We start from the raw sequence: 260,447 nt of genomic DNA, 5'->3' as shown, positions 1-260,447 counted from the left end.
TTTCTGGTGTCCCTGGGTTTCCACAGGAGCCAACCAGGACTCCTGGCAGAGGGTGTGTGTTCTTTTGTGGTTTCAGGAACACAGAAAGCCTGTCAGTGTGCCCTTGTCTGGCCCTGACAGATGGGCTGTTCCTGCCATGGGAGAGCATCCTGAAGGCAGCACGAGTGTCAGGGTACAGCACGTGCTTCACCTCCTATAAACCATGAAGAAGAGGGAGAAAATGGGAAGAAATTCATCCTGGGTTGTATTTTGCTTATATGCAAAAGTTTATTTTATTGGCTATTTCATGGTGGCAGAGGCTGCTCCAGCTCAGAAGGGCAGCTTGGCTGTGGATGCTCTGCCTGCAGAGAAGGACACGGCTGGCTGTGGTGGCTGCAGGAAACTGCTCCCTGTGTCTCTGCACTGTGCTGCTGCCTCCTCAGCACCAGCAGCCTGCAGTGAGACAGAAAGGGGAGGCTGCACACATCCCCAGCAGCTCTCAGCATGCTGGCTGCAGGAAAGCAAAGGAGGGAGGGACAGTGGCCCCTTCCCTGCCTGAGGAACCACCCCTGGGCTTTGCCCATCTATTTTTAAAGTACATTTTGTTCAGACTGATCTCTGTGCAGTGGTGCAGAGCCACAGCTGAGCTCTGAAGAAAAGAAGGCATTTGGGCTCCTGAACAGGCTTCACTGAACTGAGGCTGCCAGAAGCAAGTTTCAGAGGGGTTTCTGGCCCCTTCCCTGCCTGCTGCTGCTGGCATGGCCCCAGCATCCCTCTTCCTGCACTGGCCTATTGACCCTGTGGCTGGACACAGGAGATGCTGGTCTTGTTCATGTCTCTTAATGGTATTTTTTAATTTGCTTTTTGATCTCTTTTAGTGCCACAGAGCTAAAAGGCTGTCATCACCTTGTAGAGCAAAGCCTCCTGTGAAGGAGAAAAGGGAGGGTAGGCATAAGTTATGCTTGGGGTAGAGGTGATGGGCTGTTTCCCCTGGGCCCTGCTCATCTTTGCTGAGTGTGCTGTAGGTGTGCTCTTCAGGAAGCACCTTGAGTGTCCCTCTCTGTCCTGGCAAGGGGGGCTGAGGGGAGAAAAGCAGGAAGCTGCAGCTGCAGAGAGCCCTGGGGTCCCTGGGCTGGGCACCACCTGCATGTGGCTGGTGCTGTTTTGCTGTGCCCACTGCCAGACACAGCAGAAGGAAACACAGCAAGAGAATCATCACTCTGCTCTTCTCCTGAAGGCAGAAACATTCCACAGATGACACCTGGCTTGAGCCTGGCAGGGAGCAGTGCTGTCCCTTACAAAGGAATGGATGAGCCTTGCACCCCAGCCTGACTGCTCCAGGCCACTTGTGCTCTCCTCTCCCAAATAAGACTGATAAAAATGGCAGAACAGGCTTTGTCCTGGACTCAGATGGAGCATGGCTTTTTCTGCAAGGAAATAAGGCTTAACTGACTTTTTTCAAGGGAGCTGAGCAAGCTTGGGCAGTAGGTGAGCTGTGACCCGGGCTGTTTCAGTGAAGGGCCTGCTGGCCATGAGGATGTCTCTGGAAGGCTCCCCAGGCCACCAGCAGTGTGGAGGGAGGGTGGGTGCAGAGTCAGTGGGCAGCAGTCAGACATCCCCACTCTGGGGCTGGGCTGGGCTGTGGGTGCCACTGAGGAGCAGGAGGCTGAATTCCTATTTAAAGGCTTTTCCATCCTTATTTTCTGTGACTCTGCTTCTGTGCTTGGGGGTGGATTTCTTTGTCAGCCACAGAAATAAGAAAGTCTTTGTTAACAGGGGATCTTTATTGCTGGATATATGTGTTTGACCTTTTGCTCTCAGTTGCCCAGGACATGCAGTGAGCCCAGAGCTACCTCTTTACATCTTCTTAGAAACCACTGCTGTCATGGCACAAACACTTAATTTTAGCTCAGATTTCTGAGGAAATGAGGTCCATAAACTCACTCAAGGCATCTGTCTCATCAGCCAGGCACCCAAGCTGGGCCTGCTTGCCCTCAGCAGCTTGTGATGCCACTGACCAACTCTATCTCAACCTGCCAGGCAGGAGTCGCTCCCAGCACTGGGAAGATCATACAGGTGATGCTAGGAGTGATGGATGGCTGTGTGGGTGACAGGTGTGGAACTGAGCTATTCATTGCTAGTGTGATCCACTGATGGCCACACAAGGAGCTGGGGGCAGGACAGCAGCACGTGGAGATGGCCTGCCTCCCACTGGAGCTGCCAGCTGGGGACAGAGCTGGGAAACAGGACATGACTTCTGCTGTGATGAGATTTTGGACCTGGTTCTTGAGGGTGAAAAGACTCTTAAAAATGTCAAGGATTATTGACATTTTTAAGAGTCTTTTCTTCCTCTGCCATCCCCAGGAAAACCAGTGCCTGCACAGCGGGGCTGGACAGCCGGGACAGGCAGAGGTGGGGCTGGCCGGGGGGCACAGTTATTTCCCCTGTTTCCCTGGGGTCAAATCAAATGGTTGCATTTTGTGTGAGGGCGGAGGAGCCAGGCCCTTCACCTCCCTGGCTGCCTGGCCCTGCCTCGGGGCCCTGCCTGCCTCCAGGCAGCCACACAGCAGTTCAGTATTTCAGCTCCTATTGCCCAGGCTGGAGCACAGCTTGGGAAATCCTGATTTATATTGCCAGGGAGTGCAAAGCGTGGCAGGCAGAGGCCAGGGCACCACTTGGCACAGAACAAGGAGACAAATGCTCCTTTCTTCTCCTCTGGATGTGCTCTCTGAACTCAGGGCACCCTGTGTTCATGGACTCCACGCTGCAGGGGCAGAGAGTGCTGTGAGGAAGGGTTTTTCCATTTTGAATTCCGTATTTTGAATAACTAAGAGTAAATCCTAACTCATTTGTCCCCTTTTATGCTTTTCTGACCCTTAAAACATGTAGGCTTTTTTAAAAAAAAGAACAACTTTGTGAGATTTTACCCTGAAATAACTCCAAATCTCATAAACTCAAACACACCACTATTCAGCTGCCAAGCATCATAATCCTCACGGTGAGACTGCAGGGGGAAGCACATTTAGACATTACCAGGGCTTGCTTTGCCACATCACTGGTTTTATGGGAATAAAACTGTCTTGCAAACTGAGCGCCAAGAGCCAGTGGCTTAATAACCTTAACTTTCTCTAGAGTGTTATAATAACATTTTTAACAGATCCCAGGTGAAAAGTAACCTACTCTGACTTATAGATGCCATTTTGCTGTATCCTAACATCTAGACAACATTTAGAGACTTGAAAGCTATTTTCATCTGGAGAGAAAACAGCCCCAGGATGGCATCCAGCGTTTTTCAAGTATTTTTTTCTGCTGTTGCTTAGCATTTGTGTTTGTTCCCATTGGTCTTTTTACTTCCCTTTCTAACATTATGCCTGTTCCAATTTGTGAATATCCAGGCAAGCTGTTTGTTGTCTGCAATGATGTAGAAACTGCATACATCTAATATTTGTCTGGAGTGGTAGCTTTTGTGCCAGCTGACACGGATGGGAACTCCAGGCTCCCACGTGACGACCAAGCTTTTCCATGGGACAGTGAAGCTTTTCAAGAGCAAAAAGATGACCAGGTTTTGACTGGTGATCTCCTGTGAACCAGATTAGGATATGCCAGAAAACACAGGTTTGAAACCCTGGGAGTCCTTTTGACCCTAGCTGATGGAGTCAACTGTGCGTACATCTGTTCGCGTGATGTGACTGTGCTCCCTCAGACTCCACAGAGGAGCAGCTCCCTCTGCCAGGACTTGCTCTTTCAGGAGCCTTTTTCCCTTCCTGAGCCTTTCCAAACCAGTGAGCTGTGAAGCTGAGCCCTGGGGTAAAACCTACCACACCCAGGGGGTTTATATCCCCAGCTTTACCCCCATCCCTACACAGCCTCTTCCACGAGTGCTCATCACTGTGATGACTTTGGTGATGTGCAGTGACTGTGGAGCCCATAGTGTCACAGCAAACAGTGTCATGATACACTGGGGCCAAAGCAGGGGGCTGGGGGGATGCAGAGAACCATCCTTCACTTCCCACCTTCCCAACCCAAGTAGTTTCCAAGAGGCAGCAGTGCTGCAGAGCAGCTCTAGGGACGTCCTCTCTCACTGGACCACGGGAGGAAGGATGCAGAAAAATCAATGGGCAGCATCCATTTACTGTAATGGGCTTTTGTTTGGGTCAATGGGCTTCTTCCTCCTATTAATCACCACTGCTGTCCACTGTGCAAAGACAGCACTTGAAGCTAAAAGGGAATAAAATCCCATCCCTTCAGGGAATGAAGGCAACCCATTAGCTATGCTCTCTCACTTGCATAAGTTCTGTCTGTCTGTCAGTCTGTTGTGACTAAGGTTACAAGGGGAAGAAGGGCTGGGTTCAGTTTAAATATCCATTTATCATTGCAAGGATTACTCAGAAAGAAGTGGCCAGCACACAGGTCTCCCTGAATAATCCTTGACATTTCTCAGAGTCAGACATTTCCCTGTGCTATTCAGCTTCCTGACAACCTTTTATTCTGACACAACTGGCGATGAAATTAGATTTTAAAATTACCTGGTAGCCCTTGCTTGGAGAAGTGTCCATCAGGAGTTTGTCCTCTGATGGGAGCTGGGGGAGGCTCCTAGCTGTGTTCCACAAGCAGCCCCTTGGCCCCATGTTCTCCCAAAATCCCTCTGGGAGCCACACATGCTCACCCAGACCAGCCACGTTGCTGTTCATGCTCAGTGGTGAGGAGTGGCCATGCTGCCTCCACAGGTGTGTGGGAACCAGATCTTCCACCCCTAGGGGAGTCTCCCAAATGCCTTTTCCTGTGGAAGGCAGCAGCAGTGAGGCACCTGTAGAGGGAAAATTGCTCCGCCACCAGTGCTGGACCCAGTTGGGACTTGGTGAGAGCCAGGGCTTGGTTTCCCCCAGGCTGATGAGCCTGTGAGTGAGTAATAAATCTCTTGGTGATTCACAGGCTTCTGGATGGGGCTAGGACTTGGAAGCAGTCCAGGGAAACAGCTCAGGGCTATGCCATGGCACACAAAGGAGCTACACCCATCCCGATAAATTATTCATTGCCACTTTCCCAGCTCAGGTCTCTTGATGACCTGGTACCACTGATGAAAAAAGGCCTGCAGGGAATAATGGGACAAGGTGGGACTGGAAGATCAGAAAGCTTGGACAGAGGCTTTGCATGGAGGAGAAAACCATGTCACATGGAAACCAACAGGAAGAGGCAAAGATTGAAGTGGGAGGTGGAAAGAGAAAAACCTGGTGGAGAAACACTGGAAGTGATTAGAGCTGTGAAACTGGCACCAGGAGAGGAACAGTTCTGGAAACTACAAGGACTGGAGTGCACTCCCAACATTTTGCCAAAGTCAGGAACGAGTGTGTTTAAGATGGCTTCACTGAATGGGTCAGGATGAGGAGCATGAGAATGGCAGCAGCCCAGGGACCACAGAGAGAAGCCAGCTAGGCTAGAGCTGCAGAAAATAAAAGATGATGTGATGAGGGAAACAGCTAAGAGGAGAAGCTGCCCTGTTACTGAAGTGTTGGAAAAGACAGCTGAGATGACTTGGATGCATGTCAGGAATGTTGCCTAAAAGATCCCTTACATGGCAATGCACATGGAGTGCTAGGAACAGAGGAATGCTGAGCACAGGCAAGCAGTGAAGAGCAGAACTGAGCTAAGTGTTTTGAGGGCAAGGGAGGCTTCTCCAAGACCAACAGGGTAGAAGGAAACCTCTACTGAGCTGATGGATGGACTAGGAAGACAAAACATAAAGCCATTGTCATTTTCTTGGTTCAACTAATTAATGGAAGGGTTTGAAGCTCCACCCTTCCAAAGAGCACCTCTCACCCAGATGTTGGAGGAGCTGCTGGTCCCTGGCAGGGCTGGTAGGGAATTGGAAGGAGCTGTCACATCCTGGGAAGAGGATTAGGATCTAGCTTTGCTCACAGCCAAGACACTGGAGTGCACACATGGTCCCTTGTGTGTTTGGTGGACACTGCTCATGGACAGGCTTGAATATTTTATTGAAACCTGTGAAATAACAGTCTGCAGACAGTCTAGGCACCTACATCCCACTGTAATCCTTGGAGTGGGGCTGGTACTGGAAGAGCACCATTCTTCCAAAGTTTTTTGCTACCAGGGAGGAACCGTGGGGCATCAGAGCTGCCTGCTGTGAGTGGGGAGAGTTAAGGAAGATTCTCCATGCAGCTCTTTTATGGCTTTCTGAGATTCATCTTTGCTTTGATTCATGCTGAAATTTATATGCACCTAGCTCATGTTTTGGAGCTTTGAAGTGTACTTCAGGCAGCAGCAAAGGGGCAGTGGATATTAAATGAAAAATTAAAATGAAAAAAAGCAGTTAGTACAAACACAAAGGCACTCATACAGAGAAAAATTATCCTATTGCTTTTCTCATAAAGATTAAAAAGTGCCTTATGTAGGTCAGGATATTTGGCTTTCAGGAATTCAGATGGGAATGACTTAGTGGAAGTAACAAATATGGCCAAGAAAGAAAGCAACAACTTTGATCTGCATTGTTGAAGGGGGGCTCCTTCTCCAACAGGATGACTCGCACTGCAGTGGTTCTTGTGCCCAACAAAACCAGAGGGGGCCGTGTCTTTGGGCACAGCTGCCAGGGAAAACTGGGGTGGGGGGCAGTGCATCAAGTGAGAACATGGTTATTTAAAATTCATTACATGAAAGCAGCACCTCACAAGCCAATGCAGGCTGTCCATCTCATTCTAGCAATTGTCTTGGGGGAGACACCCCAAAGCCATGAACCCCCTTCCTTCTCACCATCAGTGAGGTGAACTCTCTGGTGTGAGCACCTGGGTTTGCAGCACCTCCTCACCGCAGGAGGATCATGATTTATGGAAAACTAAGGACGTGGATAAAGTGTTTGTATATTTTTCTTACTGAAAACATGAAACCTAAATACATATACAGGACTGGCCTGGCTGATAGATCCATCAGGTCTTCTATTCTCCAAGATCAAGCTGTCAGCTTGTCAAAGGCAGCTGCTCAGAGCCTGAATTTTGTTTCTGCTCCCACATTAATCAAATTTTAAGTCAGTTCCAGCTTGAATAGTTGTTGTAGTCCTTCAACAAATTGTCTGTACGTCCCTCTTTCTCTTTGGTGAGGACCCTGGGATGGGAGGGAAGCTTGGGCAGGTTCTGGTCCCCTTCCCAGGTGCCACCAGGGCATACCTCCAGCCCCTCCAAGGACAGCTGGCACTCAAGAAAACCTAGGAGGAAGGAAAAAGCATCTGGTTTATTTCCATAGGGCTGGTTTTCAAGATTCAGGAAGTGCCAGAGACACACTTCTGGCTGCAATTGCTTAGCTTTGTTAGTAGTAGTAAAGCAAGAAAATATAATTCTTTTTTCCAGGAGAAAGTATTTGAAGGGAAATTTTTAAGGGAACTTCTAGAGAAAAAGGCTGAATAAAATCCTGGTAGCAAGCAAGGAAGCATTGTGCTAAAGTAATAAAAGTACTTTGCTTCAACCCTTGCATGGTGAAATACTTGGCTTAATCCTTTATGAGGCAACATGTTCTGAAATTCATTTAATACAAAAAAAGCCCTGTCAGTTTTTGAAATGACAACAAACACTTGACAGGTTTCAAAGGATCTACTTGTGTTTCCCAAGTTTAGTTTTATAGGAAACTCCAAAACTTTCTGGTTTTGCTCCAGCAAAGAAAAATAGCCCATTGAAAAACTGGGGAATTCCCCATGAACATGGAAATTCCAGCTCCTGCACAGCGCTAGTTACTCTCACTAGCTTTAGTTTGTGGCTTGAACACTCCCTGTTTTCCCTCTGCTTCCCGGGACACCGTGATGCAAACATGACAGACAGGCAGTGCTGCCCAGCCACGCCTGCCCCTGCCCTCTGCAGCCACACCAGCCCAGCAGAGTGAGGAGGGACAGGGAGCTCATCCAGCATGGGAAGAGGTGCCCATATTTCCTCGTGTTTTGCCCACAAAACCAGTCCAAGAAGAAAGAAGAACGGGGCCTGGCTGAATGTGGTCATGAAGACTGGGAGTGCGCTTGCTCGTGCCACTGGAGGGGACACCTTGCTGAGGGGGAGAGACTTCCTCCAAACCTGCAGGCAAGAATGAACTCAGATTTGGGCAAATTGTTTGCAAAACTGGAAAAGCTAAGTCCTGCTGGAGCTGCAGCATGAGATGAGCCTGGTCCCATCTGGGCTTGTCCCTGGCAGGAGTATGCCCAGGTGGCTCCTGTGCCTAGGCAGGAGTGAACTCCTCTTCTCTACCAGGACACCCATATCTACCAAATGAATAGGATACCTCCTCCTGCAGCTGATCTCCACTCTGCAGTTAGGTTAATTGTTGGGGGATGGAAAGGTGGATGTTGAAGTACTTGTGGAAAAGCTGTTTTTTCTCCCTCCTCAGTGTGATTGTGCCCGTTCATCTTGACAACTTGGCCAGAAGAGGGCTGAATATAAATTGATTTAGCACTGGATAAAAAAAATAATGAGAAAGTTTTTCCCATCCCTGCTGTTTTTTTTTTTTTTTCTATCTGGTTTCCACTCTTCACACAGAGAGTTGCTTTCCATGGAAAAACTAAACTTGCCACCAGGAAAATCAACTTTCTGCTCTCAGGAGCAACAGAGCTGCTTGCCCTGGCCAGGAATTTGCTGTCCCAGACGGGTGTTTGCATGGGCTCACCCTGTCTGGACCCAGGCATGCAGCCACAGGGATACATGTCCTTCATGGCTCCCAGATCCCCAGCACAGGCAGTCCCTGTGCACCCCAGTGTGATGGTGCACTCATACTTTACTCCTTGACACACTTAAGGCTCTTTGCAGCAACATATTCCAGCGTGAAGCTTCCCTTTAGGATGAGAAGGAGGTTCCACAAGAGCCCCAGCTGGGATTTCACACTTCAGTTTTTAAAAGCACACTTGTATCATGCATTGTTGTATCAATGCATGCAATTTTTGCATAGTCCTGGCAAACATTTCTGGGCATGGCTGCAGCATTCATGAGAAGCAAGAGGATCCCAGCCTCTGGGAGCATTCCCACTGCTCCTACAGGTGCTCCTGAGGCCACTGACAAGGGGAATGCACCAGCATGCAGGCCTGTGGCAGGATGTGCTTCCAGCCAGGGACAAATAAGCAACTCTTAGAAGGTAAAAAAGGAAGTAATTGGGAGACAGAAGAGCAAAAGTAACAAGAATTTTTTGAAGGAATAGAGTCATTTGCCATGACAGAAAATAATTCTTTAACAATACAGAACAGAACATGTTCTAGTTGGGTTTTTAGGTGTATCTCCTGTGATTCACAGACTGACTCATATCAGAGCATCACCAGTTATACAAAGGGATATGTTTTTGAAAGAATGTTGTGGCCTGAAATTTTCATAATGGATGAAATTTAGATAGGAGTCTCTATTGTTACATGGCTGGATCATTCTGGCAGTGACATACTGCAGAAAGAAGCAAGAACAGGGCAAAGTCACAGAAACATGTGCTTTAAAATTAGGAACTCATAAAGTTTGCCCCAGAGTGGGGCTCCCCTGCAAGATGCTCTCCATGTGCGTGGTCACTGGCAGCAAGGCAATAGTCAGGACTCAGATGGGTACGGATAAGGCAAGGGCTAATAAGCCCTATTTCTGCTTCCTAGTGGAAATTCCCAGGGAGACTGAGAGCTGTGGGACTGATGGGACTCCTGGCTCATCAAAACAAACCTCCTTTTGCCTCCTGTGCCTCATCAGTCACCTAGCCCTGCTTATGGAGCTGCCATCCTGTACACTGGGTCAGGGGCTGCCCTGAGCCCCTGGGACCCTCGGGGAGTGCCCTGGGCAAGCTGCTGTCAGCCTGCTCAGTGCCAGCACTGCTTTACAGTGCAGAAAACCTCTTCAGCCTTCCTGGGCTTGCCCCTGGGGCATGAGCAGAGTGCTGACAGCCTCTCTCAGGCCTCCTCACTAGGCTCAAAATGCCCAAACCATCAGCGTGTGCTGATTCTGGGAAGTTTTGTTTGTTTTGGGTATGGCTGAGCAGAGCAGGCAAAGGGCTCACCAGATCTTCAAAGGAGGCTTTCCATCCTCCATGCCAACGTAGGGATGCAGGCCTGCCCCAGCCAGCACCACAGCACACGCATGGAGTTCATTACTCTGCCAGCCTCTCCCCCCATCAGCACAGGCCACTGCAGACACTGCTGCTGCCCTGCCAGGGCACAACCCCTGCTGCAGTGAGATCTGTTTCTTCTGCTCTGGTCCTCAAGGTGAAACAGAATCACAGAATTATTTAGGTTGGCAAAGACCTTTAAGATCATCAAGTCCAGCCATTAATCCAGCACTGTCAAGTCTACCACTAAACCATGTCACACACACCTACACATCTTCTAAATACTTCCAGGGATGGTGACTCTACCACTTCCCTGAGCAGTCAAGGAGTGCTTGACAACCCTTTCCACGAAGAAATTTTTCTAAACTCCCACCTAAATCTCCCATGGAAGAGCCTGAGGCCATTTTCTCTTGTCCTGCTACTTGTTACCTGGGAAAAGAGATCCCACCTGGCCACAATCTCCTTCCAGGTAGCTGTAGAGGGCAATGAGGTCCCCCTGAGCCTCAGTTTCTCCAGGCTGAACAATCCCAGGTCAAGATCAGGATTTTGGCAGAAAATAACCATTTGAAAGAGCTGTATCACCAAATGTGATACAAACACATTGTTAGTGTTTCACTCAGAGGATTGGATATTCTCCTCTGGCTGTGGATAGCTCCTGGTACTATAACCAGCTTCAGGTGCTATGAAGGTGGCATACAGACCATGAAAGCCCTCATTTTGAGACATGGGCTTTGTCAGGGGGGATCAGGCCACAAACAGGACCAAGATCCTTGTGAAACTTTTGATGAAACTTTTAGTACTAAAGAGATACTTCTAATTTGTGGTGTGTGATGTTGATGCTACAGCCACATTCTTCATGTTGTCTTACTGTGATGTGGATTTGATGTTTAGATTTTTTTCTTCATAAGGCTAGTTGCTTCATCTATTTTTTTTATTTCATGTTTTCATTTATAAGACACAACTACTGTCAACCTGAAATACTTTTAGTGAGCAATTAGGATAATTATTTTTATTTAGGTAACACTAGAAAGCCTTCAGTGAGGGTGAGGTCACTGTGATTTCATGCATTGTTCAAAGAAAGGGCAAAGACTGTTTTTGTTCCACCTTGTTGTCTCTGTTTTGCTCTTTATTTGTAAAGGTAAACATGCCCAGAGGGGAGACTGAGCAAGAGCTGAGGATTTGGCCCAGTGATGTTGCAGCACAGTTAGAGCCAGTGCCATGGAGAGCTGTCCCCAGGAACACAGCTCTCTCCCAAATGAAAAGCCTGGGGGTGCTTTCAGTCTCAGAGATGGCTGGGGCACATGAAACACTGCTTTTCTGGCTGTGGAAATGCTGTGTTCAGCACCACTGCAGCAGGAAGTGCAAATCACCTGGACTGAGCTGCACCAGGTGTACGATGCTGTGGACTCACAACCTCATGCCAAGGCAGAGCTGCTTTGGAGGCCAACAGAGAGGGTTTTCACTCTCTGGAGAGGGTTGTGGTGCTGGAATCCTGCTCTACATAGGCAGCAAAGATGAAACAATCTGCAATAAAACTAACCTGGATGATTATTTATGAACAAACCTGTCCAGTGAACAGCACTACCAAGGGCTAAGCATTAACATAAGAGGTGGTTGAACACTCAAAGTCCTGTCCAGATGCTTCCTATGACATTGACACCCCAAAAAAGTGGTTTAGACATCAGATTTCCCAGTGTTGGCTCTGTATAGACTGGGAGGAGCAGGGCCTGTGTTCAAACCAAAGTCTACTGGCACCTCTGCAGGGTGTTTTGATGACTTCTCTTTATGGACCACGTAAGTAGGCAGGGTCTGGGCATGCTGGAAAATAGGGCTTTGAATTGCTCACTGCTCTCTCAAACATAGACTCCACAGGAGGCACCAGTGACAGTTGTTGGTATCATAGAAAATTGCCTCAGTATCATCTTAGTCACTTTTTGAGATGTTTGTCTAACCCAAGACAACAGTTGATCTGGACATAGGTTTGTTCTAAAATGGTTTTCCACAAATAGAACTCTAAAAGATATTCATGATTAAAAACTTAATTATTGCATAAACAACTTTAGCTTAATTGCAAGCTCCAGCTGAACAGACCCACTGGGACATTAGGGAATTACAGCTAATGCAAACAGAACCCTGATGTGTTTCTTCACAATATTGTGTTAAGTAAAATCCTTGAATTCCTCCAGTGTTATTTTAAAGAACTGTGTGTGATAAGTCAACTTGGTTATGTGTGCTTGTGTGACAAATTGCCAAACATCCCACAGGGAAAATATGAAAAAACAACAGAGAAGTCATTCTGAAGAAATGAGACTTTATTGACTTTTTTGTGCCACTTTCAAAGGCCATCAATGATATATTGTTGAAGACTGTGATTTCACAATTTCATTGCAATTCCAGAGAGTGGGGAGCAAAGTGAATCTCACGTTGGCATATCATCATTGATTGTGTGATTTTTCTTTTTCAAACCAAAAAAGAACACAGCAATTGAGGGAAGAGTGATGGAGAGTGCGGAAACAATGACAGTCCTTGATTCACTCCTTTCTGATATCCATGACAGCTGGAGTTGGTCTGTTGCAAGGACAGGATTCACACAGAGGAGGATATGATGGGAAAGCAAAATCCATCATCAGGGAAATTACTTTTGAGCAGATAAAGAAAATGTGGATGCCATACTTGGGCTGGTTTGTATTGTTTTTTTTATTAAGCAGAGAAATAATAACTAGAGACACAGGTATCTAGTTAGTCTACAGTGGTATTTTTTTGTTCTTTTCTTCTTTGCCATTGCCAAATACTGCTGATCCAGCAGATCAAAACTGAGTAAGGGCTTTTACTCTGTGCCATATCATGTTTCTGTTTTGCAAATGGTATTCCTTGAAAAGAGAAAGCAGGAAAGACAAGCCCACTCATTGATGCAGGAGCACCCACTGCCCCAGCTGGGCTCAGCAGCAAAGCCCTGGTACTGAGCAGGTGCAGAGGAGCACAGCTGTCCCCACCCGTGCACAGCTGCACCAACCTTCTCCATCCACATGACCACCAAGATTTAGGGCCCGCTCTACCATCTGGTTTCTACCATCTTCTGCAAACCTTCCAAAGCCCCACATCACACACTCCATTACCAGAGGTCACCTTTGATTATTCCCTTTGCCATATGTCTCACAGTTCAAGGGCTGGTTCTCCTTTTCCTCCTTGCTGTTTAGACTCCATGTTGGTGCTATCACCATCTTTTTATCTATTGATACATATTTTTACCTATTGGCAGTGTAGTCCCTATCTCCAAGAATATTGTGGGCTTGACACCAGTGATCTGTATCCTCCAACACCTCCAATGGCCTCGAGCTGTTAATTGTCAAGGACTACGGTGATCAACATCAGGGGAGGATCTGGTGCTGATAATTTACAAAAGCAATCAGTTTTGAATGCAATCTTCTAAGTGAGCTTGTGATGTGAGCAATAATTGAAGAAGAGGAACTGGGGAGAGCTGCATGCTGAGGAAGCAACAAGGGATGCCAGGAATGAGCATAATTGCAGGTGGAAGGGTAAAACTAGAGAGAAGGCAGGCAAAAAATAATGAGGTAGCTTGTGCTAAATTACAGCACCAAGCTGTGAGTGAATTGCTGCCATGACGTGGTGTCACAGGCAAACCCAAACTGTGTGTAGGCCTTTAGAAGTTTTTCTGATATTCCTGTTTCCAGATGTTGCTTCTCAGGATTTGGGTCCTGCTGGAGATGGGACAACATTAATTCTGCTGCTGCTACTTGGAAGGCTGCGAAGTGCTGTTTTTCTTAACATTTCAAATGAAATATCCTTGAAATGTCAATAAGTGTGACAGTGTGATGAAAAGGATTTACAGTAGACCTGCCTGGAATGTCTATGAGGGGACAATGACAAGCAATGAAAGAAGAAAAGAAAGCTGGCAGAGCTGTAAATGAGTGAATATATAGGGTTTATTTATTAAAATGGAATTTTGTATTGCAGTAACAATCTAGTTGTTTTCCATTACACCAGAATATGTGTTATATAGCAGCATCTCCTGCAAGCATCAGAAACATCATCCTGTTTCTCTTAGCAGTGGGAGCCTTTCTTTCTGGCTAGATTTTGAATCTGATTTCCAGATTATCTTAATTACTTTCCAACTGAATCAAGATACTGGAATGTTTATTTTGGAATTGTCCAAAATGAGCTTTTTCTTCTTTTCTTGGAGATTCACTTCTGTTTCTGTACAGAGTTAATGAAGTTCTGAGTATTTAAATTTTCTGCATCTGACCAGTGTTGACGGCAGTTCCACACACAAAAAGCTTTGTACAAAAGGATCCTTGGCACTGCTGCAGATGAAATGCATTAAATTACCTATGTGAAACTGCGCAAATCAACAAGTATTTTCCAGTAAACTTATAGGAAGGAGAATAACCTGGACAACTCTGACCAATTTTGCAGCTATTCCTGCAGACAGAGTGGCTGATGAGAAAGGAAGTGAAGGATGGGAAGACGCATTGAGACACTTATCTCTGTCATGTCGTGATTAATACAACTGAAAGGCAGAAGCTGTGGTTGAACACAAGGTCCTGTGCTGAAGTCTCTGACAGACACATGCTTTGGGGAGAGCTGATAAGCCAACCCGGTTTTGGTACATGAATATTGCTATGTATTATGTTTTCCTAAGCATTAAGGGGAAAAAAAAATTGAAGAGAAAAGTGAGCTCTTCTCTGAGTTTAAAATATTAAATAGCGGCTGAACGATTGTTTCTGAGCCGTAAAAAGCCTCCTTACATGAATCATTGACAAAGTGAAGACATGAACCTTATTTAATATATCAGTTCCTACAATGGGACTCTGGGCTTTTTACTATGGAAAAATGTTCCCTGAAAGTAATGGCTTTAGCAGTGTGATTAGCACCATGCAGAGTTTACTGCCTTCTGAAATCAGTGGTCCTCTGCAAGAGGTCCAGGACAGTACTTTGCTCTCGTTTTCCTTCCTCATTCACAGGTGATTAAAACAGGGAGAATGTGTCTGGGTGACATAGCTGTAGCTCATGGGACTGGATTTATCTGTATGCTGGGGAATGAGCTGATTGCTCTACTTTTTCATGAGCTGATTTATTTTGTGTTCTGGTTACGAATGTAATTCCTTAAGGGGAAAGACTCCCTGACTGCAGTTACATTTGTTCTTGCTACGGAGCCACTCCCCATGTCAAAGTGCTTAATTTACTTTCCTAATGTTGTCAAATGGCTCTCAAATCTAGAATTCAAGCCTTGATGTACCAAAAATACCAGGCAGGACTCTCCAAAGTACTAGTCTGAAGTCTATGTAGAATCACTGCCCTGGAGACTGGTGATTAAGCTGAGAATTTTTTTTAGGAAAAGATATGGAATAATAGAGCTATATTTGGATGTTCTTTTAAAATCAGTGGCTGTCTAAGAATGGCAGCTCCTAGCACAGGCATCACTGCAACTGCAAAATGGATCCACCCAGAAAGTTCAATCACACATATATCACACAGGCTGACAGCTCACATTCTATTACCTTCCTTTAATGCTTCATTTCTAAGTTATAATTATTTTAATGGGTGATTATTCTATTTTTGAGTGGTTTAAGGAATTTCTGATATGGGTAAGCAGGCGTAACTTTTAAAAACCTTTGCTTCATATTAATTTGCTCTATAATTGATCATATAATCTCTGTGATACAATCCCCAAAAAATGATCTGACTAAAACCTATCATTTTATCTCCTTTGAGATACATATATCCATTAAAAAGGTTCTCCATTCTCTCTTTAATTATTTGTTCTGGCAATAAAATTTTCGGTGGCTGTTTAAGAAAAAAACCTGGAGTTCAAAAGCTCCCAGGAGAAACTGTGGTGAATATAATTTCATTATACACAGCACAGAAAACATTCTATCTGCTGAACCCTTTGTGGCCTACTGGGAGAGTCCTGGAACAGGGAGAGGAAAATGCCTCCTTCTATGGGTTGCAAATTGGATCATATCTAAGTTTTAATTTCTAGCTGAGACAGCAGTGCCAAATGAGTCACTGGCCAGATGAAGAAAAAATACAACAGACTCCAGTTTTCTTTATTGTTTGTCAGCCTTACCCTGGCCCTTTTTTTGCATGCAGGACAAAAATAAGAGTTCTAAGCCTCCTTCATTTTTCAGGAAACCATGGAAAACAACAGTCTGGGCACAGGAACTCCTAATTTGGTGGTCAGTGAATGAGAATGAAAGGCATAGACATGAAAGCTGTTCACATCAAGTCTGTCAGGAGAGAGATTCAGGACAGAGCACTGTCCCTGACAAGCAAACTGTGATGAGCAGAAACCCAAGGAAGGAGAATATCTGCTTTTCAAGGACCATCACTGCAAGGAAAGGCTCTGGATTTCTGGTGCATCTGCTTCTCACGCTGAAGACTGGTGTGGGGGTGGATACATCTGTGTTGGATGTTTTCCCACATACTGCAATTATGAAGAAGGGATTACCCAAGGATTTTCCCTGTTCTGAATGGTGACAGACAGATGTGCCAGTCTGTGATGAACACATTGGAAAAGAGGAGCTGCTGCAAAACACTGTGTTCCTTCTTTATGGTTATGGAGTAGGAGGGCAAATAGGTCAGGATCTGGTCTGGTCCTGTTTCTTATGACCCCAAGAGGGTGGCTGGAAGGAGGCAAGGCAAGGCAAGGTAAGCTGTGGTAAGGAGAAGAGCATAGAGTTTTCAGATACAAAATAAAACAAATGGAATCCTAAAATTTTCTTTGACTAGTGCATGAATGCACATACCATCACCAAAGAATAAATTCTCTCAAGAGGCCTGTGGTGTCCAAAATATCCACAATGTTTTCCCATTCTGTCTATTCTCATTTTCCTTATGAATATATATATATATTTAGCACAAATTTGTGATAAACTGGAATAAATGCGCTGGTAAGAAAGGACACAGCCACAGTACGATACAGTAAGTCAATAATACCTTGTGTGTGTGACCAGCTCCTCCTAGACAGATCCTCATAGTCTTCATCACTGATGCACTCTGTGAACAGTAAGGTCTCCAAGCAAGGTGGCTAAAGCCTTTGGGGAAAGTCAGCTCACTTCTGGCAGTCCAAAGATGGACTTCTAGGGATTAAAACCAGTATTAGGATAAACCCCATGAAATGTGACTGGCTCAGGACTGTGTGATACTGGTCAGACATAAAAAAGCATTATTTGCTGGTCAGGCGAAACAAGTCAGATCCTCTTCTTTGACAAGGACATGGGAATGTTTCGGACTGCACAGTTTTTGGATGAGCAGAAAGTATGCCTTTGTCAGCTCTCCAGGAAGATGGGTGAACTTTTGTCTGCATTCCTAGCTGACACTCATTCAGTATCCTGATGGGCAGAGCTCCTTTGATCATGTTTCCTCAGCCTGTTTGCTGAGCAGGTCTCAGCCAGCTTTTGATCTGTGGCTGGTAACACACTCCTAATAAGCCAGCAGTCAGTTCTGCAATCAGCCAGCCTCTGGCTTCAGGCAATGGGTTTCTTGAGAGGGCACCTGCTGTGGCAAGAGTCTTCCCCTGGGCTGCCAGGACCACAAGCTAATTGCCTCATCCCTCACATCTGGATTCACTGCACTCCCTGAGAGCAAGCTGGGACAACCTGGCAGGAAGAACTGCTCATGGTCAGCTGTGAGAGCTACACAGAAGCCTGTGGTGATGTTTTTTCTCTCTGTGGAACAGCATTCCTGAGGCATATCCCATCAGCCCAGCCTCACCATATCCTTCTTTCTCAGTGGAAGATCTCCTCTTTCAATGTCATGGCATTGGCACATTTTGCTGGCAGAAAAGAGGTGAGCTTTAAACAGAAATTGTCTTGTAATGTAATTCCTTCTTTGCCCACCATCACTTCCTTTTCTGCACTTCAGTCAAAGTACCACAGTTCAAAGATTCTCAGGTGCCAACTATTTTGGGATATCTCTTTATTTTTCCAATAAGTTGGTCACATCCAGATAAGAGTTCAGTTCCATGGTGATGCTCTGTAGATGTCCTCAGCTGGCTCTTGCCAGGGGAGTACTGGACATGGAAATAAATGAAGCTTTCTCTTGTGAATCCACATCTGCTTGCATTCAGATGAGTCTGGCCTTTTGAAACAGTCACAGCATTTTGGTCAGATGACCACGAAGCATCCAGACAATAAAGCCATGCACTACAATGTGGTGAAGGTCACGCTTATGAATATTACAGTGGGTGGCTAATTGTCTTTCCAAATGCCTTAGATGCAAAAGAAATTTCAAAGAATAAATATTTGAGCTTGCACATTCAAATGCAGCTGGTGGGTGTCTGGAGAGCATCTCAGACATGAGGGAATGATACCCACAGAATACCATTCATTTTAGCATGTTCTTGGCACCAAGTTTACCAGCCAGTTTACCTGGCTAGCATGCCTGGCTGCTAGCTTAGCTAAAGATTGTGTTTCCACTTTTCCTGATCTCTAAGCTGGGGACCATGCTACGGCCCATCATATTTCCTGAGCTTTATTTTGCAGAGTTAATTTTGAGGAATATCAGATAGGCTTCCACAGGAAATAACCTACAAAGAAATGATAGTTCCCCTAATTTTTACCGAGACGTCTGTGTAAGAAGTGGAGGCAGGAGCAGAGAAGAGAATCTGAGTGTCACTGAAACTGCTGGGCATTTCTGTGATTTAAGTCTTGTGACAACAAAACAGCACATTGCAGCTCTGAATGGGGCTGTGTGCTGTAAGGCAGCTCTTCTGCAGGAGCTGGAGCTGTATGAGGCCTGCTGGCCAGCCATGGCTTGCCTTTAGCTTCTCAGCTTGAGAGGGGATTCTCATTAAGCCTCTGTCACAGCTAGTTCTTCACTTAAATTACAGCTCAGCAGCACTATTTAAAAGGTTTTAACTCAACAGATGTCTTCCTGTGTGGACACCATCTCAAACCATGCTGGTGTCCTGGATACTGATTCTGGTTGTGGGGACCTCTTTGGTACATAAAATTGCCTGCCAACAGGGCAGGGCATGTGCTGAGCCAAAAGAGATTTGTACATCTTCTCAGGAGTATCTGTTCCTGTCATAGTCCTGAAACAGACTGTACTCTCTCAGTGTGAAATCTCTCTATTGCAGTGACTTACTCCCTCCTCTCCCCAGAGTCAGATGTGTGTCTAATGGCCCTTGTGTCCTTTATTACCTCAGCCATTGGAATAAGCAGCTACTGCTGCACCAGATGCATACAAAACTGTTTGATTCTGCCTTACTTTGTACAGACTGTTTTTTGCTTGTTTGGAAAAGCTGCTGCAGTGCAGGTTATTGCTGATATTTCTTTAACTGTTGGCATCAAGTAATAACATGGTTGATGTTTCCTAGGGGACTACTGGACCCTGCAATGTCGCCTGCTGCTTCTTGGAGTTCTTGGTTTGTGTATTTGCTGTAATTGCTTTCTCTGGCATCAAATCAGTGTCAAGCTACAGCCTCTCTGACATTCAGCAATCTCTCTTACAAAAAATAAAAATAATTCCTGTAACATTTAATCATGAAACCTGTGGGTGAATTCTCTGTGCTGTGCTGGGATGTGCAGGGCTATGAAAGCTTTGCCAATAGAATCAATCTTGTACAAAAAAAAAAAAAAAAAAAAAAAATCCAGTATCTTATGAAATATTAATTCTAGTTGCCAGCTTCAGCATTCTAGACTTTTGCATTTTCAAAGTCATCAGCTTGAAGGAAAACATATTTTCAGCTCTTGGCCCACGAAATACAGAGCAGAGCTGTTCTGAGAGTTTGTCAGCCTGATCTTTGGCTAGACTGCTTGAATCTTATTTTCCATTTGGTCTAATCATCCCCAGCCTTGAAATAAATCCAGCATCTGGCAGTGGGAGGACCCAGACCTCAGGGCCATTGTTAGAGCTGGTTTCCTGCAGAGAACATTCAGAGAGCTCTCTCATTCTCTTCCCAAGTTTTTTCCCCCTCCTGTCACCAGAGACATTTTCTCGTTTAAATAAAAGCTGTCCATCTGCTCTGGTCTCCACAGCCTGCTTCTACTCAGCTTTTAGCAAGCTAGCCTGAGGAAGTGCCGTGCTTTCTGGGAAAAATCCCAGCAAACCCCCTTCTCCACTAGCCAATAAATCCCAGCACCCTGTGGCAGGAGGGAGCAAAGATGGTATTACTGCAAGGGGGGGAGGAATCCCAGGAACACACAGAGAATAATAACAAGAGAAGGCTCATGATTGGGTGTTCCTCACTAACAGTGTTTTGGAGGCTTTTGCCAGAGCTGCTTGAGACATGCTGTGGAGCTGTAGTGAGGTTCCTGCTACACAGTGCTCAAAAGCCAGTTATGCTGAAGGGAAGCACTGAGTGGTTACTGCTCAGTACTTGGTGCTGCATGTGAAATCAAATGGAAAATACCCCCAGTGAAAAAGGCAAGCCGTTCAGGAAAAAGACACAGCCCAAGGAGCTGCAGGCTCTGTGGCAGACACCACGAACAGAGATGATGTTTGTCATTTGGAAGGAGATGCAAAAGCTGCAGCGGTCCAACATTTTGCAGCATTGACAGAGGTTGCCAGTAGGTGCAGAGCACACATGGGTGATCAGCCCCAAACCAAGCTGGGGATTTGTTTATTTAAAACTGGATACAGATGCCCAAAGTGGTGTGGGGCTAAAACCAGTTTTAACAACACTGGAAACAACACCATCGATAAGACAAGACATGCAGTAAACCCTAGACACTACACAAACTGATTTTTAACAGGAAGGGTGTGAAATGCAAACTCAGGTAAGTACCAAAGTGAGTGTGAACTTGTTACATTCAGAATGTGTATGTGCAGGAAACAGAGTCTCTTTGTTATGTGGGAAATCCTGCATGCTGAATTTCAACAGAAGGGATGGGCACCAAAGAAAGAGGAGACTGAAAGAAGGGAGAGATCAGAGCTCTCTGATGGACAGATTTTAAAGGATTCCTATAAATGTGTTGGAAGGGAGTGATTTCACTACATGCAAAGGGAATGTTTTCTTTAGGATATACTTGATGCCAGGTATTTTTCTACACTTCATCATCAGCAAGTCTCTGGTGAGGCTGTAGAAAGACAGCACATGCTTTTTTGCATTCTGTTTGAGAGTTATTCTTGTCTCCAGCCATTGCTTAATTTGCATTCAGCAGCTCAGAAGTTTCAACAGGCCAACCAACCATCGTTTCTTACCGTGGGGAGGGATGGAGACTGCCCTCACAGATCTTTGAAAGAGCATCTCAAGCAAACAGCTATCTGGCATAGTGCTGGTAAAGATGATGCTGCATTTGAGCTAAGAACTGGAAACACGACCCCTTAATTCTGCATCTCATATACTAAGACCTGGGAAAACACAGTAGCAGAGATTGTGCCAGCACACCAAGCTGGTCAGACACCAGCTGGAGCACTTGGGCTAAAGCAAGGTGACAGTAATAGAAGACAGCTGCAATATGCTTGTCTTGCCAGAGAGAAAGGTTTACAGAAAAAAAAAAAAAGTGTCTCAAGTTCCTCAAGCAACACCTGGAAACTGAATAATATAGAGACTGAAAAAATGGGAAGCAAATCTGATTCAGGGGGAAAAACTGAAGGAATGCTTGGAGTCCTGCTGTAAGGGCAGTACTTTGTTGGCTGAGGTAGCTCTGGGCAGAGCCAGAGGATAGAGTTGCCCAGGGTGCAGATATTTTTATGCCACTTCTACAACTGCCAACACATACACCTTGAAAATCAATAGGACATTTTAAATCAGTGAGGTTGTTTATTTATGCTGGAAGCTATGTGTTATGACGATTTCAATTCTTCCTTGCTATTACCTTTGGCTTGAGGAAGAAAAAAGGCGTGTGGAACTGCCTCCTTTAAGGGAGCTTGGTAAGAGCCAGGCAGAAAGAGCTGTGCTTGCAGAGCTGTGTCAGGCAGCCCAGAGTGGATGGATGTCCCAGCCAGTGTCCTTTGCTAGCACTGATTACAGAACATATTTAGCTTTCTACCATTTAAATGTACAAATGAGTGCTCTGTGACTCAATTAATAGCTCCAGTGCTCCTGGCCTGGCTCTCTCCCTTGAAGGGCAAAAGGCAGATCTCTGTGACTATTAATGCTCCTATAATGATGCAGACTTGTTTTGATTTTCATGATGTGGCACTCCAGAACCACAGCACTCTCAGCTGGATGTCCCAGACTTGCTTTCCCACTGTGCTCCCTCTTCCAAGGGCAGTTTGTCATATATCTCATTCCTCAGGGACAAAGAGTCAAACTGTTCCTTTTGTTTTCAAGGAAAATTGCTACCATTTCTGATAACACTAAATTTACCAGGAATCAACTGATCACCCCTGAGGAAAGGGGGGGTGTCACAGGGAACACCCATCTCCTCCCCAGGCAGTGGGACCCACTCTTGATTTCTACCAGCAATTGTCCACACCCCTCACCGAGTGACAGGGAACAGTGGGAGCCTGGTGCCCGTCCTGTCTGTGCTGCACATGGGCACTGCTGGGCAGTGACCTGAGCTCTGCTGAGCTCCAGCAGCCCCAGGACACCCGCAGCCATTGTGTCACCGGGCAGGAAGGCAGTGGCTCCACGGTGAGTGAGTGCCACAGAGCGACAGACGCAGTCAAGGTCTTGTCAGGCTCACTGAACCCTGCTCAAGGTCACGGCCCTGGGCCAAGTACTGGGCCTGGGCTTTCCCAGTGATGGAGACAAGTTCTCACATAACACTTCCCTGGCTTCCAAACACCGGGAGAACCAGGGTTGTTTGGGGTAAAAACATTGCATAAGGTGATTAGGTATTTTCTGTCTGAATTTAACTCTGCCAGAACCTGAGAAACAAAACACAGCGGGGGAAGTTGGAGACAGCAAACACCGAGCTGCTACATTTCAGAGGCAGCAAGGGTCTGAGAGGACAGGGCAAAGATCAGAGGTGCCTCTGGTTTTGCTACTCAGATGTTTTGCCTCAAACACACGTGTTTTTTTACTTAGAGACTGGAGGGTGATATGTTGCTCTGGAGAAAAGTATTAAAGGCTACCAGTGGGAGGGAAAGTCTGGGGAATTTCTAGATGGCACCACAGCTGGGGTGGAACATAATTACTCCTCTGGAAAAAAAGCATAAACAGCAACCAAAACCCATGAGGTCTTAGAGAATTGCACGCAAGGTATGTGCATTATAATAAAGCCACATTACAAACTTAGGAGAGGGTAGTAAACTGCTAAGAATGCCTAAAGAGGAATGGACCACATTAGGCAAGCTAAAGCAGGAATCACCACATGCACATAATTCCCTGCTGCATTTTCATTGACATCTTCAAGTTTCCTGCAAGGGTAGCCCTTTCTCCTTGAAAACTGAATAAAAAGTTCCTTAATGAATTCCTGGTTGTAGGCAACCATCTCAGAGCAGGAGAGGGAGACAAAGGACAGGGGCTGGGGAAAACCCATGAGCAAGCACAAGGCACAGATTTGGCTGGAAGGTGATTGAGGAGAGATACTGGAAATGCATTCCTGTCTGGGAAAGATGTCCACATCTGCTACTCACTGCCTTGGTATGGTGGAGTTGGGGGAAGGAACAGAACAGAAGGAAGAAATCTCAGAGATGCTAGCTTGGGAGATGCTGGTTTCAGGCTGCACCCAGGCTTCACCAGGCTACCCTGCACTGTTGTAGTGTGTTTTTAAGTTTCTTGGTTTGTTCCCCCATGTCATGTATATTCCCCCTATTATTCTTTGTAAATGGTTCCCTCCTCTCCAGTTTTCCCACCCTGGAGTTATGTTACAGTTATGTTACCATGGTTACCCCTTCTCCCTCAGTTGCCAATCCTCTAAGTTATGTAACTTCCCCTCCCCTGTCTCTCCTTATAAGTAAGTTTTTCCTCCTCCCTGGGCCCAGTCAATCACCCCCCACTCCTCCCAAGCTTCTGGAACCTTCGGTTAGCTGGGGGCTGTGGTTGGCTGTGGTCCCGGGGCCCCTCCTATTGTTTGCATTCACTGGTTATTTCTGTATGTCAGTTATGTTCAGTACTTCCCCTAATGATTTCTCATTGGATAGCTGGGCTTCCCTCCCTTCTCCACCCCCCTGCTTTAAAATACCGTGTATCCCCTTATTCAGTGCCATTTGCTGCTGGTTTTCCCTCCCTCTGTTGGTTTCCGTGGACCATCAATAAACCAACTGTTACCCCAGCAAGTGGTCGCCTCTTCTCCTCGTCTCTCCTGCGCTATATCCAGCTCCGTCATCCAGCCCAGCCCGAGGCCAGGACGCCAAGGGGGGCTGGCACTCCTATGCGTGGAGGGTGTCGGCCATCTCTCCCCTTCACTGCTAGCCGGATCTAGGGCCACTGACGCCCTCGCGCAGCTGGCGCCCAACGTGGGGCCTGAAGAGGTGGACTTTTTGACCATCGAGCGGACCCCACGGAGCTGGATTTCATTTTCCTGCTGGTCGTCAGCTACCCCAGGTAGTAGCAGGCCCCGTTTTAGGGGCAGCGCTCCCTGTGGGATTGGAGTCGGCACTCTTCGCGCCCGTGGAAGACGACTCCAGAGACGAAGACCACCGCCTGTCCTTTTGATTTCGCCGCCGCTGGTTTTTGGTAAGCTCGGGCCTCGACCAGGGGACTCTCCGGGTTTCCCCCCCACCCTTTTTAAAGCTCCCTAGGTGTACATGCCCTGCGTTAGGGACCTACCCCCGGCCCTTGTTCCTTGAGGACTTTCCTCACCCCCAGCGTTTGTTGTTTTCTTGTTCCTGTGGGTGCCGGCTTTCCGGACCCACCTCCCTAGTTTCATCCTTCCCTCCAGCTTTGTCCCAGACTTTGGGGCGGTTGGGGGAGTGGGGGCCGGCGGAGTGCGGCTCAGTGTTTAAGTTTTCGTTGTTTAGCAGGCGCGTGGTAGTAACATCAGAGGATTTTCCCCCTTTCTAGTGACGGAAATTTCTGTCCTAGAAAGGAGCCATGGGTGCTGGCCTGGGAAAATCCCAGAAAGAGGTATATTATGTTGTTAAGGGTTTGCTGCTTGGGGGTGGTCATCGGGCCCCCAAGCAAGAGTTGAAAAGTTTGGTTAAGTGGGTCTTTTCTAAGTTCCCCAACGTCTCACCGGAACTTGCTAGACAGCCACGATTTTGGGCAGCCGTTGTGGCCAAATTGGAAGAGGCCGTTATCTCCGGTGAGACGCAAATGGCCACCGTGGCTTATTGGGCGGGTAGAGTGTACGCAACACTCCGCCCGTCTGGGGAGCCTAAGAAAAGTCCTGCATGTTCTAGTTTGTCCCCGCGTTCCCCTCGTTCTGTTGTCCTTGCCCCCAAACCTGTTCCCTCTTTCCGTCGGCCAGAGCCTTCGAGGGGGATCCTAAAGGCCGACCAGAGGCAGGGGGTCCATCCTGCCCCTGCTCCCCCTCGACCCGCTCGGCCTCCCCCTTCGAGGAGCCCTGGCCAGGCTTCTTCTTTTCCCCCTCCTTCTGCCCCAGTCCCCAAGTCCCCAGTTGCTAACCCCAAGTTGGTCCGGTTTGCTGATGGTTCCCAAGATGGCTTCCTAGGAGCCCGAAATGGCGGCGACCACGCGGTCGTTCCCGCCACGGCTCCTTGTCCTCCTCCCAACCCTTTCCTCCCCTGTGCCAACCCCTTCCTCCCCCCAGACTCTGCCTCTCTTTCCGAAGCCCCCCCTTCGTATCCCCCTTCCGTTCCTCCCATTTCCCCGCCTCCCGCTCCTCCGTCAGCTCCTCCTCTAACTCCTCCCTCGGTTCCACCCCCAGTTCACCCCTCCCCTGTTCCGCCCTCCTATGTTGCTCCGCCTCCGATCTCCATCAAGGAGGCGGAGAATGTGGGTGTGCCGCACCCACTCCCTCGCCCCGCCTCACTGCCGGACCCCGCCTCTACCTCCTCCAGTTCCGGTTCCCACGCTCCTCCTTCCGGTTCCCACGCTTTGTGTTCCGGGGGGGGGAGTGTGGATGACCGGAAGCCGGGGCAGGCGCCTTTATTGGAAGCCGCCCCGGTGACGTACCACCTCACTGGGGAGGGGAGTTCTCAGGCCTCGTGGGTGCCGCTTGCACAGGTCCAGATCAAGGAACTGTGCAAGGCGCAGAAGGACTACTCCCGGGAGTCAGAGTACTTCCGGGGGCTGCTCCGTAATGCCCTTGCGCGGGGAGATTTGGTGCCAGCGGACTTGAGAGCTCTCTTCTCCAGCCTTACAGGGCCCATGGAGTTCCGGGTCTGGGTGGCAGAATGGAGGAGGGAGATCTTGGAGGCTCTCCCAAGTCTTTGGGGGAGTCCTTCAACATCTCATGATGCGGACGGTCTGGTAGTGACTGTGGAACACCTTTTGGGCGAGGGACAATGGGCTGAGGGGGCAGCACAGGCAAAAGCACTATTCACAACGCAGCTTGTGGAGACATCCAAGGCGGCTGAGCGAGCCTTCCACAAGCTGCGGGGAGTGACTTCCCAATGGGAAGACGACGAGATCCGGCAGGGGGCACAAGAGCCCTACATGGCCTTCATCGAGCGCCTCTACCGGTATGTGGAGGCGCATGCGACTGGGGACGATGATAGGGAGAGCACACTCCGCCGAATGGCATACAGCAATGCCAATGCGGAGTGCCGTAGAGCCATCCGAGCTCTCCCTAGAAGTCCCCGGCCAACGGTGGAGGCCATGATCGAAGCAGTAGTAGGGCAAGTTGTGCTACCCTTGCGCCCCAAGAGATCCTCTGTGTCTTTTGTGGAGTGCCCTGAACCGGATTTTGACGACCTAGAAGCTGCCCCCGTCGCCGGACCAGGAACACCAGGGTCCGGCCGAAGATCCGCGGCCACCCACCCTTGCCATCTCTGTGGCAAAATTGGGCACTGGATGCCTCAGTGCCCAATGCGCCAAGACTACCTCGAATATAGGAGGAAGCGAGAGAAGGAGGAGGCAAAGGGCTCAAAAAACTGAGCCCAGAGCGCAGCCCCTCCCTGCGTGAGGACACAAATGTGGCGGGAATAACAACAAAATGCGGGGAGGGAGGAGTGGAGAGAGAGCCGCCCGCCTTCACTTTGCCGGACTTGACATATCTCACGGATGTGACAAAACCTACCTGTGGTACTGTGCCTGCACTTAACACCTTGTCCTCTGTTTCTCCATACAGGCTGCAGCTAACTAGGGACTTTTATTTCCCTAGCAGTGATATCCAGCTGGTGTCTGTCGACCTTCAACACCCGGGTCGCTGGAGGAAACTGGGACGTTGCAGGTGGACCGTCGTCGGAGACACCAAGCACACACCGCGAGACATTCACATCGTCCCGGGTTTGGTAACCACCGACCGGGACCGTTTCGCGGTAGGGCTGTACTGTGTCCGACCCCCACTCTTCCTTCCCAAGGGACAGATAATTGCCCAGGCTATCCCAGTTCCGGATAGAGATCACTGGAAGAATCCTGCGGAAAAGTCATCACCGCCGGCGGTAGCCTGGGCACAGTTAGTGGGGAGGGAGAAACCCCGCCTGACCTGTCAACTTTCGTTGGGCGGGGACAAAAAGATCGTCAGGGGTCTATTGGACACGGGTGCAGATGTGACGATCATTCCCTCTCGGGAGTGGCCGTCACATTGGGACTTGCAAAGTGCAGCGGGCACAATTTCAGGTGTCGGGGGTTTACAATTGGCTAACCAATCTAAGAGCATTGTCCAAATTAAGGGGCCTGACGGGCAATTGGCTTCCATACGCCCGTTCGTTTTGGATTACACGGAGCCTCTCTGGGGGAGAGACCTTTTAGCCCAGTGGGGAGCCAGAATTGACGTGCCTAAGGCTCCCCAGGTTTTTCGGGCAGTGGCCACTGAAGAGCGCCAGACCTGGAAACTAAATTGGCTATCAGATAAACCAGTACAGGTCTTGCAGTGGCCACTTAACAAACAAAAATTGAAGGCGCTCAATGAGCTCGTTCAGGAGCAGCTACTTAAGGGCAACATTGTGGAGACTATGTCTCCCTGGAATTCTCCAGTTTTTGTTATCAAGAAGCCCAATAAGGATAAGTGGCGGCTCCTGACCGACCTCCGCCAAATTAATGATTTAATAATTGATATGGGTCCTCTCCAGCCAGGGATGCCCTCCCCAGCAATGCTCCCCCAAAATTGGAATTTGGCAGTGATTGATATCAAGGATTGCTTTTTTCAAATTCCCCTTCACCCGGACGATGCCCCGCGCTTTGCTTTCACGGTTCCGTCCATCAACCGTGAGTCCCCAGCCAAGCGCTACCATTGGCGAGTGCTTCCGCAGGGCATGAAGAACAGCCCTGTGATTTGCCAATGGTACGTTGCTTCGCTGCTGTCACCTGTACGTACAGCCCTCGGGGATGCCGTCATTGTTCATCATTACATGGATGACATCCTCGTGTGTGCGCCCGACCACAGTCTGCTTGCCCATGCGCTTGACCTGACAACCAATGCGTTGGTTGCTGCAGGGTTCGAGCTCCAGCAGGACAAAATTCAGAGGATGCCACCTTGGAAATACCTGGGCCTGGAAATTACAAAGCGGACCATTGTTCTGCAGAAATTGGCTATTCGGACTAAGGTCCAGACCCTGGCAGATGTCCATCAGCTGTGTGGGTCCTTAAATTGGGTGAGACCCTGGCTAGGCATTTCGACCGAGGACCTAGCCCCCCTTTTCAATTTGTTGAAAGGGGGAGAGGGGCTTAGTTCCCCTAGGGCTCTCACCCCAGAGGCACAGGTAGCTCTGGAGAAGATCCAAAAAGTTATTTCGGCCAGGCAGGCCCATCGCTACCATCCGGGCCTGCCATTCAAATTCATTATACTGGGGAAGTTGCCACACCTTCACGGCATGATCCACCAGTGGGACGAAAGCCTGAAGGACCAGGGCTCAGGAGATAAGCTCTTAATCATAGAGTGGGTCTTCCTGAGTCATCAGAGGTCCAAAAGAATGACACGGCCACAAGAGTTGGTAGCCGAACTGATCCTCAAGGCTAGATCGAGGATCAGGGAGCTGGCAGGTTGTGATTTTGCGTGCATACATATCCCACTCAAATTAGAATCGGGCCAACTTAAATTGAAGACCTTTGAAGAACTGCTGCAAACCAATGAATACCTTCAGTTTGCACTCGACAGCTACACTGGGCGCATCGCAGTAGATCGGCCGGCCCACAAATTGTTCAATTCGGACTTTAAATTGTCGCTGAAGAAGGTTCAGAGCAGAGAACCGCTGGATGCTATGACAGTTTTTACCGACGCGTCTGGAGCATCCCACAAGTCAGTAATGACTTGGAAGGATCCTCAGACTCAGCAGTGGGAGACTGATGTGGCTATTGTGGAGGGCTCTCCACAAATTGCTGAGTTAGACGCAGTCGTCAGGGCATTCCAGAGATTCCCTGAACCTTTCAATTTGGTTACAGATTCTGCGTATGTCGCAGGTGTAGTGTCGAGAGCTGAATTTGCAGTTCTTCAGGAGGTCACCAACCAAAAATTGTTTGAATTACTTAATAGGCTCGTCGAATTAGTCTCCCACCGCGAGCACCCTTTCTATGTCATGCACGTAAGATCACACACAGACCTGCCTGGGTTTATTGCGGAGGGCAACCGTCGTGCCGATTCTTTGGCCGCGGCTGCCGTTACGCAGGCCCCTCTCCCAGATGTGTTCGGCCAGGCTAAGATCAGCCACCAACTATTCCACCAGAATGCGCCTGGTCTGGTCCGGCAATTCAATCTGACGCAGGATCAGGCCAAGGCGATTGTGGCCACATGTCCCCAATGCCAGCATGACCAGATGCCCACCGTGGCATCGGGGGCTAATCCCCGAGGTCTGGCAAGCTGTGAGGTGTGGCAGATGGACGTAACACACATTCCATCTTTTGGCCGATTGTGTTACGTCCACGTCTCAGTGGATACCTTCTCCGGGGCTATCTATGCTTCTGCCCACGCAGGAGAGAAGGCAGCGGATGTCCAGAAGCATCTGCTTCAGGCATTCGCTGTCTTGGGCATCCCTAGGGCCTTAAAAACAGACAACGGCCCTGCGTATACATCCAAGGAGCTGCGGAGCTTCCTGCAGCAATGGGGAATAGTCCATAAGACCGGCATCCCCTATTCCCCAACAGGCCAAGCTATGGTGGAGAGGGCCCACCAGAGCCTCAAGAAGATTCTGTCCCGACAACAACCGGCAATGAAGGTGGAGACCCCCCACGTCCGGCTGTTGAGAGCGTTGTACACACTCAACTTTCTGAATTGCTCTTTCGACAGCCAGAATCCTCCAGTGGTCCGGCATTTCGGCAGTCACCAGCAGCTGCAGCCTAAGGCCAGGCCCCCGGTTCTTGTAAAAGATCCGGAGACCTGGCGGACGGAGGGCCCCTTTGACCTGGTAACCTGGGGGAGGGGATATGCCTGCGTGTCCACTCCCTCAGGCCCCAGGTGGATACCATCTAAGTGGGTTAGGCCCTTCGTCCCGAAACAGAGGACCAAGCAGGAGACAGTGCCACAGGTCCGGCAAGCATGTTGGCGGCGGCGGAGGAAGCAACACCATCCAGCTCCTTCCCTTTCTCCAGCTCTTCCCCAAGTTCCCGAGGAGCCCTCTCCTCCGGCCTCTCCTCCTCCGCTTGATCTCATCCATCACATCTCCTCCTATTCCCCCCCAGCTCCTGAGATCTCTCCCCGTATGTTTTATTTGAACTGGCTGTTTGGAGAGGAACCATTTTTATGATTTCGTTATACTTTCACTATTTCCTTTCGTTTCAGTTGCATCTCCCCGATGGCCTCAACCACATCATCGCTGGTCCCAAACCCTTGCCTGCCGCTGATAGTCGTAATGACCTTCGGACTCCTTCTGACAACATCGGAGCCGTGGGTCATCCCCCAGCCAAAAGTTAACGTCTGGCGTGCCTTAGCTCAATCTTTAGGTCAGGACAGCATCTGCCTCGACACCGGCGCAGCAGAGGACCCGATGTCGTCTTGCCTTGTGGGGATCCCTTTCTCTCCAGGCGAGTTCCCCATTACGTTCCAACATGCCTTTTCCCCGATCCTATCCCAGAGTCTTACCATTCTCCCCAATTTTGATTCTTCCAATGCCTGGAGAGACGGAGTGGTCAGGCTGGATCCTGCACCCTCCGAGCCCACCGAATTACATCTCCTCGGGTCAGCCAACGCCTCAATTTGTTTTCAGTTTGACTACGGAATAACCCCGATAGAGAAGGGTAGTGAGGTGGTCCGTCAGTCCAAAGAAGAGTACCAAGCCAAGCAGTGGTGCCGAGCCGTTCTAAAAATCCTCGGCCCCACCACTACTGGACGGACCCCTTACTCCCTTCCAAGAGGCGTGTTCCTAATTTGTGGCGACCGAGCGTGGGCAGGTATCCCCTCTGGCCTGGTCGGAGGGCCGTGTACTTTTGGCCGGCTGACGCTGTTTACTCCTAACATCACCCAAATTGTTAATTGGAAGAGAACAAACATCACAGCAGAATTGGGCAGAGCCAAAAGAGATTTGAAAGGTCTCACAGAAGACTGTGATGATGAAATTACCCATTGGTCGCATTCAAAATCTGTTGCCTTTACCATTCTGTTGCCTTGGGTATCGGTAGCGAAGGCTCTAGGTGAATTGGGCCGCCTAGAGTGTTGGGTAGCTAAGCAAGCGAATCTTACATCAGCCGCGCTTTACGACCTCCTCACAGACGAGGAAATAACAAGGAAGGCGACACTCCAAAATAGAGCAGCAATAGATTTTCTATTGCTGCTTCACCACCACCATTGCGAGGAGTTTGAGGGCCTCTGCTGTTTGAACCTGTCCTCCCGGGCTGAGGACGCCAGACACTCGATCAAGCGACTTCAAGACCTAGTACACCAGGTCAAGTTAGAAACATCTGACTGGCTGGGGGACGTGTTCAAGGGTTGGGGCCTTAGCGGGTGGGCCAGCTCGATTATAGAATCTATTTGTAAAGTTGTTTTGAGTTTGATTATTTTTTCAGTTCTGATTATGGTGATCCGCGGACTGGTCAAAAGACTGCTAACAAAGGCCTCCTCGCCCGCTGTGAACCACGCTGCAATTCCTTTGGAAGAGCACTTCGAGCTGGACGACGTCTCTTCGGAGGCCAAAGATGCTGCAGAAGAAGAGGGGTCCATCGCGCCGCCCCACGAACATCTATGGGCAGGCGACATCCAGCTCGAAGGAGGCGAGGACGGGCCAGACCAGTCGCGGGTCCCCGAATTTTGAGTTTTTATGGACATTCCTGTTTTCCTTCTTTATTTGTTAAGAAATGGGGAGATGTTGTAGTGTGTTTTTAAGTTTCTTGGTTTGTTCCCCCATGTCATGTATATTCCCCCTATTATTCTTTGTAAATGGTTCCCTCCTCTCCAGTTTTCCCGCCCTGGAGTTTGTTACAGTTATGTTACCATGGTTACCCCTTCTCCCTCAGTTGCCAATCCTCTAAGTTATGTAACTTCCCCTCCCCTGTCTCTCCTTATAAGTAAGTTTTTCCTCCTCCCTGGGCCCAGTCAATCACCCCCCACTCCTCCCAAGCTTCTGGAACCTTCGGTTAGCTGGGGGCTGTGGTTGGCTGTGGTCCCGGGGCCCCTCCTATTGTTTGCATTCACTGGTTATTTCTGTATGTCAGTTATGTTCAGTACTTCCCCTAATGATTTCTCATTGGATAGCTGGGCTTCCCTCCCTTCTCCACCCCCCTGCTTTAAAATACCGTGTATCCCCTTATTCAGTGCCATTTGCTGCTGGTTTTCCCTCCCTCTGTTGGTTTCCGTGGACCATCAATAAACCAACTGTTACCCCAGCAAGTGGTCGCCTCTTCTCCTCGTCTCTCCTGCGCTATATCCAGCTCCGTCATCCAGCCCAGCCCGAGGCCAGGACGCCAAGGGGGGCTGGCACTCCTACGCGTGGAGGGTGTCGGCCATCTCTCCCCTTCACTGCTAGCCGGATCTAGGGCCACTGACGACCTGCGCGAGGGCGTATTTGGCCCGAGTGTCCGGCTAGCCGCTGTTACGAGGGAGGTGGCCGACACCCCCGGCGCATATACTGCCAGCCCCCTTTGGCGTCTTGGCCTCGGGCTGAGCTGGCTACGCGGAGCGGGCAGAAGCGCGAAGGAACGAAGTCAGAGGTGACCACAGGCTGGGGGCTAACTCCGATTTATTGAAGGTTCGATGGCAGGAACAGGTAGGGAGGGTGCCAACCAGCAAGTGGCCAGGAATGAGGGGGGAGGTACAGCTTTAAAAACAAGGGGTGGAGAGAGGAGGGGAGCCCAACTAGCCAATCGGGGAAGGGTACAAACATAATTGGCAAGGAAAACGAACCAATAAATACAACATAAAGGAGGAGCCCCGGGACCACAGCCAACCACAGCCCCCAGAGAGTAGAAGATTCTGGAAACTTGGGAGGAGTGGGGGGTGATTGACTGGGCCCAGGGAGGAGGAAAAACTTACTTATAAGGAGAGACAGGGGAGGGGAAGTTACATAACTTAGAGGATTGGCAACTGAGGGAGAAGGGGTAACCATGGTAACATAACTGTAACAAACTCCAGGGCGGGAAAACTGGAGAGGAGGGAACCATTTACAAAGAATAATAGGGGGAATATACATGACATGGGGGAACAAACCAAGAAACTTAAACACACACTACAACACTGCACCAGAGGGGCTGTGAGATTCTAAAGCAGAGAGGATACAGGCCTGTATCTTCTGGAACTGTCCCATTGTGGCAGGGTTATTGAATACAGAAGAAGAAATGCTGTGTTTGAAGGAATGGAAAAGCCTAAACAAGGCGCCTGAAGGAGAGGAGAGGATCTGAAGTTCTTTGTGAGAGCTAGGCCAGACCATGGACCTGGAAGGATCTACTTTTTAAGGAAATTGAAAGAGTTTTCTGATGGAAAATGGAAAATGCCCATCCATTTCTGATGGACAGCAGGGTCTAGATAGGGTAATACAGGCAAAAAGAAAAATAGAAAAAGAGCCACTAGCTCAGAGGAACAAAGATTTGGTAGCCAGGAACAGATGGCAAATTTGTAAACCCAAGTAATATATGGCATGTTGTTGTCTAGGAGTGGTATTCTTCAATTTAGTAGTCCCACTAAAAAGAAATAACTCATCATCCTGCCCCCTCCAGTTGGAAGCACAAAAAGCAAAGAACATGGATTGAGATAAGAACAATTTGCTGGAAAGAGTAATGAGATAAGAAAACAAACACTAACAGCAATATTAATAATAAAAGTTTTAAGACAAAAAAACTATATATGCAGAAAGCCCCAACAAATATCAGAGCAGCTCTTCCCCACCACAGCACACTTTCTCCTCACTGGAAAAGAAAGTCCTTCTCCACAGAAGCCAGAAAGTCCCTTAACTCCGGCACCAGCAACTGACATGAGTTGGTACAGAATACCTTCCAAGCCATGTCCACACCACTCCAGGCTTCCCCTCCTCACAGCTACTGCAAAAATTAACTCTGTCCTGGATGGAAACAGGACACTTACGTGTCAGCAAGGACATGAGCTGTGGATAGCAATGACCCCATGCTTCATGAAGAAATGGGGAGACCAAAAGGATATTTCTAGAGGGTGTGCAATTTTTGTGGGGAAGATGATGGACATGTCAAATGGAGGAGGGTCAAAGTATGGGCATTTTCTGGTTCAGCAGGTTCAAGTAAAAGCTGCAGTAATGGCAATATGGGAACCTTTAAATAAGGAGGAGGGATGCTTTTCCCTCAGGAGCATTTCTCCCAGGCCACATCCAGGAAGGCTGCTCTCATTGGAGTAATAGCCAGCATCAGGATAATTTGATTTGAGCCAGTGCCCCACTGTGTTGATCCCACTGGAGGTGTCAGGAGGGCTCAGCAGTCACCCTGCTCAGCGTCTGACCTGGCCAAGACTTGGGAGACTGCATTAGCTCCAGCAGCACTTTGCAAACTGCATCCATCTTATTTAAGCTAGCCAAACCACACAGCCTCACTACAGCACAGTCTTTGGGTCGGAGTGGTTTTCCCCTTACATGTTTTCCCTTTTGTGTCATGGGTACAACGTAATTTCTGGTGAAGAAACACAACCACCCCCTCTATGGAACACAGGTGCTCCACGGCCACACGGTCGGGGTTTTCGCTTCATTTTTATGTCAGTAAAGGAGGGTTTTAGGGGGTTTCTTGGGGAGTTTCTCCATTAGCTCAGTGGGAAATTCCACACTGCCTGGAGAATGTGAAAGAAATTAAGACCAACACATGTATTTAGGTACCAACATCCTACTGAAACCGGAGGGTTTAGGTGCCCAAATGTCTTTGTGGGTTGGCTCCTTCTTGGAGAGAGGAAGGTTTGGTGGTGGGAGGTCAAGCCGGGGAAGCGAGGCTCTGTCCTTAGAGGCGGCAGTGACGGCTGTGACAGGAGCCCCCGTAAATCCTGGGGACCTCAGGGGTGCGGCCCGGCGGACGACAGGGTGAAGCCCCAGAAACACCCACCGAGAGCTGAGGCCTGAGCCCCGCGGAGCAGCCGATCCCGTTCCCGGGGCTGGGCAGGGGCTGCAGGCGGCTCCGCCGATCCCGCCGCGGGAAGGGAACGGGAACGGGAGCGGCAAGGCCAACGCCGCCCGCACGGGGGCGCCCCAGGACGGCGCCTGGGCCCGGGGCCGCCGCCGGCTCTGCCGCGGGCCCGGGATGGTCCCGGGATGGGCCGGGATGGGCCTGGGATGGGCTCGGGATGGGCTCGGAATGGGCCCGGGATGGGCCTGGGATGGGCCCGGGCGGGAGGCTGCTCCTCAGTCTCGGATTCCTGGGGATTCAAAGTGTGAACACGCCCTCGATGCCAGCAGGGTCCCGGCTAATCGTTCTCACTGTGCTTGGCAGTGGTGGTCACAGGCACGGCCTGCTCGCTTGTGGCGTGGCTTGCCTGGCTTTTCTCCCGGACATTGCTCAAGTGCCCAGAAAGCATCGCCTAGACCAGGGGCAGAGCGAGAGTTAAGGCTTGCCTGGGTTATCAAGAGAGACTGGAAATGATGCAGGGCCACTAGTTCCTGTCGTACAGAGGAGCCCTACTGTCACAGTTTGGTCCTGCTGAAGAAGAGACTGTCTTTAATTCAGGTAGGAAGGCAGAAATAACAAACCCTCTCTATTACTGCAAGGACTAAGCTGGGATAAATAAAGAGAAGCAGCAGAGAAAATATTCCCACCGGAGAATACTGAAGCACTGTTTGGTTGCAATCCTGTGCCACATGTTCAGGATGACCGTGCTTGAGCAGACAGGTTGGACCTGATGCTCCACTGTGGTCCCTTCCAGCCTGGCCCATTCTGGGAAGAAGGTGCAAAGGGTGTATGTGAGCAATATAAGAGGAGCACAGAAACAAGATTTGAGTATGGAAGAACATGGCATGTAAAACCATCATGGTGTGCTGGGTGAAGGACTGGCTGAAGGGCAGAGCTCAAAGGGTTGTGAAGTGAAGGGGGTACAGCTGGTGACTGGTCCCCAGCAGTGCTCCTCAGGGATCAGTTCCAGGGCCACTCCTGTTCCTGTACTTCCCAACAATCTGGATGCAGGAGGGCAGTGCACCTTTACTGAGCTTCCTGGTGATACCAAACTGGGAGCTGCTTTTGGCTTTCCTGAGGAACAGGGGGCTTTGTGTAGGGGGATCTACATGGATTGGAACACTGGGCTATGATTTATAGCATGAAATTCAACAAGTCCAAATGCTGGATTGTGCACCTGGAACAAAGTAATGGAGGATGCAAGCTGGAAGAGGAGTGGCTGGAAAGCAGCCCTGCAGAAAAGGATCTGGGGCTCATGGTGGGCAACAGCTCAATGTGAGTCAGAGTTGCAGACTCAAGAATAAAGGGATGTGGTATTGTGTATCTCCACAGGCAAAAGGGCATGTATTTGGGATGCAGTTTTGCATCCCAAATATTATAGAAGAATATTATAGAAGAATTATATATATATTATAGAAGAATTATAGAACTACAGTTAGAATTAAAAAATATTGGATCAGAGTGTTTATGGCATTTCAGTAGAATGGGGAAGAGGTTAAAAAATATCTTTCTGAGTTTTGTTTGTTTGTTTTTCCACAGGGAAAGCATAAAGAAATTTAAGAAAAGTAGTGACTGGAGTTAATCAATTTGACAAGATCTGGGGTTGCATATGAGGATGTATGAGATTTTACATCAGAGGTAGAAAAATCCTTCTGGAATTTGTATGCTAAACAAAGGGAAAACTAACAAGGACATTCTCCAGTTACCTGGATAATTGACTGTTCAAGGAAGGATGCTAGGTGTAAACACTCTGTGGGAACAGATAAAGAGGTCAGTTAGTCTATGGAGCTATGCTTTGAAGGTCAAAAACTGTAGGAATATAGCATCAAATGCCAAAAGTCAAGCTGAGTTAGACCTTGCGAAGATCTGTGAAGATGGATGCGGAAAGGTCTGTTAGCTGTATAAATGGAAACAAAATTTAAAAAGGAGGAAGTGGGGCTGCTGTGTACAGAGTAGGAGGCTGAGATCAAACACAGTATTTGGATTACACTTTGGATCATCAAGGGCCAGACCTAGGGGGGTACACAGGCTTGTAATGCCAGGAAGTTAATTTAGCTCTGGGAACAAAATGTACAATGCTAAGGAAGATGTCTTATTCTTCTGGCTAGTAAATGAGAGAAAGTCACGTTCTGGAGGCTAAAATCTACAACTGGTGTGGTGTTTGAGCTACTCATGAGGAAATGCCAAAGCCACATGTCCAACACCATCTTGTCTGGTTCTAGGTTCACAGCAAAGCTCCAGCCTCCCCTGGCTACACCTGCACCAGCAAATAAAGGGATGGTGAGGGCTCAGGATGGTGTGCCACTCCTCAACTGCCCATGGTGTTGAACAGTTCCTGCTACAGGTACGTTCTATGCAAGACACCCCTCTCCCAGGAAATGCCTGTGCACAGTTCATGGGATAGCATCAGATTGTTCTTCCCAGTGAGCAGTTTGGAGGTGGTCACCCTGCTAAGGAGCTGTTTTGGAGAAGAAGAGGGTTTTGCTGAATGGATGTAAGCTGTGCTGTGCTCTCAAAGACAGAGAACAAGCCAACCTTATTTAGTAACACAAGTCTAGCTTCTGAGACTGGGATGATACAAATGACACAGATGCTGTTGAGACATCTTGGATGACTTCAGTCATGTACTGTGAGAAGTCATTAGCCACTGGATAACTGGGGTTTTTTTGGTTAAACTGATAGACAACTTCTGCATTACTCCATGTACACCTTTTGTTACATCTTCACATTTGGCTTGATAAATTTTGCAGAAAATGTTGAAGTGCTTAGTCAAAGCAGCTCTGCCCTTCTCACTGCCTTACCTATCATGTCTTGTGGTAGGCAAGGCAGTATTCATGTCACACTTAGTTTCACACATCCAGCCAACATCTGTGCTTGGTAGTGAAACATAGGGCATGTACCTAAGCACTGTTCCCCAAACAGCTGTATGGATTGCTTTTTTATTGCTCTGCTAAGCTTGCTGAAGACAGAAAATGCTTATGGAACAGAATGGTTCTATTACTACTATTACATTCTCTTACCCTCCATAACTGGGTGCTTGTATGTAAACAGGGAATGGCCACAGGCTTGTGTTAACAGCTCTTGTGTCTAAGGATCATTTGAGATACTGTTAGTTGGTATGGATGGGTTCCACAGATAATGAACTATGACAGGCAGACCAGCTGATTAATTAAAGAGCAAGGAAGGATTAAGGTACGAGAAATGATTTTTGAATACAGAGTGTAATTCCAGCAGAAAGAAATTTCAGAACCATTGTTTGGTTAGGGTCTTTTTCCTATTTATTAATACTTGGGTGTCTTGGGTACTTCAGCTTGGCATAAAAGAGAGGGTTTCTTTCCCAGAACAATTTTAGGAGCCATTATCTCAGATGAGCGCTCCCCTTATTTATGCAACCACATCTATAATAACAGAGGGCAAGGGCTCTATGGAAGTGATAAGCGGAAGCAGATGGCAACGTGACAGGTATAGTTGTTGATCTCACATGGAGCAGCTGATGAAGAAACACAGCAGTAAAACATTTTTAGGGGTTTTTGTGAATGCTTACCCCAAAATGTCATCTAGCCCCTCCAGTGGGCAATTGTTAATGATCATGGTGCAATTGTAATTGACATTAAACAATTTTTTTCTTCCTTTTGTGTTTATACCTTTGGCTCTTAATCACTGAAGGACTGTTCTACTCTACCTTTGTCCTGGAAAAGAAAAACAATTCCTTGCACTTTTTTAAAATTATTGTGGCTCCTACCAGTGTTTTTTCAGGATTCCACCGAGTAGATGTATTTCTTTATGGTTAAATGCCAAAATTAGCACCATACTAAAAATTTGGCACTATTGTTTACAGCTTCATAATTACTTTCTATGTACTATATAAGTTTCAATTAAGGTGCTCTACTAGAAACATACAGTTCTTTTGGGTGGTATTTTTCATTAGCACCATTAGTCCCATGCATCAGTCTCACATGGTTCTTGGGATCCACTTTAATCTCTTGATCTCTTTCCAAACAGAGTCGTTTAGGTTGCAAAAGACCTCTAAGATCATCAAGTCCAACCATTAACCCAGCGCTGCCAAGTCTAGCACTAAGCCCTGTGTCCCTACACATCTTTTAAATACCTTCAGGAAGGGTGACTTCCCTGCTTCCCGGGGCTGCCTGCTCCCTTGCTTGACAACTCTTTTGTTGTTTTTCTTAAAACTTAAAGAAGTTTTACTTAATAGCTGATCTAAACCTCCTCTGATGCAATTTTAATTGGTTGCTCAGCCAGATGCTCTTCACTGCTTATTTGGTTTTCTTTCCTTAACTATCACTCTCCTCCTTTATAGAATTCCACTTTATTTTGGACAGTGTGAATCTTGGTGTTTCTTCAAGATTCACATTCAGATGCTATCTCATCCTGCAGCACGCTGGACAGTTTTACCATAGTGGTCTCTTATGAATGGTAATGGAAATGGGATGTTGTCAAGCATGGCACAGATACCATACTGTTCTTCCAACATCCACAGCTCTTTTGGGCTGTTTGCCATAGTTCTGGGGTCAGCCATGGAAGTTTCATCAACAGTGTATTTTCCAGATTGGGAGCATTGTGCTTCATGGGAGGTAATGTCAAAAGCCTAATCCAAGTCCACCAGTGTCTACCATTATTGAATCCTGGGCTGCACCAAAAGCAGCACGGCCAGCAAGCTGAGGGTGATTCTTCCCCTGTGCTCTGCTCTTGTCAGACCCTACCTGGAGTGCTGTGCACAGTTCTGGTGTCTCCAGCATAAAAAGGTCATGGAACAGTTGGAGCAAGTCCAAAGAGTGGTCACATAGTTGGTAAGAAGACTGGGACACTGTTGGGCATTGGATTTGGTTTGTTTTTTTTTTTTTTTTTTTTTTTTTTTTTTTTTTTTTTTTTTTTTTTGTTCTTTCCTGTGGAAACATGTAGAAACCTGTAGAATTTCTTCCCATTGAGTTGCTAATCAGAACTGATGGCTTGAGACAGGCAGTCTAGGGGAACTCTTAGGATTTGGGAGGTTTTTTTTTTGGGGTGGGGGTGGAGAGGGTGGCTGATATACGGAGAGATTCAGGCTGAGAGAAGGGGCTGAGGCCAGTTCCTGGCTCTCCCTCTCTCGGCACGGAGGGGAGACAGGCTGTGGGCATTGTGGAGAGGATTTGCCAGCACTGTGAGACTCTGTCCCTGCTGCCTTCTCCGACCACCACCGTGACTCAGCAGGGAACCTTCCTTTTGCTTCTGGGCTCCCACATTCCCCTGCCTGCCAGGACACCAGGCAGGTTCCAGCTATTTGGCGTGGAGTTTTGGGACATTCTTGTTCCCTGCCCCAGCATTTCTGCTCATTCCTGCTGTTTCCAGCCTGCTGCTTCCGACAGTCCTGTCAGGGGCACCGAGATCGGCCGCCTCCGGGGTTTGTGAAGCGAAGCCTCCCCTGCATCCCTTCCCGTCTGGGCCCAGCCGCCATCGCCACGTGCTCCACGAGCCCGCCCCGCAGCGCCCCCTGCAGGCCCGGGGAGTCACCGCAACTGCAGCGCCCCTGCCGGCCGTGACCGGAACTGCACCGAGGGTTCCGGGCTCTGTTTGGTGTAGTTGCTGTTTGTTTGCTTTATTATACATATCAGTAAAGAACTGTTATTCCTATTCCCATATCTTTGCCTAAGAGACCCTTAATGTCAAGATTCTAATAATTTGGAGGGAGGGGGCTTATAGTCTCCATTCCAAGGGAGGCTTTTCTGCCTTCCCTAGCAGACATCTGTCTTGGAAACCAAGACAAACAGCTCTCCTGAGAAGACATATAGAGAGACGTGGTACCGCAGTTAGCTGGATAGAAACTTTCTAGCACAATTCTGAGTACTAGATGGCAGGCATTCTTTATTACAGCATGCTGGAGGATATTTCCTCTAATCGATGCCTTGAGTGTCAAGTGTACATTTTTTATCATAAATGCTGATTACATGTTCATTAGCTATCCCCACTTCCTTAACTTTATTTTACGCAGTCGCAATTCTTATCAAAGTCCTTCTGTTGGTTCTTTGAGGGTCCATCATCAAAGTCCAGTGTCCTTTTCAGGGGGCTATTCTTTGATCCTTGCTTTTGATTAAGTACAGCAAGATTGTTTTGCTTAACTTCTACTGTTTCAGCCCTGCAGAGCTGAGTTGGCATCCTGCTTGCATTTTGCATGAATTCTGTTTGCCTAAGTTACATCCTTCATTTATTTCTCCAAGGCTGTGCTGTTCTGTTCTACTGTCCTTGGTAAGAAGTGTTCCTTATCAAGTGAGTGAAATGCTGTTCTAGTGCCCTTATCAGGGTCTGTTCAGCCTGGAGAAAAGTTTGTGTGGAGACCTCAGAGCAGCCTTCCAGGATCTTAGAGGGGCCTACAGGGAAGCTGGTAAGGGACTTTTTGTCAGGAATTGTAGTGACAGGACAAGAAGTAATGCGTAAAAATTGAAAAGGGAGGAATTTAAGTTAAATATTAGAAATGTTTTACTCTGAGGGTGGTGAAACACTGGAACTGGTTTCCTGGGGAGACTGTGGATACCCCAACCCTGGCAGTCTTCAACGACACATTGGATAATGCTTTGAGCAACCTGGTCGAGTGGAAGGTGTCCCTGCCCACAGCAGGAGAGTTTAGGACTGGATGACCTTTAAGGTCCATTCCCAACCCTTAACATTCTGTGATACCCACCGCATCCATTTCACGCCGGCATCTCTTGCTCAACCATGTTCCGCAGAATCCATCAGCTCTTAGAGCATGATGTGTGTTACAGCCGAATGGATGGTTTAGTCCAACCCTGCCCCTCAGTTCTCACTCCTAGGGAGCATCAGGAGAAAAAGAAAAGCCGAGTAGCTTTTCAGCGCACGCCAAACGAGCGGCATGGGGTGTTTGCAGGGGGCTGGCGTGTGAAGCCCCTTCCTGCCCCCCGGAGGCGATTTGCGCGGCCGTGCCCAGCCACGCGGTTCTCCCGCGCCCGGAGACGCCGGCCTCCTCCTCCACCCGCCGTAGGCTACCCGCGGTCCAACCCCTACACACGTATGGCTCTTCCCACTTGGAACAGCGCCTCCCATTCATTGGGAGGTGCGGTGGGGCGGGCGCGCCCGTGCAGGAGGTCTAAAGCGGCAGCGGGGAGCGGGGGGTCGCGGCTGCGCTGCCTCGCCGCTTGCCCGAGCCCCCGGCTGGGTGAGTGTGGGACGGAGCGGGCGGGGGCCCCACGCGGCGCGTCCATTTTGCGGTGCGGTGGAGCGGGCGCGGCGCTCTCGGGCCGATCCCGGGCCGCAGCCGGCCCCGCGGCGCGTCCCTGCCGGAGCGACCCCCTCCCCTCGCCTCGCCTGACCCTCACCCCCTTCCCTTTTTTTGCCTGTCTCCTCTGCCGTGCCAGCAGCGCAGGGAACATGCTGAGCTGGAGGTGAAGGCCCAGGTGCCGTGGAGAGACCCTGGGCCGTGCCTCTGAGGGCCTTTCCAGGGTGGCTCCCAGGGGGCTGCCATGCTGGGCTTTGCTTCCTTCGTCAAATTGCAAAAGAGACTTAGAATTTGCCGAGAATGCGAGTATCGCCCATAGGGCTCATAGCCAGGCCCGTATCCTAGGTTCTGCTCCCGAACCTGCTCCTGTGAGCAGGACGGGGAATTCTCTCCATTTGGGCTGTCAGCGCTTTGCAGGCAGCTGTTCTGGCTCACATATGGGTCTTATCGTTTTTTGCATGTGTATGAATGTGGGTGGAAGATGGGGTGGAGCAAGGGGAACCCGCTAAAAATCCTTAAGAGGAAATTTGTATGCAGCTAAGGCTGGAGAGAAAGATTGAGACTACGTAGGAAATTGCTAGTTAGTTCTGTTGTCATCTGCTGGAAACCTTAGTTTTGGAGCAAGGTGATGTTTTTGTAGGTGCTGTATAGATTAGTGACAGAAGGGCACTTGCAGCTCTACAGAGGCTGCTGTTCTGGGCCGAAGAGCTGATGGTGATGGTGCTGAAGGTTCACGAGTTAGATGGCTCGCTTGCCTGTGGTTATTTGCAAACGTTACTTTGTGCTTGAGCTACGACTGCCCGGTGAAGTCCAACATCAGCTGAACTAGTGGATACCCTACCCTGCCTCCCTTTGCCCACCTCTGTGGACTCTGCTAAGCCACGGGGACAAGTGTTGGCAATGTGGTCACACATGGCGGTGCAGGTGTCATGTGTGACCCTCTGCAGTGGCACAGCAATGCCTCTTGAAGCTGTTCGTTCACGTGCTGATGCTTGACTGTCTGCCATCTCCAAGTTAGAGGCAAATACAATGAAAACTTGGAAAGAACAGGCACAAGTTTATTGTTCTGGTCAGGTGCTCTATGGACTTCTGTCACCTTCATTGGCCGTCTGGACCATTTTTTGGACAAGCTTTCCACATAATGCAAAAGACTGTGTAATGGCACAGGGTCCTTAGCTGCAAGTGCTGACCTTGGCACAAATCAGGAGCAAGCTTGTGCTTTGCCACAAGCTTTGAAAGTTACTTTACATTCAATTACTTCAAGTATCTTGCATTTTGAGTGATCTGACAGGGTCAGACCTTGACTGTGCTCCATCACGTGCACGCTTTAGATGGTCACGTTGGCTTTGAAATAAAGCCTTTTCTTGGGCAGGGGAGCCAATTGGTGTTTAGTCCCTGACTTATGCCACTTTGGTGATATTTGTGAAATTTTGAGTCTTGCTGCTTGTAGGACTGTGCTTAACAGTGAGGAGTGTGTTCAGAAGGCACATCTTGTTTCCAGTGGGCTGTAACAGAAACCCGAGGCCTGCTAGGCTTCTAATTGAGGCAGTTCAGTCGTGCGTGTGGTTGAGATGCAATATGCTCTTGACTCCTTGCAATATTTTTTATAAACAGAAGGCATTATTTCAGAGAAGAAAAAGCTAGTAACTCTTTAACCAGTTACTGGAGAAACCAGTTCTAAGGTTATTGTTGAAAGATTTGTCACTCCCTCTTCTTTTTTTTCCTTCTCTTTTCCCTTCTTTTTTTTTTTCTTCCTCCTTTCTTCCTGTGTAATCTGTTGCCATGTGGCAGGAAGTGTTCATTCTCATGGTGGTGTGCCTGTGTGCTGTGTCTCTGCTTTCAGTTGTGTGACGTGGCAAATGGTTGGATTTGGTCATCCTGGGGTCCTTCTCCAACCTTAACAACAGCATGATTCTGAGATGACAGGAGCGAGTTCCAATCTAGCCGGTGTTGAGCACAGTTGCTCGCCTGGTGTGTGCAAGAGGGAGGGGGGAAAAAGGAGTAGTGGGAAAAGAAGAAAAAGCAGATGGGAAAGAAGAGAGGGGGAAATATGGCTAGAGTGCAGGAGGGCAGGGGTCTTATTGCAATTACTGCCTCTGCTACCTTCAGTTCACTCTTGATCTAGCAAGTTCCTCAACCTTGAGGACAGGTTAACTAGACTTCGGTAGCCTTTCAGAAATGTCGCTTCCAGTTGTATCCCAGCTTTAAGTGAGTAGAAAACAAAATGGTACATTTAATTTTCTTCTCTTGACCCATATCTATGATGCTAAAAGCATTGGTGTAGAGTGGGGCAGGAGGAAAAGAGAGTGAGTTACTTTGTCTGCAGATGTGCTGAGGAGATGCTGGCTTGATCCTGATGGGATTTATTGGCTCTGCCTTCCAGTAGTGACAAAGGCAGATGGGGATGTGACACAGCCCCTTTGCTGCTCCTGAAGGATGAGCTAGGAAATCCTGACTTAACTCTGTATGAGGAGAGGCTGGTGCTACTGACCATCAGCTGTGGTCAGCCTTGAGGCTGTGTGGTGTGGGGAGCTGCTTCACTGCTTCTGGCAGATTTGCTTGGGGTCAGCTGCAGTCAGTGCTGACCCAGAGTTAGTGATGCTAGTCATAGTTTTATTTGGGAGTGCTGATGTAGGAGGTTTATTTGAATGTGTATGCAGCAGGAGTAATGCACTGTACAAGAAACTGTACTGTAATTTGATAAATGAACTGTTTCCTTAAGTTTAAGAATAGCTTGCTTTTGTCAGTTGACAAATTCTTAAAATAAACTAGTTGGAAAACACATGATCGAGTTTGTAGAACAAGATTGTTTTGTTGAAGTCACTCTTTTATAAAGCAGTTTCAGCTAACAAAGTAAATAATGTGTTGTATCTTTAGAAAATATTCCAGAGGGAATTAGTTATCTGAAGTAACCAGAATGTAGTCTTCTGTCATTAGGTTGCTGATTGAACTTTACTGGGGGTTGCACACTGCCTGATAGCTGGTTGATGACCCATGTGATATAATCCCCTGGCAATGGGTGCTGCTGCATGCCACTTTGTTTGTTTTTCTCACTCTAAAAGTGCACAAAACAGGATAACCTGTAACATAGGTGATGTGATGAGTCTTACTGTTTGTCTCACATTGCGGGGACAGGCTGGTTTGCGTGCTTGTAGCTTCCAAAAGCCCTTGGGGAGGCCATTGAGAAGAATAAAGCACTGGGCTGATCTGGGTTGAAGTGCAGAAGTGCTGTACTGTTGTCTGTCTGTCCATGCTGACCCCAGGTGCATTAGGCACGACTGTTCTGACTGTGAAGTTGGCTGGGAGAAAGGAGCAAAATGTTCTGGCACCAGAAGCAAAATGAAGGTACAGCAGCCAGAAGTCATGAGCTGGATGTTGGATTAGGGTGGAGGTGCTACATCTTGGAGGAGAAAAACAATAGGTGTTTGTTGGGGTTTTGGAAGTGAGAACTTCTGTGAGATGGGAGCAGAAATTTGGCTTCTAGCAGCTTTATAATTCAGGAGAGGTACCAACACAAGCAATACAGTGAAAAGTGTAACAGCTAAGTAACTGGAAAAGAGCTGAAGCAAAATGCTTATGCTTTGCTCTGGAAGTGCTAGGATCAGTGCTTGGACAGTCCTGAAATCCCAATAATAGTTTCTCCAGAAAACACTATTATTTTTGAGGAAAGCAGGAACAAGCAGGAGTTGTTGCTCTTGTGAGAAAAGTGCATGTCTGAGTTGTTAATACCCCTAAGACTATTCAAAGACTTTCACCATCCTTTTATGAACTGTCCACAGAAAGACCAGTCAGAATTCATCAAGGTGTTTCTGCTTCAGCTGGGTCTAGGTGCAGTCCTGTCTTCTGTCTCGTGCATCTGTCTGGTGGAGTTTTTGTGGATGTTTGCTGGAGTAGTGCAGTCTCTACTGCACTAGTAATGGTTACTGGGGAAAGCAGGTACCTCTGGAGGGCCATAGCTCCTGTCTTTCCTCCAAAGGGAAAAAGCTCATGCCTTGAGGTGCCTGTCTTAGCCTGTTGGTTACAGAGGGGGATGAGATGATTCCCTATGTCTGCTTTGGAGTGGGCTGAAGCTAGTCAAGAGGAGTCCTACCCCTCATAACCTAGTTGGCATGTGAACAAACATGGATGATCCCCCAAAAAAACTTATACAAGTGATGAAGCCTCACTGTTGTGCTTTGGCTGCTCCAGATAAGCCGTCACAGATGTTGCAGCATTTTTGAACCTGTTTTTTTCTTCAAAGGGAATACCTGGAGCGCAGAGCAGTATGGTGTTGGGCACCATCAAAAACACAACAGCAGTGCTTTACTTTTCATGCTCCTGTTCAGGCCCTTGGGGGAAAATGGTAATTATCATTTGTTTCACTTACTTTGCTTTAAAACCACCTATTTTCTTTTGGAAGTCCTAGTGCAGGGGAGCTAAGCAGAATATTTACAGCCAGTTGTTTGTTTCCTTCTTGCTGTCACTTAAAGCACCTTGCAGCAGCAGAACTTCTTATACTTCAAAGTTTCTTGTTCTAGGTAAGTGACATGGGGAGAGATGGCACTGTACATATTCTGAGAGGTGTTGCATTATACATTTCACCACACTTCTCCAAGACTGTCATATCTAGGTCTCTGTCTATTCCCTCAGTCCCATAAACATAATTAGGAATGATTTCCTTTGATGCCAGAATGATGATGTGGAAAAATATAACGTTGTTTTAACAAGTTGAGCAGACTGGATTATATTAGTAATTTTTCTCCCAGTAAAAAGTGTATACTTACTCCAAACACTGCATTTTGCTGTTAGGGACACAATTATTTTTAAGGATAGCAGTATAACTTCCCTTGACAGCACTGTGTGCTGGGTGGCTTCACTTACCTCTGTTACTGGGTTGCAGGAGCATTTTTTGGGGCAGACCAGGCTTCTGCATGAAAGGCAGGGAGATGCAGGTGGCAATTCTAATACATTCAGAAAACTGAGTAAGATTTTAGCCTACAGATTGGATCACTACTACACTGGAGGGATTGAATAAAAAGTAGATGACAGATCTGGTCTTTTTTGCTCACAGGATTTAATTACTGCTCTAAGTTGACTTATGCTTCCAAGGGAGCCTGAACAAGCTTTCTTCATAGAGACATGTGGGTTGCAAGACCTGGTTTTCTGCCACACAGATAGCAGAGTAAACTGTAAGGGTATCTACAAGGTAATGCTTGTCCTTGTACAAACGAGGCAGCTGCATGGTGTTTTCCAGTGGCTTCATGTCTAGGTTCAGGCCAAGTCTGCCAAGTTTTTGCATTTCTTACCTCCTGGTATCACTGTATTGCAATGACCTGCTGTCACTGCTCCTTCAGCTGTCACATCCAGCAGCTTTCTGCCCAAACCCCTCTTGGGGCTGGCCAGCGTGCAGGATCCTTCTGTGTGACATTGGCAGCAGTGAGATGTGAAATATGTGGTCATGGTCTGGCCCACAGTTTGGCTGGTCAGTGTCATCTTTGCTTTTTGAGGGGAAAAGCCCCTTAGAATCCCACAAACTTTAGCAAGTCTTGCTTTGATCCAGAAAAGGAGCAGGAAGTCTTTTGTCATGCTTTTGGTAGAAGTTCTGAGATAAATATGAAATATGCTGTGTTTGTATGCTTCTTTTCCCCAGTCCTTCCCTATATCAGCAGCTTTGCAGCCATGATTGTTTGAGTTAGGTGGAGGCAAAACTCTACTTAAACAGCAGCTTTCCTGTTCTGAAGAGGAGAAAGCTGAATGGTGAACGTGTGCCTAAGAAAAGAGTATTTACCCAAAGGAAAAAATCCTCTATACCTACCTCACTGTGAAATTTATTCCACATCAGTGTTCTAGCACTTTTCTGATGAGATTTGTTTAAGTAGAATATATCAAAACTAGGTTGTGTGTGAAAACAGGAATGGTTGGTTACCCCACTGACATATTAATCCAACATGATGCTTGTATGATTTGCCATATTCCGTACTTAATTTAGACTTAAATGCCTAAAACAGATGCAGTTTTCCAAGGCATTTTGTTGTAAGTCACTCAGTTTAGGCTGTGAAGTCTTGGCAGTGATGGCTTGTGGAATAGTATGCAAAACACCTTTAAGACTGAATTTTTTTCCACGTAGCCCCATACTTTATCTCCTCTGCTCCACCTCCTTGCACCATCCTCGGCTCCTGTTTTTCTGTGTGTGTGTGTCTAGGCTACACTGATGTAGGCATGTCCTGTAGACGTAGCAGCCAGGTGTTGTGACTGACCTGCACAACCAAGTCCCATCCTAAAAGGACAGTCCCTGGTGAGGCACGTGCCATGGGCTGGCAGGGTAGGGGAGACGTTTACTGGCCCAACAAGATGGAACATTGCCATATCCCAGTTACCCTGGGAGTGTGGCCACACCATTGGTGCTCAGCATGCCCCTCTGCCTTCAGTTGGGCTACCCAGGCTGCCTCATTTAGGGCTTCCTCATGTGGGAGCTTCTCCTGCTGTTCCAAGGCAGCTGAGGCATTGGTGCATCCAAGTCATGCACTGTCTCATTCAGCACTGAGTGACCCTGGTCAGTGGGGTGGGTCTGGTCAGTGAGCAGTACTAGTTGGATCAGATGGTAGAATTCAGTCATTGCTTTCATTCCAGTGTGCGTCAGGGCACTGCCTGTTAGGGGAACGCCTTTCTGAAGAACTTGACAGTAGGAATTACTTGGAAGAGGCACCTGGGGAGCTGCAGACATGCAACAGCCTCTCTGCTGCAGGAGAGCATGCGTCTGCTGCACACACCTGCCAAGCAAGGGGTGTGAAGTGCTTGTCTGTGCCTGCAGTGATGAGCACGTGATGCTTGGAAGGAGTTGATCCCTCCCCAGCCCTTGAATTATGGCTGGAATGTGGGAATACTGAATCTAAAAGCAAACAACATTTTAACTCTTTTCACAGTCAGTGTCTCTTTTTTATGGTGTAAATCATAGTTGCAAAAAGCTTTAGTATTAGGTCTGTAGTCATGCAAGCGCTCTCAGAAGGCTGTAATATATTTTTTAATTCAGCTGGTGTGCTCAATGAGAAATTACCTTCAGTTTCTTCAAAAAAGGGAAGTTTTTCTTAATTGCTCCACTGTGTTGAGTCACCCTTCAACAGCCACACCAGGGTGCAGAGTTGGCAGGTCTCACTTGGAATTCTGCATGGGGCAAGCACTTGTATGCCTGCAAACCAGAGGAAAAACTCCTAAACTAACAAAAATGTATTCTAATTACTTTGCTAATTACTTAGTTTTGATTGCAGGAGCCTAAAGGAGTGATGTAGTGTGTTTTGAATTTTCATAGAATCCTAGAATGGTTTGGATTGGAAGGAACCTTTGAAGTTCCATGCAGTACAATCCACCTGCCATGAGGTTATTCAAAGCCCTATCCATCCTGACTCTAAATGCTTAATTGACATACACAGTTACCCAGGGATAGCAAAACCTTTCTCAGAAGCCTACAATCACCTTGGCATAAGGCAGGGAGCCCCGTGACTTGACCACATACAATTTCTGTTCCCCTTCCTCCCTGAATGAGTGTGTCCAGCTCAGCTGAGTACTCCCTTATGTGAGCCATTCCTCTGAAGTTTGCTACAGAGTGTTTTCTCTGAAAAAGCTATTCAAACTCTTCCATCTCATTCACAGAAACAACACTCCTGCTTTCCCAGCAAGGGAAAGGGATCTTTTGCTTCAATTCTGTACTTTTTATGGTAATGGAGGAAGTTTTTAATTGGGACAGCATTTTTTAAATTGGGACAGTTTTTTAATTGGTTCAGCAGTGCTGGGAGTGTGCCTGTTTGAGAAGCATCTGATGTGCAGACATGCTGATGCACAGGGGTGGCCACAGGTCCATGGCCCAGCCTGTCACTCAGGTAGGATGCTCATGGGTCACTTGGCAGGGGTGACCAGGGTCTGCAGCTGCCTCATGGTCCTGCCTCCAGCTGGAGCTGCCACTGCTCTCCATGACCTAGCTGCTGGCCTCTGCCGGTTCCCTGCTGCTCAGGGATGTAGCAAAGTCCAAGTGTTTATACCCACTTTGATCTGCCCCTTGTCTGCACCTGAAAGTCCCAACTTGGCTCTGCCCTTCGTTCCTGGTAAAAATAATGGTGTTTGGGGAAGTCTTCTCTTTCCTTTCTTCTATCAGTATGATTGGATGTGTCCCATGTCTGTACAGGATACTTTTTGTTCTGCATGAAGGTTGGGGCTCTTAATGTTTTGTTTGTTTCCCCAGTATTGTTTTAATAACAAACCAACTTCTGTTGCTGTCTAACTTACTTCCTTATCCCCTACGGGACATTTCCCACCTTCTTCCAAGCACTGGTTTATGCTGAATGACATGGCCAGGGCTTTTGGCTAAGCAAAGTTCTGTCTTCATTTTATCTGGGTTTAACGTGACAGAAGCTCACTTATTTAATATTGTTTCCCAGAACATTATTTTTTTCTGTTCAATACCAAGGCTGAGTCCCTGGCAGATTATGGACGATGGGTTGTTTCAAGAGAATTGCTGCCAGTCTGTCTCAGGCTTTCATTTGGGAAGTTTAATTATCAGTGGAGATCCCCTTTGGTGTTATGACAAATTGAGGGAGTTAAATCAAGCAATTTTCTTGCAAGGTGTAATTTGAAGTCATGCTGAGAAACTGTTTGAGGAGACTGTAGTAGAGCTGATGGGAGACTTTTCAGTTAGATGCTTTTTCTTCAGAAAATAGTGATTCATGTAATTAGAGAGGTGTGATGCCCTTTAATGGCTAGGCAGGAAGACATTTCCTTAACTTTTTTATTTCTGAGGAGCTGTGGATGGCAAGTGTGCTGCTGTCCTCCTCAAAACATCCAGGTGCTGTTTTGAGCTGACAGGATGTTACCAGCTGAAATTTGAGGTGTGGGCTAAAAGGGCTGAGGGCACTGCGGGTGCCTTTCACTGGATGGTGCTTCTCAGATGGGCATCTATCCTGGAAAGTGTCACCTCCCTCTCTTCTGCCCTGGCTGCTGTTTGTGGTGGCCTGCCATTGACTCAGCTGTAGTCACAGTGCTGAGTTTGTTGCAGTGGTGGTGGTGTTCAGGTGATTCCCCAGGTGGTTATTCTGGTACAGCTATGGATGATAGGCAGTAGGCTGGGGAGAGGAAGATCTGGTTTCATGATTTAGCCCTGCCAAAACAAACATGTTATCTGGCTGCTCCTGTTTTCCCTGTTTTGAGGCAGGGTGCACTATACCCGGTTAGAGTTTAAAATGTATTTCTCTAACCTGTTTTTGCAACACTTGGGTGGTGGAGATCTGATATTGTACCCTGTCCCAGCCTTCCATTGTGCCCCCAGTTGGAAAGTGATTGGAGCATCAAATTCCCCACTGCAAATTAAGCATGATATGGTGTGTGTTTCTGCAGTTGGGGAATTAGTGTTTATCCAAACTTTTCCCTGTTGAATGGCTTAATGTGTGACATGTTTGATGATAATCACAGCTGGAGCTTTGTGCAGAAGAAAGGGTGTCACAACTTCTATTTTGGAGATTTTGAAGCTTGAATTCTGGGTGTTTGAAGTACTCTTCTCATGACTTCCACTGCAGAAACCTCCCTCCTTTTGTCAAAAAAACCTGCTCATTTCAAAATGGATTTTGTGTATCATCACAAATAACCCAGATTGACTTTTCTGCAGGTATTGAGACAAAACCAAAGTTTGCCTGCTTTGAAATTTTGGGGAAGTTGAGAATTCCTATCTGAATTTGTGCAAAAGGATGGTCTTTGCCATCTTGGAAGTTGTCCTGGGATGAGAGGATTTTCTGACCTTGGTACAGCCAGTAGCCATGACAGTTTGGAAAGCAGTTGAGTGAGCTGCAGCACCCTGGTGTTCGCCTGTAGTGGTAACTGAGCACTGTCCTCATGTCCAGTGGGACTTGGTGGTCACCTTTCAGTAATTGATTGTTGGTCAGTGGTGGTATAGGGATTATAAAGAGCACCTCACGGCACCTTTTCCAGTGGAAGAAATCCTCCAGGTCTATGAGACACCTGGAGAGGAGTGGGCAGTGCTGCTTTGAAAATGTTCCTAATACTCAGGAGATTGAAGAGCAGAAAGCTGCAGCATGCCCAGCTGTCTGTGGCAAGGGCTGGTCCCCCAGCACCACCTCCCTGGTGGTGTTAAAGGATCTGCTCAGCAAAGGAGGGTAATATGATCTCCTTCAGACAGGCAGTGTGCCTTTAAGCACTTGAAAAAGATTGAGTTTTGTGTACACTCCACACCCACTCCTGTGCGTGCCTCTCTATCTTTGTTTAATGTGTTGTTTGTATTTAACTGCCTGGCTCCTTTCCTCTGAGTGACAAATGCCTTGCTGGTGGCTGATCTTGATTTTTAATGACAAAATTGGCAAAGAATTTAACATTAATGTCCATGTATGTATCGAAGTGTATACACTCAAATGTAATCTAGATTAATGTATATTGAGATACATGCATACATTTGCACACATATTTAAAAAAATAATGATAATCAATAAGAGAACAAATTTTTACCAGCTCATAGACAATACCTTCCTTTTCTAGTTAAAATACTTCAGCAAGAAAACATCTCCTCACACACAATGAAACAAATGCAAAGGATCGCAGCTACTTTGGGGGTTTTAGCTTGGACTCTCAGCCATTGCTGCTGCTATAGTGAGATAACTTCCAGCTTTGCATAATGCTTGGTCATGCCTTTGCTTTCACTGGCCTTTTTGCTGGTGGCTGCATCTGCAAATGACTACAGCTGAAGTCTCTGAATTGGTCTCAGCATTTGTCTCAAGTGTGTCTTTCCTAAACTGCCTGCCCTGTCCAGCACAGCTGATGGGGGCACTGGCAGCTGCTTCAGGGACACAGCCAGATGCAGCTTAAGGGTTTGATGCCACATCCTTTGCTTCTGTTTCTAAAAGTCTAGAGACAGGTGCTCAAATATCTGTTGGGAAGGCTCAGCATCCTCTGTAGTCATCTTACCTCTGCTCTGTTGCTTGTTGCAGAGTAACATAAAAAATTGGAGTTTTCCAAGGCAGGACATTTTGGAAGGATGTATCTGACACAATTCTTGCTTAAAACTGGAATGGATCACACCCAGGACTGATGTGCCTTGGTGATTCGGTTTTCTGAATGATGCTTCAGAAAACATTCAGGAGATGTAGTTTGGTCCCTTACTTTTGCTTTTAGGAGTCTACAGTCAAATCTGACACCCCAAAAATGACTAACAGCAGTAGTAGGAGTTGAGGTTTTCCACCTCTTTTCCTCTGTAGGACTTCTGTGTGAATGATGCTGCCTTGGGAATGGAAGCAGCAAAACCAGCCTTTGGAAAGGGCTCCCAAAGGGGTTTGTTACCTATGTGTTGATCAACTGGTTGGCATCATCACTGCATGCTTGTTTGGGACCACGTTTGCACTAAAAATACAGGGTGAAAACCATTCTACATTGTCAAATATACCAGCACCAGGGCAAGCTCTTTGTTTTGCAGACTTGTAGCAGTGATTATACAGTTGTATGAGGGATATTTCTCCTCAGCATTCTTTTGGTCTTCAACAGATGTCAGATTGTCCACTGGACATGACTTTGCTGTGAGAGAAGGGTACTGATGGCAGTAGACATTTCCCTGTGTTTCAGAATGGATATAACCATGTGTGGGACAATGTTGAATGAGGATTTCAGCTCACGCATCCTTCAAGGAGATGTCTGGGGACTTCGTTGGACATGCAGCAAGATTAGGCTTAGGTTTACTTCTTTCCTTAGTAGAAAACTCCTTGTTCTGCTTAATCAGCTTTAATTTTATGCTCTTCTGCAAATTGGAGAAGAAAATTCTCAGGAGCAGCAGTGCGTTGAAGTAGGTAAGGGGTGGCGTTTCAGAAGCTGAAACAACTTGTAACTCTTGAGGAAGTGATAGTACTTGCTTATGTAAAATGGTGCCCTGTCAGCTTATTTTTACACATGGTGTTTTATGTTTAGCTGGACAGATATTTATTATGGTTTACTTCTTGCTGTCAACCACATGGCAGATTGCTTATTTTCTTATGGGTTTGAGAAATGGGGAAGGAAATCTATCAACCTGATATAATAGGTATGTTAACTGTTAGATAAAAGGAGGAAGAATATCTTATTTTATTTAAAAATACAATAGAGTCAAGACACAAAAAGTTGGACAGGGAACAAAAGTAATAAACATAAAATGCACTGTAAATAAAACACCAGTAGCAGTTGGACTATTGATGTTGGTGGGAGCTTTGCCATTGACTTTGGTGGGACAGGATTCACCCAAGGATGTGGCCCCTGGCCTGGGGTCCACCCTGCTAGGCTACTTGGGTGTGTCCTTGCTTCCCACCAGTCCCAAAGACTTCAGCTCCAGCCAGAACCCAAAGTGGTTCAAGACCTTGGGTGGAGCTACCCCAAGAAGTCTTGGGCTGAAACCATTTCTTACTCAGGGTCTGAGTGGCTGGGACTTGCAGCTCAGTGCTTCTCAACAGAGAAACCAGAGCTGAGCATGTGCAGAACAAAACTCATCTATATTCATTCAGATTCAAGTTTCCTCAGCTTGAAAGTGGTTAGGTACCATCTGGAAACATTTCTGGTATAATTTATATTGTTTTACGTTATTAGGACTGCATTATGCCACAGGAATACTGGCTGTGCATTCAAAAAAAAGGCTTATCTTTTCAAGTGAGGCTGGGAGTGGAACCAGCCCAGAACAAAGGGTCACTTCAAAGTCAAGGATGACTGTTTCAGAAGGCAAAATCACAGCTGGATCCAACTTCTAAGGACGGGAAAAATCATAATCTCTGCCAAAATCACCCTTTGATACACTTGCAAAGATAACAAATGATACACAGAAGGTTTTGGGCTGAGGTGTAATGACTCTGTACTGCATCCTGCAAAACCAAAAGATTGTTCTCCTGTAAAAATCCCACTTGTCTTCACTGAAGTCTCTGTGTTAAGTGACAGTGAATATAACTGAAAGTAAAAGGTTGATTTGGTACCTGCTGTTTCAAAAGCAAAGAAAACATGTAAGAGATGCTTGGGTGGTGATCAGTGGTGCCTGTGAGATGAATGACAGTGCTCTGTGTGAGGGCCACAGAAGATGGCTGCATTGCAGGCTCCCTGTTTGTTACCTGCAGGCTATAGGAAGTATTCTATTCACAGCAGAGATGCTCAGACTTTGACATGTTTTTTGTGAAAGAGGCAGTTGATATCTTAATCTGGAGTTCACCTGGAAGAGCACTGTCTGCTGGCATTAAGCCAATTGCAGGATGTTGGTCTTAATTTCCAGGTCTGTCATAATTAAATAGCCCTTCTTCTAAGCAAATTATTCATAAAAAGCAGTTCTGCTTTGTTCTTGATGGCCATAGTACAGCTGTGCACACCTGTGGATAGGCCCAAGGGAGCTTCCAAATGAAATTGCTTTGAAATATGCTTCTTCTGGGACACTCTCGAGTGATATATAAACTTGAAGTAATTCACTAATTCACTTGAAGTAATCCCCCTGCCCCCTAGGACCTTGCCGAGTTCTCTGGTCCTCCATCTCTGCACCAAAGGTCTGTTCCTCTCCTGGGGATGTTTCCCCTCCCCAGCCCTGTTTTTTGCCAAGGAAGTGATTTCTCATGATGTGTATGTCTGTGACAAGGCAGGGAATTGGGGACCAGTTACTCCTTCATTTTCAGTGCAGAATTAAAACCACTATGTTATGTTTGTATTGCAGGATTTGTTAGGGTAGATGGCTGTGTAGGAAGTAAAAGGTCTACCATGTTGTTGGCATCCTAGAAAGCAGCAGAATTCATAGGAGACACTCCAGTACCACAGTCTTCTCATCTATTTAACCAGTTCAAAGTTTGTGACTGCCCTGTCCCAGTTTTATGGAAGTGGGCAGTTGTCCAGCCAAAAGCAATCCTGGCTGACATGGATTTGGGTAAGGCTCAGGTGAAAAGGAGATTGAGTGAAGAATCTGACATGAATGCATTTAGGTAAAGACTTAGATGTGTCTTCCTGCTGAAGGGAGAAGATATTTTTCCTTCTCTGTATGTGTTGGGAACTCCCATGGTTAATGAAACAAGATTTTTGTAAGATTGGCCTAAAACCTGCTTTTCTTTATTTGTCTAAATCCATGTCTGTTGGGAACAAGTTTGAGAGCTGTTGGTGGGGTACAATTCCTGACACAGTGGGCCTTATAAATCCCCAGCCCTGTTCCTGCAGTTGTAATTACTTTCTCATAGTAGGGGAGTTAGTGTGTAGCCAAGAGAAAGGGATTTAAGCCAGGATTTATGACGGGTGTCTTGGAAAAGTGAAGAGGATTTTTGGTTTTGTAGTTGATGCTGTGGTGACAGAATTGAAGCATGGATTTAATAGTTGCCTCAGTTAATTAAGTTTCTTAGCATGTATTTTCCCACCTATTACACTAGGTTTTAGCTGGAGCTGATGAACTACCAATCTCACTGAACTGTACTGTAAATTGCATTTAGGAGTATTTTTTCCTGCATGTTATTCTCAGCATAGTATTGATGTCTGTGTGCAGTGTGTACTGCTGGAAAATTTGTGTTTCAATCTAGCATTGCATTGAAATAAAAGAACCTTTTTCCTTTCCCATAATTAATGAGGAAACATTTTCAAAGCCCTGTTGTTGAAGCCAGCTAAATGGTGCAGTGTGGGTATCAGGGTGGGGCTGTTGGAGTTGGAGGATGCAGTCTGAGATGGAAGATGAGGTTCATCCCTGTAGGCTGTGGGCACACAGCTTGGAGATTTGTAGAGCAAAGCAGAGAAAATCTGTTAGTCTGCACAACGCATCTTACAGAGGAGGTTGTCCTGGAGTAGCTGTTCCCTCAGGTTATCAGGTTGAGAGGTGTTATGTACATCCCTGCAGCATCCTCAGGTTTAGATTCATCCCAGTAATACAGGGTTTGTGCACTCCACAAGCTCTCTGCAATGTGAACCAGAGTGTGGTAGATGGAGAAGCTGTAACATTCACTTTTAAAATACTCTCCTGCCCAGAACAGGAAAACCTGTCTGAAATCTGAGAGACAAAATTTTCATTTTTGTTTTGCCCACTTGTGTGTGGGCACTGAGTGACTGTGGAGCAGGGTGGGAGCTGGACCGGAGTATCGCCTCTCTCCTGGGATTGCATAGGGTTTGCAGCATGACTGAGAGTTGGAAGCAGAACTTTGGTGTTGTTTATTTTAATTCCCCACGGTAGGTCTAGATAAAATGCCAAAGGAGACATTTCACCCTGTAAAAAGGTGGAAAATGGGAAGTTTGATTTGCTGAAATGTACGAGGGCTGTAGCACTGTACCTGTGCAGTGATGCTGATGTAGAACGGTATTCTGGTCTGGATAATGATGGCAGCATCTTTCTTGCAGGCCCAAACAGGAAGATGGATTGTCAGAAAATTACCAATTTTGGAAACCAGCTTCTTCGTCGGAAAAATGTGGACTGCTCTCGAGAAGACAGTCGCCTCTCGCGATGCCTTAACACGTTTGACTTGGTGGCTCTGGGTGTAGGCAGCACTTTGGGTGCAGGTGTCTATGTACTGGCTGGGGCTGTGGCACGGGAGAACGCAGGACCTGCCATCGTCATCTCCTTCTTGATTGCCGCCTTGGCTTCCGTGCTGGCGGGACTCTGCTACGGAGAATTCGGTGCTCGAGTTCCTAAGACGGGATCAGCTTATCTGTACAGCTACGTGACTGTGGGTGAGCTGTGGGCCTTCATCACAGGCTGGAACCTCATCCTCTCCTATGTTATTGGTAAGTGTGGTGAGTGTGCTGCGAGAGCCTAGCTTCCGTTCAAGGTGGCAGCCTGGTGTGTAGGGTCACCCTTGTTTCTGGTCATGCCTGTGTTACTGTTACAAAATAGATGCTTCACTCTTGCGCTCACCGGGATTTCAGGACTCATCAGCGGGATGCGTTTTTGATGGCTGCTGTGCTGCTGGCTGAGGGCTTATTGCTGCTGGGAATTCCTTGAATCTCCACCTCGTCCCTCTGGCACCCCCTGGCTTCTGCACACTTGCTAGGGCACACACTTGATCAAGGATTAATTCTGGTCCCTTTGGGATCTATTTAAAGTATCTGGAGATAAGAGTTTTGTCTTGTGAAGTGCTGCAGAATTAATCTTGAGATGATCTGCAGGTTCAGAGTCTCTGGAAAATACAAAGCAAATCCCTCCTAAGCCCTTGACTCCCACTAGGAGAGGCCCTGGCTCAAGCTCAGAGCATGCGCTGTGCAACTCAGCCTGATGCATTAAAACTAAGCCACACTTTGCTAATTAAGGATTTGTGTCTTTTCAAACACATTCTGGGCAGGCTGCTTGTTATCATGCCTCTAAGGCTGCAACAGACTCACCAGTTGAGACTGAAAGCTTGCTAGTTAAACTGAAAACCAACTGTTTGCTAAATTACTGAAGGGAGTTGGTTTTTTTAAATGCATTTTATGGGATTTGTAAGCATTACCTCGGAATTTAGTTTCCATGGTGCTTGGAGGGTAAGATCATATCAAGAACAACATAGTGGCATAGCAGCTGCCTGTCTGAGATCATGCTGGCTTTCTTCTGTGTGTTACCTGAAATATTTTTCTCCTCTTCTCCTTCTCCTTAAAAAAAAAAAAGAGAGAAGATGAAAAGCCAGAGTCAATTTAACTCCTCTCCTTAAGAAATCTGAGTCCTGTAGCTATTTTGTGAATTACATTCACTGCAAGGAGTAGATAAAAATAATTTTTAAAAAAGTAAGTGTTTAATTTCTTCCACACTTCTACAATGGACTCTGCTTAGGCTACATGTAGAAAAGTTGAACAGACTTCTTGGTAATTTTTCTTCTGTTCCAGAAAGGTAATGATAAATCGTCTCCTTCATGCCCTTCATCTAATTGGTTTTGGGGCCATTCCTACCATGATACTGGACGACCAAAATGAGTGACATAGGTTTTGGGGCAGCAACCACGGCTGATTCTGCAAATGCACAATGAAAAGTTTTGCCTACTGAATGTTCTACTCCGAGGATCTGGGCTCAGAGTGGTATTTCCGAGATTTTTTTTCCCCCTCTCATAGTGGATTTTGAACAACTGTCGCAGTTCTTGTTTCAGAGTTGACTGCTTAGTGTGTTGTCACAGGGCAGGAAATTCAATTAAAAACAAGTAGATACAATCCATGAATGTGTTCAAATAGAACTTCCTTACTTTTATTTCAGTCCTGTGTCAAGAATGTGTATTTGCAAACTGTCTTTCTCATAATTTGTGAGAAAGGGTGGCTAAGGTGGAAAAACACTGGGGGAGGATATGAGGTGTAGAAGGTCCCTTTATCTTGCCCAGCTTTTCTCTCAGAGCTAATTGCCCCTCTTGAGAGCAAGGACAACTCCCAGCAGCTTCTGGGGCATGGAGGAGAAAGATACGTTGGCTGCCACTGTTAGGCCCCAATCAGCTCTCTCAATGAGACTTTTGAAAGTGTTTATAATGGTTCCTGTACTCTGAGTTAGACACATGAGAGAAATACTGACCAGATAATCGCAAGAGGTCAAAACAACACAAAAGTTTACTGGCAAACTTCTGAAAAATTAGGAGACTTTGGCTAAAGACTTACTACAACATCTGATCAAGAACACTTCTCACAGCATTGATTTAGCCCATCCAACTTGACAAACTTTACACCTGTTAGTTACTCAAAATCTTCCAAGAAGAGGGAATTAGAAGAAGGAGTGAAAGACAGAGAAGATATGGAAAAGCACACAGAGCTACCAATGCCTGAGTTCCAGCAGTGTTCAGATACAAGCTCCAAGAGGAAGGTAGGGTCAAGATGTGCTGCACTCATGATCAGCCATAAAAACCCCTGGGCCTTTGTGGGCCCTTCACCCAGGTGGGACTTCAGGTCATTTGGCCTCTCAGGAGCTGGGTTAGGCAGAGTGGAGCCCTGCCCCTGGTGTGCCAGTGCAGTGCTGGAATAGAGGCTGGGGGGTGTGGGGACAGGGCACTGCCTCACCGGGGCAAAGCTTGACCTGCTCACTCACACACACAGGCATCCCTAAATATCTCGGGACATCAGTCTCTGACAGACAGACGCTGCACTTCAGAGCCAGGGCTTGAAAGGGACAGAAAGCTGTTTTTTTTCTTAATCTTGCAGAAAAAATGCCAAGCAGTGCATCAAAAATGTGCATCTCTAAAGAGCTCGGCCAGCTTGGTGTTTTCATGCTGAGGTTCTCAGACATCGGCTCAGGAAGTATTGTGAGGGTGGTAAAAGAAATCCTGGAGTCCCAAGGATGAGTGGCCAGTAACTTTTACTTAATTGAAGTGACTTGACTTGGGGGAAGGCTTGTGTGGAGTCTTGGAGGTGGGTGATGAGAAATAAATGGGCGTGCAACTTATCAGTTATGGTCTAGAGAGAAGGAGAAAAGTGTCCAGGACCAGAATCTGATGTGAATTTTCTTCTGGGATGATGTGGGTTTGGGGAACTGTGCCAGATTGTGGGATGCGTTTCAGGAACTAGAAACTGGCGGGAGCTGGTAGTATGATGAGTAACAGCATCTCTGTTCAGTAGGTGCTGCTGGGGTTTCCTGGCACTTGGTGACCTCCTTGCCCGTGCTTGTTCCTGCAGTGAGCCCAGGACCTGAACTCTGCAGTTCTCCTGGGAGCTGTGTGCTGTAGGCAGGAGCTAAATCTGCTCTGGTGAGGCTATGCTGACCAGAACTGGGTAAATCCTCCTAGGTACAAGCTGAATGTCTTTACACTGTGCTCTCTAATAACAGCAAGATATTATCCAGGTGTCTGTGTTGTTGAAAGAATGTCAGGTTCCCTCTGCTCCCTCAAGCCTGTTGGTTGCAGAGAGTTCCAGATAAATGGCTGATAGTTATGTGGAACTGGCATCGAAGCAGCTGGCATCTAATATAACACATGCAGGAGCTGGGTGTTCCCTTCCTAGAACATAAAATATTACAGCTAGGACAAAAAATAGCACTAAAATAGTCTTTTTCCTCAAATCGTGCCAAAGCTAACCTGAAAAATTGTAATGTGGTGTACAATAACTTTTGCAATTTCTCAGGATTAAATTGATGGCAGTGATGTCCAAACTATTTAAAGGTGTGTTCACACTGTGCACTTTTCTGTCTTGGTGAACAGAAGAGTCTCCCAACAGGTCTGTTCTGCAGCTTAATTTTTATGCTGTTGCAAAGCTGGATTGGGCAGGTGAGTGTTCCCAGCTGTGCTGCAGGTGCTGCCCACCGCTGCTGCAGAGGATTTGGCTGTGGGTGAGCACAGACATTGTTTGACAGGATTGCAGGTGCCGAAGTTGGGACCTGAACACCCACTCACAGGTGAGTGTGGCAGGACAGACTGTTCTGGGTGGAAAGGGGCCCCTGATGGCATCCTCTGAGGAGCTGCTCTGCAAGCCAAAAGCAAGCCAAGGTCTTTTTTTAACTAGGTAATTATGTACAGAAATAATTATGATATGCATTTAGGTGCTATTATATACAGTGTATGTACTGTATGAGACCTTGGGAGTGTAGCCACGTTAACACAGGAGAGGGAAAAATTGGCTTTTATACAAGCCTACTTATTTCACAAAATGCTGCCACTGTCTGGTGGTAGCTCTTTGTTGTTACTATTTCAGTTCTCTAAAATTACATTTATGGCCCAGACACTGTCCCCAGCTTGCTTGTCCTGAGACCCCAGGTTCAGTTCTCACCCCAGCAAGCTGCACGTAGTTGGATGCACTCAAACAGAAACAAAAAGTGGCCCCAGAGGGCAAAGCCTGAGCACTTGCTGCAGGCAGGAGCTGTTCCACTTGCTGTGGTCATTCCCAGCACTCTGCAATAAGCTGACTTATGCTCAGATAACATGTAATTTGTATCTGAGTTTTTTTCCTGCTTGGATGCTGTGGCACTGGAGGTCAGAGCTGACCTGGGTGTTTCCAGAGTGCAGAGCTGGCCACTGGTGTGGTCCAGGCTCTGGTGCTCCAGCACTGCACTGCTGGAGGGCAGCTGGGTTCTGTATGGGCCCTCTGCCTGGGCTGCAGCCCCTGCAGCCCCCTAACTGAGGCTGCCAGGGGCTTTTGCCAGCATTACCTTTGGTCCTCTCTGGTAACAGAAATGACCAGGTTTGGGGGAAGGGCCCTTGGGGGTGTGAGGAAAAGGTCAATCAGAGCAGTATCACAGGCAAAGCTGAGGTTTGCAAAGAAGCCGGACTAAAAAGATTTTTCTCATCTTGTCAGCTCAGGGTGAGTCTGAGGCCCACCGCCTGTGTGTGTTACTATCAGAGCAGATGCCAAGCATGAACACAGGCTGTGGGCTGGGTATGGATATGAAAGGCTGCTCCCAGCACCCCAGCACCCGGGAGCACATGCAAGGTTGCTTTGAGGCCCTCTGTATTGAAAAGCCTTACAAGGCTCCCCCTGGTTTGATCTATCTACCTTTCTATCCTCTGGCAGGAACCTCGAGTGTGGCCAGAGCCTGGAGCGCGACGTTTGATGAAATCATAGGGCAGCACATTGAAACGTTTTGTAAAAAATACATGACAATGGATGCTCCCGGAGTGCTAGCAAAGTACCCAGACATCTTTGCTGTGGTGATAATCATCATCCTAACAGGTGAGGCACTGGATGGGTTTGTGGGTCTTGCACCTCCTTCTTCTGTAATCTCATTGTTTGCTTTTGGAATGAGCATGAAGTCCTGATTTATTTTGAACAACATATTAAAGACTTTCTTTGCTACAAGTGTTGGATTGACCTATATAGCTGCTGAGGAGTTAGCACAGGGCATAGCCTGCTTACAAGGTTTTGAATTAGAGGGGAGCATTCTTGATATTTTTGAGCCACTTTTAAAGCTTTCAATCAAATTTTTTATAAGGAGGTAAAGAAAAGATGACTTGTTATCCTCAATCAGGTATAGGAGTTTAATCCTTCCCTCCACAAATCCTATTACACAAGAATTTCATGCAGTTAGTCTATCAGCCTTATTCCCCCTTTGAAAATCTACCAATTTTTTATGCTTTGAGCCAGAAAAGCGAGGGGAAAAAAAGAAAGAGGACTTGGTTATAGTTTCATGTACTACTGTTTTAGTTTTGGGTGTTTTAAAATATGTACAGGCTTCAGTTTGCAGAAGTGAATACAAGACTCCAGAGAATTTAATGTGTCACACACAGTCCGCATTTCTTTTTTTTTTTTCTAAAAGTGTGCCAAGCCTTTGTTCATAAATTGGAAAAGTTTTGACAACTTGCAAGATCAAAATTCTTCTGAATGTTTACTTCTACTCCAGCAGGGTCTTGCAAAGCATTACCAAGTTTAGGCAAATTTAAAAAATTATGCTTCCATACTCCTCTGTAGTTTCCAGCAGGCAGAAGCTGCAGTGTCCCACTAGCAAGGTTATCCTGACATTTCCCACTCTGATTGGAATGGCCTTCTCAGTTTAGCTGTGCTCATAGGGACAGGTCTCATAAGCAAGGGATGCTTTGGCATTTGGATTTGCATTTGAATCTAGGACTGCATTGATGGCTGCTGAAGCCAATAGCAGCCCTCTGTTTTCAGGATTACATCTGAATGAGAGAGATTTTCCCCTTTGTTCATTTGTATGTAATATGAATTGCTCTCATTTCAAATCAGAATCTGATCTTTCATTTCAGATACAATTTACAAAATTTAGAACTCCTTACTTTAGCACTGCTGAGGTGTAAAATTACAAAGGTTACTTTGTACTAAGGTGGCTTTATGCTCCTGCATGAAGCAAATTCCATGGATTTTAATAAAAAAGGCAAACCATTCTTTTCTAAAAAAAAGCTGCTGAAAGAGCAGCTTTAGTCTCAAATACCATCATCACAAGTTTATATCTGCTTGCACTGTCTTGAGTTTCAGATTTCTAAGAAGTACCTTACAAGTTTTTGTGGGCTGGTATGTAGTTCTATCAAAGACTCTTCTGATATGGCTGTCTCAGCTTATTTCTTACTTTAAAAGAAGGAAAGGTAAGTACACAGGATGCTCTTCTCTCATTGAAGTCCCTTGGAGTAGCAGTAGAAGAACAGTGTTGTGCTTCTCTTCTCCCTTGGGCCTGTGTGAAATTTTTTTACTTCTCCTTCAGCCTTAGATTTGAGTTAAAAGTTTCAGTTTTTAAAAATCAGACACCTGAAGAGGAAGTTAAGAGAGCTTGTGGACCTGAGAAGCCAAGCTATGCTTCAGTGAGATTTTGCTTCCCAAGGCCTGTAGCCATGCTCTTCTTCAGATAGATCATCTTAAGACCAAGCTGAAATCCTCCTCTCACTGAACTCACTGGCAAAGCTCTTGCTGATTAAGTAGGAGCAGGATTCCTAAGATGCCACCTTCTTTGTCTTCAGCTCTAGAAGTAGCTATTGTAAGTAGAATCCTCCTGGATTTGGTCCCTGCTCATATTTCCCCCAATTTCTGAGGAAAGTTGAGTGTTCTTCATAACTTTTGCATTTGGCCAAGACCTATAAGACCATGTTCCTTCATTGAAAACCACCTGTAGTGCTTTCTCTGGGTCTCTGTGTGAAGTTTGAGGCTGTGGGAGTAGTTTAAGTGTATTAGCAAAGCACTTTACCAGGGACATGGTCCACATGGGCATGCTGGATGGGAGAGTGTATCACATTCTGCAGAAATAATGTCTGAGCTGAAGTTCCCATCCTACTTCTGGCTGAGTGAATCCTGAGCTGCTTGGCTTTGTGAAGAAATGAGACGGGATAATTTGGGCAGAGCACAGTGTGAACGCAGTTGAGCTATGTCTGTGAGTCCCCAGCACCTGCTGCTGATGGTGAAATACCTGACCTATGCCATTTTTTCCCCAGGGCTTTTAGCTTTTGGTGTGAAAGAATCTGCCCTGGTGAACAAAGTGTTCACCTGCATCAACGTCCTTGTCCTTGGATTTGTCGTGATCTCCGGCTTTGTGAAAGGATCTGTTAAAAACTGGAACCTGACTGAACAGGACATTTACAACAGAAGCCATAGCCTTTTCAAAGACAAGTAGGTTGGATGTTTTCTTCTCATCTCAGAAGCTGGTGCATTTTCAAAAGCAAGTTTAAATGGGGGGTTGTGGACTGAGATAGAAAAGCAGTGAATGGGATGACTGCCTCCTTTGCCACAGACCTTGGAGGCAAAGCTGTCTTTGGTGGGTGTTTGCTGAAAGCAAGCTGTGCTGATGGGCTGAAAGTGCTTGGAGCAGCTGTGTCGTCGTGGGCCCTGCTGCAGGACTGACCATTTCTAGCCTTATAACCAATATAGCACCCAAAGTTGAGAGAAAAGAGCTCTTTAGACAGTGTTCTACTCAAGTGTACACCAGGCTGGCTCTGGTGCCTGTGTGAAGCCATGTCCAAGTATAACTGTGTACTTTGAATACTTGGGCAACATCCTTTGGCATTGTTATACCTTATAGAGACCTTGTTGCAAATGCCTCAATAAAATGAAGGCAAGTTGCAGGTTACTTTAATGCATTGCTGCAAGCATGTCATAAATCTGTTTTTAATGACATTTTGCTTGGCCAAAATTCTGTCATCCTACACAAGATCAAAATTAATGAGCTTATGAGGCCTACCAGTAAGACAAAGTGATTAATTTTTGAGACTGTATCACACAGGATAAGGGCCTTTATATATCTCCACTTTTATGATGGTCTGCAAGGAAGCACAGTTGGACAAAATTTGGTGAGATTCATAAGTGTTGTGTGGGTCAAATTTATCTTGTGTAAAAGCCACTTCTTGAGCCTCTTTTCAAAATTCAACCTCTGCAAAAAAATTGCTTCTATAGGACCAGTCCCTTCTCCTTTCCTCCTGCTATTCCCATGCAAGGAGCAATTACTGCAAGAGTTTCAAAGTATGAATGCAGGTCTTTGACCTGTATGACTTACTATTTTTGTAAAACCTGACTGGGGTTTATTTTATCATTATTTCCAGAGTGATCCACATTTGAGTTGTACTATTTCTGTTGGCCAGATTTCATCTAAGTCTCAGCAGAGCTTCTGTGAGAGAGTTCAGATACGTATATGTGAGAAGACTTGCAGATTTGGGATTTAGTTTAGTTTACCTGCCTTAATTCATCTTTACAATGACTTTTCACTGAAAATGTTACCTAAGTCACTTGAACTGAAGGGCATGCTTGTTATATCACTCAACACAAGGCACATGGATATGGGGTTGCAATCCAGAGTGCACTGGGATCAGCCTGTGTTTGTCTGTTGACTTAAATGAACTTTGGTTAAGGCCGAGCAAAGCAGTTGGTGTGTCAGGGATCCAGGCTCCATTTCTCTCTCATGGTTACAGGAGTGGTTTGGGTATGAGCTTGGCACATGGAATTTGAGAAGATGGGGTGGATTTTAAACAATCATGGCACCCTGCATTCCTTTCTTATGTCTACTCACCTACCTTTTATCTGAGTCCATCTAAAGTAAAAAGTGGATGGTTCACGTGTTTCTCAGTCTTTAGTTTTTCCAAAAGCTTCTGTTCAAATGAATTATATGTATGTGCACACATGCAGTAATGTTAGGAAATTATTTTTAATGTTCATGCTATTTTCTCCTTGTCTTAGCCAAGACGTTTTTATCCACCCCACGGAACAGGTGGTGGGAGCAAATCATGAACCATTTTTATTCCATGCCTTCCCCAGGCTGTTGCAGGCCAGTCCAAAGCTCAGCAGTGGGTAGGGCTTAGCATTTTGCCTGGTATGCCAGCATATGAAAGGGAGAGCCTGCTTCTTCAAACTTTGGCTTTGGATTTTGTTATGAGCTGTGTGAATAGCTTTGTGACTCCCAGCTAGGCAGGATCACTTCTAACCCAGTGCCATGCCTTTCAGTCAAACACAGGAAGAAAAGCTCTACGGTGTTGGAGGGTTTATGCCCTATGGATGGAAAGGAGTCCTCTCAGGGGCAGCTACGTGTTTTTATGCTTTTGTGGGATTTGACTGTATTGCTACTACAGGTAAGAGGGAAGATGTCTTCGTTGTGGTTATGAACCTGGCTGCCGGTAGATCAACTTTCAGTAACATTGGAGAGCACAGATAATAGGGAATTCAGGACACCACGTTTGTTGTCCCTCTGAACCTCAGCTCAAAATAGGCTTTTGGCTCAGCTGCTCCTAATAGTGAAAGTGCTAAATTTGTTCAAGTCCCTGAGTGCCTTAGTGCTGACTTCTAGCTGCTGTAGCACATGGATAAACTGTATAACCACGAGCTGCCTCCCTTCTTTGCCTGCAGGGCCCACGCTAGTGGATGGTCAGTGATGACACAACCAGGTCAGATGTTCAGGTTTTCCAGCTAGGCAAACAGGGAAGGCCCAGCTTCACATGTCTGGTATGAGTTTGAGCCTCTAACTCTAGATGGTACTTTAATTAACAGGTTATTCTGGAACAGTGTTCTTCAGTGCCTTCAGCTGCAGAAGCTCTGATGGCTTGGAGAATTTAAAAGATCCAGAGAAAGAGGAAGCCTCTGGGGAGTAAACTGTACCCTAGAGCTGTGCTTTAGAATCAGGAGATTTTACATGTAAAGGTTAAAAGGCCTCATTTTGAGAGAGAAGCCATCAGCATGGTCGTATTTCTTGGGGCTAAGATGAATCTTAATTTCCTGAAGAAAGGATTGTCCTTAATTTCACATTTGGCAAGAACGGTTGGAGCAGAGGGCGAACGGAATCATCACAGAGAGATAAAGCATTACTGTGTCTTCTTCCAAGCAAGGAGCTGGAGAAGTGTTGGCTCCATTACTCCAGCCAGCCCTGGAGCTTCTCCTTGTGGGAGAAACATTCATCTGCTTTTGACTTGTAGGGGTATGGATCTGTGTTTATCAGTTCATCCTGCTGAAATGCTGTACCTCAGGAGTTCTTGCTTTCCGAGCAGTTTTGTAGGACTAGGAAAGTGCAAGTCTGTTCTGTAATTGATCGCTGCCTGAATTTTGGTTTTTTACACACATTTTTTCCTACTTGGTTGTTGAAAATTTTCCATAAAAACTAGAGGAGGTCCTTCTGTTACGAGGCGTGTTCAGAGAGCCATACGACTTTCAGGCACTATGCCCTTCTCCAGAAATGGGCACCTATGGTGCCATGATCCTGGTGTATTAGTTCTGGTAGAGATGTTACTAAAATGGACATCCATGGATTTTCCCTACAACTGCAGAATAATTTCTTGTTCCATCATCTGTGATCATTGAACTCTTCTTGGGTCTGCAGCATCAGTAGGATAGAAGGAGTAGGATAGAAGGATGATCTGTTTTGGGCAAAGCACTATTTTAATCCAGATTGTTTCTGTGCCTGAGTTTACAAGGCTTCCACAAATGTGTGTCAGAAGTGACAGGAGCAGCAGAAATGGGAGCAAACAGGCTGTGATAACCCAAGTGGATGGAACCAGGCCATCAACAGCATTATGGCCAAAGAGCACCTCTGTACCCATGAAACCTTTGAAAGCCCCCGCCAGCACACCTGCCCTAGGCTGAGATAAAGGTCTTGCTTGTCATTTAGCTGATAGTTAAATTTCTTTCTTCTAGGTGAGGAGGTAAAAAACCCTCAGAAGGCCATTCCTATTGGCATTGTGGCATCTCTTCTCATTTGCTTTGTGGCTTATTTTGGCGTGTCAGCTGCCCTGACGCTCATGATGCCTTACTATCTGCTGGATACCAATAGCCCTTTACCCAATGCCTTTAAATACGTGGATTGGGATGGAGCCAATTATGCAGTGGCTGTCGGTTCCTTGTGTGCACTTTCTACAAGGTAAGACACTGCTCCTCAATTTTGCGTCTCTGAAGGTACATCTCTCATGTACCTCCATCTCTTTTAAGAAATGGAATGGAAACCAGGGATGAAATTCAGGGCTACTGACCTCAAAAGGACCAGGATCCCACCCTGTGGTAGGTACCAGAGAAGCAGGTGACCAGTATCACTTCAGAAAGTCCCATCTTAGCAGAAGAACCAGCAGGTGCATCTCAGGAATATAAATCTGGATTGAATGACTAAATCATGGAGGCAGCTATGCAATGCAGGCACAGTTTGGGTGCAAGACATCCTGGCCTGCTGGGTGGAGAGCAGACTTGTGTCAGGTGGTGCAGGGTGCATCTTCAGGAGCACATGGGGCTTACCATATCCAGGGCCATCTGTCTGCAGGTTACCTGCAGGACAGCCATCTGGATGGGAGGCAGGGAAGGCTGGAGGCAGAACTTTTCACCTCTTGAACTTAGAAGGCCTATTTCAGATCAACTTAGACATACTCAATTAGGTGAGCATCTCACAGAGGCTCACAGAAGTTACAGCTCTTTTACGACCTGAAAGTCAGGCTGGTTTTATGCCCCATGGCTAAGTTTAGCTATCCAAAATCATAGAGCTGCACTCAGTTACCAGCTATGGGTATTCAGAGGGAGCCCTTGAAGGAGAAGCTGAAGGGAATGAATGCCACCTGTTCTGTAGTTACACTGCCATAAACTTGCTTTCACTTGTGTGCCTGTGCTCAGCAGGAGGTGACATAAGTAGATTATTTCTCCTTCCTGTGTCCGTAGTCTCCTTGGCTCCATGTTTCCGATGCCTCGAATAATTTATGCTATGGCAGAAGATGGACTTCTCTTCAAATTTTTGGCTAAAGTCAACGAGAAGAGAAAAACTCCCTTAATTGCAACGGTGACCTCAGGAGCTACTGCAGGTAGGATCCAAAGACTTGAACAAATGTGTGGATAGGAGACATAAGCTCATCTTCAGGGCAGATAAGTCTGCCTGACTCTAGCCCACTTACTAATTGGATATATTGCAGAATACAGCATCCCAGAGGGTGTCCTGGATTTCCAGGGCATGCCCTGGGGAGTCTGCGTGAGCATGAGAAGCTCGCTGTGTGCCTGTCCCTATTTCTCAGAGCTCATTGCTTACAGTCCTGTCTCCTGCCAGGAACTGCCTTTATCTGCTCAGCCAGCCTTGAAAGTAATTAACACCCTGCAAGGTAGGAGCCAGTGGTGCCCCAGCATCCTTGTGGCTGCTGGCCTGGCTTGGCTGGAGACACTGCTCTGCCTGTGGGTAGCAGCTCTGCAGAAGATGCCAGAGCAGCCGGAGACAAGCAGATGGCCCCTGTGGCACTGGCATTTGTTAATCAGTTAGTCACAGCTGGCAGCCATCCTGTTCTCCCCTTCCTTCTCCTGGCCTGCCAGAAATACAGGAATTAAACCTCCTGGACAGCAAGGATGAGCAGCTTACCCTGTTCTTGCAGCCACCCCCTTCCTCACAATGCCTGGCAAAGAGGAGAGCAGCCTTGCTGCTTTCTCTTTACCTTCTGCTGCAAGTGTAGGATAAGCTGTGGGTACAAAAATGTGCCACCTTTGGTGGGGAGTTGTGCCAGACTGCTGCCCTGGGCTCTTATCTCCTGTGAAGGGGCTCAGCTCCTGCTGCTGGGACTCTCAGAGCCTCCTCACAACTTCCTTCTCCCACACCTTCCTCTTCAGTTGTTCTGGGGTCCAGACCATAGTGAGGTAGGAAAAAGAGCAATATAAAGTAAAAAAAAACAAACAGCTTTGTGGTCTCATCCAAATGGTCCATAGTGCCTATGACCAAAACCCACACAAAGCTGCAGGGACAACATTTGCCAGCTGAATTTCAAGTTTGGGCTGGCTATTGGGCTCCACGTTGTACATTAAGGCTGAGTGGGGCCAGGCTTGGCTCTGAGGTCCCTACACTCTCATATGGCTGTTGGTGCCACCTGATGTCTGACTGTGTGTCTTTTATCCACTTATTTGCCTTCTGAAAGCCCTATACAAATTCCTGTACAATCAGGGTTACCTAGTGAGACTGTGTAAGCAGGGTAATCCCTAAGGAATGGCAGCCTTCTTCTGGAAATCCTGGAAATGTGATGACACCTGCTACTTCATGATGCCCTCTTTGATGCTTGGTCCCACTGCATGCAGAAGCCTGATTGCAACCCAGCTAAGCTGAGACACCAGGGAAGGTGATGCCCATCCTCTGTTCCCTCTGGCTACTTCCAGGAGATAATTGTGACTTTAGGAGTGCTGCAGCTGCACTTGGGGACTAACAATGAGGTTGTGGCTTAAACCCCTGCTTTTTGTTGGTAGTTGGGTGAACATAGCTGTGCGAGACAAACAGGCTGGAATTCACTGTAGTAAGCATTTCCTGTTGTTTCAGCTACTGAGGCTGGGACAGCCTGTGGAGTCTTAGGGTATTCATGCACCAAGGCCTGCCTCTCCTTCTCTTGGGACATCTTAAGCTCCCCTACCAAGTCCTGAGCAAGTCACATGTGTGCTGCATTGTTATTAACACTGCTGAGATGTGCATGTTCTGCCATATTGCTGATTTTTCTTCTCTCTTACCTTCCTCTCCTCCTACAGCTGTTATGGCCTTTCTCTTTGACTTGAAAGATCTTGTGGACCTCATGTCCATCGGGACCCTCCTGGCTTACTCCTTGGTAGCAGCTTGTGTGTTGGTATTGAGGTAAGAATGTAGAAGCTTTGTCTCTTCTGGCACAGAGAGAATTCCACACAACAGTCAGATGCCCTCATAGTTTCTATGGGCACATCTCCAGCTACAGGCATGTGAAGAGCTTGTTTCTTTAATTTCATGGGGGGATTGTGTTAGTTGGATCGACAGGGAGGTCCTCTGAACTTGGTTAACCCCTGTTCCATGCCAGTCCTGCTGTGGTCAACTCAAAATGCTCCAGGAGATACGCCAAGGGGTAGGGAGGAAAGATGTGTGATCCTGGATGTCTGCCTTGTCCCCACTCTTGTGCCCAGTGGGGATACCATTTCAGGTTGTCCTCCTTTGAAAAGGAGATTTGAGATGAAGTCTAGTAGCAGGAAAAGAACTGAGCATGTGTTTGCAGGATCAGTGTGTCTTTGAGAAGTGCTGAGCTCCCACAGCTTCCCAAACCTAAGCTAAAAATCTTCAGTGCTTGGCACCTTACAGACAAGAGCACTCGATTAATGAAAAAAATATCTGAAGATCATGTTACTAAAAAGTACCTTTGTATAGAATGACTTACTCAGAATCAGATGGAGGCTCTCACAGCAATTGCACTGAACTGAGAACAGTCTTGCAGTAGGTGAAGGGCCAGTGCTGTTCTGTGGTACCATTGCTTTGTGATTGTGCTCTGCTCCCTGCCCCTTGAAAATTCTTGCGATTTACCTTATCCGTCTTAAGTTTCCTGATTTCTCAGCCTACTCTTTTCCTCAGAGCTAGAAATGGCTTTTTAATTTGTTTTTGCAAGCTGCTGTACCTATTGCATGACATTTCCCCCATCATGGGTTGGCAGAGGCAACAGCCTGTTTTGTAGTGACCTTGGCAGCGGATTTGTCTGCCTCTTGACTGCTTAATGATGTAGCAGCTGAATTGCTTCCAAAGCTGTAAGATCCTGCCACTAGTTGCTTGCTGTGGCTGCACCCAAGGATTTCACTGCATTTCACAAGTTTAGTGTTTAACAAATGCCTCATTGTGAACACATCCCCACAGGAACAGTTTTAAGGTGACTTTCAAAGTGGCCCAGTCCTTTAGTCAGACTTGTGGCTGAGTAACTTGCCAAAAATTCTGTAACAGAGAGCTGAGGCTCGAAGAGTGTTTTTTATTTATGGTTGCACATGGTTGTGTGTCACAGCCCTGTTGAATGTGGTGTCCACAGCAGCAACCATTCTTGCTTCAGTTCTTCCTTCCTTATGTGGTAGCAGACAAGCTGGCAGAAGAGTCTGGGGTGGAGGGGTATGTGGCAGCAGTAATGCTGCTGCAGGGTGTGACAGCTGCAGAGCTGTTAGCTCAGCCACCTCTGTGCCAAAATGCAAGAGCTGAACTGCCACAGATGACACAATGGCCCTGGTTATGAGCATCAGTCTGTCCCTCTGCTGTTTCCTTTTCCTGTCACTCCCATGTCACTAGTGATATGGATGACAGGGCTCATGAAAAAGAGCATTGTTGCTTTAGAACACTTACGTTACAGCCACACTGTAGGGAATAAGAGCTGGTCGTACTTGCTTACATCATGATGACATCATTCCTCAAATTTCCTCTTGAAGCAGAAGGGTATAGAAGTGACGTGGGCCTATTCTGGTGCTGTAAAGGTCTGGCGTGTAGCCATGACTATCTGTGTGAGGGTATCACTCATTTAAAAGCCAAACTAACAGGCTCTTTGTGTCATTTCCTTTTGCTAGGTACCAGCCAGAGCAGCCTAATTTGGCATACCAGATGGCAAGGTCGACAGAGGAGACAGATAACAACGAGTCTGTGAGCACCAGTGAGTCACAGGCTGGGTTTCTGCCAGAGGAAGAGGAGAAGTTTTCCCTCAAAGCCGTACTATGTTCCACAGAGTCAGATCCTTCCAAATTCTCAGGTTTGGTGGTGAACGTCTCAACCTTCATCTTAGGTGAGTGCTGGGCAGTGTGTCTCTGGGGCACTGAGTCAGCTGGTAGGACTTTGTACTCACCATGGTGGGAAAACTCACCTCCTTGATGTGATTTTGATGAGCTTTTGTAATGGCCAAAATAACTGAAGATTGAATTTCTGACTTAAAAAGAAATTCACAGATGGAGTGCGTGGGGATGTATAGTGGCAAAGGCATATCTGTTATGGTTAGGTTTTTATGAGTCGCTGTTTTGTTTGTGAGCTTTCAGATTCTGCTTTGCCTGCTTATGGTTTGTTCTTGTGTTTTCCCTGTATCTAAAAAAAAAAATCAGTAACCTTTGGTGTCTGTTCACAGGTTTCCTTATTGTGGGTATCTGTATCCTGACTTCCCTTGAGCCAAACATTCTGATAAATACTGTACAGATTATTGCCGCCATCCTTGTTGTCACTATCATCTTCATTATACGGAAACAGCCTGAAAGCAAAACCAAACTCTCCTTTAAGGTGAATGTCCTGGGACATGTAGCTAGGATAGAGGTATCTGGGAGGTGGTTGGAGGAGGAAGTGCATGTGTTGGCCTGTATCAGAAGGGGGACATTGGCCAAATGGATGTGCACAGAATACAGGCATGATGTCAGCTTTGCTATCCAGGAGAAGCTGGAAAGGCAGAAGCTGCTGCAGAGGTGTGGCTGGAAGGGAAGGGCAGGAACCTGCATTTGAGAGCAGATGGTTATAGGATAGGGAACAGACAGATACTGGAGGAAAGGGGATGATTGTGAAGGGCCACATTGGATCATGGATACAAAAGGAGAAAGAACATAAGAAGTAAACTTGTTGGCAAAGATCTAAGGCTCTAAGTGCATTTTCATGTCCTCCCTAGTCCTCATGGAGGCTAAGAGATGACCATTATCTCTTAAACAGCCTTAAGTATGAGGAACTCTGTTGTTTTCCTGCCCTCTCCAAGCACACCATCCTTTCTATATTAAACAAACACTGGGATGGATTTTTTCTCCCAGCGTAATCCTAAGTCATGCCTTATTGTATTGATTTCACGTAGCTCTGCAATTTATTAAATTAATTTTGAGTTATAATTCCATGCTCTAAACTGTGTTCATTTTGATTGCTCTTCAATTAAAAATTTTCAGAAAATTCACAGATTTTAGTAACTTAATACAGCCAGAGTTTTCCAAGGTTGTGTTTGCAGCTCATTTTGGGGTGATGGTCCCAAAGGTGGAAACAGAAATATCCAGGAGCAAAAAAGTTATGCACTCTCACTAGATGGTATTTTCTGAACATGCTTCTGAGGAGGTCTGTTCACCTTTCACTCAGGATATTTCACCTCTGTTTTTTCCCCTCAGCCACTACTCTGTCCAAGAAAAAAGAAAATTATACCTGTCACAGCTAAATCTGTAATCATAGAATCATTTTGGTTGGAAAAGACCTTTAATATCAAGTCCAACCATTAGCCCAGCACTGCCAAATCCACCTCTAAACCATGCCCCCAAGTGCCACATCTACATGTCTTTTAGCACCTCCAGGTGTGATGATGGCACTGCTTCCCTGGGTAGCCTGTTGCCATGCTTGACAATCTTGTTTCTTATCTCCTTGCTGTTCTCCGGGCATTTACAACCTGATGGTGATTTTTCTCCAAAATCACTCTGGAAATCCAAGGCTGACCTGTTTGTTTCCCAGTTGTTTTTCTGTATTTTTTAAAAGGTAATTTTTCTCTCTTCCCCAGTCTTAAGAGACTTTACCAGTCTACCAAGAGCTCTCAGAGTTGCTGATTTAATAGTTCAGAGATCACTTCTGCAATCTCTGGGTACATAGCTCACCCACCTAGGGAAATTTTATGTCTCTACTTACTTGACAAAGCCTTAGAAAAATAGCTTTAGAAAAATATTCCTTGTCTCTTCTAATTTGTGTACCTACCCCCTCTCTCTAATGATGTGAGCAGCTACTTTGCATAAATTTTTTTGACAAAGCTTAAATTAAGAAAGGCCCACATCTCTGCCGGTTTGTTTTTGTAGATCTCCTTTTTCCCTTAGGAGTGAAGCTCACTTTCCACTTAATTCCACCATATTCAGAAACTTTTCTAGTAGTATAATTTGCCTTGTTTGATTTTATATTTGCAGTGCTGTTTTCTGTATTCTTTTTTTTTGCATTTTGGCTTTGCTGTCTCATTCTTCTTTGATTGTCAGACCACTAAGACGTTCTTGGTACTGGTATAGTCATCTCTTGCAGTATTTGCTGGTTTTCCTTGCTTTGGGATAATTTGCTCTCTATTGCTTCATTGCCTTGGTACCTGAGGGATGAAGTTCCTCAGGTCCCTCCTCTGACATTCCCCTTACCTTCATCTCTTGGTCTTCAGTAGGTGCTTGTCATGACACAGTCCTTGGTTTTTACTCTTCTCTCCTTTGCCCAACAAGTATTTAGTATTGCCACTAAAATTTGCTTCTTACCTCCTTCTGGACCACAAAACAGGCTTTTAAAACAGATGAATAGCATCGTTCACATGCCCCTCCTGTGTTGGACTGATGTCCCTTTGGGTTTAACCTTGTCTTTTCTCACATCTGGCAGCTGAAGAGTTGGTAACAGCCATCACTTCCCATTTACGAGGGATGTGATGTTCGTTGCTGCTTGTTAACCATGCTTGTAGATGTAACATATCCCTTGTTCTTCCTCAGGTACCTTTTTTGCCCTTCCTTCCTGCTGGGAGTATTTTTGTCAATGTTTACCTCATGATGCAGCTAGATGCAGGCACGTGGATTCGGTTTGCAATCTGGATGCTCCTAGGTGAGTTTAAGTGAAAAATGCTATGTACAGAGTTACTAGATTCTGTTCACCATAAATTTATTATAGCATTCCAGGGAGGGATTCTGCACTCTGGCCATCCTTGGGCAACCCTGGTGACTTGACTGAAGCCCTTTAGTCAGCATGTAACAAGCTTTGTTTCAAATTCAAGGGTCTTGAAGCCTTTGTGTGGACAAAACAACAACCCATGAACCGTCTTACGGGTCTTGTTGCCAACAAGAAACCACAGAGCATTCCTTGTTGGCCAGCCTTGCACTGCTGTCCAGGTGGTGGAGCTTGTGCTTCTGGAGCTGAACAAGCTGAGCTGCATCCCAAGATGCTCCCAGCAGCCACTTAGATAGGGCTGAATTGTCTGAGGTGCTCAAATCAGGATCCTGTTTGGGGCTGGGATAGATTGACTTTTAAAGACTGGTGCCTGCCTGTGTTAATGGCTTTTTTCCCTAAAGAAGATAGTGGCTGTCTGCTAGAAGCTAACCATGAGGATGGCTGGATTTAGACTGGTGTAACTTGTATCAGTGGCTGTGAGTAGAGGTTTCTGTTTCTTTTCAGAGCTAACAGTGCCCTCTCCCTTGGCTTCCACAGGCTTTATCATCTACTTTACCTATGGAATATGGCACAGTGTGGAAGCCAGCTACGCAGCCTCAGCAGAAGCGGAGAGAAACACAGACACTGGCTCAGACAGCTGTAAATGACTATTTGGCTTACGGGCGACTGAAAGAATGGCTGCAGTGAAAGAAACTTTGTGGTGGGGATCCTGAACCAGATTACACCTGTAATCAGTTATGCAGAAGTAAGGAAGCAGAATGCAGGCCTCCCCCACTTGGTTACTGCAGCTTGCAGTTTGTTTAGCAGCACAGTTAAAAGGGACCACAAGATGAAAAGACACAACTCTGGCATATTCCCAGCAGCACTGGTGGCTCATCTGGGCACTTCCCTCTCTCTCTCTCTGGTTTTGTTTTTTTTTTCCCCAGTGTGTAGAAAGAGAGCTGCTTCTGTGTGCAACTGCTGCTATGAAACCAGGCCTCACAAATGTCCTTCTTTCAGTAGCCCCAGGAATCAGGAATTCCTCCCAACAGATATTCTACTCAATTTTACATGGAGCAGGTTTTGCAGTGCTACTATCAGGCATAGACCAGGGTCCATCCTTCACCCTAGGTGAGCTGTACCCTCTGTGTATGCACACATACAAAAAGAAAAGATTCTCCCCAGTCACTAGATTTCCCCAGGTCAACAAAGCACCTGCAAGATTTGCATTCTTTAAAATATCAAGTCTTAACCTTTTTTTTTATTTTTATTTAACTGGGTTTTTTAGCTACATGCTCACATGCTTTAAGGCATGTCACTGCTGTGAAATGTTGGGAAGGTTTGTGGTTGCTGATTGTCAGGTGAGCAATCGCTCAGCAGCACACAGCTCACACCAGCAGGTGTTTCTCCCAGCTGTACACTCCACAGAGGGATTGCCAGCTTTAGTCAGGAAACCACATGCTGCAAGTACTGCAAAGGCTTGAAAACAAGGGGTGTCTCCAAAGAGCAGTTCTGCCTCTTTGCCTCAGAAACCACCAGTGATGTGGCTGTAGTGGTGGAGGTGGCCAGCAGAACTGAGCTAGCTCTGACAGCAAGTGCAGCCCTATGTTTCTCCCCCCACATCAGTCTTCTGTGCTGGCTGCCTGGCATTAGCAACTTTGGTTTGGCATTGGTGGCTCGAGCACATTCCTGCCCTGGGAGGGGAAGCACAGGAGAATCCTCAGAGGCACAAAGTGATGTGAACAATGCCTGGTGTCAGCCACCTGCCCAGAGGAGGCTGTGGGGGTGTGCAGGGATTTTTCAGTCCTGTCAGAATGTGCAAGCCAGAAAACACCACTAAGGCTCTAGGATCTGACTTGCTGAGGGGAGCTTTCCCTTTGGGGCTGAGATTGTCTCCAGAGCCTATCTGTAGTGAAAGGTGGGAAATTTGGAGTTGAGACCAGGGTCTGTATTTGATTGGCAATGCCTTGGTTTTGGCTGTAAGATGTTTTTTTTTTGTTTGTTTTAATTCTCTCTAATAGCTTTCCCTAGCCAAATTAATCCACTACTCTAAAAAGGCTTATTAAGGTGAGCCATGCCCAAGTAATGCCACTGATCTAAATTAATGCTTCAGCTTGTACTGAAAAACAAATCATAGAATTGTGGAACAGTTGGGTTGGAAAGGGACCTTTGAAGATCATCTGGTCCAGCTTACGTGACATCAGCAGGGACATCTTTAATTAAATCAGGTTGCTAAAAGCCCTGTCCATCCTGCTCTCAAACACTTCTGGGTTGGAGTATCCCAGATACTGCAGAAATCCCCTTTCCAATGTGAGTGGATGCTTTCCTAGGTGTCCTTCATACTACTGCCTCTGAACACTGGACAATCTTATTTGGTTTGTCAGCATGGCTCTTGCTGATGAAGCAACAGGCTCTTGCACCTGTCATTGAGTTGGAGAACTGAACAGACAGACCCCTGCATGACTTGCCCAGGATCTCACCAGGCATCTGATGCAGCAGAAAAGGGAATCAGACCATCTCCTGGATTTCATGGCTGGATTGTGGACCAATTCTCATGTTTCCAAGAGACTTTATAGCCTTTCTGCCCATTGAAGTGTTTTCATCTTTTAATTCTAGTACATTGGGAGGCTTTTCTTGACAGAATTGCAATTTGAGGAAGTGAAGGCAATGTGTTAATTGCCTCCTAGGTGGACTTCAGGGTGTGTTATGAGTGCAGCTTCCCCCACAGAATGAAGTTGGGGTTCTGCTCCAATCACTGGGTCTTGACCATCTGCCAAGGCTTTGCTCCTTGTGCATATACAAAGTCTTACTCAAGCAGGGAGAGATTAATATAGAAATTAAAAGCCACTAAGTTGAAGTCTGTTTTGTTTAAACACAGGCAAGCTCAACACACTCCACAGCCTTCCAAAAGGCACTGAAAATGTGGTGGGAGGGCAACAAGATGATAACTCAGACAGGATCAAAGTTTTGTATTGTACTAAAAATATAAGGATGTTTTTCCTACCTGGCTGCCAGCTTCTGTTCAGTGAAAACATGAAGCTTGTGTCCTTACCAAAGCTTCATTTGCATGGAGCAAGCCAAGGGCCTGGTGAAAAATATTTCAGGTGCATGTTGTCAGGCACATTCCCGAGGTGGGGTATGACCTGGTCCCTTTTTAATCCTTGTGGCAAAGCCTGAGCAGCTCTGTGGCTCTCAGCAGGAGGGCAGGGTGAAGGAGGCAGGATGTGGGGTGTTGAAACTGAGTGAACTGGAACATTGGGGAGTTCAGGTGTTTGCTGATGAGCCTGAACCACTTGCAGAAATGTTCCTGTTACCGTGTTCTGCAGCATGACACTTCATTGGAAACATTGCAGACCACAATCACTGTTCTGGCAGCCCCAGTCATACTGGAAGCATCCTAGAAAATGAGTCCATGGAAACTCCTAGCACGTGAGGCACTGTCAGGTAAGGCAGCTGACCAGCCCTGCTGCCAGGAAGCTGATGACTAGCTTCTGTCTTTACCTTAATGGGGTAAGCCTCTGATGGGCTTTTGCTTTGTTTCCCATTCATCCCAGTTCCCTTGTGCACAGAAAACATGGCAGGACATGCTGGTTTGTATCCGTCAGCCCACAGGTGCACTGGCGCACGGATTTATTATGAGGAATATATTACACTTATCTGTACATCATAATTGAAATAATACAAACTCTTCCTGTAATCATTAGCCACATAATAAACGGGACCACAGAACTCCTGCTGCATGGGAAACTGTACAGAGGCTCCTCAGAGTGTCCATGGGACACAACCACCATCAGTGCAGAGACAAAATACCTGATTTTGCACTTGATAGTTTTTCCTTTCCTTCCCCCACCTGCCACCACCGCAAGCCTTTGCTGCTGTGCATTGAGTCAACCCGTCTGTGCCAGCAGTCACTGAAGGTGCAGTCCCAGGAGGGACAAATGGTACCTTCCCACAATATAAAGGAGTTTTCCATGCCCCACTTGCTGCTGGCTCTCCTGCCATCCCATGGCTGATACCTGCTCCCAGTGCCCATCTCTGGAATCCCCTGGGAGCAGCTGTGGGCTGGTTTTATTGCTGCTACACCCTTCTGCATTGAGTAAAGATTAATGAAATTAAACAACTTCCTTAAAGACAGAGATGATGAAACTCTTTCTGCTTAGTGTTGGCTACATTCCCTCTGCTTCCAAAGGCCATCCTATTTCCAAATGGCGAAGTCCCCACAGTGGCTATGGCATTTGGGAAGTTTCCAGCTTTGCAGAAGCAAACACTTCCCCTCCCCAGCTTGGCCCTGCATCAGGGGATCTTCATTCCCTGGGAATGGCTGCCCCATTCAGGGGCTGCTCCCTTCCTCCCACTGTCCGAGTGACCTGAGCTTTTCTTTTGCACCTAGTTCAGCATGCAGAGGCAAAGAAAGGACAGAGGAAAAGTATAAAAAAGGTATAACCTCTTTTGGGGAAAGAAGTCTTTTTCTGGGCTTGCACCAGAAGGAGCCACTCTTCACACCCCCCACAGGGACAGTTTGCTGGGTCCCTCTGGTTAGGCAGAACTTCCTACAGTTTTGTTAGTGATTGGGCACACCCCAGAGGGTGTGCCAAGGAAGAATCCAGTGAGAGGCAGGATTGGGAGGCAAAAATTAGATGGGAAAGGGATTGGCAATGATAACAAATGATGATGGAGCTGGGTTCAGTCCCAGTTTTCCCACCATAAAAGCCCCACTCCCAATTCACTGCTGGAAGCATCTCTTGAATATGATTTTAAACCAACAAAGTGATAAGGAAAGCACCAGGTATAAAGGGGAAAGATTAATAAATTACAACAGATTCAGCCAGCCTGTCCTGGGCCAATTATATGCTTTAGTGCATTTAAAGTTTTGAGTAGCATCAATAACAACTCCAGTTGTTTCATCTCAACCATTTTCACAAAGGGCAAAAAGGAGGATCCTAGAAACTACCAACAATCCACTCTGACTAATCTGATGGCTCTCTACCATGGTGTGCCTGTGTTAGTGAGTGAGGGATGAGCAACTGATGTCATTTACCTGGACTCTGCAGGGCCTTTGACATAGCCCCACACAGCATCCTAAACTGGGGAGATGCAGCTTTGATGGATAGCAGCTGGCAGTGGAATTGGCTGGATGGTTGCATCCGGAGCAGCTCAATGTCCAAAGGGCCATCAGTGAGGAGTGGTGCCCCTCTGGGGTCCGTATTGCGTCTGATATTTAAGATATTACTGTGTAATAGCGTAAATGACTCAGTGGGATCAGGTGCATCCACAGCAAGTCTGTGGATTGACACCAAGGTGAGTGGTTCAGTTGGTACACTGGAAGACGGGAATGCCATACAGGTGGATCTGGATAGGCTTGAGAGGTGGGGCCATGTGAACATCATGAGGTTCAACGAGGCCAAGAGCAAGGTCCTGCACCTAGGCCAGGGCAACCCTTGGTATGGATACAGGCTGGGGCATAAAGAGATTGAAAACGGCCTTGCTGAGAAGGACTTGGGAATACTGCTGGATAGGAGGCTGGACATGGACCAACAGTTGGTGCTCAAAGCCCAGAAAGTCACTTGTATCCTGGGCTGCATCCAAAACAGCGTGGCCTGCAGGGCAAGGGGGGATTTTGCCCTTCTGCTCTTGTGAGACCCAGCCTGGATTGCTGCATCCAGCTCTGGGGATAAGAAAGACATGGGCATCTTGGAGTGTGTCTAAGTGGAGTGCCACAAAGATCTTAAAAGGCTGGAGCACCTCTTCTATGGAGACAGGCTGAGACAGTTAGAGTTTTTCAGCCTGGAGAAGAGAAGACTTGGGGGAGATATTTTCGCAGCCTTCCAGAACCTTAAGGGGGCCTATAGGAAAAATGGAGAGAGACTTTTTAGCAGGGCCTGTAGTGATGGAAGGGACAGCAGTTTTAAACTGGAAGAGGACAGGTTTAGATTGGACATAAGAAAAAGAATTTTTACAATAAGAGTGGTAGGAATAGGTTGCCCAGAGAAATTGTGGATACCCCATTCTAGGCCAGGCTGGATGAAGCTCTGAGCAACCTGGTCTAGTGGAAAGTGTCCCTGCCCATGGCAGTGGGGGCTGGACTGGATAGTCTTAAAGTTCCCTTCTAACCCAAATCACCCTCTGAGCCTGTGACCTCACTGTCTCAGAATTCTATTGGTGGAATGAAAGATGACAATGCTGTAGGTGTTGCAAATAGTTGTGCCATTAGCAAATATCAAAATTATTAAAGTCGTATTTGGCAAGAAGAGGCTGTGTGTGCATGTGCGTGCTAGGTATCTATCTTTCAGGTTGTACTTGCTGGACACACTAAAATCTAGCAATGCATTTCAACAGTAGTAGCTGGTGTGGCATGATCTATTCTAAGATGTTCAATTTACTCAGTATCACAGTACCATGCAAAAGCTGCTACAAAAATAAATTTCTCTAAAAAAGGAGAAAAAAAATCATCTTTCTTTTTAACACTGTGGAACAGGCCACAGGTGCTTTGATGGTGGTTGAAGCTGTATCTAAGCTGCAGTCTGTGAATCCTGAGTATTTCCCAGGAAAGCTGAAGCACAGCTCCCACTCTGGCAGGATGGCAGGGCTGTGCAGTGCCACCCCTGTGGGTGCAGGGCCTGCTGGTGCCCCCCCACACCCGGGTGAGGAAGCCACCCTCCCTGCAGCCGTCCTGCACCTCAGGGATTCCCTCCAGGTACTGTCGCCCTGCTAACTTTGGCCCCAGTGCACAGAGCAGCCTGCATGCAGGCTCTTTGCCCTAAGCTGGGTAGAAAAGCATCCCACAGATCTCTTTGTTTTGTAAATTATGCTCAGGGATATTTTTATCTTGTTAGCCATGCCCATGAGGGCCCTGCAGACAGTCTGACCCCAACTACTCCTCGGCCTCACCGTCCCCTCAGGTGGGAAGTCACCCCAAGCCTGGGTGAACATTTTTGCTTCTAGATGGGAAAGTTAAAGGTAGTTTAGCCACTCATTTCCATGAATCTTCAAAGTGCTCTGTAACTCTGGGTAAGCTGTAGCAATGTGAAATAATGCAGATATGTGGAAGGAATGAAATTCTGACTTCATCTGCACCTATGAAGTTAGCTATGCTCTGTTTGGCATTTGCAGTGTAAGGAAGCTAGAGCCCTAGCAGATGTCCAGTATCTCATCTTACCATTGGAAACCTCTCCTCCAGCAAAGATAAGCAACTTATTTTTTCCTTCTTGCTTCTTGGGCTTGAAATAAAACAAAATGGACAGAAATCTACAGCCAGAGATTTTGATTGCATCCTAACCACGACAAGGTTAAACAAGATAAGATCTGACTAGGATTGAAATAAAGACACTAAAATTGAACCATGTTAACCAGTAACCTCTACCAAATTTGCTAAAACTCTCAGTTTTCTCATCTCTAGCCTATCTCCACTTAGAATATCAATGCTAAGAGTTAAAAAGTAGTGGATGGTATGTGTATCTTTTCTGGTGTTCAATGCAAAGGTGATGGTTTGGAAGGCAGTACTGTCTTAGAATTTCAAATTCGCTGGTGTTCATGTTACATAGAGTACCACTTGGTGGTCACTTGGAAGGCGCTTCTACTTCTGTGTAACTTTCTTCTAGGTTGGGTATAAATATTCCTGGGAGGCTAAACAGAAATGCATTTTGTTTAGATACAAGTCTTAGGCACGAGTTAGAAAACTGCTGACTGTAATGAAAATATATCAGCACTTAGTAGTATCCAATAATATAAAAAATGTAATTCAGAACATCTGCAACTACATATATATGTGTGTGCGTCTATATATAGGTATAAAGGTACAATACATACATGTATATAAACACAGACACATATACAGAAATATTCACACCATTTGCAACTAACCTGAAATACTGCAGCAAAAGTTCATTCTAATGAACATTAATAGAGCATTTCCCAACTTTTGGCTCTAACCATAGTTAAAACATTCACACATCAAGCTAAACCTTTTCCTATCCTAACTTTCTGCTGTTCTAGTTTTGGCTATCTTTTTTGCTACCCTAATCAACATGTCAGAACCAAGAATTTCTGTGTGGGGACTGTAAGAATACCCTGCCTAGTGTAAAGCTATGCAGCTACTGAGCATGCTTGCAGCCATGAACCCTGGGCGCCAGTTGATGGTAGGTAGTACTTCCTTGGATGGTAACACTTTGCAGACTGGAAATGCATAAAAGGCAGGGAACGTTCGGCACACAGCTGCCTGTTCATCGCCTCAAGGTTCTGACTTTTGCTGGAGAGGAGTTCCCTGATGAGCAGCGATAGAAAGGAGTGGACGGTGAGGGCGGGAGCTTGACGGGGCTCACGGCATCTCCCTCCTGCAGCTTCCAGAGCAGCTCCTCGTTAGTCCTGCTGAGCTTCTTCTTCTCCTCCACTTCTTTCTCAACATATTCTTGAAGATTTGCATTCTCCTCTGACAGTTGCCTGGAGAGAGAAGTGGGACAACATGTAAGGCGCTCCAGGGCAAAGATGGGGCATTCATGCAGCCACCCCTGCCCCTAGGGCTGAGCTGCCAAAGCTGTGGCACAGCTGGCCCCAGATCTCTTCACTGCTGGGTGAGAAAGTCATCTCTACAAGTCATAGCTTCCCCCTAGTGTCTGATTCTGCTTCCAGATGCACCCGTGGTGGGATGAGCCCCAGCCTTTCTCCCTGCCCTTGTGGAGTGTCGAAGTACAAAGAGGGTTGGCAGCAGTTGCATCCATGATTTTTTCAACTTGCTGCTACAGTATGCTAAGGAAAAGCAGTCTGGCCTTTCCATGTTCTGAATTTCAGCTGATGTCCTGATGCAGGACACAGCTCAGCTTCAAGTCTTCCCTCTACTCTATAAAAGGTCATGAGGTTATGGGTTTTTCTCCAGTTCCATCCTCCTTGGTCCCAAAATAGCCTCTATTCCTGACTGCAACACCAGATAAACTTCCCCAGTAATGACCAGGGAGGTGGTCTGCCTAGAATGCCCATAACTTCATGGCTTTCCTGGAGCTGGGACGTGGAAATCTCCTATGGGCACCACAGCCTTAGTGAGTCTGCACTCATCAGCCAAGTGACTGGTTTTGAAACAAATGGGGCAGGGCAAGTAGACTGTGGGACCTGATTGAGACGTGTTTTGGGCAAGTGCTGACAACACCCATGTCCCAAAGGATGCATGCAGGAGCACCAGGCTTCTGCAGCCCCACTACGCTTGGGCAGGAGCCAGCTCCTCATGTGATCAACCTGCAGCAGCTCTGGGCAGGCACCTAACCTCATTTACTAGCAATTTAGGGTTTTATAGGAATGAATAGGGAGGAACCCAACCTCCCCCTAGGTGTTCTCAGTGTTCAGCAGCAGCTGGGTGGGGATTTTGGATGCATACAAAAAATTCTGTACAACTGCTTTTCTGGATGTAGCCTGAAGGTGTAGCAGATGTCAGGGACTTCTGGTCCACTCACCAGAAGTCTATGAGAGGGTGGGGTTGGCATTTCTTATTTTGTTTAAAAGACATTTTTAAAGAATTTTTGCTTTTTTAACCTCAATTCCTACAGAAATGTAGCTCAAGAATGCATCTCTTTCTTCTCCCAGTCCCTGAAAGTTCTGAACTGTGAAGTGAGCAGTGGCTAGCAGAGTCACCTTGATCTCTTGGGTGTTGGCAACTGTCATTCTTCAGACAACCCCAGTCCAAAGGACCAAAAAAAAAGCTGGTTGATTTTGAGGGAGGATCTGAAGCACTGGAAGATCAGATCACTTATTTAAGTTCTTTGGGAACTCCCAGCAGGGGCTCTGTGGAGCTCTCGCATCCAAAACTGGGTCATGATCTACCTGAAAGGCTCTTGTCCTTCCCTTTGTACCTGCCCTTGTCCTTAATTGGAAATATCTCTGTGGTGCACCCCTCACACCCCAGTGCCTCTGGGACCCCCTCCTGGCGGTGCTGCAGAGGCCGGCTTTGCTCTTTCCTCTCCCTCCTCTCACTGCTGCTGGGCTGCCACGGCCGCTTGGGCACCCAGACTGCAGAAATAGCTCTAATCCGGGGCAGCTCCCTGAGCTCATTCATGCTGTGCCTCCCAGGCAGTGCCAGTACAACAGAAATCAGCAGTCAGGGTGCTTACTGCAGCTGGGAAAATGCATGCTTTAATAACTCCAGCTTTAAAGCCCTGGCTGTCCCTGTAGCTGCCCCACAGCTGTCCCCAAATAGTTACTTGTTGAAAATTATTCTCCTTGAAGCTGAGTTCCCAGGCTGACTTCGAATTCAGCATTTCTCCTGAAAGGTGTTTTTGAGAGCAGTACCTGAGCAGTTGCAGGCAACAAGCAAAGTGCTGCAGCTGGGTGGCAGCAGGGAGTGGAGGGAGGGTGCTGTTCCCCAGCCAGAGACAGAGCTGCAATGCAGAGATGCCAGGCGCTGAACCAGACACCCTGGCTGTTGTCAGCCGTGGAGAGACACTGCCACTTCCAGGCCACAATTCATCCAGCCCAAAAGCAGGCATCACAAACTGGTCTGGTGAACCAGAATTAAAAATACCCAGTTTTCCTCCCCCAGCACAGAAATGCTGCAGACACCCACCTCAGATAGTGAGATGTGTACTAGAGGTATTTACAATCAGGTGGGAGAAAACATAATTCTCACCCCAGTTTGAGTGGTAGAATATCTGCATGCTGGAGACAATTTCAAAAGGCTGAGTCATTAAGAAATGAGGCATGAGAAAGACAAAAACTAAAATCAGAGAGGAGACACTGACAGTTTAAAAAAATGGACTAAAGTTTAAATTTTTGGCCAGTGGCATCATTTCTGGATGCCATGACAGCTAGGTAGCTGCAGTGCTGGGACAAGACCAGCTCTAGTTTCTCCCTCTGGCACCCCTTCTCCCTGGCTTCAGCCTTACAGCATAATATAACTCTCTGGGACAGGGACTATCCTACCCTGCTCTTCATATGTCACCTAACAAGGAGCCTTGTCACCCGTGTCCCATTGTGACAAGGCTGCAAAAAGGGAGTGCTGATGAAAAAACCTGCCAAAGGTTAATCCTGCCTGGGTGACAATGACATCCTTAGGATGTCTTTCCCAGGATTTTTCCATTTTGCATCCTCATTACCCACTGACTAACAGGTCTCAGGGCACTGATACTGAGATCAGAACCACTAGCAAGCTTGTTCTCAGCAGCATGTCAAAATCATGGAGATGCACAGACAGATACATGGCCTTCCTTATGTTAAAGGAAGCAAACCCCAATATAAAAATATTTTTTAATAAGCAGAGCAGAACACAAATACATTTTCAGGGGCAAATAAGTTTTTCCCCTTCGGAAATAAGTGTCAGCCTTGGACAATTAAGACCTGGGGCCTCCTTTCAATCTCAGACAGATTGCAAATACCAGCACAAACCTTGTTATGACAGTATTTTGCTCAATCCTGGCTCTGAGTTCTTCATTCTGCTGTTGCAGCATGGTGATTTTTTCTTCCAGTTTTAAATTTTTTTCAACCTGCAGCAAAAGAAGGTTTGTTAAGTCTGAAGAACACTCAGCACCTGATCCAAGATAATTTGTTCTATATTAATCTGTGGAGCAACTTCTAAAATTTGAGGATAGGTGGAGGTGGTTTTCTGACTGCTGCTGAGACTTAGAGACCTGACTCACACCACCCCATCATACTGGTGGAGTTCCTGGGGCCATCAGCAGAGCATTGAGCAGGGGCAGAGCTGAACCAGCCCTTACTTATAACTGAGGAGGAGGAGGGTTTTAGTTTTGTTCAGTGCAAGTGGATGTTTTCCTCAGTGGTGCCCCACAACTTTTGTCCTCCAAGGAGCCAGCGTTACCAGGCGTTGGAGAAGGCGCTGGTGACACTTGAGGAGCACCCAGCACGGAAAGTTGCCCAGCACTGTGGTATGAGTGGTCAGCCTAGTGATGGAGTGCAAGATGGGATGATGTACATCTCCCAGACATTGCAGTCTGACATCCAGCCTCCAGGATTATGATTCCTCAGTTATGGAGAGGAAAGAGTCACCCACCAGCAGCCTTAGAGTGCTGCTGCATTCTCATGAGGTGCGCTGGCCTCTGAAGACTCTTCTCACTGCTGCTGACAATGTCAGCTTAAATGACAGGCCTAAACCAGACATTTAACTTTAAGCTGTAATTAACTGAAATTAATCCTATCCCAAGCACAGGTAGCTTTTATTCAGCACAGTTCAAGGGCAGGGTTTGAGGACATCAGTAGCAGTGTATTAGTAAGATGTTTACAGGCATGTCCACAGCCTCAGGTACCCTGTCTTCCCCAGGCTTTGAAATTTGACATACTTTATCACCTTAGTCCTTGGTTTTCCAGCTGAAAATTTTGCTGAATTCAACAATTTTGAAAGAAAACATGATAGCACAGGGTAACCTTATCTCTGTGTGAGCTTGATTATTGAATTTCCCAACCTTCTATAAAGATCCAAAATATTGTGCACTGGGGATAGCAATAACTCACACTTAATGGTGGAGACATTAGTTTTAGGTTGTGTTTTCTTGTCTGTGCAGGTAATTGTAAAGGATACTCCTGATTCTCAGATATTCTGGTCTGTCCCAGTTAATTTTGTTAGAGCAGCACATGGATTCTGTCCCTGTTTTGAAATGCACTGAGAGAGGAATCACCATCATGGGCTCCCTCTCTGCTTCTTCAATAGTTTTCACAAGTAGCAGCTATGCCACCTGCATTTCCAGCCTCCCTTTCAGCTGCCAAGGAGCCAAGGCTGACCCTGTGTTTGAAATGCCCTCTTGCTCCCTTGTGAGGCTCCAGAGCATTTGGAGATGTCCTGTAGGTGCTCTGACACTTCCAAAGGTGTATCTTGAAATGGAAAGCAGTTGTGCCTTTGGGCCACAGCAGACCCAGTGTTTTTGCTGTGATAAAGGGCAGGAACAGGACTGTGCACTCACATGCAGTTAATGAGCAAAAGCATCTGAAGGACTAGGAATTATATAGGCTGTTGTTTGGGATTTTTTTTCCCCAGTGTTTCCAAATCCTGGCTTAGCTCCAAGAGTAGCACGTTGGAAGGAGCAGAGATAATAAGCCTCAGTTGCAAAAAGGCACTTTTCTCTGCATCCACTTACTAAAGCATCTGTTCAGCAAAATAATCACCAGAGTTCTCAAATTTCCCTGTAAATGGAAACAAATCTTGCTGAATGCTGTGCTGAACCAGCTGCCACAGCTCCCAGCTGAGGTATTGCCTCATCCTGTCACCACACTGTATTTTACTGTCACTGCAGGTTATTCTGTACAAAATGAATCCCCTTTCCCACAAAAAATGTAATTGATGGTGAACTGGGGAGTTCTTCATTAGGGAATCCCACAAGCAAAGAAGGAGAAAACAGCATAGCCTGCAGAAAAGCATTACTGGAGGGCTGGAGAGACCTCTTCCAGAGCAAGCCTTGCTAAGAACTGCTTGCTGAGTATTGCTAAACCACATATGGCTCCCAAAATGCCTGCAGGAGCAGCAGCAAGACTCACCATGGCTCAACCTTCCCCCATGTGCCCTTTCCAACCCTGATTCCTGCAGGGGCATATGGTGCAGGCTGGTGTACCCTGCCACAAATTTCTCTTTTCCCCATTCTTCCTCCACCACTCACCTCCTGTATAACCTAACATGCTGAGCAGGTACTGTGTGAAGAAGCAATCCAGACTGATGGATGTGAACCTCTTTGACTGTGTCTTGCCCCAGCCTTATGTTGGTACTCACCTCTCTTAAGTTCATCTGCTGTAACCAAACTTCTCCTTTGTTAACTCTGTGATGTCTCCTCTGTAGGAAAAATGACAACTCACCTGTTTTTCTAGCTCCATAATCATCTTCTCCTGCTGGTGAATCTGGAGGTTCTTCATTTCCAGAACATGTTTTAAGCTCTTCAGATCTTTTTCTAAGTGTAGATATGGAGCTCGCACAATCTAGGAAATATATCAGAGATTTGGATATGTCAGCCATACATACACATTCAGCCATAAGACGGAGATTCCTCCATGTAACCCTGTTATTTAGGAGAATCAGTGGTGTGAAAACTGCCTGGACCTGGTCCCCTGCAGCCCATTTGACCCCTGATATTTTCTCCTTGACACCCCTATGGCTAAGATTCATGACTCTTCCTCAGAGCTCAATATTCAGGGTCTCAGCTGGGACCTGCCCCCTGCCCCTGGAATGAGGATCCAATTGCTCTTCATTGAATCAGGTGATGTGTAATACTTAGAAACATATATCTTGATGCCTGTACAGTTAGAGTTGTCACCTACCTTCAGCTGTTCCTCAGTGTTTTTCTTCAGAGCCTCTTCAAACCGGTCTGCTTTGGCCTTTAGAGATTGATTCTGGAAGGTGAGGGTGTCTATCTGGTCCTGGGGGGGAAACACACCAATTAACACATCAGCTGTGTTAGCAGCCCTCTCACACTCATACTGGTCAGTCTGTACTGCCAAACCAGGCAGTGGTTTATCAGGGAAGCTAAATAAGGCTCAGACACCCCTGTAAGGTGATATTTTTTTTATATCAGGCCACTTGGAATCACAAAATCCCTGAAACACCTGTGGCTGATGCTAAATCACCTTGTGCTGGATGACAACAGACATGTCCTTCCTTGGCAGAGCTGGCATTTATATCACATGCATTTGTGTGGTCCTTAGAGTCCAAATGAGGCAGGAGATACCTATTTCCTTCCCCTTTCTAAGCTTCTAACATGGTAACATGCAATGATGAGTTAGTGGTGTGGAATTCAAATGATCATCATTTCATCTCAGAGCTATATATGGGAACAACATGTTATTTTAAGCAATCATATTTCTGTTACCATCAAAGGCATTTCTGCCTATCCAACACCTGTAAAATCCACAGTTGCTGTGAAGATGGTATTTTTATCTTTCACAGTTGTGATTTCTTGTCTGGAACATTACATCAGCCCTTATTGCAAAACTGCTGACATGCCTCGAGCTGTTGTAGCAGTGCAACAATATCTGCTAGCCAGGGCGTTTAAAAATTGCAGTTCATCTCTGCCTGGGAAATCAAACAGGGCTTGCATTAATTGCTCTGGCATCTTTACTTGTTCACACATTTCCAACCTTAGCTTGTGTCACAGGGGCACAGTTCTGCCCTCCACTCCCTGTGATTTCTTCATCTAGCGAGTGAGAAGAGCACGGAGCTTTTAGAAGGATTAGACGACTCTGACCTTGGTGTTAAACACTGGGATGTGCAGTGGGAACTGCGATGTGCAGGGCTGACCTGCCCACCCACAGCCTGGCTGCACAGCAGGGCAGCCCTGGGGCAGCGCACAGCAGGGACTGCGCTGCCCTCCGCTGGGGCTGCAGCTGTGTCTGCAGCATGGGACCGGCTTTACCACATTCAGGCAGCAGGAGGAGGCGAAAGCACAGACCCAGGCTCAGGGCCAGGCTGGGAGATGTCGCTGTTTCTGAGCCCTGGGCGTGCCAGCTGGCATGTACCATGCAGACAGGGTGATGCTCACAGCCACTGCAGGTGCCAGAGCTCTCCCCATCCAGCAGGGAAGAGCTCAAATTTGCCAGCAGACAGCAGGGTCAAAAAGACATTTCTTTCTTTATCCAGATGCCTTTAAGTCCCTTTAAGTTTTCTCTCTTGTGAACCAGCCCAGGGGGAGGGAAGATCCTGAGGGTTTGCTGCTCTATCGCAGTTTGGACAGGCAGAGCACAGGAGGTACCAGAGCTGGTAGGAGCCTGGTGTGCTGGCAGAGGGCAGCGTGCCCAGGGCTGCTCCCCTGCACATCACAGGGTGGGAAACAAAGAAACTGCTCACCTGGAGTGACAGACGCAGCTTCTCAAAAGTCTCCTCCAGTTGTGCCTTTTCCAGCTTGTGAGCAGTATTCAGTTCTGGTTACACAGAGAGGTTACACAGACATGAATTACTGAGTGAAGTCCAGCAAACCAGGGTCTGAGAGCACACGTTGTGAGCCACATGCAAATTGGGATGCAATTTTAGGACATGGAATAGGAAACTGGTAGCAATATGCTCTGTGACCTTAGGTAAATTGTTCTGAAAATCAGAGTTCCCTGATCTTTCACTGTTTGCAGATACCTCTGTTTCTACATGGCCAGATTCTGATTTTTCAGAACTGCTCAGAATTCTCAGTTCCCAGGCACTCTGATCTGAAAAGGGTCAGTCTGACAATGGGCCATTTACCAGTTCAGAGTGAGAAACCCTAAATCAAAGGATTTAAAATTGGATACATTAAAAAGCTTGGGTTGCAATTTCTTTGGGGGGATAGAGAGGAGGGCCGCCACCTGAGACGCAGAAATACAAAGGACAGTGCTTCTCCCCAAGCTGTGGTAGATGAGCTAAGAGGTTTAGTCCAGTAGTGAGACAGAGAAGACTTGATTAAAAGTTTTCCTGCTAGAATAACTCACCCTGGGCGTACTAATTACCAAAAGTGTAATAAACAAAGTGAAATAAAGTTTAATCTCTAGAGCAATGGCATAAAATCATGATTCAGTGCAGTAGTAGCAGCAGTCTTTTTAATGTATGGACACTATTTTTTGTGTTTTCCCTGCCAAGGCCATGGCTTCTGCTCAGCAGCCGCAGTCCCAGCAGCCATGTGTGACAAAGTGACACATGGCTCCAGTGGCTGCAGTGCCTTTCCAGGCACAGGAGGGCATTTCACACCCGCACCAGGAGCAGGGAGCACAAACTTCAGCCACCAGACCCTTGATGTACCACAACTTTGAATTTTATCATCAGAAAATACTAAAAACCAGAGAGATAAGATTATCCTCAAGTAATAATCAGCTTTTTGCTTATTTATTTTCAAAATTGTGTATATTAATTTACAAATGCTATTCTAGATACCTTCTCTGCCCATGAGAGAGGAGAATAGACTGTTCTCAGTTCATGTTATGCTCTGGACCGTGTCTCTAATTGACACAACGCAGAGCTAAGCAATATGGCGTGGTCTGGGAAACGTGGGAAAACCTACTAGAGATATTTAAAATATAGGAAAAAATAGGGAGATTGTACAGATTACTGTTAAATGTCAGCCAAAGCATGCTCAAAGGCGAATGTTTAGACACTGAACTGGTAGGGAGGGAAGAGCTTTGACTGCAGCATCAATCCTGTGGCCAAACTCTACCACAAAATAAAGGTAACAGAGCTGGGGTGCAGATTTGCACTTCAAAAGGCTTTAGTCTGCTCAGCATGGCCAGAAGTTTGCTACTGGAAATCATGAGTCTTGTTTTTAGAAGCACTTGTGGGTATTTAAGTACCTAAATTCAGAGATGTCCCAAGAGCTCTATTCTCCTGAGCATCTGAGGATTAGGCTCTTGAAAAAGCATTGTGTGAGAAGTGATGTGGAATTTGGATTCTATTTTCAGCAACACATAGAGAAAGCCTTATCTTTGACCCAGAGACCCCCCTCAGATAATTTCAGGTCAAAGTTAGATGCTGTAGACTACAGACATCTCTCCCTCTGCCCTAGAATGAAACTGGTGGTCCACCCCACGTGAAAGCACTAGATCAACACAAATTTTCTGTGTAATCTGCTCTGGAGAAAGAAGCACAGTGTCACTACAGCATTAATTCCTGCTCTGGAACAGCTGTGTAGCTGTTGGGTCGTCTTTGGCTTACCTTGAATCTTGCAGTCATTCTCATCCTGCAGGACTGTAATGGCCACTATGTGGTTATTCTCCAGCTGTGACATTGCAGCTTCATGTACAGCTGTGAGATCTTCCACCTGCTCCAGCAACAGCGAGCACAGACATGGACACATGGTTAGGCTGTGGCACGCTGACAAGCCTCTGCTGGAGAGCTCCAGTGAGCTGGAGACAGCAAAGGGACCTACTGAATGTGACACTTGCAGCACCTGAGCCAGTTTTGCCATGTTGATGCCTTGAGTGGTAGTGCGTCGTCGCTGCTGATGGCATTTTTTGTTTTTTAGCTTAATGGAGATGAAGAGGTGATGAAGAGGTACATAAGAAAGCAAAAGGTGAAAAAGCCCTTAGGTGGAGATGCTGTTTATTCAATGTTCAGAAGTCTCGACATTCCATTAATCTAACTTATAACAATGTCCACAGAGCCCATGGCCATGGTTGGAGTGAGGAGTGCAGCTGGAAGAGGGCTGTGTCCCAGAGCACCCTTTGGGTTTGCGACTCCTTCAGTGCATGGTTTGTTACTAGACTTGGCTAAAGGCAAAGTGAGATCCCTAATGATGGTCTTTTGATATGAATCATTAAAGGAATTACAATAAGAAATCCTGATGAAGATTGAGTCAGTGGTCCAGAGCATTTTCTGAATGCAATGCATCAATTTGATTTTCTGGGGTTTGTAACCACAGTGATTTTGTTCCATACATTTAACACAATATTATCTGTGATATCTGGCAAGGCAGAGGATCAAACTATTTTACATTTACAGTGAAACAGCTGTTCTGTTCATGGCTAAGTGACTTGACCCTAAACAGCTTTATTTGCTTACAGTTGTGTAAATAATGGTAGAAGTTTATTTCATCTGAGTTTGCCTTGAATAAATGTTATTTCAGTGCTTTTTGTTGTCAAACATATGTATTAGGTAACCCACCAGAAGCCAAATTTCCAACCATACTGGAGAAAATATGCACTTCAAATGAAAGTTGGGCATCTAACATGGAATTTAAAATTATCCAAACTAATTTTCATAATAATGTGGGAGACAACTCAGTGGGGAAAAACTGTTTGCAAAATAATGGGGGCTCAGCCTGATGATGTATTGCAAGACAGAGCTGAGAAAGGTGGGGCAGATGACTCAAAGGGCTCCTAATGGGGTAAGGACTGTCACCTGGCTTTTCCCAGAGCACAGCATCCTTGTATATGATGTCTGCAAGCTGAAGCCTCATGAGCATTGCCATGTTCTTTACCCCACCCCTGCTGAAGCCTTTGTTTGTACTCTAATTGCTTCTCAGCTGAACAGCCCCCCTAGGAATGATTATGCCCAAAGAAGGTGAAGGAGTCTCCCCTTGCTGCCACCATCCTTGACAAGCTATTTATCTATAAAGCCAATTAAATATGTCCCAAATTATCTGCAGGGATTTTTCTGCCTTCTGTGTGTTTCATATCCACATTGCAAATGGCTCTCTTTAATCTTCCAGAGTGATGTCCTGTCTGCAGCTTTCCATGGCAGATAGTCAACTTGGCACTGGGAAGCAGCTCTCCTGGATGCTAATAACTTACTCTGGAAGCTTGATCACCTCACTTAACACAAGTCATGTTTATTTCTGGCTATGGAAAGTACCTCAGTTGGGATTTTTAAGGCTTAATAAAGTAAAATCAAGAGGAGCTCTAGTGGGAGAAGTTCAGCAAGCTGCTGGGCAAAACAGCTTGAGCTGAGCACCTCAAGTGAGAAACACTGGCGAGACAGATCACAGCCTTTACTTTGCAATTCTGCCTTTAGCTGCAAGGAGATGTGAGCATGCACTGGCACACAAGATCATTTTGTGAGGAGTTTGGCTCTCATGCTCTGCTACCTCCTCAGAGACAGCTGAACCTCCAAAACCTGACACAGGAACTGTGTCTCCAAACAAATAACAGCTATCTCGTAGTGAACTAAGTGGTGACTGAAGCAACACAGCATGGAAGGTTAAGCTGTGACTGGAAACCATGAAAGTGGGATGAGTAGCTTCCAAATCAGATTTATGGATACAGAAATACACGCAGATCCATGGTCAGAAGGATTTTGCTATTGTTAATGCCTTCAAGAATGCAAATTCAAATCCCCCTCATGCAGATGGGCAGCTCAAGCACGAGGCTCTTCTCATATGCAGTGTAAGAGCTCCATTTCCTTGGCCAAGAAACGTTGGTGAGCAGCTTCCCAGCATGGCCTGTCAGCCCCCACTGACCCAAGAGGGCTCAGCACAGGATGGGTGCACAGCAGAGCAGGAATTCAAAGGGAAAACCTGCTAAAACTCATCATGCTAACTGAACTGTGAATTGAAAATGTGGGCTAAAGCTCTGAGATACTAGGGTCACAGAGGCACTATCTAAGCAATGGAGAGGAATGTTTGTGTCATTTTCAGCAATCAGGGAACACAGAGCTCTGGAGCGAACCAAGAACTATTTGCCCCACAGAGGGAAGGATGTGTTTCCACTGCTCCTCTGTGATGATGAATAGAGTAACAACAGATGAAAACATGAGAAAAATAAGCACACTTCTAGTCAAGTCCTACAATGACTTTGAACAGCTTTCTTGCACTGATCAGCTTGGCAGGAGAAGAATCAACATCTGTTCTTGTGGTCCCGAGAGCTCACAGAAACACTTCAAAGAGAGCAGAGCTGAGCTATAATCTATTTCAGCAAAAAATGAACAAATTCCTTCACAAATGCTGCTGTCAGGTGAGCCAGGGGAGGTAAGCCTTTGCAGCTAGAGCCAACATATTCTACCAGGCAGACTGACACACTGACACAGTGAAAGGAAAAAATTGTCAAGGCTTTTGGGAACATAACCCCTCCTTCATATCAGAAAGAAAAGCAGAAATTTTGAAGGGCATTGAAAGGAAACCAACTTGCATAAACTGAAATGAGAACCAAAAGACATGGCTCAGCATATATTCTAACCATTTAAGAGAAGTATTTTTAGAAATCTGATTTAGCACATAAAGACCTATTTGACAGCACCTTCTAATACATCTTTAGAAATCAGTTCATGAACAGAAATAGGTAGTTTGTCCAGGACAAAACAACCCAGTTGCATTGAGTTCCAGTGTTTGTTCTGACAAAACCAGACAAAAGCAGCTGCTGTTGAGAACACTCCTGCCTACACGTAGAAAGCAGAGCAAGGAGAAACACTTGGGATGTACAGTCCAAGAGATTAGGCTGAGTGGTGGGGCAGCAATCAGGGGATCTGGAGTGCATCATGTGCTTGATGTTTAGGCAGCATGTGTTGCATGGTTGCTATCGCTTCACTGTGTTGCCCTTTAACTAGCAAATAACAATGGGCCGGCTCTGCTGGCCTTACCTGTGTGGTACAGATTCTTATAACTCTTGGTTTTAGTCATAAATTGACTAAAAGAGGTGGGTTGAGGAGCAGGTATGTGTGGGCAGCAGAGCTAATCTTAATATTTTTATTGTAAAACATCAGCAATATTTTTATTGTCATTATGTGAAGACAAGCCATGGCAATGTAATAGACTAGTGTATGGAAGAAACAGTAGAACTAATAGGGAGAAAGAGCAGTAAAGATATTCAGGATGACATTTTCCCACCCATAACTCATTACCAGTGTCTTCATGTTGGAGTGTTCAATGTATTTCATTACCTGAACCCAATCAGGACTAGAGTGGACTACTCTTCAAAGGCAACAGGTGGAGACTGACCTGATCCTGATGCTGCAATTTGGCTTGTTCCAGCTGCAGCCTGTGCTGCTCCTGCAGGCTCTCCTTCTTGGCCTGGTACTCCTGCTGCAGCCGCTGCTCCAGGGCCTGCATCTCCTGCTGCTGCTGCCTGCGGAGCTGCTGCCCCTCCTCCTGGAAGCGCCGCTCCAGCTGCTCCTTCTCGCTCTGCAGCTCCTTCCATCGCGCTGTGTTGAGCTCTGTGGAGACAACACCACCACACAGTCCCCACGCTGCCCTGGAGCAAGCAGTGGCATTGGACCTGTTGGCAGGGCAATGAGCTCAGTGCTTCTCCCCACTCTGTTGTACAAGGGGTATGACTGACCACTTGTATCTCATACATCCCATTTTCGAGCTGTTCGAAGCTGCTCATCCCATAAGCCTGTCTCCAGCTCCAGCAAGGACCATTCAAATCCATTCATGCACACTTGCTTAAAATATTTTTGTGTTCAAACCACTATCTTGTGTGCTTCATGGCATCAGAGAGCGCAGTGACTGACTGATACTAAAGGCAATCAGAAAGTGTGAAATTTTTACTCTGTTGAACTAACCCAGTGGCTATGTCTCAGAATCCACACCAGTGTTTTCCAACAGTTCTATCAAGTCAAGGAAAATCAGTCCATTTCCCCATTTGGTTCCTCACCTTTATTGTCCCCCAGGTCCCAGGAAAGCACTGTCACAAACACTGTGTCCTCAGCCATTTGCTTTGCTAAAGAACAGTTGCAAAAATCCAGATATTGAAGACTTGATGCAAGATGGACAAGATCAGCCAGAGTAAATTTACAGAGCAAGCTTGCTCACTTGTAAAGATCTAACAGGTAAGCAGTGATTAAAATCATCCTGACCATAACATTCAGAATATTAAAGGAGAAATGGGTTTCTAATAGCACTGCTAGATCTTCTTTCTGATTTAGACCCATAGTTGATTTAGAAAGATGATCAGGTTTTTGAACAAACTGCATATTTATCCTTCCCTTGCCTTTCAAGATGCACATGCCATGCACAGACCCATGTGGCACTGCAAGTCAGAGGATTGGGAGCAGTTGTCTTCCTGCTGAATGCTTCAAACCCATATTAATCCTATGACAACATAATTGTTCAATATCTGTATCTTCCTACCTCTTTCTGCTGCAGTGTCAGACTGGGCTCATTTTTCCCAGGATAGCAACAGTTTGTCCAAGTTACCAGTGCTGTCCCCACAGCCTATGTTAGGTGCACCCATGCCAAGTAGTTTGGACACCCAAGCTAACCATTCCCTTCCCCACATGCCTATTTTTCACCCTATTTAGAGCTCTGCTTCCACACTTACTGGACACCAATATTCAGATTTGCTCAGTATGTCCAGACAGAGAAACGCTGCTGTGTGACATTCACATTCTCCGAAAAAATCCCTTTGCCCAAGGTTTTTCTCCTGGGAAGCTGAAAGGCAGCGAGTGAGGCCTCAGAGAAAAGGAAAACAATTCTTATCTCATTTGTTTCTTCTGTATTGTTGTGCTCATCTGGAATGTGTTTGGAGATTATTTACCCATAGGGGATTGTTTCATTGGATTCTGGTGTGAGTTGTTTGGACTCATTGGCCAATGGGGGCCAAGCTGTGTCAGGGCTCTGAAAAGAGTCAGGAGTTTTCATTATTATCTTTTCAGCATTCAGTAAGTATCCTTTCTGTGTTCTTTAATATAGTATTGTATTCTTTAATATAATATAGTATAATAAAGTAATAAATCAGCCTTCTGAGAACATGGAATCAGATGCATCATTCCTGCCTTTGTTGGGGTGCCCTGCAAACACAATACTGCTGGGCTCCTGTTCTGATTCTGGAATTTTCTGGAGCACTGTGGGGGGACTCTGTCCGTGTCAAGTTGTGTGCTCCTGATTGAAAGAGAGTGAACCAGTGAGTTCAGCACCTCATTGGCAGCACACAGAAGGCTTTCCCACTTGCCTTATATCCAGAATGGAATGGTACATTAGCTGGAATATCTTGTCTCCTGGCAGTCTGGATTAGGGCTCTAAACCCTCTCTCCTGTTTTTTGCTTTTTTATTATCTTTGGCATGTAAAGTGATCCCAGAGCAGGAGGGGTTGTACTTGCAGCTCTGCCTTCAGTAGAATTCAAACTTACTCAGGCTTTAAATAGGGGATGTAATGAACCCCATCTCTCTCCGGCCTCTCTAATGAGATTACCCAGCACACAGGGAGGGCTGGGAAATGAAACATGCCCTAACCAAAAGAAAGTTCACATGAAACACATCCTGTAACCTGAAATACAAGACTATTCACAAATCAGACCCTGATGCAGGTGCAAAATGGAGGGAAGAGGGAGGCAGGGGAAGTGAGCTTGCATGGCATGTTCCCCATACACCCAACAATGCTACTGGAGGCAGAAAATGAGGCAATTTGCCCTATTCAGAATATTAAACACCTCTAATGGGAAGGAGTGATCCCTATCATAAGTGTCAGACTAAGACAAACGAGGCTGAGGACTGAAGTGTTGAGGAAAAATTGAATCTCTTCTTATCAGGGAGATGGACTTTGTGCCCAGCTCTCCTGGGACAGCCACGGCAGAAGGCAGCACCCATGGAGCCCAGCGGTTTGCAGCTGCAGCTGGGACAGCCTGTCCTGCTGGAGCCAGCTGTGTGGTCCTGGTGAAACAGCTGGGTCATCTCCAGCAGGGACCCCATAACAGATGCCTGAACAGGTGACCTGCTAATGCTGCTGGAAAACTCTGAATTTATCTTTCAGGCATCAAGACAGGGATACTGTTAAAGTGAGCTACTCTTGTGGAAGAAAGAAAAAATTACTCTGGAAAGTTACATGAATGTATTACTGACATGGAACAAGACAAGCAGAGCACAGCTAATACTGATGTGTTTTGAAGAGTTACACCCTGGTTTTCTTTTTCTTTCTCTGTAGGATCTGCATTGCTGCTCACAGGCTGGAAATGACTCTGACACAAGGTGGCCTTTCCTGGATGGCAGTGTGCTGGGTTAAATGAGACCAGCTACTGCATCTTCCCTACTCCCTGAGCGCTGAGTGCACAACAGATGAGCAAAACCCACTTCAGGCTGGGCTGGGGAGGTGAGGGAAAGGTAGATGTCACCATTGGACTGACCTTCCTTCCCCCACCACACAGTCAGAGCCACAGTGCAGCCTCCCCAGCCCTGGCACTTTGCATTCTGGATGCAGCTTCTGTGGGAACTGGGGCTGGTGCCTTGTGGCCTGACAGAGGGACTGTTTCCTTCTGACATGGGAAATGGGCTCTTCTTCCTGAGCCTTGGCCCCAAAATCACAGACAAATCACAGCCACCACACTCAGGTTAAGCATCCTCTGACTGGGAAGCATATCCAGGAGGAGATGGCATAAAGGCTTTGGCTTTGAAATGCTTGAGAACACAGATAATACACATTTTAAACTTGACATCTCATTGCCTTTCCTTCATCCAGGTTTTTTATGCATCTCCATACCTCTTCTCAACACACTTCATGTCATTGGTCTGACAGTGAAGGAGCAGGTAATTTTGACATTTAATTTCCACTAGTTTGAAGGGAAACAGCTGGTATTCAAAACCTCTTTATTGAAAGAGACTCAGTGTTGCAGCTGAAAAGTGCTTATATTTATAATTTATAAAATCGGTCTCTTGAGTGTAGAACGGTTGCTTGTCATGTTTTCCTAGCCTTGCTATTTCTAGCAAAATACATGAGCAAACCTTATTGCTTTAAATAGCAAGTCCTTCAGTGTTTATAGAGGCCAAGGCTCCTCCCCAGGTCTGGGAAGGGAGAATCACTTTACAATTTTACCCATGCTGGTTTCAGATGCGGTGTGACACTTTCACAGGACTGGGCAGTGTTGTCTGACCTCAGTATTTTGCCTGGCTCCAGAAGGATGCAGGTTTCCCTAAGTTATTTTTACACATGGTCCATTGCTGCTATTGCTTCAGCAATGGTTTTATTTACCACAAGAATTTTCCTTAAACATATATTCTTATTTTTCTGAACAGTGGGTTCTCTGTTGCAGTTTCATTGCTTTGCATAGCAGATTTCTGCAGTTTCTGTTGAAGTTAAAGACTGCACACTGTGAAAACCAAGCACATTCAGCACCCAAATTATAACTTTGAATTACAGCTAAACAACTAAGTGTTGGACTCACTGCCTATATCAAATCTGGCTAGTCCAGCCTTGTTTTACTGATTCATTCAGGCATTTACATCAGTGAGTCTGACATGGTGAATTTACACATGAGAAATCAGGAATTTCTGACCAACACCCATGCTGTTTAACTGAACAGGTTATTTTTAAATTAATGAAAACTTACTTATTAAAGTAATGGAAGAAAGTCAGAACTACAGCTTGGTTGTAGTCAAAATAATATGCTCTGATTTTCTCTGAATTTCTTCATAGAATCATCCAACATTGCTGTTGTCAAATAAAGGACTGTTTCATTCTTCATTTGCATCAATAATGCACAATATTGTACAACACACTGATCCATCTGAAAGTGAGACCAAAATAATCCTCCTATAGCACAGGTGGGCTGGATGTGTCCAGGAGCACCCTCATGCTTGCAGTAATAACCTCAGCTTGGACTGTTTAGAGACTGCAAAGAGCTGCACTGATGAGAAATGTTCTCATTTACCATTTCGCCTTGTCCACAGATTTAAAACATTGGTTGTTTCACAAAATTAAGTTTTGTAATTTTATACCAAAGGAAAACAGACTGTGCAGCAATTTTTGACTTATACTAAAAAGCACAATAATTTACCTCCCATACATAATAGGATATGGGATATATGCTAGGGATATTTAGGGATATATGCTAAGATTTTTATTGCTGATGAATTATTTCACATTCTGCCGAAGTGCAATACCTGCACATGTTCATCTTTTTGTTTGTCCCTGGTGGGAGTGGTTCTAGCTGGCCATGCTATCTCAGGGTTGCACAGAGAGGATTTCCTCCACTCCTCCATGTCTTCCGGAGTGATGGGAGGAAGAGGTGGCCTGTAATGACTCCTCTCCATTACACATGCCCACAGGACCTGAGGAAAGGACTGTGTCACACCATCTTTTCCCTTTCTGAGAAAGAAAGCCCATAGACAACTCCAGCTTATCTCCCTTCTGAAGCAGTGCAGCTCAGGGTGCTTTCCTGGGGTGTCTGTGGTTCTTACCAAAGCTGTCCCCACACATGCCACCAGGTCTCAGCTTTGTGCAGAGGAGGTGTCTGTTGCTGCATGTGCAAGGGCAGGCAGAGCAGGGATCTCCTGTTACTGAGCATGCTGCTCTGAGACCCCCAAACTGACACCAGTTATACCCCTGGCAAAGTTCTCTTCTCCAGCAAAACCACTGGGGATGTGTGCTCATTTCAGCTGTACAAACATGGTGTAAATGGAAGCAGAGCTCTTTATCTCCAGCACTGAATGTCTCTTTCCTTCCCATGTCACCACCACTTAAGAAAAGCACTCAGGAAAATGAGCAAACCCAACCTGCTAGATTGAGGTAGGGCTCTCAAATGAGAAGTGGCTATTGAACTGAGAACTTCAGGTGTGCCCTGCCTGAAGAAAGCACCAGTGGCAACAATTCTTCTGTAAGAGCTGTGGAGATGCAGAGGATGGAGGAAGGCAGGCATTGGGGAATAACTGGAATCCTGTTTTGCCATTGCTGCAGTATACACTGGCCATGGGGACAATAAAGCTCTTTATGAAATGACAAGCAGCCAAAGCATTTCAGAGGGGCAAAGCAGGGAGCACAAGATGTTGGGCATCTGAAAAGAGCTGTGCTCAGCTTTTCTGAAGTGGGCTGTCATAGGCAAGGTGAAGGCAAAACACAGGGAGGATCTGCAGTTCTGCCCATCCCACAAGGGTTTGGCCTGAGCCTCCCTTTGCTGGCCACTTGACACAGTCTGTACTTAATGGGTGACCCAGGAACTGGTTTCCCACATGCAGGGAAAGCTGAGAGGTCCCTCCTGTTCATAGCTCCAGTCATCAGTGGTTCCAACACCTGCTGGTACTCAAGGTGTGCCCTGATGCAGTGGTCCTGCTCTCCTTTTGCCTTGAGGTAGATGAACCCAACATCACATTCATTCTGGAGAGATTTAAGCCCAGAAGAACTCAGCCTGTTGGCTGAAGCCAGAGCAAAATCCCACCCTCTCTCTCAGGAGTGGCAGTATCTTTACACTCTCTCTGCTGTCTAGATCAGAAACTCAAAAGGAAAAGAGGGGCATGCAGATATACAGGGAATACACAGACCAAATGGGATGCATTGCTCTTTCTGTCTCTCAACCAGCAAGAGATCTTAGAGATATTAACAAGCAAATTCTGAGCTTGGTGTCCTTTGGTTTGTAGCTGAACTGTGAAACACAGCAATGTTCATAAGCTGGTTGTTCATGCATTCCCAGTCACTGTGCACTGCAATGGTCCCAAGCTCCCACTTCTCATCACACTGTGCTTTCTTCTCAGCAGTGCTGGTGTTTGAGGACAGAAGCTATGGATTCATGGAGAGCAATTTGTATAGCAAAGATGATGCACAAGTGTGTGTGGTGAGGAACTCATCTGCACAGCGAAGAGGTAAAATCAAGGTTCCCTGCACAATCACACAACCCTTTGCCACTGGGCTTCAGAAAACATTTCACCATGGAGGTTCCCCAGGATCAGGTCACAGGGAATCAAAATAACTGCTTTCATGTAAAGTGAGAAAATCACTTTGTTGTTACTTTTGTTGTACTACTTACCAACTTCCTCCCTGATTTTTTCAAGCTCGACTCCTAACTCCTTTATTTTCACGAGGGCATTTTCATTCTGTTTAAGGAAAAAGAGAGAAAAATATGTATAGCACCCAGGTTTATCCCAGATAAGCACTTTCACATGTTCATTTAGTAAAGCAGATTAGATACTACTTTTTCTTTTTTTTGGTTTAGGGGATTTTTAGGGGAGGGGAGTGGGATTATAATGAACTCATTCAGTTTTTAAATCAAGCTTAGGAGCTACAACTCGTGGGCTACAAGTACCTTGTATGTCTAAGAGTACATGTACACACACTCCTGTACACACAACAGTGCAGAATACTCTGTTAACTCCTATGTGTCAACAAAGACATCTCTATTTTTTAATAATTTTGTGGTCAGTGTATCATTTATGGCTGGACTGCATGTACAAGATGGATGTATTAAAACTGTTAAATTTTTTTCATCTATTTAAGCCTGCATTTAGCCACGTCCAATCATATCAATACATTCACAGAGTCAAACTCACAGAGCAGATTGCTGTACTCACACCATTTTATGCATGGTGAGCATTCCCATACAAACACCACTAATAACCTGATGTTCATGGCCATCTCCACATCTATTTCTGTGATTTTATTTATTTATTTATTTATTTATTAGGGCCCCTTTCCTTGACTAGTCTCAAAAGAAATCTGAATATTTAAGGAGTAAAACAGATTAATTGGCTAAAGGAAAATTAAAATGTATTTACATGAGCAATGTTAAGGTGTTATTACCAAAATGCAAGGACTTTGACAGCAGATATCTGACTAGTGCTGTGCAAACTGACAAACAAAATTCTTATCTCCATCCACTGGAGTACAATAAATCCCAGCATAGCAGTTCAATCATATGGGCACTTTAAATTGGGATGTATCATGAATTCATATTAGAAAGAAGACAAAGGAATGTACCCTGCTGGAAAGATCACTAATGATTAATAAAACTAGATCAGGTTACTATAAATATGTCCCGGGTTAGAAAAGGTCAAGAATCCTTAAAGGACACTACAGAAAAATCATATTCAATACAAAAAGCAGTGCAACAGTAAATTGAATTAAAAGGAGTCCTAGGAACTAAATCTTTCTGTATTAAGCAAGCAAGGCTAATAAAAATCTAGGGCACAGACAGGATTACTTTGGCTGCAGGATACATAGCAGATAAGATAGCAAGTCAGTTTTATATTACAGAAATGAAAGTGGAAAAAAAATTCAGAACTTAATGTTTCTGTGTATTTTTCCTGCCCCTAACTTTTAACTATGTTAAGAGAAGTAACACAACTTCATTTCTAGTAATACCAGAATAATAGAATCTGGACTTTGAATTAATCCCTTACATACTGCCCTTTTGGGATGATTTCTACCAGATCCAAACTACATCCATTCCAGAAAGTTTGCTGTAAATGGAGTGATAAACTGAACTGATTTGAGAGCCTTGACGGCTTGAGGAGCCCCAGATGATGTGGGCATCTTTCTCATTCAGTTATGGGCAGAAGCAGGAGTGCAGGGCATGGCTCCCCCAGTGGCTCCTCCTGGCTCCATACCCTGCTGAGTAATGCACAGGGGGCCGTGTGCCAGGACTGCAGAGTGCCCAGTCCTCACCCACTGCTTTAGGCTCAGAATAAAATTATGTGGATTCTTACAGATTTCTTTTTCTTAATTAGTCAAAAAGTTATGGGAAAAAAAAAAAAAGTCCAGATAAATACAGCCTGATATAGCAAAAAACCAGATTCCTTCACATAGATTCCCAAACCAGCAGCCTTACAGGAGTAAGGTTTCCCCTTTTGGAGAATATCATTGCATCTGCCCATATGGTGTGTTTAACTCACTGGAGTCACTTTCAGAAGTGCTCTTGACAGACTGCCAGGCCTGGTGCCCTTGGAGGAGGGTGCTCAGGGATACACAGGACTTGGAGATGGGAAGCACCCACTTGAGTTACCAGCTCTCATTCTTTGAAACAGAAGCCATTCAAAGCAAGGGAGCTCTGCACAAATCGTTGCCATCACATACTGATGAGCAAAACTCAATGGGATTGTTAAAAGCAGGTAAAACCCCCATTTTTTGGGAGGAAAAGCATAAAAAATTTTGATTCCCCATAAGAAATATTACATTTTACATGATGTTTTATGTTGGCTAAGGTTTTTCCTTCCCTTGAGGACACTTGGTGGTGGGATCCTCTCCAAAAATGTGGAGAACTGCCATGGTGCCAGCTTAAACATGCTATCCCATAACTCCAGCTCCAGCATGGGCACCAAGCCACCAGGGCAGTGGGGGTCATGCCTGCCTCCCACCACGCTGGGGCTGTGGTTTCCAGAGCAGAGCAGCCCCTGGGGCTTCCATGGCAGCCAGATCAGCACAGCTCAGGTGCCTTGGCTGTCATTTTACTGCTCTGCCAGTACTTCTTGCACTGTGTTTTATTTTGGTCAGAGCTTCCTGTCTGCTCTTTGGGACCTTATATTTCCTGGGAGATCAGAAGCACAAGGGTAGCCCTCAGTGCCAAGGCCTCCAGTAGTCCCTCTTTCTCAGAGGGCTCTTCTGGAGAGCAACAGCATGAGTCCTTATCCTCCTCTTGTGGAAGAGCAGCGAGGTGCAGCTTTGGCTGATCATCAAGTCAGCCTCATGATTTCCTGGATGTGCAGTGAACTCACAAATCCCTGACATCTCCTGTAACTGGAACCTGCTTTGTCAGTGTGACACGATGGGTTTGGCCTGCACATGTTCCTGCGACACTGTAAACATGACAGCAGTGCAAAACAAAAGAGCCCCTGCTTGTTATCAGCAGTGTGGCTCTGCAGATAAGCAGCACTCCACTGTCAGTGCAGCCAGGGAACTGGGAATGCCAGAGCCAAGGAAACCAAACATTACAGTAGGCAAATCTGGATCTGACTTTGGAATGTAAAGCTACCACGTTCAGTGCTGAGATTCCTTTACATCCACTGTCAAAACATCAATGCAATTGAAAACTTCACAAGCACACAAGGAAAACTTCCCCAAAACAAATGGATAAGAAACCAAGTCAAGAGGATGTCCCATTGGGTTAATCAGTCTTCATCAATTATCTCAACAAAGTATTTGAAAGAGAAGACAAGGTAAGAAGCAGTAGAGCAAAGAGTTGAGGTGCCCTTTTGTGTCCACTAAGGCTCAGCATACCAAAGGAGTCTTGCAGGGATTCTCTACTAGGTCACCACTTGGAGTTGAGCCATTGCAGGTGAGCATCCAAGGGCCAAATGTAACTCAGGTTTAGTAAGGTTCATCGACTGTACACACCTGTTTTCAGTAGGTGAAAAGATCAGAGACCCCGTAAGGAGATTGTGCAAATATCCACCATTTCCAGTGCAACAGTTAAATGGCAAGGAAGAAAAAATATTGCTTTGATGTGGTCTGGAATTCCCTTTTTTAATGCCCAAAAATGTGAGACCAAAACAGTGCATTTTGCACAAATCAAAATGTCACATTTACTTTTCACGTACTTTTATGAATGATGGACTGCATTACTTTTTAGAAAAATTATGACAAAGGTCTTCTGTTGGCTGCATCCCAAGAAATTACTCTGACAGTGAAGTAATTTTCATAAAATAAGATTACACTCAAGATGGAGATGAAGAAAAACATCTTCCTCATTCCTGAACTCTGCAACATAATGATTAAGTCTTGTGCCTGGAATATGTCCCATCTCTTCAGACAGAAACAAAAGTAGAATAAGACAGGCAGAATGATATGTTTGTCCTACTGATCTGTTGAATAGAAGACACAGTAGCAACTCTTTATCCTATCATGAGCTCTGAAGCACACAGACCTCCCAATATTTTGCCTGTTAAAGGTTTGATGTTGGACAGCATTTCAGCAAGTGAAACAGACACCTGTGAGTTCTCCATTCAACCCAAAATATGATGAGGATGGACTGAGGCATGACTTACATTGGTGCAACAGCTACAGAAAACAAAGCAGGTAGTCAGCAGGTAGGCAGAGGTGCAGGAATAAAACAGGAGTTTGCAATTAAATAACAATGGCCAAACCAAGAAGCGTAGCTTAAAAAAAAAATCAGCAGAATTTAGATATAACTGCATGCAAGGACCTAGACAAAATAACTTGGTAGGAGAAGTCATAATGTGGACCTGAGGATGGGCAAGATGCTGGCGTTGCCCAAACAGATTAAGAGAGGAGGTAGTGATGAAAGCTTGTGGCCAGAGGCTGAATGGGGCATTGGGCAACCTGATCTCATTGAAGATGTCCCTTCTCACTGCAGTGGTCTCAGGCTAGATGAGCTTTAAAGGTCCCTTCCAACCTAAACTATTCTGTAATTCTGCGGTTCTATGAAAGGCTCTGCTTTAGTTACATGGAGCTTCAGATGACAGGTAGACATCCTCAAGGAACATCATCAGGGAGACAAGTTGAGATTCTACCTTCGACCAGGAATAACTGAGGGATGGGGAGGCAGATTTGAGGTTTGCCTTAGAGTCTCTCTCCTCTGACAGCTATAACCTAACTGAGAGCTATTAATGAATTAAAAATACTAATTAAGTAAACCTCCAGGTACTTTTAAACAATAGGTAAGTAATAGTAGATCCATCATAGAAATGAAAATGGGTCAGATCAGGTAAGGAACACCAGAAAATTGCTCAGACCCACATAGGAAGTCAGCAGCAGCTAGGAAGCAATCATGGGAGCCTGGAATTACCTTCCCAAACTGACATGGCTCTTCACCCTGCCAGCTTACATGTGTGCTTATATTCTAAGATCCAAATGCATGTACCGTGTCTCTACTGTACAAACACTTCTCAGTTCTCCACAGTATCTCCTAAAAACTCTCTGCACACAGATGCTCTGTGGCACTTGTTATTAAAACTGCTCCTCCAAAACAGCTGTCTTCCATGCAGAGCTTTCAAAATACTAAAAAAAATTCCCTGACCTGCAAATGGTGCTTAGTCACTGTTGTGCTGTATTCAGACCTCCCTGTGGCAATGTATTATATTATAATCAGAGAGAGAATCATATACGTTGGGAATTCTATTGTACCAATAAATATTTCAGATGACACTTGTAGAAGCAATAACTGAATCCCACTGCAGCTGATACTCAAAATTACCTACAATCTTCCTTTAAAAAGAGGTGTTTTAACACTGCTGTTCAATCATGCTGGTTGTCAGGCAATCCTTCTTCATAACACCCTTTAGGTTAAAGTTTGGTTAAAGTTTACAAGCACTTAGATATTCCACAGTGACTGCACTTTGCTAAGTTTTATATTAACCCACACATTTTTTCTTAACCTAGTTAGTAGCATATCTCAAGCTATATTTGAACTATCATTAAGTAAATGGGAGACACTATCAGTTTGTAATGTAACAGTTATATGAATATACCATAAAGCCAAACTCTAACAAAATACATTGCACAAACATGTGTTTCTGCCAAGACATTTTCTATTAAGCAAATTAAATGCATATATTCATTTTCTCACTCTTCTGTACATAAACCCCAGGCAAGTTTCCAGAAGAATAATGGGAAAAACTATGTTTTCAAGGTGTCCCACAACATCTCTTGCAAATGCTATTTTCCTGTTGTTGGAAAATAGCATTTTGTTGTCTCTACCTTCTGCACTGACATTTCTTACATGACCCATTTTGGTGCCTAGGAATGTGTTTGATTTAGATTCACACAAACATAAGAAAACAGGTAGTTTTGTCTTGTTTCACTTCTCCTAGACTGGAGGGTCATTCCTCTGTTGGAGTGTAAAACTTTAGGACAGCTAGAGGTTGAATAACCTCTCTTCAAACTTTAAAACTCTCTGCAAGTTTCCTTTAAAACTTGTACTCCACATGGCTATTAAAAATGTAAGAGAAGCAGAGCAAAGCATCAAACCGACTGTTGCTACAGAAGATGCCAGCAGTCCCTCCTTGCTTCACGAGCATGCAACCCTTCCATTTGGACTGCAGGATAAACTTATGTAAGGCACTGCAGTGCATGAGAAAGCGACACTTAGACCTGTTCCTGGCGAAGGGGAGATCAGCACAGTGCAAACAAGCCGAGCATCGCTCCCCTCTCCGCCTCCCGGGAAGCGCATCCGCCACCGACCCCAGCGACAAGCAGCAGCACACGCTCTATCACCGCTACCGTCCTTCCCTTTCCCTAAAGGACTTTAAAAAAGAGGCAAAAGTACCGTCAGGTCCTCGCACAGAGAGGGGGGGAAGCACGTGGAGCAGCATTTGCCCATGCTGGCAGGACAGCCGCCCACCGGACCGACAGCCGCCGGACAGCCTCCCGCCCGGCCCGGAGCACAAAGGGATGTCACGGGACCGGCCAAGGGCACCTGGCACCCCGATGCCTCCCGGGGCGCCAAGGGATGCCGGGGCCGGGGTCGCTGTGCCGGGAGCGGGGAAGGGACGGTGCCGCGGGCGGGCGGCTGCGGAGCCCGGCGGGTCCGGCCCCCGGCCAGCGCTGCCCGCCCTGCCGCTCGCCGCTGGATCCGGCCTCTCCCGAAAAGGCTGCTCCGGCTGGCAAAGGCTTGCCCACAGCAGGGCACGTCCAGCAGCGCCATCGCAGGGAAGTGCCGGGGCGGGCGGCTGCGGGACGGGGCTGCAAACTTCGCACCGACAGCCGCAGAGGCGCTAAAACACGAGGCTGAGCCTGGGCTCCCAGCCGGGGTGCCGCTGGCTTCTCCTCTCCGTGCCGCATCCACGGGCACCGATGAGCGCGGTCCCCGTGCTGCGCTCCCGCTCGGATGGCGCCTTTAAGCCGAGCGGGTCGCGGCTGGCTGCCGGCGGATTGCTGTCCCGCAGCGCTCCCAGATCCACTCCCGGATCTGCCGCACTGGGCTCCTCCCGGCCGCCGTGCGAGCCCCGCCGTCCTGCCGGCTGTGCGCGGCTGTGCGCGGCTGTGCGCGGCTGTGCGCTGTTGTGCGCTGCTCTGCGCGGCTGTGCGCGGTCCTGCGCGGTTGTGCGCTGCTCTGCGCGGCTGTGCGCGGTTGTGCGCTGCTCTGCGCGGCTGTGCGCGGTTGTGCGCGGCTGTGCCGGCGCGTCCCCGGGCGAGCGCAGCGCTGCGCGGCTCCGCGGGCCGGGCGCTGCCTGCCAGCGGCTCGCTCCAGGCTGCGGCACCGGCCGCCAGCTCGTCCGCCCGCCGTGGGGGTGTCCCCCCCATCCCGGGTGTCCCCCCGCTCCCCGAGACGCTCTAATCGCCCCGAAAGGACTTTCCCTGAAGTCGCTTAGTAAACCGTGAGGACGATCAGCACCCACTGGACCTCGGTGACTCCTCGTAATGGCAAAAACAGTATCAACGTACTCAGAGACTTCTGTAATTCTCAAGGGCTGGCATAATTTTTTGCCCCTGCATTTATATATTTACATCACAAAACCTAACCTTAAGCTGCCTACACACACGGGCGTGCTGTATATATACGGTCTGTATCAGTTTGCCCACTGGGAACACATTTTCTTGGCCGGACCCAGGACATGGAGCTGCAGCAGCCTCGTTTCTCCTGGGCTGCGGCCTTTGGCATGGCATATTTACATTACAATTTTCCTCGAACAATTTACATTAAAGCCAATGCCGGGAAAAGGCAAAAGAGCTCAATGACTCACACCTAAGGTGGTACTTGTGCTGTTTAACCTGAAAACCACTATTTTCCTGAAAGCCAAATCACTACCAAACATACAGAAAAGTAACATTGCCTGTACTGCTGAACAGCTCTGCCTTCTGCTGGGAAAGATGCTCAAGTCTGTGCTTCTCTGGACAGATGTTTTTGTTTAAATGTTTGTTCAACTGTGACTGGTGATGCACAAAGTGGTTTTAAAAATAGTAGGAGCCAACAAGAATGTCCAACAAAACTGTGTTAAATTACATTTAAATTCTCAGGTAACTTCGGTTTATGTCAACTTCTTATTCTCTCTCTCTTCCCCAGTCTTGCCAGGACTTCAACTAAAGTTTTAGAATATCACAGTCAAGTAATTAAAAACAAACAAACAAAGAAAGCCAACAAGATAGAAACCTCGCCTATCACACAAATAAACAAAAAACCAAAACACCAAACCGAATTTAAAATTGCACTCCAAGTACATTACTACAAACGCCTTTTAACATTTGCTTTCAAGACCTAACTTTCAGCATCTGAACAGTAATTTGGTTGGCCTATTGAACAGCTACAGAGTAGAGGTACAATAAGACTTCCTTGTGTGGTGAAATAATTTCATCCTCACTGTAGGAGCTTCTCTTTCTTGCCACACAACCTGAAATCTGTAATTTGGATCTTTTACATCCCAAATCCCGACTGGAAATTTTTTAACTGCCATACAAAAAACCTACATAACCACTTGCAGACAAATTACCATGGCATTTCTCTGAGTTGGCCATTAGAACTACAGTATTTAGATCCACCTCTGACTGTCAGGCAGGGAAAACAAAACATGGTTAATATTCCTTTCGTAATGCTTTTAAAATGAACAACTCATCTTCTTCAACTGCTTTGCTAAGAATGGGGGATTTGTGGCTTGCACATGATTATAAATCCAAGGTAAATGTTAGCTAGCAAGGTCTATCCATGACTTTAGTATCTCTTAAGCACTAAACTGGAAGAGAAAATATTAAAGTGAAACTTAAATTAAGCAGAAACCATCTATTGTCCTTCTGGCAAGGGTGAATTGAGGTCCCACAGGCTGATTTAGGATTGATAAGGGATAAGGATGTGCTTGGGAAAGCTGCTGGGCTCTTTGGTCAGCTTAGATCCTTTTGGAGAAAGTAAGACTAAACTTAGTTTGAATTAAACCTCATCTTTCAGGTGAGTAAGACTAAGCTCAGTTTGAATTAAACCTCATCTTTCCGGTGTGTAGCATTAAGGTGAGAAAAGACCAAAGTTGAGAAAGCAAATGGAAAAAATAAACTATTTTAAAGAGCAGTTCCTCAGTCAGACAGACAAACGAGGAGGATGAAGAAAGAATTTAGGAGGGGTCTGTGGTGGCAGCATGCTGACAGGTTGGTTACTATATGGAGGGCTTTGAGCACACACCTGAGGGCAGCAATGCCTCGGGAATTAAGGATACAGAAAGGGAAATGAACGTAACTGAGACAGGAGCAAAACACTCAGCAAAGCAGGCACATCCAAGGAGAGGCCAGCCCCTACACCCAAATTCTATGAGAACTGACACTTTAAACAGCAGGTTCAAAATAAGGTTTTAAAATTATTGATTCTTAATTTTAAACTGCAAGAGCCATCTGCTTGATTTCAGTGGCATGTGACACTTGGATCAAATACTGACAGGAATAATATTTTAAAAACACCCTGTTCAGCACAACAGAGCATCAAAGGCAGATAGATCCACACCAGTGCAGACTGCTGCCTCTGTACACTGAAATAATTGATATTTTTACATAAGGGTAATATGTAACTCCCACCTACTGGGGACCGAGTGACCACGTGGCGCCACCACCACAACATTGCTCATCGGTCTGGGAAAGACTGGGAGCTGCTGAAGAAGTGTTAAGTGGGGAGGAGGCCTTTGGGGGAAGAGGACAAGGAGTCGCAGGAAATGGAACTATTGGGCTGAGTGGAGACAATGAAGAGAGCTGTTCAAACAATCAATCCTGAGGGCAAGTTATGTCGTTCACTTTTGACCCTGGTCAAATATTAGTGAATGCTGATGTGATGTTGGGATGCACTGTCCATCAGGGGAGATGCTAAAACACCAAGGTGAGAGAGTTAAAACACCATGCTTGTCAAGCTGAATGCTATTTAGGGCTATATAGGGGCAGTCGTGATAAGAAATACAGAATACTGAGCAGTCCAAGGTCCCAATCACAGGGACAAATATCAGGAAATTCAAGTAGAAGATGGAAACTCATCAGCTGGAAATAACAGCAAAAACCTGTGTTGCTTATCCCATCATGGAATGAATGATGTCTACTGTATAGATCTGAATAAAGCAAATACAACCTTAGGCTCTAGGAAACACTAAGAGGGAAGTTTGAGTGCTTCAAGAAAAGCCACAGAGAGATCTCACCTGAAACCTCAGACAGCTCTGGTTCCCCATGTTTGGGGGATAGCAGTTCTGAGGCAGGGAATATATATAACCTACATCACTGGAGGGGTGCCATGTAAATACACATCTGCTTCTTCTATGAAAACAACAGTAAAGTTGGAAAATTACAGCTTTCTACAAATATAGGGAAAACAGTAAGAGAGGCAGAAGTACTTCAAAGTCAAAAAATGTATTTATGTAAGGATAAAAGAATGTGAACTTGGGCATACCTAAATCACAAGAGATTCTGAAACAGTTCTCTGGTAGAAACAAAGGAAAATATAATGACTTTCAAGCTGAAAATCAATCATTTTAGGGAAGAAGTTATAGTGTTTGGCAACAGGGAGGATCTGGATTTGATGACCTGGAATGAACTTTGCTAGCCTTTCCTTTCCATACTAATATATTGCTATGGATTTTGCTGATGGTCCACACCCAGAATGTGAATGTGCCTCTGCCAAACTGCTTTGCATGGAGCTCTGTCCCAACAGATCTGGCTCACATTTCCCTTCAAGGCAGAATGAACAAGTCTGTGGATAAGACAGAGATCAACATGGGCTGGGAAAACCTGCACTGTTAGTTAAAAAAAACATTCTTCATAAAAGCTGTGGTTTTGTTTCATTACTGGAAAGAGAAAATACAGTTAAGTTCCACAAAGAAAGGTAAGTTCCTTGTGTAAAGGATTAGGAACAAACCTAAGAGGAAAGAAGTCTTATAAATTTAGATTTTAAAACATAAAAGTAATTGCACAAGACAAGTGACTTAACAGGGTATGTTTTACAGTATTTATTGACTTCAGTGGAAACACAATGTAGTTAGCACCTGACAGGGTAAGGCTCCTAGGCAATTAAAGGCCAAGGAGGATACCTGCATGTTCCTAAATGTCCCAGAGGAGTGGCTCAGTCTATAAACAACCTATTCTAATGGTAAAGAGGCACCATGGGCAGCAATTTTCCCCTACAGTGGCAGAATCAATGCTTTCCTCCACAATGCACATAATACTATGCGTATTTACTGCCCAAGCAATTCCAATATTTTACATCTATCTGAACTAAACTGACAGAGGTAGGGATAAATTAGCCATATTTTATAATTTACTACAGTCCCCAAATGGGGCACATTATTCTCTTTAGCTCCATAATGGTCTTTATGTATCACTGTATACATTCTGCTCTGTAGAGAATGAACAATGAATCAGGGTTTTATACATATATTCTAACATATATAAGAAGATTTTAATTCCTAATCATTAGTATCTGATGTTTCCCTATTTTATGGAGGCTGGCTAACCTTCCTGGGAGAGATATAGTGCTTTCCCTGGATTTTCACAGTGCAAAGATGTGGCGAAGTGTGAAGATGGAGAAGGAAAAACAGAACTGAAGACTGGGGAAGGCTCTGGGAGATAAAGGTAGTAATGCAGAGCTATGTGTGTCCCAGAGCAGGAGAATCCTGAAGGAACTGCATATTATTCATCCTTTATGAAATGCTGGAAAGCCTTGCTGAGGGGCATAGCATGTGAAGTATGTCAAACAAATATTTCATTTAATTTGAATAGATAACACTCTGAGGGCATGAGCAGCAAAAGACAGTGCAGGAAACGCGAAGGAAATGTTTTTGCAAGAGGACTGCCAGCTCCAGGAATTAGTTGGTAGGGCAATATCCAGTGCTTATGGAAATAAACAAAAGAAGCAAGGAGAAAGCTGATAATGGTGAGGACCAAGGAGACTGAAGGCAGCACCATGGGGATACAGAGAGAGATTATTGGGAGAGAAGGCTGAGGTGAGGCATACCGAAAGTTCAATAATTTCTTCACTTGGTAAAGAAACAAAAGTACAGATTCAAAAAAGAGATGAGACTAAGGCGAAAGGAAAGATTGTACTGCAGGTGTCATTTCAGAGGACAAAGGGACATGCAGTGGTGAAGGGAGACAAGGAACAGGAGACTGCAGGAATGAGGAGAGACGTGTCAGTCAGATGCAGAGGAGCTGGTGCACGACTGAGGCACGGCAAGGTCTGAAGTGTGTCGGCTCTGGAGAGCGATGGAAAAGCCGGGCTGTCGGCAGCTGCCGCCCCTGGCATTCCCTGCAGTCAGCAGCGGGAGGTGACGGTGACACCGACACTGAGCGCCCCAAAGCACGGCGTGAGGAGGAGCCGGGCTGGCGGCATTCCCGGGGACAGGGCTTCTGTCTGAGGCACTGCAGAGGCAGAACAGGGCAATGCTATTCCAGCAATGTACTCTGAACAGGAGGCTCGGAAAATCCTTGAGTGGCATGCCAAAAACAGCAGAGCAAGGCAAAAAGAAGGGACATCCAGCACATTTTATGTGATTATCACAACCTATTTCTCTGCATGTGCTCTCCTCAAACTCTGTTACAGTTTGTGTGACAGAACATGCAGGTGGACTTTGTCAGAATTTTGATATCTACAAGAGGGAAGTTGAGTATACTGACAAGAGTTGCAGACAAGTTGGGAAACTGAATCTATTTTTCAATAGGCCAAACACTGGCCTCAAAGACTGAAATTGATTTATTGTCAGTATTGTTAATTCTTCAATTCTGCAAGCAGTATAATTTGAAAACAGCTTTAACTAGTCCTAAACTGTCTTTTCAATTTCATTCATTGAACTTGCCAGTCACACTGTATTTCTTGTGAGCGCTTGGAACCAATGAAGATGAGCGCTGCTGTCAAAGGAAGTGTTTTAATCTTCCCCTCTCCTCGTCACTTGTTTTGTCCCAGCTTCCTTGCTTAAAGTCCCTCAAGTGTTTGGGCACTGAATCAGATGGGGGTTAAAACTAAAGCAGGGATAAAATGGTGAATTTGGGGAGAGTCAGCTTTTCTGGCACAGAGCCAATCCCTAGGACAGGGAATGAAATCCACACTCTGCTGTTAGGCAGGAGGAGAATCCTGTCACAGGAATCCTGAACCCTAATCTGGTCAGACTGAAAACTACAGTGGAAAGAAGGAAAGCAAATACATTCACTGTTACACTTCACTTTCCTTGCTGGAGGTGCATTACAAGTTTTCTCTGACACAGCTCTCCCATCATCAGTTTTCCACATTGCTTTCACACATACACACGTGATTCATTACTTTCCAGGTTGGGGTTGTTTATTTTTGTTCTTGCCTAACTTAAAAAAAAAAAAAATCAGAAAATGTAACAGTGATTTGGGGATTTCTGAAGTCATGAGCATTCAGGAATGAGTTTCAGCGAGATGACTCAGCTAGAGCTGAAAGTTATGCCAGATGGCCCCAGAATGGCAATTTCCATTGGATTTACAGTGAGGTTTCACATTTTGTGCATTAGTCAGTACCATGAGGTTTAAATGATCCTCAGGCAATTTATATGGAAGCAAATGTTTTTAATATAGTTTTTCAACTGTACAATTATGCTATTGCATATTTGGATGAATAGAATGTTTACTCTAGAATTTAACAAATTAACACAGACTACATGCCCTCTGTTTCTCAAGTGAGAGAGCCCAGCCAGATGACTCCTTTTTAAATTCAGCTCTCATAAAAAAAGAATGTGAGGATCTAAACAGAATTCCTTCAGAGTTTTGTTATTTCTGCAAGTGTAGCCTTACATGTATTGTAGTGTCAGTAGCTTGCAAGGCCATGGATTAAATTTCATGAAAGAACAATGCTTCATTACTATGTTTTCTAGTTCTTGATGTCTGGAACAGTACAAAGTAAGCATTCCAAATGAACTAGCTCTTGCTGTGAAGGAATTCATGCTTCCTCATATGAAATATCATTTATGCACCAAGATCACAAGGAAAAATGCATGTTTTCACTGAACTCCTCACCTGCTCTCTCCCCAGGAATACATCCCCTGCAAGGCTATATCTAAATTCCATACCTCTGAGTAGCTGCAAGCAGATAGCCATTTTCTTAAATCAGCTTTGCAGAGAAATGTTCCCTTCTCCCAACAATCCTGTCTCTTCCACTCCCGAGTTACTCTGGGCCCAAGCCAGTGACAACTTCAAGCTGCTGTACTTTGAGGCCAAGCAGAGCAAGGCACAAGTGCTGACATTCTATGACAGCAATGTCAGTGGCAAAATATTCCAGCAGATTTACATGGACCAAGTTTCTCCTATTGGAAAGATTCTCAGTGCTCATGTACTTACCACCATTAATGAGAATTCAAATTATCAGCTGTGGGCTTGGGAGGTTTTTACACAAAGAAAACAGAACTCAGATGATTTTTAGAAGTAATTTTAGAAATGTATCATTTATACTAATTCCTTTGTAGCTAGAGCTGGATTTAATAAATAATAAATGATAAATGATAAATAACAAATGATAAATCATTATAATAACCACACCACCACCTTCTGAAGTTACGACATGTGAGAAGTGATTGCAGGAAGCTGCACGTGAATTAGTTCTCAGAGGTGAGAGCAAGGCCAGAGAATTTCAGGGGGATTGCAGCTGAAACCTTTTAGAGTTCATTTCTGGAACCAGACAGCTCAGACCTTAAAGGGGGTTAAGCAAGAGACAGGTTGTGCATTGGGTATATGATCCAAAAGTGCAGATACATACTCTTGGATGGCTGTGAGGACACAGAAGGAGTATCAAGGAAATATACTTTCAACTCAAAAGGATAGCAAAAATGTCCTAGGAACACAATAATTACCATTTATATATATATATATAGATTTGAGTCATGGTCTGTCTAATCTAGATCCTGCATCGAGCCATGATTATTGCCAGAAAATTCAGAAGAAGGAGCAAGTAACCATGCATTAGAGGGTGTGATGAAAAGCTGTTCTGCATGGAAAATTCATCTTAACATCTATCTGAAAAAGGCTTCCAACTTTAAAATAGGCATCTCCCCTCTAACGTGTATTGCACCACCAAATATTAAATGTCAAGTTATTCTTGCTGCCTACAGAACTTAGTAGACTTTAATGACAAAGGAATGGTTCAATCAAATAGTATGATTTTTTTTATTGCAGGACATGATATTTTACACAGTTGCTGTTCTATAACCACATTTGATGAAAACATCCCCTCTATAAAGGCATACATTGGCAAACTGCTGACATGAAGGTGTGGATTTACTTTCTCTTCTCAAAGTGGTTTCTTCTAATAACTGATCATCTCTACTCCTAAAAGTATGTGCTTCCTTCATGTGTTGAAGCTGCAAAACTTCTGCAAAAGTTTAGCAGGGATTTCTGCTAAACTTTCTCCTGATTGGGGGAAAGTGCTTTCTGGTACACAACAGTACCTCCTTATGAGAATTATTCTCCTCTGCACTCATCCACTTTGCCCTTTTTTGCAAACAAACCAACAGTTCTCTGCTGTCTCTCACAAAAAGGGATTTTTCCAGACGTCAGAGTTGCTTATTACTTGTCTCTTTTTCCTCCCCTTTTTTTCATTGTCTTCTGAAGATGTGTGAGCAGCAGTGCTCAATGTCTATATTCAGTGTCAGTCTCCCCAGGGCTGAACATGCAGGTGCTGTCACTGCCTCACTTTGACTGGCTGCACCTCTGCTCACTCACCCAAAGATCTTGACAGCTTTTCCTAGCACATGTTCACAGAGGAGCTCACATTGATTTGTGCTGACACCAGAAACTCTAATTACTCCTGGGGGTTACTCCCTTCCAGCTGATGGCCAGACCACAGTTCCAGGCAGAGCTGGTTTCAGCCTGGCTTTGCTGCATCCATCACTCAAACCCGTGCGGTGGGAATGTGAGCCTGTTGGTCTTATATGCTCAAAAGTGCAGGCAGCTTGCACTCCACTCATCAAATATGTGGCTCTCCAGCTGCTGAAATCTGTAACCACAGTCCACATGGATTGCAAAGGAGATATGAAACTGTACTTGAAAAATTGAAGATCAAATCAGAACTTATAAAGGAAGTGCTGCATTTCTGTCAGCATGTCTATACGAGAGGTTTTTGCAGACGTGGCACACGGCCTTGACACACATAAGGTGAAGTAGTTCTCATAGATATCTGTATTTTCAAGCCTTGCTTTGCACTGGAGCAACCTCACATCTGCCAGGAATTCTGATCAACAGGGAAAGTTCCACTACACTGCTGCAAAGTCCCTCTTGTGCGTCAGCTCAGAATGCATCTGCTGATGGATCTACATGAGAGGACTTGTGATATTTACCCTGTCACCCCCTGGGACTGCACAGTAATTTTGGAGAGACAGGGAGTTATACCAGCAGAGTGTTCTAGCTTAGGAGTGTGCAGTGGTGAGGGAACACAGTAAATAATCTGAAGTCTTTCTACAAATGACATTTAAAAATGCCTTTGGGGCAGGGGAAAGAAGACAGAACATTTTTTTAAGTGCATCTAACACTCAGCAACTTCTAGTACTTCATTTTAACTAAAGATTGGTGAAATTGAGTTTTACATGAAACACAAGATATTCTAATAATGGGAAAGAAGACTATGGGACTATGGGAAAGAAGTTCAAGCATTATATATGAATGGCACCTATATAAATATATGGTATATACCCAACTGTTCCCTATTTATTTCTAAATTAATCTTTTTCATGTATTTAGCCATTGCTTTGAGTGTGTTATGCTCCTTTTTAATGTGTTTGCTTTTAAGAATACCAGTTAGCAAGAGGTGAAAGCAAAAAAATCAGGCCAAATATCTGGAAACTTGTACCAAATCAGGAGGTGATCTCTGTTTTTTTGCAGTCAGAGCAGAAAGAAATCCCAAAACCTTTTCTTTTGCAACATGGATCCCACTGGAAATGCAGAGATATCTGGACAACATCCAGCCCCTCCTTAACATTTTCCTTCTACTTTCCAGGGCAAAATAACTCCTCAGACACTCACACTATCAAGCATATCTTTCCATAACAGGCATGTTATCTGTGGGTTGTCCTTGCCTCTCCAGAGGGCTGGGGAGCTTTGACTATCACGGGCCTGCCTTGGTGCTTACCTCCTGCCTGGCTGCTAACTGTGAGGCAGCTTAAAGCAGGCTGCTCAGCTTACACAGGTTTTTCCAAGAAGCTTCAAAAACCATTTCCAGAAAGGCAGCCAGCTTCAGCTGCTGAAGGGATCACTACTTAAGTATCTTGTGCTCAGACCAATCCCCTCAGGCTAAGCTTGAGCAAGGTGCCTATGTCAGGCACAGGAAGAATGTCCCATGTGCCAGGTGATGCAATATTCCAGAAGAAGGGGAAAAACAGCTTTCTGTACTCTGAGGGAAGCCAAGACACAGAACTGAGGAGCTGTGAGACCAAAAGGGTGCTCCTGCAGCATGCAGCCAAGTGCCTGGGGTACCAAAACTCAGGTGTATAAAAGGCACCTCCAGCCTCAAATAAGGTCCAAGTTCAGTGCCCCAGTACTCCCCAGCCTGCACACCAAAGGTGCCAGGGCTTCTTGTACAATCCATGTGCACACACTCAATACGTCCCCGGAGGAGAAGCATCGCTCTGGGTCTATTCATTGACTGTAATGCACTAAGCAATTTAAAAAACCCCAACAAAACAAACCAAGGAAGAAATAGCCAATTTCCCCCCACAGATGAAATGAGAGTGTGGTAATAAGAATAGCTGTGGAGCCTGTTTGCCTGAGAAGCAGCCATCAGCCCAGCAGTGCTGCTGAGGACACGTCCTGCTGCTCGTGTCTGCAGCTGCCTGGAGCCATGCGCTCGCTGCACCACGGGAACACCAACAAGGGCAGATGGGACAAACCTGTGTGGGATCTAAAATATTCATCACATCCATTTGGCATAAATAAACATGAACAGTGGGAGTATCCCTGTCTGCAGAAGGGAAACTGCTCACTGGGCTCTCTTCTACAGCTCGCAGAGCTGCATGCACACAACCACTGCTGCCTCTGCACCTCCTGCTGTATGTGGGCTTGATGGGACTTCTTGGCTGCCCTCACTCTTGCACTTGGGTGACACACTGGCAGGACATCTCACTGTCCAGTCCTCATCCAGGGGTGCCCATCACTGTGACCCTGCAGGCGATGCCAGGCCCTCTGGTGCTCTTGCCCTATCCCCCATACAGCCACTGGAAACACAGATCCTCTTCCCAGAGGGTCTCTGAAAGCAGAACACACAGCACAGTGTGCTTGTGTGCATGCAGGTGTGTGTAACCACATAAAAACACACTTACCTTCCCAAATAAATCCCCAAAGAAACGAAATATATAGTAAGTGACTTATAGACTAAGTCACCTTGACACACCAGTTTTCATCAGGCTTTTGCCTATTTAGATGCTAAGTGCTCCAGGACTGGGATGTCATCTTTGTGTCATCCTCAAAATGTCTGGCACTTGTTGGGATGACTGTGGAATAACAAAACTGGAATGTTTTCATTTCCATCAGGAATGCTATATAGAACTCAAATATTAACAAAGAGGAATACATTGAGTCAGCCAAGTGCTTTCTGTTTTCAACAAACCCAGTTCAATCCCATTATCTTTTTGTTCTTTGTTCTGTGTAATTTGATTAAACACAAGCTAATGTTAACTTAAACAGATTGTATTCCACTGGTAAATAAGAAGATAAAAAATTGATTTTTTAAGTGAGGCTAACCTTTATGTTTTGTGATGGCAAAAACCCTAATATTCCTGCAGTTTAAAAGCTGGCACATAGTTGGTTTGATGCACATTTAGCATTGCCAGACTTTTATTATGAATAATAAATTGGTAATTTTTTATACTGCAGAAGTATTAAGATCACTTGAAAAAGCTGAAGTTCTATTGCACTGATCATTGTTGCCAATACTATTAAAATGCACATATAGGTCATTACTGGGCATGTCTTTATTAATGGCTGTGCCACTTTGACCTGAGTGGGATGTAAAACCACCAAACAAAAATATTGCTGCCAGAGGTGTGACAATCCCAGCAGGGAAAAGGTAGAGAAGGCCATGAATGTGTATCTGAGGGCAGGAGAGCTCCTGGGATGCTGTGATGGGCATCAGAATGAGGGATGCGGTGATGCCTGAAGTTGGCCACATAGGAAAGAAGGATTTGGATCTTCCAGAGGGACAGATTACTGAGAAGCAGCTACCAGCAAGTAAATATGTGTCAAGTTACTCAGTGGTCACTTCTTCTTCTGGGAGGGAACTCAGTATTTGACCTCTCTCTAGGCTGATTCCAACCTTCCTTAGACTTCTGTTCAAAAATTTCATTTTGAAACGACTTCTGAAGATTATCTGTGAGCTGAGGCATGGCGTCCTCCTTAACAGCAAATTTAAAGAGTGACATTTGGTCTTGTTATAAACACTTTATGCACACAGATATGTGTGTAAAATAAGAGATATGCTGAAAAGTTTGCTTTTGAATGGAGGCTCTGCTTTTTGACTCCCAAAGAGAGGATGGGATCCCTCTCACCTGGACAGGTCAGGTCTTGTCCACTCCACTGTTAAGGAGAGTTATGGTTTCCTTATTCACTTCCTGAAAGGTATCTATAAATTTTCATTTGGTAAATATTTCTGTTCCCACATTGAAACAGAAAAATTCTTTGGTTTCTGGTGCGATTAATACTTTCATATATGAACCTTGCACCTATTGATCTGCACTGAATTTTAGAGCCTTTGTTCTGTTACATTCCTACTAGAAATTTTGGTAGAATGCTTCTGGGAAGTAATCAATTGATCAATTAAAGGAAGAAACTCCAATAAACAAAACACAAAAAAAAAAAAACAAACAATGATTGATCTGAGGATATTTCCTCTTTGCTGTAAGAGAGGAATTTGAAATGCATGGAATTCAAAAGAGGTACACATTTCCATTGACTCCTTTGCTGAACCTAAGGAACAGCATGAAAGCACTGTGGTTTGGGTTTTCCCTATCCTCTGCATGATCAGAGGCCACAATAGCACTGCACCCTACTACTCATCACTGCTTTTCCCACCACTTCCAATGTGTTGCCAAATCTCTCAAGCCCAGACAAATACCCACCCTGGAGGCTGCCAGCATCACAAAAAACACTTCTGACTCTTATGTGTTTTTCCTCTGCAGTATAAAATCAAGGCTGTCAAAGTTAGCTGCTTACACAGAGATCAATAATACAAACAAAAGGAGAAAATAAATCCACTTTTACCTGATGCTTGGCATGCATTCTAAAAATATTGCTCTTCAAGGACAACATGTAAATAAAGAGGCCTTTAATTTTTAATGGCCATTTAAAACTCTTCAAGGGGAACATTAGAATGCCTGGGGCTATTTCTTTTTTATCTCAAAATTTAAAATATTTATGTGTAACTAGCCAAGTGTCTCCATTTATGTGTCTCCAGACACAGATACAAACATAGTCTAATTTGTTTGGGTTTTTTTTTCCAAAAAAAGGCCATGTAACTAAATCAATGCTTCCCAGGGAAGCATGTTCTTCCACCTTCCAAAACTAAAATTAACAATTTTGTCACAGCAGTGTCTCTAAGAAGGTCACTGAGGACACAAGGAGAAGCCATGAGGTTCCCTACACCTTTTTCCTTCTGTTTTGCAGGGCCTGAAGCAGAGCTGGCCAGGCTGTCTGGAAGCACTGTAAAATCCCAAAGGATGAGGAGGGGAGAGATACTCAGCTTCTTTGAGGTTCTTTTTCCTATAGCACCTCATCTACTCATTACCTGACTTTTAGCATACACAGCAAAGAAGCAGGGGGCCTGCAGAAGGTGATTTCCTTAATTTCACAAACCCCAATCCATTCCTTGGGTAGACTGACCATGTGTAAGTGGCCTGTAGGTCCCATTCCATCTACAGAGCTTTCATTGTAATGTTTGCACGTAAAGGAGTACACCTCTGGACTCTTACTCTGTTTTACCATAACTAATAGCCCCACATACCAAACTTTGTGCATTTCTCCTTAAAAATCAGTTCAGAAAGCTCTAAATGATGACAGAGCTTCTTTCTATTTTTTTTCCTTCCAAGTAAACAAAGATTTTGTTTTCCTTGCAATACAATGTTTTTGATACATAGCTCTAAACTGTCAGTGTTTGATGAGACCAAAGTGTATTTTTTTCAGGATTACAGAATGAAAATATTAAGCTGCTCTGACTGCTCTGGTCTTCATCAGGAGCAATGAAAAGAATGAACTTGCTCAATGCAGGACACGTAGCCTAACTGTAATAGTGAGGAGGGAGGAATGGCACTTTTCTAAGGACTATTCTTGGGCCAAATTCAAACATATTTTGCAAACATTGAGAAAGCATTACCCCTGAAAGCCAGAAGGTCAATCTTTCTGATAGTGCTGGCTTCTTACCACTCTGCCAGCACCAGGCACAAACAATAGATATATTTCTCTTGAACTTATTCTCTGAGACATTTGTGAAAATAAACCATTTTCAGCTTAGCCTGAGATAATCCCTTGAAATGTTAGCCCAAATTAATGTTTTGGAGGCAGTGGTGCGAAGTGCCAAGTGACTTATAAACAGCATGACCAATTTTGCCTCTAGCACAAGTGGTCATTAGCATCTGGCCATGGATGTCACATGACACTGGGTGGCATATTGTCCACTCACAGGACAGGGACATTCCTCTCAAAAAGGCACACTAGCACACACCTATTCATCATCTGAATGAGGGAAAAGGTTTTTCTTGCCCATCCTGGATTTTGCAGGATATTTCCATGTGTGTTTACTTTTCTGGAATAGTAAGAATGTAGTAATACATTCTGGAATGTATTATATGTGTATATTATATATACAATATTGTATAGCCATGATTAGATGTGCAGACACACACTGTCACTCTCTGGTTACTGGTGACACTTTCCCAGTCCTGGTAGACACAAAGTTCTGGGATGTCACCAAACACTGCAGTGTTGTCCCAACTCTTGTTCAGGACATCTCTGTGGTTCCTCCATTCCTCCATGCAGCTCATCCAGCTGCACTTGTGCTGGGACCTGTCTGTGGGAAATGGATTTGTAGATCCATTTCCCACAGACAAAATCAAATCCACTTCCCACACCTGTCCTGAGGAGTTTCTCCCCTGATGAAAACCATATCAAGAGGCCATGATGCAGGTCTGGAAACTCCTCCAGGCCCAAGCAGAGTATGGGACAGACTGCTCCAGCATAACCCTTTCCCTCACCTGCTCCCACCCTGGAGGTCTGCAGCCCAGAAAGGATCCCTTCTCCTCATACACTGGAGCTCCAGAGTCCTGCTCTGAAATTTCAGAGGCAGACCTGGGACTGCACTTTCTGCTTGCTGGATTGCAGAGAGCCATTAGCCCAGTTTCAACACAAACACTTCTGTGGTGTACTAGAGATATGAAAATGGATTTATTTTCTCCTCCCTTTTACTGTCCAGAAAGATTTTCTCTCCTGGATCTGTCACTTTGGGTTACTCCCCTTTAGATGGCACTGTTACCACTTCCAAGAGATCACGGCCGGGCCCTTCTGTGAACAGGGCTGACGCTGGGCCAGGACTGCCACTATCACTGGGTCAACAAGCCACAGCAGGTCAGGAGTGATCCACACCAGGGCTCTGGAAATACTTGCTCTAAAAAGCCCTCCTGGTATCACTCCAGCTCCTGCCAGACAGTTGTTCACTCTGCTGTACCAGCACAGCACAAGGGCTGTATCGGCAGGAGGAACATCTGACGACCTTAAGGACAAATTTAATCTGCTGCTCTTCAGAATCAGTTTGAAGCAGTTCCAAAAGTCAACAAGAGTCATGTGCATATACGAGGGTCTTAAGGTAATACATCTGCTAATTAAATAATAATTAAAAGCCATGCTCTGCACAGTCACTGCAATCATTACTTTTCATGCTTATGTCAGAACCACTGCTTTAATATCTTTTACATCTATTGCCTCAGTTATCACCTGATTTGATTGCCTAGGCTTTTCCCAAGGATAGAAAATTGGTTTAAATGGCATTTAATGGGTCTGCATTAAATACTGCTACATGTTGTGCACTTCTAGATGCCAATTAAAAGAATCTTGCCAATTAAGAGCATTTTCAGCTGAGGAAGAGAGATGATTCCAGGATAACATTCAGCAGTGGCCTGAAACAGTCAGAAAACAAATCCAAAAAATGAAAAGAAAATATAATTTATGTAATCTTAAAGCACTCAGAGAAACTGCTGGTGTGGTCCAACTCTTTATTACATACAACACTCTCTTTCTACACAGTAGTCTGTTGGACCACTTGCCTTCCAAAGCCACCTCAGCTTTGGAAAGAGGAGAGAAACAGTGTGAGCAAAACAAGAGAGCCACAGACATGGGCCCACTTGCACCCACTTACCACCTACACTGGTTCTTAGGCTGTTTTCAAGACTCAGTCCCGTCCTCACTGCCTAGGAGCATATTTTACAACAGAATTTAGGTCCAAATCTGAGAAAAAAATCTATGTTTTGAACATTATTTTGCTGTGATGTAAGGAGAGAGAGACATTGGACACAAACTACTATCAGTCCAGAAGTGGCTCCCCAGTATCAAAATAGGAGACGCAAGAGTGGAACTGCTAGTTGGACAAATCAACCCCAAAATTCTTGGGAATAAGGCTGCACCTTTTTATCAAAATAATGTTTTTCCTTTGCCAAACTGCAGTTCCACTCAGACCTCAATCATTTTGTCTGCAGGGTTCTCAGCTACAGATACACCCAACTGTTATTATTTTTATCATGTGAAAAGTTGGTTTATTTTTTCCCATGCTTCCCTAACCCAAAGACAGCCAACTCAATTTTACTTAAGCTTTCAGACAATAATGCCACTTCAGAAAATGTCTACAGATTGCATTTTTAAATGACACTCAAAACCTTGTAAGCCTGTGTCTATGTTGCAAGACAAATGAGTGCCCAGTTACACAACTCCTTGAGTAGTCCCAGATTGTCCCACTGTATGTAGGCTCCCAGCTTTAGCAGTGAATTTAAGAGTGCAGCAGCCTTACTGCTCCCTGGAAGTCTCAGACGAGACAGGCGAGTGACTCAAGCAGAAATTCAGGTCTTTTGTGCTTTAAATAGTCTTCATGAAGTGCTCACATGTCTGCATGCACTAAAAATGGAGCCTAAAGCAGCCATACTCCTAAAGGATGTACCACATCTGCATGGATCTGGAACAAATCTACATCTAATCCTGCCCAAACCTGAAGGTGCTTAAATTCTACAGGTGTGTTATTTTTCACCTCCAGGCACTCAGAGGAGCATTACTGCAATCCCCAGCGGGCCTGAGAAATACAGAGGAGCTGGGAATGTGAGGTGCAGCTATGCTTGGCCAGACTTTGTGAGGGTGCTATTAAATAAAGACACCTGAGTTGTTCAATTTAGGAGGCATTTTCAGGACAGATCCAACAGGCACCAACAGCAGAACAGTCATCTCAAAGCTCAGCTCCAGCAGCTGTTCTCATTGAAAACATATCCAGAGGAGATGAAGGAGATGTGAGAGTTCCTTCAGCAAATGTGAATGAGGCATGTGATGAAAAATCTCTCCCCAGTGGACAATGCACAGACAAAGCTGAGCTGACAGTGCTCTGCCCTTTTTTATTTCCCTCTGATTTAAACAAGGATACTCCACAGCCAGCTCAAAAAAACCACAAACAAAACAACAACAACAAAAAAAAACCCCTGACAAAACACCACCAAACTAAAAAAATCTCCCCCAAAAAAACTCCCCCAAAAACCACAACAAAAACCTAAACCCATCCAAAAGTGTTTAGAAATACCTTACAAGTCCTGAAATACAGAAATGTCAAGTCTCAAGAAAAATAGAGAGGGAAGATCTCCTGGGATGGTATTTAAAATATTTAGGATGTTTTAAAAACTTCTTGTTTTTTCAGTTCAGTGAATCTTCCCTGGCAAGATCAGCTCCTACTTAGGGAAAAGTGTGAACCGTGGTTATTTCTTCAAAGGTAACCTTTCCCACTAATATAAAAACCCTCAAAACTAAATAAAGTATTTCAGAATTTTAAAGACTGACTTAATTTAGATTTTGTTTCCTTGCTTTTCTTTCTCCCATTTAACACAGAAAATTTATTCTTGTTTTTCCCAAAAGTAGACAAACAGGCTAGAAAGGGTATTATCCAAGCCTTGGATCCTACTGCTGGTGATTGTCTGCCTGTTTTACAAGGTAGCTAGGACACCAGCTTAACCTGGGATGTCATAAAATACATGGGCATGGTGTGAATGACCTCAGAACCCAGCTACATTTCCTAGATCACTAAACAGCTTTTGAAACAAGCAAAACCTTCAAGTCTTGAATGGTTATTTTGGTTGTCTTAAAATATATTCATTTTGACTTGAGTGAATAAATAAGGTTCTCTAATTACCAGCAACATTTTCTTTATGTTCTCTATACCTGCTGTGTGTAATCTTCTGCATGCTGAGATAATGTTATCCTCACATCTCCAGGAACTGGCAACCCTGTGACAGGGACACCCTGCCCAATTCATGGTGAACAGGAAGAGTAGATAATTATTGTGGGAAATCAAATTGCTTCCTTCATCTAACAGCTTTGGTTGCACACAAGTATTAATATCTCAGTTACACTTTCCATTCCAGCTCTAGCAATCAGAGACTGGGCCTTCTAAGTTTCGGCATCTCCTTTACTCGTAAAACCCCTGCTTGTCACATATGCTTCATTCAAAATTCTTCCTTTTTCAAGCTCCTACACCCTTTTTTTCAAATATATGGCATCAAATTATTCAACTTACCAGACTGGATGACATCTACACTTTACACACAATTTCTTTGGCCACCCAATCCCCAAGTTTGGTGACTTAACAGAGGTGCCAGATTTCCTCTGTCATTGCAGTTTTCCTTTCTATGAAATTTGAATTCCCTTCTCATAATAATAATTGTAAAGAAATTACATGCTTTGATCCCAAGAGCAAATTTTCAGTGACCATGGAATAAATTTGGGCAAGTGACAGTTGTAAAGGCAAAGAATCTTTACAGTGGTAGGAAGCACCCATTGCACTTACCTGCCTGTAAAAGTACTGTGTGGTTATAGCAAAGACATCAAAGCCACAGCTGGCTCTTTTAAGCTCATCTTGGATATTGATTAACTGCCGGGACTGCTCATCGCACTTTTCCTTCAGTTTCTGAACCAGCTGCTTTTCTGTGTCTCGCCCCTCTCCTGGTTTGGGGGAGAATCCATTCTTTGGAGTGGTTGGCCTTTGCCTGGAATGTCCTACAAAGGAAGGGGTAATAAAAGACCATTCAGATCACATAGTTTATATGTACAGACATGACCTTTATGTGTTTCTATGGCCTCTGGGACTCATTCCTACAAAAGAAAAAAAGGTCTGTAGCACTCACACAGAATCACAGAAATTCAAGGCTGGAAGAGACCTGTAAGATCATCAAGTCCAACCCATGTTCTAACAATTCAACTAGATCATGGCAGCAAGTGCCACATCCAGTCTTTTTTTGAACTCTTCGAGGGATGATGACTCCACCACCTCACTGGGTAGATGATTCCAGTATCTGACCACTCTTTCTGTAAAATACTTCCAGTCTTTCAAAAAAAAAAAAAAAAAAAGGCAAAAGCATAGTGAAATATGTTTCTTTAGGAGCCAAAGCTCAAAGCTTTATAACAGCCATCTCACCTCAGGCTCTGAGCCTGAAAGTCTTCTATCTTCTACAAGTTGAGGAGAGATGTCCTAAGAGCGTATCACTGAGAACTGAGGTTGTTGGAGGAAGGAAGCACTTCAACTCTGCTAGACATCTACAAGAAACAGAGGTCTGCATCTCTCTTGAATGGCAGTGAGAGAAATGGGCACTTCCAGGTCTTATTGATGCTGTGGAAAACAGCTAGGTGACATTTCTACTCTACACATGTTTTCTTTGTTCACATGAACCCCAGCCTGGTGACTCAACAGAGGTGCCAGTTTTCCTTTGCCTTTGCAGATTTCATTTTGCCTCTACACAGGACAATGTGGTGCTGGAGTTGTCCCTCCCTGAAGGCAAATACAGCATGGATTGCTTGCTACTGGGATATCACTATCACTTTTTATCTACAATAGTGCAGTCTACCTTGAGAGTTCCCCTTGCTCTCACCTTTACAATGTGTCCAAAATTGCAGCAATTAGCAGATACGTACTGAAGTGCCACCAAGTGCCACACAACGCACAAGAGTTACATCACTGGCTCTGCACAGCTGCTCTCTCAGCATCTTTGATCACACCAGAATCACTTCATGGTTTGCCTGCAGAAATAGGCCCAGACAGACTGGCTCCTCTGAGGTGCTCCAGGTTGGCTTGAAGCAAGCCTGATGCTGTACAAAGATGTGAAAGCACTCGTGTAGCTTGTGTTTAGGGTATAGTGTCATATTTGTATCAATAGCACCAGAACTGAAGCTTACTCATGATAAAACACTTCAGGAAGGTGGGACTTTTTTCCTAAGTTCACATCCTGCTTGAGTCAGCTATGCATTTCTGCAGATATACCCAGTTATGAGGATGAAGCAAGAAGGGGCAGTGTTCTGGTGGTATCAGGCTGCTCAAGACACTGCTTGGAAAATCTGTTCTGCCTTTACCTTCTTTGCTTCGCGAGGACTCTCCTCTGCAAACATTTATGGCCAGCTGGGCATCACCTTTGCACAGCTTAGTGACTTATTTTGCTACCCTCAATCTTTCTTGCTACCTTTTTGCTACCCCTCAGCTGATGGTCTTTAGCTCATTCCTGAATGCTGGCCAGGAACCTCCAGTACTCAACAGATCCTCCCCATTATCCTCCAGCTTTTACCCTAGAAGCTGAAGTCAGTAAGAAAGAGGGAGAAAATACGAGTCAGACACCTTCGTCCCATGTGTTACTAGAGATGGTGGATATGGGTCTGGAACGTTTCTGTGTTAGTAGAAAAGGTTGTGTGTGCAATAATATGATAAAAGGGGACAGTTTGTTGTTTCATAGTCTTGTAGTATCCAGTTCCTGAAAACAATACAGAAACCATGCCTACAACCAGTCTCCAGCAATCAGTGTAATAGGAGACAGTCTTCTGCCATGAATACTACCTGTTCCTTTCCTAAAAAGCCAAAGAATCCTTCCACAGAGATGCCTCTGATGGTATGAATCTGAGCCAATTTGTAAAGCAGAGTATTACAAATTCCAGAGGTAATTTTGTCAGATGTGTTTTAGATCTTTTAGATCTTCAAGACTGTGGTCTGGGTGTGCAAGTAGATCCTAAGGGCAGTTTTATGACATCAGACAGGGGAACAGAATGGCTTCCCCAGAGCAATACACCAGGAGTGCATTCCTACATTTTCAGATCCCCAGCTTGTGTGGAGCCATTGGGAGCATATCTTCTATCTTGCTCAGCTACATCCTGGCTCCAGGCTAAGCTTACAGGGTGCCAGCTCCAGAAGAGGTGCTCCCTCATGTCTCCAAGCATCTCATGGTGCAACTGCAGAGAGACATGAGTGCAAAAACCCCTTTGAAACTCTTTGTGTCCATGACCTGCATTTGTGACCACGAATAACATGTTGTGCAGTGTCAAGACTAATGCCATGTTGTTGGAAGACCGAAATAATACAGCACAAGGAGTTTTTGTCATTAGGAGAGTTCAAGCAGCATAGCTATTGCCCTCTATCCATTTTTATGTCACTTAAAGTCTGTCAAATTTTGTGCAATAATAAGAAAATACAGACTCTTCCATTCATACCTCTTAGCTGTGCAGTAGGTAATACCACAAAAGAAGAAACTCATAAAAGCAAGAGCCATAAATATCTGTCTTTTTAGTATAAAAATCTTGGGTTGTTTAAGCAAGACAGTGATGTTACAACAGAAGGCTTAGGAAGAAGTGTAGGGGAAAGCCCTTGAAATCAGTTCAGTCTTTAATTAAAACAGAAATCTGTCAGGTTGCTTAGTCTTACATCTTTCTAGCCTTCCTGTTCACTGGAAGATTTGAAGTGCACATCTCTTGTGCTGTCCTTGTCAGAATTATAAGCTGTCCTTGTAAATTAAATGGTGCTATTCTCCTCAGGGATAAATCTGAATTTCTCGGTTCATTTGGGTCTGAAAGGCAGCTTACTAAGCTTATTCTGCCATTGATGTCTCTCTTCTGTTGCTCTGCACAAAACAGGGTATATATTAATGATGCTGGCCCTTATCCTCATGTCCTTTTTGCTGATGGGGGAACCAGAGGGGCAGACCCAGTGTGTGCTGAAATCATTGTACCCCTTTGATCCTCTTCAAAACTCCCAAGTCTTTTTTATCTATGTGAGTGTTTGAACTAGGGAGACATAACAAGTATATACTCATAATTAACACTGTCCATGAGGATTTAGATGGGGAATGCAATTTATTTGCCTTTTCACTGTCCAATTTCCAACATTTTGGTAAGGAAAGTGAGCAAATTACTTAGAGACAATTGTTATGGTGTCACATCTAGCTGGCGACCAGTCACAAGTGGTGTCCCTCAGGGTTCTGTGTTGGGACCAGTTTTGTTCAATATTTTTATTGACGATATGGATGAGGGCTTAGAGTCTTTTATTAGTAGTTTCGCTGATGATACCAAATTGGGTATGAGTGTAGATCAACTAGAGGGGTGTAGGGCTCTCCAGAGAGACTTGGAACGGCTGGACAAATGGACAGAATCAAATGGGATGAACTTCAATAAGTCCAAGTGCCGAGTATTGCACTTCGGCCATAATAATCCCCTGTACCGATACAAGCTGGGGATGGAGTGGCTGGATCGTGCCCAGGTGGAAAGGGACCTGGGGGTGCTGGTTGACAGTCGATTGAATATGAGCCAGCAATGTGCCCAGGTAGCCAAGAGGGCCAATGCCATCCTGGCCAGTATCAGAAATGGTATGGCCAGCAGGAACAGAGAGGTCATTCTTCCCCTGTACTCGGCACTGGTGAGGCCTCACTTGGAGTACTGTATCCAGTTCTGGGCCCCTCACTTTAAGAGGGACGTTGAGTTACTTGAGCGTGTCCAGAGGAGAGCAATGAAACTAATAAGGGGCTTGGAACACAAGCCATATGAAGAGCGACTGAGGGAGCTGGGGTTGTTCAGCCTGGAGAAAAGGAGACTCAGGGGTGACCTCATCACTCTCTACAACTTCCTGAAGGGTGGCTGTAGTGAGCTGGGGGTCGGCCTCTTTCTCCGGGCGACAACGGATAGAACAAGAGGACACAGTCTCAAGTTGCGTCAAGCTAGATGTAAGTTAGAAGTAAGAAGGAAATACTTCACAGAAAGAGTGGTCAGAAACTGGAATCATTTACCCAGTGAGGTGGTAGAGGCATCATCCCTTGAAGAATTTAAAAAAAGACTGGATGTGGCACTTGCTGCCATGATCTAGCTGAACAGTTAGAACATCGGCTGGACTAGATGATCTTATAGGTCTCTTCCAGTCTTGAAAATTCTGTGATTCTGTGATTCTGTGATTCTGTTATCAAGCATTCTGTGGAGTGACTGATGCCAGAAGCCACTGGCTCCATTCTAAAATGGAGTGGAAGGAGAGCACCTCCATCTATGGACACCTGTTCCTATACACAGATCTCAGAAAGAGTATTGCATCAAAGGATAAAACTGAGAGCCCTGCAAGACTCTGCATCTCAAAAGTCCCTCGCAAGTCTTCAGAGTCAAAGCTCAAAAAATTTGTGTCCAACAGTCAAAAACCAGCACTGATTAAAAGGAACTGAATGTGAGAAGGCCAGTAACAGAGGCAAATACAGCCTAGAAACAGCACTCAGAAGTTTTGGAACCTGTTTCATGGCCAGATGTAGCTGTGGTGAAATTACCTGTGAGACACCTTCTCTCCCATCAAAAAGTGTAAATGATGCAGGGGCTTGTGATTCTGATGGAGGAAAGTCTGTGACTGCCCCTTAGCATCAGCTACACTGCATGTCCTCCTCAAAGGCTGCTTTGAGTATTTTTTGAAATTGTTAAGTAAGTGAAGAAATTGTCATTATTGCTTTGTTATTGCTGAACTTATTTCAAAGAATGCCAAAGGCTACTCTAAAAAAATAAATGAAGATGAGGTTTATTTTCCTACTTGATCCTTAGAATGATAAAGGAATTTACATTGGCTTAATTGCAGACAAGCAAGCTGAACAGATTTTTAATCAGTCTGATGGATGGAGGTCAGTTACTCAACCTCTCCCAAGAATGAAGAAACCTTTGAGGCCTCATGAATTTGATATGCCAAAACTTTAGGCCTTGAAAACTATTTAGTCACCCATGGAGAGGCAGACCTCCTTAAGACAATACAAATACACTGTACAAATATTGCAGTGTTCCATTTTGCTTTGTAATCCCAGTGGAAGCAAATCAGCTGAGCTGTAACACGCTGCTACAGCCACAATCAGTGCTGGTGCTTAAACTGGACTCCCACCGCTATAAACACCGGCGAGCTTCTGGTCTGGCACTCTCTGCAACAAATTCTTTGGATCTCTCTGTGGTCTCACCAGGTGCAAAATAGCCTGTAAATTATATGACTCAGAGGACAGCGTTAAGTTCATCTTTTTACTCTAGCATCTTTGTAAGGAGAAGAATTTTGTGTCCTGTTGGTGCCTGGGAAGATTAAATTTAATCTTCCATTTCATTGATTTTGTTGGTTGAGAAGAAGAAGAATAAAGATTGAATTTAATAATAATGGACAAACTCTTGGTGCAAGTTATAGGAGCTGGAGAGCTCTTCTAAATTATTTATATTCTGCCACCAAATGGAGCAACATGGGCTTCTATCCCCCACAGTTATAACTCAAGTATCACATAGCTGTAGAGATGACATTTTAAGTATTCAAGCAGAGTCTTAAAAATGAGGTAACAGAAGATAAACTGCAAAAACAATGAAATCAGTGGGACCATGCACACTCATTTCAGAAGCATTTAGATCAAGCAAAGGCCAGCCTCACAAAAGTCTTTAGGCACATTTATTAATGTACACTCAGTAGACATAAATAGAAACAAGTTCCCTTTGTTTTAGTAAATAAAGAAAGGTATTCTTCAGAAATGTTAAAACCATGTGTTTGTGCCCAATATTGAGGTATAAGTTGATAATGTCCCAATAGCACTTTGGAGGCTTTTTCTATAGATAGTCCCTTTCCCCATTATGCACAGAAATACCGCAGGAAATTTAGTGCCTCTGCATAGAAGTAAGAGTGGATTCTGAGCCATACATTATCACTCCAGGCAATTCTCTGAGATGTCTTTTATTTTGCTATATGTATCTGTCCTCTTCTTATGTAAGAAAATTGTAATGATAAAAAAAATTCCTCTGCCCTTAAACATGTAATAGCAACAACTCTTTGCTTTGAAAAAGAGATGATTGCATGGTTATAACAAAGAGAACAAAAGTCTATTCAGCTCATGCATTGGTATGATAAAGCCTACTGTAGCCAGCTTAATGAACCTTGGACACAGTCAATCCTCACTTAACAATAGTAGGTCTCAGATTTGAGTGTGTTAACAAGAAATGCAAAGTCAATAAGTTTAAATCTTCCCTGAAACACTGCTTTCAGGTTCATAAGTACCTGGTGAATGGAGTTTTGTGGCTGTTACTGCTGATTTCTTAGGGGATGAGACAGCTGGTCTGCTAGCATCCTGATCTTTTTGCACTTCTTTCTTCACACCTGTTTTAGGAAAAAAAAAATCAAAGGTAGAAAGACACCTCGTTTATAATTCTGTTCATAATATGCAGAACTGTGTCGCTAAGATACACACCAAGATGGCAAAATGTATTTCACCAATCCATGTCCTGGGCTCTGCACAGAATGAGGCTACACAGTACTTCAGGGTTGGATGCCAACCTGACGTGTCTGCAACCATGACTGTGTACGTGCAGCTGAGCTGCATGCACAGCACTGAGGAAGGACAGAAGGCCTTACACACTACCTTGGCTTCCCAGTCATCTGAACCATGACAAATGCCATTAAGGCACAAATAGCTACACAGGCAACCCATCCTTTCTGTTCTGAGTGCTGTCTTCTGTCTCTTCACTGTGCTGTGCAACCTCATTCTGGGCTGCAGGAGGAGCAGAATAGGACTGTGCAAAGCGGACTGAAATTACCTGCAAGCCCCTGTCCTGTCACCTTTTCCACAGGTAAGGAAGCTGCCCTTTCTGGAGACCAGCTTTCCAAGGTGGTCTCATGTGGTGAAGAGAAGGCCAGAACCAGAAGCAAGCAGGATGTGCCAGAGCTGGGCTGGATGTGGCTGCCTGGACATGAGCGTGGGTCTGTCTGTGCAGTAAGGCAGGCAGGGACAGAGCTGGGCAAGCACATTCAGGGCACAAACCTACAAGACACTGTGCCAGTGTGGGATGAAGCAGGGCATGGAATATTTTTGAGAGAGGCAGCTCCATGTCTGTTGCTATGTGTCCCACCAGTGGAGCTCTCTGCTCAGGGCCTCGGGACGGTCTGCCAGCTGTCAGAGCCCTGCAGCCAGACACTGCCTCTGCACCAGGGACACACGACTGCCTCTGAAAGCCAGAGGGGCCACCCAAGCTCAGCTCCTCCTGCCCACCCACAGCTCCCATCAAAAAATAGCTGTGGGGACCATGCTGAGTGCAGTAACATGAGGTCCTGCCCTGCTCCTTTGGCCATGGTGTGACAGTCACAGGATCTCAAGCAGAAATTTTTCATCAAAGAAGTAAGGAAAAAGAGCAATAAAAAGCAAACCCCAGGGACAATAATGTAGCTTCCTGTTTGCTTTCCTTTTTTGACCATTAGAGTTTGTTGAGGGTTGCATTTTAGTCTGAAGGGCTGTGTCACAGCACCTGGATACACAGGAAAAACAGAGAGATTTGAGGCAAATTACTTGCTTTAGAGGGAAAACAAAGTTTGCCTTATTGACTTTCCCCTTTCTTATAAGTATATTCACAAATATTTTATAGGAAAATGTCGCACAGAATCTGAAGTATCTGAAGCAGGAAAAAAAATCAGATTTTCTTGCTGCTGCCTAATGACAGAGGCAGTCCAAAAGCTAACACTATCTTCCATTTTGCTTAATACAAATGCGATCTGGCTCTTTCAACAATGGAAAAAAATGATAATTTTATATAGGGATCATAATCTTGAGGAACACTTACTGCTTTACTATTTTCTGCTCCCTCCAAAGCCACACCTAGTCACAGCTGCAGTATATATGGGTGTATTTCTGATGCATCTTTCACCCTTCCACTTCTGCCTGCATCAGGACTTGCATGCAGAGAGCTGCAGACACAGCATTTGCCACGCACCAGAAGCTGAGCTGCATAATTCCTAGCACTGTCTCTCAGCATTTGCTTGCAGAGTGCTTCTGGAAACAGCACATGCACCTGCATCTCCAACTGTTTGTGGGAGGGAAGCATGGGACAAGTTCTAAAACTCCCTTTGACTCTCTTCCACTGTTCATAGGCAAATCACACCATCAGCTGTCAGGGCTTGTAAAGACTGAACACTTGCTCATACCTTTACTTTTGTCCATCTCCATTTTCTCTGCTGTTCATAAATGCAACATGTTGAGGCTAAGATTCTAATTTGTGATTAATACTTTTCACAGTGAGGTGACTGAAGATAGAAATTGCCTGTGCCTGCCCCCTATTACACTGTACTTCACTACAGAGTAGGACATAAAATAAGTTTATGACGTCTTTTCATTACTAAGGACCAACCTGAGTTAGCAGCTATGAGACAAAAGCAGGGTTTGTTTTATAAGACATAGTTTATATAGTTATAGATTCAAGCATCAGGTAATAAGGCTTTGGCTTTTCTGGGGCTTTCAAAATAAAAATATAATGTATAATGTAAAAATGGCCATATTCAGAGATCCTCCAGAAATTTTGCTATACCAGTTGCCAAACACAGACAACAGTAGAGAAAAGTGTGTATTTTCCTTAGGTATGTAAATAATTAACTGCTTTTGGTTTTGAGACATTTTCAATGAGGAACACCTGGGGATTCACTCAGTCTCTTGACCTTAAGCACAAAACAAGAATCAATTGCCCAATTAGAGCTTGGTTGAAAGAAAATGGAGCAAAGAAGCCCAGGATTTTGCAGAGGGCAGGGCAGGGTCTGTGCAGAGCAGCGGGAGCTGCGTACAGGTGCTGCCCTTAGGTGCACCTGCATGGGGGATGCTGGCTTCCCAAAGTGGAAGATCAGCAGCAAGAAGGTGCAAACAGATATCTGGGCAAGGAAAGATAAATGGGACTAATAATGAGGAAGATGAGTGGCCTTGTTCAGTCTAAAAGACTGGGAGCGCTCCTGAGGTGTGGTGGGGCAGCGGTGCAGCAGGCGGGCAAGGGAGGAGGGTTGTGCCGCAAGGGGAGAGCCAGAGCCCAGCACAGCCTGCCTGGGAAGGGCACAGGGACACGTGGAGATAGCAGTTATCCAACTTCTCCTTCACAAGTAGGAGGGCCCTGGTGGCCTCTCCGTGGCCCTCCTTAGAGGAGAGGGATTTAGAAAGCACACAGCAGGCAAAAGGAAGGACGGTCTGCGGGAACAAACTGTTATCGTTTTGCTAAGCTCATCACCCACAGGGAAATTTTAGGGGAAGAGCCATCCCTGGCATCAGACCTCATATAAGAGCTTGAGCTGAATGCTTTTCTAAAAATGGGGCTTGTTCTTGTCTTTTGAAACAACAGCTGTTAGCTGGTTCAAAGAGAAACATTCAGAAAACATGTTGATTTCCTGCAGGGAAAATAAATCTTTAGATTACAAGTGTTTGGGCCCAGATTTTGTCATTTCACAGAAATATAGATTTTCAAGTTTAAAATATCTGAGGGAGAGCACTGGTGTAGTAATTAGCATAATGTGCAGTAGCACAGAATATGGTGCAGCAGGAGGTTACAAAGTTTGATCCTTTCTAGCTTGAAGTGTACGAAAAGCAATTCAAAGACTAAAATGCACAAAAACAGGTCTGATGCTCCAGGGTAACTCAGGAAACAAGGCAAACATTATTCAGTTCTTATTACAGGCCTGAACACATGTAAAACCTCAAATCATATTCCATCATGTATATTTTGAAATTTCAAAAGGTGTTATGATTTTCTTCTAAATTTGTCTTTTATAATGTATATTAAATCTGATCTGGAACAAAATTTATTCAAATTCTTAATGTTATTGCCCACCGACTGGAAATATGGAATTCCAATTAGCTCTGTGTTAAATGCCTGTGCAGTAGCCTTATTCCTGCATAATCAGGGCTTTTAGCACTGAGCTTCCTAGCAAAAAGCTCCTGGTATCTCAGGAACTACCACTAACTTCCAGGCTTTCAGGAACATTTTCCAAGGCTCTGCCACCTCCTACCACTGACAGAGCTCATGCAATGAGGTTTCTGGGAGCCAGTAATCAAAGCTACAAAGTACTAATTTTTATATGAATCTATATTCCATTTGAGGTTAGAAATCTCTCAACATTTCCCCTCTTTTAAAAGCTATACTTGTGTAAAGAAAGGGATATTTCAGGCCATAAGAGAACAATGAGCATAAATATTTGTTTGTCTTCTCTGCTAGTGTGCTTACAACATTTTCTTTTGAAAAAGGCCTCTAAACACACAGTTCTGTAAAGGTATTTATATTTCCTAATTAATACACACAGCCTGCTCCAAATGAAACAAAAAGAGCAAATGCAAAATAATTAGAAACACGAGGCAAAACATTCCAGAAATCACTTAGAAAAATAGCAGACAAACAAAGCCATTTCTCCATTCCCCCAGCAGTGCTGAATGCTAGGAAGCAGAGCAAAAGACACCTCATCCAAGACATCTCCTCAAGCCCTGCAGAATCAGCACTTGTATTTGCCTGCACATTTCTGAGTCTTCAAAAGCCACTATACTGGGATAGGCTTCAATTTGCTTTCATACTTCAGACTGAAAGCAAGTTAACAAATTGTACATTGAGTATTTCTTCCAAAACAAATCCTAACATGCTGTAGACATCATTAACAATTCAATGGGAGTAACTGCATTCAGAAGGATTCCAACTGTTCTCAGGAGTATTTTATAAGTTAACTAATGCAGTTTGCAAGTTTAAAAAAAAAACCAAACCAAACCCAAGGAAATACCTTCAGTCACTCACAGACACAGGGAGCCCCTCTGAGCTTCCTTCTGCCTTTCTCCCTGATACCCACGACTAGTCATGTCCTTGGTGAGTAATGGCACATCCCTGCATGCATTGTTTGAGACAAAATGAGCAAAGCTGGAAATATGATGGATTTCTGTAGAATGAGAGCAGTCTAATTCTCTCTAGAGACTCTCTACTTCAGCTGTGATCTATGAGACACTGAACAACTGAATAAAGAAGGAGATGTGGAAGAAAGACCATGTACTTCTTGAAGTAAAAACTGCTAATGCTTGTGCTTTTCCCTATGTGTTTGTTTCAAATTTAAAGTCAATATGATAAGAAAAAAAGGATAACAACTATTTAATTGTCTTGTCTGAAAACAGTTGCCTTGTTCTTGTATTAAAATAACAAAGTCTCTTTAGCTGGTGTTTAAAAAAATAAAGGAAAAGATACACCTGGTAAAACAATTCTTTGGACTGAATAGAAAATCTCAGGGTAATTCAGAACATCCAACATTAGTTGAAGAGTTAAAACAACTACTCCTCTTTCTGCCATTTTGCATGGATCCTATGGCAGGCATTTTATTGTCTCCTCCTATTCAAGGTTGAAATTTCAAACCAAGACACTTCCTCACACAGCTGTGCTATGGCATGTTTCAGAGAGGTTCCCAGAAGAAAGGTGGGAAAACTTGCAGATGAACTCCCACTTTCACCTGCAAGGAAATGCTGCACATCCCAGTGTTCAGTACAGGAGCAATATGATGTAACCCACTGCACACAGCTATTCAGCTTGGAAGGGAAAGTGTTTGCAAGGGGGAACAAAGCAGCAGCAGACTCTTCCCCCTTCATCCCTGCAAGAGTGCTGGTGCTCACCCTTCCCCCCTAAGTGACCTCAGCTCATCCCTCTCCCTCCTGCTGACGTTGTGCTGTCTGGATTTTGCAGAATCTGATCAAAAAAAGCACATTTTACACTACAGGATTGCTGGTGAGAGCTGAGATAAAACTGGCCTCCTATTTTTCATCTTGGCTGATTGCATTTAACAGCCTGTCCTGTTATATATGATTTACTGGTACTTGTAGAAGCACAGGAATTGACCGGGTGAATTTTTTTGAACAATGCTTTTGATTGTCTTTAATTTAGGGGGGCAAGTAGGAACAAGCTGCTCAAATTAATTTTTTATTGCCACTGTCATTGCACTCAAATTAGGATATTTCTTATGCACGACTACAGTCATTAAATAATAACCAAGTAGAAATAGGAATCCCATAATACACACCCCTCAAAATCCCTAACAGGACATAGAAAAAATAAAATCTCACAGCTCTCTGATTTCATAGAAAGCTGGGTGGCAGATCCAGCCTGGTGGACAGAACTGAGTCTCTGAACATTGCCTTCTGCAGATAATCTCCCATTTTAAGGGAAATTTAAACCAGAAAATTCATATATGTATGCTTCAAGTACTGTATATTTTAATCAGCATCTGTGGGAAGAGGAAGCTTATATGAATTTCAGAGCTAGATTATAGTTGCAAAGTTTCTGATGGAGAGCTGCTTTCACCTATCATTAAACAAAATATGAAGCAATATAGAAATGGTAAGTATTAGTTAGGCTATGACTACACTTCCCAAAGTAGCTAATATATGTAAGTGAAATTAAAAGACCTCTCTTTTTTTAGTCAAGTCTATGTTTTCTTTTCCATGTTCTATAAATTGACAGACATGTAAATATAAAAAGGGCTGTGCAATACACTAAAACCTAATTAAGTGCACTCATTTCACAGAGCAGTTGAAAGGCCATCAGTTCATGCCTGCAAAACAATTTGCATGATAATGATCTTCCACTACTATTGTCCCATGCCACAATTCTTTTTTGATCATCTGAATCACAACTTCATCTGCTCCACAGCTAAAGGAGTCCATTTTCATTAATTTTTTTTTTTTTTATTCCCTACAGTCCAATTTATTTCACAAGCACTTTTAGTGAAATATCAGGAATACAATAGCTCTTGAGCAGTTGTGTCTTTATTTTTTTTTAAGGGAAAATTTACAGTTCATGTGGTCTTCTCCAGAAACATCTAATACACGAAAGCTTTCATGCGATTTTTGATGGCTATTTTTGATTCATCAATATAGGTAGATGTTTTCATTTGTGAATTAATTTACTATTCATACATAGATAAGATTATGTAGATCTCTGAAATTCAAAGACAATTTTTACATTACCTGATATTGCACTCTTTCAGAAATATTATTTATATTTAAATTACTGCCATCCTCCTTGTGAAATACTTTTCTCCTTCCTCTCATAAAATATGCTGTGTGCAATACACGTAGTGCCTGCGCTCCTCAGCTGTAACTGTGGAGTGCTCTAAGCACTTCAGTTTAGTAACTGCAATGTCTTGCACAGGAGGTTGGTCAGATGCTAAATATATTGTATTTGATGCATATATATATGCAACGTCAAGCCTATAGAAATCACTGTCCAAAGGATACCTAAAGAGAAAAATTTACATTCTGTAGGTATCTCTATCACATTGGGATCTACACCCAGTGTTCATATGCTATTGCAAGAGTGGCAAGATTAGAACTGCCAAAAAAAAACTTGCCTTCATAATTTCTTTGATTTATTTCAACCTTTGCTCCTATCAAATACTTAGCATCTTTTAATAAAAAAAAAAAAATAAAAATCATGAATTGCTGCTAACTTGGCTCATAAAAAATTAAACCAGAACATTGGACTATCATAGTTTCTTTTACTTCTGTTTGTTGTGTATAATAACAACTTCCTAAACTTGTCAGCTACTACTGTTCACCAACTGTGTCTGACTGTTTGCATAACACAGGCAGGTAACCCTACTTCCATGTTTAGCTTCCTTCCAGAATAAATCAGGCAACTTTACGACATGGTAATTGCTGAGTTATCTTTTCATCCTTACCTTGACCCATGGGTCTTTTATTGTATTTATCTCCCTCCATCCGGTTGGTCTGGTGGGGACCTGGTGATCAGCCAAGTTCAAACCACTACATCATATTAATCTGACTTGAAACCAGGGGAGAAGAACTAGCAATGCATAAAGTCTTTGTGTCATATTTTGCACTGACTTTTCCTTCCCAGCTCCATTTGCAATGTGTTATCAAAACCAATGGAACTTAGATAGAGATGAAACGCTGTTGAGTAAGAACCAGCCTGGATAAAATTATTTCTTTTGGAATCTAAACTGTCAGATCTAATCTGAACTTGATGGAACTGGTCATTTGAGACATAACTGAATTGAGCAGAAGGAGAGTTTAGGCAAGGAAACAACCTGGAAACAACACTAGGAGTTTTTTGCTTTGATTGCTTGCCTCCTTCTGCCTCTCTGAGTAAGAAAACCAAAAAATTATTTAAACCTAGAGGCCAATATCCTCATCACTGCAAACATACCTAGGAATGAATTATCCGCTTGATGGAATGCTTTGGTCTCCAAAGCAACGCAATGTTTTCAAAAAGCTGTTTGTTGAGAACCAACAATATATACACTAAATCTCTGGCATGGGTAGTTAGGGACAGTAAATGCCTTCAATTCACCACATAACTCAGAAAATGAGATTATAGCTGTGCTGTTGACTGTGTTCAAAAGGGTCTACAGTAAATGGAGTCCAAATCAGCACACCAGCAATGGGCTCTAGGATGGCATGAAAATTAATTAAAAGCAAGCAGTAAAACAGCATCACAGCAAGGTTTCTGCATTTCTTGGCCTAAGGCAGGTGGTGTTTGAAGCCTGGAGCACTTACCAGCGGGTGCTGTGGCTGTTTTTGGTGCTGGCAGTAAGCTCCTGCGTGGTGTCGCTGTGCTGCTCGATACCTGCGTCGTGCCTTTGCTGCTCCCCTTGGGAGCATCCTTAGAAGGTGCAGCTGCCCTAGGGGTGGTCTGCTCTTCATTTCCAAAGCTGGAACCTGCAGGAGACCAGAATTGCACTAATTATAAGTCCATAAAAAATGTATGTGAACTGTTGCACACAGACCAAACTTCTATCAGCAATTATAATCCACAGCGACACGTTCTCCCTGCAGCTTGGGCTAAGTGACACGGACTTTCTCCACTATAAACCCTCAAGTAGAAATAAAGAGTTCCCAACAACTTACTTAAATGCTAAGTCTTGGCAGCTGTTACAGTCTGGTTCCAACAGGAAATTAAGACCTCCTCTTTGTCCGCATCTGTGAAGGTATGTGGCTACAACACTCATAAAGAAACCATGGAATTCCTAAATATATGGGTGGATGAGTTTATGGTTTTATAGCTGCTGGAGGAGCCACATCACACGTTCATCCTACCACTTGGAAGCTGCTGATGTTCGAAATAGAGGGGAATAGCAGGGCTCAGTGGTGCAAAGTTTTCAAATTCCCCTGCTCAGGTGGAGATTTCCCACAAAGACTCCCTCAGATCACACTCAGACATTTGAATAATAAGATAAAGAACAAAGAAAAGATTCGGCCTACACTCTCACATCCACTTCAGTCATATTCTCATAACAAATATCAGGTTGCCAAGTTTTCCACCTTAAATTGACCTCTTTCAAAACTTTAAATGGGTTTGGTGTCCTCCTGCATTTGCCATCTACAGAATAATGACATCCTAGATTCCTTGTAGACATAAGGAAAACAATATTTTCTTAACATTTGAGAAAGGCAGAGTTGAAGTGTTGTTTTACCTATCTGTCTATAAGGCCTAAGAGGAGCAAAAGATTACAGCAGATCTGGACTTAAACATTTGCAGAAGAATGAACATTTTGTTTGAAAAAACTAGTGGAGATAGTGCAAGAAATGCAAAGGATGTCAAAAAAGACCTATAATTTTTATTTCAATTGTTTTACAAAGATACAATAAAATATTGGTTAGGTGCTGCCTGCAGGAAAATGATAGCATTATCTTAATGATTGGCACATCCAAGTCTCCAATATTTTTAAAACACAGGCTTCTTGAAAGTGTGCAAGTAAAGAGGAGATTTCATTTTTGCCTTTATTACTGAAAACCTACTAGAGGAATAAAAAGCAGGTTGGAAAAGAAAATCCTCTTTCTGATAAAGGAAGAATATCCCTTTTGGCTCTGAATAAACAGCTTTAAGTTTCGCTGTGTCTTTGAGGCTGCTTGCATATACGTCTTAATTTAAAATGTGTATCTGCAATATAAATGGACTTCTACAAGCATATGTGACCTTTCCCAAGCCACACTAAAAACTCAAAACAGTGTAGTGTACTCTACACAGAAAGAAAAAGACCTCTGAAGCATTTGTCACCTTTACACATCTCTGCACATAACAAACAACCCCTCAGCACATCAGGTTGGTGCTGAATATCCAAACTGCATGCATTTTTCACCTGTGTAACAAACACTTAAGTTTATGTGCTGAATTTACTGTGACAAAACACTGCTGACTTCCATAAAGTCGCAACAGCACAAAATCTGGCCCAACACAGCCCCATCTCCTCTGCAGCTGTGCATGAGGGCATCTCTTCTGCCAGGTGCCAGGGGGATGCTGCAGCATTGTGTGTCCACCTCAGGCTGTCTGCACCTCACCCCTGAAGCTATTCCTGAAGTGGTCTCATATATATGCTTACCCTGTCAGCTTGGGTAACACCACTTGTAGAAATCTTTTTTCTTTCTTCAGCTACTTTTTATAAGTTTCCTTTGCAGAAGCACTAACCTTGAAGAGTAAATTATTCTTATTATTTGCAGAGAAATAGAGTTCAAGTGTTCTTTAATGGAAACCCTTTATTCTCAATTTCAACATTCATTCATAGAGGAGTGAGGGAAGAAGTGTGAAGCTGAGAGAGAGCAGGTGTTCCCTACAGAGCCTGGGGAAGACCATGGGGAATTCCAGAAGGAATTTCCCTGCAGCTTGTGGGGAGGGCCCTGATGGAGCAGATATTCACACCCCACACTGGCACAGGTGGACATGGCCCAAAGGAAGCTGCACCCATGGAGAGCCCTCACAGGAGCAGGGCCCTGGAAGAAGCTGTGGGCCTGCACATGAGAACCATGCCAGAGTAGGTTTATCCTGAGGGACAGCAGCCCTGGGTAAAGACCCATGCAGGAGCAGGAAGAAGTGTGAGATGGAAGAAATGGCAGAGAGGAACTTAAAGGGACTGACTGCAACCGCCATTCTCCTCCCACTGTGCTGCTCAGTGGGGATATGGGATGGAGGGGGTGGAGGAATTGGGAAGGCAGAAGTGAAGCTGAGAATGTAAAGAAGTGGTGGGGAAAGCTATTTTAGTTTTTTGCTTTGTCTTTCTTTCACACCTTTCAACTTTATTTCAATTGGTAACATATTAAATAATCTTTTCCAAGTCAATGATTTTTTGCTTGTGACAACAATTGGTAAGTGATCTCCATGTGTTTACCTGTGGTCTTATTCACCTTATTTTCTTTCCTGTCCTGCACAGGAGGTGAGACAGCGAGACAGAGGCAGGGTGGGTGCCTGGCAGCCAGCTAAGGCACTACAGCAATACCAGGACACCCAGGATTTGCTGAGATAAGGTCAATGTTTCTCTTAAGAGACATTGTCTCTCACTTTGCTCTTCACTCATAGGTGGAGACTGGAAAGAGACATGGGATGCAACACATGTGTGTATAATATGCCCCAAAAAGCAAATGTTTGCTGCTTCCATGGATATCACTAAGGCAGTCTCTGGTTCCCCAGGAGCAGGGGTAGGTGAGTTTCACCTCGCTGCACATAGATTCCAGAGCTCAAACAGGATTCAAAGAAGAAATTAAATTAAGGACCTAGGAGAATATGTATTTCTCGTGATCTAGGAGGAAGATAAAGTTGTTTATTTACTTCAAGGAATCAACTTATAGGAAAATCAGAAAGATTATTCATCAGATGGTCCATCTGTTAGTACCTAATGAAATAATGCCTCCCACTATTATCTGCAGCAGGTGAATCAGTAGCATCTGCCTTTCCATGATACCACATCTTATTTTCCAGTAAAAGCCTGTACAAAAACACCAGATGTGCAGTGGGTGAACAGTTTCCAGGTGACCACATCCTTTGCTGTATTGTATCTCTTCCCTCCTACTCCTCTACTTTGGCATTCTGTCCAAACCAGGGCAGGCTCTGCTTGCCTTTGAAGCACCTGGTGAGTCGTTTGGGGGCTGCTACATAAAAGGCCCTGCATTTTTGCAGATTCTGTGCTCTATGAGGAGCAGCACTGCTGACTTTGCAGTAGAATGTTTAACAGGCTATTAACAATCTGCTGGGGCTGAAGGCCTTCAGCCTCACTTTTATCATCTCCTCACTATGAGCCCCAAGGAATCCTACTCTTCTGCTTCTGAGAGAAAAAAATATTGAAAAGAAGAACATTCCTTTGAAGACTTGCAGTTACTTTGGAAAGTCCCAGCTGCAGCCACTCTTCCCCTACACTTGTTTGCCAGTAGACATGGAGAAATTAGGGCTGGGAACACATTGTAGGCTGCATGTTCGAAGAATACCATGACCAAAATTCCACCGGCTCCTAGATGTCTTTGAACCACTGTTTCTCAGTATCTGTCACTACTCTTTTTACCATCTGGCTGCAGCTCATTTCAGGGGCTCCTTTCCCTCAGAAAAGGAAGACTCTTTTGTATGTGCCACTGACTTTGTGCCTCTTGTAGGTGTTCCTCTTCTGAAATTATTTACAAATTTTATTAAAAAGGATAGAAATACCATATGATAATACATATAACTGTAAAACTAGCAGGAACATGAGTGGGAAGAATTCTGCATTTGATGAGAAATTAATTAGGCCATGTTGTGTGGCAGGTCTTGATCTGAGAGGAGACAATGATAGGAAGGGCTGTGTTCTGGAGCCACACAGCTACAGATTTCCGTGTCTGAAGTCAAGGGCAATAAAGTCTCCTTTTGCTGGAGAATTTGCATTCTCTCTAGAAAAGCAGCTTGTTTGACAATGCCCATGGGTCTGTGTGTTGCTGACAAACAAACTGCAGAGGAGTGTTACAGCATGAGTGCAGCTCCCTGTCCTGTGCGCTGCTACTGCAGCTTACTCAGAGACATGGAGTGAGTTTCCAGCTCTTCACAGCAGGTCAAGCACTCCCTGTGCTGGCAGCAGGCTTGGAGCTGATGGCTCCTGCCACAGCTGTAATCACACTCAAGACACTGGGAACACCCTGGCACCGTGCATGTTCACTGAAGGAAAAACATTTACCAGGGCTACAGGTTATCTTTCCAGCATAAAGATCCTTGGACACTTTTTGATGCCCGGTTAATGATGATGAAGTTGTGCCTAGTTGTTGTATCAGTGATCCCACTTAGCAATTCTAAATCACTTCCTAGTCACAGAACTGAAGAAGATTTAAAAAGAGATTTGAGCCACTTTCCAAATTCACACAGCAAGGAAACAGCAGAGACAGAGAAGTGAGCAGAAAAAAAGTGATGATGAATGAGGCTGGAATGACTTTTATTCACCTGCAAAACACTGGGATGTATTATTCCTCTGGGTTTTACTAGGCTGCACTTTTGTGCCCCAGTTTTCAAGCAAAGTATAAGCATAACGTGAAATTTAAAGTCACTGCCATGGGGAATGATCTGATAAGAAAAGTACCTAAACTGCTGAAAATAATCAGGTGATGCTTAAAACCAAAACCTGCAAGATACACTTTTCCCTAACTTTGGACATCTGCCCATCCTTCAGTTAATGCCCATTCTTTATTCCTGATTGTTACTTGTGAAGTGGTAAGCAAATTTTATAGAATGATTACCAGATATGCAACCTGTCAAATGAGATTTTTATTTCACTACTTTAAGGGTTGCTGTTTTGAAGTCCAGCATGGCATATTTAAATATGAGTTTTCATAGTGTCATTTTCAAGAGACACAAATGAACATTCAGCTCTGTAGCTCAAGCTGAAACAAAGCTATGGGCCAAGAGGTACGGTGTGATCGTTAGCCCTGAGGGCTAACCATGTTATTAAGATGTTTTGATAGTACATAAGATTACTAGCTGGCTAATTGGGGCTTTTTTGTCTTTGCAGAGAGACAGTGCCTGGTATTTCCTCAGGCCAAATACACAAGAGATCAGGCACCAGCTCATGACAGGTTTATTTTCCATCCAGAAAAGAAGATGCTTAAGAATTGATGTCCACACAATGCTTAAGCCTAACCTACTTAGCTCAAAGTCTTTCTTCCCACTGCTTTTTTTTTTTTTTTTTTGCTCAGACAAAGATGTTTGAGCAATAATTCCCTGTAAAATACTTATTTTGTGCCTGATCATAAGACTTTATAAAAGCGGATTTTTCAGAAGTGTTTACATTCAAAAACGAAACTTGAATTTTGAATTCAGGTTAACAATTTCCACCAAAATAAGGAACCAAATTTGCAGTTCTTGTCAGCACAGCTTTAGATAGCTTTTGGTCTCTGCACTGCCAATGATTACCTCTGAGGCAGCCCTCTCATTGATAGGGAGGGACTTCTGTGCCCTTTGTACCAATTAATAATTGATGATGAGCCTGCTGCACTGTCAGGCTGTTCCTCTACATCCAGCTGCCCTGACTACTTCTGCTAGGCTGAATCCTCCACTTGGAGCTGATCCAGGCAAGCAAAATAAATGTAGTGGTTTTGGCAGGGCAGAGGGAAGCATCACCTCTTCAGGCTGTGCTTTCCTAACTCAGGTGGCAGCTGAGCTGCCAGGGCAGCCCTGGTAACCCTACTTCCAGCAGGATGCCCTTGCACACATGGCCTTTATTTGAGGCTTGGTCCATCAGACTGTATTTACACTGCTAAACAAAAGCTGGACAAGCATTTTAGGCTGTCTCATCCTCACACCACCCAGGCTGATCACAGCAGCTTTTCCTGAGAAGGTTAGAGCAGACAAAACCATGGTCACAGTGTGAAGAACAGAACAGAGTGAGGGATCAGAAGACTGGGCTTAGCCTGGCTTCCACATTTCCCTTTCTCACCAGCACAGCTGGAGCTGCAGCCAAGGAGCATCCTCTGAGCTGGGCCACGTGTGCTCCATGCCAATGGCAAAGGAGGTCATTCAACTTAGTCTCACTCACATCAAAGTGGGTTTAAGAAAAGTAGAGATGTTTTGCCTCTGCCAGATGGAATTGAAGCTCCTTCCTTTACATGATTTCCTGGTTTTGATGACACCAAGTTTTTGAAATATAGATTAATTTTTGGGACACAAATGCATCCTCAGTGACCTTCAAATATAATAGATAGCAGAAATACAGACTTCTGCTGATAAACCTCCTTGTGTCAATGCTAACTAATTCATTTCATATCACCAAATAAAATATATATTACTTTATTTTAGGATCTGGCTGTGTGAATTTCCTACTTGAGCAGAGTCATGTGCTGCTCCCTCCTGAAATGTTACAAGCCTCCTTGGGCAAGGTGAAAATTTCACCACAAAGTAAAATCTCTGTATGTGTTACTGGGAATTGCAGACAACTCACTGACTATGCCTGACTTTGGAGTCACATAACCCACTTTATTTGGGTTCTGGTGAGATGTTAACATCTCTGTCAGGAAAGATGAGCATTTTATTATGTAATAAAGCCTGTATGTTCGTGGTAGCTTTGCCTGCCAATAGTGGATTCTACACCTACTTGGCCAACTGAGAGTTTCTGCATTGACTGGATAACAAACCCCATAGGACATGGAGTGAAGACAGCATAGTATTTTGCTGATCAATTGTAGTATTTTTTAAGAAGAGCGAAGTTTTTTGGAATAGTGCCAAAGGTACCTGGGCTGCATGACATTTTAAAAGGGCCCTCAGACATCACTGTGTATCTACCTTCTGAAAGAGGAATCTCCTGGCATTACTTGGAGCTGAGCCATCAAAGGTCATTGATGACCAAATCTTCCCTGCAAACCTTCCTCATTCAGTGTATGGCTCTGATCACAGGACAAGACACATCCCACGTCAGGAATACTCCACTGGAGTGTCTCTTGTGGCACTCGCAGGAGCTGACACAGTAGAATTACATACTGGGGAAATGTTTGCTTCTCTAACTGAGAAGAGAAAAACATACCTGCTGTAAACTTCTCCTAGATATATGGATTAAAATTCCTAACAGATCAGATCAGAGTAATCTGATCTTACTCTGTAATTACTGAAGCTTATCAATTAACTGTAGCAAGGGCTGGTTCTTAAAACCTGACATACACTTGAAGGCAAGCACATACTCATAATGTTTTGGAAGCTCTTCTTGCTGACACAAGTTAAGAACATATTACGTATCAGTTAAACATTTAAACTCCTCTAAGAATTAAAGGTTCATTTTGGGAGAGTAAATAAGTAGCTATATGCAAGCAGCAGGTTTTCTGGGATCCTTTGTTCAGTAAATTTACTGAAATTGATTGTTATTGAAGACTGAATTTGTAAGAAAAACAATATTTGACCCCTGTGAAGGCAATTGAGGTGTTTGTCTTCGGTGCAACAAAATTTTGATTTAGGCTGAATGTATTAGGCAAAAGACTACTCTCTATGCCAAGCAAAAAGGTACATGAAGAAAATCAGGAGCACAGATTTACTTCAGGTCTTGTCTGACACAGTCATGCACTATCTTACAGAGGAGATGGATGGATACAGGTGCAGGGGCCACTTCTCCCCCTCATTGCCCAGCAGTGTAGTCCCCTATACCACAAAATACCCAGGCACTGTAGAGCTCTCAAAGTAACACCAAGCACTGATGGCATTTTCGCCACAGACACATATATGGTCCAATGCCCTCAGCTGCCAGAATGACCTCTGGGATCACCAGGGGATGGCCAAAAGTTAAAATAACCAGAAATAAGATACAGATAACATCCATTTTTTACTACCACTGAAGCACTAGTGGCATGTATCAGCCTACTTCAGGGGAATTTTCCCACACAGGAAGATTTTGATGTTCCTGGGTAGTCCTTTGGTCTCAGCACCCACACTTCTAGAAGCACCAGTTTGGTAGCATGACTTGTGCTCATGACCATCTGCTTTCATGGCACAGAGCCTGCTTCTGAACTGGCATACCAAACCCTCAGGGGCACAGGCACCCATGAAAGACAGAATTAGAAGTGACATCTGCTCTGCAAGGGGTTCCTCCTGATGGCAAGAAGTGCCAAATTAGAGCCACATGCCTTATTATAATATGGAATGACATCTGTTGGACCTCATAGCATTTTGTCATCAATAAATGCCTCTTCCCCAGAATCGCTGCTTTTAATTTGCTTGAACACTGGCTTGGAGTATTTTGACACTTAAAGGTAGATATAATCCTTAGAAAAGTGTTAATGACATTCCAACAGCGATCATGAATTTCCACCAGCTTTAGCAATCCGTGCTGGTTGGCACAGCTCAGCAGACTAGGAGAGGTTAAGCCATGCTCTAACAATTGTCAGTGCTTAAGAACTGAAGGTGGCATTCAGTCCTGCTCCTTCCCTGCCAAACCCACCACAATGTGTGTGCTGTGGTTTACACAGAATTCTGCTAGATCAAAGAGCTGGAACATGTGTCTGACTCCTTACGTGGCATAATGATGACTTCAGAGCATGTGACACAGGCTGAGGAGGGGAGATGTCATACTGAAACCTCAAGGATGGAAGAGCCTTAGAGAGTCCCCAGTTAGTCACTAATTAATTGCATTTTATGAGCTCAGGCACAGATCCTCAAAGCTGCTTAGGAACTTAACTCCTGTTTCATTTCACATTCAAATTTAACTCACTGTGCTTATTCTTAATCACCATCTCAGCCCTGAAGGAGTTTCAAACCCACAGATGTCTCCATTTCAGAGTATGAAGGATGCAAGCAGCTGAGCAGAACCTCCCATGAATGCTGAACAGTTCTTCGGTTGGAGGAGAAAGGAGATGATTGGCACCAGATCTGTGCTTTGGAAACACTCAGGGAGTTTTCTAAGCTGTTCAGAGCAGCCATTTGCTGTGTTCACATCATGTTCATCCTCTTGGACAACATGCTGTTCAAGAAAAAACAAGTGAACCTGCTTTTCCCAGTTAATTTTCACAAACTCCTGTGTAAGTAATGCACAACACGGACAGTGTTGCTCTGGGCTGACTCCTGTCCAGATCTGTGTTTTGTAGCTATTTTGGATGTCATAGAGAAAAAAAACCCCAAATCTATAGCAAAATATAAATCTGGAAAAAATTATTTGTCCAGAATTTCAACAGTTAGGAAACATTTTTCAGTGGAAAGATTTATTTTTAACACATGCACTGGCTACATTGTATATTTTAAGACTCAAAAAAAAAGTTTAATTTGCAGAAATTTTGCTGATGAAATGTCTTTCTCAAAAAACATCTTCACCTGTTCAATCAAACTAAGGTGTTTTTTCTAATAAATATTGTCAGTTATGAGGAGCCTGGGTATAAAACTGCAATTCAAAACCACTAGGAGAGAGAAACACAAGCAAAACAGTCTTCTATTATAAATGGCATTATCCATGGAGAATAAACATAATTTTTTTAATTATGTGACTGTTAAATTTTTTTCTTATCTCATCTTTACTAAAAGCAGTGCCTTTAGTAGATGATTTTGGGCAAAATTCAAGTGCAGAAATATTAAACCAAAGTATTGTCTACTGGAAGATTGTAATTCAAGTGATTTCCATAGTACTTCAGTTTTAGGGAAAGATCTCCAAGGCCCTGTACTTTGCAGGAGGAGCTGGATAGCTCTTAGACCTGCTAACAAAGGCAGAGGCCTCAGGAGAGTCTAAGTAGTAGATCTTCCTTTGAGTTGTTTTGCTGGTTCTGCAGAGTTTCCTTCTCCTCCACAACAGCAGAATCTGACAGGACCCTCACAGGGCCCTTGGTGGTTCTCTTATATTCCTGAATCCTGAAGGCAAGAGGTTATGTAAAAATCTCAGTTGGTATTAGTGTAAAATAATTACACTAATATGAATAATAACTACACTATGCTTCTATCTTTTTTAACCTTCTTCTTCAGCATTTATATGTATCCTGAGAGCATCTCCAAGATCTTCCTTTTAAAGAAATGTCCTGGGTTTTTCTGAAATGGCATGAGCCATGATATCCCACCACACTACTGTGATGACATAGAGAGTAAAGGTGCATTTTCTCTAAGGAATGCTCAAAAAGCTCCTCCTTCTCTCAGTTAAACATGAACACATATCTCAGGACACCTGAGTCCTAGTCCCTGACATTTAAACATGGGGTGGTGGTAGAGCTTTAGAGCACTGATACTGAAGACAAAGAAGGAGGTCTTAGGGGAGACAGAAGAGTTTTACTGTCCTGCAGAAAGGCCAATTTTGGTTAAAACTGCATGTATAACATCTGTAAACTCCTTAGGATCTGGGAAATAAGACAATGCACCAAGCCCATCTGTCTCCTTCCAAATTTCTAAAGTCTCACAGATGAAGGAGGAAGTGGAAGATAAAGCTGAGGCTCTTTGCAGAAAGGATATTACTCTTTACTATATCAAAATTAGAAAACAGGGCAAGAACAGCCTGAGGAGAAAGATTTGGGGGTCCTGGTGGACAAAAATTATTGTCTGAGAGTAAGAAACACTACTAGCTCCACAAGACACACATGAAGATAATATTTTATATTACAGACCATACGTCTCCTAGTCAAGGATAGCCATTATCAGAAATTAAGATCCACTCCACCAGAATCCCAGCCTCAAAAACAGACAGTGGCTTCTCAGTAGCTGGGAAAAAAGCAAACAGCTTCATCTTTTATGAGTAGTAACAAATTTTTCTTCTGGTTTTACATGACACAGTTTAATGAACTTCCTTTGGAGTTTCTTTTGGTTTTGTTTTCTTGTTTATACAATGAAAAGACAATGGAAAGCCTGAAAAACAATAAGGACTTTTTGAGATTAATCAACACACCAGATATCTCTGGTTTCTCTGGAAGAGCTGTGATTTTGTTCAAATCCATAATGAAATTTTAACTGCTGCACCCCAGAGAGGGTTCTTATCGTCTTTGTATTCTCTAAAATTTAGGGAAAAAAAGAAGTTCAAATAAGGGCTCCTGTGAGTTAGGAAATGCAACATATTTTGCTGAAAAATCTCTAAATTGGATAAACTTGGGGTGGTGCTGGTGGTTCCTCAACAGTATTTCACCTTCTTGTGCTTGTTAGCAGAGTGCAGGGAGTTGCAACAAATCAAAAAACTCTTTGAGCTTTAGGCAATCTGGAAGCCCATCCCTACTTAACAATGCCAGTGTCATCACCAACTTCTGCCCATCTACTTTTTGTCTCAACATTCTGCTCTGTGAATAGGGGGACTAATGTAATCTGGTCTCCTTTGAATTTTTGTGCTTTATACATCTCCTGCACTGCACTGATGACAGCAGCCCACCCAAGTGCCAGTTATTCCCACACCAGCACTCCCAGCTCCCCATCAGCTACAACATATGAGCCCCTGCCTGTGGATCCTCCTTGTGTCTGCAGTTTCAGTGTTTCCCTTCTGAAAAGGCCTCATAAATGACACAGAGAACCCTCACTGCCCTGCCAAGGCCTCTAACTGCTATTCAGTCTCTGGTGTTGTGGCAGGTTTTATTCCAGAAGGGCAGAAAGGCTCTGCACCACTGAAACCATAAGATAGGAACTTTCTTAATGGAAAGCACTGATTTGGATCTCTGGTCTTTAGGAAGCTGCTAATTCTATGAAGTCTGTAGAATCTGGAGTGGCTCCTTCCCTCAGAGCAGTTCAAAATGCAGGAGAGATGGAGAATTACAGGACTAATCCCACTGATTTACATAGATTTTGTTTACTTGGAAAATAATAAAAAACCCTAAATTGAGAGAGAAACACCAAACATTTGAGTCACTGTGACCACACTTAAAAGTTAAGCATTACCTGGAACAAGAAGGATGGCTTTGGGGACCCAAGGGAAGGAGGAAAAGCCCTTCCTTGTATCTGTCAAAATGACTGTACTGATACTGGAAAGGAAGCATGGATCTGGGCTTTCCAACTGGTAAGCTGTGGGAAGCCTCTCTAATGCTATACAGACACTCCAATTTAAGCAGGAATACAGTCCTAAATTAGAAGTCTGGACAATAAGTTCAGCTGTCATACATTTGCTACTAAAAGAACTGTTTTTAAGAAATATGTTATTAACTTAAATGCTACATGATTCCTTCAAAAGCTATGACTCTGAGTGGATTAGTGAAGTGAGAGTGCTTTCAGGCTATGCTTAATACAAGTCTTATTAATTTAAAGCCTTATGATTGCCTTCAATGTGATTATAACCCAAAGTCAACCTCCATTGTATCTGTCAAAGTTGTTGTAAGACCCTTTATGTGGTGGAACAATCACTTCTGAAAGGCTGACTGTCCTTCAGAAGGTAAATACAAGTCTCTCAGAGGGATTACTTGAGCCTCAAGGCCTGGGCTCCCTTCACAAAACTGGAACCGCCCAGCATCCCACATATTACACACAAACAAACACACATTTGCATACAAGAAACTCATACAGGGTTATGTTTTCCATTTGCTCCCCAGAAGCAGAAGAAAGTCCACCAAGGGATGAGGAAGATCTGTTGACAGGTTCTCCTTCCTGGGCCTTTCCAAAGTTCCAAGTGAATGGAGACCAGCTGGGTCCCTCGGTATTGGGAAATCACCACTGGGTTTGCAGTGGAGCCAGCCAATATCCCAGCTGCCTGCAGCCAGGATGGCTTTAGGTGGGCACCCACAGCACATGGGGTTTCTGAGCTGCACAGGAGCAGATCACCCCAAAAAGACCCTTGTCACCTGGCAAGGGTTACAGCCACAAACTGGTTACTGTAGGGTCCAACATAGCCATGGCTCAGCCAAGGACAAGCAGACTCCCTGCTCCACAGTCACTGTCCTTCCCACCACCCAGAGCAGATAAGACAGTGTGTCACCTATCAATTACATTAATAAGTACTACCAGACTGTATTTAATACAAACTCAACATCTGACAACTGCTAACCTTCAAGATGAAAGTTGTCTTTCTTTATTGCTTCCCTTTATGTAAACATATAGACTGCCTGCACTTCAAGTGGTTTTGCAAATACAACAGTCTATGTAAGCTCTTTTATGTACCTAGAATGGGGCCTCCCTAGCAGGGCTTGGAAATAATTCAGGTTGCCTCTGAACAACTTAGAGGCACAGCATGAAACAGAGACAGAAAAGAGTCACAATTACAGAGATATCTGATATCTAGCAACAACTGTGACAACAACAATTCTTTGAAAACTGTGTAGGTGTATCTATGTCATAGTTTTAAATAGGAGCACTCAAAGGTAGCAAACACCTCAGTAAGAAACAAAGCTGAACTGTGAGAGCTCTTGAGTTTGTACAGCCCTCAGCAAAATGAGGCTGAAACTGGTTGTGCTTCTTTTTCCCCCCTGCAGAATGGGTGCAGAGCAACAACAAATAATAGAATCTCTTTAGAACATCAAGCCCTGGCTTTGGGGAGGTCACTCGAGAACAAAACATGAGCCCTATTGGCAGACAGCACACCCAGTTAACCCAGATTTTTGTCTTCACTGGTGATCAGCAGCAGAGACTGAGAATAAAGAAAGAATACAGAGCAAAAGACAGTGAATCTTCTCCCACATATTTTCCAGCCTCAGAAGTTCTTTCTGTGCGTAGAGCCACAGAGGGCTTTCAGTTCTATGGGCTTGTCCAGTTTGTCCTTGTGCCCATGGAATCTTTCAGCACTCACCACAGCAGTGGCACACTTTAGTCCCTCCCTTTTTTGCTCTGTAGCCACATTTTTGCATTTCTGAACACCTTGCTGTTTCAGTATACAGTTGGCATGGCTCTGATGAAGAGGCAAACACAGGCAATTGTGCTCAACAGGACATGCTGAATATGGAGGCAGGCTGGCACCTGCAGAAGCCCCTCCAGGCAGCTCGGCTGCATGAGGAGCACGGTGCTGCTCTGCCTGCCACCCTGCCCACTGCTGCCCAGCCCCAGAGATCACCCTCTCCTGGCCCTGCTGCCTCCCCACCTTCCTATTACCACCCTTCAGCTGGGAATGTGTTCTCCTGACACCAAAGTCAGCACAAACGCATCAGTGTGGAGCTCGTGCTGGTGCTGGTTCCTCAGAAATTGAAAAGGCCCCTTTGGAAAACAAATCGTTGAGGAATATCCCAAAGGAGCAGCTAAATGGCATCTAGGCATTTCCTAAGTTCTCTGCCAAGAAGTATTTGATTTACACAGTCAGCCTCTACTTATATTTTGATCCCCATGCACTCTTTCTTCTCTGAGAAAGATGCGTGGCTCCCAGACCTTTGGAACAAGTCCAATATAAAGCCCAAGCCTTAATGACCAGGAAAGGCTTTGGATAGAGAGAGGGTGGGTGGTCTCCCCTGACTTTCTTCTATCCTTTCTCTTCTTCAGCTCTCTTGGTGTTAAGGCGTATGTGTGCTGTGGAGGGGTGCTTGAGTGTATGGGGTGAGTAATTTGCTTTTCACTGAGCCCTGTTACATACAGACTTCAGTCAGGGAGAAGAAAACCAGATCTTTGCACTGGAAATGGCCTGGGAACCAACCAGCCTAAGCAAAACCACACAAATCATCTGGATACACAGAGCTCAGTTGCAGAGAAATGTATTTCTTGAGATCCCAAGTTCCTTTTTGACTCACACATATCGATGTTCATCGAGAATTAACTCCACGAGTTTTATTGCAAGCCTCGTAGAAAAAAAAACCCCATAAATTGTAGAGGCAGTTGAATGGCTCAGCCTGGTATTCCTTTTGAGTACTTTTCCCGTCGATTTTCCCTCTCGCAGGCACAGGGAGTGCCGGGGAGCCCCGGTGGCGATTGGCGGCCGCGGCCACGGGAGGGCAGCGCCGCTCCGGACAGCGCGTCCCTCGGGATTGCCGCTTCCCACGCCAAGCACAGGACGAGGACTGACATCCTAGCCTACCTGAGGAACAAACAAAGGGCTACTTGTTTTCCTGCTGGCTACTCAAATCCTGGCTTTGCTACTTGCTTCTGCCTGTGCGTTTGTAATTTTGTCAAATTAATTATTCATATCGTTGGGAAAATATTTAGATGAAAATTCTTCCGTCTGCTTACACTAGATAATGGAATAAGAAAATAACAAAAATTGCAAAAAGGCTGGAGGATGAACTGTTTCCAGTGAAATTGAATTCAGCATTTGATGGAGTGGGTGTTCTACAAATATGTTGAAAATGGTTGTTTAGTTACAAGGTACACTGTGAATTCATAATTTTGCAAAGAGAACAGGAGTCATTCATTGAATTGATATCAGCTGCCAGATATGAACAATAGGGTTAAAAGAAAATAATTTCTCTGGAAATAAGCCAAAACATATTAATCTGTTCAATCTTTCTGATCCAGCGATCCAGGAAATAATCAGCCTGACTGTGCTGGTTTTGGCTGGGGTAAAGTTAATTTTCCTCGGCTGTGTTTCGGATTTGTGCAGGAAATGGTGTTGATAACACAGGGATGCTTCAGTTGTTGCAGAGCAGTGCTTGCACAGCATTGAGGCTTTTTCTGCTTGCATTGCCCTGCCCCTGAGTGGGCTGGGGATGCACAAGGAGCTGTGAGGGGACACAGCCAGGACAGGTGACCCCGATGGACCAAGGGGATATGCAAGACCACATGACATCATGCTCAGAATAGAAAGCCTCCGAAAGAAGAAGAGGGAGAAGAGGGGGAGATTGGAGAGATTAACTTCCCAAGTCACCATAACATGTGATGGGGCCCTGCTCTCCTGGGGGATGGCTGAACACCTGCTGACCCATGTGAAAGCAGTGAATTAATTCCTTGGGGTTTTTTGCTTTGCTTGAATTGTCTGTTTTTTTCTTTCCCTATTAAACTGTCTTTATGTCAACCCATGAGTTTTCTCACTTCTACCCTTCTGTTTCTCTCCCCCGTCCTGCTGGTGGGAGTGAGTGAGCAGCTGCGTGGGGCTTCGTTTCTGACTAGGGTTCAACCATGACACAGTCGCAGCTTTGCTCATTTACTCAGAGCTTCTCTGTATTCCAGCATGGAATGGTCCTGGCAAGAACTGAGACCATGTCCCAATGCAGCACACTGCAGTGAAGGAAAAAGCATGTTGCTATGGGTCAGTAACTGGCTTTTGTTTTTGGAAATCAATGCTGTCAAAAAGCTACATGGTTCTTTCCTCTGCTGCACAATCATCAAAGCCTCAGACTAGAACAACAGCGTGTGTAGCGACACCACAAACACAAATGTGACCTGTGATGTAGCTTGGGGGAAGGGCAGCAGTGCTTGGAGGGGGTTGTGATGAGGATGCTGGACTTTTCTTGCCTCACACATCTGTAACTGATGCAGTGCTGCCCTTGTCCCTGCACAGGTTAGCTGCCAGGTGACATCTCCCTTCACTTGTCCCACGTCTCAGGATGATCTGAGCAAAATGCATAACTACCTGAAAGGAGGATGTAGTGAGGTGGGGTCAGTCATTTCTGACATGTCTCAAGTGAAAGAATGAGAGGAAATTATCTTAAATTGTGCCAGGGGAGGTTCAGATTAGATACTGGAAAAAATGTTACACTGAAAGAGTAGCTGGGTATTGGAATAAGTTATTCAGAAGGCTGATGGAGTCACCATCTCTGCGAGTGTTCGAGAAGCATTTGACATGGCACTTGGGAATATGTTTTAGGGGTGATTATGCTGCGTTGATGGTTGGACTAGATGATCCTCAAGGTCTCTTCCAACCCTGATGATTTTGTGATTCCGTGAAAATGCACAAAGACCTCCTGTGCTTTTAACATCATATTACATCTAAAGGGAGCATTTCCCTGTGATCCTGGAAACAGGAGAGAGAAGAAGAATAGGAGACAAAAGAGGTGACCTCCACTGATTTCCCCATTTTCAGCTTTTCCTGGACCAATGAAAAAGTGCTGAAATAAAAAACCTGCCCATAGAGGAGCCAAGAGTCAGGAGCTACATCCAAGACTTTGGTAATGTCATGATGGGACTCCATACTAAGGCATAAGTGACTAGCTGTAAATATGACTCAAACTATGAGGATCAACTTTTAAACATTACAAGTAGTGATATAGAGGGGCTTTTGGGGACAGTGGTTGTCTCCCTCTCCCAGTCCAGTAGGAGAAACCCCTAATGCCAAATTCAGCTTTTCACCATCACTTCACCACAGAGGAAAACCCATTTTGGCAACTCCACCATCTCCTTCCCTGGGGATGAGGGAGGCAGTGGAAGATTGCTTTCTGGTTCTATATATCAGAAAAATGAAGTTTAACAAAGAGAAACAAAGGAAAAACAAAGCACCAGAGCATCAAGCTTCATCTCATACTAGTTTGTAGAATCAAGATTTTATTAAGGATTACAAAATTCACAAATATTTGATACTGATTAATCCAACTGTAGTCATCTGGAGCAGATGTGCACCAAACAGCCAAAGATTCTCCAACATTATGTATGTTCAGGTATCTCTAAAGATGCCAACAGAAAAGTGCCACTCACTGACACCTCATATCAATTTGTGGCCTTTTATGGCTTTGGACATTCATGTCCAATCTGAATTAGCAAAAAGTTACCGAGTCAGGGTCCTGAAATGAAATATCCTGAAACCAGGAACCAGCAGGGGACCAAAGCATAGACCAGAAGAAAGCCAAACTTGAATTCAGTTTTCACATTTCCCACTGACACTTTTGTGACCACAATGAACGCAGCAAAAATGTTTCCCTAAAAAACTGACTACCTGAATTTAAATAAGTGGCTCCACAAGCTCTTCATGGTCAGGAAAGAAAGGACACTTCTGCAAAACCTCTCTTCTAGGAAGACCTGAGTTATTTCAAGAGCTGCCTGCTCCTCTTTGCTGATTAGAAAAGAAGCCTATGGTGAATACTGCAGACTGAGGCAGTCTAACTTTGAGATATCTAATTAGGATGGATGAATCTCAAACCTAATCTGTTTGGGCCTTTAATATCTCATTTGCAAAATAATACAATAGACAATAATAATAAAAATAATTACAATTATGCTATTAATGCAGAGATAACAAAACATAACTCTCTGTTCATCACCAAAACACTGTTTGATGCAGCAATGCATGAAGTATTATAATTGTTTTGCTAAGCAACAAAGAAACTAGAAGGCAGCCAAGTGCCAATAAAACAGAATTAGTATGTGCTGCTGATACAACTATTTGAAGCTGAGCTTACTAACACTAAGTACCATCTACTATCAGAAGGTCCTCCTCCAGCTCAGGACATACTTAGGTCTTTAACACATACTTAGATATAAATGCCCAAATTAGTTAATTTTTTTAATGGGACAATTAAGTGTTGCCTTAGTGCTCTCCTGGATTGTAATCTGAGACTGGACCTTCAAATTACTACATTCCCAAGAGAATAAAGGATCTGTTGCAGTGGGTCAGGCTGATGCTCCATCTGGGTTTGTATGCAACTATAAAAATGCAACTGCAATAGATGCATTTCAAGGTAAGAAAAATTAGGACAATTGTTGTGTCACAGTACCTAGAGAACCTACCTATTCTGAATGAATTTTTACAAGCTTAGCATTGTAGATTTCTTAACTTTTATTCATACATGTGTACTATAGATTCAGGAAAATGTCACATCTTCAGAGGATATCAGCATATCATAACTTGATGTAAGAAATTTATGGGAATTTACTCTCTGTAAAAATAAAAAACCTTTAATCACTTATTCAGTCTGGCAAAACAAGGTCTGCTTGTTCCATGTCAGAAAGCTTCTGAAGCAGAACTTTTACCAGGACTTCTAAGTCCCTGATGTTATCAAATGCAATTTGCAAGAGTTGAGCTTTACCCTGAGGAGCCAATCTTCCCTAAATCTAAGATATCTCATGGATTAATTCTCTTAAAGCATGAAACCATTATGTGAAATCACAGCAAGCAATTTCTTTTAAAAAGTCTGTTCTCTTAACTATAAATATTTAATAAGCAAAATGAAGCTATGAAAGAAGCTATGAATCAAAAACTATGAAAGTAAGGCACAATGTACAGAACAGGCCTCTTGTGACTGACCAGCTTGACTGGTATCGCAACTGGGAGGAATGTAGTTGCTGACCAACAGCCCCAGATGTGCTTTAAGACAAAAAAGGGCAGAATGAAATGACTGGCCACTTATTTTCATGTTTTGGTAAAGCACAAATTACTTTCCACCCATGAGGAAGATACATTGTGTGATTAGATGAAAGATATTAAACTAAATTAATTGGATGTTATGGGATTAAAAAATAAACAAAAAAGCATGCATTTGCAATCATCGGATTGACTGAGGGGATTTTATCTTTGAAAGATAAAATAAGCAATTTTCCCTCTCACAGCAATCTCAATGAATATGTATTTTCTGCTCCCAAACTGAGAAATGCATAAAATAAGTATTAATAAAAAATGAAGCTTGTAGTTTATCAGAAGAAAGCTTCTATATATATATGTAAAGTGAAACTAAAGCTATCACAACTGTGGTTATAGTTACAACAGATGCCAATTCACGACCAAAGGAGAGGACAACTGGGCTTTTTCTGCATATCTATTTTAGCAATGATGGAGTAAAGTGCAACATTTTCTCACAGCTGGGATATTTATTAAGGGCTCTGTCCCACTGTTAGGCAGATCCTCTGGTGCCTAACAGCATGTGAGCTCACTTTTCCCTTTCTCTCTGTCCAAACACTTACAGGGTAGCTCTCCCTCTACACAGATGTTTACTTTCAGGATATTTGCAGGGATTTAAAAGTTCTTAACCCCAGTCAAAATCAGAGTTCAAAGGAACTACAAGAACCTCGACAAACATGACTGCCTGAGCCACATTTCCATAGGAAGCCAGGTCAAAGGGAAGGTATGTGGCCTCAGGTATTCCTCCTGTGCTCTCTGCTATTTTAGATGCCCTCTCTACCTGCAGAAATGGTAACTGCCTTCACTCTCCAGCTGCATGGAGAACTTACGCAAATGAGAAAAAATCCCAAACCATTAAATAAATACATAAAAAGAACTATGGAATTAACCATGAACAAAGATACTGTTAGCCACACACAAAACCCTGAGCCAACAATTAACTTGTTTGCTTTCTATGTCATTGAGGTGGACACACTCTAATAAACTATGGATTATTTTTTAATGGAAGTAATTCAAGGTCATCTAAGATCTATGTAATCATGATTAAGCACTGACTAAGGATATGATATTAAAAATATAAATTGCTGGAAGGTCCAGGACATCTGGTATGACCCCTTGTGTTTGTTTGAGGGCATAGGCTTATGCTTACTTTGCACAGAATGTGCTGCGCAAGTAGCTAATGTTGCAGTGAGGATGTGACACAGTATATATGTGACACAGAATATTTCAGGTCACTGTATGCTGATCTCAGGAATTGTATAACATTTTCTGAAGCACAGGAACCTAAGAAAATCTTACAAAATTTACAGTGAAAGGCATACATTTTGTGAAAAGAAAAAAATAAAGTTTCATTTAATAAACTGGGTCATTTAGTAAACACAAGAAAGTTTCCAAAAGGGAAGCATTCTTTGCAAAGTGATAATATTAATGATGGTATTCTTGCTAGCATGAATCTCAGACTGCACATTTTAAATTTAACCAAAAAATCAATGACCTTTCTATTTTCAGCAAAAAAAGGCTTCACGTTAAAAAACTGCAAGTGGAATGTAGATTATTTTAAAATAAGGATCATTCAAGAAGCACTGTTTAAAGCAGACAATATGCAAACCATGATCTGAGAAGGACTACTATATTAGGAAACCCAATTTGATTTAGGGGGTTAGTTGGGGTAAATGATTGATTTTCACTTTTCATGCAATCAGAAATCAATTGTTCTGAAAAAATTGCCATCATATGCTTTTGTGAACTAGAATTGAAGAAAGTAGAGATGAAATTTGCAGTTAAAAATAAGACCTTAAAATGTCTCTGATGGAGGCTGAGACTGACAACTCGACTCAAAACTCAAAAAGTCCAGCAAGACAAGCAATAGAAGCCCATGTCAGCCAGTTTTAAAATCTAAAGATGACAAAATGACAAAGAGAAGAAAAATGAACAGGAGATGCTGCTTTGCAGTTCAGTTCTGTGGCCTTTAAGGTACCATTTTTCCTGAACCTAATTTGCTGAGCAAATGTTTAAGATCTGCATGAACCTCTGGCCCATCTAACTGGATCCCAGCCATGTCAGAGATATGCCAGCCAGGCACCTCAACACTGAGCCCCAATATTTGAGGCAGGCACCCACATTTCTTCATTCAGCTGGAGGACTGCTTGCCATAACTGGAGAGCAGGAAACACCATGGTGCCATCAAATGTCTGCAGCCACGGCAAGGGGTTCCAATCTGCCTCTGGTTCCCAGGGGCTTTTCCAATTGGATTTTGAGGGAAATCCTCACATATAATTATCACTCGGACCTGGGGGAGTGATCAGTCCCCTGTGGCAGGACTGCTGTGCCACTTCAGGCCACCGTCCTTGGCCAATGAAGCTGCACCAACACCTTTAACACTTCAGAGAGAGGAGATTTGGGTACTGGTCTGGGAAGCAAGCACACAGCCAGCCGTGTGCTGAAGGCAGTGGGGGCTGGCAGGGTGCACGGGGCAATCCTTGCTGACTGTTTGACTGCTGCAGACAACAGGCCAAACCCTTGTGCCTCGTGGGCCTAATGCAGAGTGGGGCTAATTGGGGCTTCATTAGTTAATAATCAATTATTGGAACTCCCTTTGATCCTATGAATGCCTTCCTATCCCTATAGTGTCATCCCCTCCTACATTTCCTCACAATCCCTTTGGCCTAGCTGGTACAACTTTGTTTCCTCTTCACACTCAGGTGGACATACCTCACACTTGCCACATTTTGCTGATTCATAAGCCTTTAACTCCCTCGTCCTCCTTTTCAAATGTAGCAACAATTACACCTGTGAAAAGCTGGGAGATTAAATCCTGTGCTAGAAAGTTCAACACCAACTTCTGCAGAAACAGGGATTCACCCTGGCACAGCATTTGGGTCCCTATGGACAGAGTTACATGTGGTTTTTATTTGCATATATTATCCTAGCTTGATATCTGTTTTATCTTTACCAAATATTTTACTGCCTTCCCTTTCTTCCATTGCCCCAAACAATCCTCAGACTTTTGTTGCTAGCTGTCTTCCTCTTCTGGCATGTACACTATCTAACTTGTTTGTTGGTTTGAATAATTTACATGTCTCTGCAGCCAGGATCTGAGAGCGAGGTGTTTATGTGAGGTCATAGGCAGGCAAGTAGATGAGACATTCCCTTTGATCCGACCTCCTTTGTGTCTAGTGACTTGTTGCCATGACTCTTCCACTCTTGTTTGATTTCTTACATTGTGTGCAAGGTTCAAAGCAGTGACAATCCTTGCAGAGCAGGGAGTCGGGAGCTCAGACTCTTCGAAACACCACAAATGTCTGTGTAGACATCATCAATATTTAGCAACCTAAAACCTTGGAACAAGCAGGTTTCTGACAAAAGCTAATGTTGTGACAACAGAGAAACAAAGGAAGCAAATCTTCTTGGGAGTTTCTGCCAGCCCTCCTGAACTCAGCACCCGTTCATTGCCTGCTGCAGCACCTCAGCATCATTCAAACAGCAGGAGGGGAACATAAAACCAGCATCCATTTATTTTTCAAGGAAGTTGGAAAGCTCATAGCAAATACAAGGCAAGACTTCCAAAAGGGTCTTAGGATATAATCTCATTTCAGTCACCATCTGGCAGTGTAACCTGGTACCAGCTCAGCCCCACAGTTCCCTCACAGCCCAGTAGGCTGTGGGGCTGTATGTGCACATGAACCGGTGAATGCAACACATTCCTGCAAAAAATGGGGCAGCAGCTGCTTAGACAAACACCCCTAAAATCCCATGCTGTCTCCTGACCCCTGGGGCTGAATTGCAAGGTTGCAGGCTTAAATGCAGTCACTTTTTCCAGCACCTGGCATGTCTTGCTGAAGCAGCAGATACCAGGGTAAGGAGGGCAGCCAAGGTCCCTCTGCAGTGCTTGGTGCTATGGTGAGAGCACCAGCACTGCTGCACTGACACACAGGCTGCCCTGGGGCTGCAAACCTGTGCAGCTTCTCACAGGGGTGCCTGAGCTCCACAGCTGCTTGTAGGGAACAAGGAGAGTGGCCATGGAAAAATCTACTCCTCCTTTGCAGGGTAGCTTCCAGCTGCTCAAGCTGGACTTGCTGCATTTTCCTGTCTCTTCCCCCTCCTGGGTAGACCCCAGGCAGCCACCTCTGTGACAGCACTGCCTGTCCCACTGCTGCTGCCCATGGCACTACTGGTGTGCTCTTCCTGGCCCCTCTGAGGGCTTGGCTGTGATTCCTTTGCCAGTGGACTCAATGGATGGATAAGTGTACAGAGCAGCTCCAGGAGGGAGCCACGAACAAATCCCTAGTTTGCTGTGGATCCTGTCAAAGCAAGATTGCTGCCCTGCACTTGTCAATATGCTAATAAGTTCGATTGACCTTCACAGTGGAATAATGCTTCTCCATGAAGTGATTAAACCTTCAGACATGGCACTTGATTCACACCAGCACTGTGCTCCTCAGTGTGCCTCTTATACAAGTTTGTAATTAAAGCATGGGTGTTATTAGGAAGATGGTTTGTCTGTGAAAAAGAATCTTATAAAGAAACAGTAAAGAATACACAGCTAAATAAGTATATTTATCTATGGTATATTTATCTGTGAGACGAGTCTTTGGAACTAAATGAGGCTCAAGTCACAATCCTCCATCAAGTCAGGCACCTATTCAATGAGCACAGGGAAGGTGTGCAGTCCCAGAGCAAGGTGAATTCCTCTTAAGGGCACAACATCAAAAATTTGACTGCACTCTAGTCCTAAAATCACACATCAATGAGTCATCTTCTGCTGGGGAAAGTAGTCTAAGGCTTAGAAAGTGTGTTTTCTGTTCAATTAGTCTAGAACAGGTTAAAAAGTCGTTTCTTTGATGACGGGGTTGACTCCAAGCTGGCAGATACCCACACCTCAAAGCTAAAACTACACCCTCCAGCAGCTCCTTTCCAACAGCATGTGTGCTCAAGGCACATGCAATGCAAAGCTTGTCTGTGGAAGCAGTGTGCTGGGGACAATAGAGAGCCACCAGAGCAGCATCAGTAGGCTAGGGAGAGGGCACAAGCAATGCTGAGCACGGAAAAAGGAGCTTCTTGTCCCTCCTGCTTCCCCCAGCCACGTTCAAAAAGGGTTCTCTCTGACTTTGTGCCAAGCCTGGTCTACTTCTCCTGTCTGCCTCTCCCTGCAGCAGGTCCTGGCCCTTGGGGCAACAGAACTCTCTTGCTGCTGCAATACCTCAGGCTGGCTCTTTCTCCAGAGTTTTCCTGCCTGAGGACAAACCAAATGCTGCCCAAATTGTGCAGCCAGATGGCAAATAAAACCTCCTAGCTGTGAGGTTAAATGCTCAACCCTCACATCCTCCTAGGGCTTTCCTTCAAGGGCAGTGCTGCTCCAAGGCTGATGGGTGCTGCTGGCCCCCAGGACCAGGTTATTCCTGTTTGCAGCTTGCAGTGAAACCTGGCAGCAGCCTTCCTTCACTGCGCTCAGTCCCTGCTTTCTTCAGGACACATTTCAGCCACAGGTATAACACAATCTACAGCTGCATTAGAAAAACGCAGAATTTAAATGTTCCAAAACACAGAGCATTATTTTTCCTGGCATTGCAGCTTTTATCAGGAGTTGTTCTTCCTGTTGGGTTACCCGCTGCAGTTACAACACAGAAATCCCTGAGGGCTCTCATCCCATGCCTCAGCACTTCTTCAGCCTCTCTATGACTAACCAAGTACAAGCATGAAGGAAACTTGTACAAGTGCCTAGTCTCATCTTTTTCTGTCTTAGGCTATACTGAGAATAAACAACTCTCTCACTTGACCACAACATACCCCTTGTTTAACCAATCCATTCCGTTTCCTCTGCATTACTACCAACAAAATACCACCACTCTTTACAGTCTTAGAAAACATTAACATAAATCCACACCATGATTTTCTCCATGGTCACTCTCCTAGGAGAATGATTTTAACTACTCTGGTAAACTGTGGAAGATGTCAGAAAATTTATTTAAATTCACATGGTTCAGAAAAAATTATCAAAACCACCGCAGAGGTGGAAAGAAAAACTAAACAGAAGTTCATGGACTGCACTGGACCCATAAGAACCACATGGATCTTGTAGACTTTTGAATATATTTGTTATAATAATAGATAGTGAACATTGCATCTACACAAAACCAGGGGTTCAGTGAGGTACAATAATCAGAATATAATGCAAAAGGGAAAATTTTACAGAGTAAAACAAATGGCTTTCAAAATACATTTTTTTTTTTTTAATAAAGAATTTTAGTTCCTCCCATATATACCATGCAAGCTGTGGCCAGTAACAGAGCTTTAGCCAGCAGCAATAGTCCAGGGTGTGATTAGCTTCTGGATTTTATTGTTCTTGCCATAATTTATAGTATATCTGTAGGACTGAGTAGCTAAATTTAAAGAATGGTGAGAATATGGCCCATTACTGAAGTGGAACTGACACTGAATTTAAATTGCATCTAAAGTGTCTTATCAAGTAATAGGCAATTCATCATATCAAAATTTCCTCAACTGAAAATAATAATAATTAGACAAGGGCTGTTAGCCCACCATAGCAGAAAGGATATTAGTTTTATACATACTAGGTCTGCTTACTCTAACATTAATGCCAGCAGCTATATTTAGTATTGCTGCTGACATGTATTTAAATTTCAGGGCATGTTTTACAAGCAGAGGTTGGCTCATTTCAGTCAAAGGTTTTCCTCAATAATAAATCTTTCCCAATTTTGGTGTGTTTATGTATATCCTCAAATGGCCTACTACAGGCCTATTGAAAGATCATCAACTGATATTTTAAAAAATATGATGTCTTATTTTTCACTTATAGCCTCTAGGCTTAAATTAATTATTGTTAGGAAAAATTTTGATTAGTAGACCACTGTTTTTGGGAAACATCCACACAGAAGCAGGACCTGAAGTATCACAGCTGGGGAAAGCAAGCAAATGTCTTCCAAAAAAATACAATGGAAATGCTTCTTTCTGTGAGACCAGAAGCTGAACTGCAATTAAGGGGGTAGGCAGACACCTGTGGGATAAATCACTGAAGGGCCACTGTAGTCTTTGGCAGGCAGCACCAGTGGAAGGTCTGGCCCCATATCACAGCAGATGAGAAAATGCTGAAAATTCAGGACAATTTCTTCAGCATTTATCCTTAAATGTGACCCTGCCAAAATAGGTCCCTCAATTCCATCTTCAAACACTTTTAACTTTCTTTTTATTCTTTGTGCAACCTTACAGGCAGAGCTGAAAGTCGTAATCTGAAGTGACATCTATGTTGATCTCAACTTTATCCACCTCACTTCTGGTTTTCACTTAACAAAGGAACACGCAGACAAAATAACTCTCATGGACAATGAAGTTGTCCCTGAGATTAAGGAAAAAAAAAGAAAGAAAAAGGACTGAACTAGAGGACAGGTTCAAAAACAAAAATAGCTTTTTAAAAAGGAGACCAAAAGGGGTGCGACTTAAGAACTAAGACTCTTTCCCAGATCTTTCTCAGGCTTTCTTATATTACATTGTCATTTACAAATACTGTAGGTGAGGCAGGTGTTCCATATTCACTTTCTGCTCCTTTCTAATCCAGCTCTGTTTATGGTTTTGCATCTGGGTCAGTTTTACCACAACATCAGATGTTTAAACAATTTCAGCCACCACAGAGCAGCAGTGCAACCTCCACACATCCAACAGCCTTTGCAAATACACCAAACCAGTCATGGTTGTATCAACATCCTCAGTGTCCCTGTGGACACTCGCAACATGCACCTCACCCATCTAAATTTTCTGAAGAGAACTGCTCCTACCATCAACAAGGACTTGTGTTTAGGAGCTTGGACAGTGTACATACGTAACAGAATACAAAATGTAAACCCCAATGGTTATGTGCTTCTATCATCACAAAACATCCTGGAAAGGAGGGAGGGGGGAAATCAACAAACATGATCTTGGGACGATCATGGATTAACTTTTCCTATTACTGCCTTTCTTGGTGATCAGGCAACCTCCTTAACTTGTCAATCTTAACACCAGAAACAAATGCCTTGAAGGTCAAAATGCAGCATAATGTAAGAGACCCCCCTAAACCTCAAATCTGTGCCATCAGTGTGATGCAGACTCTTTCAGTAACTGCTTCCCACACCAGAAACAGAACAGTCTGGGCATTCTACAGCCCTGGATTTGCTTCCTTCTACCCAATGCACTGGATACCCTCCCAAAAATCATCCACTCTGCTCTAGAAGGAGGATGCTCTGGATAACTGACAGAGGACAGAAATACCCAGTTGTTAGTGGGAAATCTGTTTTCACAGAAAGGCCACTCAATCTCTGACTTCTCAGTCCCTGACCCCAGAAAAGTCTTAAAAATATCTTCAAAAGCTGAGTCTGGGAACTGAAATTCATAACTCAAGTGGAGACTTAAAATTATGGACTTGGAGAAGAAGGTGACTTTATGGGCACATAACAATTTTGCTCACTCTCAGCTAGACCTTTGCTGCTTCACAGCTGGTTATTATTTTTCCTTCTTTGTCCTAGAAGAATTAATGCCTTTTTCAACTCTCCCTTATCTAAGATACATCTCTAGTCTTCAAGCACCAAGGACTTTTTTCCTTTACATCATCTACCTATTAATGTAATCAACTTAAGATCAAAGTAGTTTAAATCCAGTTCAAAGCTTATGACATCTATATCAACCCTGAGGAAGATCTCATGTGTCTGAAACCTTGCTTATTTTTTCCCCCAATTCTGACCTATATTCTAATAAATAATATTAATTTTCCTTGTAAATATTTTGCCTTTTTATATCCTTTTACCACCCCGGATATAACAACACAAACACACAAATATTTCAGCTTATGAAACACTGAATTGTGTACTTCCAAGAAAAAAAATTCACCTAGTTTTAAGAAACGCCAATGCTTTATAGCATCTGCATTTAGAAAACATAGAATCATGCAAATGAGAATGATTTTTGGATCTGCTTGCATCTGATAAAGCCTGGAGAATACATGCTATGGCCATTCAAATTTGAGATCCAATAAAACCTCTGTGCATGCTGGTTTCAAAGATAGATTTGTTTTACAACAGCCTACTTATCTGTAGCAAAACACCTAATTCCCAGGTGGAGTTAAAACTAAGAGCACTTTGTTTCCATGCAAACACTAGGGAAGTCTTACAAGTGACTGGACTGCAAGGTCCGAGACTTTCCAAGCCCATCCTTGTTTCCCCAGTTCAAAATGTGACTTCCCACAGGTTGTTCCCCTTTCAGTTTGGTCTTGGGGGGGCTTTCATGCCCCTGACATGGGACCTGTGTTTGGAGGTGCTGTGTATGAGCATTTCAGTGACAGCTCAGACACTGGGCACTCTTTGTGCATTTCAGAAGAAAAAATGTGTCTGGGGGCTTCTCAAATCCTCAAACCCCAGCAGGGTGACCTGTCCTGGGCAGGGACTCCAACACACCCTCACGGATTGCTGGGACAGGCCTTTATTACCATCACCTTGGTCACCCACTTCCTTTCACAGTTCCTCATCCTCCCCAAAATCTCCAGGGATTATTTTTGCGTTTGAACCTTTGTCATCACTGCCAGGGGCTCAGTGCACCCTGCTCAGGAGAAGCTGTGTGGAGCAGGTACCAGCCAAGCATCTCCCAAAAAATTTGTGCTCTTCCATGGTATAACTGGGCCTGCATAGCCAGGAGATACTGCCTGGATTTTTGCTTTTGTCTTTAAATCACATTTCTTGCCTCAGCCTGCCAGACCTCTGACTAAATAGCATTTGATAGCTCTCAGGACACAGTGTGAGAACATGTCATTCCCACGTTTTGAGAGCAGAGAAGGGGAGGGAGAGGAAGCTGTCCATGGAGCCCCAAGGAGCGCTGAGGACATGGGGAAGGTCTGGCAGTAGCTGACACCAGGTAAAAACACTGGGAAAAAACCCAGCAATATAGTTAGGACAGCAAATAAATAAATAAATCATGTAATTTTTATTTCTGGATTGAATCATATGTTTGAGATGAGAAGGTGGATTCAGACTCCATAATTTTTCATGATGCATCATTTTTCATGCCAAGTGAAAATAGATAATGAAGAATGAAAATGGTTTTACAAAACAACGTTGGCAGGGGCATTACTGCCTATGAGTTAATAATTAACTGTTGTTAATTTTTTGAAAGATAATGTTATTTTCTGTCTTAGCTTTGCCAATTATTTTTCCCCACTTTAACACAATTCTTTCAATTTAATGTCTTTGCCACCTTATGTGAGAAGACTTCATTTCCACTGCTTTTCCTGTATGTCTAAATATACTAGTTGTTTTTTTAAAAAACATTAATAAATCTCCTGTGAAAAACAACACTGATTGAACAGCTTTTTGTGACTTCCTGTGGTATTGTGCACACTGACTGTCTTTAGTGCAGGTCCCTGCCAGTAGCTGCCTCAGGGGATTTCTCAAGAGTATATAATTTGAATTAAACATTCTTCTCATATAAGCAAAGCAATTATAAAAAACACACAATTAATTCTGATATTGGTTTATTACTGAGAAAGCCTCATTTAGTTTCCTGAATTTAATGCAATTCAAGAAAATACCACAATTTAACCACAGCAAATCCCTAGCTCTGACCCTTCAATATTTAAAGAGCAAATTCATTCTTAGTGTCTGCCAGGCTCTGAAAACCTTTTAAAAACTCACCATCCATGGCTAGCTGTGCTATGTGGGCACTGGTCTGGCATGCCACAATATTATCCAGACATATTTCCACCTCACACAGCCCCCATTGTAGGTTTCATGCATAGGACTGAAAAAGACTCTGTGCCACATTGCCACCATTCCTGCAGTTATCCTTTCAATCTTTTAGAGTTTTGCTAAAAATTCCCAAAACCAAACCAACACTGCAGTGATCTGTGGACACCAGCAGTGAGGTCACCTACCCTCACCTGCCTCAGTCATGGACATCAAGTTAATCACATGGAGATCAGGAAACCTACAAAGTACAAGACAATTCAAGCTGCAAATATTGGCAATGCTTAATATCATAGGTACCAGAGCAGCGCAGTCTGTCACACCAGACAGGTCTACTCTAAGATTATAAAATATTCCCTTAATTATCATTTCTAAATGAATCACTTCTTGCATCTGAATGGACACAAACTAGTGAATCCAAGGCCATGAACAAGAGAAGGAGCAATTTCTTAGATCAGATCATCATTGATTCAACAAGTCAGTTATTTTTAGCCAAATCCTGTGCTTATAGACGGAAGGGAAAAGACTGTTCAATAAAGTTCTCTGAAATTTAAATACATTTCAGTCCTTTGAAAAATAGTATTTGTTCAGGCTTTTGATCACTTACAGGGAAATTCAATGTAGGACCCATTACACCACTATGCTTTTAAAAAATGTTACCTGCTTATCTAAACCCAAACAGCACAATCATTTTGAGTCTGTTTTACTAAAATTCCAGAAAGCAAAGACAATTTATTTTCAATATAAATAAATCCTATCAGCGATGTCCACGGCTCATATAAACTATTCAAGATCCTTCTTTCCTAATCATCTTTCCTGCAATAATCTTTCATCTGGTGGCTCGTGATAGGATTCGGGGGAAGAATGTCCATGGCAATTTCATAAACATGTGAGACAGAGAAGAAGGTAAGACTGAAAATCCCACCATGGCAGAGGGCTGTTGTTATATATGCAAAAGTTAATAAAGCTCATATGCCACTTCACTTAATATCAACAGTCTGTGGACATTATTAGGGATTTTGAGCCTTTACTTTTCAATAACCTTTATGTAACTCCTCTAGATTTCACAGCATAGTCTGTAACCCAGAACTGAATTTTGAGATAATAAGTTGTCCTTATGGATTTTTGACTTGGAAGTCACCCATTTTGTGTTGACATGCAGTATTTGCTTCAAACTAAGTTAACATGAGAAGCAGTCAGGGAGTATTAGAAATACAGCAAACACAGATCATGCACTCTTGCATTCCCTGAGGATGCACACAGCCTGCTCCTAGGTTTCCAAATGCAAGCTGGGAGAGTGCACATGAAGCTGGGGAAGGCTCACAAACAATACATGATGCCAGCTATGCAGTTTTAGCCTTATAAACACCTTAATGATTCAGCTGTCTATCTCACGCCTCTTAGCTGTGTTCCCCATTTCCCTGAACCCACGATATTCTCACTCTACAATTTTTCTGATTCCTGTTTTTTCTCATTCCTGCTTTCTAAGGAAGGTGGGTACTGGAACCTCTTATTACAAACTGCTGATGTTTAAGAAGCCACTCTTATTTTAATGGATGTTGAGGTTTTATTTCTTTCCTCTCTCAAAGTGAAGAGACAAAATTCAGTTTTCATACAAAATAGCCATGGGATCTGAAAGAATTACAATTTTTACTAGTTGTCCTTTGAATTTAAATCAGAACTTTGTGTCTCTTCAGGTCTAATCTTTGCATTTCTGGAATGCCAGAGTAACTTTGTTTCTGTGACTCTTAATGACTTGGACATGGGTCATGATGGTACCATATAAAGCATTATACTGAGAAATTACCAAATGTCACAGTTTTGCATTTCTTGAAACTGTGAAAAATATTTCACTTGAGCCTTGTTGTTAAGATACTATAGACCTGCTTGATTTTCAAAACAGTTCCTAAAAATTGTAAAAACTATAAAATAGATGACAGGAAAAATTCTCATGATTTTCACTGCTGGCACGCCAACAGGCTAAGATTAATAATTTCCAAAGAATAAGCACATCCCTAAGGGATGGCATCAATCTGAAGGAAAATCCAAGCGTGTCCACCTATTTATGAAAATATACTGAGTCACAAACATATAGCCCTTCAAACAATCAAGAATAAATATGTATAAAGGTCACTTTCTGTAGTTTGTCTTTAATTGTTATCCCCAAATGCATGAAAGTCCTACTCAGAATTAGACTCCTACAATGTGTACTGAACTGTTCAAACATTGCAAAAGAAATATCTTTATGTGAATAACTACACTTTGAAAAATTAATGTAATTTTAAAGATGGAAATCTTTACAAGAAAACTGTCCATGAAGTAAAAATTAAGCTTTCCATGGCAACCTGAGCTACCTTTGCATTCCATACCACCAGGAAAGGGAGGTACTTCTGGAAGAAGGATGCAGCAAAGCAGAGCCTGAAAGCCAAGACCAAAGGGATGTGAGAGCTGTGTCCTGCGCTTGAGCCCAAAACACACTGCCATAGCTCACAAGTCCTGTGGCATACAGACATGTAAAAATTCTAAACTTCACATAAATGCTATGGCATAGTAAATAAATAAAGATGAGGGATTTAACTGGTCATGGGGTCTTTGCCTAATCCCTTCCATTCTTTCAGCTCAGACCAACAATTTTTCTGGTTAAAAGATTAACTGCTTTAGTAGTTTCATTAAAGCAAAGATAAGTTTATGGTTTTAGTATTATGTGAAGTCCTATAGGATCTCTATATATTATACCATTGGGTCCACTTTGCTTTCTCTGTCTGAAATAAAAAAATATTTTTATTTTGAAAAAGCAGGCAAAAGTTAATTTAAAAAATAGCAGGGTTTTATTTCTTTCTCCTCATAGTTTCTTTAAAAGGGTATCATAAATAAAGTCTCATTCCCTCTCTGGTCACCAGTAAAGGATCTATGGGCTATCCCCTGAAAATAAGGGAAAGCCAATCCTCAAGGAGCAGAAGAGAAATATAAAAGGTCTGTAGTCAGTGAGAGTGACTGGCTGTACCATTCCCAGTCTTTGGGATGAATTACTGCTTTCTGTTGTCCTTGACTTTTTCTTTTGAAATGCCTTACGGGAGACTGGTCAGTACTGGAATGTAACACTGTTGTCTTGAAGATAGTGAAAATACAGTTCACAAAAATCTGACATTCATTCTGCTTTCAGCAGCAGGCTAAAATGATTGCTGCTTTTTCAAAATGTGTATTCGCTGTTCTCTAAGTACAGCTAGATTAAAAATACAGTATTGGGGACAAATCAATTATTTATTATATAATCTTGAACAAATATCTTAAAATTTTTTGAGCATGAAAATAACTCATGTGTGACAAACCCAAACCTCTAAGATGTACAGATAGGGAATGTATGACAAGAGAAATTATATTTCCCAAGTAGGGATTTCAAAGTTGTCAATACTCACTGTTCAGACACTGCTAGGAAAAGGTGTTCTATCAACAGATGTGGTTTTTCAGCTTTCAGATGTTTCATTATGCTGTGAAAACCCTTTTCTATCTTCCATGCAAAGAAAAACAGCACAGTTCAACACATGGGACTCTTGTTATGGTACTCACTATCCTGTGCCTGCCCTGCAAGAGCCAGGCTTTGAAAGCCGACTTGTCCCAGATGCCACATGCAAACTGCACCCAGGAATCAAACCAGGTTCCCTGTTGGATGTTCTTCTGAGCTCAGCATCACAGAAAGAGAAGCAGAGAAAAGCAATCAAGGTTGAATGTTGTGTGTTTTGTGAATCACAAAGCAGTGTGTGTCTGCGTTCTCAAGGCGGCACATACAGTGGATCACAAAGTAGGCAGGCCCTCTTTGATCCCTGGAAAGAGAGAGGGAACCCATCCTGCTCAAAGCGAGTTCAGTCTGGGGAGAAAGCACATTTTCTCAACAGTATTTTTCTTTTATCACTGCAGTCATTTGCAGCTCTCCAGAGGATGTGATGCTAGTGTAACCCCCATGATTGATGGGCAAGAGGTTATGAGACAGTTATGAGACTGCGACAGCCTAATTGTGTGTCTAGGCATGGCTACATCCATACTGGGGGGCAGCCTCTCAGAGGGATAGAGGGACATCTCCACCCCAACTGCACCTGGACTAGAAAAGTGATACATAGGCCAAAATGGTGCTGCTGCTGAGGACAAGCAGACATTTTCTATTGAAAACCCCATTTTCAAAAATCTAAATCTATCACCTAAATACACTTTAAAAACTTGGAATTCCTCCCCTCCCCCCAGTCACTTTATTAGATTTCTTTATTTATTTTTAGCTGAAAGGGTTCAGTGTTTTTCTTTACTTCAGCAGCACTACCTCCTACAACCCACAGGCTGGATTATGCTCAGGGAGTAAATCCAGGCTGAGCAGCGAGAAACGACTCTTTACAGCACATTGCTCTTGTGCAGAACTCCAAGGTTTTGCTGCAGATGCTGGAAAACCCCATGTCTCCCAGCACTCCACTGGATGAGAGTGCTGGCCAGTGCTACTGGGAGTGTGGGTCAGTCAATGGGGCAGGAGAGTAAAGGAGGAGAAAGGACAATGATTTTATGGTAAAGGCAACTGACTGCCACACTGGGGAGTGACCTGGACTGCAAAACCAAATCCCTTAATTTGGGAGAATGATACATCACCCAAATCAAATGTTTTACAGGTTTGAGGAACATGAAATTTGCACGCACCTCCTCCTCTGAGCATTCCATACAAGGCCTTCTGATGTGATTTTTTGGAAGGGATGTCTCTGTAAAGGGGTCAGTGAGAAACGTCCATCCAGCAAATAATTAAAAGATCAGCGATAAAGAAAAATTCTCCTGCCTTTTTGTTTAGAACTGGCTACAGCTATTTGTTACAAATTCATAATAGAGTTGGAAAGCAGACAGCAGACAAGGATTGAGGTCACAGTTTACACAAGCAAACTACCACAAAATGGTGAAGGACTCTTTTGCCTTTGAAGCTTAAATCTTTTTTGTCCTCACAGGTTGGGGTTTTTTGTGAGGTTTTTTGAGCTGCAAGTATTATTTTCTCTATAATTGGTGTGCTCATATACAGTCATGCACCTAAACAAGCAAGCCTATAGCCTGCATAAAAACCAAAGAAGGTTATGCATCTTTTAAAAATTGCCTCTATCCAAACTGTTTTCATCCCTTGAAATGAGATTTTCATTAGTAGATGGTGGCTGGATTAAAAGCTGTGCGCTCAGCTTTTCTTCTAGGGTACCAAATATGAAGAATATTTAATGTGACAAAAAACTCACATGTTTATCAATATTTTATTAGTAGTGGAATGTGTCTTCCTCACTGCCTTTTGGCAATATTAATTTACTGTACTCTTCACAGTTAAAGGAAATCACCTGCTGTTTCATATCAATATAAAAAAGGAAAACAGAAGTCTTCAAGTACTCATTATAAGCTTCTGTTCATAAAGAACATTTTGTTTGTTTGATTCCTTTATTAGATTGCTCTTTTCTTTGTTATCCAGAAAAAAATCCACACAGCAACAACAATAAATCTAGTTAATTGTGTGAAAGGCTTTCATGTACTTTTTGTGTGTACAGGAACAGACAGATTTTGTACCTCTCAGTGTTTTTCTCATTTAAGTACATTAATATTTCCAAAGGCAGCAAATAAAATCTTGATTTCAAAGCTCTATAGTTAAAATATTACTTTAATTTGGGAGACTAAAAAAAACACTGAGAGGGAGATGCAGAGCTAGACATTCAGAACGCAAAATGTGTCTGGCACTGGAGCTCCTTTTAATGTGGCAGCAAGAACATAACAAATTTTCTGTGACCTTGCTTTGTGACCAGCTCATATAATTTGGTGGAGGATGTCATTGCAGTAATTACATATTGGGTTCCCTGCTGCCATAGTTATCCATGGTGTTGTGGGGCTCAAAGGAGCAGTGTTTCAGTGTGATGGATTGCTATGGAGAATTGACCATGCCAGAAAGCAAGCTGTCTGATAAAAAGAGGCTATCATAGAATTGCTTCCTTGACCACCACCCCAGGGAAGGGTTTCATGCATAAAAAGATGCATTTTAGTGTTTGGAAAATGATGCTTTGCACAATATTGTTTCAGTCTTGATTCTCATCAACCAATTTGTTTTATTTGAATGCCAAGTTCCCCAAAACTAAAGATATCAATAGCTAACAGTATTTTGCACTGCCAGGCCATCTTTCTGCAGTCTATTGAGAATATCAGATATGACCTTGGAGGTCAGCTAATCTCTGGTGCCTGCAGCAGAATGGGATACTAAACATGACCCATCCCCTGCAGTCACCCCAGAATTTCTCAGGCTTCTCACGTACAGAAATAAAAGCTTCCTAACAATGAGAAGATGGATAATTCCCTCCTATTTTCCGCTTATTACAGGCTGATGTGCTGCTAAATCACCATATTAAGTATATTTTAATTGTAAAACATACATTTCCTAAGGAAGACTATGATTATTCTTTCACAACAATGAACTGCAAGTAGTGAGCTACCTTTTTTCCTCATTATTTAATTTTTATGCGTGAGCTTGCCTTCTTTCTACCTTGCAAAGGCATAGCCCATTTACAGTCAGGTTTCCAAAATCTCAGCTTATATCTCCACTGAATTCTTTCTGAGAAAAATCCCACTTTTCTGTTTTTCACCATAAACATTTTGTTGAAGAAAAATATTTATTTTCCTTCCTATTCCAATTGTTTGCAAATGTAATGGAAATATTGTTCGAAATCCCATTTTTGGACTAAGGTATATTAAAGAAAGTTTCATTCTAAATTAAAACATTTAACTTATACATTTTTTTAACAACAGAAAAGACCTTAGAAAAAGGAACATATTTGCACCAAGTAGTTGGAACATGAGAGCCAAAAACTGTTTAGATTTGCAAAATGAAGAACACTGCAGAAAGCTTTGCCAAGGAAATATTAAGTTTATCCTCCTGCACAAATGGATTACAATTACAATCTTTAATTACACAGCCATATCCTGGTTTTCCACTACTCCTTTCAGATTCCAGTTTCAACAGCATTCCAGGAACAATCCTGGGGATGCCCACTGAGCAGTCAGGGATCAGTACCAATTCACCTCCTGCCTCCTGTGCTGGTCACCATGCAGGCTGTCCACCAAGTGATAACAGCTACAAAGTGTTACAAAGATAACCTTTTTTAAAATTTTTTTTTACTTTTTAATTTCTATTTTCACATAATATTCTGAGTTGGAAGGGACCCACAAGGATCATTGAATTTAGCTCCTAAGTGAAAGGCCCATATGGGGATTTAACCCACAATCTTGTCTTTATTAGCATCATGTTGTAATCAGCTGAACTAATCTCAGAGACATTTATATGATAATTACTTAAAAATACTGTGTGTTGTTACACTCAGACTCTTTTTTTTTTTTCATAGAGCCACCTGTGGGCTACCAACCAAATGACCAGGAACACCTATAAAAGTTTCTTGAACAGCCTGTTGGTTCATGTAGGCAGGCACTCATGCTGGGGAGCTCAGGGTTTAATGTTTGAGCTCCTAAAGTTGAGCCTGAATGACCTATTGTCGTGGTTTGACCAGAAATGGGACATCTGGGATATGTTGTTTTGCTGTAGTCACCAATGGGTGTTCGGATTTTAAGATGAGCACCTGGTTTGACCAGTGGGGTATTGGATCCGCCTCTTGAGACTACAAACCCAAGGAGTTAAAAGCAGGGCTCTTGTCCTTCAGAGCCCTCTTGGGGTTTCTAGCGTGAAGGGTTGGGCCTCCCTCCCCCGGCCCAGTTGCTGGCTGGGCTGGGGTAGGGGAAAGCCACGTGGCCCATCTACGGTAGGCCGGATTCGGTGGAAGTGTGGGCACCGAGCGACCTGTTTACCTCCCCCTCCCCTACCTTTTTGGAGACAGAGAGAGAATGCAGCCTGTGCTGGAACTTTTACCTTGAAACTTGATATCATGTGCCGGCAGCACGGCTGGGAGGAGAAGGGGGGGGGGGGGGGGGCTGTGAGCAGCCCAACCGCCTGGATGAGCTTTTAACTCTTGTGGATAGTGAGAACTTCACGGAACATTACCTTTCCTAGGAAAGGGATAAGAGTGGAAGATGAAGGAAGAAACAGGCCAGTAAGGGAGTCTGGCAAAGAGAAAGAGTGATGTTGAAGAAATGGGGGAAGATGGAGTGGCAATTTTGCTGGACTCTTTTGTTGTATATCCATGGACTGTTTCCTGGTGATACAGAGGCTGCATTGCAGGGGGAAGCGGAGGCTCGGAGCCAGGAGAGTTTGGTGTTGAGACCCCTCGGCCCCAGGGGGTATAGAAGAAATGGGGGAGACAAAGGTCCCAGAGATGAGACTGTGCTCTGCTTGGAACGAGACCAGGCATCCTTAAAAAGGCCCACCCTGAAAGCAGGCCTCTGCCTCATCCCATGCCTGGTGGTGAGAGCACCTTGGCATGGAAAGGAGATGTCATGGGATAGCAGGACTCCGGGCGGTGCTAATTGTGACAAGAAGTCCGTGGTACAAGGAAGGACTCCATCTACTCTTCATAAGCTGAAGATTTGATTTTCTAAAGCGTGGAGCCAGACCGAGTGTGGATAATTTTGGGAGATGAATTGTACTGGGATCTGGAGGAGGAGGGGGAAGTGTTTCTGTGTAGTTTTCATTCTCCTTGTGATTTCTTTTTTTGTGTGTGTGTAGTTTAGTAATTGTGTGTAGTTTAGTTAATAAACTTTTCTTTATGTTTAAGCTGGAGCCTGCTTTGCTTATTCCTGCTCACATCTCACAGCAGATATCAGGTAGAGGGTGGGGCTCTGGCTTTGCCAGGCCCAAAACCATAACACCTATCCAAAACTGGTCAAGAAAGAAAATGGAAGCGCCCAAAGCTTATGGAGAAATCTCAGAAATTTGTCTCCCAGTTTTTCACTGATCAGAAATAGGTTATCCAAAGTACAGTGCAGAAAGAAGAGTTGGGAACACTTAATCCAGCAATTCACAGAGAATTAAGAAAATACACACATGGATACGGCAAGTTGTGAATTTAGTGTTTGTACAAGAAGAAGGCAATATCTCATTAGGGACTGGGAATCTGCACAAGAAAGAGTAGGAATAGCTAGAAGGGACAAGTTTAATATGTAATTTCTTTGGGAAGTAACTAGAGTCAGTTCAACAGATATAATTAAGCTGAAAATCAATGGCAAGCATAAACAAGGAAATACCATGGGTAGATATCAGATAATTTATTTGTTTTATGAATGAAGCTAGTGAGTGCTTGCCCTACACTCTACAAGCACAGCCAGGGATTGTCCAACATGTAAGTACTCATCTAGGAAAGCCATCAGCAGGAAGGTAGCAGCAAGAGGCTCTCTCTGCTAAGGCTCTCAGCCAAACAAGTCATTAATAACTGAGGGGCAGACAGAGGTATATATCTGATGCAGCTAATAGAATTTTAAGTAATTACCAATACAGAACTACAGGCAGCATTGCCAACAAGTAGCACAGTCTACCAGTCCCTCTTAACATGTCTCTTCAGGACACAAGCTTTTGCAGAATAATTTCTGCTTGTCTATATATTGCAGGCATGTGGGTTCTGTGTGCATGTGTGTGCACACAGTAATTAGGAGATTATAGACTTGGGCACGTAAATAAGCACCATGAGCTGAATGCTACTAGAAGACAAGTTATAACTAAGAGCCAAAAGGAAAATTACTTTGAAAAAAATAAGTAGAGAAAAAAAGAAAATCTTCAAGCAAATAAGAGATTCACAGAACTATGAGAACTGCTGAAACCAAGGAAATTTGCAATACAATATGTCATGGCCAATTAGACATAGCAGAAAAATCTTCAGCCAGTAAAAGTATTCATGTGCAATGCATTTTTGTTGAATGGATTCACTCATTCCTTTGTGCATTTAATTCTCTCCTATAGCCAATGAAAATTACACCCAGGAGAAATTAGACACTAGTATTGCTGCATTAAGCTGGTGCAGGCCAAAACATGTTCTCTGTAAATCAGGATTATGACTACTTAAAAGATGTACAGCAAGAACCATTTCCAAACCATTCTACAGAATTATTTGTCATATAAAACTATCTGCTTTACTAAAACAGGGCAGTAAAAAGTCATAAACATCAGCTTGGGGCAGCTCAAAGAGCAGTAATATGGATGAATTTTGGTTTTTCTTCATTTGGGCTGTTTAAGATAAGTTTTCAAGTGCCCAGGAGTCCATGCAGGCACACATGTGCCTGCACTGGTGGCTGTGTACTGAAAATTCATGTACACATGACAGAATGCAACATATGTTCTTTACAGCTCTTCATCAGATCTGTATTATGATTCAAGTGATATGCCACACCTTCTCATGTAGGTCTTGAATGTTATTTGCTAATAACAATCACAAACACAGCTAGTGGAAGAACTATTTTCACAAAATAGTAGAATGCTTTGGGTTGGAAAGGACCAAAAGATCATCTGCTTCCAACCCTCTTGCCGTGGGCAGGGACACTTTCCACTAGACCAGGTTGCTGAAAGAACCATCCAACCTGCCCTGAACACTGCCAGAGACAGGTGATCCACAGCTTCTCTGAGCACACTGTACCTGTGCCTCATCACCTGCACAGGGAAGAGTTTCTTCACCATGTCCCATCCAAATGTGCCCTCTTTCAGTTTAATGCCATTAATCATTGTCCTATGACTAAAACTGACAGAGGTCTCTGATAAAGATGCTCAAAAGACCCTTTCACACTGAACCAACAAAATCTGAATTATTAATGAAATATTAAAACATATAATAGAAACTGGTAATTATGATTTCAAGTAAAACCACCTGGGAAACATTAGAAAGTCCAACATTGTTTCTGCCTGTGCTATAGAGTGTGCCTCATAAAGAAACAGTGATGAATATGAGTGGTGTGACCAGTTACTGTATTTATGAATGAGAAAGAAAGAGAAGGGTGAGGAAATGCGTGCTGAGGCTGTGGGGAAGGGTTATGTCTCTGTTGCTTTAAAAGGTACCAGCGCTAAGCGAGACCGCTGGTTGCGTGCCTCGTGCAGGCTTCTCAGTGTGTGCAGAGGAACCCATCCGAGCATGAAAGAGCAGCCAGGAAATGCTGGCCTTGAAGGAATAACTCCCTACTTCAATATTAACCGTGTGTAAATTATTTAGCCTGCTCTTTACGCAGATTTTCAGTTGAGGAGAAAGCAATGAAAAATCACCAGCAACTATCAAATCTAGAGTCTTTGCCTCAAAAGATGTGAATGTGTTGATGTCTGCCAATTTCCCTCCATAAATCTCTCCTTATCGGCCCCTTTACTTCAATTTGCACTTTTTTGAATTGTACAATACTCAGCTTTTAAGAGACACACACTAAAGAACAATAACTATCACCAAAGTGGATCTCAGAATCCCATGATTTTTGTACATTGCTTCAAAGGGATTGTTTTAAAAGGTTGTTTCTCTCATTGTATTCTGTAGTGATGACTTGTACTTCACTTGAAGAGAGGAGCATTCCTTTCTTTTTTAAAGATCCTAAACCCCTCAGTTTATACCTAATGTGCTGCTGACAATAACATTATGACATCTACCAGGTCTTTTACAGGCCAATACGACCAGAAGGCAATTTTTATTATAAATTACCTCTAAAAACTATCTCTGGAAACATTAACCTCTGCAGAAATCAATACATTTCTTTGCATTAAAGAAAAAAACAACTTGTCTATTGTTTGTGCTGCTTTCAGTCAGAGTTCTTGTTTTGTTGCTAAAGTCATCAAGGCATTATTAAACATCTCTGCCCATAAAACAGCACAAGTTCATAACTTCAGATCTCCCTTTAGACCTCTGAACTGTACAACTAGAGAACTTGGCCAAGAGATTATTCTGAGGTGCTCAAAACAAATTGCGAACTTGTGGACACAATAAAATAAATAAATGATAAATAGAAAAAATCTTGCCATTACAAATAAGTGACCAAAGTATATGCAACAGACTAAATCAGAAAAAGGAAGGATGTTGAAGTACGATTTTTGTTTTGTTTGTTTTGGGGTATTTTTTCTGTTGGGGTCTGTGTGTGTGTTCACATTTTTCCAATTTAATAGTATTTAATAGTATTTGTTGAGGGGAGACATTTCAGCAGTGAGCAGTGCTGGTCCCTTCCTCCAGCCACTCTGGGAGTCAGCAGGAGCCTGCAAGAAATGCTCGGTGCCCCTGTGCAACCCGGTGGGGCTGGTGGAATGCACATCACTTCTCAGGATCTCCTCTGGATGACAGCACTTCCACAACCTCCCATGTTACCTTCCCTGCCTGCAGCACCCGTTATTTAAAAAGGAGTTTTATAATGTCCCACTTCAGTTATTCTGCAATTTTCACCCATTAGCTACCGGTTTTATCAACTGAGAACAGACTATTACCTCTTGCAACACCTTTTCATGACCTGAAGACTTACTGTATCCAGCCAGACTTTTCTTCCTTAGGCTGAAGAGACCTGCTCATGTCAAAGTGACAACAATATTTCATTATAAGGAATGGCTTTTTTCTGCCTTGCCAGTATTTCTCAGAATACAATTTGTGCTATTCTAGCTATTGCACCAATCTTTTGAGGGTTTTTTCCCTTCCTTCTGTCTATCTTTTTCCTTTTACCTTCTCTTTTCCTTTTACCTTATCTTTCAGAAAGCAATACTAATTAAAAAAAACAATCCAAAAGTTAAAAGGCTAAAAGGAAGAGGGTATAAAAATATGAATTTACAATATTTTCAAATTTTCTGGAAAAAGCAGCAATAGTTTTCTGCCACCTTAATACACAGTTGGACATATACAGCAATATCTTTAAAAAATGTTATGAATTTGCTATTATTTCTACTCAATGCAAAAATTAGACAAGGAATGCAGTTACAATTATGATGACACATCTGTGATTCTGAAAAGGAGACTTTCTAAATGTAGGCAGCTTCCATTATACTCGAGTAAGTTAAGATGAATGAAAGCCCTGATGAAATCATCTTGACTATTATGTATATGTAAAAATCAAAGCAGGAGAATCTCTGTTTGTACAATGCCCCTGAGACATCCCTATAATGCTTAAAAATGTTCTGGCCTGATTATGTGTCTCATACCTTGGTAGCAAAAAAATAGCAAAATACAGAGACTGACTGGAGAATCTGAGTACTGAAATTCTCTGTCCTGATATGGTTAGGAACCATATCTCACAGTGCTGTTCACAGGCTTGAAAGGTGTGGGGCTTTTAAAGCTATTTCTACATAGAAGCTCTTCCTGAATCTCTTTCCTCCTACATTAAGAACCTACTGATTTCTAAATTGATTAAAATTTCAGGTCTAAGTTTCCACAGAGCCTTATGTACCCAGATGTTTTCAAGCCAACATGGTCCATTAATTTAATATTTTCTTATCCTCACTTTTATCCTCCCATGACAATATTTAAATACATGACTGTATAATGCTAAACAAGACAAATATTATATATCAGGCTGTTCATCCTTCTGATCACTTTAGTAGCCATTTTTCTGCATCTTTGGGGTGAAGGACACATTTATGCTGGAAATCAGGGCAAAGAAAAGCAAATCCAGACAAAATTTGTGGGCACTTCTCTCCAGACACCGGCTTACATGTTCAGCTGTAACTGCAGTGCTCCCTTATAGTATTTGCTAGCAGTCCTTGGCAATAAAATGAAATAGATCCACCATCATGAAGAAGCCATCACTGGTCACTAAATGGCCACCTACATGTATTTAGAAGCTACACTTCCTCTGGGCTTTCACTTTGCCAAATTACCAGGAGACATGGGAATTTCCCTTCACTCGTGGCTATGAACAGTTTCCTGCCACTGGCAGGCTTTTCTGCCTTTGGCCCAGCTGGAGTTAATCTCTTCAGACTAAGATGAAATTCTAAAGGAGGTTTTGACAAAGTCTTATGAGGTGGAACCCATATTCCTCTGCTGAAATAATCCTTTCTATTAATCTCTGGGATTGTTTCTGATATTTTCAGAGTCATGTGCCATTGATTGCATTACTGGTCACGGGGTAGGAAATACAACCAGATCTTCCCATTGAGTTTTTCCCAGCTGATCCTCTTAGCTGGAAGTAAAAATTCCTGTTATTAGTTTCTAAGTGCAGGAACTTGCATTTTTGTACAATTGAATTTCATCCCACTTCTGTTACTAGAGACTTCAAGGTCATCTGACTCTTTGTATGATAAACAAATCTCTTCTTTATTGATGCAGCTTTCACACCTGAGATAGTCAGCAAATTTCATTAACAAACCCCCACCAAGGTCAGAAATTAAAATACTAAATAAGATTAGACCCCAAATCAGTTTTGGAAGGACTATTAATATCTTCACCTTAGCCTAAGAACTCCCTTTTCAGTGGCACTTGAGTTTGTCTTTTCTCTGGCCAGCTCCTCACCAATAATGCAATTTGTATACCGATCCTGTTTCCTCCAAGTGAAGCAACACTTTTTTTAGGTATATTGCATCAGCAATTTAGGGAGCTGGCATCTCCTATGCCTGCAGACTCTGTTATCTTACCAAAAAGCCAAATGACCCCTTTAAACGGAGGTCACAGGAACAAGTACCTGACTCTCAAGCATATCCAAGTGTGCTCCTGTCCCAGAAAGCATGGAAAAATATTAGCCCACCTTAGTCAGTGTGGAAGCAAGAGGAATAACTTCTCCCAGATGACAAAGGAAGCAATCAGCAATCTCATCCTGCTCCTACCACAAAGACGAGTGCAAGAATGGAGGTCAGAGCTGCTCCTTGCTTGGGAGAGAGGACCTTGGGAAGAAGATGGGAATATAACTCCTACCCTTCACTTGTTCTACCTAAATGACTCCCTCAGGGATGTTTCTCTGCCCACCCTTGTTAAAGACCCTGATCCCTTGATCCTTCTCTTTTTTTTTTTCTTGCCAGTAAGACAGAGTACTCTGTCTTCACACACACTCTCACTCAGCCTGGCTCTTTCATCTTTAATTCATGATAATTTTTTTTTCTGACAGAGAAGATTTATTCAAACAAGAATCACTTGAGTACTAGCTGATAGCCTTCTTTATACAAGGAACCAGACTAGAGTTCCACAACAATCTCTACATGCTAGCATTAGCTTAACCTAAATGATGTTTCCTCAGAAAGCCCAGAGTGCCTTCGCCTTTTATATTACACACTAAAGACCATATGGAAACTCATTTAAAAAGAATGAAGTGCACTGACCTTCTGTCTTATTGCAATGCTTCCGAAGACCATCAAAAGCCAGTACAAAGCTATCCTGACAGATATATGGAGCGTGGTGTATTCTTTCATTGTTACCAACTGAAAGCAATTTTTATCAATTACACACACATCAAGCACAGATTACACACTGGCTACAAGTCATTGCTATCCCTATAGTTATTGTCAATATTCTGCTGTGTTGGAGCTGACAACAATTTTGAACAGAAATAAACATTTCATTAAAGCAGTGATGGATAACAACTGCAGTTAGTCCATACAAGCAATTAAATGAATTGAGCCTGCATTCTGTAGAGCTGCCCATTCATGTATTTCATTTAAATTTTACTTCTTTCCATTTGAAAGAAGTAGGCAGACTCCTGACTGTACAGCAACTGCAATGTGTGCTAGAACAGCACAAAGGGGTGATAAAACAGTTTGCAGTGTGATAGTTAATAAATGGAGTGTGGGTTAAGAAAAATATGGATGAGGATAAACATCAACAAGAATCAACCTTAATGGACATTCTTGAGGACCACAAGAAGGTACCATGAAGCCCCCATGATAAATTTTTGTAAAATAACATCTTTTAAAATACCAGCTTAGCTTCATGGAATGTTCAATAGTTATTTACTTCAAAAGAAAACAGAAGATGCTCTCTGATGTGTAACATTTTACTGATGTGAGAGAGGGGGAAAGAGAGAACAGGAACAGGTTTGAGAATGACTTGGATCATGTACTGGAAATTTTAGAGTATTTTGGATTCTCTGCTTGGAGCAGCTATTAAAGTATTTCCCCAAGGCTGAGTTAATATAATGGCACAGGAGTTCAAAACAATGTCAAATTATGTATTTTAAACAACACTGAGTATTTAGGCATCACCAAATACTACACAAGCTTGATTTATCTTTTTCTAGTATAGTAAGGATTTAGCATTGAGCCCAGAATTCATCTTTTGCCTCCTCAGTTCAAAATGTTTCATGTTTCCTAATCCAGCACGGAGAGCTGGGAGACAAAAATAAATGGAGCGCACTACTTGCTGCTCTATTTTTGATAGCTTGCTGATTTTCTTGAACACTACTGCTTACAGCATGTGAAAGATTTCCCAAGGATAGAAATATTCAAAGTACAGGCAGGCTCTTTTCCCTTTGTTGTCAGGAAACTGGCTTCCAGTAATCTCAGAGGTAAGAAGGGAAGAGAAGCATGCACCCCAACAAGCGCTGCAGGAAAACCAAAGCACATTATGCCAAGTAAATGGTGCATGCCCCTCGAGTAATTAAAAGGATGCAGGAAAACATCTGCACTCTTAAAAAATGGAGTCAAGGGAGTGACTGCTGGGGAACCAAACAAAGGAAAGAAAGAGGTGTGTGCCTGGGTTTCCCTCAAGATTAAGAAATGCCATACTGACAGCAAGTGCAGTGACAGTGGCAGTGACAGCTCCCCAGAGCAGACCTGCGCCTGAGAACAAAAGCTGTAACACTAAGCATGAAAGTGCCTTGATGGAGGAGAGCTCATTTCAATAATACCCCAGTTAAGCCCCCACATTCTACCTCCAGGCTCCTGTGGATGGATTAATGTCTGCGCTGCAGCTGGGGGATGTGGCTGATGTGCATGTCTGAGACAGACAGGATCTAACAGTGGGGCTGGTGTGATGATTATCAGCCAGCTTGAGCATATCAATCTGCCTGACAGCCACACACCCTATGGCAGCACTCTGGAACCACAAGAAAGATATATGACCTTCTTAAAAGAAAATCCCAGTGTCCTTGACCTGCAATTGGAAGTGAAAGCAAAAGTAGACATGATCTAATCTTCAAAGATTTACTCTGCAAATGAAGGAAGGATGAATTCAGCTTCAGGTGAGACACCTGTACATAGGTAAAGCAAAGCAGGAGTGTCTCTGTGAGCTGGGTATGCTACCAGCACCTCATCAGCAACCTAGAAAACACAGATGGAGGAGCATAGTGCATTGGTCATCTCAAGGAGACACCAACACAAGATCAGCTGAGCACGCTTCCATGCTATCCCCGGACTGCAGTCTGTGCCAATCTATTTTAACTGGCCACAGGAGACATTTTCTGATGACAGTGTATTCTGGTATTTTCTATATCAGAATTTACTTTTGCTCTGATCTTCTGAGCACTGTGGTCTTACACCAGGACTTGAGGGAGCAACATGTGGAGATGGAGCTCCCACAAAGACTGGCAGATGCTGCCCTGAGCTGTTACGTAGAGAGGCCAGTCTGCATAAATCTGAACTGAATCACTTTGCTGACTGGGTGAGGGACATCCCAGAATTTCTGGGAGGATAAGATCTCTTCTTTTTCAAAGAAAAAAGATGAGGAAGAGCTCCAGGAATAACACAGATATAGGAGGCAGTGGTGCTTTCCTAAAGGTCTTATTAAGATAGTTTTAGGAATTGTCTTTAAAGAGTAAAATAAAAGAGTACCAAGGACCAAACCCAAGCACTGGGTTCTAGATTGTCCTTAATGATTAGTTCAACTTACTAACTACGCATTTAGTTCAATTTACTAACTATGCAATTTACTAACTTTCCTTTTTTACTAACTATGCATTATTCCAACGACTTGTCTCCAACACAGTTCTACAGAGGGAGCTGGTCCCCACTAACACATTGCCAGTTCACACTGCTTGACTTCTGAGACAGGAATCAGAATCCTGCCTTCACTTAACTCAAATTTCCAGACCCCTGACACTCATTAGATCTCCAGACAGAGATGCTAACTGCCCGGTGAACAAACACTGGGGCCTGGGCCACATGAATCTCCTGTGAACAGCTCATGAGTATTTAAAAGTAGTGGTAAGCTATGGTCTACATGGGCTGAGTCCAGGAAAATATTTGCTTTTAAGATGACGTAAGTGTTGTTTTAGTATGTGCAAATGCTACATCATCCCCACATTCACTGTAGTATATTATCAGCATTCTCTTCCTCCACTGAAAAAAACCCATGGACTGTCACTTTGAATTGTAAATTCTCCCAAGAAAATGGAGAGAAATGCATTATGTACACTCTGATAGACCACCCAGACTGCTTGTCCTTCTCAGTTACAGAGCCATTTTAAAGAATTGGTAAAACAAAGTAAGAATGGTGTATCTGTCAGTGAAATTCTGAGTTAAATCGGGAAGAACCTGGAGAATGATAAAGGCTGAATAAACATTTAAAGCTTTCAGGGTTGATTTTTTTCTATTTTGCTTTACCTTAAAAGTTCACAACCTCAGAAGGGAGGTAGATGGAAATTTTCCTAACTATGATTTTTACAGGAATACCTACTACTTAACATACTCATTTGCACAGAAAATAAAAGGTGAAGAAGCAAAACACACAGTAGGGGAAAAGTGACAAGACAGATGCCTAAAGTAATTCATAGGAAATCTCTGCAAGTATGAGTGCATAGTTGCCTAACGTCACCTCCCGTATTGTCTCTGAAAGGAAAGAGACGTTTCAATACAATCCCTGCAGGTTTCTGCTGGAATTTGCATTTTTTAATAAATATAAATATCCCGGACCAATAGTGTCAGCTGTGTCAGGCAGATGAAAAATGGTCATTGCAGACACTTTGTTTTTCTCTATCAAGACATCACCAGTCAATGCAATCAGTGCAGTTTTGTTTCTTTGATCTCACTTTGAGCTACATAGCTCCAATGCACAGGTCTTTACACAGAAACAGGAGCTCAAGATGGGAAAACTCAGTGTTTTGGATAGTGTTTTGTCTCCACCACAGCAGAAAGATCAGACTGATGTGAGGGGCTTTTATCCCAGAAGGAGCAAAGCAATTATTCACAGTTAGAAGCTACTGTAAGCAGTGAGAACAACCTCCCTGGATAATACTGTGAGAAAAGTGAAGAATCCTTCCTCTTCTTTCTGCCCAGTGACAGTTCAAGACCTTTTTGTCAGAGCACTCATCTTTTTTAATTGAAAAGCATTCTCAACAGAGTAAATATATACCACTGATTTCACTCTATAAAAGAGAAATGGGAGCACAAAAATTTTATTTTTACCTCCTTAACAAAATGATCCACCAAGTGTTTCTGCCTTATCACAGGAAGTGTCATCAAGCAATAAAGCGCCCTTCTGTACCAGCAGGAGGAAGGTAGCAATAGCTATTTGATTACTGGTCAGATGCAAAGGCCAAGGTCACTTGGTCTGTTCAGCCTGGAGGAGACCGAGGGGAGACCCCATTGCAGTCCAAAACTTCCTCGTGAGGAGAAGAGGAGGGGCAGGCACTGATCTCTTCTCTGCAGTGACCACTGACAGGAGCCAAGGGAATGGTACCTCTATCAGAGGAGGTTTACATTGAATATTAGAAAAAGCTTCTTCACCCAGAGGGTGGTTGGGCACTGGCATAGGCTCCCAAGGGAAGTGGTCACAGCACCAACCCTGACAGAGCTCAAGAAATGCTTGGATAATGCTCTCAGGAGCTGGACATTGATGACCCTTGGTCCCTTCCAACTCAGGATATCCTATGACTCCAAGTTTAAAATCAGCTAATACTGATGCTGGCAATACAAAAGGAAAAACACTGACGGGTTGAATGCAAACATAGTATTTGTCCTACCAGCACATTGCCACCAGACTACACCATTTACTATGACAGAGTTACACAAAATTCAATGCTTAATCATGCATCAATACAGGCCTTTGAGATTTGAAGCAATAATAACAATAGATGCTAATTAGCTTCACTCAGCAACTCTTTTACACAAGTTTCTACACAAGTTTCAAGACTCAGTTGCAGGCTCTCTTTATACCAACATGAAATTTATTAAGAGCACTCATCCATATGCCTGTAGGCTCATTTTACTAAGGCTTCCTATTGTCACTGTCTTATCTTTGGAATTTATGGCTGTATATATAACAAAATACAAGAAATTAAATTACTAAATTTGTTGTAACTGGAAGAAGAGATAAAAATATCTGTTCACAGCTGTTCTCAAACAGCAGACACAAGAACAATTCCTGGTTTCAGTTAGCATCCATTAATTACTGACTCTGGAAATTAATAGGACGCCATACACAGTGGAAACATTTTTCAAAACCCAGCAATATTTCATAAAGATTCTTCTTGCAGTTCTTCAATGTTAAAAAATGTTTTGAGTTGTCTGACAAAAAATTGAAAATTATTGTCCAGAGCTCTTACAAAGGAGCAAATGGTAAGAGGTTACATTCAGTCATGGATTCATCCTCAGAAGAGGAGGTAGAAAGCTTCAGTGAAGCCAATTAAAAAATGTTCTGAGCCACAGACTCTGACCACTTCCTTCATATATAGTTACATGGCTGTACATATGTGATTCTTGGATTTTTTATCTTCTTTGACTGCTACCTTTATTTTTCATTCTATAATGTTGCTTATATTCCTTAGCAAAGTTACATATATTTTTCTACTGTCCTGACACTATGCTTTTTTCTTTTTTTCATACTTGTGGACAATGATTAGTGTCCTCCTGTCCTTTTTACTGTTTTCACATCGTCCAACTGCAAACATTTAGTTTAATCCACTGATACACTGCAAATTCATCCCTGCAGCTCTAATATTCTTCTGTTCGTTCCTCTGGATTTACATCTGGTGGGGATTCTATGAAAAAAGGGCTGGAGGAATCCTGTACAGAGGCTGTCCTCCTCTTGGAGCTTGATCACATCTGCCTCATCCCTGTGGGCCTGCCTGCAGATCACTGAGCTGGGCCTGTCCCTGGTCATGGTGTCCAGACCTGATCCTGAACCTGACTCACTGATCTGTGTCCCTGCCTTAAGTGCAGACCGGCCTCATCCCCACAGACTGAACTTCCCTAATTACATACTCTGCAAAATAATGAGGGATGGTTGGAAATGTAGATAGGCACTATATTTCAGAATTTTATGAAGTTCTGCTTAATATTTTGACCTATATCTAGATTGAGTACTTTTAAGCAAACTACCGGCATTGTTCCTGCATATCTATGAGCTGCTCAACTTTTTCAGCTCTGAAATTAAGCTAATGGTTATAGCACTCCTGTGGTTTCCTACAAGCACCACAGGAAGTCCAAAAGAGCTATAAAATTTTTTTTTTAAATTAATCCCTTCAGGAAAAGAATATAAATTAAAATAATTGCAGTGACACAGCAGCCTTTCGAAAACAATGCATTAATTATTAATCCCCTGAGATACGACATGCAGAGTTCTTGAATGGGTGCAAAGTATATGGAGGAGGAGGTGGGTGAAAAGGATCCAGCTTAGACTTAATTTTGTTTCTCTGTTTCTTTTTTGCTCATCTTGAGCTATTGGGCACCTTGCAAAGAACAATCTTTGATTGCTTAGCAGGTTGGAGAACTTTTCATCTTCTGGTCTTAGCAACAGCCCAGACATTAGAGCTTCTGCAACCTTGACCTGCTCCATCTTTATGAAGACAGATGCATTCAGGTCTAAATCCCCTAGCTAGACCATTATGTGTACAAACTACAGCGTTTGTTTCCTTCCCATAGTAAAAAATTATTCCCTTTGGTTCCAACATTGGATGTAATACAATTTACCTACATAAATTGTTCACATTAAGGTTACATTGTTTCCAATGCTTTCCCACCATGACAGCTACAAGGAAATTAAACCTCTTCTAGTTTTCCTTCAACAGCTAATGTCAGGAAGGAAAGGATTCTTTTTGCTATACCTTGCTTTATTGAGAATTTATCTACCACTACTTTTGAAGAGAATCCGTTTATATTTTCGTATTAATGTTTGTAGATGAACATAAAGAGTACTGGATGATTCTCATAACAATAATGCTGATTTATACTTGAGAGCATACAAGATACAGAATAAGAAGATAGTGCTCTACGATATCAGGAATAATTAAAATTGTAACAATAGAACAACTTCTCCAAGTGAATGCACAAAGAAGGCATGGATGGGCAATGAGTTATGCAGATAGCAAAAGAAAAATTAGTGGAAAATACCTTGCAGAATTTCCTTACTTCTTAATTTTCTTACTCCTTACTTCTATTCATCAATAGAAAAAAAATTAAGACAGGAAGGTAATTAGATGCTTGTCCCACAAGACATTAAGGAAATTGAAGCAATCCTTGCCTTCATATTATTAAAGATAATCTTGTTGACATGTAAAATAACTTCTCTGAGATTTATAGCTTCTAAGCATAAAGACCTCCGGGATATGTGTTTGTTCCTCTCTTTTGTACACATACACATATATGTACCACAGGGGCCTCTGCTTGTCTGGTTAGTGTGATGTGCTGAGAGATGAAACTGCAGGGAGAGCTCTATGCCTCAAGGATGGAAGGCACATTGCTCCAACTTCCCCTTCCACAGCACTTATCAAATGTGCCTGGTCCCATCTTCTTGCTGCAGAAGGTCCTCACCTGCCTGACTTCCAAAAGACAAGGGCTTATTTTTGGGGCACAACAGGTAGGAAAATGTGTTGTGCTGGATTCGTCTGGTAAGACTGATGGGCGTAATTCTTTTCTCTGCAATTTCTCTACTCCTGATGATAAATAAATACCACTCAGTTTTAAAAAAAAGTTTTTCTGAGTGTAGTTTCCAAGCAAAAGCCTACAGATTATAGAATCATAATGAATAAAAAAATTAATACAGTAATGCTGAGGACTGACAAGAATGAACATGCCAGGAAGAAGGACAATCCAAAAATGAAACCAAATAAATCACCAAATGCCCCACAAGGAGCAAGGATTAGGTACTAATAGTGCAGGTGGCAAAGACAATGATAAAGCACCAGGAGGGCAGAAGCCCAACAGACCTGAAGAACTCATCAGCTTTCAGACCTTACTTATACAAACAGACCGAGACACTGTTGTTCCTCAGCACACACTGTAGAACCCACGGGATAACGTTATGCTTCTATTGTTTCTATTTTTCAGTATGCTGGAGGAGTTATTGGGAAGCTTTTTTTCATAATACTTGCCTGGAAGCTGTGAGATGCTCTGCTGGGAGCTGCTGAGTCAGAAGCAACTCTAGAGTTCCCCTTAGATAACAGCTGAGCAATTCAAAAACAAGATGTGCCTCAGTCTTGGGATCAGAAATCCTAACATAAAGCAGTACTTTCAAAACCCACCCTTTTCAAGTACTGTGAATACCATCATGGACGTCTCCACAGGTGTCCCATTCATTTTTCAAGAGCTTGATCTTACTGGCATTACAAGCATGGCTTGATAAGTGTTTAAATTGGTTTATTCACTTACTGTGATTTCTAAGGCACATTCAGTTCCTGGCGTGGGAACAGGTAGAAATGCTGCAGATTTATTTTAAACAAATACTGACACCATTGATAAACCATTCCAAATTATGCCATAATTTATGACAATCAGTTAGTCAATTTCAACTTGCTCCAGTGAGAAGTGAAACGTTATTTTTAATTTCATAAGACATCAGGGCAATGTCAAACCTTTGCAATCTACCCCACAAAACACTGCACAGAGAAGGCTGGGAGAGCAAGACCAACTCCAAACAATTTCATAGCTTTTTTCTTTCTTAAGAAGTGTCCAGCCAATCACATTCAAATGTTACCAACAAGCACTGATCAATAAACACAAACCCTCCCTTTATTGGCCATTACAGACAGGATATTCCAGGTACACCATAGGGCTGTCTTACCTTCACAGGTGCACAATGCCTAGTCTACAAGCAGAGATGGTAGCAGTATTTCAGATGGGGATTATTTTTTGCATGGCTGTTAAGAAGTTATTTGTCATTGCATTTACATGGCAGCTACTTGAACCGTGTGAGCATGAATGGTGCTGAAGTGGCACATTTTTGAGGCAGCATGGAATCATTTGTGGCTAAATCTCAAAAACAGCCCAGTAAACAAACTGAGGTAACTTCCTTGGAGATGAATATACAGATGAAAAAATAATCATATTATGGTGCTTGCTTGCACAGGTAACAACAACAAAAGAAAAGAAAAGAAGAAAAAAAAAAAACAAACGAAAAAAGCCCTAACAAAGTAGTTATAACCATCTAAAGTATTGGTTCTCCTGTGGGTTTTCACTGAGAAGCTGGTAGGCTGTGCTTTCTCAAAATTAATCTTCATGAAGTTGTGAAATTTTACAAGATTGCCAGGGACAGGATGCTTTCTTCTGGTTGAACATTTCACTCACAAAAAACATGGACCCTCATAGCAGGGTGACTCAGTTCACTAGCCATTTTTTTCTGTCAGCTAAGATGCACAGAACTAAAAAAATAGAGAAACTTATCCTAATGTGGCCTTCTGAACTCTCTCAAGTTTGGACCTGAAGATTTCTTTCTGCTGTGGAACAGCTGGTGCGCCACTGCTCTAACAACTCCACCGTTAGGAGGCTAAGATTATTTCCTCTTCCATTTTGCACATCCAAGATCTGCCTTTGATAACTTCCATGAGACAATACAAACACAACCAACAGCACAGCAGCTCACACCAACACCTCTGAAAGCCAGCACAGGACAAACCCGTCTGTATTAATCTGCCTTTTGTGCAACTGGCAATTAGCCCATCCATGTTTCTGTATCTCTTCCACTTAAAAAGATGTCTATTCTCTATCACTATAGAAGGAGGGAAATAATTGACTTTCTAATTCTAAAGTACTTTTACATCATCTAAAATAGCAACATATGTGGAAGGAAAATCTTATGTAGCCATTGTTGGGTATCCTCAGACAGTTTTGGCCCAGTTTCATTTTATAGCACATTAGCTAAACTTACACTCTTCTAACACTCATTAATCACAAGACAAAAAAACCCAGCTAAATGTGTGGTAGGCAACAAACAACAGATAATACAAATACTCTTTGAAAAGAACAAAGACACAAAGAGATCATTGTAAATGAAAGTATCTGGGACTTTTACTAACTGGATATGCAGCAATGCATGGATATGCCCCATTCATTTACAGAAGGAAATGTTGAGGACCATCAATACTGGTTTTTGTCTTTTTTAGTATTTCTATTGCAGGGTATAAATAGGAATCTGTTCTTTGTTTCGCAATACACCTTTTCTCACTCTAGACTGTAAAAGACAATGATGTCATCATTGTCATCTAAACATAAAAAAGATCACTGAAGAAACAAATAACTCAGATGGTTAAAGATACACAGAAAGAAAGCAAAATTTCTGTCAAAATACATTATCTGCAATAAAGCTGGCAAACATCTATGAGGGCACAAAATTACTAGGCTGTACATTTGCTTAGTTTTACTGAAGTCTTTTGGGTAAGTGTCCCATGGGAGAACACTAATGGAAGTTTGCAATCGTATGTGGAAATGCAAGAGTTTTGAGAAAGAGAAAAGAAGCTATAAAGAAGAATAAATAGTTTTCTTGCCAAGATGAAGTTGTAGGTGCTCTCAAAATCTCTGCAACTCAACAACTACTTTTAATATTCTTGAGAAGGAAGCAGTATGCAAGGTGGTGAATCTGCTGAGGAAACAGAATTATTTAAGTTACACAAAATGACTGGAGAGGAATTCCAGGAGGATCTAATCAAAGTGGATGATTGGGTAACACAACTGTAGATAAATTTTAATGAAGGTAGGCACAAGGTAATGCTTAGTAAGTAAAACTGTTCACTTCAACTTTATATTTACTGATTAGCCAGCATATTTGGGGCAAATATGCTAGCAATGATGATAATATTGTCTGCCTTCTCAGTGTGATAAGAAAAGGTCATTGAGGAAAAGGGTTTTCTGTGTGAGTTTTATTTTTTCTCTCCTCTCAGTGTCTGCTGTCAGTTTGCTCTGTGTTTTGGATACATGTGAAACAATAGTTCACGTTTCATAAGGAGAGCAGGGAAGGGTAAAACTTCTGAGACTGTAAAAAGTTTAAGAGATTCCCCTTGTTTTTTATTTCCAGCTTTCTGAAACATGTGAAAGGAACAATATTTTGAAGAATAGAGCATTAGCTGGTGGCAATTAGGTGATTCCAAATGCAAGTGAATGGGGAAAATTACTATCAGCATTGGAGCTTTTGCAGTCCGGTGCCTCATGTCTTCTGGCTGGACCCTCTGGTGTCTAAGAGAAAGGGTACTTTTAATGAAGGTTTCTGCACACTGGGACACTTCCCTGCCATTCTCTTGTGAGGATTTCCTGCTATTATAGATGATGAGCTTGTTTTGCAGGTTTTACCTCAGTAAGAGCATCTGTAAGATCTTACCTCTTACTTTTAAGTTTGTTTATGGTGAAATTTCTGTCTCTGTTGAGTTTGGTTGGATCTGGCCAACAGTAGTGCCACTGGTTTTGGAAATAAGACACTTGGACAAGATGAGACTGCTTGGTCACCCACCAAAACACTGGCCAGACTCATCAGGAAGCAAGAGCCCAAATTTCCCCCTGATTTGGGGAAATTGGTCAGCACTGTCTCCCCAATGTTGCTTGTAGTGCCAAGACTGATTTACCTGAACAGCAGTAGCCAACAATGTCACCATTGCTGAGGCCAGACATGGGCAGCAGTAAATCAGGGAATGCATGATTGCCATGGAGTAGGTAGTCCCACAGACAGTCCTGCAGGCAGAGGTAATACATTCCACAAAACTTACTGGAGCTCATCCTGCTTTCCCTCTCCAAACCTGACAATTTAGCCCCTGCTATAAATTGGTTTCAGCTGTACTGAGCACATGCTCCTTACTCAGCTGGATGCACTGCAGTCCATGTATGACAGAGAAATCCCCATCTGAGGAAATTGGAAGTGGCCTTTGGATGTGCATCATTAACTGTGCCACAGGCACAGGCAAAGCAGCAAGAGCTGTGCTCTGCAGAGGACAGCAGCTGCAGTGAGTGACAGCACCTCTGAGCTTTGTGGGAAGAGCAGGGCATGAAGTAAGGCCATCATGTACTCTATGGAGAAGTAGAAGAAAGCTGCCCCTGGCAACATCCCCAAATCCCAATATCACCATCCTAAAGAGAGCAAGGAGGAAACTGCTGTGGCTCTGCCTGCCCCACAAATGCCCTTTTGCTGGAGTGAGATACAGAGACCATGATAAGAAGTGGCAATATGAATTCAGGCTGTTACCCTTCCCAGCAGATTATCCTCCCAGGACAACCAAGCCGTTATCAGTCCCTATATACAAGGGGCCCTGCTGGAGTCCAGTGTGTTCAGGGAGGAATTCCTCATTTTTAAAAGTGCAGCTTGAAAATGTGTGTTTACTCCAAACTTCTCAAGGGATTTACATGGCCATGTGGGTTCTAGGCTGGAGCTCCCAGTGCACTGAAAGAAGTTCCTGCCCTTGACATCTTGTAGCATCAAATGAATAAGACAAAATAAGAAATACAAGAATATAAGGAGTACTAGAAAAGATATATTATCAATTACTAAGTGTTTGCATTGACCACAGCTTAGGCACACTAAAAAGGCAAAGAGCCCCTGTTGTGGGTTGACAGCCTTTATCCCAATATCGTGTGTTGTGTCTGGCAGCTGTGCCTTTTCTCTCTCCCCCGCCCCGGCCGTCTTGCTGCGGCGGGGCGGGGAAGAGAGGAGGGAGTGTGTGACCAGGCACTTTGGCTTTTGGCTTTTGGCTGCTTGGCTTGGCTAGCCGCTTGCTTGCTTGCTTTCTGCTTTTTGTGCTGTTTTTTTCCTTTTCTTTTGTTGCCTCTTTCTTACCCTCCCCTGAAGATACTGGACCGGCTCCGGACCTGACCTGAGATGTCCAGGACCCCAGGAGCTTGCGAGAGAAGCTCAGCACCCTTCGCAACACAGTCTGTTTTCTTTTCTTTTCTTGTGTTGGGGAGTGTTCTTTTGTTACTTGTAAATAAATAGGTTTTGTTTTCCACTTTGCTCCTCCGAGAAATTCCTTCACGAACCCGGTGTTGGGGGAGGGGTGGTTGGAGGTTTGTTTTGTTTTGGGGGGCTCCCTTTTGGAGATTTCCCCTAATTTTGTCCTAAACCAGGACAGTCCCCAAACCCAAACTACTCAAAATGATGGCGTCTTAAGGTAGCATTCTTCCTCCAACCAATTTCAACAGCAAGATTAGCGTGAGGATACTGTTTGCCTGATCTCCTCTTGCCCCGTGATATGCATCTTAGAGGAGCCCTGTGGACCAGGAAGCTGCAATCAGTATAATCATTTTTATACAGAAACAGTATGAATGGGAAATGAGAAGATCAGTAATCTTTTTGCTTAGAGAACATGATAACTCCTCAGCAGAGGAAGCTGTACTTGAAGGCATTCATACAGAAAGGGTTACACAAAGAGAGGAAATACAACAGCACAGGTGCCCACAGGATTTTGCCTAAAAGATGTTGGAGGGAAATAGTAAACTTTTAAGAAACATCTATTTCATAACAAATTTTAAATTACTTACATTTCCTCAGATGTACTTTCCCGCTGCCTGTGCAATCATTTTTGACCATTAACAGAAATAAAGACGCCACATGAAATACAGCAAGTATCAGAACCTCAAGGACTTCATGCATAAAGAATCCATCCTGCGAAGCAGCAGCTATCATTATTTTAGTCCTTTATTTACTGTTTCCTAATGCAAAAAACCCCATGCTGCTCTCCAGCACCTCCAAACTCTGTGTTACCATTCTCACTCCTGTTAAATATGCAGCTGGGAGGTAATCTGCTTAGCAACCAGCACAAACATATTGCACCAGAGGAAAAGGAGGGCTCCTTGACAAGCAAACTTGGCTAGAAGCCAGCTAAAAGACCCAAAGGCACCTCAGTCAAATGTCTGTGTTTTCTGAATAAACTATAAATTAGTAAGAGGAACAGCAGGGACAGACTAAGTCAACAGTGATTTCAGGGCATATCCAAGCAGGTGAGCCACTGCCTCTGCACACTGTTACTATGGCATGATGAGAAGTAGTTGTCTCTCAGTGCAGATTTTCCACTGTGCAATCTATGTAGCTGAAACAAATAGTTTGGCCTCCTGGTGCCCCTGAGTCACTGCAGCACTGTCCCTGCAGCAGCACGGGTGGGCACCCTCATCAAGAAGGTGCCAGGCTGCCCTGGTATGGCCAGATATATGTGGCACATGCTAAATGAGATGAATCATTTTGGGCTTTAGAAAACATTTCCACAGCTGCATTGTGAAAAATGGCATTGCACTTGGGGTGCTCTTAAAAAAAGCAAGACAACAGAAGTGAAGGATCAAATTTAGGCATCTTTTACAGAGCCAGACAGGAAAAGGAGGAGCAGGGACTGATGCTACTGATAGAGACAAACACTTTGAGGATGTGGCTTCAAAGTCTTCCAAAGCCATGCAGTGCTACCTGGGCATGACTCTCATGTTGTGCTTGCAGCTGTGCACAGAGGAAGGATTGTGGGATAGGCAAAAACATCTCCACAGCAAGCAGCTCTCCCTCTGGCTCAAGCATTTCCCTCTAGCCCACTGGAGAATGTTGCTGAATTCTGCAAGAAATCACATGCCTGCACGTTTCCTTACCAGATCCATCCCCAGGACCTGTGAAGGCCTGGGCATTTTCTGCTGCCTGTCTTACACAAGAGGAGGAAGCAAAACAAGACATGTAAGAACCCTTCACTGCAGCAGGGAGTACTGTAAGGAGATCCTCAGCTGCTCTTCAGGCCAGCCACTGAAAACATTCTCTCAGAATTTTATTCACATCATGGCAGAAGACACAAGAACTTCAATGGCAATCTGGGGACATAAATGCATGAAAACTCTCCTGAGAACTGACAAGATTCACCATCACTCTGCAACATATGGTTGGAAATTTAAGAGAGGCTGGACACCTCTGATTAAAAATAATTGTCAAGGATGCAGCATATTCAGAATGAAAAAACATAAAATTTTGGACTCCATTCTGACAAAAGGTCAAGACAATAATGACTCTAATGAGGCAGAAAACATCCAGGAATGAGTCTTGGCTGCTTCAAATAGTATGTAAGGTAGATTAAGGCAGACCATATGTTCTGCTAGAATAAAACATATGCTTTAAAGGACAAATGATTCATGAAGGGTTGGTTAAGTGGGATGCATCATGTGCAGGTACAGAAGTTCAGGATGCTGCTACTACAAGCAACTGTCTGGGGGGAGATGACAGCCCAGTACATTATCTGTACATGGGGGTAAAAGAGAGGACAAAATATACCAGAGTTGGGGGTAGCAGTATTGCAATCCAGTTTCTGAATATATTAACATACAATGTTACAGGAACTCTTGATGCTCACATAAATAATCTTTCCATTAATCTTCACATGATTACAGTGACTGCTTTCATAACAAGAAAAGCTCTATCTCTCATGTGTCATGGAGCACAAGAAATAATAGATTCAGCCTTCAAGCATTCATAGCTAAAGATGAATAACAAATTTTGGAGGGAACTGTGCATCATCCACAATGACAAACAGAAAGCTAACAGCGTGGAAAGCAGGCAGATCAAGAGTAACCAATGTCCATAGCTCATCTTTAAAGATAAGCCATGGCCTTGGAATTTAAGGTATGCATGGATCAGAGCTGACTCAATAGAGAGGAACAGCTTAGTTACCTGTACTACCCTCCTACTTTCTTTGTAGAAGATAAAACATAAAAGTGGCCTGGGAGGTAAGGGAGGCCTAAAACCAGCAGTGACTTCAGGAGGAGGCACATAGCTCCGGCAGGCTTCTCTGACCGAGCCACATCTCCTGTTGCCAGAGCCATGAGTAGCTTGCACACAGGAAGCATTGCAAGTGCCAGGATATGCATATCAGAATTTCTCTCCTTGAGATAAGATTCATCCATGCAATCACAGGTGTCTAAATGCCATTTTTAGACATCTTTATGCCCCTGTGACATCTGCATGGCATTGGGGACATCGTATGGCCAAACAAGGTGGAGGAGAACTCCTGGGCTTTCCAAGTCAGCACAAGAAACTTACAGTCACACAACTGAGCATCCTCCATGTGTATTTTACCCAGGCACTATTCTTCAATGTGTGTTCAATACAGCTCATCTATCTCATTTGTGATAGGAATCTTTTTTGGACAAAAAAAAACCCCTCCAAAACTCAGAAAAATCTTCCACAATATGAAAATATGTTTATTTTCAGAGGAAAATAAACTGTCCCTCAGTCAAGGCCACCCTATCCAAACAAGTCCTTTCCCAACCAGGCTTTCTCAGACAATACTTAGCCAGACCTGAGCAGGTGTTTGGAGAGCTGAACCTTTCAAGTTCATTTTATAGGGTAAACATGTCATTTTAATGCCTCTGACATGGCAGTGTTTTGTCCAGTGCATAAGCAGCATCCTGTCTCTGGCACAAGCAGATCTCCAAGATTCACAGTCCTGATTTTTGTTTATGGTACTTTTAAAAAGCACTGTTTACCTGATTTTTGTTTATGGTACTTTTAAAGGGCAGGGCTTTGTGGCACAGAAGCCCTGTTAATATTTCAGCTGCTTTAGAGGGCAAGATGTGACATGGAGTTCTATAATGCCCCTGGTGCTGTGGCTAGATCCCTAAGGCTCTTGCAAGGGAAGGGGCTGCACTTGCATTTATTCTGACCACAGTGTGACTGACTTCAGACAGTGTTGCAAGGAGCTGACTTTCTCTGAGTGAAGAAAAGCTCATGAGCATACTGAGCTGGTCCAATTAATACAGAGTACCCTACCTTACCTGTGGTTTCTGAGTTAGACCCTAGGAAAAACCAAGAGTTTATCTGTATGTAAATATGCTCACAGTTAAGCGCCCCTTTTTCTCCATAAGAATTCTCTATCCTATAGTGCAGTTATTTGCAAACTAGCTTAAAGGGCTCATTCACTGCCAAAGCCTACTTATGGGAGAAGAAAGCAGGTTTATTTGCCTTTCAAGAAGTACATTTAAGTTGGAATGACAATCATGACTCTTGTGCTATGCAAGGTGAGTCAGTGCTCTCTGAGGAGGCTTTCAGCTCCACATGGTGCAGGAGCTGCCTGACAGTGAGGACCACTGCTCTGACCTGTAGCCAAGGAGGAATCTCAAATGACATTGTTGCAGTGGCATAGGAGGAGGAGGAGGATGTGATGTGTCTTCAGAGGAGGAAGGGCAATATTCAGGGCAGATGTACTCTTATTACAGGTGTGGCCAGCAGCAGCTCACCACAGGCAAGCACAGATCATGGTGGGCTTTACCTGCAGTGCCACGACCCAGTCCAGCACAGTCACTCGCACTGGGGACCTGGAGAAAAACATTTTGCTTCTCTAGAAATAGTTCTTGTTCACCACGCAAAGTCTTCAGTATATGATCATTAGCAGCTGTCACCTGTTTTTTACACAGCTCCTAGAAAGGCCCACCTTCCGTGTGCTGATGCAGATGGGCTGATAAGGTGAGCCCAAAATGCCTATCACCCCGAAAATCCAGGGCTCCTTCAGCTGTCTATGCAAACAGTATCACACTATGATGACAAGGCTGCTCCTTTTATCTCCCCCAGCAGCAGCTTGGGATACTTGTTTGGCATGGAAACATCAGTGCTAAGAGGACTCAGGGACAGGGTGTGTGACATGTTTGGTCTTAAAGTGTGCACGGAGCAGGTAAATAGGGTGTAGAAAACAAAAGAGCTTTTTAAGCAAACAGCAATGGAGTTGGGGATGGACAGAAACCCAAAGAGCGCTGCTTCTATGCAAGGCACATCTCAGAAATGCCCTGATAGGATGTTTGAAATTAAATTGCTCAGATGGCAACTAATCAATCCACATGGCTGGACTACTGTAAGCAAAACAAAACAGTAAATTCAACTTCTTTTCTTATTGCATTCTTTCATTTTAACTACCAAATGTACCATTAGAAACACAGAGAAGGAACATTTAACTTGACAGTATCTCTCTAAGCACAGCTAGTTATGAGGCTAGCCATTTAAATATCAAAAGCTGCTAAAAAATATATACATATTATTACCAGTAATAAATAGTTTTTAACAACTTTATACAGTGGGGTTTATGATGACTTATACAGGTGCATTTGTACCGATAAACACACCTCTACTGCTTCAGGAGAGATCTATACTAGACATTATATTATTTCATACATAATAATTTTTTCCTCCCTCTCTGGAACAGAAATAATTCATAGGTAAGGGGTCATTGAAAGGGATTGTAGCTAGTGATACTAATAAAGCATTCAGAGACAGCAATTGCCCTGAAATGCAGTTTAAGTCACATTAAGACCATCACTGTACCTCAAAGGAAGGAAAAGCATTTACTTTTCTTCTGTACTATAGAGAAGATTTATATTTGAAAAAAAGCTATTATTTGACTTAAAATCTTTCAGGCAATCTCAGTCAGTTTTCTTGCCACTGTATCTGACACCATTGCAAGTTCCAGCACACACATTTCCTAGTAACTAAGCTACATTTAAAAAAGATCTTTTCAGAGCAGAGCTCACCACCACTGTGTGCAGCACAGGGTGTGCACCCATCACAGAGCTTCTGGCTGGACAACACCACTTGCTCAGCTTGCTAGCAATGCTCATTAGCATTTGCAAAGTCCTCAGTATGTTCACAGGGTTCAAAAATTATTTGGGTTAATAAAATCCAAATCAACTCCCACATATGGCAGTGCAGAGCACAACTGGGTCACTAGATCTCCAGTAATTATAAGTAATTATAAGTGCATGTTTAAGAGATTAAGTAGCACTGTCCAAGGATTCAGAAGGATTTAAAATGCTGAGATATTTATCAGGTAAAATATATATATAACTCTCAGTTGTTCTCAGTGATGTATTAAATGCATGCAAAATCTTTCTCTAATGTAGCTTCAGCTACAGTTCAAAATGAGGTAGGCTAACAAATGTATTTAGGACAATGAAAAAAAATAAAAGAAATCCACATGTGGAAACAGGACCAAAGGCTTTATTCAGAATCCTTTGAAGAAAAGTCTCCTGTGTTTTTTAATCAGCAGTGTGCTAGTGGAAGTGCTGCATGTTCATAAAGTATTAGTACACCTTTTCTTGCACTGGGGTCCCTCTGGCATTGGGTAGGTTAAGCAATTGCTGGTATCAAATTAATTCATTGATTTCCACTAGTTACAACATTACTGCATCTTAAATTACAGATAAACTATTCCAATAGAGCAGAGAAGAAAATTAATAAATGTATCTTATTAAAAAACAAAACAAAACAAAACACCAAACACCAAACCACAAAAAAACCCCAAACAAACAATAAAAAAAAGTAAACATGTCCAAGCCCTTGCAAAGGTAAGATGTAGAGATCAGCTTAATAATTATTATGATATTTTAACATTTTTAAATCAGATAGATAAATATGTGTTTACTTGGTGTAGCTGAGATGTGCTGTGGTTCAGCAAACATCACATTGCTACGGAGAAGGTGGAACATCTTAATGTACTCACTACTGCACAATAATTGGGCAACCTCTCCTACAACCTCATTTTACAGATACTCATAGTTTTACTTTATTGGGTTGGTGAAGTGAGCTCTGGTTGGAGCAAGCAGCATATACCAGCTCTTCTTTTTTAAAATACTCTGCTTTTCTTCTCTAATCCATCACTAAAATACACACATTTACATGAATAGAACTTAAACTTGGATGCCCAGCTCCATTTACGGAAGGGTTTGAAGGTGAGAGGGAAGAGGATAAAGCACATTTTAAATTGTCATGCCTTCAACCTGCAAGCGACTGGAGCTGTAGGAGTTCAGCTGGGTGAATGCCATACCATGAGCAGTCAGCACATAAATACGAGAGGCACTGCTACAGCTCCCATCTTGCAAGAAAAAGGACAATTCTGGGGGGCAGTCCAGATCTTTTAGTGATTCCTCATGGTACATTTCTCCAAGAAAAGGCTTGCAGGCAGTGTGTTTGCCAGCCTTCACAAGGACGGGCTAGGGAGCTGGAGACTTGGGTCATCTCCCTGGCTCTTCCTGTTCCCTGATTGGTATCCTTAGGCAAGTTTATATCAACTCAGAACGATTTAATTTCCTTGACCTTGATAGGTGACTGACTTCCATTATGAAAAGTTTTACAAAGTGGGATTTATATTAGCTTTCTGTAACCAGTCTAGGTCAGGGAATCACACTCAGACAAAGTAGAAGTCCAAAGGTAAGGAATAGAAAACTACTAGAGGTCTTTGAAAGGATGGCATAGGATAAAGCTGAAGCACATGGATTGATTCATTTCTACAGAGGGAAAAGAGATGAGACATGACAGGAGTCTTCAAATATGTATTAGGCAGAAACAATTCTCTGCATGTGTATTGGGCAGAAGGAATTCTCTGCATCCTCTTCAGAAAGAACAAGACAAGTAGGCATAAACTCTTGCAAGAGAAATATAGGTTAGACATCATGAATTATTTTCAAAAAATATAAAGGAAACAAGCTTTCTAGTCAAGGTCCATCCTTTACACATGTGATGAACAACAGTAGAGAAAATCTGCCCCAAATCATGCTCAGTGTTACTGATCATCCTCAAGAGCAAGGACTTCTCACCAGGCTGCCCTATTTTCAGTGGCCCCATGTCTCTGATCTCCATGAAAAAGCTTTGTCAAATGCCTTACATATATTCATTACCATTTTTAATGGGAAAAGTTCTTATCAAATAAGGTCTTTTCTGGCTGCATTCTGTGCACTAGAGTATAGTACACATTAGGACCACATTTCTAGGCTCATATCTTGTGGTCTATATGAAAGCACCTTTAATGTCTAACTTCCATCTTTGCTATTTTTTGATTAGCCTGCTCTAATTTCCCTGCAGTTCACATGACACAGTTCTCTCTGTGCAGTCTTAACAGGGAGGCAGTTTGGCTGCTGGTTCTGTAAAAAAGTCACCCATGGGACCAGCTGAGCTCCAAGAAACTGCTTCATAAATTTGAATACTTTGATATGATAAATGCCAAAGCCAGCTTTACAGAGATGAAGGACTATATCTACTTCACCGCTGAAATGCCCATGGAAGTTCTCCCTCAACTCAGGAAGTCTGGAGGGGACATCCTTGCTTCATATAAAAGCATAAATGTTCCTAAAACTTTCCCTAAGGAAGCAGAGCTTTGTTCTACTGGAGCTGAGAACAAGTGGCCAAGTGTGACTTTTTTTCAGAACACTTCAGACACTGTCTTTTAGCATCATCATGCTCCCCCTGACATGGTTTTGGTGAACTTCTCATCCAGTGTCTTGTTTCCACAGCTGGTGGTTGTTTTCCCTGTTGTGGTCCCAGAAAGCCCATCTCTGGGTCTCAGACCAAATATCCTGGGACACAGCAGGTTCAGAGAGCTGAAGGCACCTGAGCTTCAAATATCCCACATAAACCTTGCAGTATGGCTCATGTGAGAGCTCCTCCTTTTCACAAGGCAGTGATCACAACACTTGCCTGACTCCCAACAATTTTCTGGAAGAAAGCAAATTATCATTCACCAACAGCTTTTGAGAGAAATGTCTTTAAAAATATCAATGTTTTAAATTGTACTTATGAGGCGGTTTGTCCAAACTGAACAGGTTTGTCCACCAAAACTAAAGGTTTCTGCGTCTAGCTATATCATGCAACACAGAAATGCTAAAATCTGTCACCACACTGCATCCCTTCAGCCAGCAGGAAAGTGCAGGCAATTTTTACAAAATCAGTGGAGCTGCTATTAACACTCCATTATGGAGAGGCTCTCCATATTTCAGCTAACTGAAGCACTTGATGCAGCTGTAAATAGATTAACCTTCAAGTGTGTAATAATCTTTGTGGGGGCTTTTTTAAAGAAAAGTGCGATATTTGAAAAAGTAGGTTGCTTTTTATCTGTTATTGTTGGAGTTCCCACTTGCAGTCACAGTGGAAACACCTTGTTCCCAAGTTCCCTGGATGATATGAATTCCCAGCTGGTGCTGCAGCAGACTGCTGGAGACCTCTCCTTCCAAGGCATACGGCGCTGACTAGGCCTTATGAGGCCAAAGAAAACAGTTATTCAAGTTAGTATGAGTGCAAATGATCCTTAAGCCCATAATTACTCCCTGTACTTGTACTGTTTAATTCCCACGCATCACTCTGAGTTCTTGGAGAGTTTGCCTTGAGCCCCATGCTGAAAACCCCCTTGGCTCATGCACAGTTTAGGACTCTTGATGCAGGGTGGATGCCAGGGCCATCTCCAGCTAAGCTGTCCCTTCCCATCTCGCAGCACTTGTAGGTTGCTCTGAAAAATTTTATACCATGTATCCATTTCCTTTGAACCACTACCAGAAAAACTGCTTCATCTGCAGGACAATACTGCAAAAGAGAAGGGAAGTGTAAAACCTAAAGTCCCCCAGCCCTTACCAGATGAACAGTAATTTATATAAGGTGATTTGTGCATGAATCTTTGCTAAAATGTTGCCAGAACTGCACAGCTAAAAAAGTGCTAAGCAGAATAAAATGCAACAGAAGTCCAAAGTCAACAGTGGCTTATTTATCTCCAGGTCTGCAAGCTAAGTTGCTGCATGCTGAAGAGAAGTTAAATTTAAATAAAATTATTCTAAGTGTAACCAAAATGCTGTAAATAACATACCACTTGATATGCAGGAAAATGCACTACATATTGGGGGACATAAAACACATTAAGCGCCGTACCGACCTAGCTTATTTTACTGCAGGAGGCTCCTACATCTCATGTCCCATCCTCAAGGCAAAATTGTATTAATATTATCAGGTCCAATGCCAAGGCAAGGACAGGGGTCAGGAAAGTTGAGAGTGTTTGGTTCTCAGCAGCACTCCTGGTGCAGCAGGAACCCTCTGCAGCTGAGAGGGTGAAATGTCCAAAGGTGCCAGCAGCCGGCTCCTCGCCCCCACACTCACAGGCAGCAGCACCTCGTTAGCCACAGGCAGAGTTTGTGCGCGCTCACAGGGCCAATGTAACTGAGCTTTTGGCTGAGCAATTGTGTGAGCTTAGCCCCCACTAATGGCTCGGCCAGCCCAAGCTTCCCATGTGAGATGGCAGCACACCTGGCTGGGCTCCAAGTGACAGGAAGGGACAGTATGTCAAGCAGTGGGAGGACCTGTGTTGGCAATGGAAGCTGCAAAAACTTCACAAGTCCAAGACTGGAGAAAACTGACTTCTTTACAGTCCACCCAGTGAAAAACATCTAAAAACCTCCAGCAGAGCTTTCTTCCCCAATACACTTCCCTCTAAATTACCTATACAGTGAGGTAAACTGTTAAACAAGCATGCAGTGCTTTCCTGGAAGCATTATCAAAGCTAATTACATAAACATTTCATTAGTTAATTACAAACTGCAAAAAAAAAAGCAGGGTGAAGCTTTGTGCCTGCTGTAGTAGAGGCAAATGCTACCACAGTTCTTATTTAGCACCAGTCTTCCAAATTGTCTCTGGGTGCCACGCAAGGGATGGGCAGCACTCACAAGAGAGGGAGTTCCCTGTCTAAAGCCATGAGAGAAAACAGCAAAACAGAGATAGCTGGAATTAAACACTAACAGAATGGCCACATTTCAAGAACTATAAATTGGCATTATATGGCATTTTAGGAGGATAATAATTCCAAATATCTGGCTATATGAGCAAGGGAGAAGTCATAAATGGATCTCACTGCTTTGCTTCAACCCTGCCAAGATGCTTCCCACCACCCTGGCAAAGGGCAGAAACCATCCTATGACAGCTGCTGAGATACCACTTAGGGAAACATTCACCATCTACCCAATTAAAAAGAAAAACAAAATCAAAAATTACAGTTACAAAACTGTGGGTTCCATGAAAAAGTCAGTCTGATTTAAAATATACAAATCTTTCATGTTTTAAACTAGTTTTACTAGTTGGGCTGTTTTTTTAAACATGATAGCTGGCATGCTTCAAAGTGGGGAGTACCAAACAAATCATAGCTGCAAATTGTTTACCATGACAGTCCACAGTTTTATCTTCCAGCTGTCACTGATAGCAAGCTTCTATCACTTAGTGAGCTGCTTGGAGGCTTTTCTCAATTAATCTGAACTTTTTATCTGCAGGTACTTTTGATTCACACAATGGGGGCAGAGATGGCAGTTCAGGAGTGCACACATTCCCCCAAGCCATCACAACCGAGCTCCAGAGCAGGACTGTTGGTAAGCCATGCATAATTCAGCACATTTCTTAGAGCAGCTATCGCTCTGCCAAAGAAGTGGCACTGACTTGTGTGCACACAAGAGACAGTTTCTTAGCATCAGCTTCTTTCTTTTAAATTTTCTTGCATCTTTCCTTCAGGTTTAAGCTTTTTTAAACGACACCTTTTAAAAATACATCTTAGGCATTTTTAGAACATACTTCCAATCTATTCTTTGGAAGGCTTACAGAGACCATGACGCTACCTCCTATTCCTCTTTCCCACACAGTTTGACAGTGTACAGGCCTGTTCTGTATCTAAATTTACAAGCTGTGACAAGTGATAAATATCCTAATTCTAAAACACTATTGTGTACCTCTGAGACAATTAAAATTCCTTAGATACCTAGATGCAGTACATAATACATTTAGTCAACATTAGAACATGTCAGAGAAGGAATGTTTTCTTCCAAGACACATCCAAGCATCTAAAAATAGACCTTCAGTTTAAATTAAAGTATTGTAATAACATTCATTGGGAAATCCCCTTTCCTCAGATTACAAAAGTAATAGTAACTCATAGATTATCTGATGTGCAGTAAGAACTGAGCAGAAGAGTTTAAAAAAACAGCAAATAAATTATATATTCTTATTTTTAGGAGAAAAAAATCTGGTTAAAAAGTGATGTATTTTTAATTCTGTCATTTAAACCCAAAAAATCATGCCATACACTTGAGGGCACAGACTGAACTCCAGCCCACACTATTCCATGCAGTTTAGCAGCAGGGGAAGATAATACAAGGGTTTCCAAGGTTTGGCCATGAGATGTTTTGATTGAGACATGCCATTTTATTGAAAACTCAGCATTCCTCACTCAGTTTTGCTCAGTTGCTCTGGGGGTTGTGCACACCTTTCTGACAGGAGCACAGTGTAACTGCAATGTGTAATAGACAGGAAGTTAATCACTGAACTTCAATATTTCACCATTGGGACACCAGAAATGCACAGTATTTCTGAGATGCATGGCAGTGGTAGGAGACAACTCATCTACCTTCATTTAACTTCATTCTCTGCTTTTAGGCATGGGGTAGAAGGGCGTCTCCTGACTCTTCTCTGCAAATTAGAAGCTATTTTCTTTCTTTGTGGTAGTTTAATTAAGGACTATAATGGAATTCATCTTCTTTGGGAGACGTACTTTAAATAAGAAAACAAATAGAAAAGACTAGTGTCAGGTTCAGCTGGAGAAAGGTTCGTGACATGCAAAAGCTAACTGATCTGGCCTGGTTTTGTCTCACCATGGACCACCGTGCAGCATCAGTGCTGCTAGAAGTGGGTGCTGGCATCAGTGCAGGAGCTGGCCAGTGTAGGCATCCATCTCCATTGCGTTCTGGTTAGCAGTTTTTACCTTTTTACACAGAAACACACACTGCTCAATGCCTAGAGGCCCAATGCAGGTGGTGTGCACCAAAATAACAAAGCACCCTTGTGACTGGCTGGTGAATCAGCACTCAGGGAGTGACGTGCCCCGTTCTGAGACAAACCCCAGTGACACACGATCCCATGTCGAGGTTTATGTGGGAACACTGACAGCTCTTCCAACGAGGTCCAGTTCCCACCTCTGAATCAGAGCACTTTATTCTCCCATCCTAAAGTTCATATTTCTGCATAGGTATTTCTGACTGCTTAGCCTGCCATGGAAGTAGTGGTGGCAATTTACACTGTGTCAAGATGCACAAGCAGATCACGAAGTTGGGAAGAGCATATATTAAAGATTTACACCATGTAGCCCAGCTTAATTGACTCCTTGCCACAGGGAGCAGAGAGTCATAGGCATGTGTGTAATCCAGAGAAATGGCAGCACCTTTCTCCTCCAACCACACCAATTCCACAGGTAGACCCTTAAAGCTGCCCCATGGGAAGCATACTACCATTTCGTGGGCTCATTTCCAAGGGACTGAACGTCTGCTACTGCTAATGGTGGTGTCACCGATGTCCTGTGTGCCAACAGCCCACAGTTTCCAATAACTCCCACCATGGAGGAAAAGACTGTGCAATTGTTCCTGTTTTATCCACCTCAGTGTTCTTGGTTGGAGGGTCTCAGTCTGTCATTTTTCTGCCAGCAGTGGTTTTACTTGTTTCAGACTTCAGTCAGCTTTCTTCTAGCATTTAAATTAACTCTGGAAGTCCCACATTGAAAGCCTATGGTCTCACACTTGTCACAAGGCAAAGAACCACTACATTCTGAGCTGTTTACAGCCTCATGTAATCTTGTCCAGGCCTCTAGAGATTGCCAAGCAGCAAGCCAGAAGGAAGCTGTTTAAACTGCAATTTTCAAGTTCTTGGATAACAATTAACAGACTCATGGCAATAATGAAAGCTGCAAAAGACGCTAATCCTTCCTTTATTTCAGATATTCTCAAAAGCAGCTGAAAGACTTACATAAATGACCTCAATTTTAACCTGTTTGGACTAGTTTAGTGTGATGGAAAAAAATGTCATGAGTGATACTCCAGCCCAACCTCTACATGGAAAAAGTTTTTCCTCTAAAAATAGTGCTGCACTCCTTTGGCTGTAACACTTCTCACGCTACTAAATTAGAATTCACAAGTCTTCTGCAGGATTCCTAATGGGATCAAAGATTAGAAACATCTTTGAAGTTTGTCTTCCTTTGCTCCGTTGTTAATACATACCTGCACTAATCCACATGGTTCTCCTCAACTAATAAGTCACTCTCCCTCCCAAAAGGGACAGTTTACAGGCTTTTTCCAAATCCCCATTTGTTTGTGTTGATTATCCACACTTCATTTCGCAAAAGCGTACCATTTTGTTAATTGATTTTTCATGTTCTATAAAGAGGACAGTTTTGTTTTCTGAAACCTTTCGGTCTAAATGAGATTTGCCAGTCATATTCACAGTACTTGTAACTTTGGTCCTGTTTATTGCTGGTAAGGCAATTGGACTGAACTGTGTGACAAATTCACAACACTTTCCTTCTGACTACAGCTGTTAATAATATGATTGCAAGGAGATCATCTCAATTTCACTTTTAAATTTTGGTCCTTGTTGAAAGAGATCAAAGAAACACTGAACCTCAGCTTATTTGCTTCTTGTTTACGAAAACAAGCTAACAGCCTCACTGACCCTAAGCAGAAATCACACAAAGGAAAACATAATTTAAAAAATACTTTCAAAATTTACATAACTCCAAACTGTTACACAGGTATTTTTCTTTGTTTCACTGTGACTCAAAGTTGGCTCATAACTACCATATCAAACTTCTTGTATCTTCAAATTAATACTTACTTCTGGGCGGAGAGGGGGGAAGTTATCTTTGGAAGAAAGCCTATTATCATAGAGTCTGTAATGATTTTTGTCACTGACAGTAATTGGTTCAGTCAGGCAACTGATTTACTTAAAGATTTCAAAGGCAGAATGCCTCACTGTGCTCACTGGCTTCAACCTCACAGACAATACAAAATGCAGAATTGCACCAGAAGCAATATGTGGTGCTTTTTGAAGATGTATCTTTATAGAGTTGAATTCATCTAGATTACCACAGGCTTGAATTTCAGAAAGCACAAAAACTGGAGATGAAGTCAGTGGAATATGCCAGTGATAAGCCCCATAGCTAGAAATCCAAAATTAACCCTTTTAAAATATTGATATATAAACTGAACTGAAATGCATGAGAGAGACATGGTGAAGCAGAAAGTTTCTCTAAAGTCCTGCAAGGTCGTACTTCATTAGTGGGAGACTGAAGATTTTTACTGTGATTCCTTTAGAAGGCAAGGGGAGAAAAAAATTAGGAGAAAAAAAAAAAAGGAAAAAGAAAAAGAGAAATGGATGAGTTCTCATTTCTTCAAAGCTTTATTCCTTAATTTTTCTCTGGGCTAAATTAAAAGATTAATCCATTTCAATGAATACCCACAGGGTTCACTTCTAAATGAGTATTTCCCCCCCTCAACAGATAGAATAGGAAGATTAGAGTTTGAAAAAGAGACAATTTATAGTGAGTTTTCTGGTCTTAAGAGGGGTTTTAATGTGGATGTGACAGACATGTTCCAGCTGCTCCTAGTCTTTATAAATTCAAAAGGACACTTTAAGTGCCACTGTTCAAGTGCTGAGTGTCCCCAGAAAGATGAATGCAGTGCTTGTGCCTGTTACTGGCTCTGGACTGACCGAGGTTTTTCCCCAGACTGTAAAACTCACACTGCACACCAGCTCTCTTCTTCCTCATGTCTCTCTCACATCCCTACCAGAGGGCACACCCTTCAAGATCACTGAAGACTAGACGTTTTAAAAAATGTGAAATAAAGATAGAAAAAGAAAAAAGGTTGTTTTAGAAATGGCTTTGCTGATTTCTTTGTATCCCTCTAAAAATTATTTAAGTTAATCAAACTGCAAATAAATAAAGTAGTCATGATCTTCTATTGACCAAGGAAGCACAAAATCAACGACAGGACACCTTTAAAATAAAGAAGGGGCTGATGAAACCTTCCAGTATAGGGGGACCAAGAGGTTGCCACAGTAGCTCCATCCACCACGCTGATCATTGAATCAACATTTTCCCAGAGTTAAAGGACAGAGACACCTTGGGTGTCTGTAATGGGAATAATCTAATCCTGGGGCAATGCACTGCCCTCTCCAGTAAACTGGTGTCTGGCAGCCTGATGTGCAAGTGGTTTGAACTACTTTTTGCCCTCTGCAGATTAAACACTAAGAGTCGCCGTGACTAAATTAGGTGCACATAATCAGTCAAATAATCCTGTGTGGAAATGGGCCAGGAAAGAGGATTTGTCACTATCTGTTTCTTCCTTGCCGTCCTGTTACCCAGTACATGCACAAACATCTGTACTCTCCCACCCCATTTTACAGACAGGAAAGTGAGGTTGATCATTTAAGCCACTTTTTAAAAGCCAGACAGAATATAAGTGCCAAAAACTGGAACTGGAGTTGCCGGGTATGAGCCAGGACAATTTTAGAACACAGACACAGAATCTCCCAGACCGGACTTCTTACACTAAAACCACAGATTTTATATGGCACTTTATAACAATAACAAACATGATGATTAAGCACTCAAGTTGAGCTGGCACAAGAGCTTGGCAAAGTTCTTTCCACATTTCTTTGCTCATAAAAAGCAAGCTTTGCAGAATTCAGTGTTTCATGGATTTCTTCAGTTTTGACAAACTTAAGCTCAGCAAAACTGAAAACCCTTTAAATATTTCAGGTTGGCATATTCATATAAAAGTAGTTCTGCATTCCCAAACCAGCTTGATCTTCCTGCCTCTACTTATTCATTACGAGGGGTGGTAAGATGTCGGTTTCTCGGCTGTTTTAATGACCTGGAAAGGCCCAGGGTGGCCTTGGACAGCCCGCGCTTCAAAGGACGAGAAGAGGCTTCAGGTTTTTTCTCGGTCTCGGTGTTTATTAATTGTTTATCTAAAAGATTTTCTCTCAGCCCAACAGAGGTCTGCACAGCAGCCAGCCATGAGCACACTGCGAGCCCCCGGGGCGGTCACCTATCTTTATACTCAAAGTTACGTACACAATATTTATCAATTTTCCCCAATACCTTTTACCCTTATTAACCAGTGCACTTTTAGTAATAACCAATCCCAAAGTGCCAACATCACCACAGAAGATGGAGGCCAAGAAGAAGAAGAAGAAGGACAGGACACGCCCCAATTCCTCCATCTTACTTCTCTAAACCCCCCTGTACAGAAATCCTAAACCCTGTTTTTCACTCTCTAATTAACTTATCCCTTCACCATTTACCCCAGTGAAATCCTCCCATCCTCATACAGGTGTCATCTCCTGTGTCGGATCAAAGTCCAGCCACCAGACACTTCTGGCAACATTCCAGGACTCCCGAGCAGCCCAAGGGTGGTCTCGGTCACTCTGCACATCAGTCCTGAGGTGCTGAGATCCCACAGTAAGATCCTTCTAATGTGGAAGTGCTCCCCTCTGCTATGTGTTCTGATGGGCAGGGGAAGAGGTAACAATGGAGACAGCAAAGACATTATCTAAGCTATTAAAATAATACCAAATTTAAAATATTATCATAAGCACCATATCTAAAACCCACTGAAATTAATAACCAATTAATTATTATACTTCAGCACTGTTGTTTCAATCTCTGCAAACAGAAATAAACTTCTGTGCCCACACCCCCAAGTAATTATTTGAATCTTTTTTCCCTCCATAACTAGCAACTAGAGTATGAAAAGTAAATGCTGCTAAGTAAAGGCAGTAAAATGTCTTATAGGCCTTGCTCCTCCTGGCTGGCATACTGCACTTTTCCAAGTGCTTCAACCCACAAAGCTGAGAATCTCAATACTGTTCTATTTTAGTCCTATTCACAGTGAAATGATGGCATAAAGTGATTTTTCATCAAGGCATTAATATCAAAACATGATCAGAAGGGAAAAAAGAATTGAATTTGTCATGTAGAAAACTGAACAGAAAATTAACCATAGAAATATGATTGGAAAGTACTTTCATGCAGGAAATTCTTCATATTAACATAATACTTATGTATTTAAGAACAACTGGTTTACCTGTCTACCATGTGACAATTCTGAATGTTCTACCCATTTTGGAGCCAATTAAGCATCTATTCAAGGCTCTGTGCTCACTTTAATTTCTTCATTTCTCCACCCACCTGAATCTGACACTTTGACATTGTTGCTTATTAGAATGGAAATTCCACATTTAGCAAGGTCAGGCAATTCAAGGTCAAAAACTAGTGAGAAATATATATATTGAAGAAAGGATCATGGAGGTTTACATCAATAAAACATGTAGTTTCATTTCTCTGTCATTTTTAACAAAACAATAGCTGTCGTGAGATACTAAAACAAGTTTTGAAATATTCATCCCCATTTTCTTGTTCACTCCCAAAATAAATTGCTTCAGCACTCAGAGCTGTGGGTAGATACTGAATAGCATTATGTCTTTTAGTCTAGCACGTCGACAGAGAAGAATTGCCTCTAACACCATGCCATTGTTCTATTTAAAGAATCTTAAGCAACAGGGATTTCACTGCTTGAGTTGGAAGATTATTTAACAGACTAGTAGACCTTATGACTATGAAGTATTTCCCGATGTTATACTGACACTCTTCCATCTCCTGAACTCTTAGCCTTAACTCATTCTAAACAATCCACCTTCCTTCCAATCCTCTACACATCAAATTCTTCCACAGTACTTGACAAGCTCTTTCCCACGTGGTACCTACAGCAAGTTGGAGTCTATGCTGATGAAGCACATAAAGCTAATTGTGTGAGCGGGACATTCAGCTGGTCACTCAAAATGCAGATACAGGCCCCTCAAACCAGTTCAAAATGCAAAACTCTGAGCTCCTCAAACCAGTAAAACAGAAGGTACAGTCTGAGCATCATGTTACCTCACTGCAAAATCACAAGATAGTACTGGGAACCACATCTCACAACTGTGGCCTTTGGTGGATGACGTGAATGTCTCATGCAAATTTTATTGGGGCAGACATGGGGAAAGCTTCCATATAGCGCATTTAAGATTAAAAAAAAAAAATCCATGAAGTATTTTGTTACAAGTTGTTTAAAGTGGAAGTTTCTCTTTATGTTTATACAATTGTTTCTCTCCACTGCAAATCATTTTTTAGGCATACAAAATTCTCTTTTTCTAAATAAAGAATAATAGTTTAAAATATCAGACATTTTTTGAAAACCTCAAAAGTAGTACACCAGAACTGGGGCTAAATTTGAATTTTGCAGGTAATCTTGAACTAAGATATTAGTGATATTAGTGGAGAAACCTATCTGTGCCACAGAACAGATCTTTGGACTACTGGTAACAGGACCAGGAGCTGAGCCTCAGCCTGGGCTTTCCCAGAGGCTGCCCCTTCAGCCTCAACAGAAAATTGGGCAGGACCAGCAGCAGAGCCCTCTCATGACTGATCCTGATTAGCAGCTGGTGACAAGACTGTCACTGCTGGCAGGGTTTTAAAGAGCAGCCTGGTGATACCCACAGCCCTGGGATAGAACTCCAGGAAAGACCCGAGGACAAGAGACAAGTACTGACCAGTGTGTCCTGTGTCACCATGGGAAAAGAGCCCAGTCCCACAGCTTCAAATCCATTTAATTATGTCAACCTGAATATGTGAGGTATTGCCAGAAAGTGAACCAAGCAGCACAGCACAGGCACCATGCACATCCAGGCTTACTGCTTTTAGAGGGGTCACAGGAAGAGGAGAAATCTGGTGAAGAACAAAGCTGCCACATTGCAGCTCCATTAACAAATTTCCCCTCAACACAAACATCATGTCTCCTTTTTCTAAACAAGTGGGTTTTACACCCTAGACAGAGACACTAGCTGGGACTTCTGAAAAGAAATGTGTTTAGGCAGAACTAGCACCACAAGACATCTGGCAGAGGAGAGAAAAGCAAGAACAGGATCTCACCAGGGTCCCTTAAAGAATCACTGTTTACCCAGAGACACTCTCTCCCTAAAATAAACCAGTGTTTTCCTCCCACCTAGCCATAGTCATTGGCTTTTTAGTAACCTACAAAATGTCATGATTTTGAAATGAGTTCCATGATTTACAACAGTGGCAGCTCCTCTATTTATAACAAATGCACACTTGTAAGATGTTATCAACTACTTTTGTCTCCCTGACATGCAGAGATACTGCTTAAATAGAAAATTGCGTTATGTGTGTTTGAAGACTTCCAAAGCTAGATAATTTTGCATTTTGCTACCCTACTGAGCTAGGAAATTAACAGTAAAGCTTTTGCTTGCCCTCTAGGAGACCTGATTTAGTCAAAGACATGATCTCAGGTAGTAGCTACAGAATCAGCTATTTATTTAATTTAAATAAAACTGTTCTACCAGCAGACAATAAAGGGAAGAAATAATATGTCATGCTAAGATTCCTTAGCCAGTACTTCTCCCCTACGTCCTTTCTGTGCATGTTTAAGTGCACTGCTGCTCTGTGTTAAATAAGCTGTGGTAGAATGGAAACCAGCTAATTTGTGCTCCCTGGGTACTGGGCAACTAATTTAACTCTTGCTGGCACACAGACTATAAATAGAAAAAGATGGCACAGTTTCATAACATTTCAGATAACATTTCTATTAAAGTTAATAAATTACAGTGAGGAAACACTTTTTCTTCCTACCCATCTGCCCCATGAACAGGAGTCACGTTGTCTTTAATCAAAAGCAAGCAGGTGATGGTAGGTGTCACCCTGTGTGATGACTTACCAACTTACCCTAAACACCAGATGTTTCCTCACCTGCTTGGCAACACACCTTCTCCTTCCCTCACCTTAGTCCAGGAGGAAGCACTCTGCTTTTGGAACTACAGAGAAGTAAAAGACTTCTGGGCCAGACAGCTGAGACATGTGAGAGAGATGACCCTTGGGAGGGGCTCATTCGCCTGCTCTCACTTGGAGGTAGAGGGAAACTCCACAACAGCTTCCATGAGTTATCTAACTTGGCAGCAAGAGCAAAGTTATAGATGCTGTTTTTCACCAGGTGATGGCCTGAGCTCATCTCTACATTAATTTGTACAAGCAGAACACTTCCCCTGGGTAATTTTCATACCCATCAAAACTGATCTTGTAATATGCACAAGATGGTCACATCATCCTGATCCCAACACTAAAGAGGACTACCATCCTCAGCTGAGTCAGCTGAAACCAAGTGCTTCCATGTCCTTCAGTTTTTATGGGCAAAATGTACAAAGATAGTATAAAAATACACCAGAATACATAAATGAAATCAACTTCTTTTAAGAGAACTGAAGAATAAGATGCAACTTTCTATGCCTGAGATTGCTAATGCTTCTTCCACAATTTTTTTAACAGAAATCAATTGATTCAAATTCACCATACTGGAGTATTTTGGTTTTAGATTTGTATGAACCTGTATACATCCGGTGTGTTCAAGGATGGTGTTGTACCTACAGTTGTCATTTTTTTCAGATTCACACCTGAAATTGCTGAAACTGCTAAACAACAATATTGCTTGTAGAGATGTAGTTTAGATCTAATCAGGTATCAGGTAATTCTGTCCTTAACACAGGTTTTAGGTAAATAAAGACTAAAAGGTGACAACACCAGTAAAAAGAGAAGTCTTCCAAAGGCATAAATGTAGGGTAAAAGCACAAAGCGAAAGAGGCTGACTTACCTCAAAGTAAAGTTTATTAGGAAATAACAAAAAATGAGTGATCAGTCCAACAGTAAAACAAGATACAAGCATGTTTGGGGGCATTGGTAAAGTTAAAAGTCCCTGCTAACATGAGTCTTTTGCATTTCAATAACCCCATGTAAAGGGGAAAGAGAAAATCCTTAGGGTTTTGAACTATATTAATTGTATTTATTTTAATTAATTTCACTGTTAATACAAACAGTGAAAGATTTAGGAGCCTGCAGCATCTTGTTTCCTCTGCTGCTTCATGTCACCTGGTGGCCCTGTCTGCACCCCTCTTGGGCTGATACCACTTGCTTTGATATTGACACAGTTCAGGCTCAATCTAGTCTTCAAAGAAAAACGGGCACTAAAATCCCTCAATCCCCCTTTCTGCTCTGAGCCCAGGGCATGTGCACATTTCCCAAGGACTGCAGAATCCAGTGGGTATTATTTTGTACTTAATAAAATTAACAGCCTTTGCAGAAAATAGGATTTGGAATGACATTTCTGCCAGGGGATCATTCAAAGTCTGGTAGATGTACTACGATATCAGTCCTGATCTCTTTCGTATCACTGGCTCAATTTTTCATATCACTGGCTGAATTTATTATACGGAATATTAAGAAGCAGAAGAAAAGTAGATGAGAAAGATTGTATCTCCTATTTTAGATAATATTTGTCCTGTTCTGCATTGGCTGCCATTTACTTGACAAACACAGTTCGCTCTGTTTATTTACTATTTCAGCTTGTAAGAAGGCATGTTCCAGGTAAAAAACAAAATACAAGAAAGAATGCCTCAAATTCACTCTTAATGGAATTTTCTCTGTAGCAAGGAAAACCACTTCCTCAACATTCAGGCCCTATTCGTCCCTCACTATTAATATTTTAAACAGGTGTTAGAATTTAATGCTTGCTTATTAATATTTAATAATTATTATTCATATTTTTAAAAAAAACTTCACTGGGCAATCAAGATACCAAACAAAAGTCAGTGGCACAGAAGAGATTAGTGAGTACTGCACAGATTTCATTAGTTCTGAACCATGTAGAAACCACAATCCTGGGACACATCTGTTTAATATCCCTCTGGAAAAAGGGCACGTCTGGGACTTACGGTTAGTTGTCCTGCTCTGGTCGCTCTGGGCGCTGTCGTTGGACTGGTTGCTGGAGACAGAGGACACACTCGAGCTCCTGACAAACCCAAATGCAGCCAGCTTAGCTGCTGGCAGCCGTGAATAACCTGGGGGACGGAGTCCAGACGGGCAGGGCTTGGGGAGATTTGATTTTGCAGCACTTGGACATGATCCTTTCTTAAGATCAACTGAAAAAAGGAAAAAGAAAGAAATTTTTGTTAAATAAGTTAACTGTGAGACCATCACCTGTATCTCCCAACTACATAAAGGCAGTACTAAGACTGAATACAAGTTTAAATGCCTGATCAAACTGCAGTGACGTCTTATTTTTTGCTGCGCTGAAAAGACATTTGGTGGAAAAATTTCAGGTCACAATCATTTTTAAAAGGTGAAATATGCCAAGTACCCATGGGGCCTAACTCAAACTTCCAGCAAAGTAACGCAGTTCAACACTGCTACAGATTTCTTTTAATGTTATCTTCTTCAGTGCTGTATCACTTTCTAATTTTACATTTATTGTGTGCCAATTAAAAAAACTCACAGAGACAAACACACTACGCATAACCTCCAATTTTGGAAAGTATTGTAAACCAGCAACAGTCCTCTTCAAGGACACAGAACTTCTTTGTATTTCAAAGAAAACACTCCTTTGAAATTCTTCTTTAAAATTCCACTAAAAAAAATTCCCTTTTCTTGCGCTAAGCCTGGGAACAAGGACATGACCCGTAAAGTCCTACTTTTTTAACATACCACTGCCCATTTCCACTGGTGGACTCTTCCTTGCTAAGACACCAGCCCATGTGAGTGACACCCACCAGCTACTATAAACCAGTAGCTGGTGTATAACACCTGGAGTTAGACCACAGGAGCAGTTCAGCTGTGATTTCTGCCTGTGGTTACCAAACACTCATCTGTCTCCAGCTTCTGTATTAACCTGTAGGCTGCTGCTCCTGCTCAGGCAAACCTTCCTAGGCAAATACAGAACAGAGGTTCACAAATGCTCCTCTTTTCCTTTACAGGTCCATGATCATGGCAGTCTTGTCTTCAAGGTGAAGGACCAAAAATTAGATTTTGCTTTTGGTTGGAAGGTCTGGATACCCAAGTGACTCCAGACCTCACGTGTACATCAATTTGGACAGAGCTTTTTCTTCCTAAATTTGAGAATACCAGATTCCTGTTCCTTGTGGAATTCCGTGCAGCAAAAAAAACATATTTTTAAAGAAAATATTAACAACAATCTCCAAAACCTGATGCTAGCGTTTAATCAGGGATAGTAAAAAAGGCAGCATTAAAAGCTACCAACATATTCTGAAAAGGCCAAAAAGTCACCCTTTTTCTGTTCTTATTCAGTGAACACTATTGTACACTAGACCAACACAAACTTCAAAGGAAGAAGTAAACATTCATAATATATAGAAAAATACAAATTAACTGCACAATAAGAATATGGTCATATTATTACAGTATTTAATTCTTTTGTAAACTATGTAGGTCACAGCCTTATTAATTTTAATGAAGCATTTCACTTTGAGAAGACTTTAGAGAAAACAAGACTAACTCCTTTGAGCAGAAAAATGTTACAGGGATTTTGAAAGATATTTGTGTACCTCATCACAATACTAATGCTAAGCTTTGTTTCATGTAACTAAGCCTTTCCTTTTGAAACAGAAATAGGTGTAACACCAAGCAAAAAAGAGTTTTGTTCTCCTACAAAGCACATTCCTTTAAAGATGTAAAAAATGCTCCTTGCTCAATGAATAAAACAATTTATATACTCTAGGCTCTTAAAAATGCATTTCTGTACCCACTTTCCCCAGGTTGAGCCCTTTCTTAAGACACAAGGAGATGGATGTCTGCAGCACGTTTGCCAGCCCAGAGAAGTACACGCTGTGCAGAGTAACCCAAATGAAAATAACAAATATCTATAGTGAGTAAGAAAAGACTACTAAAATCCCCATTCACTCCCCATCCCTAGCACCAGCAGAGGCAATTTTGGACTATGATCCTGAATGTGGTTTCCTTTGGATATTGTGAAGAGGGGCTCAAAGGCAGCCATGGGTTTCAGGTGCAGGCACGTCAGCACAGAGAAGAGACAGGCGGCGATGGCCACCATCAGTTCACTGCCAGGTTTGTGCAGCACTGCTTTGACAGTGGCCTACTGCAGCTCATTTATGGCTGATTTACTGCTTCCAAAGCCAAGACTTCTTCCCCACCACTGCAAAATACTCCATGTGCTGCATCAGTGATGGGATCAAGCCCCGGCAGCCTCCAGATCTGAAGCAGAGACAAGTACTCGTGGTAAGCAGCTGCAGGTGCAAGGAACCTGCCCAGCTCAGTGGCAGCAGGGAGAAGGCATGGGGCTGTCTCTTGCGGGTTTTACAGTTTCCAAAAAATGCACCTGGACTGCATAAGCTGAGATTTCTTTTTCCTAAGCATCTCTGAAAATCGAGGGAGGGAGAGATACTTCCATTTTACAGCAACAAACTATAAATATCACAGACTTCCTGCAACAAAACAGGGGAAATTCCACTGGGGCAGTGGAATAAAGTTAGGAATGGCTTTATTTAAAAAGCATTTCAAACATGCTTGGCCTAGGGCAGTGTGGCTCACCTGAGACTCCCAGGTCCCCAGCTCAACTACAGGGATGCCCACAACAAGTCCCCAGACTGACTGTTCTCTGCAGTTTGTGACCGAGCACCATGAATGAAGAAGAATTTCCTTAAAACCAAAAGGGTTTTGGTTACAAACTGGCCAACCATCTTTACCTTTTCTTCAAAGTCATTCTTCCAGACTTGGGCAGAGGACTCAGTGTTTTTTTCTCATACTTTTTTGTGTGTTTCTAGCTTAAGACTTCAATTCCAATTCCCCCTGAACTAACAATATTTTGCATCTTGAACTCATCATCATCCTGAAATTATTTTTCACTTCTTTTCTTTGTAATCCAGTTCTTCTGATAATGTCCTGGGGGCAGGACATTATCCTCATTAGGGATGCATTCAAATTCTTAAAACTAAGTAATTTTGTGTATTCTTTCTCATTAAAATACATGAGACACCAGCCTATTGTACATATTTTCTGTTCTAAACTTCATCAAGTTTTCTCATGCATGTTTTTTGCTTTATTTCTGTTTCTTAAAAGTATAGAAGTACTCCTGCAAACAAGGTCTGGGAGTTCAAAACAAAAGTTATTTTAATGAGCAGCTTTTATTTTAATGAAAATCTGCCAAAATAAGCTTAAAAATCTTTCTAGTTGTCTCACTGCCTGAAGCTAATTATAGAATTAAGTATTGTTGTCTGTATGCACACAAGTGATTTTCTGTGACACTTCAAGCTGTTCCCATCCAGAAACATAAAAACATTTTGAGTTAGGGACTGATTGACACAAACTAGATGTGCCTGGGGAGACTTTGTTAAAAGTCTGAACTCCACTTCTTATGCGTCCCCACTGCACAAGAATTGCATCTTCGTGCATGGGGGTAAAAAGCAACTTTCATGTAATTTCACTGTGAAATTTGAAATATGTTTTAGCTGAAATGAATGAAAAATTAAAGAAATTAGTTATACAGATATGCTCTTATGAAAAAGAGTAACAGTTTAAGACTTTAAAACTCTGTAACTAAGGGTTCCTTGGCAAGTCTTTGTCATCCGGTCATAGGATTTTTAGTTTTCTTTGCTTTCCCTTTTTTTAATTTTTTTTTTAACCAGCACTTCTTTTAAAACTTTAATCATTAAATGCCATTTTCTCTCACTTACTGATGATCTGAACATCTCTATTCTTATTGCATATTGGGAAATCTGGGGTAAAAAACTTACTTCCAATGTCACTGCATCAGTCAGAGATAATACAAGCTGAGTTAACCCAACCATTTGTATCTTTGCAGATCAAAAACAAATCACACATGTGAGAACTCTTTTCTGATGCCACTACATTTGTGGTTTCCCTGTACAGACATAACAACTTCTCTCTGAACAAGAACTGAGGAAAGGGGCTTTAAAACAGAGGCTTTAACGGTTTACACCTGAACAGCAGTGAGCAAGTTGAGCCCAGCTGCCCTGATGGTCCCTCACCCAAATACCATCAAGCCTGGGACAGGTCAGTTCCAAAGGCCAAACAGTTGTCACTGCTGAACATTGATTAATTTCTGATGGGTCAGTCCGCCAACATATGGTAGTAAATGCTCCCCTCCTCACGATTCGGATTTAAAAGCACCAAAAACTGCTCTGTGCCTTCCCAGCTCCCAGGCAAACCAAGGCTGGTTAGCACATTCTCAACACCCCAAGAAGTTGTCATCTCACAACTCATTCAAGCTGCAAATATCCATGTTCACTCAGCAATTACTGTGAAAAGCATGGCATCCCTCAAAATCTTGCAGCACAGGAATCATCCATGCATGAGTCTCACTCATTGCATTTTCCACTGGCAGCCCAGAGCAGCCAGAACACTTCTCTGCACTGGAGCTGCATCTCATCTGCCCCTGCTGCTCAGAAGGGCTGTGGATGTCCAGCCAGAGACAATGCTTGGCTCTGAGCAGGAAGGAGGCAAGGTAGGAAGCATTTGCCTGCTCCTACACCCAGATTGCTCCACATACTGTTCTTAGAAATGACAGCTTGGTACAACTGTCACATAGACAACCCTTCTAATATGATGGGGTTTAATTCCTTGAAGACACAGTAACTGGAGCAGAGAGGTGGCAGATGGCAATGTCTCAAGTAAGATGACAATGTCCTTAAAAAAAATTCATGAGGAAGTGTGTGTGTGTCCCTTTGAAACTTTTTTTTAATGGAGTACAGTCAGATTGCTCTCCCAAAGTAAATAGAGAGTGTGAACTGAAAACTCTTCAGGTTAGTGGAGGACAGAGAACATTTTCCTCTTTGAATTATTCCCTTGTCCCTCTTTCCTTAGCCAGTTAAGAAGCTTGCCAGTCCAAATCCAAGTACCTCAAGCACAGACAGAGCTGGAATAGCAGTAAGGCAATATTTCAGGAAGTTAACTCAGACCTCTTTTCTGTCATCAAATCTAATTTACATGTTCAATTAATAGGTCACTATTACATTGTTTATTCCTGAGAGTAAACATGAAAATAAAGCTTTCCTGCTGGGAGAAAGCTGTAGGCATATTGTGGCATTTGAGATGAAATACATTATACATATGCAAAGACACAAATATATGCATATATCTGTGTCTGTCCAAGAAATGACAAATATTGCAGTCCTGATTTATGGGTAAATTCTGTCTTCAAGGAAAGTTGACTTGCTTAGAAATAAGAGGAGCAGCTAGACCCTCGGGACTGACAAGTTTAATACACAGAGAGGTGATAAGGAAGTAACATTTCAATAACTCACTCTTTGAGAAAAAAATACCCCAAAACACTACTGAAAAATGTAGAATTAAGTTAAATTAATGAGCATAATTAAAGTGAAGCTTTAATGATGAGATCTCTGTTATACTTTTCCAAATCAGACACTAATTCCATCAAAATAACCAGCTAATGAATGCAAATCCTAACATACTTGCTTCAAGAAGTCTTTATAACCAAGAAAAACATATTAATATTTTACATGTTATAGACACAGTATGCTTCAATGCTTGTTTTGACTGACAAGTTTCCCATAGAAAGAGTAGAGTCTATTTACATAAAATAAACAAATGTTAAGCTTTCAGAGACTCTATGGCACCTATAAGAAGATCATAACTTAGTGACTTCTCATTTTACCTACTTTGCAAAATGCTTTTTCTTACAGTCAGGCTGCTTGTCTGACCCTCCTGAGGCAAAGCACCACCGAAGGAGCAGCACTGCTTCAAAAGGCACTTGCAACCAATGCCACCGCACGTCCTACACTGTACTGATGAAGAAGGATCACTGATCCAACCACACTTTAGGCATCACACTTAAGAGATCACACTTGAGGGAGCACTCATCATTATTTCACTTTCTGCCTGGCATAACATAAAGCTAACAAACCCCTTAATGCACTCATAATACTTGCAGTCCATGACAGCAGTTCAGGGATTTAATTATCAATTACTTCAGTTACAGTCAGTTTTATGAGGATTAGTATTATACATGGGCCAAACCACCCCGCTTATCAGTGCTGCTTAACCAGACTGCTGCACAATGAATGGCATGGCAAAGGGGAATAAAATCCTTGTTAAGAGGCACCACTGCTGTCCCCGATACCGTGCCACAGCGATCTCAGCGTAAGATCCGCCGCGGTACTGCACTCTGCCACAGGACAGCAACCGGCTGATCCTTCTGTTTCCATTACCTCAGGGCAGGGCTGATATCACCAGGACTGGACACTGGATTAAAAGCTCAGGATCAAGCTGCAAGAGATGCTGATTAGCAGTCTTGAAGGCAGGCCTGGTATCCCTGACAGAAAAATACCCCTTAGTCCCTAGCTAGTTACCCAAGCTCTCACACCCCACAACACCTGTGAGCAAGTCTTACTGGCTCTGCATCCCAGACACTGCCCATATGTTCATGCATGTTATTTACTCATATTTGCAAATATGACTCTATCAAAGCTGTGTTTAATCCTGTGTTTCAAATAGTGCAGCAGAACCAATGATGCAGATCAAATATACAGCAAATAATACTACAGCTAACAGCTGAAATAAGGGAAAGTGGTTGAAAATGGTGTTGGGTACCTCAACACAGATGGCTAAAAGGTGTCTGGCCCTTCTATAAGCTCCTCCAATTAGCACCCCAACAGGTCTGACATGCCAGGGGGTGCTCTCCCATTCATCCCTTCCATGGCAACCAGCAACCCATCTCTGGTCTGCATGTGTGCTCTGCTGCGGATGCAGGCACAGGAATCGATTCTGTGATGCCTCTGCACTCCTACACCAATCTTGTCCTGTCTTCTGTCACCTTAGCCTCTTTCGTGAGCAATTCATTATTCTTTTTAAAAGAAAGTAATAAAAACAAAAAGTCTGGTAAGCTGACCTAGGAAGTTCATTGCCAAGAGAAGGATTAAGTCATTAAAGATATACAAGGAAAAGGCGATTATAACAAAATCTTGAATAGATAATTGGGAAATAAAATACCAAAAATAATTGAATGTAAAGAAATCAACATAAGACTTCAGAAGTACACAAAAGATAAGTGGGAAGAGGCATTGAAACAAAGGAGAGCAATGAAAAGTACTTCACAACAGAATAAGGTACTGCAGCAAAATTAAACACATTCTTCATCTTGCAAGGAAAATGAAAGGTGAGATGCCAGAAGTGAAAACAATGTGTCCTAGGGTGGAAAGTGAAAAACTGGAGACATCAGCAACCTCTCCAGAACAAGTCTTGTGTAATTTGAAATCCATAAAATTTGGGGTCCTGAAAGAGATGACAGACAGCTTATTGGACTATCAGGACTTGTCTTTTATACCCCTTCTGAAACAGCAAGGTATCAAAAGACTAGAGAGAAACAAGCAAAATAACAGTTGTAGGAAGGAAATTATGGAGAGTTATATATTAAACTTGACCTCCAAAGCAGACCAGGCCCAAAAAAATAATCAGTGATTAAAAAAATGAATAATTTTTTAAAATTCAAAATATTACAAAAAAACCTAACTTTTGAGAAGTATGAAAATCTTAAGAAATACAACTTTAGTGGAATAGAATCACAGTAACAGCTCGTGCAATTTACTTATGTATACTCATGTACTGGCTCTTTTTAAAGGCAGTACTACAGACAAAAAATGGGACTGATAAGCTGATCCTGTTTAGATTTTAAAATGCCACATAACATAGAAGATGGTAAATGAATATATGCAAGACAAGCTCCTGTATGGATTAAAAGTGGCTAAGGAAAGTCATGTCTGTTTAGCATCAATGATGGAGGATAATGTGGATAATGGATGGGTGATGGATGAATAAAAATGAAGGCAGTATTCATTTCTGAGGATCAGAAAAAAGCATTTATTTTGTAATGGGTTCTGTTTGCACTTTCTCTCTTATCTATCTCCCAAACTGGTTCCTATAACACAAGGGTTTACCCTACTCATATCCTAAACTCACAGACTCTTGCAGTTTCATTTAAATGGAAATTATGATCCAATTACTCTCTGCACCTGTATTCCCATGTTCATTGCTGACTGAACTCAAGTCACAGGGCTGAAATGGTATTTACAACCCAGCCTGTAATCTTGGGGTGTCTCAGAAGTCACATACAGCTGAGTTTGGTCAGCTTCTGCTGATGGCATCAGATAAACTCCACATGCAGGTTCAGACAGTACAGGATACTGGTAAGAGGCACTGTATTACAGAGAACCTTGATTGTCTGATAAGCCCCAAATCCTGTCAGCCTGTATTACTGACTGACACTGTCCCCTCAGGGTAAAGTCAAGACGCTGTGGTGCATTTCCATTCTAAATTTTTCTAAATTTCTTCTTCTTCTTGGTATGGACAAATGGACACTGGGGAGAGATGGTAATAGTTTTCAAATACCTGCAAAGAGAAAAAGACCACACAACTACTCCAAATGAAAGGGGAAGCAAACTGCAACAAAGGGGGTTAGGCAAAACATTAGGGAGCAATTTTAACTTGAAAATAGGTAATGCATTGGAGCAGCTCTGCTTTCAGAGGCTCCAAGATCTCATATCAAAGGCTTTTATAAATAGTTTTTCATGAACAGGTTAAATAAGGATACATCAGAAAGAATCCCATCCTGGGGCAAGAGATCATATGACCTTAAGTCATTAATTAACTTTAGCTGTTGTGACTACTTAAAAAAATCTCTGCAGCATTCTAGGCTGTTAAACAGCTGCTACACTTCACTCTGGCAATGACTGATTTTCAGTTGTCTCTGAACTTGCCCCTGTGCATTTTTTAAACTTCCACACTTTTCCAGGCTATTAAGGAGTGTCCCATAGAAGTAATTATTCTCTCTTTCTTGTGACATCAAACATTTCTCCTTCTACCTCTTCTTGTGTTTTTCCCTCCCCTGTAATTCTGCCCAGGGTCATGCTGAGCTGGGCAGTAGCTAGGGAGAAAATGGTATTAGAAGTGTTATCTCCAAAGAGGTGTACACCAGGCCTTCAGAGAATCGAGATCTCTGCCGGCACATTTGAACACTGCCCAGGTTTTCACAGCACAATGTGGTGGGAATGTCAAATCCAGACTGAACGGTGGGGTCTTCATGATGGAAGAAAATATCCTATTATCTTCCCCAGAACAAAACCAAAGATTTTTCAGGCATTTACAAGGTGGAGAAAGATAAAAAGATGAAAAATGAGAATTATTATTGAAAACTATTCTCTTTCTTTGGCAATGAACAACCTTTGCACAAGTTCCAGACTCCCTAGTCAGCCTTGTTGCAGGATAAAAAGACACACCTCAAAGGGTGCTGTTGGAGCTTTGTAGGATCAGGTCAAAATGTTGCTCATTTTGTGATTTTTTTGTCTCAAAAAAAAAGGTATCTTATTGGTGACAACAGTAAAGGGAAAGGAAAGAAAGTTCATACTTTACCTGAAGCATCAGGATGGTAGAGGCTGGGAGCACTTGTTATTTCTCCTTGCTGATGGAGACAACTCCCTGAGGATCTTTGACTCGCAATGAGAATCCTGCTCTTGGCAGATGGCAACCTGGACACTGCTCCCAGCCCCAGCTGTGGCTTCAGGATCATGGCAGATCGATAAAAGCTTGGTGACACCTCATAGTGGGTGTACGCTGGAGGGCAAAATTCATCTTTTGCAGGCCTTTCCCCAACCTGCAGAAAAATCATTAACACAGATATTACGCAATAAATCAATAAACCCAGACAATATGGAGCTCCAAACTGCTTGTAAAGGCTAAATTTCCCTCCTTGTGAATCTGGTCCTCAGACCACTGCAAACTTTCAAAAATTTATGGTCTTACTATATGAATACCTCTTCAAAAACTTGTATATTACACCCTCAATATAGAAGTACACCCCATTAAAGAATTGATGCCTTCCCCAAAAGAAAATGGACAAATGGAAGACCTTCAATTAGTGAAAATGAGAGTACTGTTAAGTCATGAAAGTTATATTATTTACTCATGTAGATATACTAAGAGACTGTGTAAATGGAATTTTTGTTAGAAGTTATTTAAAATATCCTTGCCCAATTCTGGGAGAAGTTGGTTTTAACTTAGATAGCTAAAAATAAAGCTGGAGGTGTTTAGGTACATTTTATCAGAGAAATTGTACTGCCAAGTAATTTCTGTGACAAAAAAAAAAAAAAAAAAAAAAAGAAAGAACCCCCAGTATGTTCTCACTGCAAAATGTTCATTGTCATCTGTGCCCCTCTAATTCCTGGAAAGCGACCTTGTTGTGGATGTGAGCACATTTCTCTAACTTATGCTTTCAGAGGCCTGTGGAATATTCCAAATTGGAGCTATAAAACCCACATACCCATGAGAATTGGAGAAAAAAATATCAGATTTGCAAATGTGAAACTTTTGCTATTTAGGACAAATAGATGCTGCTTTGTTGAAATCAGTGTCAAATCTCTCAGTATTTTAATGGGCATTTACTGTAAGCACAGCAGAGTTAGTCCCAAGCTGGAAGTGTTTCCAGCTCATAGCTAGCTCAGAGCACTGAACTTGCACTCGAGGAACGATCTGGTTCCATGATTCAGCCCTTGTGTCTTTGTGCATTCAGGCTGGGCTCTGACTCCCACTTTTCTGTGCTGCTTCGTGACTCAGGACAAGAGTGCAGAGTTTTGAACTCTCACATTTGCAAAGAACTCTTTGCTTTTCTGAGTAGAGTCCAACTTCTTCACCATTTTCTTATAAAATGCAATATCAACATAATGTAGAAAGGACCTATGAATATTTTTTCAGTCATCCCATTTAGACCATGGGAAAAGAAAAAAAGCATAGGAAATAGGAAATCTGAACTAAATTTGTTTAAAAATTAATCAAAAGTGCCACAGGCTACCTAGGAAGAAATGTAACTGCCAATTAATTAACTCTGCTGTAAGTTATGATGCATATAATATGCCAAATCAATTTCTATTTAGCAATTATAAGCATTAGAATATGCACTTCAACATTGGCTATAAAAGCTTTGATCCTAGCTCCTTCAAGAGCTTTAATCCTAATTTAGCAAATCTTTAATATGCTAAGAGACAAGATTGGCCTTAAACTATGAAATATAGAAGAATATTTGAGGCCTTTGCACAGGAACTAGGAGGGCAGATGCAACAAACATTGAGCTTTATAGTTTTGCCCTATATTTTTTCCTCCATTTGCAGTCCTATTTCCTGCCATTAGATCTTTCTCTTTCCTTTTTTATTATACTCTTATGACCTATTTAAAGTTAGGATGCAGTTTTCTGCTGTATAATATGAATGATTCTGCAGACTTGGACTGCAGATGTCTGGCTTCTTACTTTCAGCTTCTAGATATGAGATTGTTTTTCTGGATAAGCCTCAGTTATCTTCTCTCCCCCTGATAAAATTTATTTCTATCAGATTACACTATGCATACTATAATTTCATACTTAAATGAAACTTAAGCACCAAGGCCAAGTATTTCAGTATAAGGAAAAGAGAAAATCTTTAAATACAGAAAATAAGTATTTGTTATAAACTGGGTCCATCTATTCAAATCTTCTCTCACTCCCTTTCTTTTTATTTATAGACAGTATGCTGAGAGTAACAGAGAAGGGCAACAAACATGGACACAAACCCAATCAATCACAAGCATAAAACCTCTTCTCAAGGAAGGAGTCCTTCTCAAGGAGAAGGACTTAGAATAGAATAATTTAGATTGGGAAAGACCTTTAAGATAATGAAGTCCAACTGAATTTGCCCAAATATCTCTCAAGAATTTGATGCTATTTTTTGAAGACCCCAGTTTTGCAGGACATGAACTTGTTATGAAGATTGACCTTTTTTCCTTTCTATTTAACTGTGAATTCGTGAAGTGCAAAATGCAACTGGTCTCAATAGAATTGTATAAAATTATTGCCATTTTAAATCTCTTCAGAAAGATGTGGATTAATATGATCCCTGTTAGCACCCTGTATTAGGTTTATGTATGAGGGACTTCTAGGGAAATGATCTGTTGCAACCTGCCCACCAAGAAGGTCAGCCCAGAGTTTTCTTCTGTGGGGCTGTCTGCTCATTACCTACACACCCAAGAGTGGATTTGTTAAAATGAGCCAGAAAAGTCTGCAACAAATGCTTTGAGCACACAGGAATTTCCACAGGCTGGGTATTCCTGAGCAGAGCGGCAGCATGGCCAGCAGGTACGGATGCCCAACACCTTCCTTCATGTTACTTTGTTTATAACATCATCAAACATAAATGCCTCGAGGAAGAATTTGCTTGTCAAGCGCCTGCTTCAGGCAACTCTTTGGGAAAAGAAGTTGGCAACATCAGTTCAGGCAGTTCAAATAACAAGATCAAGGGGAGAAACTTTTGGTTTGACTATATATAAAACACTTCCCCCAAGTCTTTTTTACCTTAGCGGGCTTTTTGTTTCAACAGACTTTAGTCCATCCATTGGACCACAATGATGTCGGTGCAGGGGAACAGACCCAAAATGTACTTGAATGAGGCCAGCACAGTCTTGGTGAGGCAGGCAGGAGAGCTGGTGATCAGCAGACCTTCTTACAGACCCTCACCAGGTCAGGGCTCTTGGCAGCAGCCATAAAACAGTGAATAAAGTGACCAGTGGCCACTCTCTGACAGCACACAGACTGTACAGGTAAACTCTCTGCCTGCAGTCAACCTGTTCTGAACCTTGGAGGCCATGACATTCCACTGTTCAATTCACTAGGACAGCTACACTCTTAGGGTCCCTGTAGCTTGATTTGCCCTGTAACTTCCCACAGAGGCAACTGGAAGAACAAAGAGCCCACAAACACCCACTGGCACTGACTAGAAGAGGGTGAGCTCCACAATGAGATGGGGATCATGTTGTGATCAAAGATGTGGACCTGCCCTGGAAAAGAACTAGATTTCTTAAGCATTTTGCATTTCACCATGAGAGGTTTTCTGTTCTTTTGCCCATTCAGCCTTTACTCAACTCCACTGTGGATCCAACCCCTCAGTGCAGCTGGAGTGCCTTCATGCTGGAGTTGGGATTTTTGCCTGAGCTGCCCTGAGTGGGCTTTGGCACAGGCAGCTCAAGAAGCCCTGCAGGCTTCCCTCTGCACAGAGACAGCCCTCAAGTCTTTCTCATAGAGTTCTCCAGGCCTTTTCTTGGAGTCTCCTGCCCAAGACAGCACCTTCCTATTTCTTCTATGCCTGGCACCCAGAGGGATATTTAATTGTTCCTACCACTTAGCTGAATGATGCTTAGAGATTACAGCTATTAAAACTATCATAGCTATATGAAGGGGCTACAAAATGCTAATCAAAGCTCTCCAAAGACAATACTGGATGTGTGAAATAGGTCAATCTGGGATTTTTTTTCTCTAACCAAGACAATGGCCTGTGTGACCGAAGATCGTGCCACAGTCTCTTTGTCTCCCAAACCTCTGAGTCTTCCACATTCTCCCTTCAACTCAGTGATTTGGATCTATTTCAATGCATCCTAATTGGTTTCTTTTGGATTACACATCACTCATCTGCTACTAACCCATACTGTGCACAGCTGCTCTTCCAAGCATCTGTTCACCTTCATGGATTGATCATTTTCCTTTCCCTTGATTCATACTGAACCAAATCAGGCCCCATTGTATTCCTCCAGCTGGTAGGACAACCAGGTTATTGCTTTTAAGGTGGCAGTCCAAGAAAGCAGATTCCATCTTCTGCTATCAGCTCCTGAATCCTGGCCAAACGCAAACCACAGTTTGACTTTTTCTTCTCAGCCTCTTCTCGTCAGTCCAGTTTCTCTGAAGAAGCAGTTTTCTTGGGTTCAGATATTCTCTTGTTGAAATACCCATCAAAAGTCGTGTTTCTTGGAGGAACAGGGGAAGATCCTCTCCAGCTCATGTATCCTGCTTCTAACCCTAGCCTAGAGAAAATCACACCGCAGACTTGCCACAACCCGAATCCTTCTCATGCTATAAACAGTTCTCAGCAGTGCTCAGAAATCTGTCCTTTGTTCACTGATGTGTCTGCTGATCCTGCCTGATTATCTGAACCCCAATTCTCACAGACACCTGTGGTCTCCAGAGGGTCATGCCACCCTATAAACAGTCAAACAGTCTGGGTCATTTTGCCTTTCATTCCACTGCCATGCATTCAACAGCAGTAACCTAGTAATTTTCCTCACCGTACAAGGCAATTGTGAAAATATACTCATGATGGCTGAAATAGACAATCTCCCAAAGACTTTAGTAATTCACTCCCAGGACATAAAATACAAGGGACAGAGCTGAAAACTGTGGTTAAAGGAAAAAGGACAGCAAGTACTGTTCTTTCTGTGTTTGTGACAAGAAATAATTATAATCTTTGCTCACTTCAGTAGGTTTCTAGCTAATATGCCATAAGAGTCAATCTACACTCGCACACAGTAGCCTAATTTGGGTATTTGCCAGGTTTTGACTGAGTCACTACATTTTTTATTTCAATGCTGTTCCTTGGATCTATACCATATGTAGAATGAGTAAGGGAGTAAAACAGCCTTAACAACACCACAAGACACAGAGAAAAAAAAAATCCTTTCTTTTAGAGACTCGTTCAAATAAAATCACTTGTGTTATCTTCAGTGTTTGTATGAAAAGCTTCAAGTCCTCCAGGTCCCAAGCAGTGGATGCAAGAGCACATGACAGACACAGCTTGCTCTTCCCTGTCCTTCCTCCACCTACCAAGCAAGCTCATCCCTCCTCCACTGTGCTCATCTCCCAGCAGGGATTTTGGGAACCCAAGGCTCCTACCCACTTTAGCAAGGCAGAAACACAGTGAGATATCTGGAGCCAGAGGCACCTAGAGGGACTTCCATCACATTTTGGCTGCTTAGCATGGATTTCCAGGGGCAAGAAGAAATATTTTTTGAGGTGCAGGTCAGTGTAAGAAACAGCATTAAAATTAGTCAAAAGTAAGTCTTCTTTTGTATCATATGTATAATCCAAAAAGAGCCCTGATAATCCCTGGGTTTCCACACAGCTAAACAGAATGGAATTAGTTTAGCACCTCTAGTGTTCTGTCTACAAAAACCTGCCAACTTTCCCATTAGGAGTGAAGAGTCTCTATGGGCAAATTGCAATCATTTCCCAAAGCTATTCTTCAGGAAGCAAAAAAAAGAAAAAAATTTATTCAATTCAGTATGTCTTTTTCTTTCTAAACATCCCTATTTATAATACTAGCAGGTGATCAATTTGCTGGAGAATACTGGAAGAACACAGTAACAACTTCCAGTAACAGCTAAGATATCACAACAGGGTCAGCGCCAGAAACAGTTAGGTAAGTTTATTCCTAATGATCACACATTGTTTTAGGATTTATTTCTTATTTGAGGTTTGAGAACTAACTTCTGGCAGCAGCAAATAAGTAAACAGTCACCACTTGGCACACAAAAGCAGCTGTCTAAGCTGCAGAAACTTACCTCCTGCAGAAACTTCTCGCCCATTGGACCGAAGTGATGACCTGGGGGCCTAATTCCTGACACTACTAGTCCAGAACCAAAGAGCCTTGGCTTCTGGAGGTCAGGTTTAAATTTGTCGTAGAGGACGCTGGCGGGCTTTGGCTCCCCTCCGCCGGACGCCTTCTGCTCGGCGGGGACGGGCACGCTGCACGCGGTGCCGTCGAAGGGCAGCCCCGCCGGCGTGAACAAAGGGTCGAGCTGCTCCATGGAACGAGGGCTCCTCCGAATGTACGTGATGATCTTCGGCCTCACAGGTTTGGGCCGGGGGATGGCAGGCTTCATCTCAGCGCCTTCTTCCAGCTTTTCACTGCAGTCACTGTCCACACCAGCCTTATCTGCGAGGGAGCCCTTGGGGTGGACCAGGATAGGTTTTGGGATGGCACTGCTGCAAGCAGTCTTGATAGGCACTTTAGGGGATAAGTTTAACAACTGTGTGCTGTCAGTGGGAGGTAGGACTGAGGAGGGTGACAATTTGTCATCATGAAGTGCATAAAGGTCCTTCAAATTACTGTTTGATAGTGTGGGCTGACCATTCACATCCGGCGTTGCCATTGGGCGCACAGGAGTTGGGACACATAAAAAGACATCAGCCTTTGCTGGAATGTTACAGCTCTCTGGTGCTTCTGCTGGAGGGTGTTTCTCTACATTAGCTGTTTCTTTACTTGAAACTGAAACATTTGAGGTTTCCACATCACTGCTGTGACTGTCAGGTTGTGGGTTTGACACTGTCTCTGCACTGCGTGCTCTGTGACGATCTGACGGATCAGAAGCAGGCACAACAGCATCCTCAGTGCTTTCTTTGACTAGCATCAGTTTATTCTCATTAACTTCCAAGGTTTTGCTGTCAGGTGGATTAATATCATGTACAGGAGATATCTGTTCACCAACTGTTTCAGTGCAACCTGTGTCAACTTCATGCAAATTTTTGTTTTTTCTTGGTGTCACTTTGATGCTGGATTTACTGCTGCAGGTGAGTGGAAATATTGTTTCCATTTCCTCATCAGTAAAATACTCCTCATCAGCCTGGCTGGTTGCCCTGCTGTCACTGTCATTGCTTCCTCTTCCTTCCCTACTGATGGCGATGCTATCATGTTGCAATTTATCATCAGGATGAGTTACTACCTGGCTTGAAAATGGGCCCTCAACTCTACTACAGGTGTCATGAAAATGGGATACTTGAAATTTTGACATGTCAGACCCAGAGCTTTTCTGTTCCTGCACTGCTGTATTTTCAGGTCTTGGACACCCCAGGAACTCTACCAACATAATTCTCTCTATCTTTTGTGGACATGTATTTTTATATTGCAGAGATGGTGCAGTCCTAACCTCCAGTTTTTTGCTTTTATCACCCTGACTTAATTGTGCTTCTGATTTACTAGCAACCTCACTGAGCTTAACAGCTGAATGTTGAGAATGAGAAGTATGCAATGTGCTTTCAATGCTAACATTTGGTACATTTTCTGGTTTACTTGTTTTCTTGTTCCCTGAGGTAGATGGTTTGGAATAAAATACAGTCTTTTCCTCTGAGGTATTGTCAAGTGGACAAAACACCATCCCAAGAAAATGATCTGTGGATGTTTTTTGGGATTTCTCTGTGCTTCCTACCAAGTGGTGAGACCTGTCAATGGAGTCCAGTGATGCAGAAAGCAGACGTTTGCACGACACGCGACCAACGCCGTCTTTTGCAAATGTTTCGGGCTGAGGAGAAAATTTACTTGGTCTTCCCAAAGAAAGCCTTTTTATTCCCTCCACCTCCACAGTCCTGGACATTTTTCCCTTAGGAATGTTCTGGGTGAAGTCAATATTACCTTTGGAGACAACCTCCAGGTTGGCATCATTTGTGCTACTTTTTAAATTGGACAGACTTTGTCCTCGGCTAATCCTGATATGCCTTGATATATCCTTAGCTTCGCTGGTCCTACAGTCTTTCCCCATTTCCCTGCTTGTGGTGGAGGGCAGCTTACTCTCCTGTGCACTGGTGTGACAGGATCGAGAGTCCTTGAAGGTCAGAAGTTTATTCTGCTCTGTGGGCAGATGAGTCACTTTCTCTGTTCCTCCAGAGTATATATTCCCACTCTCATCTGTCAAATCATTTTTCTTAACATCCCCGTCAGTGGCTCTAACTTTTGTTACAATTTGGTTGGCATTGGAATCCCCAACATTCACTATGCTTTCATTGTTGTTTCTTATTTCACTGCGGTTGTCATGAAGCTGGGAATAACATGACTTGTTTGGAATTAACGGAGCACTCATTTTGAAGCTTCAAGTGACTGCTTTTTTTTTTTTTTTGGTAGTTCTAATTAATGAGAGGGTGTTTTTCCCTATCAGGTTAACTTTTATGTATGCTTCAGTTATATATTTAAATTAGAACTGTTCAGTAGAAAATTCATCATTGGAAGGCTTGAAGTCTCTTTTCAGAGTCACATTTTTCTGCTGCTCAGTTGTCTTTTCTGCAGCTCCCGGACCTAGGAAATCTTTATGATGCGCTGTAGAGAGGTTCAACAAAAGCAAAATAGATCTGCCAAGTTCCCTCTGAATGAGAGCCAGTTAATCCAGCCAACCTAAGGGGAAAAAAATACCCAAACACAAATGAAACAAAAACCCAAACAGACAACATTACACTGATGTTACGAATCATGCTAACTAAATCAAACTTTAAATCAACAGCACTCCCAGGTATAACCCCAGGACAGAGTGTTTTCAAACACTTTAAATGTCGTTTCAATTGCAATTTTGCTCCCAGCAAAAGTTCTTAGTGTAGGACAGATCTCTGACTCAAGAAGCTACACAGCAAAAACTGTCCTGGTTAGAGGAGTGGTTGTAACTGTTTTTAAGACACATAGGTTTACAACTGGAAATAGCCAGGTGAGGGTAGGATCCAGTCTTGAGGGTCTAAACATTTGCATATTGCTTCAACAATTATTACACCAAGGGTGGCTACTGAAGCATTTAAAGCATCACTGTACAGATTAGTCATCAATAATAAAATTCCAGGTCCATAGAAGTTGTTTATGGGTTTCTCTCCTTGCCTTGTAGAAATCACTGCTATTCTTTCACCAACAACCCACCCCCTTCAACATTTCTTAGCCAGATCTATAGATTCCAAGAAAGCAAAAGCTATGGCTGGAGGCCTGAAAAGAAAAATTCTAATTTTTCTGAGACAGATGAATGTGTGTATTTTTAAATATAGAGGATTATACAGCAATCCCAATACAGTGCATCTCTTTTTGGCTCCCTCACATGTTTGGCTTTGGGAGCCCAGATTTTGTCTTCTATCACCTCCAGCAAGATGAAGGTGAGATTTCTGTCTGTTTCATGCCTAAATTCACTCTCTGAGATATTTCTTGCACCCTGTGTGTTCATACCCTTCATCATAAAGAAACATGGGCACTGGCAACTGGAACATGCTCCACATTTCCCAGAAGCTGGAATTCAAAGCACTTGTGATACTCCCAGCTGGGCTGGGTTTCTAGCCAGGGGCTCACAGGGGCACTAAATAGAAGTGCAGAATAAGTCCAGTGCTCTGTGTACAGTATCTGGGTGCCAGTCTGGGTCCCTGTGTTCACTGAAAGCATCTTTACACACAGTGTGCAGAGAGACCATGCTGGTGTGCTTCAGAGACAGACCAAGCACTTTGGCTTAACGTTGCTAGAACAAATTTATAAACATGAAGGTCAGGAAATACCTGGCCCCTCTCAAACGCAGGGCTCTGCTCAACCTCAGAATGCTGCCAGTTGAGACTAACCCCTCAAAGATGACAAGGATGGACTCTATGCACCCAGCATTGCAATTTCATCTCTTCTTGTGACATCCAGCCTCAGATTAGGGATGTCAAAGGCTTGAAGAATCCACTACATTCTCACAATTAACACCCATACAATTACCCAAAGACATTTTCTTTTTCTCAAAATATTGCCTGCTTAATTTTGTAATGCGTTTTATGACTACCATTACAATAACTACCCAGCTTGTAAATAATACAAGGTTCTGCTATAGAACGTACAAGATTCCTACTAAATTAATATAAAAATATAATGTATTTTCCTATTAGAGAATGCAAACTTTGGAGCTTGGTTCTGTCAATGTGTTGAACATTTACATATCATGATAGGTCCATTTGGAAGTAAGATACGTGGTTTTGTGTTACATTTGGGACCTTAGATTCGATCATTCTTCTGTTAATAGCTGCTATGTAAGAAGCTTTGGCTTGGGTTTTCTGCAAGATAGTTTATTTTAAATGGCACTGTCCAGACTCAACTTTGCTATGCTCTTTGGAGTCAGTGAGATGAAAAGACTCAGCTGTGTCTGGATTCTGCTGGCTCTTCCTCTATGTTTTATTACTCACCTCTCTTGACTGATGTTGGCTGACATACACACATCTGAAGTCACTCCCTGCTGTGCAGGAATGCTCTGAGATGAGAGGGACATGAACCTCCTAACTTCAGATGCCCTCCTCAGAACAGGAGAAGGGAGTAAGACGAGTCTCAAGCCCAACAAAGACAACACTACATCACTTAGCAGCATATCACTAGGGACTCTGGACAAGAAACATGTCTGCAATCTTCAAGACTGAACTTGGCATGTGTAAGGATTTATATGGATAAAATTTTCTTGATACTGTATAATGTAAAAATATCCCCTCTGAACCACTGATAGTAGAAAATGAAGTCATAGCTCTCCATGTCACAGCATCCTGGCAGGATCTATAACTGTATTTGTGGGGAAAAAAACAAAACAAAAAGCCTTTACAAAGTGATGTGAACATGCTAGACAGTGGAACAAAATTATATCACCAGACTATGTTTAGCTATGAATCCCACAGGGAGAAGAAAAGTTCAAGGAGCCAGAAACACAATTAAATACTTTTGTTTAACTCCAGCCACATCAGGTTCCTTCTAAGATGTCTATCTCTTATGAGACTCTATTTTAAACCTGAGCCCATTTAATGATGATCTAGGAAAGAAGCCTACAAGAGTTTCTTCCCATCTGATATTGCAGTTCCTTCACTACACTCCAAGTTTCATTTGGCCAGCAGGTCTCACCCTAATCTCTGGAGACATCAAGAGGAAGGAGAAGCTGAGCTGGATGATTTTTGTCCCAGGACATGCAGCAGGGACTGCATCAGCAGAGCTCAAGTTTGTAGAATAAAACTGGCTGGAAAAAGAATGCAGCAGCCTGCTTCTGAATAGTAACAGCAGTGTTTTTTTTGGTTAAACAAGCAGTGTAGAAATATTGATATCCCCAATAGGAATTGAAAAAAGAAAAATTGTGAAGAATTCCACAATATTGGTTGTTCTGTTTTCAATTTGCGACAAAAATAGAACAGCAATAATTATAAGATATGCAAAGGAATTATCAAAGCACGTGTGCAAATAAAAATGGGAAGAAAGAAATAAAACCTGAAACATGTTGAGCATTTTGCATCCTCTATAAACATTTCCTAATACAGGCTGTTACAGCTGCTTACCCATCCCAGTACTGAGAGTCTAAACCCAGAATATTTACAGCAAGATACACCAAAAACATCTGGGTGTTCTGGTAACACTGTGCATGGCTTAGACTGATTGCTCTTTCAGTACCATGTGTATGAGAAGCACCTGAACACTTCATTTACCATCTGCCACTGAACTGATGCCTCTTGCTACTACCATAAAACAAAACAAAACAAAAAATCCCCAAACAGCACAAAACAATGAGTTTGTAAATTGCTGGGGCAGAGCCAGGAGCCTGTGAAAGGTCAGCCATGGGCCAGCATCCCCTGTCAGCTGCCCACTCCTGCAAGGCAAAAGCTCTCAGCCCAATGGGGAATTGGGTTGTGCTGCCCAAGAAATAGGATTACACAGGCAGGTTGTTCACCTGGAGTAGAGAGGGTGCAGCCCTCATTGCAGCCTTTCAGTACTTGAAGGGAGCCTATAAAATGGAGGGAAAGTTACTTTTTACATGAGCAGATATTCATAGGATAAGGATAAATAGTTTTAAATGAAGAGAGAGTTACATCAGATATTAGGAAAAAATTCTTTACTGAGAGTGGTGAGGCACTGGAATATGCTGCCCACAGAAGTTTTGGTTGCTTCATCCGTGGAAGTGTGCAAGGCCAGGCTGGACAGGGCTTCAAACAACCCAATCAGTGGAAAGGGTCCCTGCCCATGGCAGGGGGTTGGAACTAGAAAATCTTTAAGGCTCTGTTCAACCCAAACTCTATGATTCTATTACACATGGGGGGAACCTGTGCACCAGCCCACTTGGCAATGACTCAGGGAGCAGTCAGGAGGCCTGATGGGTTGTTTGTCCTCACAGAAGGCAGCTATGACTGCTTGACCACAACTCAGTTCAAAGCACAAAGTGAGAAATCTCCAGCCATTTCCCTCAGAGGCTATCATGAGATCAAGATCTCCAAGTTCTTAAACTCCTGGAGCATCCCGGACAAGGGCTGAGCACAATCTCCAGCTCTGCTGCCCTCTGCACAAGCAGCACACATCCAAAGGATGAGAGTCTTGGATACATTACAATACCCACAGATAAACTCCTGCAGAAAAAGACCCTCAGGAAGAAATCTTGGCCCACAAGAAAGACACTGCTGTTCCCTGACCAGTGCAGTGATGCAGGGAGATGGAAGAAAGCAGATGAGGGATATATTTGTATAAGGTGGGAAACAGATGCGGTTTTTACAGTTACTACAGAAAACTGAACAGATGCCTCCTGAAATGCACAGCTGTCTCAAGAAATGCCACTGGGGAGGATTGGCAAACCAGGCAGAGCTTTACTGAGGCCTTCTCTGGGAGACAAGATACCAGCACATCCAGCGCCAGCCTGCAGGCTGCCAAGAGCTGAGCCCACAGATGAAACAAATACGGTGCTGGATGGAAAGGAGTTGGGAATATCTCTTTGGGAAGCCCAAATCTTCATGAAGAACTATTTCTGATGGCGACAGAAGCTGAAAGCTGATAGCAGGATATTAAAAAAAAGAGCCAATAAACCTTTTGGAGAGGGTAACGTACAATTGGAATTAATTAAAAGTGGTAGAAAAGTGCTCAGCCAGGCATGTGATGATTTTGTTAATGTGATTTGGAAGGGTGAGAACTAAAGATTTGGATACAGTCCCCGAGAGCTTCTATTCATAACAAAGCAGACACAGCTGTTTGAGGAAATTACAGCATAATCTCATCTTTGGCAGGTCCTGTGGAAATGTTGCTGTCTGTCATGAAGAGGACAGTACTTCAGAGAGACAACTTTCTGCCTGACAAGCAATTAGAACATAGGCAGAGAAGAGATGATAGAGAAAATGTTAAATTTTTACACACTGGAAAGTGCCAGGAAGGCAGTTCGGATTCAGAAGTAAAACTGAAATTATTTGAAGATATTAAAAGCTTTTGTAGAGTGCAGCTCTGTAGCATTTCCAGAATTTTGGTGTTTTAGTATTTCTAATGTCTCTGTAGTCAATAATTTTTAATGATTTCATTATTTACATGATTGCATATTTTATACCTTTATAAGTATAATTATAAAGGTATAAGTATAATTATATAAGTAGAAGTATAAAAACTGAAGATAGAACAACTTACAGTTTCATAGGCCAAGGCAATTTTTTCTGTTATACTTACATTTTTATTCAATAATAAACCAGATTTCATTTTATCAAAATAATTAATAAATTTATGCTGGTCTATCAAACCAAATCAATCAATCAATGATCTATCTAATCAATTTGTGCTGGTCTATCAAATTTTATAAAAATTATTATGAGCAAAAGAGACTTCAAACATTTGTCATATTTAGCTTCAAAATTTTCTAAATCAAACATTTTCATTTTAATTTCCAAATAATATTTCAAATTTACTTCATCTTGCCAAGATTTTCAAACGGCAAGTCAGGTAACACAGAAAGGTTACTTCCCCTACCCAAATCAGTATTTTTATTTTCTTATGTAACAGGGTGATAACAAGCCCAGTGGAGAACTCCTGGTTCTTGCTTTCACTAGACTTAGGATGAGCCATTTCTTTTTGGCTCTCTTCCCTGTATTTCCAGAGAGATTTTTGGGTCAAGCCTTCAGTAATACAATTTCCTAGTACAACACACCTGAGAGATCCCCTGGAAGCAGCATCACTTCCAGTTTGCTGGAAATCACCACCACATGCAACACTCCTGAAAGCACAGCCAAAGGTAAAGGTGCTAAAGCAAGGCTGTCCCTTCACCTTCCCAAAGGAGGGGAGGTGGCAGCACATGAAACAACAGGACTGAAAAATAAGCTGCCAGCATGAGACTCCAGCCCTAGAAACCACTGCAGCAGCTGGCAGTGCCATGATGTGTAATTGGCTTGCAAGTGCAACTTTCCTTTCTGAATACACTGAAAAAACCCGAATGAGATGTTCCCTGTTAGAAGCACTTCCATGCATCCTCAATTGCCTGTGTGTGGCAGCTGGAGGACACCAACACAGCGGATGGAGCAAAGGGAATGCACTGCTTCTCCTTTGGCTGAGCACCCCTCTTCAGCACTGCAGTGGTTTATCTCACAGGCCCTACTGAGGGTGGAAACAACCACAACCTGGTGCTCTTGGCTAAAGAAACATGAGTTTTCATGGTCTCCCTGGGGAACACACCCACAATTTTTCCTGCCATGGCAGTGGCAATGGCAATGCAAGAGCAGAAATTTTTGTACAGCTTCCTAGTTTACCTCCAGTTACTCTGTGGGGTTCAGTACGTCTTCAATGAAAACTCATCAAAAACCTTTTCAAATAATGTATATAATTTTATTTTCTTAAGAAACTTGTAAATGTATGAGTTTGGTGGGGGGGGGGGGTTGTCAAAACTGCATTTTGTAATATAATTCTCTAATAATTTATCACCTGTGAGGGCTGAATTCCCAAAGTACATTATATGGAAAGTCTCCTGCTGACTGCTATTTCAAAGAAGTACAAGATTTGGGATTAAAGATTCTCATTATCAAAACTGACAGATTATTTTCACTATTAACATCAATCAAGTCTCCACCAGGCATAAGCCTGAATAGTTGTTTTTCAAGACTTCTTTATTTTTACATTTCTACTTGCTTTCATATATTCACTGTTGGATAAGACAACATACTCTGATATAAGAATCCTATTAATTAGTTATCTCCAAAAAGGCAGAAGTCTCTGTCTTAGCAATGGCAGCCAGGAGGCTGATTGATAATCACAGCAACTAACCTTTGAAAAAATATCTGATTTTATTTTAATTCCAAATTAAATTTAATTCCAAGCATACCTGGGTAAAGGTATAGGAACAGCTCATACTTTCTGGGGCACAATGCTGTTCAATTTGAGGAAAGAAAAACAAGCAGCAGAACCTCAGTGAAAGTCACTGTGAAGACAGTATCAGATAAGGGCATCCTGGCTTTTTAAGTAGTATGAGCTGGTAAATCAAGCAAGGCAAGAGTTCAACCCAAGCCATGGGGATCTTTATTGCCACAGCCACGAGCAAAACACAGGCAGCACAAGAAAAGCTCAAATCAAAAGCCCAAAGGAGAGAAAATTATCCTTTATCACCCCAAGGCACCATAAAGCAAATGAAAATGGCAAGAAGGAAAGCAGTAAAGAAGTTTTCATGGACAAAAACTACAGTCAAGGCAAAAACTGATTCCTCCCAAGCAAGTGCAAACAAACCGAAGAAAAATTATGTATCCAATCAAGGCCTGCTGCCACAGTGCAGCCCATCTGTTACATGCTGAGACATTACCCAGGGGTCAGCCCCAAACAGGAGGCATGGGGACAGCCCTCTGCACTCTTTCTTTTGCCCAGATGCCAGCAGGGCACCACACACGCCCCACTGCACCCCTGGGCACGGTGCCACTGATGGCAACAGGAGATTGCAGCGAAGGTGAGAGAGGCACCATCAGCTCCTACTGCTCTCCTTCAGAACACCAAAAGGATTCTGCCCATCCTTCCTGGTGCCTTCACCTCCTAGAGCCCAGCCAGAAGCTTTCCATGTCCCTCTCTATCCAAAAACATGAACTGCAGTTCATCATAAAATCTGCAACATCTGGACAGTGGATGCGTGGGGCCCCAAAACACTGCTTAATTTATTTCTGTGCAGCACAAAATCTTGACACAGAAAGGGGATTGTGAAATGTTTCCAAAATGATCATTGTTTTTTTTTGCTAAGACTGCTAAATCCTTCCTGGCTTCCAAAAAACATCTGGGAGACAGAAATAAATAGATTTAGTTGTAACACTCAAACATGAAAAAAAAGTTCATAAATTTGCTTCCTATTGAGCAAAAAACCCAGAAACTCAGAAGCTTTGTCTACTCCAGCAAATTTACCCACTGCTGATAAAGCAGTCACAGCTGATACTGAACTCAGTTTTAACTTCAAGTGTAGCCAAGGGTAAACTGTCTTTCCACATAATTTCTTGAATCCTACTGAATTCAACAGCAGGTAAATGTGTCAGTTCTCAACTGAATACCTAAATATGAATTTAGAACCCTAATTTCAGGTTGCTAGGTTTGCACATTTCAGTTTGAACCACAACCACAACGCTGTCAAATTTCAGAAATGCTACTGCAGTCAAAATTTCTAAGCATTACTGCAATCCATCAGTAAAAACTGAAACAAATGTGAAGCATTATCAGAATTCTGCTCATTTCCTTTAACCTCAGTAAAAAACATCTTCCATAATTTGATCCATATTTCCAAAATGCCACTGTATTTCCAAAATACAGATTAAACATTAGCGATTGGGAAATCTACATTTCCAAAATGTAGAACAAATTATGACTTGTGACTAGACCTAAGGGAAGAAAAAACCACTGTTAATTTGCTTGAAAAAGCAGTGTCAGGATGAAAACTGTGCTAAAATCCAGACCGGGCTCTGCACCAGAGGAGCTTGGTTACAACAATTACTACAACCAACTGAAGGGCATCAATCTCAGTGTGGTTTTATACACACTTTTACTTGCTATCAGGCTCAGTGAAGTACATAAAACAGGTTTCCAGGTGTAATTCCAACTGTTAGTAAGGTAGGAGGAACACAGACAACTATTCAACTCAGGCCACTCTGACTGAGAAGCTGGAATTTCAGATGCCCACCTGCACCACACGTCTGTGGAGGCCAAGGGCTCAGCAAGGAGAACTGGCAGGGAAGTTCTCACCTGAGAGCACAGAAGGCAGAATGCAAAATCTTAATATTCAGAAAGGTGAAGCACGACTAATGCATTATCTGCCTGCTGCTACTGATCCTGAAAGTGTACTACAAGCACTGCACAGCCAGCACTGCTCTGTAAACAATTAAATTTGCTCCACTAAAAAAATTTTGTGTATGTTGCTCAAAAACACTTAGAACAAATTGTCTGTCAAAAGATTGCACCCCTATTTTCATAAATTAACAGAAATTAGATTCAGCTGCAGCACTCTATCACCATGCATTCCAATCAGAAAGGCTCATGTACTTAGAGATTGTTTTCTCTATTGTATTTTTCAACATCAAATTTGTATACAGTAAAATTACAGGATTTAATAGCTTATGTTTATTTTTTTAATGCTGTTAATTAGCACCCAAAGTTGTCCCCCAGGCATCTCCTGTACCTATCAGATACAGATCAGCTGAAAAACAGCAAGCCCCCTCCTCCTCAGCCCAAAGAGAAAGGGATGTTTTGAGTTCAATGTTTCAACTTGCAGTAATCCCACTCTGCACTTACCCCAACCATACACTTGTTTTCCCTCCCTCCTTGTGAAGTTGGGAAGAGGTTCAGGCTTTGAAGCCTGTTCCAAAGAGCTGGGCTTTCAAGGCAAAACACTGAAATCAGGTTAAAAAAAAAAACAACGAGGTGCTGTAAAGGAAGCAAATTCCCTTCCTTCTTCCTCCAGTTTGACTGCATCTGCAAACTGAAGGAAGAAGGATGTGGTCTCCCAAGGAACTGCTCAAGACTTTCCAGCTTTGCTGGTGGAGCTGGTTGGGGGACGAGTGCTGGTGGAGGACAAGCTGAACGTGAGTCAGCACTGTGTCCTTGCAGCAGCCAAGGTTAACCCTGTGCTGGCTGCTTTAGCCAGAGAGTGCCCAGCAGGTCCAGGGAGTGACCCTGCCCTCTGCTCGGCATGCACGAGGCACCTGGAGCACCGTGTCCATGTGGGGCCTCAGGCTGCTGAGGCTGGAGAGGATCCACACAAGGGCTACCAAGAGGGTTACAGATCTGGGGCATAAAAAGCATGAATATAGGGCCAAGGGTCAGGGTTGTGTTAGCCTGAAAGATTGGAGCATGGGAATGACCTAATAGCATCTTCTCAATTGCCTAGAAAGGGGAATAATAGAGAAGGCAGAGCCTGACTCACCTCCTAGGTGCTCAGCCAAAGGAAAAGAAGCAAAAAGAATTAGGAACATAAGAGGAATGTAAGGAATGTAAGAGGGAAAAAATGTTATAATGACAGAGGTTATAATGACACTGGCACAGATCACCCAGAGGGGTTATACAGTCTTCATCCTTGGAGGCTCAAAAGGGTTCTGAGCATCCTGACCTAAAATTGGTCCAGTTGTGAGCATGGTTTGGAGTAGGTGAAGTCAGACAGAAGTCCATTATTTTTAATCAATTTTTTCCATGGTTCTGACAGCAGCAACTTCAAAGGGAGAGAAATTCCTTTGGCAAGGGCACACTGCTGGAAATGCCTCTGAACAAGACACAGTGCAGCCTGAAATTAGTATTTTTATCTGCAATAAAGTGAACTTTGCCCAAAAACAGTACCGAGAAAATGTAGCAGCCATTATTTGCTCAGTACTACAGGAATGGAGAAGAATCACCTGTAGTGTAAAGCTACTTTGCAGTTAAAAGCCTCAGTTTTGGGTTAGAAGAAGCAATAATGCTGGAGTCACCAAGGATGTGGCAGAGACAGGGTACCTAACATTCACCAGTGAGTTACAGTAGCTCAGGTAAAACTGGCAAGCACAAATTCTCAGCCAACAGGAGGATACAATCCTTCTTCATGCCACAATACTTACTATTAAATCTATTGAGTTTTAGGTTGGCTCTATCTCTCCTGGCCAAGGCATTTTATAGTGTGGTCATGGTTAGACAACATAAAGTAAGGAGACAAAATGAAAGCAACCCCTATAAGAATCTGCTCAGTGAAGGTAAATCAGTGCTACTTTGTTAGGGAGTGCATTTTCTATAACTCAGAAGATCATTCAAAACACAAGTTTCATATATCCAAACACTAAACTATTCATTGTAAATAGCTGTCCCAGGATTCTGCTAACTCCTCTGGATAAAAAACTGAAGCTAAAAATGGCTCTTTACTCTAAATACCTTCCCTGCTGAACCTGATATGTGAGTGCTACACTTGAGATCCTTTTTCACTCAAAAGTGTCAGAGAAACAGGACAAGAAATTCCCTCTGTTTGGCATCTGTGACATTTCTGTCAGTGAATTATTACTGCCAGAAAATTATAGTGCCTATTTTCTTCATTACGTTAAATTAATCGTTCTCCCAGTGACATACAGACAAGAATAGACTCAGCTGCTCAAATTGACTTTGGTGGAGCAAGTAAAAGTTTTAGGCTAGTTACTGGCACGATGGTGTGAGAGCAAGAAATGGCCTTGACTCTGTGCAAGTGCTGCTCAGCAATAGAGAGAACATCCCTGAATTATGAACACTGTTTCCAGCACAAATCCAAAACACAGTACCACATTAGCTGCTGTAAAGAAAAATATTCAAGCCAAAAGCAGCACACAAAATTATGTTAAAACTTTTTTTATTCTGCCTGAATCAGCACCACATTGCTTCAATTAAACCCTACATTCTAATGGAGTAACAAATTCCATGCTATAAGGGTAATTACACACGTTACTGAAACAGAGGTCTTTTCTATCAGGAAAATAAGCAGAAAATCAAAAGGAACTCAAGAAATAAGGCAGATCATTTCAATCTGTAAGAAGGAGAAAAAATTGTACTACAACCAACTCTACTACTTGCAAAATGTGTATCTTAAGCTGAATAAATATGTAATGATGACTAATGAGTAATGCTGCAAGAATGCATAGCTGGACATGGCCAGGCTTTGGTCTGAGCTGCAGCAGGGCAGTCATAACACCCACCTGCCCCTACCCCCTTCACTTATAAGAGTAACATTAAAAATAAAGGACTGCTCTTCAAAACAGAGAACTTACCTATGACACCAATATAGCATCATCTACCTTCAGGAAGTCTGTGGGACTGTGCCTTTCATTCTCCCAAAGTAAAGAAGTCTCAGTGATCCAAAGTTGCCATTTTTTTCCTTAGTTCCTTCAGCATCCCAGAAAAAAAAATTTCTAAATAAAATGTCTACTCTTGGCTCCCTTCAACCTCATAATACATACACAATGCACCAGCAGCCAAGTAGTCAGTAATATTCACTCCTTGTGTCCTTAACTGGAAAGATACTGTAAATGTTTGGAAACAGTTACAAAAGAAGACAGCCCTGGAAAACAGCAGACAAGAATTCACCTACATGCTCTCAAAGAACTACAGAAGGAATGTATCTGGACTAACTACTGTATTTTCAAATTCATTCTGAGTATTTTTTATATATATAAAAGTATTTTTTAGTGTTAGGCAGATCACAATACAGCTATCAGAAGTAGGAATGTTGCACTAATGGGAAAACAAAAGACTGCTTTTCCTTGAAACTGCAGGGATTGGCACGTCACGTACAGCTCTGAGCATGTAAACGTTTCAGTAAGAAATTGCAGGTCATTAAGAAGAACACAAGATAACTGCTTAGTAGGAGAGCAGTATCCCATAATTAAGCTCTGCATGCCAGTAAGGTTCATCAAACATTGTACTTAAATTTCATAAGGAGACATGGAACTGTCATTAGATGTTTTTAAGAACATTTTAGACAAATCTTAGAAATTACGCAATTCTAGATTATCTTGCCTTGAAGAGGAATGGATAATGTGACCTCCCTCCCAGTCTTATTCTGTAACTTATCTGTGAAACTTTGGGAAAAAGCAATAAAAAAACCTAATATATGCAACATGGATAAATAATGACTATGGGAACTATAAACTCCTGTCCAGCAAATGCTTCCATACATGCTGAACTTTATTATCTTAAGTCATCTTACAGATGTCAAGGGGATGACTCAGAGCAGTAAAATTATGGACATGCCACAGTGTTTGCACTGTGAGTACAATAACTCTCACTTCTGTACAGCAAGAGGAAAGATGACTGTTCACACTTCTATGCTGCTTCTTCGAGAGCTTCCAAATAAAAATAATTAATGTCTGGAAACATCTGGCTAGAGAAGGGCTCTGGTAGTTTGTACAAGAAACACTGGTAAGATTCTGGATACAGGAAAAGTGATGAGGCAATGAATCAGTTAGTTTGTAATGCATTCATACATTCATTTGGAGGGTATGGAGATGGAATAACAAAGATCTAGTGTCAGAAGCTCCCACTTTGGCAGTCAGGATGTCTTGACACCAAATGTTTTAGGATACTGGCGCATTTTTGCCATGATCTATAAAGAGACCCTAATATTGTCAGTCTAGAAGTGAAGTGTTTTTGTTCAATATTACAGGATACTTCCTTACAGTTAACGAACGGATGAGCCAAAGATGATTTGTGGATATAAATCCAATCATATACCAATTTTGTGGGGGAGTATTTCTCAGGATGGGATCTCTTAGACGTGGTCTGGCTCTGGCCAAAGCACAGATTCGCATGATCCCTAGACAGAGCACTAGGGATCTTCTTGAATGCTTACACAAAAGGAGTGATAAAGGCTGTTAAAGCACACCTGGTTTGTCTTCACTGGACTAATATGCAGTATGTCAGATAACCATTTTAATTGCTTTGAGGGTAATTGCTTAGAGGCTTGTATCTGAAAAAGAAGAAGCAGTTAAGCTGGTCTGTCTAACATACAATACTCCTAAAGTAACACTGTTAGTGGTAATAGGAAGAAAATGAGGAAAGGAAAATTAAAGTGAAATGAACATTTCTCCTACTGTGACTCAGTCCTGCACCATGAGCTTTACTAGGGGCATTTTTACTGCCTCGAATGGCGCAGGACCAAGCCTATTGCTATGATAATTTAAAAGTGATTAAAAGAGAGTACTGAAAAATAAACATCTTGAAACTATTGCCCTCATGCTACGAAATGGATTATATATGGAGCTTGGTCATTCAGTCTCATTGTTTACTTACAGTAACTTACACAAGGCAATAAGGGAATATAAATATCCAAAAGCACAATGGAGGAATGCAAATATCCCCTTGCCAGGAGTAACAGTAAAGAAGCAGGGTGCCTCTTGGGTATTCCCCTCTTCTGAAAGTGAATTAACTTTCAAGAAAGTTTCCACTGGTTAACTGACAATGATGGCAGTAAATACAATACAAAAACTGCAAGAGTGCCTTTCTAATAATTGTGTAGTTTGTCTTCTATTTGGCAAAGTGTCTAAATACCGTTGTGGCATTATATTAAACCATCTCACAAAAGACTCAATCAGCTAATGTACCACTGCTGGGCTTGAAAAAACATAAAGAAGACCTATTTATAGATAGCTCCTCTGTGTTCAGTGTCTTGGGCTTTTTATTCTTTCAAGGAAGGAAAGCTGTTGCCAAAAAACTACATGCTAGTATCATTTGGCAAACTTTCTGTAGCGTTATCTGATCTGCAGAGACATTAAATCTGTACTGCAAATACATATTCAACAACTTATTAGAAGGTGGAATTTGTGGCCTATTACATAAACACATATACAGTTGATAAGACATCATGGAACAGCTGTTGTGGAGATATTTCCCCATAATTCAATCAATACAAGCAACATATATGCAGCTGACATCTTACTGAAAAATCTTGGAAAGCCTGCTGACAGAAGTGGGTGCACACAAACATTAGCTAAGCTGCCATTCTCATATACCTTTGTCCCCCTTTGCTTTTTTTGCACTCAAAAGCTGCACCTTACACTAACTATAGGCTGCATTTTAAAAAGGAACTGCTTTTGTAGGAGCTTTAGCATCTAAATTACTATATACCAGGTAATTTTAGAAGTAGGAAACAGTCATGTGAAAGGTTTTCTTCCCTTGTTTGTGCATAAAGTTTAAATAGCTAAAATCAGGAATGATACACTAGATGGTAAATTTCAGGCTAGATGTAGATTTTTTTTAATGAATGAAAAGAAATAATTTACAGAAGAGTTTTTTTAAGACAGGAGAGGTTTTGGAAAAACAAACAGTGATAGACTCTTCCCTGTACAACAGCAGTGGGCATTGCCATAATGTAAACGCAGGATGTTACAAGTGTAGGGACACTTCTGCAGATCTTAAATCCATGCAAAACCTACCCAAGACCTTAATTACTTCCTCTGTAATACATGTATGTCTAATCATGTTTCTTCTTTCATCTTCTCTCCTTCCTCTCCCACAGTCTTGACACCTAATGTTCTGTTCAAACTACAAGCATGCAGAAAATGCTTTTATCTTATCCTTGGGGAAAGTGCAAAGCATCAACAAGAGGTAACAAAGTCTCTACAATATCTATCCTCTTTATTAACTGAAAAATGCCAGCCAGTTTCATATGTTGCAGGAGTAGGCAAAAAATCCAGAGGTGTGAGCACATAAGGAGTCAGATGGTGTCTCTGATCCAATTTCTGCTATGTGATCTGAAGTCTGTGCTCCTATCACAGACATGAAGGCAAAGACATGCAACTGCACTGAAACACAATCAAAATTTTTCTGCACTTTGGTCTTCCTGCACATACTCACATTTTTAGGATGTTCTTTAAAGTTATATGATTCAGCAAGGACATTTTCTGCTAAAACACAAGGCTCACAAAAACAATGACAAGCGAGAAACAGATTTCAGAATTGACAAGTTACATATGTTAGGGCATTATTGATTTTGATTCTGTGAATTGATTTTTAGGATGAAGGGAATATTAGATCACAGAGACCATAGTATTTGATCATGCAGTTGAATCTTGGGTATTCAAAGGCATTGTGTGTTGACACCAAGAATGTGAATAAATTAAAGGATTTCAGTGCCTGTGAAACCAGGCATAGATATGCAAGATGAAGGTATAACACGGCCTGAGATCCATGCACAGTGGGGAACTGGTGTGCTGCCTGCATCAACAATCATCCAGGCCAGCAATGATGCCCCCTGACACAGCAAAAAACTGATTAGTTCTCTTGTCTTTGATAATTTCTTCCCAGTATTAAATCTGTTCAGGATTTGGAAGCTGAGCATCTTAACAAAGGTTCTTCATCCAAGTAATTAAGAAATGATTGCTTGTACCTCTTATCTCTGTTACTCAGAGACACGTCCACCAGTGTTTCATCCCCACTTGTTTAGAGAATGCAAAAAGTCCCACAAGCTAAAGTGACCCTGCATTCCTCCCCCCTAATTCCCCATCAAATATAAATAAATTCAAAAAACATTTGATAAATTGCATGTTAGAATAAAAATACCACCAGATTAGTAAAGGCCACTAGCAAAAATCCTGTATCATAATTGCATCAAGGCATTTTAAATTCTAAGCTATTACACTCACATACATGTATATTGCTCCTTGGGAACGGGTCAACATCTCAGTGATCAGAGAACACTTGGGAATTACCTGATTTTGTCTTGCTCTTACTTAAAGATTGCAGTGGGGACAGTGGAAGAGCCCATGTGTGAGCAGCCTTGATGTAAACACAGCAGCTAAAAGCCCTGGGTAAGGCAGGACTCACGTAAAGTTCAAATTTGTCTTTTGCAAACCCTGTGTAGTGAAGAGAATTTAATAGGTAGTTCAGTAAAGATCTGCAGATAAATGTGCACCCAAATCAAGCACCTCAATAATTTCCAGTGACAGATTAATTCATACTAAGTGAAAGTTCTTAAAAGGAACTTTGGGAATAAAATACCTACATTTATTAACAAGATTACTTGTTAGACTATCCTGGCTTTAGCTGAAAGACTACATCATAAGAAGCATATGAGTTCTTCTGCAGAATAGCTCTTATCACTGAAAAGAGTCTCTTTGTATCAGGTTTTGCATACAAAATAGATTATCAGTGAAAATTATCCTATGTGAACCGTGTTACTTTGTTTACACGGAATGTCCCCTTTAATTTTTTTTGATAATGAATGGTATTTCAAATTCATCATGTCAGATGAAGATACAACAATTACACCTTTCAGTTGCAATTACTGCTATTTGTGCAAATGTTTTCCAGCGTTTGGTTTAGCTCTATTGTTGTATGAGTTACACTGGCAAGAATTTTTCCAAACAACAAAAATGCCCCTTTGACACCTCACTT

At 43.3% G+C, this 260,447-nt stretch overlaps 2 protein-coding genes across 3 annotated transcripts; one reads left to right on the top strand and one right to left on the bottom strand.

The window, feature by feature from the left end:
• Positions 1-42,416: 42,416 nt before the first annotated feature.
• On the top strand, positions 42,417-79,704 carry SLC7A1 (solute carrier family 7 member 1). 2 transcript variants are annotated; one of them, XM_058825301.1, is made up of 12 exons: positions 42,417-42,584; positions 57,963-58,346; positions 63,003-63,161; positions 65,366-65,540; positions 67,362-67,486; positions 69,039-69,261; positions 70,041-70,180; positions 71,865-71,967; positions 73,671-73,882; positions 74,216-74,364; positions 76,545-76,653; positions 77,254-79,704. In XM_058825301.1, exons 1-12 carry the CDS (start codon positions 42,440-42,442, stop codon positions 77,361-77,363), a joined length of 2,034 nt encoding a protein of 677 aa, XP_058681284.1. In that variant the 5' UTR covers positions 42,417-42,439; the 3' UTR covers positions 77,364-79,704. The 2 variants fall into 2 exon arrangements, with proteins under 2 accessions (XP_058681284.1, XP_058681285.1); XM_058825302.1 differs by lacking the exon at positions 63,003-63,161.
• A 4,029-nt stretch (positions 79,705-83,733) lies between these two features.
• Positions 83,734-243,450, bottom strand: MTUS2 (microtubule associated scaffold protein 2). Its single transcript, XM_058800039.1, has 14 exons — positions 241,159-243,450; positions 235,162-235,402; positions 225,681-225,887; positions 145,365-145,526; positions 137,087-137,185; positions 130,592-130,800; positions 104,714-104,780; positions 97,983-98,197; positions 94,268-94,373; positions 92,447-92,520; positions 90,925-91,023; positions 90,466-90,585; positions 88,057-88,154; positions 83,734-85,131 (listed from the first exon to the last, which is right to left on the bottom strand). Exons 1-14 carry the CDS (start codon positions 243,448-243,450, stop codon positions 84,915-84,917), a joined length of 4,206 nt encoding a protein of 1,401 aa, XP_058656022.1. The 3' UTR covers positions 83,734-84,914.
• Between the last annotated feature and the right edge of the window lie 16,997 nt (positions 243,451-260,447).

The sequence above is a fragment of the Ammospiza caudacuta genome, chromosome 2 (assembly GCF_027887145.1).
Source record: "Ammospiza caudacuta isolate bAmmCau1 chromosome 2, bAmmCau1.pri, whole genome shotgun sequence".
NCBI lineage: Eukaryota > Metazoa > Chordata > Aves > Passeriformes > Passerellidae > Ammospiza > Ammospiza caudacuta.
Note: the sequence above shows the minus strand (reverse complement) of the source record. Positions and strands in the feature narration are given on the sequence as shown.

Bases quoted from the DNA above. Each gene is read 5' to 3' on its own strand.
- SLC7A1 (XM_058825301.1), top strand. From the start codon at position 42,440: ATGGCTCTTCCCACTTGGAACAGCGCCTCCCATTCATTGGGAGGTGCG. The intron at 71,968-73,670 runs GTAAGAATGTAG...TCCTTTTGCTAG, and splicing joins GCTTGTGTGTTGGTATTGAG to GTACCAGCCAGAGCAGCCTA. The intron at 76,654-77,253 runs GTGAGTTTAAGT...TGGCTTCCACAG, and splicing joins TGCAATCTGGATGCTCCTAG to GCTTTATCATCTACTTTACC.
- MTUS2 (XM_058800039.1), bottom strand. From the start codon at position 243,450: ATGAGTGCTCCGTTAATTCCAAACAAGTCATGTTATTCCCAGCTTCAT. The intron at 145,527-225,680 runs GTAAGTCCCAGA...GGTCTCCTGCAG, and splicing joins CCAGAGCAGGACAACTAACC to GTTCCAGCTTTGGAAATGAA. The intron at 98,198-104,713 runs GTAAGTAGTACA...TTGTCTCCACAG, and splicing joins AAAAATCAGGGAGGAAGTTG to AGCTCAACACAGCGCGATGG.